The following is a 284,354-nucleotide window of genomic DNA, read 5'->3' as shown; positions in this document are numbered from 1 at the left end:
GAGGGACAGACGGCCCATGGCCCATACTGTACTTTTAATCATGTCTGGAAGTACAAATTGAGGTCTCCTACCGTAAAAATATCCCCGCTTTTCCTTAATGGAATATTCTTGGGAAATTCCTAACCTAGAATCCCGTCGTTTCCTTTGAAGGAGTTCTCATTCAGGTGTGAGGATTTAGAATCCTGTTGTATCCGCACTAGGACTACTTATTAAGGTCTCATGTTGCAGAATATTGTCTCATACTTGTCCTATCTAAGATTGGAGTAATTATTAAGAGATCTATGCCGGAATTCCCCCATGATATCCTGAAGAATCCCAGCTAATGCATCCTGAAAAGGCTTCCACCGAAGATAAGTGATCTCAATCTCCGAATTTCCTGGACATCTTGAGGAATCCCAACTACCAAGTTACCCAAGACGCCTAAACCAAAGACCACCAAGACACCTAAACCAAAAGGCCCATTGGGATTTGTATTCGGAACTGCGCCACAGAGGTCGCTTTTAGGCTCAGGGAACTCGGCATGCTGATGGAGTATAGTTTGGGACAAAGTTCAATTCTGGAACGAGGGGTAGACTGAGGAGGATCTCCGGCTACCTGGAATCGATATCGACTGTGATGAAGGTATTAAGTATACGTTTTCAACTTTTCAACCAACTACCAAGTTACTCAAGACGCCTAAACCAAAGACCACCGTATTTGTTGAAACAATTAACAAGACTAAGTAGAATTATTTTTGCGGGTCAGCATGGGAAAATGCTTTTCGCATGTGACCAGAATATAGCTCGCCTTACTATGCCGGACTCAGTTGGTACCAGCTAAAAACCCATCCTTTGTCACCCCGGGGGATTAATCCCACCTTGGAACAGATTTCGCATTGCTTCGAGGTGGACCGCACATCTGATGATTATCCATATCATCTTCGTTGTGTTTGCGTCCAGATCTCCGCATTGATAGTTTACGCCACTGTGTTCAGGTCCATCTTCTTCAGTACTTGTTCGACGTATTCCATCACCACCACCTAGTTCTTCTTGTCTTCCATCATCCTGTGGACTATTGTCCCAGGCGGTCGTTGTTTACAGTTCCCTGTGTGTTTTGATCCAGCGCTTGCTGTGGAAGAATATGTGTTCCATATCGTCTGCTACCTCTAGCTACTCATAAATGCAGTTGCTAGAAGAGTATTTGCCTATTCTATGCAGGTATAATCAGAATTAACCATGGCATGGCAATATCTGTGTAACATAATATCTGACGCTGCCGTGTTTCCTATCTCCTCACTTACGTATATAGCAGATAAGACGTGGAGTCCACCTGGCCCCATTATCATTCATCCACCTTTGTTGCCATCTCCTGATATTCTCTTCTCGTATGGCCCATGTATTATTCGTTTGAGTCTCATCCTCTTCTCTATGGGTATTGCACCTCGCGGTGTATAGCCTTTTCCGCTCCATAGCTTTCATGCCTATCGAAACGATGCCAGCTTTTACGAGGCGTGCGATCTTTGCCACTGTCCGGTAGGGTCTTAAGACCCTAAGAGCCGCTATCCTCTGTATCGAGAGCAGGGATTTCGGTCGGCATACTATCTGCAGTGTCTGACACCGTATTCCATCCCATAGAAGTGGGTGCTACTACATGTTTCCATTAAGAGTCTTCGCCTGCTCGGGAGAGGCTCTCCTTGGTTTGCCATCATTCGGCCTTTGTTGTCTCTAGCCGGATTTTCGGCACTGTTTAGCTTTACATCTCTTCGAACCCCTAGATATTTGACCGATACCTTGGTCCTCACCAGTATGTCGACTATGCGCCTATCCACTTCCATTGACATACTTTTCTCGTATGGAGTAACAACTCTGTCTGACTTATTTGGCTTCTAGAGGGCGCCGAGACTGTTCAGGAGACGGTGCTACTTTTGATGGGGACACATTTCCCGGGCGGCCAGGAAGAGGTCGGCGCCCAAGATATCGCAACTGACGCAGTAGAACTTCAGTGGGGCACAACACTTATACCTCAAAGACAGGTCGACGGAGACGGCCCTTAACGAAATGGTACAAGAGGTCGAAACGTCCTTCCGACAGAAGGCCTTCATGGATATTATGGGGGGTCTTCAATAAAGTGGAGATAAAATCGATATTAGCCGCATTAGATCGCACGGGGATTCACTCCATAACCTTCCAGTGGACTAAAAATATGCTCTATGGCAGGATTATTAATGCGAACCTGGGTTATAGTGTTGTCAGAAGGCGGTTGACCATAGGAAAGCGCCAGGGAGGAGTATTCTCGCCGGCTCTGTGAAGCCTCGTGATAAATGAAATCCTGTTGGATCTCGGGGGAATGGCTCAAAGGAGGTGAAGTACCTTGGCATAGTCCTGCAAGAGGAATACAGAGGTAAGAGGCCGTAAGGCACTGTGCGCTTTTTACACTTGCAGGTGAATGTGCGGTAGGAAGTGGGGAGCAACCCTTAAGATAATTTATTGTATGTATATAGCCATTGTGAGACCAATACAGACCTATGGAGCACTGGTACGGTGGAGGGTCGTGTGGAGGAGGACTCGTACGAAGAAATTCGAGCAGGTCCAGAGACTGGCTAGCGCTGGGGTTACAGGGGCATTGAGGTCAGGCAGGTCTGGAGGTGATGCTGGATATGCGGCCCATTGGGATTTGTATTCGGAACTGCGCCACAGAGGTCGCTCTTAGGCTGAGGGAACTCGGCATGCTGAAGGAGGAAAGTTGCTGCCAAAGTTCAATTCTGAAAGCGGGGGGTGGACTGAGGAGGATCTCCGGCTATCTGGAATCGATATCGACGGGGATGAAGGTATTAAATAAACGTTTTCCTGGAAGGGACGAATGGAGGGCGACCCATACGTAGGAGTAGAATCTCCGGCTACCTGGTATTGGTATCGACTGGGATGAAGGCATTCAGTATTAGATTTGCTGGGAGGGACGAATGGAGGGCGACTCATACGTAGGAGTTCAAGAAGGCCCAGAGACTGGCCAGCGTCAGGGGCACAGAGATCAGGCAGGTCTGGAGGCGATGCTGGATATGCGGCCCATTAGAAACCCATTAGAACTGCGCCGCAGAGGTCGCGCTTAGGCTGAGGAATCTCGGCATGCTGAAGGAGGACAGTTGCGGCCACATATGAATTCTGGATGTTATGGATGCGGAGGGTAGATTGAGTAGGATTTTCGGCTACCTGGCATTGGTATCGACTGGGATGAAGTCATTCAGTATCAGTTGTCCTGGGAGGAATGAATATAGGGCAAATGCTGTGTTTGAGGAGGAGGAGGACCTCGATCTTTATTGATGGCTCCTAGATGGAGTGAGGGACTGAATTTGGGGGTCTAATCCGACACACTCAATATCGGTATGTTTCAGGTGGACGAATACGCCAAGAGGGAGGTGTTCATTCAAGACGTGCATACCAGTCATCAGGTCTTGCCTAAGTGCCATTTCTCGAGCTACTGAACACAGTAGAAGAGATGGCCAGAGCAGACTCGGTGGCAAGGTGGGACTGGCGGATGGTTCCCGGACTGTTAGGGCGCCTTTGCCTGTCAGCGACTACTAAAGGATTGAGGGTCTTCTCCAACGCTCTCAATATCGGTATGTCACAGGCAGACAAATAGGTTAGGAGGAAGAAATTCGTCTACTCCTGGCGAACCTGTCACCGGTCTTGCCTACGTACCATTTTTCGAGCTACTGAACACAATAGAAGAGATGGTCAGAGCGGCGTCAATGGCAAGATGGGACTTGGCGTATGGTTTCCGGACTGCTAGGGCGCCTTGGCCTGTCAGCGACTACTGGAGGAGGACAAAGGAGTTACTGGCGTTTGATAACAGTTCGAAGAGTACTTTAACAGGGGTCATAACCCGACACTGTGCCATGGCGGTGCACATGGAAATACCGCACAGTGACTTCTGCTGGTGTTGCCTTGATGAGGAAGAGATTATTGAGCACTTGCCTCGTTTATGTCCGAGTCTGCAGAGACGCAGGCGAATACGCCTGGCCTGTCATCGACCGGAGAAAAACAAAGGAGTTGCTAGCTTTCGATAAGGGATCGATGAGTATCTTAACAGGGGTCATAACCGGACACTGTGCCGTAGGCCACTTGGTGGTGCTCATGGGAATACCGCACATTGACTTCTGCAGCTGTTGCCTTGATAAAGAAGAGACTATCGAGCACTTGACATGTTCGTGTCTGGGTCTGCAGAGATGCAAGCTCTAATTTCTGGGGAGGCGGTTCTTCTGCCATCAGGGTGAACTTGCAAAAGTACCTCTGGGAGGTCTCCTGAGATTTTTTGATGGGACGACATGGTTCCGACGGTGGGTGACTTAAGATTCGGCAAAGGCACTTCCGCGCTTGCGTGGGGATGGGCGTCTTCAACCCCTCCTCTGGCTCTCCATTCCTCCTGTTCTTCCTATAACTTCGGGATGAGTCCTTACATATTCTTTCTCTTATCTTTCTTGCTAGGGTAACACAATAGACCAAATTGTCCTCCGAGTGAGCTCATCTATGATGGACAACCCATTCAACTTAACCTAACCTTTGTTATGACTTTAAAACCCTGCCCCAGGTATGGTTGAAATCATTCCACACAGCTCCCTATAAACCTATCCCCGGAGTTGACTTTTTGAGCCACTAGAGGGCTTATCTGATTTTTTCAAAAATTTTGTATGAAGAGTTCAATTCGATATTTTGAGCATCTAGAGGATGTAATTATTATCCGATAAAGCAGACATTTGCAGAAAGTGTTTGGTGAGGACTTTCAACAATCAATAGGTCCATAATTTGATGTAGGCCCCACCCCCCCACCATAAACCGGTCCCCCGATTTGACTTCTAGAGTTTCTAGAAAGGAAAATAAATATAAGTTTTTGACGTCAACAACTATGCCTGGTCCAAAAGCTGATAGAGCTCCCATATAAACCAATCTCCCTATTTGATATTTTCAGCCGCTAGAGGGCGCAACTATAATACGATTTTGTTGACATTTTGCATGTAGTGTTTTTTTAATGACTGCCAAACGCTCTCGTAGGCATGAGCAGAATCACTTCATAACTTGATATAGCTGATATATAAACTCATATCACGATTTGACCACATGAGCCGCTAGGGGGTGGAATTATTTTCCGATTTGATTGAAATTTTGTACATACTGCCAAACTTGTTGAGACTCGAAAGGTGATCGTGGTGATTCTTCTCTCTATTACCAATATGAAATTCCAAGCAAAATTATTCATAAATTTCATGCAATTTCCATGACCAACAACTCAACTTTAATATCCTTTGAAGCACAATTTACCATGAACGACCCATATCAGAAAGTATTACACTCACTCTGGGGATTTCTGTGTAATTAGCTACGTTTGGAAATGTTGTGACCAGGGGTTTAACTCTTCTAATGGCTTTTAGTCGCAAATAGTATCTAAACTTACTCGAATAGAGAACAAAGTGAAAAGAAAAAAAAATCATGAAACGCTCTACCTATTGGATGTTGGCCACCCTCTATTATATATCACAACTTTTGGGCATTTTATCATTTTGCTATGATCCAAATACCCAGGAAATTTATACTACAAAGATTGTGACCATTTATTGTGCCCTCATAAGCATTGGCCTGTTCGGAGTCATACCCATGATTATGCAAATTATTCGAAATACTGAAAATGTGTACTCACAAGATGTGCATGTACAAATCAGTGCCACTATAGTGATACTGCATATTGTGGCCATTTTGGTGACGGTGGTCTTCAATTGGATGAAACGCTGCGAATTTATTGATGTTTTGCAAGAATTTATTGCGTTGCGTCAAAGTTTTCTTAGCAAATGGCCTCTAAGCCTCGAAATGGAGAAGAAATTTGAGCGAGCTTTGCGTTTGAAAACTCTGGTAGGATTTCTTGCCAATCTTTCCCTAGTGTTGGGATTTTTTGATTTCTATAACAGGCAACTGGATTTGGACATTTTTGCCTACATGTATTTGAGCGTGTTTAGCATACTACTGGGTGTGGTCATCGCACATTATTATTTTTATATAATAAATGTGAATATACTGCTGGGGGTGCTCAACCAGAGACTTAGGTGCATTTTGGATACAAGTCAAGATTTGGTCAGAAAACATCAATCATACCAAAGACGATTGGGCACCTTTGCCAAGCAGCTGGCCAATGAAGTGGATGAGTTGGCCCTGTTTCAAAGAAAGCTACAGTCTCATGTGCTGCGCCTCAATGACATGTATGGTGTACAGAGTATTTGTGTCCTTTTAATGGTCTATTTGACCAATCTTATTGTGCTTTATATGACGTACATGATGAACCAGCATGCCTATGTTTTTGAGATGTACAAATCACAGCTAGCTCCAATTGCCATTGCTACTCTTCTCTTCTATGTGGATTTGGGTATATTCGGCTTTGGTCTATTGCAATTGCTGGACTTGGTTGAGGAGACATCGTTCTTGCTGATGGAACATCAACCCTGTGCGAACAACTTGGATGTTGAATTGGAGAAAAGTGTGAGTAGAAATTTTTATGGTATTTGAATTGAAAATTTTTGGGATTTATTGGGTTGCCCAAAAAGTAATTGCGGATTTTTTAAAAGAAAGTAAATGCATTTTTAATAAAATTTAGAATGAACTTTAATCAAATATACTTTTTTACACTTTTTTTTCTAAAGCAAGCTAAAAATAACAGCTGATAACTGACAGAAGAAAGAATGCAATTACAGAGTCACAAGCCGTTGAAAAAATTTGTCAACGCCGACTATATGAAAAATCCGCAATTACTTTTTGGGCAACCCTAGTTTAAAACAAGTAAAAGCATGCTAGGTTCGGCTAGGCCGAATCTTATAAACCCTCTACCATGGATTGCATTTGTCAAGTTCTTTGCCAGGTATCTCTTCATAGGCAAACAAAGGACAATGGAATAGAATTGATGTGTTATTCGGATCAGGCTCGGTTTAAATATTAGGACCATAGCAGAAGTCCCCCCCTCTAGCTGCTCAAGAAGTATATTTGGGAGATAGGTTGATATGGAAGCTATATAAGATTATGGACTGATTCAGACCATATTTGGCACTTATGTTAAAGGTCATAGGAAAAGACGTTGTAGAAAATTTTAGTAAGACTTGCGCCCTCTATAGGCTTAAGAAATATTATCGGGAATTTGGGAGCTATATCAGGCTATGAACCGATTTAGGTCATACTTGGCATAGTGGTTGGGAGTCACAACAAAACACTTGGTGTGAAATTTCAGCCACTTCGAATAATAATTGCGACCTCTAGCGTCTGAAGAAGCAAAGAACCGGAATCGGCCTTTATGACAACTATATCAGATTATGAACCGATTTCGACCATCATATGGAAGTATTTTTCCTAAATTCCAGCCAAATCGGAAAAGACTTGCGCCCCCTAGAGGCTCAAGACTTGGGAGATCAATTTATATGGGGACTATATCAGGTTACGAATTAATTTAGGCCATACATGGCATAGTTGTTGGAATTCGACATGAAACACTTGATGCGAAATCTAAGACACATAGGATAATAATTGCGCCCTCTAGCGTCTCAAGAAGTCAAGATCTGCGATCGGCCTTTATGACAACTATATCAGATTATGATTACGATTTCGCCCATATGCTTGTTTTCATAGTAGAAGTATTTTTCCAAAATTCCAGCACAATCGGAAAAGACTTGCGCCCTCTAGAGGCTCAAGAATTATAAACGGGAGATCGGTTTATATGGGAGCTATATCAGGTTTCGAACCAATTTAGGCCAAACTTGGCATAGTTGTTGGAATTCGACATGAAACACTTGATGCGAAATTTAAGACACATAGGATAATAATTGCGCCCTCTAGCGTCCCAAGAAATCAAGATCCAGAATTGGTTTATATGACAGCTATGTCAGGTTATGAACTCAGAACGTGTGTCCTTCCTTATACAAAAAATCATATTTAAAGTCGTTATACAAGATTTCAGCCAAATCGTCTGAGAAATAAGCCCTCTAGAGACTCAAGAAGTATAATTTGGTGAGAGCTAGTTTGCCCAAAAAGTAATTGCGGATTTTTTTAAAAGAAAGTAAATGCATTTTTAATAGAACTTAGAATGAACTTTAATCAAATATACTTTTTTTACACTTTTTTTCTAAAGCAAGCTAAAAGTAACAGCTGATAACTGACAGAAGAAAGAATGCAATTACAGAGTCACAAGCCGTTGAAAAAATTTGTCAACGCCGACTATATGAAAAATCCGCAATTACTTTTTGGGCAACCCAATATATTAGGTTATGAACCGATTCAGGCCAATACTTGGCTTGGATGTTGAAGACCATAGTAGAATCGAAGCCTTTGTGCAAAATGTCAACCATAACGGAAAAGAATTTCGCCCTATAGGGATTCAAGAAGTGAAATCGGTAGTGAGGTTTATATAAGAGCTATATCAGGTTATGAACCGATTTAGACCATACTTGGCAAAGTTGTTGGATGTCGAAACAAAACACTACGTGAAGCTGAATATAGGTTAATGGCCAAGTGTCTGGGTGGCCACCCCACCTTCGAAATACTCCCTAAACCGAAAATATTTACCAATCAAAAGAAAGGCATTTGGGAGTGGAGTAAAAATTTTCCCAAGAATCGACAAGGGGCAAACTTGGTACACATCAATGAAAGCTTTCCGTTTCAAGTTTAAACTCAATGATAAGGGACGTTTTTTATAGCTGAGTGCAAATGGCGTGCCGCAGTGCAACGCCTTTTTGGCATGGTACCTCGCAAATGTCGACAGCATTAAGAGGGGATAACCACCGCTTTAAATTTTGTCCGATGTTCTCGCCAGTATTCGAACGCAGGCTTTTAGCGTGGTAGGCAGAAAAAGGCTAAAATGGCACGTATTCGATATACACATTCAGGGCGAAGTATCCCCACCCTAAAAAGTTAGTAAAGGGTGATTTTTTGAGGTTAGGATTTTCATGCATTAGTATTTGACAGATCACGTGGGTTTTCAGACATGGTGTCAAAGAGAAAGATGCTCAGTATGCTTTGACATTTCATCATGAATAGACTTACTAACGAGCAACGCTTGCAAATCATTGAATTTTATTACCAAAATCAGTGTTCGGTTCGAAATGTGTTCATTCACCGTTCAGCGATGAGGCTCATTTCTGGTTGAATGGCTACGTAAATAAGCAAAATTGCCGCATTTGGAGTGAAGAGCAACCAGAAGCCGTTCAAGAACTGCCCATGCATCCCGAAAAATGCACTATTTGGTGTGATTTGTACGCTGGTGGAATCATTGGACCGTATTTTTTCAAAGATGCTGTTGGACGCAACGTTACGGTGAATGAACACATTTCGAACCGAACACTGATTTTGGTAATAAAATTCAATGATTTGCAAGCGTTGCTCGTTAGTAAGTCTATTCATGATGAAATGTCAAAGCATACTGAGCATCTTTCTCTTTGACACCATGTCTGAAATCCCACGTGATCTGTCAAATACTAATGCATGAAAATCCTAACCTCAAAAAAATCACCCTTTAGTAGGTAGGTTCGTCTAGTTACTTATATGTCCGATTTTGGGTGTGGGGCCTAAGACCTAAGGCCTAGTTGTTATATTTGTATTCTACTCCCAAATACCGTAAATTTTAGCCTCATAATACCATGGTCGGTAAATAAGTCTTTTTTGGAGATATTTTGGTGGTGGGACGGCCCCTCAGACATTTCTCCTCGCATGTGGATAACAAGTTCGTGCTCTACTTCTAAACAAATTTCTGTTGAACCCAGAAATTGCCCAGACACTTGGTCCTGAAAGTAAAAATACATTTTATTTTAGCCCCACATTGCTGTGGTCAGTGAAAAATTCATGGTTGAATTTTTTTGTGTGTGTTTGGAATGGACCCCAAGAGAGTGGATCGCGAGAGTGGGTATCATTTTCGTGGTCTACTCCGAGTCCCATATTGTCATGGTGGGTAAATAAATTCTCTTTGGGGTGTTTTTTGCTGGGGAAAGCCCTCAGTCAATTTCGCCCCAAATGTAGATGTCAAAATAGCGCTCTACTCCCATATTCCTTTGAGACGTTTTGACCTCCATGTTGCCCATGGTCAGTAAATATGTGCGATTTGGATATTATGGGGGTTGTGTGGCCTGTTAAATACTTGGCCCTTAAGGTAGTTGTAAGATTCGTGCTTTACTCTCAAATTCCTTTTATTTGAGCCCTCTATTACCATGGCCTTTAAATAAATCCTGTTTAGGGACTTTTTTTTTGTGTTGGGGTGAAGTCCCAGCAACGTGGTCCCAAAAATGGATATCAATTTTGTAATCTGCTCCGAAATAGCTTTCATTTGAGCCCCATATTTTTATGGTCGGTAAATGTGTCCGCTTCGAGGGGTGTTTTTGAGGTGGGCGCCCCCCCCCCCCCCCACACTTGCACTCGAAATTGGCTATCAGATTCGTGTTCTGCTTTCAGATACCTTTCATTTGAGTCCAATATTGTAGTGATAGATCCGTTTATGCGTTTGGTAAGATTTGGGCGCGGGGGGTTATTCCCCTTAGTGCCCCACCCAAAACTTTGATACCAAGTTCTTGTATTTTTGTGGGTACAAGCAGAATTCCGCATGAATTGCCGCACCCATATGCGGAATCTGGTGTTTTTTGAATACCAGGGTAAGGGGGAGGGTCCGCCCACATAAAAATCCGATCCGATTTGGATCATACTTAGCACAGATGAGTTTTCAACCTCCTGTGTCTCAATTAGCTCCGCTGGTTGTTTGTTGCCTCTATGGACGTACGGCTGTGCTAACCGCCCCCTGATCTTGTCTGGTTTAAGCCTTTTAGTGGGCGGAACTGTTATTGGGTGGGTCGCATCGTCCCATTTCGAGGGCAACATTTTTGGCAATGTTTATGTGGCTTTCCCAAATGAATTTTCTAGTTCCAGGAGAAGATCGCCATTTTGGGTTCACGGTACTTTGTTGACTTCGTTACCGAGTTTCAGCAGGTCTGGATCGAACCCAATTTTTTTAGGAAGTCCGCGTATTGAGTTACCCCTAGGTAGCTTTGAACATTTTATCTAATTTGCGTTTTCGGGGTCCATCTTTCCCTTTCTTCTTGACGGTCTTCCAACCTGTCCCCTGGCCTTGTCTGGTTCAGGTGTTTTTGGGGACGAAACTGGTTTTGGGTGGGTAGCAGCATCAAGGCTTTGTTTAGGCTCTCGTTTTGAGGGCCTCCTCTGTCTCAATGGGCTCCGCTGGTTGTTTGTTGCCTCTTTGGACGTATGCCTTTAATCCTTTTAGGGGACGGCACTGTTATTGGGTGGGTCGCATCGTCAAGGTTTCCTTTAGGCTCCCATTGTAAGGGAAAATTTCGACCCATTTTGGGTCTTCGGTACTTTGTTGACTTCGTCCAACTTTCCCTTTCTTCTTGACGGTCTTCCAACCTGTCCCCTGGCCTTGTCTGGTTCAGGTGTTTTTGGGGACGAAACTGGTTTTGGTTGGGTAGCAGCATCAAGGCTTTGTTTAGGCTCTCGTTTTTAGGGCCAAACTTTTGGCGATGTTAATGAGGCTTTCCCAAATCTTTTCCACATTTAATTTAGAGCACATCTGATGCCGTAGATCTTGGACCTTGTTATAGGACAAACTGATTGTCCAGATTTGTTGCTTGAATCCATTACATCAGCGAACACAGCGAATTTCTCATTTCCTCTGATTGGGGTAGTCTGTCTCTCTGCTGGGTCTTGTTGCTGCTCATTTTCCAAACTTGTAGCATTAGCTATTATCTCAGTTAAGCCTGAAATCGAGGTAACATTGCAGTCATTTGATGATGACGGTGGTTAGCATGCTTGCGTACTACGCTCAGTTGTAAGTCCCTGCACAGAAACTAAATTTTTCTCTTGAGACTTTTTGTCCCCACCTGCAAATTGCAAATTTTGCCCATGAACATTCCACTAAGGAACAGGGGCAAACTTCTCACCTATCAATGAGAGCAGTCCGAATCAAGTTTGAGCTTAATGACAAGGGGCCGAGTCCGAACGGCGTGGCATAGTGCCTCACAAATGTTGCCAGCATTAGGAGGGGAAAACCACCGCTGAAAATTTTGTTTCTGATGGTCTCGCCAGGATTCGAACCCAGGCGTTCAGTTCAGTCATTTTTTGTCCCCACCTAAGTTCCTGTATCTGTTAGTCGCGAAAGCCGGTATCTGTTAGCCAAATTGGTACAGGCATCTTTTTTTGCCTGAAGACCATCAAAACGCAGAGATGACCTTATCCGCCTATGACTCTGAACGCCAGGGTTCGAATCAGAAAAATTTTCAAAGCTCGCTAACTCCTCTTAATGCTGACAACATGTGTGAGGTACTATGTCATGTAGAAACTTCTCTACAAAAAGGTATTGCACTGCGGCGCGCCATTAGGACTTGGCTATAAAAAGGAGGTTGCTCCTTGTAGGCACGGACGGTTGTGGTTAAATTTTTGTTTTTTAAATAAAAGTGTTCTAATGTAAAATTATGTGGGTTACATTTTAATTTTTTGTGACATTGTTTTTATTTTTTTTTTTTTAATTATTATTTTTAGTTTCCGATATTTATATTTTTAATTCTAAATTTTTTGTCTTAGTTTTTTTTTTAAGTTTTTTGATATATTTTTTTTCTTATATTCAACTTTCTTTTCATCATGCTGCTCTCCCGCTCCCGATTCCCTCAATATTGTTGTCATATTAAATCATAAACACCATATCCTCTTGACACGTGCATTAATAACTTAATGACCAAGTGAAGTCAATACGAGATTTTTATCTGTAATCAAACTTTATGGCTAAATTTCAAGCTCATAATGCAGGTTAGTAATTCAGTGGCAATAAACCATAGGCTCAGTCATTCGTTAGACCAAATGAGGCGTTCAACAAAGTGGATGATGACTGTCCATTACTATATCTGTTTGATTATGGGCATTCAGTCCTTTTGCATTGACCAAGCAACAGGGAGAGTGTATACCACAACAACTGTGAGCTTATACAGTGCCTTGGCTAGTATGGCCATGTTTACACTGTTACCCCTATTGTATTACATCGACTTTAATTCACCCTATTTGCATGTGCAAATAAATGGCCTCCTTTTCGTGCTGCGCATCATTGGGCTTTGTGTCACCATCATCTGCAATTGGATCAAACGTCAGGAGTTTATGACCACTCTGAGGGATTTAATGCAGGCTCGCGATTCTTTCTTAAAACGATGGCCACTGAGTGAGAAGCTGGAGCAGAAATATGAAAATACCCTAAGAATGAAATATTTTTGGGGTTTTGCCACAACTGTCAGCATGTTGTTGCTCTCTACGGAATTCTATAAATTGCAATTCAAACTGGACAGTAAATACACTTTGGTAGCCGTCATGATTTTGTACAGTGTCTTCCATGTCCTAATGATGAACTATTTTCTGTGCATGTTCCATTTAAACATTATGCTAATGGCCCTTAACGATGAGATAAAAAATATCTTGAAGATGTCCTGTCATCTGTGGCAGTTGCAGAGGGCGAAACAAATCGGTTCTGGGGCCCTCATCACTCAATGTTGTAAACTAGCCGATGACTTGGACGAATTGGCTGCCGCCCAGTATCGATTGCATTTGTTGGGCAATCGTGTCTATCACATGTATGACATTCAATCAGCCTGTGCCACCTTAATGGTCTATTTGAACAGTTTGTCCGTTTACTACATGACCTACGCTTCGCTCCAAAGAGGCCAAGTGTTAGCTAAGCAGTATAGTACATGGAGTTTGATGTTGGTGCCAATATTTTTGACATCCTATTACATTGACTTGACCATATTCATGTTCACTATAATGGCTTATCCGGAGCTGTATATAAAAACGGGGGAAATGCTGAGAGATTGTCAACCGTGCACACCCACATTGGATGGGCGATTGGAGGAAAGTGTAAGTACAAAAAAAAAAACCTATGTAAAACTGTATAAAACCTATATAAAACACAGTACTCTTGTGTTTTAGGGCCAAAGAGAAAATTTAAGGAAAGTGAATGTAAAAAAAAATGCTGGGTTTGCCAGAAATATTTTCATATGCTTGAAATATAAACTCAGTCGCAATTATAGTTTGAAAATTTGATCACAAATATTTTCAGCATCAACAAAAAAACATGTCGTGCTAAAATCGGCCGGGCCGAATCTTACATACCCTCCACCATGGATCGCGTTTGTCAAGTTCTTTGCCTAATATCTCTTTATAGGCAAACAAAGGATTATGGCTAATAATTGCTTTGCTATTGAAGCTATTATCAGGTTATGGACTTACTTGGTTTGGTTGTTGGTTTGGTTGTGGTCATTGGATACAATTTCAGCCAAATCGGATAGAAATTGCTCCCTCTAGGGGCTCTAGATATGAAATCAGGAAATCGGTTTGTATGGGAGCTATATCAGGTTATGATCCGATTTAAACCATATTTAGCACAGTTGCTGGAAGTCAAACCAAAACACTTAACGCAAAATTTCAGCCAAATCGGTTAATAATTGCGCCCTCTAGAGGCTCCAGAAGTCAAGATCCGAGCTCTGTTTAAATGGGATCTATATCAGGTTATAGACCATTTCGAACCATATTTAAATCGTATATTTAAGGTCATAAAGGGAGTCGTTATGCAAAATTCCAGCCAAATCGGATAACAATTGCGCCCTCTAGAGGCTCAAGAGATCAAGATCTGAAATAGGTTTATATGGGAGCTATATTAGGTTATGAAGCGATTCGGATCATATGTAACACGCATGTTTAAGGTTATAGAGGAAGTCATTGTGCAAAATTTCAGCCAAATCGGATAATAATTGCGCCCTCTAGATGCTTAAGAAGTCAATATCTAGGATCCGTTTATATGGCAGCTATATTAGGTTACGAACCGATTAAGACCAAACTTAGCAAAGTTGTTGGAAGTCATTGCAAAGCATCTCATGCAAAAATCAGAAAAACCGGATACGAATTCTGTCCTCCAGCGGACCAAGAAGTCAAGATCCCATATCCGTTTATATGGTAGCTATATCAGGTTATAAACCGATTAAGACCAAACTTAGCACAGTTGTTGAAAGTCATTAAAAAACACCTCATCAAAATTTCAGAAAAACCGGACAATAATTCTGCCCTCCAGCGGATCAAGAAGTCAAGAAGTCAAAATTCGAGATCTGTTTGTATAGGAGCTATATCAGGTTATAGACCGATTAAGGCCATATTTAACAAGTATATTTAGGCTCAAGAGGCTCTAGAGGCTCAAGAAGTATAATCGGGAGATCGCTTTATATGGGGGCTATATCAGGTTATGAACCGATTTCGACCATACTTGGCACAGGTATTTGAAGGCAAAACCAAACATCTCATGCTAAATGTCAGCCAAGTCGGAAAATAATTGCGCCCTCTAGCGGCTCAAGAAGTCAAGATCTGAAATCGGTTTATATGGGAGCTTTATCAGGTTATAGAGGGATTTGGACCATATGTAACACGTATATTTAGAGGCTCAGGAAGTGCAATTGAGAGATCGGTTTATATGGCAGCTATATCAGGTTACGAACCGATTAAGACCAAATTTAGCGTAGTTGTTGGAAGTCATTACAAAACACCTCATGAAAAATGTAAGAAAAATCGGATAATAATTGCGCTCTCTAGCGGCTGAAGAAGTCAAGATCTGAAATCGGTTTATATGGGAGCTATATCAGGTTATAGAACGTTTCGGATCATTTTTAATACGTATATTTAAAGTCGTAAAGGAAGTCGTTATGCAAAAATTCCGGATAATAATTGCGCCCTCTAGAGGGTCAAGAATTCAAGATCTAAAATCGGTTTATATGGGAGCTCTATCAGGTTATGAAGCGATTTGGATCATATGTAACACTTATATTTAAGGTCATAGAGGAAGTCATTGCGCAAAATTTTAGCTAAATCGGATAATAATTGGGCCCTATAGATGCTCAAGGTGTCAAGATTCGGGTTCCATTTATATGGTAGCTATATCATGTTACGAACCGATTAAGACCAAATTTAACGCAGTTGTTGGAAGTCATTACAAAACACCTCATGAAAAATTTCAGAAAAATTGGATGATAATTGCGCCCTCTAGAGGCCTAAAAAGTATAAACGGGAGATCGGTTTATTTGGGAGCTATATCAGGTTATGGACCTTTCCGAATTATATTTAACACATATGTTTAGGATCATAGAGGAAGTCATTGTGCATAGTTTCAGCCAAATCGGATAATAACTGCGCCCTCTAGAGGCTTAAGCAGAATAATCCGGAGATCGGTTTATATGGGAGCTATATCAGGTTATAAACCGATTTCGACCATATTTTGCAAAGTTATTGGAAATAAAAGCTAAACACTAATTTAGTTGCGCCATCTACCGCCTCAAGAAGTCAAGATCTGAAATCGGTTCATATGGGAGCTGTGTCAAAATATGGACCGATATAGCCCATTTACAGTCCCAACCGACCTACACTTACAAAAAATATTTGTGCAAAATTTCAAGCGCCTGGCCTTATTTCTCCGCACTTAGCACAGTGGTTGTAAATCATAACAAAACGCAACGTGTAAAATTTCAGTCAAATTGGATAAGAATTACGCCTTCTATAGGCTCAGGAAGAACCGAGATCGGTTTATTTGGGGGAGGTTTGTGCCATTACTGTAGCCTCAAGAGATATTCTGGTAAGGGATTTACCGCCCTCTAAACTCAGTATATATGTGGGCAATATGGCGGCGCTCAAGGTCGAGGATGGATTGTTTGGAGTTTCTGGAAAGGGGCCACAATTTGACACTGATATGTGTTCCTGGACACAAGAGAATTCCAAGAAATGAGAGGGCGGACGATTGCGCCAGAAGGGGTTCGTCTGTGACGCTGTAAGCCTGGTTTCAAACCCCGATTTGAACATCAGTAAAATTTTCAGCGGTGGTTATCCCCTTTCTAATGCTGGCTACATTTGTGAGGTATTCTGCTATTTTAAAACTTCTCTACTATGAGGAGGCGCTAAGCGACAAAACGTTCGGACTCGGCATAAAGAAGGTCCCATATCATTGAGCTTAAAACAGTTTATTCGGACTGCAATGATTGATATAAGAGAAGTATCCCCGGTTCCTTAATGTAATGTTCATAGAAAATTTAGTGATTAGTAGTCGTAAGAGAAGATTTATTTGTATGGTAGCAATAGTTCAATGAACTTGCCAAAAATCCATCCATGGTGGTATTTAAGCTTCGGTCGAACTTAACTTAGATTGTTGCTCTTAATTTTTTTGTCCATTTCTCGTAAATACAATTTTTCTTGGCATGTTAGAACATTGAGGACATATCCTGTTAAAAACTCAATGTAGGTGTTGATACGAGTATTAATAACTTAATAACCAAGTGTTGACAGTGTTAAGATTTTTATCTGCTGTCAACCTTTATGGGTAAATTTCAAGCCCACAATGAAGGTTAGTGTGTTAATAGCAATGAGCCATAGTCTCAGTCATTCGTTAGACCACATGAGGCGTTCAACAAAGTGGATGATAACTGTCCATTACTATATCGCTTTGATTACGGGCATTCTCTCCTTTTGCATAGACCAAACGACAGGCGAAGTCTATGCCACAGCAATTGTGACCGTATACAGTGCCTTGATAAGCATTGCCGTGTTTGGAGTGGTACCACTTTTGTATTATGTCGACTATAATTCACCCTATTTGCATGTGCAAATATCTGGCCTTCTTTTCGTGCTGCGTGTCATTGGGCTCATGGTCACCGTCATCTGCAACTGGACCAAACGTGAGGAGTTTATGGCCACTCTAAGGGATTTAATGAAGGCTCGTGATTATTTTTTAAAAAGATGGCCACTGAGTGAGAAGCTGGAGCAGAAATATGAAAATACCCTAAGAAGGAAATATTTCTGGAGTTTTGCCACAACTGCCAGCATGTTGTTGCTCTCTAGGGAATTCTTTAAATTGCAATTCAAACTGGACAGTAACTACACCCTGCCAGCCATCATGTTTATGGGCAGCGTCTTCAATGTGATAATAATGAACTATTTTCTGTGCATGTTACACTTAAACACTCTGCTGATGGGCCTCAACGAAGAGGTGAAAAAGATTTTAAAGATGTCTTGTGATCTGTGGCAGTTGCAGAGATCGAAACAAATACGCCCTGGGGCCTTCATTACGCAATGTTGTAAATTATCCGATGACTTGGACGAATTGGCTGCAACTCAGTATCGGTTACATTTGTTGGGCAATCGTGTGTACAAATTGTACGACTTACAGTCAGCCTGTTTCACCTTGATGATCCATTTGAACAATGTGTCCGTTTACTACATGATGTACGTTTCGTTCTATAGTGGCCAAGTGATAGATGAGCAATATAGCCCATGGAGTTTGATGTCGATGCCTTTATTTTTGACATTCTATTACATTGACTTGTCCCTATTCACTTTGAATATATTGGCTTATCCTGAGTTGTATATAAAAACAGCGGAAATGTTGAGAGATCATCAACCGTGCACATACACATTGGATGGGCGATTGGAGGAAAGTGTAAGTAGAAAACTTTTTGTTTATATCAAAAAAAAAAAAAAAATTACTTGAGAATTTAGAGCACTGATGAACATATATGAACCTATTTCGACCAAATTGGGAAAGTCGTTTTAGGAAGACTGGTCAATAAATACGCTTGAAGTGGCTATATACGTATATGAGAGCCATATCTAAATCTTAACCGATTTCTATAAAACACACCTGTAATATCAAGAGTGAAGAGAAAAGCATTCCCGCCAAATTTCGACAGAATCGGTTAACAAATGACCACATTTGAACAACATTAGTCCAAATCGGACGAACATATATATGGAAGCTGTATGCAAATCTGAACTCATTTCTTACAATTTAAATAGGCTTCGTCACTAGATCGTAAAACATGCCAGAGGGAAATTATCAGACGATCCGACAAAATTGCGACCTGTAGTTTGTACACAATTTAGACAGACGGACATAGCTCAATGGGTCTTTCTGGTTTCCTTCTGGGTGCTATAAACAAAGGCACTAAGTTGTAATACCTTGTACCACAATGGTGGTGTAGGTTAAAAAGGGTGATTTTTGAAGAGCTATAGCAAAGTTTAAAAAAAAAAACACATTCAATTCAGAAAAATGCATGTAATCTTTATTTGAATCTATAGTACGGTTCATATAATTTAATGTTTGAAGATTATTGGGTTGCCCAAAAAGTAATTGCGGATTTTTCATATAGTCGGCGTTGACAAATTTTTTCACAGCTTGTGACTCTGTAATTGCATTCTTTCTTCTGTCAGTTATCAGCTGTTACTTTTAGCTTGCTTTAGAAAAAAAGTGTAAAAAAAGTATATTTGATTAAAGTTCATTCTAAGTTCTATTAAAAATGCATTTACTTTCTTTTAAAAAAAATCCGCAATTACTTTTTGGGCAACCCATACATTGCATGGGTACATGTAAATGCGTGGATGATAGAATGTTTGTATGTTTCGCTACTAGAATTCTTTTCCACGCTACGATTTTTTGCATAGTGGTTTGACGGAACAGCCCCCATACGAGTATAAACAGATCCCAGGATTTTAATTTTTGAGCCCATAGAAGCCTCAATTTTCATCCAATTTGGCAAAAAATAGGAAAAAAAGCATAGGTTATGACTTTCACCATCCGTGCCAAGTATGATCCGAATCGGTCTATAAACAGATATAGCCCCCATATACACCGATCCACGGATTTGACTTCTGGAGCCCTTAGAAGCCTCAATTTTCATTAGATTTGGCTGAAATTTGAAACAAAGAGTTGACTTCCAACATCCACCCAAGTATGACCCGAATCGCTTTGTAAACAGATATACCCCCATATAAACCGATCCCCGGATTAGACTTCTTAAGCCCTTATCAGCCTAAATTTTTATCCGATTTGGCTGAAATTTGGAACAAAGACTTGAGTTATGACTTTCCACCTCCATGTCAAGTATAATCTGAATCGGTCTAAAAACAGATATAGCCCCCATATAAACCGGTCCTCCGATTTGACTTCTTGATCTCTTAGAAGCCTCAATTTTCCTCTGATTGAGCTGAAATTTGGAATAAAGACTTGAGTTATGACTTCCCACATTCATGCCAAATATGATTCCAATCGGTCTATAAACAGATATAGCCCCCATATAAACCGATCCCCGGATTAGACTTCTTAAGCCCTTATCAGTCTAAATTTTTATCCGATTTGGCTGAAATTTGGAACAAAGACTTGAGTTATGACTTTCCACCTCCATGTCAAGTATAATCCGAATCGGTCTATAAACAGATATAGCCCCCATATAAACCGGTCCTCCGATTTGACTTCTTGAGCTCCTAGAAGCCTCAATTTTCCTCTGATTGGGCTGAAATTTGGAATATAGACTTGAGTTATGACTTCCCACATTCATGCCAAGTATGATTCCAATCGGTCGATAAACAGATATAGCCCCCATATAAACCGGTTCTTCGATTTGACTTCTTGAGCTCCTAGAAGCCTCAATTTTCAACAGATTTGGATGAAATTTGCCACAAAAACTTGAGTTATGACTTTTAACATCCATGCCAAGTATGATTCCAATCGGTCGATAAACAGATATAGCCCCCATATAAACCGATCCCCGAATTTGATTTCTTGAGCCCTTAGAAGCCTCAAATTTCATACGATTGAGCTGAAGTTTGTAACAAAGACTTAAGTTACGACTTCCAACATCCATGCCAAGTATGATCCGAATCAGTTTATGAACAGATATAACGCCCATATATACCGAACCCCCGATTTGAATTCTTCAACCGTTAAAAGCCAAATTTTCACCACATTTGGCTGAAATTTGAAAAAAAGACTTGAGCTATGACTTCCAACATCCATGCCAAGTATGATTTGGATCGGTCCAAAAAACAGATATAGCCCCCCATATATACCGATCCCCCGATTTGAATTCTTCAGCCCCTAGAATCCTAATTTTTACCTGATATGGCTGGAATTTGGCCCAAAACCCTATCTAATGGCTTACAACATCATTTTCAAGTTTTATCCGAAGATTCGGACCTGCCAAACCTTGGCACGCTTTTACTTGTTATCTGTTTCACATTTACAGAAGGTTTTTGAGAATTTTTCGATTTCGAACCACAGTGAGGTAGGCTCTCTGCCAAAACTAAATACCGGCTTGGTCGGTGCGTTGGAGCATTTCCTATGCCAATGCCTGGCTTTCACGGCTAACAGACACCGGTACTTAGGTGGGGACACCATATTCGACATGAACCAACTGAGGGGAGTGGTATGGAAAACAATTAAGGATTTTGTAAGCAGCACGGAATTCCTTACTTAGATTTGCTCTTTCGAGGTTACTTTCTAGTATTTAGAGCGCACAACAAGCCAATTACTGATTTAGGTGTACGGCCATATGTGGCGGATTAATATCCGTTCCCTCATTTGAAGCAAATCAAACCTATGCTGTTAAAAACTCAATGTGGGTGTTGATACGAGTATTAATAACTTAATGACCAAATGTAATCATTGTTAAGATTTTTATCTGTTGGATAAATTTCAAGCACATAATGCAGGTTAGTGTGTTAATAGCAATGTGTCATAGCCTCAGTCATTCGTTAGACCACATGAGGCGTTCAACAAAGTGGATGATAACTGTCCATTACTATATCGCTTTGATTACGGGCATTCTTTCCTTTTGCATAGACCAAACGACAGGCGAAGTCTATGCCACAGCAATTGTGACCGTATACAGTGCCTTGATAAGCGTTGCCGTGTTTGGACTGGTACCACTTTTGTATTATGTCGACTATAATTCACCCTATTTGCATGTGCAAATATCTGGCCTTCTTTTCGTACTGCGTGTCATTGGACTTTTGGTCACTGTCATCTGCAACTGGACCAAACGTGAGGAGTTTATGGCCACTCTAAGGGATTTAATGAAGGCTCGTGATTATTTTTTAAAAAGATGGCCACTGAGTGAGAAGCTGGAGCATAAATATGAAAATACCCTAAGAAGGAAATATTTCTGGAGTTTTGCCACAACTGCCAGCATGTTGTTGCTCTCAAGGGAATTCTTTAAATTGCAATTCAAAGTGGACAGTAAATATATCTTGCCAGCCACCATGTTTATGGTCAGCGTCTTCAATGTGATACTGGTAAACTATTTTCTGTGCATATTACATTTAAACACTCTGCAAATGGCTCTCAACGAAGAGGTGAAAAAGATCTTGAAGATGTCCCGCCATCTGTGGCATTTGCAGAGATCGAAACAAATAGGTTCTGGGGCCCTCATCACTCAATGTTGTAAATTATCCGATGACTTGGACGAATTGGCTGCCATCCAGTACCGGTTACATTTGTTGGGCCATCGTGTCTTCAAATTGTACGACATTCAGGCAGCCTGTTTCACCTTGATGATTTATTTAAACAATGTGTCCGTTTACTACATGACCTATGCTTCGTTTTATAGGGACCAAGTGATAGCTAAGCAATATAGCCCATGGGTTTTAATGTTTATGCCTTTATTTTTGACATTCTATTACATTGACTTGTCCTTATTCACTCTCACCAAATTGGCTTATCCTGAGTTGTATATAAAAACAGCGGAAATATTGAGAGATCGTCAACCGTGCACACCCACATTGGATGGGCGATTGGAGGAAAGTGTAAGTAGAAAACTTTTTGTTTGCCAAAAAAAAAATAATAACTTTAGAGCACTTTGTTTTACGATAAGTGGGAAAATTGAATAACAGTGAGAATATAAATATTGGGTTGCCCAAAAAGTAATTGCGGATTTTTTAAAGAAAGTAAATGCATTTTTAATAAAACTTAGAATGAACTTTAATCAAATATACTTTTTTTACACTTTTTTTCTAAAGCAAGCTAAAAGTAACAGCTGATAACTGACAGAAGAAAGAAAGCAATTACAGAGTCACAAGCTGTGAAAAAATTTTTCAACGCCAACTATATGAAAAATCCGCAATTACTTTTTGGGCAACCCAATAAGTAAAACGAAATGGTCTGCAGGATGGCGAAAATCCTATGGGGGGGATATAGATCGTGACAAGACGAGGGTATTACGGAAAAGAAATAAAAAAAAGGGTAAGCATAGGTATTGGTATAATTACGGGACGCATAGGACTACTAGCTCATTTATGAGCTAGTAGTTTTATCGGTGCGGCAAGTTCAAATCGGCATGCGGGGAAGATGATGATGGGCATGCGGGGAAGATGATGAGACGTTGGAGCCGATTTTGGAGTGAAAATCAGCAATCCAATGCATCCAGAAAAAGTCCCAGTCTGGTGAGGTTTATGGGCTGGTGGCATCATTGGACCGTACTTCTTCACAAATGATGCGAATCGTAACAAAACTGTGAATGGTAAGTGCAAGAGCTTGACTTGCATGACATGTGGTGTCACATGCCACACAGCACGCGTAACAATAGACTTTTTGAGAGTAGAGTTCGGTGAACATTCTTTTTCACGTTCGGGACCGGTCATAGTGCGATAATTTGTGGGACTATATTAAAGCTCATGTCTATACAGACAAGCCCGCTTCAATTGATGCATTGTAAGACACCATTTAAGCATTTATTTGTGAGATATCGACCGAAATGTTGGAAAGAGTAGAATATGCCAAAATTGGACTTGGAGGAGGGACCATTAGAGGCACAATCACGGTGAACGTTTGCATGAAATAATATTAAAAAATTATATTTTTGGATTGCCCAAAAAGTAATTGCGGATTTTTCACAGCTTGTGACTCTGTAATTGCATTCTTTCTTCTGTCAGTTATCAGCTGTTACTTTTAGATTGCTTTAGAAAAAAAGTATATTTGATTAAAGTTCATTCTAAGATTTATTAAAAATTCAATTACTTTCTTTTAAAAAATCCGCAATTACTTTTTGGGCAACCCTTATGGACCGTACTATCGATGCAAATAAAGATTTTATGAATATTTCTGAATTTTTTATATTTTTTGAAAAACTTTCTTATAGCTATTAAAAAATCAGCCTAATTGTATAGAGCCGGAAATGAATATTTTGATGGGAATCTCTCAATCCATCGTTGGGTGGGGGGTATAAAAAACAATAATTTCAACTAAAAAATTCTCTTATGAGTACAACCTTCTCTTGACCCCATGATATTTAACCTATTGACCTTCTTCTACAACTAATACATCAGCTGCAAAAGTTTTTTCCCTCTACTAAAATCGAAAAAAAACACATATTAATTAATTTTCAATTATCTAACCGTGATAGTGTGATAAGCCATAGCCTTAATTGCAAAATAAGCTAAGTCAACAATATTGTAAATAATTCGTTTCTGTCCGCTGAACAATGGATGCGAGGGAATATAGTTGACATTCAAAAAGAAATTAAAAAAAAAATCAACTTAACCCATTTTGACTTTTAAGCGTGCATTATAGAGCTGTATTATGTTAGTGTCAACAAAATCAGCTTATGATAAATATTCTATGCATATGACACTTAATGTCTACAATAATCAACATGCTGCATAAGTTGTAGAATAAGGCAAAATTTGTCATTAGTTCCTTGGCTGGCAAAAGTTCTTGATTAAAAAAGAAATAAATTCAAGTCAAAAGTTTAAAAACATCAAAAAACCATGCGTCGCTCCACCCGTTGCCTAATAGGCATTTGCTATTACACTTCCCAGCTGCTGGGATTAATTACGTTTTGCTACAACCGAACAACTGGGGAAATTCACACCAACATCATCACCACCATTTACAGTGGAATCATTAGCATTACTTATTTTGGAATCGTTCCTCTTATGACACGCATCGATTTCCATCCCGCCAATGCAAAAAATTATGATTTACATCACAAAATTTCAGCATTTAGTTGTTTTGTACGACTTATTACGGTTCTAATATCGGTGATCATGCAGTGGACGAAACGTAATCGATTTATGAACATACTGAAACAGTTACAAGCAATATACAACAAATATGTGCTTAGATGGCCCTTAAGCATTAAAGTGAAGCAAAAACTAGATCAAGCCATAAGATCAAAATTCTGCTGGGGTGTTTTGTCCAATATGGGTCTATTTGTTGGCTCAATTGAATTTCTACAAATTCAGCTAAAATTGAAAAATCCTATCGAGTATACCTTATTGGTCATTGTATGAACATACTGAAACAGTTACAAGCAATATACAACAAATATGTGCTTAGATGGCCCTTAAGCATTAAAGTGAAGCAAAAACTAGATCAAGCCATAAGATCAAAATTCTGCTGGGGTGTTTTGTCCAATATGGGTCTATTTGTTGGCTCAATTGAATTTCTACAAATTCAGCTAAAATTGAAAAATCCTATCGAGTATACCTTATTGGTCATTGTATGAAGCATACCCAATATAATACTCTGTCATTACTATTTTTGGGTGCTAAATATCAATGCATTGCTGGAATCCTTCAATGGGGAGGTCAGTAAGATATTGAATGAGTTTCAAAATCTCTGCGACCTAGAGATTGCCAGGGAAATCCTTAACTGTAGGTTTGGTGAATTAGCCAACAATGTGGATGAATTGGCTGGAATACACTTGGAATTGGTACAATTGGTGAATGGCATTAATGATATCTACGACATACAGGGATCCTTTATTATGTTGACGCTTTATCTGAATAATATCTCTGTGATCTATATGGCCTATATGATAATGCAGCACTCGTATATATCGGAACTCTACAGCAAATGGACTTTTGATTTAATGGCAATATCTTTGGTTTGCTATTACATGGATTTGAAGATACTTTTGACCAGTATGTTGGAGGTTGAAAGTCATGTAAAGGAAACTGGTCAACTACTGAAAAATCATCAGCCTTGTATGCACCGAATGGATGGAAGATTGGAAGAAAGTGTGAGTAGATGTGTAAATATTTTCATGTGTTATAAACGGAATGAGTAAATTAGTACACCCCACATCCTTTCGTGGTGGGTATAAAAATCGTCTGTTGTTTAAAAACTTAAAATGAACAAAAAAAACAAAATATTTCTTCCATATACAAAAGAGTAGTGTTATTGATTGATAATCGCCCAGACGAAACGTCTGAACCTACAAACTTGAAATTTTGCACAGAACTCACTCACGATACAAAGATGCGAGATAAGGCTGGATTTTTCAAAATTCGAAATGTAACGTACTAATATTAGTAAATTACTTAATACACAAATTGTTGTTGCCTTCCACTTCTCTAATAATAATGCCCCTCCCCTAATAGCTTACAAAAAGGAAAAGATGTCTGATTTGTATAGCAGGAGCCTTTCTAAAAGCCTTTCATCATTATATAAATGAGTAGTGTTACTAATAGATATTCGTCAAGACGAAACGGCTGAACCTATAAACTCGGAAATTTGCATAGAACTCACAAACGATACAAAGGTGCAAGTTAAGGCTGGATTTTTCAAAATTCGAACTGGGACGTACTAAAATTTGTAAATTACTTAACACAGAAATTGTTATTGCCTTTTGATTTGTGTACCATACCCCACCCTAAAAGCCTCCCAAAAGGAAAAATCTGTGAAGCATGCCCTTCCCTAAAACCCGCCCAAAAGGAAAAGTAGCCTGATCTGTGTAGCATGAGACTCAATTGAAAGGTATTTGGTAGTAGAGTAAACATATAATACCCCACCCCACCGGTGGGTATAAAAAGGCTCTGTAGTTTAAAAACTTAAAGTTTAAAAAAATTATTTATCTTTGTATAAAAGAATAGTGTTACTAATTGATATTCGCCCAGACGAAACGGCTGAACCTACAAGTTTGGAATTTTGCATAGGCGTTACTCATGGTATGAAGGTCCAAGATAAGGATGGATTTTTCAAAATTCGAACTGGAACATACTAGAATTAGTAAATTACTTAACACAAAAATTTTTGTGGCTTTCACTCTTCCATTAATAATACTCCTCCCCTAACAGCCTCCCAAAAGGAAAAGTAGTCTAATCTGTGTAGCATGCCCCTCCCTGAAAGTCTCCCGAAAGGAAATGTAGCCTGGTATTTGGGAGTAGAGTAGAGTAGAGTAAACATATAATACCCCACACCACCTGTGGGTAAAAAAAGTATCCGATGCTTAAAAACTTAAAGTTAAAAAAAAAAATTTTATTCATCTTTGTATAAAAGAGTAGTGCTACTAATTGATATTCGCCCAGACGAAACGGCTGAACCTACAAGTTTAGAATTCAGCATGGGCGTCACTAATGGTATGAAGGTGCAAGATAAGGCTGGATTTTTTAAAATTCGAACTGGAACGTACTAGATTTAGTAAATTACTCTTTCACTAATAATGACTCTTTCACTAATAATGACCCTCCCCTAAAAACCTTCCAAAAGGAAAGGTAATATGATCTGTGTAGCATGCCCCTCCCTGGAAGTCTCCAAAAAGGAATCCTAGTCTGATCTGTGTAGCAAGAGCTTCAATTGAAAGGTATTTGGGTGTAGATTAAGTATATAATACCCTACACTAGTGAGAAATTTTCACAGATGGTAGAGTTTAAATAGGTTACTTTATTTTGTGATAACCGTGAGGAGGACGGACCTTACCCCTAAACACAATTTTCAAAAACGGCAAATCTCGGACTTGGGTCCATCAATTTAAGTGAAATTTTGTATGCCACCTTATGGTAACCCCAAAACACAAAATTGGTATAAAACTTTGGGGTCAAAGATCCGGAGGGAGGCCTACCCTAGAAACCACCCAAACGAACATGTTTACCGATTGGGACAGTATGGGTATGAAATAAAAGCATTTAAGAGTAGAGTACAAACTTGATATGATAATTTGACCCCAAGCGTTAGGGGACCTACCCCACCCTCCAAAACCCCAAAGATGACTTTTTTACCGATCGGGGCAATATGGGTAGCAAATGAATGGTAGTTTAAATTAGAATACGGAAATTATATAAAAATTTGGGGCGAGCCCATCCCAAAAATCACCCCCAAACGGACATGTAGGCCGATCGGGACAGTATGGGATTGAAACGAAAGGTATGTAAGAGTAGAATACGAAACTTACATAAAAGTTTGGAATCTATTCCCTAGCGGGTCGCCCTATCCCAAGTAAGATGGGACTCAAACGATATGTATTTGTGAGTAAAATACGAAAATTATATAAAAATATAGGCCAAATCAAGGGGGGCCACCCCACCCCAAAATAATGCCCCAAATGGACGTGTATGCCAAACGGGACAATATGGGATTTTAATGAAACTTATTTGGAGAATTAAATACGACTATAAATAATTTCCCCAAAGAGGTGTCGCACTGCGGCATGCCTTTCGGACTTGACTATAAAAAAGAGGTTCCTTATCATTGAGCTTAAAACTTTGATCGGACCACACTCATTAATGTGTGAGAAGCCCCTGTTCCATAGTGGAATGAATGTTCATGGTGAAATTTGCAATGAATAATTTTCAAATTTGAACTTAGTCAAAAGGGGTTTGCGGTTCCCTTATGGGTGTAGGGTGTAGTTCTCTATAACATTAAATTTATTTCAAGTATGTACTTCTATAAATCTACCCCCGTTTTGTAGTACAAGTGCTTAATTCAATTCTGTCGTATATCAATTTACGAGTATGTTTCAATTAATATTTAATAATAATACAATAAGGCAAATTAAATTGGGGTTTCCTTTGCATGACACTATCTGCATAACGATCTGCTTGCTGTGAGCATGTGTTCTCCGTTTTAGTCAATTTAGTCTTGACCATTGTTCCGTGTTGTCAGTTGTTATTTGGTCTGCATGAGGCGCTCTACTCTATGGATGATAAAGGCCAATTACCACGCCTCACTGCTTGTGGGCATTATTTCATTCTGTCGAAACCAAAATACCGGAGAAATTTACACCTCGCCAATAGTTACAGCTTACAGTGCCTTGGTTAGCATTGGTCTGTTTGCTATTGTCTACGTCTTGTTTTTTATCGACTTCAGTTCGCCTTATTTATATGTGAAAATTAATGGCCTGATATTTGTGGTACGAGTGATGAGCATTTTGCTTACCGCCGTCTGCAATTGGACCAAGCGCCGCGAACTCATGGTGCTAATAAGTGATTTAAGCGCTACGAGACATACAATCTTACAAAGATGGCCTATGAGTGAGAAGCTGAAGGGGAAATTTGAAAATACGCTGAGAAGAAAATTTTATTGGAGCTATTTGGCAATGATTACCCTCTTTTTGGGCTTATTTGAATATCTGAAAATGCAGTTTGACATGCCCATTGTGTTTGTTATAATGGCTCTGGCGGTGATGACCACTATTCTCAATGTTGTCATGATGAACTATTTCATACTTATGAGCCACCTGAATATTCTGCTGATGCTAATCAACGAGGAGTTGGTCAAAATCTTAAATGTGTCCTACATCTTAAGATATCTACAGAATTTGCAGCTAATTCGCCCTCGATTTCTGAGAGAGCAATGTGGCCTAATGGCCAATGATTTGCATGACTTGGCTATGACACAGCTTCGCCTACATTTGCTGGGAAATCGTATCAACTGCATTTACGAAATTCATGGAGCCTGCATCATATTAATGGAGTATTTGAACAATGTCTCTACGTTCCACATCGTTTACACCTCATGGCATAATAGCCAACAAATTCTGGAGCAGTTTAGCATTTGGAGTATGATATTAGCTCCAATATTTCTATTGATTCACTACATCGATTTGTATTTTTTTATGTGGGGCATAATGGATTTCCAGAAGTCGTTCACAACCACAGGCGAATTGTTAAAAGAACGTGAATTGGCAATGCCACCCTTGGATGGGCGTTTGGAGGAAAGTGTAAGTACAGTATAAGCATTCGTTTATAATTCATTAGGAGACTGCTGAAACATTATTTGCCATCATAAATCGTCGATCTCTATAATATCTTAAAGGACACAATATAAAATGGGCATATCGAATACAAGTTATGTATGGAAGCTTAATCTAGATCTCGATCGATCACTACTTGCAACGCCAAATGAAATATCTCATGCAAAATTTTGAGGCTATAACAGCCATAACAGGCCATATCGGATGAAAGGTGGAAAGATGGTGGAAAAAATAGGGAAAATAGTTGTTAAATGTAAAATGTCCTACGAACAATGATGGAACTAGGTATATTCATAAGAATAATAGAAGAATAGTTACCAAGAACAAGTAAAAGGGTGCTAAGTTCAGTCGGGCGAAATGTTTTGTACTATCCACATCTCTTTATAGGCAAAAAAGGATAATGGATAAGAATTGCTATGCACATTGGAGCTATAGCAGTTAATGGACCGATTCGGAGCATACTTGGTTTGAAATGTTGGAGACCATAGTAGAAGTCAATGTGGCAAATTTCAGCCAAATCTGACTAGAAATGCGTTCAATGAGAGCTCAAGAAGTTAAATCGGACGATCGGTTTATATATATATCTAACAGGTATATTTAAGGTCATAGAAGACGGCGTTGTACTAAATTTCAGCACAACCGGATACTATTGGTTTGCCCAAAAAGTAATTGCGGATTTTTTAAAAGAAAGTAAATGCATTTTTAATAAAAATTAGAATGAACTTGAATCAAATATACTTTTTTTACACTTTTTATCTAAAGCAAGCTAAAAGTAGCAGCTGATAACTGACAGAAGAAAGAATGCAATCACAGAGTTACAAGCTGTGAAAAAATTTGTCAACGCCGACTATATGAAAAATCCGCAATTACTTTTTGGGCAACCAATATATCAGGTTGTGGACTGATTAAGACCATATCTAACAGGTATATTAAAGGTCATAGAAGACGGCGTTGTACGAAATTTCAACACAGCCGGATACTAATTGCGCCCCCTAGAGGCTCAAGACGTCTAGATCCGAGATCAGCTTACATGGGTGCTATATCAGATTATGCTCCGATTTGATTTTTAGCTCAGCTCCTGTAAGTTATTACGAAATAACTCACGCAAAATTCCAGACACATCAGATGAGAATTGCACCCTCTAGAGGCTCAGGAAGTATAATCGGGAGATCGGTTAATATGGGAGCTATATCAGGTTATAAGCCGATTTGAACCATACTTAGCATAGTTATTGGAAGTCGCTACAAAACACCTCATGCGAAATTTCAGACAAATTGAATGCGAACTGCGCCCTCTAGAGGATGAGAACTGCGCCCTCTAGGGGCTCAAGAAATAGGGAGATCGGTTTATATCGGAGCTATATTAGGATTTAGACCATAGTTAGCATTGTTGTTGAAAGTTAAACCAAGACGTCCTGTGCAAAGATTCAGCCAAATCGGATTATAATTGTGCCCCCTAGAGGCTCAAGAAGTCTAGATCCGAGATCGGTTTATATGAGATCTATATCAGGTTATGAGCCGATTTAGACCATACTTGGCATAGTTGTTCGAAGTCACAACAAAACACTTCAAGCTAAAATTCAGCCGAATTGGATAATAATTGCGTCCTCTAGAGGCTCATGAAGTCAAGATCTGAGATCGATTTACATGGGACCGATATCAGGTTATGCTCCGATTTGAACAATACTTAGCACAGCTATTGAAAATCATTACAAAATATCTCATGCAAAATTTTAGACAAATCGGGTAAGAGTAGCGCCCTCTAGGGTCCATCAGGGTATAATCGAGAGATCGGTTTATATGGGAGCTATATCAGGTTATAAGCCGATTTGAACCATACTTGACATAGTTACTGAAAGTCATAGGAAAACACTCATGCAAATTTTCACCAAAATCGGATAACAATTGCGCCCTCTAGAGGCTCAAGAAGTCAATAGCCAAGATCGGTTTATGTTCGGTTCAGATTTAGATGTAGCTCCCACACATCTATCTATCATCCGATATGGCATTTTAAGGCTGTGGTAGGCACAAATTTGGTCCGATCTTTACAAAATTTTGCATGAGAAGTTTTATTTAATATCCCAATACGAGTTCAAAATTTTATCATAATCGGATCAGATATAGATATAGCTGCCACATATATCTTTCATCCGATATGACATTTTAAGGCTGCAGAAGCCACAAATTTGGTATGATTTTTAAAAAACTTTGCTTGAGATGTTGCATTTGACATCCTAATACGTGTGCAAAATTTCCTAAAAATCGGTCCAAATTTAGATATAGCCGACATAGATATCTTTCATCCGATATGGCCTTTGAAGGCCGTAGTTGCCACAATTTTGGTCCGATCTTTACAAAATTTTGCACGATATGTTTCATTTGACGTGCTAATACGTGTGCGGAATTTCATTAAAAACGGATCAGATTAAGATATATGGGTTGCCCAAAAAGTAATTGCGGATTTTTCATATAGTCGGCGTTGACAAATTTTTTCACAGCTTGTGAATCTGTAATTGCATTCTTTCTTTTGTCAGTTATCAGCTGTTACTTTTAGCTTGCTTTAGAAAAAAAGTGTAAAAAAGTATATTTGATTTAAGTTCATTCTAAGCTTTATTAAAAATGCATTTACTTTCTTTTAAAAAATCCGCAATTACTTTTTGGGCATCCCAATAGCTCTCACATATATCTTCCATCTGACATGGCTTTTTAAGTCTATTGAAGACACAATTTTGGTTTGATCTTTATAAAACTTAGAGTGAGGTGTTTTTATTTGTCATCCTAGTACGTGTGCTAAATTTTATCAAAGTCGGTCCAGTTTTAGATGTAGCTCCCATATATATCTTTCATCTGATATGACCCTTAAGGGTTCAATTTAATATTTCAGAAGGTATGTAACTCTGACTAGATTTCAACACAGGTCCCATACATTAAAAGTACCTTTAGCCAGTCTCGATGGTGTAGGGTATTATATAGTCGACTCCACCCGATTTTTGTCTTTTCTAACTGGTTCTAGCATTCCCTCGGTCTTCGCCGCTCGTGGTCGAGAGTTGCTTATTTTTCGCAGCTAAACGCCACCTATTAACCCCGGTAATGGTCTAAGCTGTGTCCTGTCCTACCCAAGCCAATGGTTATTTGGTGTTTGACCTTTTCAACAATACAAACAGCAGGTGCAAACATTTTACACATTTAATTAATGTTCAATTTTCTAATGATGATTTTTCCGATCAAAGCCTTGATAAGCCATAGCCTTAATTGCAAAATATGCTTAGTCGACAAAATGTATTATTAAACTTTTTCATGCTGTCTATGACATATAATTTATAATGAGAGAGAAATTTCCACCATGACATTGAGAATAAAGTTTAACAAAATTTTAGCATTTAGTCCATTTTGACATTAAGGCTGTATATATTAAGCTTCATTGTCATAATAATCAACCAAATCAGCCTATAATAAATACATTATACATATGACACTTTATGTCTAGCATAATCAAAAAGATTCAAGTCATTTACTACTTGCCGGTTAAAGGTCATTACTTCAAAATAGCTTCAAGCCAAAAGTTCAAAAATCATACAAAAAAAAAAATTCTTAAAATGTTATAAAAGCAAAAATTATTGTAGAATGACATTAACAATGCGTCACTCCACCCGTTGCCTAATAGCCCTTTGCTATTACACTTCCCTGCTGTTGGGTTTAATTTCGTTTTGCTACAATTATCGAACGGGGGAAATATACACCAGCACCATAGCATCCCTATACAGTGGTATACTGAGCATTGGCGTTCTTGGAATCATATCTCTGATGACACGCATTGACTTACATCCCCCCCAAACTAAAGCATATGATTTACATATCAGGATATCAGCAGTAGGTTGTTTAATACGCCTTATTGCAGTCTTAGCAACATTCATCATACGCTGGATCAAGCGATGGCAGTTAATGAGGACCCTGAAGCAGTACCAAGCTATACATGACAAATTTATACGTAAATGGCCATTAACCCAAGAAGTGGAGCAAAAACTTGATCAGGCCATTGCCAGGAAATTCTGCTGTGGCCTTGTGGCCAATATGGGTGTATTTATTGGCTCATTTGAATATATTAAAAATCAGCTAAAATTGAAAAATTATTTGGAGTACTTCTTGTGGTTCATTATATGCAGCATACCCAATATGATACTCTCCCATTATTATTATGGTGTAATTAATGTCAATGCTTTGCTGGAATCCATAAATGACCAAGTTGGGGCCTTAATAAAAGAGTTGCAAAATCTCTGCCAATTGCATACTTCCAGAGAAATCCTTAGCCTAAGGTCTGATGAACTAGCCACCAATCTGGACGAATTGGCCGGCATACAACTGAAATTGGTGCAATTAGTTGGTCGCATAAATGATTACTATGACCTACAGGGAGCCTGTATTATGCTGGAATATTATCTGAATAATATTGCATTGATCTATATGACCTATATGACAATGCAGCACACCTACATAGTGGAGCTCTATAGCATATGGACCTATGGCTTTTTGACAATATCATTGATTTGCCATTACCTGGACTTAAGGATGATGTTGGCCAGTATTTTGGATGTTGAGAGACATGTTAAGGAAACTGGCCAACTGCTGAAGAATCATCAGCCTTGTATGTATCGCCTGGATGGCAGATTGCATGAAAGTGTGAGTAGATAAAAATACACAGAGAAAAATTTGTTTCAATATACGAAGAGAAAATAATGCGAATAGTTATTCGAAATAGTATTGGGTTGCCCAAAAAGTAATTGCGGATTTTTCATATAGTTGGCGTTGACAAATTTTTTCACAGCTTGTGACTCTGTAATTGCATTCTTTCTTCTGTCAGTTATCAGCTGTTACTTTTAGCTTGCTTTAGAAAAAAGTGTAAAAAAAGTATATTTGATTAAAGTTCATTCAAAGTTTTATTAAAAATGCATTTACTTTCTTTTAAAAAATCCGCAATTACTTTTTGGGCAACCCAATATCTTAGCCATTCCACCAGTTCCTATAATGCAAGGATCACCGCTTGATACACACTGCAGTGGTTGGGTAACCTTTTCGATATGACCAGTTCTAGATCTTTAGAGAACACCCCAAAGCCCATCAGGTCGTTAAGATTGGAACTATCCGTATAGAAGTCTATGTAATTTCTGTTACCACGGATATCCTAGTTTCAATCGGTGCTATCAGGAATAGTGGTACAGTACTTTTTATCAAAAAGGGGCTTAGGTAGGGTGTAATCCGCACTGCCTGGAACATCCGATATTGTATCAAGGATAACACAGTGTCCGTTGCCGCCACATGACCAATGAGAAAGCTCCCTTAACCTCACGGCAGTGATCGCTGCAATTTGGGTAGCCACATTATCCATAGGCATAAGATGTAGCATTAAATTCAGTGCATTAGATGGTATCGTCCTCAGTGCGGCTGTGATGCACAAACAAGCCATCCTTTGGATCCCGTTAAGTATTGAACAGTAGGTGGACTTTTAAAGCGCCGTCCACCAGACCACAACACTAATAGCATCAGTATATACCCAATGCATGACACGCGGTCTAAACCCCCAACTTTTGCCAATTGCTCTCTATACAGGGTAGGAATTTCCTTTCTTGCACTTTCCAAAATGTTTGAACCGCATTTTGTCATGGGCGGTAAGTATGAACCGTTTGGAGGGTGTTTTGGGGCTGGGGAGGCCACTGGCACTTTGCCCTAAAAATAGATTTCAAATTCGTTCTTTACTCCCAAATACCGTTGATTTGAGCTCCACACGACATATTTTTAGGAGGAAAAGAGCCACCTTGACTTGAAGGCAAATTTCAATGTCATATGTTAAATCTACACTCAAATATCTTTCATTTGAAACCCATATAGCCATGTTCGGCTGATATGTCCATTTGGGGGTATTTAGGAGTGAGGCGACCTCCCATTACTTGGACCTAATTTTGTATGCCATATTTGTAATCTACTGCCGGATACTCTTGAATACCTTTCATTTGAATCCCATATTGTCCCGATCGGTCCATTTTTATTTTAGGGTGGTACTGTTGGGCTATGGGGGAGGGTCCGTCCCCCTTTCGAAATATTATGTAAAAATTTCAAGATAATCGGCTCGGCCGTTTTTGAGCCTATACGGAACAAACAAACAAACCGACAAACAAACACAAATTAATTTTTATATATAAGATATATAAGATAGCTGAAATATAAACCGATAAAGGGTCCGAAGCCCTTATAACCTGCGTTTAATACCCGATTTGGGTGAAATTTTAAATGGTAAGTTTGCCTAAGCATCCCGACAACCGACTCATATATGGATCGAACTATATTTAGATATAGCTGTCATGCACATCGATCTGCCGATTAAGGGTCTGAAGACCACAAAAAATTTATTTATTACCCTATTTCGCTGAATGGTTCAGATCGAACGATATTTAGATATAGCTGCCACATAGACCTATCTGCCTACACAGAGTCTAAATCTCGTAAAAGATGCATTTATTATTCGATTTCTCTGAAATGTGACACAGTGACTTGTATTGAGCCTCCCATCATTCTAGAATATGATCCAGATCAGACTATATTTAAATATAAACCATAAAAAGCGGATTTATTGTCTGATTTCTCAGAAACTGTGACTTGTATAAGAGATCTCGGGATCTGAAGGAAATACGATCCAGGCCATCCCCTATTTAGATATAACTATATGGTAGAGGAGTTGTAATAAAATAGGATGATAAATATATCCAGGGTGGTGGATATTCAAAGTTCGGCACAGCCGAATATTACACGTTTTTACTTGTTATACCCTCCACCATAGGATGGGGGGTATACTAATTTCGTCATTCTGTTTGTAACTACTCGAAATATTCGTCTGAGACCCCATAAAGTATATATATTCTTGATCGTTGCGACATTTTATGTCGATCTAGTCATGTCCGTCCGTCAGTCCGTCCGTCTGTCTGTCGAAAGCACGGTAACTTCCGAAGGAGTAAAGCTAGCCGCTTGAAATTTTGCAAAAATACTTCTTATTAGTGTAGGTCGGTTGGTATTGTAAATGGGCCATATCGGTCCATTTTTTGATATAGCTGCCATATAAACCGATCTTGGGTCTTGATTTCTTGAACCTCTAGAGTGCACAATTCTTATCCGATTGAAATGAAATTTTGCACGACGTGTTTTGTTATGATATTCAACAACTGTGCCAAGTATGGTTCAAATCGGTCCATAACCTGATATAGCTGTCATATAAACAGATCTTGGGTCTTGACTTCTTGAGCCTCTAGAGGGCGCAATTCTTATCCGATTGAAATGAAATTTTGCACGACGTGTTTTGTTATGATATTCAACAACTGTGCCAAGTATGGTTCAAATCCATCTATAACCTGATATAGCTGTCATATAAACCGATCTTGGGTCTTGACTTCTTGAACCTCTAGAGTGCGCAATTCTTATCCGATTGGAATAAAATTTTGCACGACGTGTTTTGTTATGATATCCAACAACTGTGCCAAGTATGGTTCAAATCGCCATATAAACTGATTTGGGATCTTGACTTCTTGAGCCTGTAGAGGTCGCAATTATTATCTGATTTGCCTGAAATTTTGTACGACGGATTATCTCATGACCATCAACATACGTATTTATTATGGTCTGAATCGGAATATAGCCCGATACAGCTCCCATATAAATCGATCTCTCTATTTTACCAAAGGGCGCAATTCTTATTCGAATTGGCTGACATTTTACACAGGTCCTCAACATATAATTTGTTTGTGGTCCAAACCGGACCATATCTTGATATCGCTCTAATAGCAGAGCAAATCTTTTCTTATATCCTGTTTTGCCTAAGAAGAGATGGCGGGAAAAGAACTCGACAAATGCGATCCATGGTGGAGGGTATATAAGATTCGGCCCGGCCGAACTTAGCACGCTTTTACTTGTTTTTGTTTTTTTTTGTAATCTCAACTTTTATTTCTCGCATTTGATTGACACTTAATTTAATTAAAAGTATTTATAAACTACTTGAAGCCTTTAAATGAAATAGAGTCTCTGGCAACGATTCTTATCAGCCTAACTGACACATTGTTTAATTATGTCGAACCAAAAGCCTAAAGTTGAATGATAAAATGACCTACAGGAATTTTCATTTGGCTCCAGTTAGTCATTAGACCCCATGGAGTGTTCAACAAAATGTTTGGTGAAAATCAATTATTTCATTTCGGTGCTGATGGGGGTGATATCGTTTTGTTATGACCAGCAGGAAGGTAGAATCTACAACACTCCTCTAGTGACAATTTATAATGCTCTGGCGAGTATTGCTCTGTTTGGATTGGTGCCGTTGTTCTTTCGTCTCGACTATAATTCAGAATTTCTGCATATGAACATCAATGCAGTGTTGGTTGTTATACGCACTGTGGGCTTATTGGCCACCGTTATTTTCAATTGGACCAAACGTCAGCAACTTGTAGCCACTTTAAATGAGGTGCACAACATTCGTCAGGGCTATCTACAAAGATGGCCGTTGAGTGAAGAACTAGAAAAAAGCTATGAATATACGATAAGACAAAAGCTGGTCTTGGGTTTCGTTACTATAACCATAACAACGCTGAGCTGTTTTGAGTATGTCAAGATGCAATTTGAATTGAATAGCTTTTATGCCTCAATTGTGACAATTGTCATGTGCAGTTTTGTACACCTGGTTATGATGAACTATTTCCTGTTCATGGCTCATCTAAATGTCATCCTAAGGGCCATTAATAAGGAGTTGCAGAAAATCTTGATTTTCTCCACCCATCTATGGCAGCTGGAGAAATCACAACAAATGGCAGGCAATCTTCTAAAATCGAAATACTGTCAAATGGCCCAGCAGTTGGAAGAGTTAGCTAAGGTACAACATCAGCTGCATGTGCTGGGAAATCGCATCAATTGCATGCATGAAATTCAGTCATTATGCATTATATTGATGGTCTATTTGGTTCATTTGACCATGTTTTACATGACCTATTTGTCATTGGATAAACCTCAACTACTGTCCGAACAGTTCAGCTTATGGACTTGGCTAATGGTACCGCTGGTTTTGACAATTTATTACCTGGATTTGATCAAATTTATACAGGGCATTGTGGAATTTCAAGAGTTGTCTAAGGAAACTGGAGAATTGTTGAGAGAATGCCAACCGTTATCACCTACGATGGAAGTGAAATTGGAGGACAGTGTAAGTACACCAATAAGTTGATGAAATTATTGTAGTGGGATGTATGACAAGAGTCCTGAATGTTTGTATTGGATAATACATGAAGGCATTGGCAAGAGAATCTTTTTTATACCCTCCTCCATACTAATTTCGTCATTTTCATATAAAGCATATATATTCTTGATCGTCGCGACATTTTTTTGTCGATATAGCCATGTCCGTCCGTCTGTCCGTCCGTCCGTCCGTCTGTCTGTCGAAAGCACGCTAACTTCCGAAGGAGTAAAGCTAGCCGCTTGAAATTTTGCACAAATACTTCTTATTAGTGTAGGTCGGTTGGTATTGTAAATGGGCCATATCGGTCCACGTTTTGATATAGCTGCCTTATAATCCGATCTTGGGCTTTGACTTCTTGAGCCTCTAGAGTGCGCAATTCTTATCCGATTGGAATGAAATTTTGCACGACGTGTTTTGTTATAATATCCAACAACTGTGCCAAGTATGGTTCAAATCGGTCCATAACCTGATATAGCTGTGATATAAACCGAATTTGGGTCTTGACTTCTTGAGCCTCTAGAGGGCGCAATCCTTATCCGATTTGAAAGAATTTTTGCACGAAGTATTTTGTTATGATATCCAACAATTGTGCCAAGTATGGTTCAAATCGGTCCATGACCTGATATAGCTGTCATATAAACCGATCTTGGGTCTTGACTTCTTGAGCCTCTAGAGGGCGCAATTCTTACCCGATTTGAATGAATTTTTGCACGAAGTATTTTGTTATGATATCCAATAACTGTGCCAAGTATGGTTCAAATCAGTCCATGACCTGATATAGCTGTCATACAAACCGATCTTGGGTCTTGACTTCTTGAGCCTCTGGTTGTCGCAATTATTATCCGATTTGCCTGAAATTTTGTACGAAGGATTCTCTCATGACCATCAACATACGTATTTATTATGGTCTGAATCGGTCTATAGCCCGATACAGTTCCCATATAAATCGATCTCTCTATTTTACTTCTTGAGCCCCCAAAGGGCGCAATTCTTATTCGAATTGGATGACATTTTACACAGGTCTCCAATATATAATTTAATTGTGGTCCAAACCGGACCATATCTTGATATCGCTCTAATAGCAGAGCAAATCTTTTCTTATATCCTTGTTTGCCAAAGAAGGGATGCCGGGAAAAGAACTCGAAAAATGCGATCCATGGTGGAGGGTATATAAGATTCGGCCCGGCCGAACTTAGTACGCTTTTACTTATTTTATTTTCATACCGATAAAGGGTCTGCCGATAAAGGGATCTGCCGATAAAGGGTCTGAAGCCCATAAAAGCTTTATTTTTTTTAACGATTTCGCTAAAATTTGAAACAGTGAGTAGTTTTAGGCCTCCTATCATAGGACCCAAATATGGTTCAGATTGGGCTATATTTAGATATAGCTGCCATATAGACCGATCTGCCGATATAGGGTCTGAAGCCCATAAAAGCTTTATTTTTTATCCGATTTAGCTGAAATTTGAAACAGTGAGTAGTTTTAGGCCTCCTATCATAGGACCCAAATATGGTTCAGATCGGACTACATTTAGATATAGCTGCCATATAGACCGATCTCCCGATAAGGGGTCTGAAGCCTATAAAAGCTTTATTTTTAACCGATTTCGCTGAAATTTGAAACAGTGAATTGTTTTAAGACTACCGACATCTGACCTAAGTATGGTTCAGATCGGACTATATTTAGATATAGCTGCAATATAGACCGATCTGCCGATAAAGGGTCTGAAGTCCATAAAAGCTTTATTTTTTAACCGATTTCGCTAAAATTTGAAACAGTGAGTAATTTTAGTTCTACCAACATCTGATCCAAATATGGTTCAGCTCAGACTATGTATAGATATAGCTGACATATAGACCGATCTCCCGATAAAGGGTCTGAAGCCTATAAAAGCTTTATTTTTAACCGATTTCGCTGAAATTTAAAACAGTGAGTAATTTTAGTCCTTCCAACATATGACCCAAATATGGTTCGGATCGGACTATATTTAGATATAGCTGCCATATAGACCGCTCTCCTGATAAAGGGTCTGCAGCCCAGAAAAGCCCTATTTATTACCCGATATCGCTTTTAGGTCTCCCGACATCCGCCCGACATCCGCCCCAAATATGGTTTGGATCCGACTATATTTAGATACAGCTGCCATATAGACCGATCTCCAAATTAGGGGTCTGAAGCCCATAAAAGCATTATTTTTTATTCAATTTCACTGAAATTTGAAACAGTGAGAAGTCTTAGGCCACCAGCCATCCGACCCAAATGTGGTAGTAGGACTGTATTTAGACATAGCTGTCATATAGACCGATATGCCGGCTCATATTCAACAGTGACTTATCCAATAAGACCACTCAATGTCCGTGCCGAATTTGGGTGCATAAGTTATCCAATTTTCATAGGATTGTGACGAAAGGGGATTTACATATATAACCGAGGTGATGGGTATCCAAAGTTCGGTCTGGCCGAACTAAATGCCTTTTTACTTGTTTTTATTAGTTTTGCATATTAGACTTTATTCCCCCAAATCTAAGTTGAAAATCATAACCAACTAAAACCTGCCTGAAAATTAATTACACCCTTATATCATAAATCAAATAATGACTTGTGTGGAGGGCTGTGATTAAAGCTACTGGTGGTGGCTTTTTATCATACAATCGAATAATGACTTCCCTGTATGATAGTTAGGCCTCCATTTTTTCCCACTTATTATCAAGCATATTTCCAAATCGGTTTCAGTTATTTTGTCAAGTCCTCATGAAACGTTCAACGCTTTGGATGATACGTGCAAATTATATGCTGTCTTTGGCCAGTGGCATCATATCCTATTGCTATGATCAAAAGACCGGAGAGATCTACACCACACCCATAGCGACCATACACAGCGTCTTGGCTAGCATTGGAATTTTTGCACTTGTACGCCTTTTCTTTCGCATCGATATGAGTGTTAAATTTTTGCCTTTCAAAATAAGTACCTCATTATTTCTGCTGCGCATAATAAGCCTCCTGGTCACCGTCTTCTACAATTGGACCAAACGTCAGGATTTCGTGGCCACGCTCAATGATTTACGGAGTACACGTAACCATTTTTTCGAAAGATGGCCTTTGAGTGAAAAGTTGCAGGAGAAATTTGAAAATACCCTAAGACAAAAGTTCTTTTGGGGCTTAGTGTCAACCATCATGGTAACGATGGGCTCCTTCGAATCCATTAAAATGCATTTCAAGTTGGAGAATAGCTATGCCATTTTGGTGGCTTTTGCCCTGTGCATTGCATTTAGTTTGGTCATGATGAACTATTTTCTCTGTATGGCACATTTAAATGTTGTGCTAATGGCCATCAATGAGGAGTTGAAACAAATTTTGAATATGTACTCCTATCTAAGTCGATTAGAGGAATCGAAATTAATTGGCGCCGGCACTCTAATGACACAATGTTGTAAATTATCTGATGATTTGGATGAGTTGGCTGTGATACAGCATCGCCTGCATCAGCTGGGAAATCGCATTAACCGCATGTATGATGTCCAAGGAGCTTGTGTTTTCTTGATAGTGTATTTAAATGATGTGGCTGTGTTCTATATGATGTATCCCACCTCGGAAAAAAATCAATTCCTTGTTAACAACTTTAGCAGGTGGAATTTGGCAATATTGCCCATTGTGTTGATAACCTTTGGCATAGATTTGATTATTTTTGTGCAAAATAAGATAAACTTTCTCGAGCTGTTTGTGGAAACTGGAGAATTGTTGAGAGAACGGGAGATCTATGCAGTCACCTTGGATGTAAGATTGGAGGAAAGTGTAAGTAGTTAAATTAAGTTATTTCAGCCAAATTGAATAATATTTTAGCCCCTAGAGGGCGCTATTTTCTGGTGTTGTTGGTATGTTTTTCATTAAAGCCACATTTATTAACAGATTTCGCTGAAATTTGGGACAGTGAGTTGTGTTAGGCCTCTCGACATCCTTGTTCAATTTGGCCTAGATCGGTTCAGATTTGGATATAGCTGCCATATAAACCGTTTTAACGGTTTAAGGTTTTAGGCCCATAAACGGTAAATTTTTGAAGCAATTTTGCTGAAATTCGGCATAATGAGTTGCGTTTGGGTCCTCTACATTTGTACCGAGCATGGTCATGATCCGTCTACAATTCGATATAACTGCCATATAGACCGATCTCTCAGTTTAAGGTCTTGGGGTTATAAAAAGCGAATTTTTTTGTCCGATTTCGCTGAAATTTGGGACAGTGAGTTGTGTTAGGCTCCTTGATATCCTTATTCAATATGGCCCAGATCGGTTCACATTTGGATATAGCTGCCATATAGACCGTTCTCACGATTCAAGGTTTTAGGCCCATAAATGGTAAATTTTTGAACCGATTTTGATGAAATCAGGCATAATGTGTTGCGTTTGGGTCCTCAACATTCGTACCGAGCATGGTCAAGATCGGCCTTTATTTCGATATAGACCGATCTCTCAGTTTAAGGTCTTGGGGTTATAAAAAGCGATTTTTTTGTCCGATTTCGCTGAAATTTGGGACAGTGAGTTGTGTTAGGCTCCTTGACATCCTCGTTCAATATGGCCCAGATCGGTTCAGATTTGGATATAGCTGCCATATAGACCGTTCTCACGATTCAAGGTTTTAGGCCTATAAATGGTAAATTTTTGAACCGATTTTGCTGAAATCAGGCATAATGTGTTGCGTTGGCCCCTCGACATTTGTACCGAGCATGGTCAAGATCGGCCTTTATTTCGATATAACTGCCATATTGATATTTTTGAACCGATTTTGCTGAAATCAGGCATAATCGGTTGTGTTAGGCCCCTCAACATTCAAGATGGGTCAATATTTCTATATAACTGCCATATAGACCGATCTCTCAAATTAAGGACTTGGGTCCATAAAAGGCATATTTATTGTCCGATTTCGCTGAAATTTGGCGCATGTGCTTGGTAAACCTCGTCCACATCCTTGTTTGAAGGGTTCAGATTGGTGTATATTAGGATTTTTGTCCGATTCGATTTAAGTTCTTAAGCCATTAAAAGAAGAATTTTTTAACCGATACATTTGGTACAGTACAGTTGTGTTAGACCCTTACATAGCCTCCCTGAATATGGTGGATATTGGACTATATTAAAAATAGTTGCTATGGGTTAATAAATGATGCATTTTTCACCGTATCCGAGGCGGTGGGTATCCAGAGCTCGGCTCGGCCGAACAAAGTTGTGTAAGCTGGATTTGAATAAGGTAAGTAAGGAGGCCACCGTAGCGCCGAGGTTAGCATGACCGCCTATGACGCTGAACGCCTGGGTTCGAATCCTGGCGAGACCATCAGAAATAAATTTTCAACGATGGTTTTGCCCTCCTAATGCTGGCAACATTTGTGAGGTACTATGTCATGTAAAACTTCTCTCGAAAGAGGTGTCGCACTCCGGCACGCCGTTCGGACTCGGCTATAAAAAGGAGGCCCCTTATCATTGAGCTTAAAACTTGAATCGGACTGCACTCATTGATATGTGAGAAGTTTGCCCCTGTTTCTTAGTGGAATGTTCATGGGCAAAATTTGCATTTGCAATTTGCAAGTACGACTTTACTTGCCTTCTATTGCACTTGTTTGTGGAGCAAGTCGTCTTTAAGAGCCCTATTCAAATTCAGAAGAGTGCTTTACAACCTACTCTAATTGGGTTGGTGAGTAACGCATCTATTTGACGAAGCCCGCTGATGAAGATTCATGGCGAATCCGAAATCGCGATATGGATAGCCAGTCAAATGCGTGCTTTTTAGCAACATCACACAGTTGGCCTACTTTGCAGAGTTCGCCTTGCTGTGCTATTAGGAATTTTAAGAACGATTTTAGTATGTATTTTTTGTAGCAAATGTTCGAAATAACAAATTGCGCCCTCCGGAGATCAAGAAGTTTAGGCGAGAGATCAACGTTTCCTAACATGGACCAAGTTCGTCAATTAAAAGTATTTGTGCAATATTTAAACCCTTTGGACCAAGCAGCACAGAGGTTAGCGTGTCCGCCTATGTCGCTAAACCCCTGGATTCGAATCTTAACAATAACATTAGAAACATGTAAAAGCGTACTAAGTTCGTCCGGGCCGAATCTTGGTTACCCACCACCTTGGATTCCTCCAAAAATGTACCCTTATTAACAGAGTTCATATTTGAATTATTTTGGTCTCAATTAGTTATATCGAGATATCGGTACTTACGGCGGGCCTATACCACCATATTGACCGATTCGGAAAAAAACTTGGCTCTGATGTTGTTAGTCATAAGATAGGGATTTGGGCAAATTTTTAGCCAAATGAAAATTTAGGTCAAATCCGGATATGGGTGCTATATCTGATTATAGACCGATTCGGATCATATTTGGCATGAATGTTGAAAGTCATAACTTAAATCTACCTTAGCCTAGAGGCGCCAGGATATGCTCAGAGTCTTTCTCGGCTTGTCTTTGTTTTTTCTTAGCTCAGTCTAAGAGACGTGCCAATCGTGTGGTGCCCACCTGGATTTCACCCTGTTGAAGAGTTTTCTACAAACCTTCCTTAGATCAACCAGTTATGAGGTCTACCATGGCGTTTGCTATTTGCCCCCTAGTCATTCAAGGCCTTCGGTGTAGACAGACAGGAAGAAAGACAGACAGACGGACGAACCATGGCCAAATTGTTTGTGTATATAGGCTCTTAATTTTGAGGTGTATCAAACTGCAAGACCACCCCATCAAATGGTGCAGAGTATAACGAACCCCTATTTTTCTTAATTACCCAGGAATGCTAATTACCCCCAAGTATCATTCACTTGATTGCCTCCAAAGAGTTAATCAATCACTGCATAATTCTTTGTTTGCCTATCAACAATCTCCCCTGGTTGTTGACGTTGTACATATGGACAGCAATCCTTGGGGTTGAAATTACTACCTATAGACATAGTTGTTAGGTTAGTCCGTCCTCAGTTCTTCTTTAGCTCCAACATGAAACGTTCAACAAATTACATGTTACTTACTCTCTATTTGATCTCTTTGTTCAGTGGCATAACATCGTATTGTTATGACCATACTACCGGCGAAATGTACACCACTCCCATAGTGACAATTTACAGTGCCTCAGTGGGTATAGGCTTGATGGCTTATGTCACGTTTTTCTATCGTATCGACTACAATACAACATCTTTGCCTTTGCAAATTAACTACGTATTATTTGCTATTCGCATCTTAAGTCTTGTATTCACCATCGGCTATAACTGGTGCCAGCGTGAGGAATTTGTGTGCAACCTAAACGACTTGCAGCGAACTCATAACAATTTCTTCAGCAGATGGCCTATGAGTGAGAAACTGCAGCAGAAATTTGAGAAAACTTTGAGATTAAAGTTGCATATGGGCTACGTGATTTTAGTGGGTTCAGTGCTGACCTCATATGAGTCGATAAAATATCATTTTAAAATAGATGGCGTGCTTTTGGTAATACCTGGAATGATCATGTGCTGTGCCATCAACATTGTCATGATGAACTATTATATATGCATAGCCTCTATGAATGTTATGCTCCTAGCCATAAATGAGGAAATGGAGAAAATTTTAAAAGTCTGCTCCACACTGGAGCCTTGGCAGCATTCTCAGCAAATTGGGCCCGGTGCCTTGATAACGCAATGCTGCAAACTCTCCGATGATGTGGATGACTTGGCTTTGTCACAGCACCAAGTCTATCTGTTGGGTAATCGCATCAACCGCATGTTTGACATACAAACTGCCTGTGTCATGTTGATGGTGTATTTGACCAATGTGGCAGCGTTTTATATGTCAATTCCAACAGCACAGAAAAACCAACTAATCATTGCACACTATAGTGGCTGGATTATGACCATAGCACCTATTTTTATGGCCATTTATTATGTCGATTTGGCCATATTCATGCGAGGTATGTTTGCATTTCGAGATTTATGCCATCAAGCTGGCGAGATGTTGAGAGAGAGTGCAGCATATTGGCCGGCAATGGATATAAGATTGGAGGAAAGTGTAAGTTGAGAAAAAGATGTATAATAGTTGTAAGCATATCGGACTGTATAAACATAGGTATTGCTTCCATATTGATGTAACTACCAATTGTTGTTCTAAAAAAGCAGAAATTGTATTTTTTCTCCGATTTGAATGAATTTCGAAGCGATGAGTTTATTTGCCCATTACGTGTATTCAACATAGGTTTATACTAAAATGTGAGTAACATGGCTGTTTTGATCAGAGTTAGAAAGAAACTCTATCAGTGCGTACACCCAAAGAAAAGTTGATACCAACCTACCGTGCTCATTTCAGTACCGTACGGTATTGGTAGTAAAGCAAACCCGTATGGCAGAAAAACTGTACCGGATGGTATGGTTGAAACATAAAATCATGAATACCGTTTGGTATTAGTCTTATTACCGAACTGTTATTGGTTTTAATACAAATCAGTTATTGCTTTTAGCACCAAACCATTATTGGTTTTAGTACCAAACCATTATTGATTATTCCATCCCATAATGAACCAAAAACACCCATTTGATAATAATTTTAATTTAATTTTATTTATTAAGGGCTTCCTAATGATTTTTTTTTGTAATATTTTTTGAAAAAAAGTTGGAATTTTTGAATAGTTTAACAAATTTTCAAAAAACTTCTCTAAGCAATATGTTCGAGAGGCCCCATTTCAACAAATTTCTTTTCGAATATAGTGTGCTTAAAGTTTATGAGCCGATTTTTAATGTGAACCAGCACACCTAGACGTCAAGTTCACGTTATACAAAATCAACATGGGCTCTAAAAATTTAACCACCCTTTATGTTTAAGAGGTCCTACTCTCATGAAATGTTTTAATACCATTGGGTTGCCCAAAAAGTAATTGCGGATTTTTCATATAGTCGGCGTTGACAAATTTTTTCACAGCTTGTGACTCTGTAATTGCATTCTTTCTTCTGTCAGTTATCAGCTGTTACTTTTAGCTTGCTTTAGAAAAAAAGTGTAAAAAAAGTATATTTGATTAAAGTTCATTCTAAGTTTTATTAAAAATGCATTTACTTTCTTTTAAAAAATCCGCAATTACTTTTTGGGCAACCCAATATATTAATTAACCAAAATTCGTACCGCAAAAAAAATCTAAAAACATTTTAGTATTTTTAATAATTTCATAAACATTTTTTCGATCTAATTAATGTCTATAAAGAAAAGCGTATAAACATTCTAACTTTCTAATAAAGTGTTTTAGGTATCATCAGGGAGCAAAATGACACTAAACAAGTAAAAAAGGTCATAATACAGTGAAAAAATTCATTATTTATGCATCCGTAGTAGCTTTGTCCAAATCTGGACTGATCTGGGCAAAATTAAAAAGGGATGTCGGAGAGCTTAACAGAACTCACTCCGCCAAATTTCAGCTATATCGGATAATAAATGCACTTTTTATTGAGCCAAGACCTTAAATCAAAAAATCGGTCCATATGGTAGCTATGTCCAAATATAGACCAATCTGGGCCAAATTTAAAACAGATGTTGAAGGGCTTAACACAACTCACTGCGCCAAATTTCAGCGAAATCGAACAATAAATGCATTTTTTATGGGCCCAAAACCTTAGATCAGCACATCGGAATATACCGCAGATATATACTAATCTGGGCCGATCTGGGTCAAATTGAAGAAGGATGTAGAAGAGCCGAAATCGGTCCAAAATTTGGGCAAAATCGGACGATATAAACGCCTTTCATGAGCCCCAGGCCTTAAAACGAGAGATCGGTCTATATGGCAGCTATATCCAAATCTGAACCGATCTGGGTCAAATTAAACAAGTAAAAGCGTGCTAAGTTCGGCCGGGCCGAATCGTATATGCCCTTCACCATGGATCGCATTTGTTGAGCTCCTGCCACGGTATCTCTTTTTAGGTAAACAAAGGATAAAAGAAATGAATTTCTATGTTATTGGAACAATATCAAGTTCATATCATATCAAATATCATTTCGGACCATAAATATACTGAATATTGGAGACCATAGTCAGATGTCATTGTGTAAAATTACAGCCAAAGCTAGTCAGAATTGCGCACTTTAGGGTCTGCAAAAGTAAAATAGAGGGATCGGTTTATAGGGGAGCTGTGTTAGGTTAAAAACCGATTCATGCCATATTCGATATGTATGTTAAAGGTCATGAGAGAAGCCGTTGTACAAAATTTCAGCCAAATCGGATAATACTTGCGCCCTTTAGAGGCTCAAGAAGTCAAGACCCCAAATCGGTTTATATGGCAGCTATATCAGGTTATGTACCGATTTGAACTATTCTTAGCATAGTTGTTGGAAGTCATAACAAAACACCTCATGCAAAATTTCAGCTAAATCGGATAAGAATTGTGTCCTCTAGCGGCTCAAGAAGTCAAGACCCCAGATCGGTTTATATGGCAGCTATATCAGGTTATGTACCGATTTGAACTATTCTTAGCACAGTTGTTGGAAGTCATAACAAAACACCTCATGCAAAATTTCAGGTAAATCGGATAATAATTGCGCCCTCTAGTGACTCAAGAAGTCAAGACCCCAGATCGTAGTGCAAAATTTCAGCCAAATCGGATAAGAATTATGCCCTCTAGCGGCTCAAGAAGTCAAGATTCCAGATCGGTTTATATGGCAGCTATATTAAAACGTGGTCCGATATAGCCCATTTACAATCCCAACCGACCTACACTAATAAAAAGTGTTTGTGCAAAATTTAAAGCGCCTAGCTTTACTCCTTCGAAAGTTAGCGTACGTTCGACAGACAGACGGTCGAACGAACGGACGGACGGACATGGCTAGTTCGACTTAAAATGTCATGACGATCAAGAATATATAAACTTTATGGGGTCGTAGACGAATATTTCGAGAAGTTACAAACAGAATGACAAAATTAGTATACCCCCCATCCTATGGTGGAGGGTATAAAAAGGATGTTGAAGGGCTGAACACAACTCACTGTGTCAAATATCAGCAAAATCGAAAAACAAGTGTTGCTTTTATTTACCTAAGACCTTAAATCGGTGGATCGGTCTATATGGGGGCTATATCCAAATATAGTCCACCCTCGAACTTAATGTGACTATGGACAAAAAAAAAACTGTGCAAAATTTCGGATAAATTTCTCTATTATTATACCCACCACCCTAGGATGGGGATATACTAATCTAGTCATTCCGTTTGTAACATCTCGAAATATTCATCTAAGACCCCATAAAGTATATATTCTTGATCGTCTCTACGTTCTAAATTGAGCTAGCCATGTCCGTCCGTCCGGCTGTCGAAACCACAATAGCTATGGAACGCGTAAAGCTAGTCGCTTGAAATTTTGTACAGATACTTAATATTGATGTAGGTCATTGGGGATTGCAAATGGGCTATATCGGTTCAGATTAACATATAGCTCCCATATAAACGGTTCTCCCGATTTGATTTCTTGAGCCCCTGGAAGCTGCAAATTTTGTCCGATTTGGCTGAAATTTTTCATGTAGTGTTCCGTTATAACTTCCAACAACTGTTAAGGACGGTCTAAATCGGTCTATAACCTGATATAGCTCCCATATAAACTGATCTCTCGATTTGACTTCTTGAGCCCTTAGAAGTCGCAATTTTTGTCCGATTTTGATGAAATTTTGCATGTCGTGTTCCGTTAAGACTTCCAATCACTATGTCAAGTACGTTCCAAATCGGTCTATGTCCTAATATAGCTCCCATATAAACCGATCTTACAAGCCGCAATTTTTGTCCGATTTGGCTGAAATTTTGGATGCGGAGTTCCTATACGACTTCCAACAACTGTGCTTACATCGGGGTTGCCCAAAAAGTAATTGCGGATTTTTTAAAAGAAAGTAAATGCATTTTTGATAAAACTTAGAATAAACTTTAATCAAATATACTTTTTTACACTTTTTTTCTAAAGCAAGCTAAAAGTAACAGCTGATAACTGACAGAAGAAAGAATGCAATTACAGAGTCACAAGCTGTGAAAAAAATTGTCAACGCCGACTATATGAAAAATCCGCAATTACTTTTTGGGCAACCCAATATAACCTGATATATCTCCCATGTAAACCGATTTACTCATCATTCTTGTTCGGTTCGCAGAAGCTTTAATTTTTTGGTGGTTTGACAGAAGTTTCTTATGTAGATAAAATTATGCCCTTTAACTAAATTTATTTTGTATAAATTTTTATCAGAATCCATGGTGGAGGGTTCCAAAGATTCCACCCGGCCGATTTTAGAACGCTTTTACTTGTTAAAGACTGTAGCGTGACTTCAGCAGACAGACAGATGGACGGACAGGGCTAGATGGTCTTAGATTTTTTCGACCATCAAGAATATATGTACTTTATAAGGTCGGAAAGGGATATTTCGATTTCGGGTATATATTGGGTTGCCCAAAAAGTAATTGCGGATTTTTTAAAAGAAAGTAACTGCATTTTTAATAGAACTTAGAATGAACTTTAATCAAATATACTTTTTTTACACTTTTTTTCTAAAGCAAGCTAAAAGTAACAGCTGATAATTGACAGAAGAGAGAATGCAATTACAGAGTCACAAGCTGTGAAAAAATTTGTCAACGCCGACTATATGAAAAATCCGCAATTACTTTTTGGGCAACCGAATATGAATATACCCCCATCCTTCGGTGGTGTGTTTAACACCTACCCAAGGGTTAAAAGAATGGAAGTTTCAGGTTTGTGTCAAAAAACTTAAACAAATGTCTGGACCTTAAAAGAATGTATAGGCATTTTAATTGCATATATTTCGATGTCCAAAACAACACTGTTTCACTTTTCTTTCATGACCCATTTGGGAAATATGGCATAACATCTCACTCCTTCATTTCATGGCCATTGTTAACATGAAAGTTAATGAAACCGTCTTATCACAAATCACTTAATGGCCTGGCTGGGGAAAGGAATAGAAGCTTTTCCGGCGCTCAGTTAACCATAATCTGTCTATCAATTGTTCAGATTTACGATTGCGTTTAACATTAGTGGTAAATTAATACTTCTCTCTCAATCACTATGCTCCACATTGCTTTAGTTATTTGTTCGGGGCCACATGGAGCGCACAACCAAATGGATGATAGCCGCCGTTTATAGAATCTCTCTGGCTGTTGGCATAATATCCTTTTGTCATGATCAAACCACCGAAAAATTCTACTTTTCAACCATGGTGACAATTTACAGTGCCTTTGCCAGCTTGGTAATGCTGGGATTTTTACGATATTTCTTTCAACTGAACTTTAGTTCACCCCATTTACCAGTGAAAATCAATGCGATAATATTTTTGCTGCGTGGCCTATGTTTGGTGGTCACTGTCTTTATTAACTGGACCAAGCGCCAAGAAATCGTGACCACTCTTAATGAGCTAAGGCAGGCTCGTTATAAATTTCAGAAACGATGGCCTTTAAGTGAGAAAACGAAGCGGAAATTCGAGAAAACTCTGCGGAGAAAACTCAAATTGGGTTTTGCCACAACAACAGGCATATTGCTGACCCTAATTGAATCGGTCAAAATTCAATTTGAGCTGGAGAGTGTCTATGCCATTGCAGCAGTGATACTAATGTGCAGTGTCGGCAGTTTTGTCATGATGAATTTTTTCCTTTGCATAACCCATTTGAATGTGATACTATGGGCCGTAAATGAAGAGGTGGAAAAAATCTTGAAAACCACCTATCAACTATGGCAGTTAAGCATGCAGCAATATATAGGCCCTGGAACCTTGATAACCCACTGCTGTAGGTTGTCTGATGATTTGGATAACCTGGCTGCAACACAACATCAATTGCATCTCTTGGGTAATCGCATTAATCGCATGTATGACCTTCAAACGGGTTGCGTTTTATTGATGATCTATTTGAACAATGTGGCAGTGTGCTATATGGCATACCCTACGGCAGAAAAAGATCAGATAACCGACAACTATAGTAACTGGACCATTGTACTGATGCCGTTTGTAATGATTATGTATTACATAGACCTGGTCATATTTCTGAAGAGTTTAATGCATTTTCACGAAGCATTTTTGGCAACGAAAAAATTGTTCAGGGAACATCAGGCTCTTTTGCCCACATTGGATGTGAGATTGGAGGAAAGTGTAAGTACCATAACAGATTTAAAATTTCTTTCAATGAATTTCTAAACTAGACTCAATTGATAGCAAAATAAGAGAAAATAAGCAAAATGGTACCAGAAATGGTACCCCATAAGAAATATTGGGTTGCCCAAAAAGTAATTGCGGATTTTTCATATAGTCGGCGTTGACAAATTTTTTCACAGCTTGTGACAAAAACTAGACCTGGCACGGTATAGCTGTGAGCACCACACACGCCGGAACATTGAGGTCCGATCTGTGTGGTGTTCATAGGTATCAAGAAAAGCTAAGCTGCGAATAATGGAATGCTCCATACGGAGTAACTGCAACGGCAGTCGCGAACAATCAGCGTAAAGTCTCAGTGAAAGGTCGGGCGGCACCGGCTATTGCACAGATTCTGAGGGCCTATGATGCTCGCTAAATGACCAATGGCCACCCTGTTCCCGCGGCGACCGGTCCTTTGAACCGGAGCTTGACGAGGATCGTCACCTTCAAATAAAAATGTAGCTACAACAACAAAAACTAGAAACCATAGACACTTATTGGGTTACCCAAAAAGTAATTGCGGATGTTTCATATAGTCGGCGTTGAAAAATTTTTTCACAGCTTGTGACTCAGTAATAGCATTCTTTCTTCTGTCAGTTATCAGCTGTTACTTTTAGCTTGCTTTAGAAAGAAAGTTTAAAAAAAGTATATTTGATAAAAGTTCATTCTAAGTTTTATTAAAAATGCATTTACTTTCTTTTAAAAAATCCGCAATTACTTTTTGGGCCACCCAATAGTTTTTATACCCTCCACCATAGAATGGGGGTATACTAATATCGTCATTATGTTTGTAACACCTCGAAATATGCGTCTAAGACCCAATAAAGTATATATATTCTTGATCATCATGACATTTTAAGTCGATCTACAGGGTGGCTGATGAATATTGCTACAATGATGAATATTGCTACATTTTTTTTTCGGTGTATGGAATACATTTTTCTTTTATTCATGTTAAATTAAATTATTAAATTAATTATTAAATTATTATTAATTAAATTAATTAATTAATTAATTAAATTAATTATTAAATTATTATTATTAAATAGAAAAAAAGTTATTACATTTTTTTTTGGTAGCGGCTTTCATCAGCCACCCTGTAGCCATGCCTGTCCGTCGCTCCGTCTGTCGAAAGCACGCTAACTTTCAAAGGAGTAAAGCTAAGCGCTTGAAATTTTGCACAAACACTTTTCATTAGTGTAGGTCCATTGAGGTTGTAAATGGGCCAAATCGGTCAATGATTCAATATAGCTGCCATATCAACCGATCTCCCGAGTAGACTTCTTGAGCCTCTAGAGGGCGTAATTCTTGTCCAATTTGACTGAAATTATGCATGATGTGTTTATCCAAATTGGTTAAGAATTGCGCCCTCTACTGGCTCAGGAAGTCAAGACCCAAGATCGGTTTACATGGAGGCTTTATCAGGTTATGGACTGATTTAAACCATACATGGCACAGTTATGACTCCCAATAACTGTGCCATGTATGGTTTAAATCAGTCCATAACCTGCTAAAGCCGCCATGTAAACTGATCTTGGGTCTTGACTTCCTGAGCCAGTAGAGGGCGCAATTCTTATCCGATTTGGATGCAATTTTACACGTGTTGTTTTGATATTACTTCCAACAACTGTGCCAAGTATGGCTCAAATCGGTTCATAACCTGGTATAGCTGTCATATAAACCGATCTTGGGTCTTGACTTCTAGAGCCTCTAGATGGCGCCATTATAGTCGGATCTGACTGAAATTTTGCACTTGTTGTTGTGGTGTCACTTCCATTAACTGTGCTTAGTAAGGTTCAAATCGGTTCACAAACTGGTATAGCTGCCATATAAACCGATCTAGGATTTTGACTTCTTGGGCCGCTAGAGGACGCAATTCTCATCCGATTTGGCTGAAATTTTGCATGAGCTGTTTTGTTATGTCTTTCATCAACTGTGCTTAGTACGTCGCAAATTGGTACATAACCTGATATAGCTGCCATATAAATCGATCTTGGATCTTAATTTCTTGGGCCGCTAGAGGGTGCAATTCTCATCCGATTTGGCAGAAATTTTGTACAACTGCTTCTCCCATAACCTTCAATATTCGTGTCCAATATGGTCGGAATCGATCTATAGCTTGATACAACTCCCATTTAAACCGATCTCCCGATTTTACTTCTTGAGCCCCTACAAGGCTCAATTCTTATCTGAATAAACTGTAATATTATACAAAAACTTCTACAATGTTCAGCATTCATTAATGGTCCGAATCGGACTATGATGACCAAACCGGATATAGCTCCCACATAAACCGATCTCCCGATTTGACTTCTTCAGCCAATGGAAGCCTAAATTTTTTACCGGTTTAGCTGAAATCTTGCACCTAGGGTTCTGTTAAAACTTCCAACAACTGTGCCAAATACGGTCCAAGTCGATCTATAACCTGATATAATGGGTTGCCCAAAAAGTAATTGCGGATTTTTTAAAAGAAAGTAAATGCATTTTTAATAAAACTTAGAATGAACTTTAATCAAATGTACTTTTTTTTACACTTTTTTTCTTAAGCAAGCTAAAAGTAACAGCTGATAACCGACAGAAGAAAGAATGCAATTACAGAGTCACAAGCTGCGAAAAATTTTGTCAACGCCGACTATATGAAAAATCCGCAATTACTTTTTGGGCAACCCAATAGCTCCCAAGTAAACCGGTCTCTCGATTATCTTTGTTCGGTTCCTAGAAGCTTTAATATTTGCTGATTTGACAGAAGTTTGGTATGTGGAATAAAATTATGCCCTTCAACCATAGTTATTTTTGCGTTGTCCAAAAAGTAATTGCGGATTTTTTAAAAGAAAGTAAATGCATTTTTAATAAAACTTAGAATGAACTTTAATCAAATATACTTTTTTTACACTTTTTTTCTAAAGCAAGCTAAAAGTAACAGATGATAACTGACAGAAGAAAGAATGCAATTACAGAGTCACAAGCTGTGAAAAAATTTGTCAACGCCGACTATATGAAAAATCCGCAATTACTTTTTGGGCAACCAATATATAAGATTTTGGCAACATTTTATTTTTATAGAAAATTTTGTCAAAATTTTATTTATTTAGATTCCTTTGCAGTATATTATCTGCTATATGTCATTTCGTTGAATGCTTTCCATTCAAAGAATAGCACAGCAAAGAACTTTAAAAGAAAAACGCAAAATATAGCTTTTGACCGGCTATCCGTATCCGATTCCTGATTCGCCATTAATCTTCATCAGCGGAATTTGTCAAATGTATCATACAGCGCACAAATCCAACAAAAGTAGTTTGTAAAGAATTTTTTTCAAATTTTTATTTCTATTGAAAATTTTGCAAAATTTTATCCATCGAAAATTTTGCCAAAAAACAACCTATGTACACAAGCTCACTGTCACCTCAGCTTTAACTACTCCAAATTTCAAAAAAGATATCTCTAACCGTTCTCTCACGGCATATTTTTTCTAGATTTTTTTTCAATTGTGCCTTGTTCTTTCATGTACTTTACCATGATGAAAATGTTGAGTTTACTGAATAAATTGACAGTGACAGTTCGATGATTATTGTAAGAGGCATTCACATATTAAATTCAAAGTTGTCGAGTCCTTATTGGAAACGGAATGACTAGATTAGTTGTTGTTGTTGTTTTTGTAAATGCATTTTCAAGTGGAGGTGACGATCTTCATCAAGCTCCTGGGTGAGAGCCTGGGTGAGCAGGCTCGTTCCGCTCCATAGGACAGATCGCCACGGGAACAGAGTGGCCACTGGTGCCAATAACTCGCCATATCAAGCATCATAGACACTCAGTATTTATTCAAGAGCTCCGGTAACGCTTGGCCTCTCATTGATACTCTCCACTCGCTACCGCTGATTTTAGAGCTGGCAAAATGTCTATGGCATTATTGATATTTTATTTTTTGTCAGAAAAGCGATTGATATTTTTCCTATCAATACTATCGGCAAAGTCCAATTTTTTTGCAAAATTGAATAAAAACAAGTAAAAAGGCGTTAAGTTCGGCCAGGCCGAACTTTGGATATCCACCACCTCGAGTATATATGTAAACCACCTTTCATCAAAATTCGGTGAAAATTTCATACCTTATGTCCCATATCAGTTATATCCAAATATGTTCCGATTTGGACCAAATACTAATAAGTACATTAGCTATATGTAAAAATAAACCGATCTTAACTATATACGACACGGATGTCGAAAAGCCTAACATAAGTCACTGTGTCAAATTTCAGTGAAATCGGATTATAAATGCGCCTTTTATGGGGCCAAGACTTTAAATCGAGATATCGGTCTACATGACAGCTATATCCAAATCTGGACCGATTTGGCCAAGTTGCATAAAAATGTCGAAGAGCCTAACACAAAGCACTGTCCCAAATTTCAGCGAAATCGGACAATAAATGTGACTTTTATGGGCCCAAGACCCTAAATCGGAGGATCGGTCTATATGGCAGCTATATCCAAATCTGGACCGATCTGAGCCAAATTGGCGAAGGATGTCGAAGGGCCTAACCAAACTAACTGTCTCAAATTTCTCGGAAAATAAATGCATCTTTTATGGACCCAAAACCTAAAACCTAGATAACGGTCTATATGGCAGCTATATCTTAATCTGGACCGATCTGTGCGATATTGCAGAAGTATGTCAGGGGGCATAACTTAACTCACTGCCCCAAATTTCGGCGACATTGGACAATAAATGAGCATTTTATGGGACCAAAACCATAAATCAAGAAATCGGTCTATATGACAGCTATATCCAAATCTGAACCGATCTGGACCAAATTGAAGAAAGATGTCGAAGTGCCTAACACAACTCATTGTCCCAAATTTCAGCAAAATCTGAAAATAAATGTGCCTTTTATGGGCCTAAAACCATAAATCGGAGGATCGGTCTATATGGCAGCTATATCCAAATCTGGACCGATCTGAGCCAAATTAACGATAAATATTGATGGGCCTTACACAACTCACTGTCCCAAATTTCAGCGAAATCGGATAATAAATGTGGCTTTTATGGGCCCAAGACCCTAAATCGGAGGATCGGTCTATATGGCAGCTATATCCAAATCTGGACCGATCTGAGCCAAATTGACGAAGGATATCGAAGGGCCTAACACAACTCACTGCCCCAAATTTCAGCAAAATCGGACAATAAATGTGGCTTTTATGGGCGTAAGACCCTTAATCGGCGGATCGGTCTATATGGGGGCTATATCAAGATATAGTCCGATATAGCCCATCTTCGAACTTAACCTGGTTATGGACAAAAAAAAAAAGAATCTGTGCAAAATTTCAGCTCAATATCTCTATTTTTAAAGACTGTAGCGTGATTTCAACAGACAGACGGACAGACGGACGGACATGTCTAGATCGTCTTAGATTTTTACGCTGATCAAAAATATATATACTTTATAGGGTCGGAAATGGATATTTCGATGTGTTGCAAACGGAATGACAAAATGAATATACCCCCATCCTTCGGTGGTGGGTATAATAAGTGATCCGACACTGAATGATTCCTATAAGATACATAGCGCCTACAGATGGCGCAATTTTCCTCCGATTGTGCTTCAATTTTGTACAATGATTGCTCTCACAACGATTTCTCTTTATTCGTTCCGATATTGCTTCTATGTAAACCGATCTCCTAATTCTTACTTCACACATCGAAATATAGGTATTGGAAAATTAACGACAGTATCGATACTATCGATATTTATTATAAGAAATATCGAAAATATCCAGTGTTGCGATAATCGATAGTTTGCCAGTTCTGGCTGATTGTGCGCCAACGCCATTGCAGCTACTCCGTATGGAGTATTCCACTGTCTGCAATCTGTGGACGCGACCGGTAGCTCGCAGCTCCAATGGTGGTGGTTATTAACATATCTCGCTGTTCCCTTTTGACTAACCATTGAACATCAGTACTCTCTTAATTACATAAAAGGTAATTATAGGTATGTCCATTGAATTGTTTAATGAATAGATGAAAAAATGCGATTAGAAGCCCTTCTCCATTGCGGTTCCGGCCAATGCAACCTTAACTACATTAGCCATAGTCACTAGTCATTGCTTAGACCACATGAGACGCTCCACGGAATGGATGATAAGTGCTTGTTATATAACTTCTGTGCTTTTTGGCGTAACTTCGCTATGTTATGTTGAAGATACTGGAGAAGTCTACACCAAATCAATGGTGACCATTTACAGCGCCTTGGCCAACATTGGAATGCTGGTTCTAGTGCCACATTTTCTGCGTTTCGACTATTACTCGCCCTCTTTGCCTGTACAAATCAATTTGTTGATATTCGTTGTACAAGGTTTTATCTCCCTAATGGCAGTTGTCATTAACTGGAGCAAACGGAGAGTTTTTGTGAAAACTTTAAATGATTTGTCCAGCACACGTCTCCAGTTTATGCATAGATGGCCTTTAAGTGAGAAAATTAAACAGAAATATGATAAAACTCTAAGACGAAAGTTATTTTTCGGTTTTATGATAATGGTGGGCATAATGCTGAGTTCCATTGAATATGTGCAGCTTGAATTACAATTGAAGAGTTTCTATATGATAGCGGCCGCAATTGTCGTGGGCAACACTGTCAATATGGTCATGTTGAATTACTTTTTTTGCATAACCAATTTAAATGTGATTTTATGGGCCATTAACGAGGAATTGGAAAAAATCTTGGAAACTACCCACCAACTATGGAACTTAAGGACTATAGGACACATAGGTCCAGGAACCTTGATAACCCAGTGCTGTAAATTATCCGATGATTTGGATGAGTTGGCTGCTACCCAACATCGCTTGCATCTGCTGGGAAATCGCATTAACCGCATGTATGACATTCAAACAGCTTGCATCCTAGTAATGGTCTATTTGAACAATGTGTTGGCGTTCTATATGTGCTATCCCACAAAGCAGAAGACTCAAATTCTTGAAGAGTACAGCAGCTGGGCTAAGGCAATAATGCCAATTGTTATGATGCTGCACTACATTGACTTGGCCTTGTTCATAAAGGGCATGACTAATTTTGAAGAGTAGATTATGGCTACCGGTAAATTGTTAAGAGAGCGACAGCTGTTTTATCCGGCTTTGGATACAAGATTGGAGGAAAGTGTAAGTACAAGTTATTCATATGGAGATTTTTCAAAGACTTTTCTTAAATAGAGAACACATATTTATTTACATTTAGGTGATGGGGTAACTTAAATGGGTACTATGATTAGATATTCGAAAGTTCTTTATACCAACCATCAAATGATTAGGGGACATTCATTTTGTCAATGGTAAGGAATGTCGTTTTTATAGCCGAGTCCGAACAGCACACAGTATTGCCTATTCCTAACGGGACATCTAGGACTATGAGCTCACTTAGGCTTAAATCCGTGCAAGACAGAAGTATTTCTGTTCAGCACGAGATACAAGATGCCTAAAGTGACACCTGTCTCCTTGGGTGGAGAGAATGTTCCATTTACAAAAAGCGCAAAATACTTGGGTGTTTCGCTGGACAGGAAATTTAACTTCAAATCCAATATTTTGGAAAGGGCAAGAAAGGCAACTCTTGCCCTATACACCTGCAAGGAAGCCATTGGCAAAAGTTAGAAATTTGGAACGCGTGTCATGCATTGGGTATATACTGCAGTTGTCAGACCTATAATGCTATATGGTGTTATGGTCTGGTGGACGACGGTTCAAAATTCCACCTACTGTTCAATATTCAAACGGATTCAAATGATGGCTTGTTTGTGCATCACGGCCGCACTGAGGACGACACCCTATGATGCACTGAATTTAATGCTACATCTAATGCCTGTGGACATTGTGGCCAGACAAATTGCAGCGACCACTGCCGTAAGGCTAAGGGAGCTTTCTCTTTGGTCATGTGGTGGCTACAGACACTGTGTTGTCCTTGATACAATGTCCTATGTTCCAGGCAGTGTGGATTACAGACTCCTGAGCCACTTTTTGATTAAAACTACTGTACCACTATTCCCGATAGAACCGATTGGAACTAGGATATCCCTGGTAACAGAAGTTATATAGACTTCTATACGGATGGTTCCAAACTAAACGATCAGGTGGGCTTTGCGGTGTATTCTAAAGATTTAGAACTGGTCATATCGAAAAGGTAACCCGACCACTGCAGTGAGTATAAAGCGGAGATCCTTGCAATTAAGGAAGTGGTGGAATGGCTTAGATTTAATGTCATAACGACAATTGGCATAAATATCTTTTCAGAGAGCCATTAAATCCCTGGAGAATGTATTTCTGAACACAAAAACCGCCCTCTTCTGCAGCAGATCTCTAAACGAGATGGCTGAACAGTTCAAAATGCAACTGTTCTGGGTGCCGGGCCACAGAGATATCCCAGGGAATTGTAAAGCGAATGAGCTTGTGAAACTAGGAACTATCTTACACACTCCAGGGGAAATTAGAATCTATGGGTATGCCTCTAGCGACATGTAAGCTAAGTTTTCAGGACCAGGCCTGAAAGACAACGATTAATATTGGGTTGCCCAAAAAGTAATTGCGTATTTTTTAAAAGAAAGTAAATGCATTTTCAATAATACTTAGAATGACCTTTAATCAAATATACTTTTTTTACACTTTTTTTCCAAAGCAAGCTAAAAGTAACAGCTGATAACTGACAGAAGAAAGAATGCAATTACAGAGCCACAAGCTGTGAAAAAATTTGTCAACGCCGACTATATGAAAAATCCGCAATTACTTTTTGGGCAACCCAATAGATGGTCACAAAGAGGGGACTGTGAGCATTCAGAAACTATGTGGCCTAATCTAGTCTTGAAGAGGTCTACTGCTTTGCTGTCATTGGCTAGAACAAACATCTCAGTAGAGCTGCCAAACTATCGATAAACGCAACGTTCGATATTTTCGATAGTTTAAATAATAAATATCGATAATATCGATGCTATCGTTAATTTCCCATTACCTATACCTCAAACGAAAATGAGAAGTAACAAGTCAGAGCGTGCTAAGTTCGACCGGGCCGAATCTTATATACCCTCCACCATGGATCGCATTTGTGGAGTTCTATGCGCGGTATCCTTTCTTAGGCCAACAAAGTATATTGAATAAGAACTTTTATGTTATTGGAGCTATATCAAGTTATAGTCCGATTCGGACCATAAATGAATGCTGAACATTGTAGAAGTCATTGTGTAATATCTCAGTTCATTTGGATAAGAATTGGGCCTTGTAGGGGCTCAAGAAGCAAAATCGGGAGATAGGTTTATATGGGAGCTGTATCTAGCTATTGATCGATTCAGACCATATTAGACACGTATGTTGAAGGTAATGAGAGAAGCCGTTGTACAAAATTTCTGCTAAATCGGATGATAATTGCGCCCTCTAGAGACTCAAGAAGTCAAGACCCAAGATCGGTTTATGTGGCAGCTATATTAGGTTATGCACCAATTTGCACCATACTTAGCACAAATATTGAAAGTTATAACAAAACACCTCATGCAAAATTTCAGCCAAATCGGATGAGAATTGCGCCCCCCCTTAGAGGCTCAAGAAGTCAAGACCCAAGATCGGTTTATATGGCAGCTATATCAGTTTATGTTCCGATTTGCTCCATACTTAGCACAGTTATTGATTGTCATAACAAAACACCTCATTCAAAATTTCAGCCAAATCCGATGAGAATTGCGCGCTCTATTGGCTCAAGAATTCAAGACCCAAGATCGGTTTATATGGCAGCTATATCAGGTTATGTTCCGATTTGCGCCATACTTAGCGCAAATATTGAAAGTCATAACAAAACACCTCATGCAAAATTTCAGCCAAATCGGATGAGAATTGCGCCCCCCCTAGAGGCTCAAGAAGTCAAGACCCAAGATCGGTTTATATGGCAGCTATATCAGGTTACGTTCCGATTTGCGCCATACTTAGCACAGTTATTGAAAGTCATAACAAAACACCTCATGCAAAATTTCAGCCAAATCGGATGAGACTTACGCGCTCTACTGGCTCAAGAAGTCAAGATCCAAGATCGGTTTATATGGCAGCTATATTAGGTTATGCACCGATTTGCGCCATACTTAAAACAGTTGTTGAAAGTTATACCAAAACACCACGAGCAAAATTTCAGCCCGATTGGACGAGCATTGCGCCCTCTAGAGGCTCAAGAAGTCAAGACCCAAGATCGGTTTATATGGCAGCTATATCAAAACATGGACCGATTTGAACCATACTTTGCGCAGTTGTTGGAAGTTATACGAAAACACCACGTGCAAAATTTCAGTTCAATCGGACGAGAATTGCGCCCTCTAGAGGCTCAAGAAGTCAAGACCCAAGTTCGGTTCATATGGCAGCTATATCAAAACATGGACCGAATTGGCCCATTTACAATACCAACCGACCTATACTAATAAAAAGTATTTGTGCAAAATTTCAAGCGACTAGCTTTACTCCTTTGAAGAATATATATACTTTATGGGGTCTCAGACGCATATTTCGAAGTGTTTCAAACAGAATGACGAAATTAGTATACCCCCATCCTATGGTGGAGGGTATAAAAATCAGGAGATCGATTTATATATTTAGAAGCAATATCAATGCAAAGACCAAATAGATCCAAGGTAAATAAAGTCAGTTGGAAATCATGAGAGAAGTCATTGTACAAAATGTTGTACAAAATGTGTAATCGGATGAAAATTGCGCCCTCTATAGGCGCAATGTTAATCTTAAAGGATACATTCATTGTCGGATTGCTTATTTTTGTTTAGTTTACCAAAAAATTTAATTTTCCATCGCAAAATGTCAATCGATATTCAGGCAAAAAATTAAATATCGATAGTATTGATAGTGCCATAGATATTTTGCCAGCTCTATGTCTCAGTCATTGTGTCCGTCATGACAGGTCACTGGAGCATATTGATATTTCTTATGCCATTGGCCTTCGGCCGTTAGTCTACTGTTCAAATGTTATAATTCTGTGATAGATTTTCATAGTTTAGAAGTTGAACTCGTGTAACAATGGTTCTCTGCATTGAACACAGATTTTTATAAAGTTAGCTAAGGATTTCCAATCTATCGGGTTGCCCAAAAAGTAATTGCGGATTTTTTAAAAGAAAGTAAATTCAATAAAACTTAGAATGAACTTTAATCAAATATACTTTTTTTACACTTTTTTTCTAAAGCAAGCTAAAAGTAACAGCTGATAACTGACAGAAGAAAGAATACAATTACAGAGTCACAAGCTGTGAAAAAAATTATCAACGCCGACTATATGAAAAATCCGCAATTACTTTTTGGGCAACCCAATATTTTGAGACCATTTAAATTAGATCATTCTCATCAAGTGAAACCTTTTGGAAGTATTGAATTCGAAATTCCCTTAAAGCCGGACATTTACATAAAAAGTGTTGCAAACTTTCATTTTCGTGTGTATTACACATTGAACATTGAGGATTTGAGTTCTGAGGGAAACGGGTCTCATTCAGTTTTATCATGTGGCTTCTGGCCTTAAATATCCACGTTATTTCGTCTTGGGTATAACAGTTGTTCAGGTATAACTGACCTACAGATGCATCAGGTTTACCATAGAACCTTCTCGCAGGTTTTTTAGTAAACGCTCACTATTTTGAATCCAAGTATGACTTGAGTTGTAGTCAAGATGCTCCATATTGTTTTCCAACATTATTTCATTTATTTTCTTGGCCCAGAAGAGTTGACGCCGATGAATAAGTTTTGCAAGTTTATGTGGAAGCGTTTCTTCGTTGTATTCAAACATGGCTCGATGCAAATATTTTAGGTGTGTACCAAGGGTATATACGTGTCCATCTTCTGCACCGGATTCACTGTATAATCGGAAAACATGCTGAAAGACTGAAGATTGCCAGTAATGACTTTTGCAGAAGCTGTGAGGACATCGAAGAAGAAGAGACTATAGGACTCCTTCTGTGTGTGTGTCTCGCACTGGCAGTTAGAAGGAGTTTCACCTTAGGTTCTCATTTCTTTGAGAACCTGTCGGATTTAGCGGATGCGAACATTCGCAAGTTGTTGGGTTTTTTAAGGCGATCTGGATGATTCAACAGTAGGAACTAGAAGGCATCTTCCTTCTTCTCTTCCTGTGGTATCACAATGGACGAAAATGTCTAAGTGTGTCTGATGGCAGACGGCCACTATTGTAGAAGGCACAGCGCTAGGGTGCTTGGGTGGGCTAGTAGACAATGAAACATGAAATCTTCATTTATTTCCCCTTCCTGTTTGCATGGTAGATAATTATCAGTCTATGCATTGATTTATTTAATTACACTATGATATGATGATAGATTGCTATTGGTTGCTATCAATTCAACGTTAACTACAGTAGTAGCCATAGTCATCAGTCATTGCTTATACCACATGGGGCGCACCACGGAATGGTTGATACGTGCCACTTACATAAACTCCGTGCTTTTTGGCGTAACTTCGCTGTGCTATGTTGAAAGTACTGGAGAAGTCTACACCAAACCTTTGTTGACCATTTACAATGCCTTGGCCAACATGGGAATGTTGGCACTTGTGCCACATTTCCGGCGTCTCAACTTAAATTCACCCTTTTTGTCGGTACAAATCAATTCATTGATATTTGCTCTACAAGCTGTTAGCTCTTTAATCGCTGTTGTCATTAATTGGACCAAACGGAGAGTTTTTGTGAAAACTTTAAATGATTTATCCAGCACACGTCTCCAGTTTATGCACAGATGGCCTTTAAGTGAAAAAATTAAACAAAAATATGAGAATACTACAAGACGAAAGGTTCTTTTTGGTTATATGGCAATGGTGGGCATAATGCTGGGCTCCATTGAATATGTGCAGCTAGAATTAAAACAAAAAAGTTTCTATATGATTGTGGCCGCAATAATCATGATCACCATTGTCAATATGGTCTTGTTGAACTACTTCCTTTGTATAGCCAATTTAAATGTGATTTTATGGGCCATTAATGAGGAATTGGAAAAAATCTTGCAAACTGTCCACCAACTGTGGAACTTAAGGATTATGGGACTTATAGGTCCAGGATCCTTGATATCGCAGTGCTGCAAATTATCTGATGATTTGGATGAGTTGGCTGCTATCCAACATCGCTTGTACCTGCTGGGGAATCGCATCAACCGCATGTATGACATTCAAACAGCTTGCGTTCTAATAATGGTCTATTTGAACAATATATGCACGTTTTATATGTACTATCCATCAAAGCAAAATATTCAAATTCTGGCCGAGTACAGCAGCTGGACTAAGGCAATAATGCCGTTTGTTTTGATGCTGCACTACATCGACTTGATCTTGTTCCTAAAGGGAATGACTAATTTCGAAGAGTCGATTATGGCCACTGGCAAATTGTTAAGAGAGCAACAGCTGTTTTATCCGGCTTTGGATGTGAGATTGGAGGAAAGTGTAAGTACAAGTTTTCCATATAGAGACTTTTTAAAAAAGAATTTTTTTCCTAGAAAAAACGTAGTTATTTACATTTAGATGTAAATAATCCTGGCGAGATCATCAGAAAAAAATTTCTGCATTGGCTATCCCCTCCTAATGCTGGCGACATTTGTGAGGTACTGTACCATTTGGTATGGCAGCCATGTATGGGTTGCCCAGAAAGTAATTGCGGATTTTTTAAAAGAAAGTAAATGAATTTTTAATAAAACTTAGAATGAACTTTAATCAAATATAATTTTTTTTTCAATTTTTTTCTAAAGCAAGCTAAAAGTAACAGGTGATAACTGACAGAAGAAAAAATGCAATTACAGAGTCACAAGCTGTGAAAAAATTTGTCAACGCCGACTATATGAAAAATCCGCAATTACTTTTTGGGCAACCAATAAAAACTTCTCCCCAATAGAGGTGACACACTAGAGGACGACCCTTATTATTGTGCCTAAACTTGAATCGAACAGTACTCATTGATATACGAGAGGTATGCCTGCTGATCCGGAATGGAATTTCATGGGCAAATTTGCATTTTGCCGACCAAGCATAGAGGGTACAATCATTTTGTCACCCTATGCAAATTTACCCATGAACATTCACTTTCGGACCAGGAGGCAAACCTCTCGCATATCAATGAGTGATGTTCTATTCAAGTTTTAAGCTCAATGATAAGTCTAGACCTAACGGCGTGCCGCAGGGCGACACCTCCTTTTTGGGGAGACATTTTCACATGGCTTCTATGCATGGTATAGTAGATGAAAAATATCGCCAGAATTGGTGGGTGGAAAACCCCAGGATTCAACCCAGACGCTTAGCGTCATAAGCGGACATGCTAACATCTGCGCTAAAACCCTTTGAGTAGCAATAAAATTAGAAAATTTTGCCGAAAATAATAAAATATATAAAATTCTGGTGGCTAAAACTTAAAGCTTCTTATGATGGCAGCTATATCTAAAAATATTGGGTTGCCCAAAAAGTAATTGCGGATTTTTTAAAAGAAAGTATGAACTTTAATCAAATATACTTTTTTTACACTTTTTTTCTAAAGCAAGCTAAAAGTAGCAGCTGATAACTGACAGAAGAAAGAATGCAATTACAGAGTCACAAGCTGTGAAAAAATTTGTCAACGCCGACAATATGAAAAATCCGCAATTACTTTTTGGGCAACCCAATATCACCCGAAAGATCTTTTAGCAGAAAGACAGAATTTCAACGAAATCGGGTAATGAATGAGCCCGTTACGGGCTTAATACCCATAATCGATATATCGGTTTATATGACAGCTATATATTGGGTTGCCCAAAAAGTAATTACGGATTTTTCGTATAGTCGGCGTTGAGAAATTTTTTCACAGCTTGTGACTCTGTAATTGCATTCTTTCTTCTGTCAGTTATCAGCTGTTACTTTTAGCTTGCTTTAGAAAAAAAGTGTAAAAAAGTATATTTGATTAAAGTTCATTCTAAGTTTTATTTAAAAAGGCATTTACTTTCTTTTAAAAAATCCGCAATTACTTTTTGGGCAACCCAATATAAAAAAGGGCCCCAAAATACACCATATTTCCATGGATCGGATGTGGTGGCCCTTGGTAGAGCTCACTGTTTTGAATTTCAGCGAAATTGGACAAAAAAATTCGGCTTTTATGTGCGTTAAACCTTAAATCGCCAGATCGGTCTATATGGCAGCTATAGCCAAATATGGTCCGATCTAGAATATATTCGGTACAAACATCGAAGTGCCTAATACAACTTGCTTCTGCAAAATCGGGTGAAAAAATGCGGCGGCAGGCGGACCCTTACCACAATTTTCAAAAACGCCAGATCTCAGAGATGGTTGCAGAGATTTAAGCAAAATTTTGTATGCCATCTTATGGTACCCCAAAAACAAGTAATTGGTATAAATCTTAAATTTGGAGTCAAATAACCTGGGGGAACGCCCCATCCCAAAACCCGCCCGAACGGACATCTTTACTGGTTGGGGCAATATGGGTATCAAATGAAAGGTATTTAAGAGTAGAGTACGAACTTGGCATACAAATGGCACCCTAAGTGTGGCCAGGCCACCCCCAAAAAGCGCCCAGCAGGACATATTTACCGATTGGGACAATATGGGACTCAAATGAAAGGTATTTCGTAGTTAAATACGAATATGGTATTAAACATTGGGTCCAAGTAGCTAGGAGGTCGCCCCAAGACCAAAACCGCCCAAAAGTAGTGCCCAAAATAAAAAGTGGACCGATCTGGTTTGAATCCTGGGGTTTTCCCCCCACCAATTCTGCGACATTTTTCAGCTACTATACCATGCATAGAAGCCATGTAAAAATTTCTCCCCAAAAGATGTGTCGCCCTGCGGCACGCCGTTAGGTCTAAGCTATAAAAAAAGAAGCCCTTTATCAATGAGCTCAAAACATGTATCGGACATCACTCATTGATATGCGAGAGGTATGCCTCCTGGACTCAAATGAAAAGTATTTTGGAGTTGAGTATGAATATGACATTTTAAATGTGGTTCAAGTACCTAGAGAGCCTTCCGAAGCCCAAAACCGCCCCAAAATTATTGTCAAAAATCAAAGTGAACCGATCGGGAGAATATGGGACTTAAATTACAGGTTTTCGTGAGTAGAACAAGAATATGGTGTCAAAAATTGAATCCAAGTATCGAAGGCGCCGCACCTAGCCCAAAACCGCACCAAAAGAACCGCCCAAATTTAAAAGTTTTCCGAAGGGGACACATGGGACTCAAATGAAAGGTATTTGAGAGTAGAGTATGATTTTAGCTACTCTTTAAAATTTTTTAAACTACATATCCCCCTCGAAATTCATACAACAACTGTTTTTCAGCCTGGCACATAATGGGATAAAATGCAAATAGCAAATTTCACCACTGCTTTAGTTAAGAAATTACAGCGAGTTTTCTATCATATCACTGAAATCTATCCTTTTCTAGTGGCGCCGAGCAACACCTCATTTAAGATTAGTTTTATATCATCAGCCTGTTTCGAGGTACAAACTTTTGCCGAAAAATTTTGATAATATTTGGTTGCCCAAAAAGTAATTGCGGATTTTTTAAAAGAAAGTAAATGCATTTTTAATAAAACTTAGAATGAAATTTAATCAAATATACTTTTTTACACTTTTTTTCTAAAGCAAGCTAAAAGTAACAGCTGATAACTGACAGAAGAAATAATGCAATTACAGAGTCACAAGCTGTGAAAAAAATTTGTCAATGCCGACTATATGAAAAATCCGCAATTACTTTATGGGCAACCCTATTTTCCCAAAGACGAAAACAGTTTTTCTATGATTTGGGCGAACATAATTAAACCTTGACACCACAATGGCCTCCTCCAACAGTCATGAAGTTTTAAATAAAATCCTGGCAAACTGCTTTTTTGGTATAACCCTGCTAGCTTCTTTGTTACCCTGTTTTATAAACAATGAAACAACAAATCTCCACTTATTTCCCCTCCCTGTCTGCATGGTGGATAATTACCAGACTATGCTATGATTTATTTAATTAAACTAGATGATATTTCGCGATTACAATCCCTTCTTAATTACCTACCATGGTTTCCATCAACTCAACTTTGACTACATTAGCCATAGTCATCAGTGATTGCTTAGACCACATGAGACGCTCCACGCAATGGATGATACGTGCCAGTTATATAACCTCTGTGCTTTTTGGCGTTACTTCGCTATGCTATGTTGAAAATACCGGAGAAGTCTACACCAAACCTTTGGTGACCATTTACAGCGCCTTGGCAAACATGGCAATGTTGGCACTAGTGCCACATTTCCTGCATCTCGATTATAATGCACATTCTTTGCCTGTACTTACCAATTCTTTGATCTTCGTTCTAAAGGCTGTAGGTTCTATAATCACAGTTATCATCAATTGGACCAATCGGGAAGTTTTTGTGAAAACCTTAAATGATTTGGCAAGCATTCGTTGCAAGTTTATGCGCAGATGGCCTTTGAGTGACAAAATAAAAGAGAAATTTGAGACGATACTAAGACGAAAGCTGCTTTTGGGTTTTATAACATTGGCGGCCATAATGCTCAGCTCCATTGAATACATCCAAACACAATTGAAAATTGAAAGTTTCTATGCGATACTACCAGCGATTATGGTGAACTGCATTATCAACATGGTCATCATGAATTATTTCCTATGCATAACCCATTTGAATGTGCTGCTATGGGCCATCAATGAGGAGTTGGAAAAAATCCTAAAATCTACCTATCAACTATGGCACTTAAGGATTATGGGACAAATAGGACTAGGCACCTGGATAACGCAATGCTGTAGATTGTCTGACAATCTGGATGAGTTGGCTGTTGCGCAACATCACTTGCATTTGCTGGGAAATCGCATCAACCGCATGTATGACACTCAAACAGCATGCGTTTTAGTTATGGTCTATTTAAACAATTTATCTATGATTTACATGTCCTATCCGACTACGCAAAAAGCCAAGCTTTTTGACGAATTCAGTAGCTGGGCTTTGGTGGTAATGCCTATTCTGATGATCCTGTACTACATCGACTTGGTCTTTTTCGTAAGGGGTATGATTGAATTCGAAGAGTCCTTTATTGCCACCAGCAAACTATTGAGAGAGCGCAAATTGCTTTATCCAGCATTGGATGTAAGGTTGGAAGAAAGTGTAAGTACAAGATTTCCATATAAGTTCATAGAATTAAAGTACATATAATATAGCCACATCGACGTACAGATACCCCATCTTAGGCGTGCATTCAGTTTGTATCATAAGGTGCAAAAGCCTTAAAAGTACCCATGCTTCGGCTTCAATGTCTTGTATAGTGTGATTTTCGTATATGGAGAGGTGGCTTTGCTCCTCATCTGCTTGCTTAATCCAAAGTAGCATCGGTTAGCCAATATTATCCTCCGTTCTATTACAAAACTGGTGTCATTTATTTGTAGTTCCCAACTTTTTGCATTTTCTTTATCTGCTCGGGTTTACGGGGCTTTTTCGCTTTTGATATCATTCACTTTGTTTCATCTCCATTTACTGCCGCCATTCACTTTCGTTGATTCTCATTCCATACATTCAAAGGCTGCAATTGCTTCTACCTCTAACCGACCCATATGTTCTCTTGTGAGTAGTGTGCCATGCCTCTTCACACCTGCTTCTCGTATAATCTTCTCCAGATTAAAGCGATCTCACTACAGTATGTCTCCTTGTATGAAACCTCGTTTGGTATTGAAAGGTTCGGAGAGGTTCTGTCCTATTTTTTGTTGTTGTTGTAGAAGTTTGTTGTGTTCTATCTTTCGTCTGCTTGATTCTGTTGAGTGTCCAGATCTAGAAACTCTGCGACTAAGATCGGGTGCGTCCAGAGGGATCTGGGTCTGGCTGGGCAGTTAAACAGGTGTCGTGTGATCCCTGGTCACTATCGGGACATACATCTTGCACGTCGGCATCAATCCTTGCTCTCTAGGAGTTGGGGCGGCTGCATCCGCCGGAACGTAATTGAGCCAGATCTACTCTGGTTTGCCGGAGGAGGTCAATTTCTTCAGGTGTAATGGGAAGCGGTCGTTCTCCATTCACCCGCTAGCCATTTACCGCATCTGCTACCGTATCAGCATGAATGTTGTCTAGGCCTGCTTCATATGCCGCTTCCTCTTGATCTAGAGGTTCTCTCTTGTAGCGCTTAACCTCACACTCTACAACATGTAGATCTGCCTTAAGGCTTCTGGGCGGTGGATAACTATCCACAAGATGATGATTTGGATGGTCCCGCTAGCCATTTACCGCATCTGCTACCGTATCTGCATGAATGTTGTCTAGCCCTGCTTCATATGCCGCTTCCTCTTGATCTTGAGGTTCTCTCTTGTAGCGCTTAACCTCACGCTCTACAACATGTAGATCTGCCTTAAGGCTTCTGGGCGTTGGATATCTATCCACAAGATGATGATTTGGATGGTCTCTGCGATAATAGCCCAAAAGGTATTGCTTAGACAGCATTTAGATGGAGGTGATCCACATGAGGTGATCCACATGAAAACTGAGGAGACAGCCCGTCGCAGTTCGAAGGGCAATATTCTGACAGATCTGAATATTATTCCACTGTGTGTCACAAAGCTGACGAGACCACACTGGCGCTGCATAACATACCACAGACCGTCCAATTGCTAGCACCCCAAGTTCTGCCTGCAAGTGGCTTGAGTGTCATGTTTCTGCTTTTGACTTTATCGCAAATTGCTGTGACTTGTGGGGAGAATGTGTAAGAGCTGTCAAATTTGACGCCAAGTATTTTGGGACATTTGATGGTCGGAATCATTTCTTCGTCGACCATCACTTTCAGCTCAGTATACACCTCACGCGTATTTGTAGTGAACAATGTGGCTGAAGATTTAAAGACAGATATCTTCAGACTTCAGAAATCTTGCCATGATCGTACAATCGTCCGCATATGATACGATCTTTATGGTAGAGGTTAAACAGTGCCGTAGATATCATCCCGCCTTGTGGAACTCCTGTTTCACTCCTTTTTTCACGTAACCAATACGCAGGGGATTTCCCCTACATATATGCAGTGCATTGCGTTGGCAATTAGGAAAGTAAAGGGTTGGAGGGGGAAAAGAGGGAGTAGTGTTTATTGATATTCGTCTTAAATTTCTGAACGTCAATGTCGGTGAGAAAGACATGAGCCGCAATTCGATTCCACATACGAATGGTTGGGGCGAAAAATGAATTTTCTCGGTAATGCATAGTTTGATCGACTGGCCAATCAATTACAAACTGGTGTGAGTTCCTGGCAAGTCTTGTATTTCTGGTGAACATCCTAACTTCAGGTATAAGAAGACGAATATCCTTGGAACACACGCCATGAAAATAAGGATAGAGCTACCCACATTCCGACGATATTCACAAGAAGCAATAGAGTTGGATACCCTAATGTCCCCAATGCTTCGACTTCTTATCCCTAAACTCCACAAACAGTTATTTCGAATTTAGGTATACCACATAGATAATTCGTGACCCAGCGTTTCAGGCCTGGCTGGAGGCACGTGTTGGCGATGTCCTCAAATAGTTTGGCATGGCTGACCGTAGCGAAGGCCTTCGATAAGTCCAGTATAACCAGAACCGTCCTATAACATGGGTCGGGGTTATTGAAGCCACGGCAAATGTGTGCGGTGATGGCATGCAAAACAGTTGTTGGGCGAATGGAAATTCTCCTACGAGGCCTTGGAGGAGTAAAGCCTCAAGCGTCTTGGCTACTGGTGAGAGAAGGTAGAGCGGTCTGTACGACTCCTTCAAACTCCTGTCCTTTCCAGGCTTCAGTGGTGGGATCATTGGAAAATGGGGTGTTCCAGACATCGGGAACTATAAGAGTGTTCAAAGACAGAATGAGCACGGTACTAAGGTACTCAACTCCAGATAAATCCAGATTCTTCAGTATCAGTGTAGAGATTCCGTCGGGTCCCATCGCCTCAATAGTGCCCTGCAAGGATTCAAAAACTGTACCACATATGGTACAAAAGTCAGATGTGACTTTTTGAGCCTTTAGAAAGCGCAATTATCACCTGATCTAATTGAAATTTTGCAATAGGAGTTATATTGGTTTGTCCAAAAAGTAATTGCGGATTTTTCATATAGTCGGCGTTGACATATTTTTTCAACGGCTTGTGACTCTGTAATTGCATTCTTTCTTCTGCCAGTTATCAGCTGTTACTTTTAGCTTGCTTTAAAAAAAAGTCTAAAAAAAGTATATTTGATCAAAGTTCATTCCAAGTTTTATTAAAAATGCATTTACTTTCTTCTAAAAAATCCGCAATTACTTTTTGGGCAACCAATAATATGATTTTTAGCAACTGTGCCAGGTATGGTTCAAATCGGTTCATAGCCTGATATAGCTGCCATATAAACCGATATCGGATTTTCACTTCTTGAGCCTGTAGAAAGCGCGATTGCATTTACTTTCTTCTAAAAAATCCGCAATTACTTTTTGGGCAACCAATAATATGATTTTTAGCAACTGTACCAGGTATGGTTCAAATCGGTTCATAGCCTGATATAGCTGCCATATAAACCGATATCGGGTTTTCACTTCTTGAGCCTGTAGAGAGCGCGATTGTAACCCGATTTGATTAAAATTTTACACAGGTAGTTTTGATATAACTTGAAACCCATCTTCAGATTTGACTTCTTGAGCATCTAGATGGCGCACTTCTTACCAAATTTGGCTGAAATTTTGTTCTTTGCGGTTTTTTATGACTTCCATTCGGTTAATAAACTGATATAGTTGCCGTATAAACCGATTCACTAATTTGACTTCCTGAGCCTGTGGGGGTGGTACTTTTCTATGACTTCTAAAAGCCATAACAAATACGGTCCATATCGGTCTATTACTTGATATAGCTTTTGTACATTTGAAAACTTGGCACATGCGATCCATGGTGGAGGGAGTTCGGTTCGGCTGAACTTTACGCGCTTTTACTAGTATTAATATTTGTTAGTAGGCGAACACTGGTTTTCTATGACTTAGGCGGACATAAAAAACCACAATGGCCTCCTTGCAAACTGATTTTTTTTTTGTATAACCCTGTTACCTTCCTTGTAACCCTTTCTATAAACAATAAATCTCTTCTTATTTCCCCTCCCTGTCTGCATGGTAGATAATTACCAGCCTATGCATTGATTTATTTAATTAAACTAGATGACAGATTGCAATAACAACCCCTTCTTAATGACCTACCTCAATGCAACCTGATCTATATTAGCCATAGTCATCAGTCATTGCTTAGACCACATGAGACGCTCCACGGAATGGATGATAAGTGCCACTTATATAACCTCCGTGCTGTTTGGCGTAACTTCGCTGTGCTATGTTGAAACTACTGGAGAAGTCTACACCAAACCTTTGGTGACCATTTACAGCGCCTTGGCAAACATTGGCATGTTGGTACTTGTACCACATTTTCTGCGTTTCGACTATTATTCACCCTCATTGCCTGTACAAATCAATACGTTGATATTCCTTCTTAAAGCTGTAAGTTCTATAATCACCGTGTTCATTAACTGGACCAAACGTGGGGTTTTCGTAAAAACCTTAAATGAGTTATCCACCGCTCGTCTCAAGTTTATGCGTCGATGGCCTTTAAGTGAAAAAATTAAACAAAAATATGAGACTACCTTAAGACGCAAGTTACTTTTGGGTTTTATGGCAATGGTGGGCCTAATGTTGAGTTCCATTGAATATGTGCAGCGTGAATTAAAACTGAGGAGTTTCCATATGATTGTGGCAGCAGTTATCATGTTTAGCATTGTCAATGTGGTCATGTTGAATTATTTCGTTTGTATGTCCAATTTGAATGTGATTTTATGGGCCATTAATGAGGAATTGGAAAAAATCATACAAACTACCCATCAATTGTGGAACTTGAGGATTATAGGACAAATAGGCCCAGGAACCTTGATAACCGAATGCTGTAAGCTATCTGATGATTTGGATGAGTTGGCTGTTACCCAACATCAGTTGAATCTGCTGAGAAATCGCATATACCGCATGTATGACATTCAAACAGCTTGCGTCCTAGTAATGGTCTATTTAAACAATGTGTTGACATTTTATATGTCCTTTCCGACACAACAAAAAAGTAAAATTTTGGACGAGTACAGCAACTGGTCTATGGCAGTAATGCCGTTTATGATGATGCTGTACTACATCGATTTGGCCTTGTTCATAAAGGAAATGACTAATTTCGAAGTTTCGGGTAAGGCTACCGGTAAATTGTTGAGAGAGCGCCAATTGTTTTATCCGGCATTGGACATGAGATTGGAGGAGAGTGTAAGTACAAGTTTTCCACATAGAGATTTTTTTAAAAACATTTTCTTTTTTATAGAGAAAACATTGGCCAGGATAAACTTAAGTGAAATCCTTGCCTTATATTATTTAATACAAATATTTACTGTGTTTGGTATTATAAGGGAATCTTGGGAACCTACCACCAATGTAGATGATGGGCATAATTTTATTCTACATACCAAAATTCTGTCATACCACCAAAAATTAAAGCTTCTAGGAACCGAACAAGGATAATCGTGAGACCGGTTTACATGGGAGCTATATCAGGTTATAGATCGACTTGGACCGTATTTGGCACAGTTAATGGAAGTTTGAACAGAACACTATGTGCAAAATTTCAGCCAAATCGGACAAAAATTGAGGCTCAAGAAGTCAAATCGGGGGATCAGTTTATGTGGGAGCTATATCAGGTTATAGACCGATTCGGACTGTATTTGACACATTTGTTGGAAGTCGAAACAGAATACTACGTGCGAAATTTCAGCCAAATTGGACAAAAATTGCGGCTTGTAAGGGCTCCAAAAATCAAATCGGTAGATCGGTTTATATGGGAGCTATATCAGGTTATAGACCGATTCCGACCGTACTTAGTACAGTTGTTGAAAGTCATAACAGAACACAACATGCAAAATTTCAGCCAGATCGGATGAAAATTGCGGCTTGTAAGGGCTCAAGAAGTCAAATCGGTAGATCGGTTTATATGGGAGCTACATCAGGATATAGACCGATTCGGACCGTACTCAACACAATTGTTGAAAGTCTTAACAGAACACTACGTGCAAAATTTCAGCTAAATCGGACAAAAATTACGGCTTGTAAGGGCTCCAAAAGTCAAATCGGGGGATCGGTTTATATGGGAGCTATATCAGGTTATAGACCGATTCCGACCGTACTCAACACAATTGTTGGAAGTCATAACAGAACACAACATGCAAAATTTCAGCTAAATCGGATGAAAATTGCGGCTTGTAAGGGCTCAAGAAGTCAAATCGGGGGATCGGTTTATATGGGAGCTATATCAGGTTATAGACCGATTCCGACCGTACTCAACACAATTGTTGGAAGTCTTAACAGAAAACTACATGTAAAATTTCAGCCAAATCGGACAAAAATTGTGGCTTGTAATTGCTCAAAAAGTCAAATCGGGAGATCGGCTTCCCTTGTAAGCCGATATCCCGGTTTGATTTCATGAGCCGCTTACAAGCCGCAATTTTCGTCCGATTCAGCTGAAATTTTGCATCTAGTTTCGTATTATGACATTCTACAACTGTGCTAAGTACGGTTTAAATCGGTCTGTAACCGGATATAGCTCCCATATAAACCGATTTCCTGATTTGAATTCTTGAGCATTTACAAGCCGGAATTTTCGTCCGATTTGGCTGAAATTTTGCACGTAGTATTCTGTTATGACTTCCAACAGCTGTGTTAAGTACGGTGCAAATCGGTATATAACTTGATATAACTCACAAATAAACCAATCTTCTGATTTTACTTCTTGTGCCCTTACAAGTCCCAATTTTTATCCGATTTGGCTGAAATTTTGCACATAGTGTTCTATTATGACTTTCAACAACTGTGCGTGAAGTTTTAGCCCGACTTCCGACAACTAAATCTTCCGATTTGACTTCATAAGCCTCTAGAGGTCGCAATTACCACCCGATTTGGTTGAAATTTTAGTTAAAATCGGTTCATAATCTGATATAGCTGCCATATGAATCAATCTAATGATCAAATTTTTGAGCATCTAGAGGGCGCAATTCTCATCAGATTTGACTGAAATTTTGCACAAGATGTTTTGATTTGATTTTCTACAACTGTGCAACTGAGTATGACCCAAATTGGCCCATAAGCTGTTATAGCTGTCCTATAAACTGATCTCCCGATGTGACTTTGATTTACGCCCTCTAGAGGGGAGTAATTATTTTTCGATTTTGCTGAAATTGTGCACTTGGTGTTTTGGTATGACTTTCCACAACTGCGCCAGGTATGGCTCAAATCGGTCTATAACCTGATATAGCTGCCATATACACAGATCTTCAGATTTGACTTCTTAAGCCTCTAGAGGGCGCAATTACCACCCTATTTCATTAAAACTTTGCACATGGTGTTTTCAAATGACTTTCAACATTTGTTCAAGTAAAGTTCAAACCGGTTCATAACCTGATATAGCTGCCATATAAACCAATCTCCTTATTTGATTTCTTGAGCCTCTGGAGTGCGCAATTCTTATCCGATTTGGCTGAAATTTTGCACATGATAGTTTTTTATGACTTTCAAGCTTAGTATGGTCCAAATCGGTGTATAGCCTTATTAGGTTGCCATATAAACCGATCTCGGATTTTGACTTCTTAATCAGCCTCTAGAAAGCTCAATTATCACCCGATTTGATTGAAATTTTGCACGTTGCGTTTTGTTATGACTTCCAACATCTGTGCCTAGTATGGTTTAAATCTGTTTATAACCTCATATAGCTGCCATATAAACGGATCTCCCCATTTGACTTGCTGAGCCTCTAGAGGGCGCAAGTATACACATTTTGCCTGAAATTTTGGGGGTGGTATATTTCTACGACTTCTAACAACCGTAACAAGTACGGTACTAATCGGTCAATAACTTGATATAGCTCTTATGTATTGGGTTGCCCAAAAAGTAATTGCGGATTTTTCATATAGTCGGCGTTGACAAATTTTTTCAACGGCTTGTGACTCTGTAATTGCATTCTTTCTTCTGTTAGTTATCAGCTGTTACTTTTAGCTTGCTTTAGAAAAAAAGTGTAAAAAAGTATATTTGATTAAAGTTCATTCGAAGTTTTATTAAAAATGCATTTACTTTCTTTTAAAAAATCCGCAATTACTTTTTGGGCAACCCAATATTTGAAAAGGTCATTCAAAGAACTTGTACCATGTGATCCATGGTACAAGGTACATACGACTTGTAATTGTACTTGGATTGTAAATTTTGTTTACCCCATATCTCCCATTTTAAAATATAACGGGCATAAAAATAGCCTGAAACTTCATATAACAATTTTTTTTCAGCTTGGTACATAATGGTTTAGAAAGAAAATTGCAATTTTCACCACTGAATTTTCGTTAAGCAATTGCTGCGAGTTTCCCGCCCTATCATTGAATGCTGTCCTTTTCTAGTTTTTTGCTTAATTATAAAGGATCTCTTAATAGGGTCAAACGCGGTGGCACTGAGCAACTTGTCTTCCAAGATTAGTTTTATATGGATAAAGACGTCACAAAAATCGCTAGCCTCTTTGAAAGTACAAACCTTTGCCCAAAAGAAAATTTTTTGATAATATTTGCCAAAAGATGAACCCAGATTTTATATGACTTAGGAGGACATTATATACCTTGAAACCACTGTGGCCTCCTCCTACAGCCATGAAGTTATTAAAACCCTTGGCAAATGTTTTTTGGTAAACCCCATATTTTCACTGGTTCCCTACAGCAGACAATGAAACAGCAAATCTCCACTTATTTCCTCTCCTCATTTGCCCAGTAGATAATTACCAGTCCATGCATTGATTTGACGAATTAAACTAGATGATATTTCGCGATTACAACCCCTTCTTAATTACCTGCTATGGTTTCCGTCAACTCAACTTTGACTACATTAGCCATAGTCATCAGTCATTGCTAAGACCACATGAGACGCTCCACGGAATGGACAATACGTGCCACTTATATAACCTCTACGCTTTTTGGCGTAACTTCGCTGTGCTATGTTGAAACTACTGGAGAAGTCTACACCAAACCTTTGGTGACCATTTACAGCGCCTTGGCAAACATTGGCATGTTGGTACTTGTACCACATTTTCTGCGTTTCGACTATTATTCACCCTCTTTGCCCATACAAATCAATTCGTTGATGTTCGTTCTGAAAGCTGCAAGTTCTATAGTTACAGTTATCATAAATTGGACCAAACGAGAAGTTTTCGTAAAAACCTTAAATGAGTTATCCACCGCTCGTCTCAAGTTTATGCGTCGATGGCCTTTGAGTGAAAAAATTAAACAAAAATATGATAAAACTCTAAGACGCAAGTTACTTTTGGGTTTTCTGTCAATGGTGGGCATAATGCTTGGATCCATTGAATATGTGCAGCTTGAATTAAAACTGAAAAGTTTCTATATGATAGTGGCCGCTGTTATAGTGGGCATCATTGTCAATATGGTCATGTTGAATTACTTCCTTAGCATAACCAATTTGAATGTAATTGTGTGGGCCATTAACGAGGAATTGGAAAAAATCATTCAAGCCACCCATCAACTATGGAACTTAAGGATTATAGGACAAATAGAACCAGGAGCCTTGATAACCCAATGCTGTAAATTATCTGCAAATTTGGATGAGTTGGCTGTTACCCAACATCATTTGCATTTGTTGGGAAATCGCATTAACCGCATGTATGACATTCAAACTGCTTGCGTTTTAATAATGGTCTATTTAAACAATATGTTGGCATTGTATGCGTGCTATCCAACAAAGCAAAAAACTGAAATTTTGAACGAGTACAGCAACTGGTCTATGACACTGTTGCCCTTTATGATGATGCTGTACTACATCGATTTGGCCTTGTTCATAAAGGGAATGAATAATTTCGAAGAGTCCTTCATGGCCACCGCCAAATTGTTAAAAGAGCGCCAAATATTTTATCCGGCATTGGATATGAGATTGGAGGAAAGTGTAAGTACAAGTTTTCCGTATACAGATTTTTTTAAAGAGAAAATATTGGTGAGGGAAAGATAGGTTAACATTTTGCAACGATATTCGATTGTAGTTGTATAAATTAAGCACTTGAAACCTTTGCCTTATGTTATGTTATAGGTATTGTTACGGGATTTGGTATTAATAAGGGACAAACAACGTTTTTCTGACGATTTGCTATTTTTGGGGCCATTTCGTTTTGCTTTGAATCACAAAGATGTGTCATTATAATGTTATACCCTTCAATGTCTTTACTATGATACTTTGCTTATGTATTGGTGTTAGTTTCTGTTTGCCCCATGTAATCAGATAATCGTTAACTCCCCTTTAGTTAAATACATGTACACTCACTCTCATAATCACTCTCGCACTCGCACTCACACTCTTAGGTGTGAGTGTGAGTGCGAGTGCGAGAGTGATTATACTATGAAGTTCAAGTCCATTCGAACTAAGTGACCAAAGTCATTGTTAACGATAATCGCTTAGGCACCACCTTTTACCCCTTATTTAACCTTTGTCACTTGTCGAACTCGAACCCACAATACAGACAAGTAATTATTTATTAGATTTGGGGTGATAAGAGTGCTATAACGAAACGCTGTCATCGCAAACACTTCCTGGTAATGAATGAATATCAATATGAGCCATTTCGAAATAAAGTTGACCAAGCTTGTTGGTGACAGCAGGTTTCAGGTTATATGCACAGATGAAGAAAGGCTAAAGACTCCCTACAAAGAGGAATAAAGGGCAGATACTGCGGTTAAGAACAATAATATCTATCTTCATTGATAGCTCTCACATAGAGATGTAGACTGCTGAAGTGTTACCCAAATTTTGTGCAAAATTTCAAAGTTCTGGGTAGTCCGGGGCATTTCCTAGGCATTTCGAATAATACCCTGTACCACAGTAGTGGTGTAGGGTATAAAAATTGTTCGGGCTGCCAAATCTTTATTTGTGGTCCGATTTTCAAAATTCTTTTTAACTGGATTCAGAACATTTTTGGTACGTATGTTGAAGGTCATAGAAGAAATCGTTGTGCAAAATTTTAGCCAATTCGAACAAGAACAGTGACCTTTAACAGGAGATGGGCTTATATAAGAGTTATACCAGGTTTTGGACCGATTTGAACCATACTTGGCACAGTTGTTAAAAGTCATGAAAATCGTCATAGTACAACATTTCAGCCAAGTCATACAAGAACTGCGCCCTCTAGAGGCTCAAGAAGTATAATCGGGAGATCGGTTTATATGGGAGCAATAACAGGAGTTAGACCGATTCAGACCATACTTCGCACGTATGTTGGAAGCCTTAGAAGAAGCCACTGAACGAAATTTTAGCCAAATCGGATAAGAATTGCGCCCTCTAGAGGCTGCAGAAGTTCGGTTTATATGGGAGCTATATCAGGTTTTGGACCGATTCAGACAATATTTTGCATGTACGTTGGAGGTCTTATATTAAGCCACTGCACCAACTTTCAGACAAACCAGATTAGAACTGCGCCCTCTAGAGGCTCCAGAATTTTAATCCGGAGATCGGTTTATATCAAGTTATAGACTGATTCACATTATATTTGAGAAGTATGTTTGAGGTCATAGAAACAGTCACTGTGCATAATTTCATTCAAATCGGACAATATCTGCGCCCTCTAGAGGCTCAAGAAGTATAATCGAGAGTAGGGTTAATATGGGAGCTATATCAGGATTTAGATGGCACAAAATGTTGGATATATTAGAAGAAGCTATTGTACAAAATTTTTGCCAAATCGGATAAGAATTGCGCCCTCTAGAGGCTCAAGAAGTATAGTCGGGAGATAGGTTTATAAGGGAGCTATAGGAGGTTTTGGACCGATTCATGCCATATGAAGCAGGTATGTTGAAGGTCATCAGAGAAATTGTTGTGCAAAATTTCAGCCAAATCATGAAATAACTGCCCCCTCTAGAGGCTCAAGAACTGTAATCGGGAAATCGGTTAATATGGCAGCTATAACAGGATAGAGACCGCATCAGACCATACTTGGCACATATGTTGGAGACCTTAGAGGAAGCCACTGTACAAAATTTCAGCCGAATCGGATAAAAATTGCCCCTATAGGAGCTCAAGAAATAAATTCGAGAGATCGGTTTATATGGGAGCTATATCAGGTTTTAGACCGATTCAGATCGTGCTTGGCACGTATGTTAGAGGTCTTAGGAGAAGCCACTGTGTACTTTAGCCAAATCGTATGAAATTGCGCCCTCTAGAGGCTCAAGAAGTGTAATCGGGAGATGGGTTTATATAAGGGAGCTATAGCAGGTTATGGATCGATTCATAGTTAGCAGGTATGTTGAAGGTCATCGGAGAAATTTTTTTTGCAAAATTTCAGACAAATCAGGCAATAACTGTGCCATCTAGAGGCTTAGGGGAGAGATTTATATGGGAGATATATCAGGTTTTGGTCCATTTTAAACCATACTTGGCACAGTTGTTGGAAGTTATAGAAAACGCCATAGGGCGACGGGCGGACAGACGGATGGACCGACGGACAGGTATAATCGGGAGATCAAGAATATATGCTTTGTGGATTCTTTGACCAATATTTGGATATGATACAAACGGAATGACGGAGTCAGTACACCCAGAGAAAAGTTGATACCTAATGGGCTCATTTCAGTACCATACGGTATTGAAAGTAAACCAAAGTCGTACGGTACAAAGCCGTATGGTACAAAAACAATACCAAATGGTACAGATGAAACATGAAATGTTTAATACCGTTTGGTACTAGCCTTATTACCGAACTGGTGTTGGTTTTAATACCAATTTGCTATTAGTTTTAGCACCAGACCGTTATTGGTTTTAGTACCAAACCGTTATTGATAATTCCACCCCCTAAGAACCAAAATAAAACCATCGAAAATAATTTTAATCTAATTTTATTTTGATTATGCAAGTTTTTTTGCTTGTTAGGGCGAGATCATTAAATTTTACAATTTTTGTTTGTTTCTCTTTCGAGACGAGCTGAATGATCGAGCATTTGTATTATTCCATTTTCGCCGCCTTCGTGTATTTTAGCAGGGTTTTACGCACTCAAATTGTATTTATTTGTTTAGCAATTATTTTATAATGGCGCCAATAGTTTTTTTTTTAATTTTTATAAAAATTCTTGCAATCCTAAAAAAAAACATCTTTATGACTTGTTTTATCATTATAAAAATCATTGAGACTAAAATTAATTACTTTCCACCTTTTTTTCTATGGAATGATTCATATGTTCGATAGGTTAATCAATTGATAATTAACAATTATTTTTAGTCCATAAGCCATGGAAAAGTAATTTAGTGTACCAATAGGAATTTAGTTTAGTTTGCTTAGTTAGTGTTATTAAAATAGTCCAATATGCGTCGCACAACTGTTTGGATGGTAGCTATGTGTTACTATTTGTCACAAATCCTAGGCATAATGCCTTTTTGCTATGATTATGGTAAAGGAGAAATTTACACCTCCACCTCGGTAACCGTGTACAGTGCAGTGTTGAGTATGACCTGGTTTGGTCTCATTCCCATGATGTTGAGAATAGATTTCCATTCCCCAAACTCAATCAGTCATGATTTGCATTTGAAAATTTCAGCAGTTATATGTCTGGTGCGTTTTACGGCTGTCTTGGCTTCGGTCATTTCGCAATGGTTCAAACGTGGGCAACTAATGGCAACCCTGAATAAATTTCACCATATAAGAGAACAGTTTGTCAGTAAATGGCCTCTGCATACAAAGGTGGAGCAAAATTTGGAGCATGCCATAAGATCGAAATTTTTGTGGGGCTTTGTTGCCAATGTGGGTCTGTTCTTGGGCTCAACGGAATTTCTGCGCGTTGAATTAAAATTGCAAAATCCCTGGGAATTTGTATTGCTGGCCATTATGTGCAACATACTCAACATGGTCATATTGCATTTTTATTTTTGTGTTATACACGTCAATGCCTTGTTGGAGGCCATTAACAATGAAGTGAAACAGATTTTAAGAGACTCCAAAAATTTGTGTCATCTACGACGTCTGGGTTATATACCAACTGCTGCTTTGGAGCGTAAGAGTGCCTTATTGGCGGAGAATTTGTACGAATTGGCCAACATTCAACTTGAGTTGCAACGTTTGACGTATCGTCTAAATGATGTCTATGATGTACAGTGTGCCTGCACCATGTTGACCATGTATATGAACAATGTTGCTGTCTTCTATATATTCTATATGGTAATGCAACATGCCTACATGTTGAAAGTGTATGGTCTGGATACGTTTGTTTTAATGCTGATATCCTTGACATTTTACTACATGGATCTGAAGGTGTTCATGGACAGTTTATGGAATTACATTGGACATGTGGAGGAAACGGGCGAAATACTAAAGCAACTGCAGCCTTGTATGCTTACAAAGTATAGAAAATTGGAGGAAAGTGTAAGTAAGAAGATATTCATAAGAAAAAAGTTTAAGAAAATATACAAAATTGAGGGAAAAATCTAAAATTTTGAAAAAATAATAACCCTTCGACGGTTGAGACATCCGTTACCATTGCCGAAGTACAAGGTACACAGGAACTTTGTACTTTTTGTATGGAATTTTATATGAAAACGCATTTTTTTAAAATTTGTTTGACATCAATGAAAAAGAGCGACCTTCTCACCCGCCAGAGGGTTAAAAAAGAACATTGACTATAGACATAAACATGTTATACCCACCACTAATCTACTAATCTAGTCATTCTGTTTGTAACACCTCGAGATATTGATTTGGTACCCCATAAAGTATTCATGTTTGTCTCGAAATTCTGAGTCCATCTACCATCTCCGCCAGTCCTTCCGTCTAAAACACGATAGCCTTCGAAGGAATTAAGATAACCGCTTGAAATTATGCACACATATTTCTTATCGATGTAGGTCATTGGGGATTGCAAATGGGCCATATCGGTTCAGATTTGGATGCAGTCCCATATTAACCGATTTCCAGTTTTAACTTTTTCTTTCCCTAGAGACATACATTTTCATCCGATTTGGCTGAAATTTGGCACAAGGACATCCGTTTTGACATCCAACATCCATGCCGAGTATGATCTCAATTGGTCAATAAACTGGTATACCCCCCCTATAAACCTATCCCTGGATTTGATTTTTTGAGCCCCTGGAAGCCTCAGTTTTCATCCCAATTGGCTGAAATTTGGGACGAAAACGTCTGCTACAACTTTCGTCATCTTTACCAAGTGTGATTCAAATCGATCGATAAACTGATATAGCACCATATAAACTGATCTACGGATTTTACTTCTTGAGCCCCTAGAAGCCTCAGTTTTCATCCAATGTGGCTGAAATTTGCCACAAAAAATTCTGCTATGAGTTTCGACATCCTTACCAAGTATGATCCGAATCTGTCTATAAACTGGTATACCCGCCATATATACCGATCTCGGATTTTATTTCTGGAACCCCTTGAAGCCTCTGTTTTCATCCAATTTGGCTAAAATTTGACACAAAGACTTCTGCTATGACTTTTAACATGCACGTTAAGTATGATCCGAATTGGTCAATAAACTGCTATATCCCCCATATACAACGATTCCCGGATTAGACCCTTGGAGACCATAGAAGCCTCAGTTTTCTTCCGATTTGTCTGAAATTTGACAGAAAGACTTCTGCTAGTACTTCCAATATACACGTCAAGTATTATGTCTATATACTTATATAGTCCCATATAAACCGGTCCCCAGTCTTGAATTCTTCTTTTCCTAAAGACCTAAAATGTCATCAAATTTTGCTGAAATTTGCCACAAAGACTTCTCTAATGGCTTTCAACATCCATATCAAGTATGATCAAAATCGGTCTATAAACCATATAAACCGATCCCCAGATTTAACTTCTTAAGCCTTTAAAAGCCTTAGTCTTCATTCAGTGCGGCTGAAATTTGGCACAAAGACTTCTGCTATGCTTCCTGCTTCCAACATTCGTACCAAATATGGTCTGAATCTGTCTATATAGTGATATAACCCCCATATAAACCGATACGGGAAGTTGACTTCTGGAACCCCTAAAATCCTCGCAATCCGATTAAAGTTTAAGCTCAATAATAAGGGGCCTCTTTTTTTTGCCGACTTCGAACGGCCTTTCGCATAGCAACACCACTTGCTAGAGAGAGCAGGATACCTCACAAATGTAGCTAGGATTAATAAGGGGATAGCCACCGCCAAAAATATTTCTGATGTTCACGCTGGGATTGAAAACCCAGGCGTTCGGCATCACAGGCGAACATGCTAACCACTGCGCTATATAAACTGATCTTTCGATTTGACTTCTTGAACCCCTATAGGGCGCAGTTCTAATCCGATTTGGCTGAAATTTTGCACTAAGCCGTTTCATATGATCTATACACTGATATAGCTGCCACATAAATCGATTTCCCAATTTCATATCTTGGGCCTCCAGGGCCCAATTCTTGCCCGATTTTGTCCAAAGCGCTATGTTATTACTTCTAACAACTGATCCAGATATCATCAAAATTGGTTTATAACCTGATGAAGCTGCCATAAAAACCGATTTCCCGATTACTTCTTCTTAGGGTGCAATTCTTATCCGATTTGAAATATGATATTGAAATATGATGTTTGACTTCATATTTCAATATCATATCCCCGCTCTGCTCACAAAAAACTTGCATTTTAGTCACCAACTAACATGGTACACGCCACATGTCCCTTTTGTGGGTTTGGCGGTTGGGAAGATTTGGAAGACCTTACCTTAAATGTTGAATGTCAGATTCAGACTTAAGAACATCTTTTATAAAAGTTCCATATTGTTATTGAGCGTCCCTTAAGTGCGTTTTGGAGATTTAGTGGTGGACGGACACAGGTAGTGCACTATTTCCACTATAGCAGCATTCTAACCAACTGTTGATATTTAAAAAAACGTTGATTAATTCGTTTTAAAAGCTCTATACGGCCATACAAACTCCTAAATTTTACATAGGAAAAAAATATAATCACCACCACTTAATGCAATCAAAAATACTCTTCCATCCTCTCCCCTTTAAACAAATTTTCATGGTAAATTCATAACAACAAGTAGTACTTTAAACTTTACTGCAGTTATTTCTTTCATCATGTGCCAAAATAATGCCCACACAGCTTTTGCGTTGCCAATGCACTTTTTTACAACAAACAAACAAGCATATATTAATACCCAACCACTACATTGGCTGGCCTTTATAAAGCAACAACAAGTAGGTCCTACTCACTTTTGGCAATAGTAATCTCTTCTTTATTTCTTTCGCATATCCAAATGTTTACTCTCAGGCACTCACCCATCAAATGCTCTCAAATGCTCTCATATATAGCATGCAAATAACGGATGCTTGGCAAAAAGCAACAACAATTTGTTGGGTTTCTTGTTGTTGTTAATTCATTAGAAATAAGTTTGAAATGTTCAAAGCTTTTTCTGTTGCACATCTCTGATCTCTGTGTAAAACACTTAAATCCCGTTTATACTGCTCATTAAATCCGGATTTAAGGCTATTGTCAGCTGATTTTATAAAGGGAAGACATATGATCGAGCCACTAAATCCGGATTTAAAGAGCAGTGTAAACGGGGTTTAAGACGTTTAATACAATTATAATTTTTTGGTTTTCTCTCCCAATTTCTAATCACACTTATACATTCCTGCAGCACAGGTCATTGCATTTCTCACATTTTTACCATATAAGCATTTTCCACATATATATCTTGGGTTCTCAAAATACCCTTGCGAAGTGGCCGCATATCCAAATAAAAAAGGGTGATTTTTTGAGAGCTATAGGAAAGTTTTTCAAAAAAAAACCCATAAAATTTAGAAAAATTTATGAAATCTTTATTTGAATCAACAGTACGGTCCATATAATTTAATGTTTTAAGATTATTTCATGCAATTGTTGACCGTGACTGCGCTTCAAATGGTCCATTCGCTTGGTCCAATTTTGGCATACTGTTTCCAACATTTCGGTCGGTATCTCACAAATAAATGATTCAATGTTGTCTTCCAATGCGTCAAGTGAAGCGGGTTTGTTTGTATAGATATGAGCTTTAACATAACCCCACCAAAAATATTCTAAAGGTGTTAAATCTAGGCGGCCAGTTGACCGGTCCCGAACGTGAAATAAAATTTTCACCGATCTCACCTCTCGATCAGTCCATTGTTACGCTTGCTGTGTGGCATGTGGCATCGTTTTGTTGAAACCTTATGTCATGCAAGTCCAGCTCTTGCATTTTGGGCAAAAATAAAGTTAGATAGCATCTCACGGTAGCGCTCACCATTCACAGTTACGTTAGGATTCGCATCATCTTTGAAGAAATACGGTCCAATGATGCCACCAGCCCATAAACCGAAACAAACTGTGATGCATTGGTAGCTCTTGCAATACTTCTGGCTTTTCTTCACTCCAAAATCGACAATTCTGCTTATTTACGTACCCATTGAGCCAAAAATGAGCTTCGTAGGTGGACATCATAAAATGTCGGAAGTATCGTTATACTGTTAATTTTAAAAAATTCAAATTTTCAAACATATATTCCTGATAGAGGTATTTTGGGGATTTATACCAACATTTTGGGAATTTGTTTTTTTTTCTTACAAAATTTCTGACCAGCTAACACAACATCTCCAACCTATCTAAATTACTTTGTATATGGACAAATTGGTACACATTAGTAATTAAGCAGTTTTGTTATTTCCTGACCTTAAATTTTATCTTAAACATCGATGGCTCAACTAGTCAGATTAGTTATATTGATAAAATAAGAAATAAATAACCCTATAAGAAATTAATTAATAATGTCATTAACTCATTGTCATATACAAGGCTGCATGCAATCCTACTGGCATAGACAGATAAATAATCTAAATTTGGAAAGTACAAAAACAAGATTTCATCTCAGCCGAAAAAAAAAACAAAACATGAAGTACAACAAAAATTACAAAAACCCTACATATCCCCTTCCAATATACGAAAACAGTGTGGTCTGGTAATTACCTTTCATGTGTACTTTCCACTAACCATCATTAGGCCCACTTTACTTAGTCTCAGTTGTAAACGAGCATCATGAGGAATCGCACACGTTGGTTAATAGCCAGCTGCTATTACGCTTCTCAATTATTGGGTATCTTGCCCTTTTGCTATCACCAGCAAACGGGTAGAGTGCATACCACACGTCGGGTGACTATCTGTTGTGCCGCTATGAGCTTAATCTTGTTGACCATTATAGCTATGGTCTTGTGGAATTTCGATTGGAGTCCTCAACATTTTCTAGCCCATGCACTTCATTTGAAAGTTCGTGTAACGGTTTTCCTGATACGCATTTGGGCAGTCACCATGACAGTGATTTTAAATTGGAGCAAACGTCAGCAATTTTTGAACACCCTCAATGAGTTTCAAATAATGCAGCAAAAGTTTCTAAAACAATGGCCCATAAGCCAAACAGTGGAAAACGAATATGACAAGGAAATTGTCATAAAAATAATTGGCAATCTATTTGCGAATATCTTTATGAGTCTGGAGCTGTATATGGTTCTCAAACCTCAACTGAAATGGTCCAATTTCTTCATAACGGCCATGTCCTTAATGGTGATTGTTTTGAATGTGGCTTTGACTTAATTCTATATAGCCATAGCCAATATCAATGTCTTGCTAGCCATACTCAAAGAGCAGTTGCAACGAATTATCCTAGCCTCTAAGGAAATATTCAAACTACAGTCTTCTATCAATCAACCTGCTTTAAGTCTGTTTATGAACCAAGACTATCTGTTGGCCCATGAACTGATGCCCTGGCCTTGTATCATCTGAAATTGTGGAAGTTTATCAATCGCATTCTTGGCATGTACGAAATCCAAGGATCTTGTGTCCAATTGACCATCTATATAAATTATGTGGGTATACTGTATACCTGTTATTTGTTATTTCATCAGGAATTTAAATCCTCCAATTGGAGTGAAATGTCAATTTTTTTTACATTTTTGGCAATTTTCTTCTATTATCTGGATATGCGGGCATTTCGCAAGGGTATGTTGAGAACCCAAGATATATTTATGGAAAATGCGTATATGATAAAGATGCGAGAAATGCAATGGCCTGTGCTGGAGCAGAGTTTGGAGGAGAGTGTAAGTGTGTTAAGAAGATGAGAGAGAAAACGCCAAAAAGAAATAATTATACTATAAAAGGCTAAAGACGCTATTACACGGAATGTGGTTGTCTTATGACATGCCACTTTTTGTATTCACGTGTAATACAAAATGTTTGTCAAAATTGTCAACTTGCATTCATCATTTTGCTATCTGATTTTTATGCGTAAAAATTGTTTAGGTTAAGTTGAATAGAGGGTACAGATCCGCCCCATGCCACTATGGACATACACCTAAGCCAGTAATCGGCTTGTTGTGCGCTCTAAAAAAAAAAGAAAAAAAAATGTTTAAGTTGTGAGAAATGTGATAAAATCATTGTGAAAACAATTTAATTTTTGGTTGGTTTCATTCGACTGTCAACAAAGACAGCAGATTTCTTTGTTTTTATCAGAAGAAATAGAGCACGCTCTAGATCAAAAAATAACATGTGCTATTTTGAAAAGTGATATTTATATGTTAGTTTAATATGTATCACACGAAATGTACAACTCTACATATGCTAAATTTGATATGTCATAAGACTCACATACCGTGTAATAGAGCCTTAAGGGTTTTATGTAGAGACCAGGCGGCGAATTACCGCAAACGTGAACAAGTACAACCGTTCGAAATTTCTCTATTGTGAATTATGTGTTACTTTATTGAAAGAAAATTTTTGATATTTAAAAACACAAATGTTTAAGACGATCATGATTTATAAAAAATATAGCACTAAAATGTGTATAAAAGTGATATAACAATCCATTAAATGCGAGATGAAATTTCATTCTATAAAAAAGCGCTCTCGATCACGTATGCGGTAACTCGGCCCCAAGAAATACAACAGATAAAGTTGTCAACATTTCAAACCAATTTCTAATGCATTAACAACAACAACAAACCCAAAAAATTGTTGTTGCTTTTTTGCTTAATCATCCGTTATTTCTATGATGAATGCAAAGCCATATTATGAGAGCATTTGATGGGTGAGTGCATGAGAGAGAGCATTTACATATGTGAACGAAAGAGAAAAAAAATTACTATTGTGAGTGATGCCTCTGGCCCTTTTTGCTGGTGTTTTATAAATGTCAGTCAATTGCTTAAAGGCTGGTACTATGTTCGGGCTGCACAGTTAAAGACACTTGTTTTTCGCTATTACTTTTTTGAAACACTACAAAAATGATGACATAATACTTTTATTAAAATTCTTTCATGTCCTACTGATTGAAATGGGCAAGTTTTTTTGCTTCAAATATCTAAGAAAAAATTTCGCGAAAAGCGAACATAGTACAAACCATAAGATGCGAATATAGTGGTTGGGCATTACAACATGCTTTGCTTGTTTGGTTGTTGTAAAAACGAGCATTGGCAACGCAAAAACTGTGAGGGCCCTATTTCGGCATACAATGAAAGAATTAACTGTAGTTTTATTTATTGTCATGAATTTACCATGGAATTTTGTTAAAAAAAGGAAAGGAGGATGAGGGAAGAGTATTTATGTTGGCATTAAGTGGTGAATATTTTTGTTTCTAATCTAAAATTTGTTTATTTGTATGTCCGAATAGCTTTTAAAACCGCTGAAACTAATTGTTATACCCACCGCCAAAGGATGGGGGTCTACTAGTCTAAATATTCCGTTTGTAACACCTCGAAATATTCGTCTAAGAAACCATAAAATTTAAATATTTTTGATCGTCTTGACGTTCTGAGTCGATCTAACCATTTTCGTCCATCCGTCTGTCGAAATCACGATAGCAGTCGAAGGCGTAAAGCTAGCCGCTTGAAATTTTTTACAGATACTTAATATTGATGTAGGTCGTTGGGGATTGCAAATGGCCCATATCGGTTCAGATTTAGAAAAAAATGCATATTTTTCCTATGAACATTCCACTAAGGAACAGGGGCAAACTTCTCACATATCAATGTGTCCGCTTCAAGTTTAAGCTCAATGATAAGGGGCCTGTTTTTTATAGCCGAGTACGAACGGCATGCCACAGTGCAACACCTCTTTGGAGAGAACTTTTACATGGCATACTGCCTCACAAATGTTGCCAGCATTAGGGGGGGAAAAACCACCGCTGAAAATTTTTTCTGATGGTCTCGCCAGGATTCGAACCCAGGCGTTCAGCGTCATAGGCGGACATGCTAACCTCAGCCCGGCAGAACTTAGCACGCATTTACTTATTTCAAACATTGCGACCGCACACCTTACATTTTAATGACTACTCAATTTTTGCTTTCCATATAAAAATTTATTTTTATATAATTTATTTATTTTATTTTTAGAAACTAAGTTTTATCTTGAACATCGTTGATTTAATATCGGATGGCTTATACTGATTAAAAAGATATAAATAACCATATGGGTACATATATGGAAATTAATTAATAATACCATTAACTCATGGCCGCAGGCATAAAAGGAAAAATTAATTAAACTTCGCTTGTGGATGGAAAAAATAAGCAATCGAAAAGTTCAAAGCTACAAAAAAATAATAACGCCGTTATTCACAAAACTTAAGGTAGATTTGAATTAGGTTTATTTGCAGATCTCGTTTATAGAACTGTCAAATAAACCTATTTCAAATCTACATTCAATTTTGTGAATACCGCCGTTATTCCTTCCTGTTCTCCTTCAAAACATTAACTGCCGTATTCACAGTACTTACTGAAGTTTTAAAATGGGTTAATTGAAAGTTCTATAATGACATTATGTCAAATAAACCCTTTTCGAAACTACATTAAGTTTTGTCTATACTGGTGTAAAAATACCACACAATTTTTTTTAACAATTTTTTCTCCTAACATTACTGAAAATCCTTGTAGACTAGTGTCGGCTGCTAATTACCTTTCATGTAATTCTCATTGACCATCATTAGACGCTATTGGCTAAGTCTCAGTTGTAAATGAGCATCATGAGGACTCGCACACGTTGGTTAATCGCCAGCTGCTATTACGCTTCTCAATTATTGGGCATTTTACCCTTTTGGTATAACCAGCAGACGGGTAGAGTATATACCACACGTCGGGTGGCAATCTGTAGTGCCGCTACAAGCTTAACCTTGTTGACCATTATAGCTATGTTTTTGTGCAATTTCGATTGGAGTCCTCAACATTTTCTAGCCCATGCATTTCATTTCAAAATTCGTATAACGGTTTTCCTGATACGCATTTCGGCAGTCATCATAACAGTGATTTTAAATTGGAGCAAACGTCAGCAGTTTATGAACACCCTCAATGACTTTCAAATAATGCAACAAAAGTTTCTAAAAAACTGGCCCATCAGCCGAGAAGTGGAAAACGAATATGACAAATCAATTGCCAGAAAAGTTATTTCTAATCTATTGTCCAATATCTTCATGAGTCTGGAGCTGTATGTGGTTTCCAAAACTCAACTACAATGGTCGAATTTCTTCATAACGGTTATGGTTCTAGTGGTGATTGTTTTAAATATGGCTTTGACTAATTTCTACATAGCCATAGGCAACATCAATGTCTTGCTGGCCATACTTAAAGAGCAGTTGCAACGAATTTCTTTAGCCTCTAAGGATATGATCAAGCTACAGTCTTCTAGCAATCGCCCTGCTGGGAGTCGCCTTATGGCTAAAGGCTATCTGCTGGCCCATGAACTTGATGCCCTGGCCTTATACCAACTGAAATTGTGGAAGTTTATCAATCGTATGACAGCCTTGTACGATTTTCAAGGATCTTGTGTCATATTGACCATGTATATTACCCAGGTGACCGTACTCTATAGCTGCTATTTGTTACTACAACAGGACTATAAACCCTCGAATTGGAATGAAATGTCAAGTTTTGTAACATCTTTGGCAATTTTCTTCTATTATCTGGATATGCGAACATTTCGCAAGGGTATGTTCAGAACCCTAGATTTATTTATGGAAATTGAGTATGTGCTAAAAATTCGAGAACTACAATGGCCTGTGGCAGAGGAGTGTCTGGAGGAGAGTGTAAGTGTTTTTAGATGATGAGAGAGTATACCAAAATAATTATTGGGTTGCCCAAAAAGTAATTGCGGATTTTTTAAAAGAAAGTAAATGCATTTTTAATAAGACTTAGAATGAACTTTAATCAAATATACTTTTTTTACACTTTTTTTCTAAAGCAAGCTAAAAGTAACAGCTGATAATTGACAGAAGAAAGAATGCAATTACAGAGTCACAAGCTGTGAAAAAATTTGTCAACGCCATGTATATGAAAAATCCGCAATTACTTCTTGGGCAACCCAATACTTTATCAAGCGACTAAGGTTTTATAAAAGTGTAATTGTGGCTCCAACCATGGCCAAACTACTGATTGGATTTTTATGAAATTTGTATCAATCGAAATATCGTGAAGGGCAAAAATTAAATTAAAAAAAGTTTTCACTGGCTATGAGGTGGCAACGCCATTTGTCAACGAGGAAAAAAGTGAATATATTTGCAAAATTTAAAAAAAAGCTCAAAACATGTGTGGATTTAGAAGACAAACAAAATTTGTTATTTTTAAGAAAAATCTCCCATCATTGAGCTCGCCTCGAAAGAGAAACAAACAAACATTGAAAATTTAATGATCTTCGCGCTAACAGACAAAAAATTTGAAAATTAAAAAAAAACGGCAGAGCCCGGCCAGGATTCGAACCTGAGCATACGGAGCAACAGCGAAAGCCGTTGCCGTTGTCTAGCGTTCGAAGCCATTAATACAACTTCCAACAAATGTGCAGAATCATGTGTATACCATGGGAGTAGTGTAAATTATGCAGAGAAAACATCTGTCATTACACAAAAACACATGCATTGGGAAAAGTACAGCTAATAGAAAGGTTGTCGAGCGTGGTTAATGTGGTATTTGTACCATAGAGGCAACAAGTACAACATACCAACGCACGTCAATTGAAATCTTCACACTTAATATGGCTGTTGAATAATTCTAAACCAAATTACGAAACGCGTTCCATAGTGTGGAATACACACACACACATTGGTGTGTGTGGCGATCTCTTGCTTTCCTTTTCCATTTGCAAAGAAAAATCTCCGATCATTAAGCTCGTTTCGAAAGTGAAACAAACAAAAATTTTAAATTTATTAAAATTTGTGAACGTAATTAGACAAACAATTGATTTAATTATACCCTCCACCATAGGATGGGGGTATAATAATTTCGTCATTTCCTTTGTAACACCTCGAAATATGCGTCTAAGACACAATAAAGGGTATATATTCTTGATCGTCATGACATTTTAAGTCGATCTAGCCATGTCTGTCCGTCCGTCTGTCGATAGCACGCTAACTTTCGAAGGAGTAAAGCTAGACGATTGAAATTTTGCACAAATATATATTTTCAATGTAGGTCGATTGGAATTGTAAATGGGCCAAATCGGTTCATATTTTGATATAGCTGCCATATAGACCGATCTTGGGTCTTGACTTCTTGACTGCTAGAGGGCGCAATTCTTATCCAATTTGGCTGAAAATTTGCACGTTGTATTTTGGTATCACTTCCCACAACTGTGCTTAGTATGGTTTAAATCGGTTCAAAACCTGATATAGCTGACATATAAACCGATATGGGATCTCGACTTCTTGAGCCACTAGAGGGCGCAATTTTCATCCGATTTGGCTGAAATTTTGCATAAAGTTGTTTGTTATTACTTCCAATAACTGTGCCAAGTATCGTTCAAAATGCTCATAACCTGCTAGCTGCCATATAAACCAATCTGGGATCTTGACTTCTTGAGCCACTAGAGGGCGCAATTCTCATCCGATTTGGCTAAAATTTTGCACGAAATGTTTTGTTATGTCTTCCAACAACTGTGCCAAGTATAATTTGAATCGATCGATAACTTGATATAGCTGCCATACAAACCGATCTTGGGTCTTGACTTATTGAGCCAATAGAGGGCGCAATTCTCATCCGATTTGGCTGAAATTTTGCATGAAATGTTTTGTTATGACTTCCAACTTCTGCGCTAAGTATGGTTTAAATCGTTCCATGACCCGATATAGCTGCCATATAAACCGATCTCGAATCTTGACTTCTTGAGCCACTAGAGGGCGCAATTATCATCCGATTTGACTGAAATTTTGCATAATATTGTTTGTTACGATTTCCAACCACTGTGCTAAGTATCGTTCAAATCGACCTACAACCTGATATAGCTGCCATGTAAACCGATCTGGGATCTTGACTTCTTGAGCCACTAGAGGGCGCAATTCTCATCCGATTTGGCTAAAATTTTGCAGGAAATATTTTGTTATATCTTCTAACAACTGTGCCAAGTATGGTTCAAATCGGTTCATAACCTAATATAGCTGCCATATAAACCGATCTGGGACCTTGACTTCTTAAGCCGCTAGAGGGCGCAATTCTCATCCGATTTTGCTTACATTTTATACAACGGCTTCTCCCATGACCTTCAACATGCATGTTCAATATGATCCTAATCGATCTATAGCCTGATACAGCTCCTATATGAACCGATCTCCCGATTATGCTTCTTGAGCCACTAGAGGGCGCAATTCTCATCCGATTTGGCTGAAATTTTGCATGAAATGTTTTGTTATGACTTCCAACTTCTGTGCTAAGTATGGTTCAAATCGGTACATAGCCTGATATAGCTGCCTTATAAACCGATCTGGTACCTTGACTTCTTAAGCCGCTAGAGGGCGCAATTCTCATCCGATATTGCTTACATTTTGTACAACGGCTTCTCTCATAACCTTCAGCATGCATGTTTAATATGATCTTAATCGATCTATAGCCTGATACAGCTCCCATATGAACCGATCTCCCGATTATGCTTCTTGAGCCACTAGAGGGCGCAATTCTCATCCGATTCGGCTAAAATTTTCCATGAAATGTTTTCTTATGACTTCCAACTTCTGTGCTAAGTATGGTTTCAATCGGTTCAGAACATTATGTAGCTGCCATATAAACCGATTTGGGACCTTGACTTCTTAAGCCTCCAGAGGCCGCAATTCTTATCCGATTTTGCTGAAATTTTGTACAACGGATTCTCCCATAACCTTCAACATACATGTTCAATATGGTCTTAATCGATCTATAGCCTGATACATCTCCCATATGAACCAATCTCCCGATTATGCCCCCTGTAGGGGCTACAGGGCACAATTTTTATCCAAATGGACCGAAATATTTTCCAATGGCTACTACTATGTTCTACAAAATTTAACTCATTTATGGTCTGAATGGAATTATTACTTGATATATCTCCAATAGCATAACAATTCTTATCTCTTATTTGCCCAAAGAATTCGACAAATGCGATCCATGGTGGAGGGTATATAAAATTTGGCCCGGCCGAACTTAGCACTCTCTTGCTTGTTTTATTTTGCCATTCACAATAGAGGTATTGCTGCAGAGGGCTACACTCATTTGTGAAAAACATATCATGGCAATCCTAACGACAGATGTTCTACATCAGATAACTGCATAAGACCCAATATTTGGCACTCAATATACACACTTGTAAGCCTGCACTGGGAATTTATCGAGAAATTCATTGTCCTGGATAGATGTCATTTTCATACAAATATCATTGCACTGGACTATATGGTGCTAAAATAAAACACAGCTATTATTCCAAAGATGTGCAAATTGTATTAACAAATTATTTTACATTCAGAAAGATTAGTGAAAATGTCATGTTAATGTCTACTATAATTCCCATTGAATTCCAATTAATAAACAAGAAGAAGCATTGCACAGAATTGTTGTTGTTTTTTATTTAAGCTTTTGTTATTCGTATGAATACAAAGCCATATTATGATAGCTTTGGATAGGTAAAAGTATGTGTGAATACAATTTTATGTGCGAGAGACAAAGAGAGTTAGAGAGAGAGGGTATTCTGAAAGAGATTCCTATTGCTGTAAGGTTGTGTGCATGTGAGTGACAGCTTTAATGGGTAATACCCCACCACGTAGGGCTGTCACTCACATGCACAACAACCTTACAGCAATAGGAATCTCTCTCTCTCTCTTTCCTTGGTCATTATTTTAATGTTGAGTAATGCGAAATGTCTGTCTGCCATCTTAGAGTCAGATGTTTTATAGCGATAAAGTAAGGAAGACATTATCACAATAGTCGAAAATTAATTAATAATATCATTAATTAATTTCCATAAACTAAAGTACAAAAGTGTAAAAGTTAAAACACACTTTGCCTCATTGGCGCCTGAAAAATAACTCCTATAAACCTTAAGTCCCTTTAACAAGTTTCAGTTGTAAACGCACATCATGAGAACTTGCACTCGTTGCTTAATAGCGAGCTGCTATTACGCTTCCCAATTATTGGGTATTTTGGCCTTTCGCTATCATCCTCAAACGGGTAGAGTCAACACCACTCGTCGGCTGACTATCTTCTGTGCTGCCATGAGCTTAACCCTGTTGGCCATTATAACTAAGGTCTTGGTGAACTTCGATTGGAATCTGGAAAACTTTTTAGCTTATAAATTTCATTTGAAAGTTCGTATAACAGTATTTTTAATACGCATGTGTGCCGTCAGCATAACAGTGATTTTAAATTGGCAAAAACGTGGGCAGTTTATGGCAACCCTAAATGAATTTCAACTGTTGCAGCAGAAGTTTCTAAAGAAATGGCCCATCAGCCAGAAAGTGGAAAACGACTATGATGAGGAAATTGCCATAAAAATTATTGGTAATCTATTTTCGAATATCTTCATGAGTCTGGAGTTGTATGTGGTGTTTAAACCTCAATTGCAATGGTCGAATTTCTTCATAAGTGTCATGGCCCTAATGGTGATTGTAGAGAATATGGCTATGTTGCATTTCTATATAGCCATAGCCGATATCAATGTTTTGCTGGCCATTCTCAATGAGCAGTTGCAACGAATTTGCCAAGCATCTCCGGAAATATTCAATCATGAGACTACACTATTTCGCCCAGGTATGGACCAATACTTGCTGTTATCTCATGAACTCAATACCTTGGCCTTATACCATCTCATCTTGGTAAAGTTTATCAATCGTGTTACTGCCTTGTATGAAATTCAAGGATCTTGTGTCTTATTGGCCATGTATATGAATCATGCGGCCATTATTTATGCAAGCTTTATGTTTCTCTATCACGACTACAACCCCTCAAAATGGAGTGAATGGTCAACTTTGGTTACATCCTTGGCGCTTTTTTTCTATTTCCTAGATATGCGTGCATATCGCACGGGTATATTGAGAACTCAAGAAAAATTTGTGGAAATGGTGTATTTGCTAAAAAGTAGAGAACTGTACTGGCCTGTGCTTGAGGAGAGTCAGCAGGATAGTCTGGAAAACAGTGTAAGTGTTATAAACACAAAAGAGAGAAAAACAAAAAAAAAAACAATACCATAAGACCGAACAAAAAAATCCTAAAAAAAGTCGAAAAAATTTAGAAAACTTTAAAAACAGCAACAAAATATTGAAAAAATTAATTTTAAAATTAAATTTAATATACTAAAACTTTGAAGTTTATGGCAAAAAATGAGGTTTGGCGCTACTCCTGTGTTGTTTCCTCAAAAAACAAGCTCAAAATCGCACAACGAAATCGTAAAAATCGATTTATTTTAGGCCCGAAATTTTCAAGGTCGAAAACGCTGTAACTCCTTCGTTTTTTTCGAATTTAGAAAATATAGCAGCATTCCGCAGTTCGAAATTCCCAGACGAATCGTATAATAAACAAAACTCCTTAAAATTTAACATTTTTATTTTTTTGCATTTTTTTAGCAAAGGGGGTAACCTTAGCAAAATTTTCAATTTTCGATGCGAAAAAATATTTTGAGTTGAGTTTGCAGCTTTAAAGTTTATGGCAAAAAATGAGGTTTGGCGCAACTCCTGTGTTGTTTCCTCAAAAAACAAGCTCAAAATCGCATAACGAAATCGTGAAAATCGATTTATTTTAGGCCTGAAATTCTCAAGGTCGAAAACTTCGTTTTTTCGAATTTAGAAAATATAGCAGCATTCCGCAGTTCGAAATTCCCAGACGAATCGTATAATAAACAAAACTCCTTAAAATTTAACATTTTTATTTTTTTGCATTTTTTTAGCAAAGGGGGTAACCTTAGCAAAATTTTCAATTTTCGATGCGAAAAAATATTTTGAGTTGAGTTTGCAGCTTTAAAGTTTATGGCAAAAAATGAGGTTTGGCGCAACTCCTGTGTTGTTTCCTCAAAAAACAAGCTCAAAATCGCATAACGAAATCGTGAAAATCGATTTATTTTAGGCCTGAAATTCTCAAGGTCGAAAACTTCGTTTTTTCGAATTTAGAAAATATAGCAGCATTCCGCAGTTCGAAATTCCCAGACGAATCGTATAATAAACAAAACTTCTTAAAATTTAACATTTTTATTTTTTTGCATTTTTTTAGCAAAGGGGGTAACCTTAGCAAAATTTTAAATTTTCGATGCGAAAAAAAATTTTGAGTTGAGTTTGCAGCTTTAAAGTTTATGGCACAAAAAGAGGTTTGGCGCTACTCCTGTGTTGTTTCCTCAAAAAACAAGCTCAAAATCGCACAACGAAATCGTGAAAATCGATTTATTTTAGACCTGAAATTCTCAAGGTCGAAAACGCTGTAACTCCTTCGTTTTTTCGAATTTAGAAAATATAGCAGCATTCCGCAGTTCGAAATTCCCAGACGAATCGTATAATAAACAAAACTCCTTAAAATTTAACATTTTTATTTTTTTGCATTTTTTTAGCAAAGGGGGTAACCTTAGCAAAATTTTCAATTTTCGATGCGAAAAAATATTTTGAGTTGAGTTTGCAGTTTTAAAGTTTATGGCAAAAAATGAGGTTTGGCGCTACTCCTGTGCTGTTTCCTCAAAAAACAAGCTCAAAATCGCACAACGAAATCGTGAAAATCGATTTATTTTAGGCCTGAAATTCTCAAGGTCGAAAACGCTGTAACTCCTTCGTTTTTTCGAATTTAGAAAATATAGCAGCATTCCGCAGTTCGAAATTCCCAGACGAATCGTATAATAAACAAAACTCCTTAAAATTTAACATTTTTATTTTTTGCATTTTTTTAGCAAAGGGGGTAACCTTAGCAAAATTTTCAATTTTCGATGCGAAAAAATATTTTGAGTTGAGTTTGCAGTTTTAAAGTTTATGGCAAAAAATGAGGTTTGGCGCTACTCCTATGTTGTTTCCTCAAAAAACAAGCTCAAAATCGAACAACGAAATCGTGAAAATCGATTTATTTTAGGCCTGAAATTCTCAAGGTCGAAAACGCTGTAACTCCTTCGTTTTTTCGAATTTAGAAAATATAGCAGCATTCTGCAGTTCGAAATTCCCAGACGAATCATATAATAAACAAAACTCCTTCAAATTTACCATTTTTATTTTTTTGCATTTCTTTAGCAAAGGGGGTAACCTTAGCAAAATTTTCAATTTTCGATGCGAAAAAATATTTTGAGTTGAGTTTGCAGTTTTAAAGTTTATGGCAAAAAATGAGGTTTGGCGCTACTCCTGTGTTGTTTCCTAAAAAAACAAGCTCAAAATCGCACAACGAAATCGTAAAAATCGATTTATTTTAGGCCTGAAATTTTCAAGGTCGAAAACGCTGTAACGCCTTCATTTTTTCGAATTAAGAAAATATTGCAGCATTCCGCAGTTCGAAATTCCCAGACGAATCGTATAATAAACAAAACTCCTTAAAATTTAACATTTTTATTTTGTTGCATTTTTTTTAGCAAAGGGGGTAACCTTAGCAAAATTTTCAATTTTTGATGAAAAAAATATTTTGAGTTGAGTTTGCAGCTTTAAAGTTTATGGCAAAAAATGAGGTTTGGCGCTACTCCTGTGTTGTTTCCTCAAAAAACAAGCTCAAAATCGCACAACGAAATCGTGAAAATCGATTTATTTTAGGCCTGAAATTCTCAAGGTCGAAAACGCTGTAACTCCTTCGTTTTTTCGAATTTAGAAAATATAGCAGCATTCCGCAGTTCGAAATTCCCAGACGAATCATATAATAAACAAAACTCCTTCAAATTTACCATTTTTATTTTTTTGCATTTCTTTAGCAAAGGGGGTAACCTTAGCAAAATTTTCAATTTTCGATGCGAAAAAATATTTTGAGTTGAGTTTGCAGTTTTAAAGTTTATGGCAAAAAATGAGGTTTGGCGCTACTCCTGTGTTGTTTCCTAAAAAAACAAGCTCAAAATCGCACAACGAAATCGTAAAAATCGATTTATTTTAGGCCTGAAATTTTCAAGGTCGAAAACGCTGTAACGCCTTCATTTTTTCGAATTAAGAAAATATTGCAGCATTCCGCAGTTCGAAATTCCCAGACGAATCGTATAATAAACAAAACTCCTTAAAATTTAACATTTTTATTTTTTTGCATTTTTTTTAGCAAAGGGGGTAACCTTAGCAAAATTTTCAATTTTTGATGAAAAAAATATTTTGAGTTGAGTTTGCAGTTTTAAAGTTTATGGCAAAAAATGAGGTTTGGCGCTACTCCTGTGTTGTTTCCTCAAAAAACAAGCTCAAAATCGCACAACGAAATCGTAAAAATCGATTTATGTTAGGCCTGAAATTGTGAAGGTCGAAAACGCTGTAACTCCTTCGTTTTTTCGAATTTAGAAAATATAGCAGCATTCCGCAGTTCGAAATTCCCAGACGAATCGTATAATAAACAAAACTCCTTAAAATTTAACATTTTTATTTTTTTGCATTTTTTTTAGCAAAGGGGGTAACCTTAGCAAAATTTTCAATTTTTGATGAAAAAAATATTTTGAGTTGAGTTTGCAGCTTTAAAGTTTATGGCAAAAAATGAGGTTTGGCGCTACTCCTGTGCTGTTTCCTCAAAAAACAAACTCAAAATCGCACAACGAAATCGTGAAAATCGATTTATTTTAGGCCTGAAATTCTCAAGGTCGAAAACGCTGTAACTCCTTCGTTTTTTCGAATTCAGAAAATATAGCAGCATTCCGCAGTTCGAAATTCCCAGACGAATCGTATAATAAACAAAACTCCTTAAAATTTAACATTTTTATTTTTTGCATTTTTTTAGCAAAGGGGGTAACCTTAGCAAAATTTTCAATTTTCGATGCGAAAAAATATTTTGAGTTGAGTTTGCAGTTTTAAAGTTTATGGCAAAAAATGAGGTTTGGCGCTACTCCTGTGTTGTTTCCTAAAAAAACAAGCTCAAAATCGCACAACTAAATCGTAAAAATCGATTTATTTTAGGCCTGAAATTTTCAAGGTCGAAAACGCTGTAACGCCTTCATTTTTTCGAATTAAGAAAATAAAGCAGCATTCCGCAGTTCGAAATTCCCAGACGAATCGTATAATAAACAAAACTCCTTAAAATTTAACATTTTTATTTTTTTGCATTTTTTTAGCAAAGGGGGTAACCTTAGCAAAATTTTCAATTTTCGATGCGAAAAAATATTTTGAGTTGAGTTTGCAGTTTTAAAGTTTATGGCAAAAAATGAGGTTTGGCGCTACTCCTGTGTTGTTTCCTCAAAAAACAAGCTCAAAATCGCACAACGAAATCGTGAAAATCGATTTATTTTAGGCCTGAAATTCTCAAGGTCGAAAACGCTGTAACTCCTTCGTTTTATCGAATTTAGAAAATATAGCAGCATTCCGCAGTTCGAAATTCCCAGACGAATCGTATAATAAACAAAACTCCTTCAAATTTACCATTTTTATTTTTTTGCATTTCTTTAGCAAAGGGGGTAACCTTAGCAAAATTTTCAATTTTCTATGCGAAAAAATATTTTGAGTTGAGTTTGCAGTTTTAAAGTTTATGGCAAAAAATGAGGTTTGGCGCTACTCCTGTGTTGTTTCCTCAAAAAACAAGCTCAAAATCGCACAACGAAATCGTGAAAATCGATTTATTTTAGGCCTGAAATTCTCAAGGTCGAAAACGCGGTAACTCCTTCGTTTTTTCGAATTTAGAAAATATAGCAGCATTCCGCAGTTCGAAATTCCCAGATGATTCGTATAATAAACAAAACTCCTTAAAATTTAACATTTTTATTTTTTTGCATTTTTTTAGCAAAGGGGGTAACCTTAGCAAAATTTTCAATTTTCGATGAAAAAAAATATTTTGAGTTGAGTTTGCAGCTTTAAAGTTTATGGCAAAAAATGAGGTTTGGCGCTACTCCTGTGTTGTTTCCTCAAAAAACAAGCTCAAAATCGCAAAATGAAAACGTGAAAATCGATTAATTTTAGGCCTGAAATTCTCAAGGTCGAAAACGCTGTAACTCCTTCGTTTTTTCGAATTTAGAAAATATAGCAGCATTCCGCAGTTCGAAATTCCCAGACGAATCGTATAATAAGCAAAACTCCTTAAAATTTAACATTTTTATTTTTTTGCATTTTTTTAGCAAAGGGGGTAACCTTAGCAAAATTTTCAATTTTCGATGAAAAAATATTTTGAGTTGAGTTTGCAGCTTTAAAGTTTATGGCAAAAAATGAGGTTTGGCGCTACTCCTGTGTTGTTTCCTCAAAAAACAAGCTCAAAATCGAACAACGAAATCGTGAAAATCGATTAATTTTAGGCCTGAAATTCTCAAGGTCGAAAACGCTGTAACTCCTTCGTTTTTTCGAATTCAGAAAATAAAGCAGCATTCCGCAGTTCGAAATTCCCAGACGAATCGTATAATAAGCAAAACTCCTTAAAATTTAACATTTTTATTTTTTTGCATTTTTTTAGCAAAGGGGGTAACCTTAGCAAAATTTTCAATTTTCGATGCGAAAAAATATTTTGAGTTGAGTTTGCAGTTTTAAAGTTTATGGCAAAAAATGAGGTTTGGCGCTACTCCTGTGTTGTTTCCTCAAAAAACAAGCTCAAAATCGAACAACGAAATCGTGAAAATCGATTAATTTTAGGCCTGAAATTCTCAAGGTCGAAAACGCTGTAACTCCTTCGTTTTTTCGAATTTAGAAAATATAGCAGCATTCCGCAGTTCGAAATTCCCAGACGAATCGTATAATAAACAAAACTCCTTAAAATTTAACATTTTTATTTTTTTGCATTTTTTTAGCAAAGGGGGTAACCTTAGCAAAATTTTCAATTTTCGATGCGAAAAAATATTTTGAGTTGAGTTTGCAGTTTTAAAGTTTATGGCAAAAAATGAGGTTTGGCGCTACTCCTGTGTTGTTTCCTCAAAAAACAAGCTCAAAATCGAACAACGAAATCGTGAAAATCGATTAATTTTAGGCCTGAAATTCTCAAAGTCGAAAACGCTGTAACTCCTTCGTTTTTTCGAATTTAGAAAATATAGCAGCATTCCGCAGTTCGAAATTCCCAGACGAATCGTATAATAAACAAAACTCCTTAAAATTTAACATTTTTATTTTTTGCATTTTTTTAGCAAAGGGGGTAACCTTAGCAAAATTTTCAATTTTCGATGCGAAAAAATATTTTGAGTTGAGTTTGCAGTTTTAAAGTTTATGGCAAAAAATGAGGTTTGGCGCTACTCCTATGTTGTTTCCTCAAAAAAACAAGCTCAAAATCGCACAACGAAATCGTAAAAATCGATTTATTTTAGGCCTGAAATTCTCAAGGTCGAAAACGCTGTAACTCCTTCGTTTTTTCGAATTTAGAAAATATAGCAGCATTCCGCAGTTCGAAATTCCCAGACGAATCGTATAATAAACAAAACTCCTTAAAATTTAACATTTTTATTTTTTTGCATTTTTTTTGCAAAGGGGGTAACCTTAGCAAAATTTTCAATTTTCGATGCGAAAAAATATTTTGAGTTGAGTTTGCAGTTTTAAAGTTTATGGCAAAAAATGAGGTTTGGCGCTACTCCTATGTTGTTTCCTCAAAAAACAAGCTCAAAATCGCACAACGAAATCGTAAAAATCGATTTATTTTAGGCCTGAAATTCTCAAGGTCGAAAACGCTGTAACTCCTTCGTTTTTTCGAATTTAGAAAATATAGCAGCATTCCGCAGTTCGAAATTCCCAGACGAATCGTATAATAAACAAAACTCCTTAAAATTTAACATTTTTATTTTTTTGCATTTTTTTTGCAAAGGGGGTAACCTTAGCAAAATTTTCAATTTTCGATGCGAAAAAATATTTTGAGTTGAGTTTGCAGTTTTAAAGTTTATGGCAAAAAATGAGGTTTGGCGCTACTCCTGTGTTGTTTCCTCAAAAAACAAGCTCAAAATCGCACAACGAAATCGTAAAAATCGATTTATTTTAGGCCTGAAATTCTCAAGGTCGAAAACGCTGTAACTCCTTCGTTTTTTCGAATTTAGAAAATATAGCAGCATTCCGCAGTTCGAAATTCCCAGACGAATCGTATAATAAACAAAACTCCTTAAAATTTAACATTTTTATTTTTTTGCATTTTTTTAGCAAAGGGGGTAACCTTAGCAAAATTTTCAATTTTCGATGCGAAAAAATATTTTGAGTTGAGTTTGCAGCTTTAAAGTTTATGGCAAAAAATGAGGTTTGGCGCTACTCCTGTGTTGTTTCCTCAAAAAACAAGCTCAAAATCGCACAACGAAATCGTAAAAATCGATTTATTTTAGGCCTGAAATTCTCAAGGTCGAAAACGCTGTAACTCCTTCGTTTTTTCGAATTCAGAAAATATAGCAGCATTCCGCAGTTCGAAATTCCCAGACGAATCGTATAATAAACAAAACTCCTTAAAATTTAACATTTTTATTTTTTTGCATTTTTTTAGCAAAGGGGGTAACCTTAGCAAAATTTTCAATTTTCGATGCGAAAAAATATTTTGAGTTGAGTTTGCAGTTTTAAAGTTTATGGCAAAAAATGAGGTTTGGCGCTACTCCTGTGTTGTTTCCTCAAAAAACAAGCTCAAAATCGCACAACAAAATCGTAAAAATCGATTTATTTTAGGCCTGAAATTCTCAAGGTCGAAAACGCTGTAACTCCTTCGTTTTTTCGAATTTAGAAAATATAGCAGCATTCCGCAGTTCGAAATTCCCAGACGAATCGTATAATAAACAAAACTCCTTAAAATTTAACATTTTTATTTTTTTGCATTTTTTTAGCAAAGGGGGTAACCTTAGCAAAATTTTCGATTTTTGATGCAAAAAAATATTTTGAGTTGAGTTTGCAGCTTTTAAGTTTATGACACAAAGTGAGGTTTGGCGCTACTCCTGTGTTGTTTCCTCAAAAAACAAGCTCAAAATCGCAAAATGAAATCGTGAAAATCGATTAATTTTAGGCCTGAAATTCTCAAGGTCGAAAACGCTGTAACTCCTTCGTTTTTTCGAATTTAGAAAATATAGCAGCATTCCGCAGTTCGAAATTCCCAGACGAATCGTATAATAAACAAAACTCCTTCAAATTTAACATTTTTATTTTTTTGCATTTTTTAGCAAAGGGGGTAACCTTAGCAAAATTTTCAATTTTCGATGCGAAAAAAATATTTTGAGTTGAGTTTGCAGCTTTAAAGTTTATGGCAAAAAATGAGGTTTGGCGCTACTCCAGTGTTGTTTCCTCAAAAAACAAGCTCAAAGTCGCACAACGAAATCGTAAAAATCGATTTATTTTAGGCCTGAAATTTTCAAGGTCGAAAACGCTGTAACTCCTTCGTTTTTTCGAATTTAGAAAATATAGCAGCATTCCGCAGTTCGAAATTCCCAGACGAATCGTATAATAAACAAAATTCCTTAAAATTTAACATTTTTATTTTTTTGCATTTTTTTAGCAAAGGGGGTAACCTTAGCAAAATTTTAAATTTTCGGTGCGAAAAAAATATTTTGAGTTGAGTTTACAGCTTTCAAGTTTATGGCAAAAAATGAGGTTTGGCGCTACTCCTGTGTTGTTTTCTCAAAAAACAAGCTCAAAATCGCACAACGAAATCGTAAAAATCGATTTATTTTAGGCCTGAAATTTTCAAGGTCGAAAACGCTGTAACTCCTTCGTTTTTTCGAATTTAGAAAATATTGCAGCATTCCGCAGTTTGAAATTCTCAGACAAATCGTATAATAAACAAAACTCCTTAAAATTTAACATTTTCATTTTTTTACCAAAGGGGGTAACCTTAGCAAAATTTTCAATTTTCGATGCGAAAAAATATTTTGAGTTGAGTTTGCAGCTTTAAAGTTTATGGCAAAAAATGAGGTTTGGCGCTACTCCTGTGTTGTTTCCTCAAAAAACAAGCTCAAAATCGCACAACGAAATCGTAAAAATCGATTTATTTTAGGCCTGAAATTTTCAAGGTCGAAAACGCTGTAACTCCTTCGTTTTTTCGAATTTAGAAAATATAGCAGCATTCCGCAGTTCGAAATTCCCAGACGAATCGTATAATAAACAAAATTCCTTAAAATTTAACATTTTTATTTTTTTGCATTTTTTTAGCAAAGGGGGTAACCTTAGCAAAATTTTAAATTTTCGGTGCGAAAAAAATATTTTGAGTTGAGTTTACAGCTTTCAAGTTTATGGCAAAAAATGAGGTTTGGCGCTACTCCTGTGTTGTTTTCTCAAAAAACAAGCTCAAAATCGCACAACGAAATCGTAAAAATCGATTTATTTTAGGCCTGAAATTTTCAAGGTCGAAAACGCTGTAACTCCTTCGTTTTTTCGAATTTAGAAAATATAGCAGCATTCCGCAGTTCGAAATTCCCAGACGAATCGTATAATAAACAAAACTCCTTAAAATTTAACATTTTTATTTTTTTGCATTTTTTTAGCAAAGGGGGTAACCTTAGCAAAATTTTCAATTTTCGATGAAAAAAAATATTTTGAGTTGAGTTTGCAGCTTTAAAGTTTATGGCAAAAAATGAGGTTTGGCGCTACTCCTGTGCTGTTTCCTCAAAAAACAAGCTCAAAATCGAACAACGAAATCGTAAAAATCGATTTATTTTAGGCCTGAAATTTTCAAGGTCGAAAACGCTGTAACTCCTTCGTTTTTTCGAATTTAGAAAATATAGCAGCATTCCGCAGTTCGAAATTCCCAGACGAATCGTATAATAAACAAAACTCCTTAAACTTTAACATTTTTATTTTTTTGCATTTTTTTAGCAAAGGGGGTAACCTTAGCAAAATTTTCGATTTTTGATGCAAAAAAAATATTTTGAGTTGAGTTTGCAGCTTTAAAGTTTATGGCAAAAAATGAGGTTTGGCGCTACTCCTGTGTTGTTTCCTTAAAAAAACAAGCTCAAATTCGCACAACGAAATCGTGAAAATCGATTTATTTTAGGCCTGAAATTTTCAAGGTCGAAAACGCTGTAACTCCTTCGTTTTTTCGAATTTAGAAAATATAGCAGCATTCCGCAGTTCGAAATTCCCAGACGAATCGTATAATAAACAAAACTCCTTAAAATTTAACATTTTTATTTTTTTGCATTTTTTTAGCAAAGGGGGTAACCGTAGCAAAATTTTCAATTTTCGATGCGAAAAAATATTTTGAGTTGAGTTTGCAGTTTTAAAGTTTATGGCAAAAAATGAGGTTTGACGCTACTCCTGTGTTGTTTCCTCAAAAAAACAAGCTCAAAATCGCACAACGAAATCGTAAAAATCGATTTATTTTAGGCCTGAAATTCTCAAGGTCGAAAACGCTGTAACTCCTTCGTTTTTTCGAATTTAGAAAATATAGCAGCATTCCGCAGTTCGAAATTCCCAGACGAATCGTATAATAAACAAAACTCCTTAAAATTTAACATTTTTATTTTTTTGCATTTTTTTAGCAAAGGGGGTAACCTTAGCAAAATTTTCAATTTTCGATGAAAAAAAATATTTTGAGTTGAGTTTGCAGTTTTAAAGTTTATGGCAAAAAATGAGGTTTGACGCTACTCCTGTGTTGTTTCCTCAAAAAACAAGCTCAAAATCGCACAACGAAATCGTAAAAATCGATTTATTTTAGGCCTGAAATTCTCAAGGTCGAAAACGCTGTAACTCCTTCGTTTTTTCGAATTTAGAAAATATAGCAGCATTCCGCAGTTCGAAATTCCCAGACGAATCGTATAATAAACAAAACTCCTTAAAATTTAACATTTTTATTTTTTTGCATTTTTTTAGCAAAGGGGGTAACCTTAGCAAAATTTTCAATTTTCGATGAAAAAAAATATTTTGAGTTGAGTTTGCAGCTTTAAAGTTTATGGCAAAAAATGAGGTTTGGCGCTACTCCTGTGTTGTTTCCTCAAAAAATAAGCTCAAAATCGAACAACGAAATCGTGAAAATCGATTAATTTTAGGCCTGAAATTCTCAAGGTCGAAAACGCTGTAACTCCTTCGTTTTTTCGAATTTAGAAAATATAGCAGCATTCCGCAGTTCGAAATTCCCAGACGAATCGTATAATAAACAAAACTCCTTAAAATTTAACATTTTTATTTTTTTGCATTTTTTTAGCAAAGGGGGTAACCTTAGCAAAATTTTCAATTTTCGATGAAAAAAAATATTTTGAGTTGAGTTTGCAGTTTTAAAGTTTATGGCAAAAAATGAGGTTTGGCGCTACTCCTGTGTTGTTTCCTCAAAAAACAAGCTCAAAATCGCACAACGAAATCGTAAAAATCGATTTATTTTAGGCCTGAAATTCTCAAGGTCGAAAACGCTGTAACTCCTTCGTTTTTTCGAATTTAGAAAATATAGCAGCATTCCGCAGTTCGAAATTCCCAGACGAATCGTATAATAAACAAAACTCCTTAAAATTTAACATTTTTATTTTTTTGCATTTTTTTAGCAAAGGGGGTAACCTTAGCAAAATTTTCAATTTTCGATGAAAAAAAATATTTTGAGTTGAGTTTGCAGCTTTAAAGTTTATGGCAAAAAATGAGGTTTGGCGCTACTCCTGTGTTGTTTCCTCAAAAAATAAGCTCAAAATCGAACAACGAAATCGTGAAAATCGATTAATTTTAGGCCTGAAATTCTCAAGGTCGAAAACGCTGTAACTCCTTCGTTTTTTCGAATTTAGAAAATATAGCAGCATTCCGCAGTTCGAAATTCCCAGACGAATCGTATAATAAACAAAACTCCTTAAAATTTAACATTTTTATTTTTTTGCATTTTTTTAGCAAAGGGGGTAACCTTAGCAAAATTTTCAATTTTCGATGAAAAAAAATATTTTGATTTGAGTTTGCAGCTTTAAAGTTTATGGCAAAAAATGAGGTTTGGCGCTACTCCTGTGTTGTTTCCTCAAAAAAACAACCTCAAAATCGCACAACGAAATCGTAAAAATCGATTTATTTTAGGCCTGAAATTCTCAAGGTCGAAAACGCTGTAACTCCTTCGTTTTTTCGAATTCAGAAAATATAGCAGCATTCCGCAGTTCGAAATTCCCAGACGAATCGTATAATAAACAAAACTCCTTAAAATTTAACATTTTTTTTTTTTGCATTTTTTTAGCAAAGGGGGTAACCTTAGCAAAATTTTCAATTTTCGATGAAAAAAAATATTTTGATTTGAGTTTGCAGTTTTAAAGTTTATGGCAAAAAATGAGGTTTGGCGCTACTCCTGAGTTGCTTCCTCAAAAACAAGCTCAAAATCGCACAACGAAATCGTAAAAATCGATTTATTTTAGGCCTGAAATTCTCAAGGTCGAAAACGCTGTAACTCCTTCGTTTTTTCGAATTTAGAAAATATAGCAGCATTCCGCAGTTCGAAATTCCCAGACGAATCGTATAACAAACAAAACTCCTTAAAATTTAACATTTTTATTTTTTTGCATTTTTTTAGCAAAGGGGGTAACCTTAGCAAAATTTTCAATTTTCGATGCGAAAAAATATTTTGAGTTGAGTTTGCAGTTTTAAAGTTTATGGCAAAAAATGAGGTTTGGCGCTACTCCTGTGTTGTTTCCTCAAAAACAAGCTCAAAATCGCACAACGAAATCGTAAAAATCGATTTATTTTAGGCCTGAAATTCTCAAGGTCGAAAACGCTGTAACTCCTTCGTTTTTTCGAATTTAGAAAATATAGCAGCATTCCGCAGTTCGAAATTCCCAGACGAATCGTATAACAAACAAAACTCCTTCAAATTTAACATTTTTATTTTTTTGCATTTTTTTAGCAAAGGGGGTAACCTTAGCAAAATTTTAAATTTTCGATGCGAAAAAATATTTTGAGTTGAGTTTGCAGTTTTAAAGTTTATGGCAAAAAATGAGGTTTGGCGCTACTCCTGTGTTGTTTCCTCAAAAAACAAGCTCAAAATCGCACAACGAAATCGTAAAAATCGATTTATTTTAGGCCTGAAATTCTCAAGGTCGAAAACGCTGTAACTCCTTCGTTTTTTCGAATTTGGAAAATATAGCAGCATTCCGCAGTTCGAAATTCCCAGACGAATCGTATAATAAACAAAACTCCTTAAAATTTAACATTTTTATTTTTTTGCATTTTTTTAGCAAAGGGGGTAACCTTAGCAAAATTTTCAATTTTCGATGAAAAAAAATATTTTGAGTTGAGTTTGCAGTTTTAAAGTTTATGGCAAAAAATGAGGTTTGGCGCTACTCCTGTGTTGTTTCCTCAAAAACAAGCTCAAAATCGCACAACGAAATCGTAAAAATCGATTTATTTTAGGCCTGAAATTCTCAAGGTCGAAAACGCTGTAACTCCTTCGTTTTTTCGAATTTAGAAAATATAGCAGCATTCCGCAGTTCGAAATTCCCAGACGAATCGTATAACAAACAAAACTCCTTAAAATTTAACATTTTTATTTTTTTGCATTTTTTTAGCAAAGGGGGTAACCTTAGCAAAATTTTCAATTTTCGATGCGAAAAAATATTTTGAGTTGAGTTTGCAGTTTTAAAGTTTATGGCAAAAAATGAGGTTTGGCGCTACTCCTGTGTTGTTTCCTCAAAAACAAGCTCAAAATCGCACAACGAAATCGTAAAAATCGATTTATTTTAGGCCTGAAATTCTCAAGGTCGAAAACGCTGTAACTCCTTCGTTTTTTCGAATTTAGAAAATATAGCAGCATTCCGCAGTTCGAAATTCCCAGACGAATCGTATAACAAACAAAACTCCTTCAAATTTAACATTTTTATTTTTTTGCATTTTTTTAGCAAAGGGGGTAACCTTAGCAAAATTTTAAATTTTCGATGCGAAAAAATATTTTGAGTTGAGTTTGCAGTTTTAAAGTTTATGGCAAAAAATGAGGTTTGGCGCTACTCCTGTGTTGTTTCCTCAAAAAACAAGCTCAAAATCGCAAAATGAAATCGTGAAAATCAATTAATTTTAGGCCTGAAATTCTCAAGGTCGAAAACGCTGTAACTCCTTCGTTTTTTCGAATTCAGAAAATATAGCAGCATTCCGCAGTTCGAAATTCCCAGACGAATCGTATAATAAACAAAACTCCTTAAAATTTAACATTTTTATTTTTTTGCATTTTTTTAGCAAAGGGGGTAACCTTAGCAAAATTTTCAATTTTCGATGCGAAAAAATATTTTGAGTTGAGTTTGCAGTTTTAAAGTTTATGGCAAAAAATGAGGTTTGGCGCTACTCCTGTGTTGTTTCCTCAAAAAACAAGCTCAAAATCGCACAACGAAATCGTAAAAATCGATTTATTTTAGGCCTGAAATTCTCAAGGTCGAAAACGCTGTAACTCCTTCGTTTTTTCGAATTCAGAAAATATAGCAGCATTCCGCAGTTCGAAATTCCCAGACGAATCGTATAATAAACAAAACTCCTTCAAATTTAACATTTTTATTTTTTTGCATTTTTTTAGCAAAGGGGGTAACCTTAGCAAAATTTTCAATTTTCGATGAAAAAAAATATTTTGAGTTGAGTTTGCAGCTTTAAAGTTTATGGCAAAAAATGAGGTTTGGCGCTACTCCTGTGTTGTTTCCTCAAAAAACAAGCTCAAAATCGAACAACGAAATCGTGAAAATCGATTAATTTTAGGCCTGAAATTCTCAAGGTCGAAAACGCTGTAACTCCTTCGTTTTTTCGAATTTGGAAAATATAGCAGCATTCCGCAGTTCGAAATTCCCAGACGAATCGTATAATAAACAAAACTCCTTAAAATTTAACATTTTTTTGCATTTTTTTAGCAAAGGGGGTAACCTTAGCAAAATTTTCAATTTTCGATGAAAAAAATATTTTGAGTTGAGTTTGCAGCTTTAAAGTTTATGGCAAAAAATGAGGTTTGGCGCTACTCCTGTGTTGTTTCCTCAAAAAACAAGCTCAAAATCGAACAACGAAATCGTGAAAATCGATTAATTTTAGGCCTGAAATTCTCAAGGTCGAAAACGCTGTAACTCCTTCGTTTTTTCGAATTCAGAAAATATAGCAGCATTCCGCAGTTCGAAATTCCCAGACGAATCGTATAATAAACAAAACTCCTTAAAATTTAACATTTTTATTTTTTTGCATTTTTTTAGCAAAGGGGGTAACCTTAGCAAAATTTTCAATTTTCGATGAAAAAAAATATTTTGAGTTGAGTTTGCAGCTTTAAAGTTTATGGCAAAAAATGAGGTTTGGCGCTACTCCTGTGTTGTTTCCTCAAAAAATAAGCTCAAAATCGAACAACGAAATCGTGAAAATCGATTAATTTTAGGCCTGAAATTCTCAAGGTCGAAAACGCTGTAACTCCTTCGTTTTTTCGAATTTAGAAAATATAGCAGCATTCCGCAGTTCGAAATTCCCAGACGAATCGTATAATAAACAAAACTCCTTAAAATTTAACATTTTTATTTTTTTGCATTTTTTTAGCAAAGGGGGTAACCTTAGCAAAATTTTCAATTTTCGATGAAAAAAAATATTTTGATTTGAGTTTGCAGCTTTAAAGTTTATGGCAAAAAATGAGGTTTGGCGCTACTCCTGTGTTGTTTCCTCAAAAAAACAACCTCAAAATCGCACAACGAAATCGTAAAAATCGATTTATTTTAGGCCTGAAATTCTCAAGGTCGAAAACGCTGTAACTCCTTCGTTTTTTCGAATTCAGAAAATATAGCAGCATTCCGCAGTTCGAAATTCCCAGACGAATCGTATAATAAACAAAACTCCTTAAAATTTAACATTTTTTTGCATTTTTTTAGCAAAGGGGGTAAACTTAGCAAAATTTTCAATTTTCGATGAAAAAAAATATTTTGAGTTGAGTTTGCAGTTTTAAAGTTTATGGCAAAAAATGAGGTTTGGCGCTACTCCTGTGTTGTTTCCTCAAAAAACAAGCTCAAAATCGAACAACGAAATCGTGAAAATCGATTAATTTTAGGCCTGAAATTCTCAAGGTCGAAAACGCTGTAACTTCTTCGTTTTTTCGAATTTAGAAAATATAGCAGCATTCCGCAGTTCGAAATTCCCAGACGAATCGTATAATAAACAAAACTCCTTAAAATTTAACATTTTTATTTTTTTGCATTTTTTTAGCAAAGGGGGTAACCTTAGCAAAATTTTCAATTTTCAATGAAAAAAAATATTTTGAGTTGAGTTTGCAGCTTTAAAGTTCATGGCAAAAAATGAGGTTTGGCGCTACTCCTGTGTTGTTTCCTCAAAAAACAAGCTCAAAATCGCAAAATGAAATCGTGAAAATCGATTAATTTTAGGCATGAAATTCTCAAGGTCGAAAACGCTGTAACTCCTTCGTTTTTTCGAATTTAGAAAATATAGCAGCATTCCGCAGTTCGAAATTCCCAGACGAATCGTATAATAAACAAAACTCCTTAAAATTTAACATTTTTATTTTTTTGCATTTTTTTAGCAAAGGGGGTAACCTTAGCAAAATTTTCAATTTTCGATGCGAAAAAATATTTTGAGTTGAGTTTGCAGTTTTAAAGTTTATGGCAAAAAATGAGGTTTGGCGCTACTCCTGTGTTGTTTCCTCAAACAACAAGCTCAAAATCGCACAACGAAATCGTAAAAATCGATTTATTTTAGGCCTGAAATTCTCAAGGTCGAAAACGCTGTAACTCCTTCGTTTTTTCGAATTCAGAAAATATAGCAGCATTCCCCAGTTCGAAATTCCCAGACGAATCGTATAATAAACAAAACTCCTTAAAATTTAACATTTTTATTTTTTTGCATTTTTTTAGCAAAGGGGGTAACCTTAGCAAAATTTTCAATTTTCGATGAAAAAAAATATTTTGAGTTGAGTTTGCAGCTTTAAAGTTTATGGCAAAAAATGAGGTTTGGCGCTACTCCTGTGTTGTTTCCTCAAAAAACAAGCTCAAAATCGAACAACGAAATCGTGAAAATCGATTAATTTTAGGCCTGAAATTCTCAAGGTCGAAAACGCTGTAACTCCTTCGTTTTTTCGAATTTAGAAAATATAGCAGCATTCCGCAGTTCGAAATTCCCAGACGAATCGTATAATAAACAAAACTCCTTAAAATTTAACATTTTTATTTTTTTGCATTTTTTTAGCAAAGGGGGTAACCTTAGCAAAATTTTCAATTTTCGATGCGAAAAAATATTTTGAGTTGAGTTTGCAGTTTTAAAGTTTATGGCAAAAAATGAGGTTTGGCGCTACTCCTGTGTTGTTTCCTCAAAAAACAAGCTCAAAATCGCACAACGAAATCGTAAAAATCGATTTATTTTAGGCCTGAAATTCTCAAGGTCGAAAACGCTGTAACTCCTTCGTTTTTTCGAATTCAGAAAATATAGCAGCATTCCGCAGTTCGAAATTCCCAGACGAATCGTATAATAAACAAAACTCCTTCAAATTTAACATTTTTATTTTTTTGCATTTTTTTAGCAAAGGGGGTAACCTTAGCAAAATTTTCAATTTTCGATGCGAAAAAATATTTTGAGTTGAGTTTGCAGTTTTAAAGTTTATGGCAAAAAATGAGGTTTGGCGCTACTCCTGTGTTGTTTCCTCAAAAACAAGCTCAAAATCGCACAACGAAATCGTAAAAATCGATTTATTTTAGGCCTGAAATTCTCAAGGTCGAAAACGCTGTAACTCCTTCGTTTTTTCGAATTTAGAAAATATAGCAGCATTCCGCAGTTCGAAATTCCCAGATGAATCGTATAATAAACAAAACTCCTTAAAATTTAAAATTTTTATTTTTTTGCATTTTTTTAGCAAAGGGGGTAACCTTAGCAAAATTTTCAATTTTCGATGAAAAAAAATATTTTGAGTTGAGTTTGCAGCTTTAAAGTTTATGGCAAAAAATGAGGTTTGGCGCTACTCCTGTGTTGTTTCCTCAAAAAACAAGCTCAAAATCGCAAAATGAAATCGTGAAAATCGATTAATTTTAGGCCTGAAATTCTCAAGGTCGAAAACGCTGTAACTCCTTCGTTTTTTTCGAATTTAGAAAATATAGCAGCATTCCGCAGTTCGAAATTCCCAGACGAATCGTATAATAAACAAAACTCCTTAAAATTTAACATTTTTATTTTTTTGCATTTTTTTAGCAAAGGGGGTAACCTTAGCAAAATTTTCAATTTTCGATGCGAAAAAATATTTTGAGTTGAGTTTGCAGCTTTAAAGTTTATGGCAAAAAATGAGGTTTGGCGCAACTCCTGTGTTGTTTCCTCAAAAAACAAGCTCAAAATCGCATAACGAAATCGTGAAAATCGATTTATTTTAGGCCTGAAATTCTCAAGGTCGAAAACTTCGTTTTTTCGAATTTAGAAAATATAGCAGCATTCCGCAGTTCGAAATTCCCAGACGAATCGTATAATAAACAAAACTCCTTAAAATTTAACATTTTTATTTTTTTGCATTTTTTTAGCAAAGGGGGTAACCTTAGCAAAATTTTCAATTTTCGATGAAAAAAAATATTTTGAGTTGAGTTTGCAGCTTTAAAGTTTATGGCAAAAAATGAGGTTTGGCGCTACTCCTGTGTTGTTTCCTCAAAAAATAAGCTCAAAATCGAACAACGAAATCGTGAAAATCGATTAATTTTAGGCCTGAAATTCTCAAGGTCGAAAACGCTGTAACTCCTTCGTTTTTTCGAATTTAGAAAATATAGCAGCATTCCGCAGTTCGAAATTCCCAGACGAATCGTATAATAAACAAAACTCCTTAAAATTTAACATTTTTATTTTTTTGCATTTTTTTAGCAAAGGGGGTAACCTTAGCAAAATTTTCAATTTTCGATGAAAAAAAATATTTTGATTTGAGTTTGCAGCTTTAAAGTTTATGGCAAAAAATGAGGTTTGGCGCTACTCCTGTGTTGTTTCCTCAAAAAAACAACCTCAAAATCGCACAACGAAATCGTAAAAATCCATTTATTTTAGGCCTGAAATTCTCAAGGTCGAAAACGCTGTAACTCCTTCGTTTTTTCGAATTCAGAAAATATAGCAGCATTCCGCAGTTCGAAATTCCCAGACGAATCGTATAATAAACAAAACTCCTTAAAATTTAACATTTTTTTGCATTTTTTTAGCAAAGGGGGTAAACTTAGCAAAATTTTCAATTTTCGATGAAAAAAAATATTTTGAGTTGAGTTTGCAGTTTTAAAGTTTATGGCAAAAAATGAGGTTTGGCGCTACTCCTGTGTTGTTTCCTCAAAAAACAAGCTCAAAATCGAACAACGAAATCGTGAAAATCGATTAATTTTAGGCCTGAAATTCTCAAGGTCGAAAACGCTGTAACTTCTTCGTTTTTTCGAATTTAGAAAATATAGCAGCATTCCGCAGTTCGAAATTCCCAGACGAATCGTATAATAAACAAAACTCCTTAAAATTTAACATTTTTATTTTTTTGCATTTTTTTAGCAAAGGGGGTAACCTTAGCAAAATTTTCAATTTTCGATGCGAAAAAATATTTTGAGTTGAGTTTGCAGTTTTAAAGTTTATGGCAAAAAATGAGGTTTGGCGCTACTCCTGTGTTGTTTCCTCAAACAACAAGCTCAAAATCGCACAACGAAATCGTAAAAATCGATTTATTTTAGGCCTGAAATTCTCAAGGTCGAAAACGCTGTAACTCCTTCGTTTTTTCGAATTCAGAAAATATAGCAGCATTCCCCAGTTCGAAATTCCCAGACGAATCGTATAATAAACAAAACTCCTTAAAATTTAACATTTTTATTTTTTTGCTTTTTTTTAGCAAAGGGGGTAACCTTAGCAAAATTTTCAATTTTCGATGAAAAAAAATATTTTGAGTTGAGTTTGCAGCTTTAAAGTTTATGGCAAAAAATGAGGTTTGGCGCTACTCCTGTGTTGTTTCCTCAAAAAACAAGCTCAAAATCGCAAAATGAAATCGTGAAAATCGATTAATTTTAGGCCTGAAATTCTCAAGGTCGAAAACGCTGTAACTCCTTCGTTTTTTTCGAATTTAGAAAATATAGCAGCATTCCGCAGTTCGAAATTCCCAGACGAATCGTATAATAAACAAAACTCCTTAAAATTTAACATTTTTATTTTTTTGCATTTTTTTAGCAAAGGGGGTAACCTTAGCAAAATTTTCAATTTTCGATGCGAAAAAATATTTTGAGTTGAGTTTGCAGCTTTAAAGTTTATGGCAAAAAATGAGGTTTGGCGCAACTCCTGTGTTGTTTCCTCAAAAAACAAGCTCAAAATCGCATAACGAAATCGTGAAAATCGATTTATTTTAGGCCTGAAATTCTCAAGGTCGAAAACTTCGTTTTTTCGAATTTAGAAAATATAGCAGCATTCCGCAGTTCGAAATTCCCAGACGAATCGTATAATAAACAAAACTCCTTAAAATTTAACATTTTTATTTTTTTGCATTTTTTTAGCAAAGGGGGTAACCTTAGCAAAATTTTCAATTTTCGATGCGAAAAAATATTTTGAGTTGAGTTTGCAGCTTTAAAGTTTATGGCAAAAAATGAGGTTTGGCGCAACTCCTGTGTTGTTTCCTCAAAAAACAAGCTCAAAATCGCATAACGAAATCGTGAAAATCGATTTATTTTAGGCCTGAAATTCTCAAGGTCGAAAACTTCGTTTTTTCGAATTTAGAAAATATAGCAGCATTCCGCAGTTCGAAATTCCCAGACGAATCGTATAATAAACAAAACTTCTTAAAATTTAACATTTTTATTTTTTTGCATTTTTTTAGCAAAGGGGGTAACCTTAGCAAAATTTTAAATTTTCGATGCGAAAAAAAATTTTGAGTTGAGTTTGCAGCTTTAAAGTTTATGGCACAAAAAGAGGTTTGGCGCTACTCCTGTGTTGTTTCCTCAAAAAACAAGCTCAAAATCGCACAACGAAATCGTGAAAATCGATTTATTTTAGACCTGAAATTCTCAAGGTCGAAAACGCTGTAACTCCTTCGTTTTTTCGAATTTAGAAAATATAGCAGCATTCCGCAGTTCGAAATTCCCAGACGAATCGTATAATAAACAAAACTCCTTAAAATTTAACATTTTTATTTTTTTGCATTTTTTTAGCAAAGGGGGTAACCTTAGCAAAATTTTCAATTTTCGATGCGAAAAAATATTTTGAGTTGAGTTTGCAGTTTTAAAGTTTATGGCAAAAAATGAGGTTTGGCGCTACTCCTGTGCTGTTTCCTCAAAAAACAAGCTCAAAATCGCACAACGAAATCGTGAAAATCGATTTATTTTAGGCCTGAAATTCTCAAGGTCGAAAACGCTGTAACTCCTTCGTTTTTTCGAATTTAGAAAATATAGCAGCATTCTGCAGTTCGAAATTCCCAGACGAATCATATAATAAACAAAACTCCTTCAAATTTACCATTTTTATTTTTTTGCATTTTTTTAGCAAAGGGGGTAACCTTAGCAAAATTTTCAATTTTCGATGCGAAAAAATATTTTGAGTTGAGTTTGCAGTTTTAAAGTTTATGGCAAAAAATGAGGTTTGGCGCTACTCCTGTGTTGTTTCCTCAAAAAACAAGCTCAAAATCGCACAACGAAATCGTGAAAATCGATTTATTTTAGACCTGAAATTCTCAAGGTCGAAAACGCTGTAACTCCTTCGTTTTTTCGAATTTAGAAAATATAGCAGCATTCCGCAGTTCGAAATTCCCAGACGAATCGTATAATAAACAAAACTCCTTAAAATTTAACATTTTTATTTTTTTGCATTTTTTTAGCAAAGGGGGTAACCTTAGCAAAATTTTCAATTTTCGATGCGAAAAAATATTTTGAGTTGAGTTTGCAGTTTTAAAGTTTATGGCAAAAAATGAGGTTTGGCGCTACTCCTGTGTTGTTTCCTAAAAAAACAAGCTCAAAATCGCACAACGAAATCGTAAAAATCGATTTATTTTAGGCCTGAAATTTTCAAGGTCGAAAACGCTGTAACGCCTTCATTTTTTCGAATTAAGAAAATATTGCAGCATTCCGCAGTTCGAAATTCCCAGACGAATCGTATAATAAACAAAACTCCTTAAAATTTAACATTTTTATTTTTTTGCATTTTTTTTAGCAAAGGGGGTAACCTTAGCAAAATTTTCAATTTTTGATGAAAAAAATATTTTGAGTTGAGTTTGCAGCTTTAAAGTTTATGGCAAAAAATGAGGTTTGGCGCTACTCCTGTGTTGTTTCCTCAAAAAACAAGCTCAAAATCGCACAACGAAATCGTGAAAATCGATTTATTTTAGGCCTGAAATTCTCAAGGTCGAAAACGCTGTAACTCCTTCGTTTTTTCGAATTTAGAAAATATAGCAGCATTCTGCAGTTCGAAATTCCCAGACGAATCATATAATAAACAAAACTCCTTCAAATTTACCATTTTTATTTTTTTGCATTTCTTTAGCAAAGGGGGTAACCTTAGCAAAATTTTCAATTTTCGATGCGAAAAAATATTTTGAGTTGAGTTTGCAGTTTTAAAGTTTATGGCAAAAAATGAGGTTTGGCGCTACTCCTGTGTTGTTTCCTAAAAAAACAAGCTCAAAATCGCACAACGAAATCGTAAAAATCGATTTATTTTAGGCCTGAAATTTTCAAGGTCGAAAACGCTGTAACGCCTTCATTTTTTCGAATTAAGAAAATATTGCAGCATTCCGCAGTTCGAAATTCCCAGACGAATCGTATAATAAACAAAACTCCTTAAAATTTAACATTTTTATTTTTTTGCATTTTTTTTAGCAAAGGGGGTAACCTTAGCAAAATTTTCAATTTTTGATGAAAAAAATATTTTGAGTTGAGTTTGCAGTTTTAAAGTTTATGGCAAAAAATGAGGTTTGGCGCTACTCCTGTGTTGTTTCCTCAAAAAACAAGCTCAAAATCGCACAACGAAATCGTAAAAATCGATTTATGTTAGGCCTGAAATTGTGAAGGTCGAAAACGCTGTAACTCCTTCGTTTTTTCGAATTTAGAAAATATAGCAGCATTCCGCAGTTCGAAATTCCCAGACGAATCGTATAATAAACAAAACTCCTTAAAATTTAACATTTTTATTTTTTTGCATTTTTTTTAGCAAAGGGGGTAACCTTAGCAAAATTTTCAATTTTTGATGAAAAAAATATTTTGAGTTGAGTTTGCAGCTTTAAAGTTTATGGCAAAAAATGAGGTTTGGCGCTACTCCTGTGCTGTTTCCTCAAAAAACAAGCTCAAAATCGCACAACGAAATCGTGAAAATCGATTTATTTTAGGCCTGAAATTCTCAAGGTCGAAAACGCTGTAACTCCTTCGTTTTTTCGAATTCAGAAAATATAGCAGCATTCCGCAGTTCGAAATTCCCAGACGAATCGTATAATAAACAAAACTCCTTAAAATTTAACATTTTTATTTTTTGCATTTTTTTAGCAAAGGGGGTAACCTTAGCAAAATTTTCAATTTTCGATGCGAAAAAATATTTTGAGTTGAGTTTGCAGTTTTAAAGTTTATGGCAAAAAATGAGGTTTGGCGCTACTCCTGTGTTGTTTCCTAAAAAAACAAGCTCAAAATCGCACAACTAAATCGTAAAAATCGATTTATTTTAGGCCTAAAATTTTCAAGGTCGAAAACGCTGTAACTCCTTCGTTTTTTCGAATTTAGAAAATATAGCAGCATTCTGCAGTTCGAAATTCCCAGACGAATCGTATAATAAACAAAACTCCTTAAAATTTAACATTTTTATTTTTTTGCATTTTTTTAGCAAAGGGGGTAACCTTAGCAAAATTTTCAATTTTCGATGCGAAAAAATATTTTGAGTTGAGTTTGCAGTTTTAAAGTTTATGGCAAAAAATGAGGTTTGGCGCTACTCCTGTGCTGTTTCCTCAAAAAACAAGCTCAAAATCGCACAACGAAATCGTGAAAATCGATTTATTTTAGGCCTGAAATTCTCAAGGTCGAAAACGCTGTAACTCCTTCGTTTTTTCGAATTTAGAAAATATAGCAGCATTCTGCAGTTCGAAATTCCCAGACGAATCATATAATAAACAAAACTCCTTCAAATTTACCATTTTTATTTTTTTGCATTTTTTTAGCAAAGGGGGTAACCTTAGCAAAATTTTCAATTTTCGATGCGAAAAAATATTTTGAGTTGAGTTTGCAGTTTTAAAGTTTATGGCAAAAAATGAGGTTTGGCGCTACTCCTGTGTTGTTTCCTCAAAAAACAAGCTCAAAATCGAACAACGAAATCGTGAAAATCGATTAATTTTAGGCCTGAAATTCTCAAAGTCGAAAACGCTGTAACTCCTTCGTTTTTTCGAATTTAGAAAATATAGCAGCATTCCGCAGTTCGAAATTCCCAGACGAATCGTATAATAAACAAAACTCCTTAAAATTTAACATTTTTATTTTTTGCATTTTTTTAGCAAAGGGGGTAACCTTAGCAAAATTTTCAATTTTCGATGCGAAAAAATATTTTGAGTTGAGTTTGCAGTTTTAAAGTTTATGGCAAAAAATGAGGTTTGGCGCTACTCCTATGTTGTTTCCTCAAAAAACAAGCTCAAAATCGCACAACGAAATCGTAAAAATCGATTTATTTTAGGCCTGAAATTCTCAAGGTCGAAAACGCTGTAACTCCTTCGTTTTTTCGAATTTAGAAAATATAGCAGCATTCCGCAGTTCGAAATTCCCAGACGAATCGTATAATAAACAAAACTCCTTAAAATTTAACATTTTTATTTTTTTGCATTTTTTTAGCAAAGGGGGTAACCTTAGCAAAATTTTCAATTTTCGATGCGAAAAAATATTTTGAGTTGAGTTTGCAGTTTTAAAGTTTATGGCAAAAAATGAGGTTTGGCGCTACTCCTGTGTTGTTTCCTCAAAAAACAAGCTCAAAATCGCACAACGAAATCGTAAAAATCGATTTATTTTAGGCCTGAAATTCTCAAGGTCGAAAACGCTGTAACTCCTTCGTTTTTTCGAATTTAGAAAATATAGCAGCATTCCGCAGTTCGAAATTCCCAGACGAATCGTATAATAAACAAAACTCCTTAAAATTTAACATTTTTATTTTTTTGCATTTTTTTAGCAAAGGGGGTAACCTTAGCAAAATTTTCAATTTTCGATGCGAAAAAATATTTTGAGTTGAGTTTGCAGCTTTAAAGTTTATGGCAAAAAATGAGGTTTGGCGCTACTCCTGTGTTGTTTCCTCAAAAAACAAGCTCAAAATCGCACAACGAAATCGTAAAAATCGATTTATTTTAGGCCTGAAATTCTCAAGGTCGAAAACGCTGTAACTCCTTCGTTTTTTCGAATTCAGAAAATATAGCAGCATTCCGCAGTTCGAAATTCCCAGACGAATCGTATAATAAACAAAACTCCTTAAAATTTAACATTTTTATTTTTTTGCATTTTTTTAGCAAAGGGGGTAACCTTAGCAAAATTTTCGATTTTTGATGCAAAAAAATATTTTGAGTTGAGTTTGCAGCTTTTAAGTTTATGACACAAAGTGAGGTTTGGCGCTACTCCTGTGTTGTTTCCTCAAAAAACAAGCTCAAAATCGCAAAATGAAATCGTGAAAATCGATTAATTTTAGGCCTGAAATTCTCAAGGTCGAAAACGCTGTAACTCCTTCGTTTTTTCGAATTTAGAAAATATAGCAGCATTCCGCAGTTCGAAATTCCCAGACGAATCGTATAATAAACAAAACTCCTTCAAATTTAACATTTTTATTTTTTTGCATTTTTTAGCAAAGGGGTAACCTTAGCAAAATTTTCAATTTTCGATGCGAAAAAAATATTTTGAGTTGAGTTTACAGCTTTCAAGTTTATGGCAAAAAATGAGGTTTGGCGCTACTCCTGTGTTGTTTTCTCAAAAAACAAGCTCAAAATCGCACAACGAAATCGTAAAAATCTATTTATTTTAGGCCTGAAATTTTCAAGGTCGAAAACGCTGTAACTCCTTCGTTTTTTCGAATTTAGAAAATATTGCAGCATTCCGCAGTTTGAAATTCTCAGACAAATCGTATAATAAACAAAACTCCTTAAAATTTAACATTTTCAACCTTAGCAAAATTTTCAATTTTCGATGCGAAAAAATATTTTGAGTTGAGTTTGCAGCTTTAAAGTTTATGGCAAAAAATGAGGTTTGGCGCTACTCCTGTGTTGTTTCCTCAAAAAACAAGCTCAAAATCGCACAACGAAATCGTAAAAATCGATTTATTTTAGGCCTGAAATTTTCAAGGTCGAAAACGCTGTAACTCCTTCGTTTTTTCGAATTTAGAAAATATAGCAGCATTCCGCAGTTCGAAATTCCCAGACGAATCGTATAATAAACAAAATTCCTTAAAATTTAACATTTTTATTTTTTTGCATTTTTTTAGCAAAGGGGGTAACCTTAGCAAAATTTTAAATTTTCGGTGCGAAAAAAATATTTGGAGTTGAGTTTACAGCTTTCAAGTTTATGGCAAAAAATGAGGTTTGGCGCTACTCCTGTGTTGTTTTCTCAAAAAACAAGCTCAAAATCGCACAACGAAATCGTAAAAATCGATTTATTTTAGGCCTGAAATTTTCAAGGTCGAAAACGCTGTAACTCCTTCGTTTTTTCGAATTTAGAAAATATAGCAGCATTCCGCAGTTCGAAATTCCCAGACGAATCGTATAATAAACAAAACTCCTTAAAATTTAACATTTTTATTTTTTTGCATTTTTTTAGCAAAGGGGGTAACCTTAGCAAAATTTTCAATTTTCGATGAAAAAAAATATTTTGAGTTGAGTTTGCAGCTTTAAAGTTTATGGCAAAAAATGAGGTTTGGCGCTACTCCTGTGCTGTTTCCTCAAAAAACAAGCTCAAAATCGAACAACGAAATCGTAAAAATCGATTTATTTTAGGCCTGAAATTTTCAAGGTCGAAAACGCTGTAACTCCTTCGTTTTTTCGAATTTAGAAAATATAGCAGCATTCCGCAGTTCGAAATTCCCAGACGAATCGTATAATAAACAAAACTCCTTAAACTTTAACATTTTTATTTTTTTGCATTTTTTTAGCAAAGGGGGTAACCTTAGCAAAATTTTCGATTTTTGATGCAAAAAAAATATTTTGAGTTGAGTTTGCAGCTTTAAAGTTTATGGCAAAAAATGAGGTTTGGCGCTACTCCTGTGTTGTTTCCTTAAAAAAACAAGCTCAAAATCGCACAACGAAATCGTGAAAATCGATTTATTTTAGGCCTGAAATTTTCAAGGTCGAAAACGCTGTAACTCCTTCGTTTTTTCGAATTTAGAAAATATAGCAGCATTCCGCAGTTCGAAATTCCCAGACGAATCGTATAATAAACAAAACTCCTTAAAATTTAACATTTTTATTTTTTTGCATTTTTTTAGCAAAGGGGGTAACCGTAGCAAAATTTTCAATTTTCGATGCGAAAAAATATTTTGAGTTGAGTTTGCAGTTTTAAAGTTTATGGCAAAAAATGAGGTTTGACGCTACTCCTGTGTTGTTTCCTCAAAAAAACAAGCTCAAAATCGCACAACGAAATCGTAAAAATCGATTTATTTTAGGCCTGAAATTCTCAAGGTCGAAAACGCTGTAACTCCTTCGTTTTTCCGAATTTAGAAAATATAGCAGCATTCCGCAGTTCGAAATTCCCAGACGAATCGTATAATAAACAAAACTCCTTAAAATTTAACATTTTTATTTTTTTGCATTTTTTTAGCAAAGGGGGTAACCTTAGCAAAATTTTCAATTTTCGATGAAAAAAAATATTTTGAGTTGAGTTTGCAGCTTTAAAGTTTATGGCAAAAAATGAGGTTTGGCGCTACTCCTGTGTTGTTTCCTCAAAAAATAAGCTCAAAATCGAACAACGAAATCGTGAAAATCGATTAATTTTAGGCCTGAAATTCTCAAGGTCGAAAACGCTGTAACTCCTTCGTTTTTTTCGAATTTAGAAAATATAGCAGCATTCCGCAGTTCGAAATTCCCAGACGAATCGTATAATAAACAAAACTCCTTAAAATTTAACATTTTTATTTTTTTGCATTTTTTAGCAAAGGGGGTAACCTTAGCAAAATTTTCAATTTTCGATGAAAAAAAATATTTTGAGTTGAGTTTGCAGTTTTAAACTTTATGGCAAAAAATGAGGTTTGACGCTACTCCTGTGTTGTTTCCTCAAAAAACAAGCTCAAAATCGCACAACGAAATCTTAAAATTCGATTTATTTTAGGCCTGAAATTCTCAAGGTCGAAAACGCTGTAACTCCTTCGTTTTTTCGAATTTAGAAAATATAGCAGCATTCCGCAGTTCGAAATTCCCAGACGAATCGTATAATAAACAAAACTCCTTAAAATTTAACATTTTTATTTTTTTGCATTTTTTTAGCAAAGGGGGTAACCTTAGCAAAATTTTCAATTTTCGATGAAAAAAAATATTTTGAGTTGAGTTTGCAGCTTTAAAGTTTATGGCAAAAAATGAGGTTTGGCGCTACTCCTGTGTTGTTTCCTCAAAAAACAAGCTCAAAATCGCACAACGAAATCGTAAAAATCGATTTATTTTAGGCCTGAAATTCTCAAGGTCGAAAACGCTGTAACTCCTTCGTTTTTTCGAATTTAGAAAATATAGCAGCATTCCGCAGTTCGAAATTCCCAGACGAATCGTATAATAAACAAAACTCCTTAAAATTTAACATTTTTATTTTTTTGCATTTTTTTAGCAAAGGGGGTAACCTTAGCAAAATTTTCAATTTTCGATGAAAAAAAATATTTTGAGTTGAGTTTGCAGCTTTAAAGTTTATGGCAAAAAATGAGGTTTGGCGCTACTCCTGTGTTGTTTCCTCAAAAAACAAGCTCAAAATCGCACAACGAAATCGTAAAAATCGATTTATTTTAGGCCTGAAATTCTCAAGGTCGAAAACGCTGTAACTCCTTCGTTTTTTCGAATTTAGAAAATATAGCAGCATTCCGCAGTTCGAAATTCCCAGACGAATCGTATAATAAACAAAACTCCTTAAAATTTAACATTTTTATTTTTTTGCATTTTTTTAGCAAAGGGGGTAACCTTAGCAAAATTTTCAATTTTCGATGAAAAAAAATATTTTGAGTTGAGTTTGCAGCTTTAAAGTTTATGGCAAAAAATGAGGTTTGGCGCTACTCCTGTGTTGTTTCCTCAAAAAATAAGCTCAAAATCGAACAACGAAATCGTGAAAATCGATTAATTTTAGGCCTGAAATTCTCAAGGTCGAAAACGCTGTAACTCCTTCGTTTTTTCGAATTTAGAAAATATAGCAGCATTCCGCAGTTCGAAATTCCCAGACGAATCGTATAATAAACAAAACTCCTTAAAATTTAACATTTTTATTTTTTTGCATTTTTTTAGCAAAGGGGGTAACCTTAGCAAAATTTTCAATTTTCGATGAAAAAAAATATTTTGATTTGAGTTTGCAGCTTTAAAGTTTATGGCAAAAAATGAGGTTTGGCGCTACTCCTGTGTTGTTTCCTCAAAAAAACAACCTCAAAATCGCACAACGAAATCGTAAAAATCGATTTATTTTAGGCCTGAAATTCTCAAGGTCGAAAACGCTGTAACTCCTTCGTTTTTTCGAATTCAGAAAATATAGCAGCATTCCGCAGTTCGAAATTCCCAGACGAATCGTATAATAAACAAAACTCCTTAAAATTTAACATTTTTTTTTTTTTTGCATTTTTTTAGCAAAGGGGGTAACCTTAGCAAAATTTTCAATTTTCGATGAAAAAAAATATTTTGATTTGAGTTTGCAGTTTTAAAGTTTATGGCAAAAAATGAGGTTTGGCGCTACTCCTGAGTTGCTTCCTCAAAAACAAGCTCAAAATCGCACAACGAAATCGTAAAAATCGATTAATTTTAGGCCTGAAATTCTCAAGGTCGAAAACGCTGTAACTCCTTCGTTTTTTCGAATTTAGAAAATATAGCAGCATTCCGCAGTTCGAAATTCCCAGACGAATCGTATAACAAACAAAACTCCTTAAAATTTAACATTTTTATTTTTTTGCATTTTTTTAGCAAAGGGGGTAACCTTAGCAAAATTTTCAATTTTCGATGCGAAAAAATATTTTGAGTTGAGTTTGCAGTTTTAAAGTTTATGGCAAAAAATGAGGTTTGGCGCTACTCCTGTGTTGTTTCCTCAAAAACAAGCTCAAAATCGCACAACGAAATCGTAAAAATCGATTTATTTTAGGCCTGAAATTCTCAAGGTCGAAAACGCTGTAACTCCTTCGTTTTTTCGAATTTAGAAAATATAGCAGCATTCCGCAGTTCGAAATTCCCAGACGAATCGTATAACAAACAAAACTCCTTCAAATTTAACATTTTTTTTTTTTTTGCATTTTTTTAGCAAAGGGGGTAACCTTAGCAAAATTTTAAATTTTCGATGCGAAAAAATATTTTGAGTTGAGTTTGCAGTTTTAAAGTTTATGGCAAAAAATGAGGTTTGGCGCTACTCCTGTGTTGTTTCCTCAAAAAACAAGCTCAAAATCGCAAAATGAAATCGTGAAAATCAATTAATTTTAGGCCTGAAATTCTCAAGGTCGAAAACGCTGTAACTCCTTCGTTTTTTCGAATTTAGAAAATATAGCAGCATTCCGCAGTTCGAAATTCCCAGACGAATCGTATAATAAACAAAACTCCTTAAAATTTAACATTTTTATTTTTTTGCATTTTTTTAGCAAAGGGGGTAACCTTAGCAAAATTTTCAATTTTCGATGAAAAAAAATATTTTGAGTTGAGTTTGCAGCTTTAAAGTTTATGGCAAAAAATGAGGTTTGGCGCTACTCCTGTGTTGTTTCCTCAAAAAACAAGCTCAAAATCGCACAACGAAATCGTAAAAATCGATTTATTTTAGGCCTGAAATTCTCAAGGTCGAAAACGCTGTAACTCCTTCGTTTTTTCGAATTCAGAAAATATAGCAGCATTCCGCAGTTCGAAATTCCCAGACGAATCGTATAATAAACAAAACTCCTTCAAATTTAACATTTTTATTTTTTTGCATTTTTTTAGCAAAGGGGGTAACCTTAGCAAAATTTTCAATTTTCGATGCGAAAAAATATTTTGAGTTGAGTTTGCAGTTTTAAAGTTTATGGCAAAAAATGAGGTTTGGCGCTACTCCTGTGTTGTTTCCTCAAAAAACAAGCTCAAAATCGCACAACGAAATCGTAAAAATCGATTTATTTTAGGCCTGAAATTCTCAAGGTCGAAAACGCTGTAACTCCTTCGTTTTTTCGAATTCAGAAAATATAGCAGCATTCCGCAGTTCGAAATTCCCAGACGAATCGTATAATAAACAAAACTCCTTCAAATTTAACATTTTTATTTTTTTGCATTTTTTTAGCAAAGGGGGTAACCTTAGCAAAATTTTCAATTTTCGATGAAAAAAAATATTTTGAGTTGAGTTTGCAGCTTTAAAGTTTATGGCAAAAAATGAGGTTTGGCGCTACTCCTGTGTTGTTTCCTCAAAAAACAAGCTCAAAATCGAACAACGAAATCGTGAAAATCGATTAATTTTAGGCCTGAAATTCTCAAGGTCGAAAACGCTGTAACTCCTTCGTTTTTTCGAATTCAGAAAATATAGCAGCATTCCGCAGTTCGAAATTCCCAGACGAATCGTATAATAAACAAAACTCCTTAAAATTTAAAATTTTTATTTTTTTGCATTTTTTTTAGCAAAGGGGGTAACCTTAGCAAAATTTTCAATTTTCGATGCGAAAAAATATTTTGAGTTGAGTTTGCAGTTTTAAAGTTTATGGCAAAAAATGAGGTTTGGCGCTACTCCTGTGTTGTTTCCTCAAAAACAAGCTCAAAATCGCACAACGAAATCGTAAAAATCGATTTATTTTCGGCCTGAAATTCTCAAGGTCGAAAACGCTGTAACTCCTTCGTTTTTTCGAATTTAGAAAATATAGCAGCATTCCGCAGTTCGAAATTCCCAGACGAATCGTATAATAAACAAAACTCCTTAAAATTTAACATTTTTTTGCATTTTTTTAGCAAAGGGGGTAAACTTAGAAAAATTTTCAATTTTCGATGAAAAAAAATATTTTGAGTTGAGTTTGCAGTTTTAAAGTTTATGGCAAAAAATGAGGTTTGGCGCTACTCCTGTGTTGTTTCCTCAAAAAACAAGCTCAAAATCGAACAACGAAATCGTGAAAATCGATTAATTTTAGGCCTGAAATTCTCAAGGTCGAAAACGCTGTAACTCCTTCGTTTTTTCGAATTTAGAAAATATAGCAGCATTCCGCAGTTCGAAATTCCCAGACGAATCGTATAATAAACAAAACTCCTTAAAATTTAACATTTTTATTTTTTTGCATTTTTTTAGCAAAGGGGGTAACCTTAGCAAAATTTTCAATTTTCGATGAAAAAAAATATTTTGAGTTGAGTTTGCAGCTTTAAAGTTTATGGCAAAAAATGAGGTTTGGCGCTACTCCTGTGTTGTTTCCTCAAAAAACAAGCTCAAAATCGCACAACGAAATCGTAAAAATCGATTTATTTTAGGCCTGAAATTCTCAAGGTCGAAAACGCTGTAACTCCTTCGTTTTTTCGAATTCAGAAAATATAGCAGCATTCCGCAGTTCGAAATTCCCAGACGAATCGTATAATAAACAAAACTCCTTCAAATTTAACATTTTTATTTTTTTGCATTTTTTTAGCAAAGGGGGTAACCTTAGCAAAATTTTCAATTTTCGATGCGAAAAAATATTTTGAGTTGAGTTTGCAGTTTTAAAGTTTATGGCAAAAAATGAGGTTTGGCGCTACTCCTGTGTTGTTTCCTCAAAAACAAGCTCAAAATCGCACAACGAAATCGTAAAAATCGATTTATTTTAGGCCTGAAATTCTCAAGGTCGAAAACGCTGTAACTCCTTCGTTTTTTCGAATTTAGAAAATATAGCAGCATTCCGCAGTTCGAAATTCCCAGACGAATCGTATAATAAACAAAACTCCTTAAAATTTACCCTTTTTTTTTGCATTTTTTTAGCAAAGGGGGTAACCTTAGCAAAATTTTCAATTTTCGATGCGAAAAAATATTTTGAGTTGAGTTTGCAGTTTTAAAGTTTATGGCAAAAAATGAGGTTTGGCGCTACTCCTGTGTTGTTTCCTCAAAAAACAAGCTCAAAATCGCACAACGAAATCGTAAAAATCGATTTATTTTAGGCCTGAAATTTTCAAGGTCGAAAACGCTGTAACTCCTTCGTTTTTTCGAATTTAGAAAATATAGCAGCATTCCGCAGTTCGAAATTCCCAGACGAATAGTATAATAAACAAAACCCCTTAAAATTTAAAATTATTATTTTTTTGCATTTTTTTAGCAAAGGGGGTAACCTTAGCAAAATTTTCGATTTTTGATGCAAAAAAATATTTTGAGTTGAGTTTGCAGCTTTAAAGTTTATGGCAAAAAATGAGGTTTGGCGCTACTCCTGTGTTGTTTCCTCAAAAAACAAGCTCAAAATCGCAAAATGAAATCGTGAAAATCGATTAATTTTAGGCCTGAAATTCTCAAGGTCGAAAACGCTGTAACTCCTTCGTTTTTTCGAATTTAGAAAATATAGCAGCATTCCGCAGTTCGAAATTCCCAGACGAATCGTATAATAAACAAAACTCCTTAAAATTTAACATTTTTATTTTTTTGCATTTTTTTAGCAAAGGGGGTAACCTTAGCAAAATTTTCAATTTTCGATGCGAAAAAATATTTTGAGTTGAGTTTCCAGTTTTAAAGTTTATGGCAAAAAATGAGGTTTGGCGCTACTCCTGTGTTGTTTCCTCAAAAAACAAGCTCAAAATCGCAAAATGAAATCGTGAAAATCGATTAATTTTAGGCCTGAAATTCTCAAGGTCGAAAACGCTGTAACTCCTTCGTTTTTTCGAATTTAGAAAATATAGCAGCATTCCGCAGTTCGAAATTCCCAGACGAATCGTATAATAAACAAAACTCCTTAAAATTTAACATTTTTATTTTTTTGCATTTTTTTAGCAAAGGGGGTAAACTTAGCAAAATTTTCTATTTTCGATGAAAAAAAAATATTTTGAGTTGAGTTTGCAGTTTTAAAGTTTATGGCAAAAAATGAGGTTTGGCGCTACTCCTGTGTTGTTTCCTCAAAAAACAAGCTCAAAATCGCAAAATGAAATCGTGAAAATCGATTAATTTTAGGCCTGAAATTCTCAAGGTCGAAAACGCTGTAACTCCTTCGTTTTTTCGAATTTAGAAAATATAGCAGCATTCCGCAGTTCGAAATTCCCAGACGAATCGTATAATAAACAAAACTCCTTAAAATTTAACATTTTTATTTTTTTGCATTTTTTTAGCAAAGGGGGTAACCTTAGCAAAATTTTCAATTTTCGATGCGAAAAAATATTTTGAGTTGAGTTTGCAGTTTTAAAGTTTATGGCAAAAAATGAGGTTTGGCGCTACTCCTGTGTTGTTTCCTCAAAAAACAAGCTCAAAATCGCACAACGAAATCGTAAAAATCGATTTATTTTAGGCCTGAAATTCTCAAGGTCGAAAACGCTGTAACTCCTTCGTTTTTTCGAATTTAGAAAATATAGCAGCATTCCGCAGTTCGAAATTCCCAGACGAATCGTATAATAAACAAAACTCCTTAAAATTTAACATTTTTATTTTTTTGCATTTTTTTAGCAAAGGGGGTAACCTTAGCAAAATTTTCAATTTTCGATGAAAAAAAATATTTTGAGTTGAGTTTGCAATTTTAAAGTTTATGGCAAAAAATGAGGTTTGGCGCTACTCCTGTGTTGTTTCCTCAAAAAACAAGCTCAAAATCGCAAAATGAAATCGTGAAAATCGATTAATTTTAGGCCTGAAATTCTCAAGGTCGAAGGGGGTAACCTTAGCAAAATTTTCAATTTTCGATGCGAAAAAATATTTTGAGTTGAGTTTGCAGTTTTAAAGTTTATGGCAAAAAATGAGGTTTGGCGCTACTCCTGTGTTGTTTCCTCAAAAAACAAGCTCAAAATCGCAAAATGAAATCGTGAAAATCGATTAATTTTAGGCCTGAAATTCTCAAGGTCGAAAACGCTGTAACTCCTTCGTTTTTTCGAATTTAGAAAATATAGCAGCATTCCGCAGTTCGAAATTCCCAGACGAATCGTATAATAAACAAAACTCCTTAAAATTTAACATTTTTATTTTTTTGCATTTTTTTAGCAAAGGGGGTAACCTTAGCAAAATTTTCAATTTTCGATGAAAAAAAATATTTTGAGTTGAGTTTGCAGCTTTAAAGTTTATGGCAAAAAATGAGGTTTGGCGCTACTCCTGTGTTGTTTCCTCAAAAAACAAGCTCAAAATCGCAAAATGAAATCGTGAAAATCGATTAATTTTAGGCCTGAAATTCTCAAGGTCGAAAACGCTGTAACTCCTTCGTTTTTTTCGAATTTAGAAAATATAGCAGCATTCCGCAGTTCGAAATTCCCAGACGAATCGTATAATAAACAAAACTCCTTAAAATTTAACATTTTTATTTTTTTGCATTTTTTTAGCAAAGGGGGTAACCTTAGCAAAATTTTCAATTTTCGATGCGAAAAAATATTTTGAGTTGAGTTTGCAGTTTTAAAGTTTATGGCAAAAAATGAGGTTTGGCGCTACTCCTGTGTTGTTTCCTCAAAAAACAAGCTCAAAATCGCACAACGAAATCGTAAAAATCGATTTATTTTAGGCCTGAAATTCTCAAGGTCGAAAACGCTGTAACTCCTTCGTTTTTTCGAATTTAGAAAATATAGCAGCATTCCGCATTTCGAAATTCCCAGACGAATCGTATAATAAACAAAATTCCTTAAAATTTAACATTTTTATTTTTTTGCATTTTTTTTAGCAAAGGGGGTAACCTTAGCAAAATTTTCAATTTTTGATGAAAAAAATATTTTGAGTTGAGTTTGCAGTTTTAAAGTTTATGGCAAAAAATGAGGTTTGGCGCTACTCCTGTGTTGTTTCCTCAAAAAACAAGCTCAAAATCGCAAAATGAAATCGTGAAAATCGATTAATTTTAGGCCTGAAATTCTCAAGGTCGAAAACGCTGTAACTCCTTCATTTTTTCGAATTTAGAAAATATTGCAGCATTCCGCAGTTTGAAATTCCCAGCCGAATCGTATAATAAACAAAACTCCTTAAAATTTAACATTTTTATTTTTTTGCATTTTTTTAGCAAAGGGGGTAACCTTAGAAAAATTTTCAATTTTCGATGCGAAAAAATATTTTGAGTTGAGTTTACAGCTTTAAAGTTTATGGCAAAAAATGAGGTTTGTGTTGTTTCCTCAAAAAATATTTTGAGTTGAGTTTGCAGCTTTAAAGTTTATGGCAAAAAATGAGGTTTGGCGCTACTCCTGTGTTGTTTCCTCAAAAAACAAGCTCAAAATCGCACAACGAAATCGTAAAAATCGATGTATTTTAGGCCTGAAATTTTCAAGGTCGAAAACGCTGTAACTCCTTCGTTTTTTCGAATTTAGAAAATATAGCAGCATTCCGCAGTTCGAAATTCCCAGACGAATCGTATAATAAACAAAACTCCTTAAAATGTAACATTTTTATTTTTTTGCATTTTTTTAGCAAAGGGGGTAACCTTAGCAAAATTTTAAATTTTCGATGAAAAAAAATATTTTGAGTTGAGTTTGCAGCTTTAAAGTTTATGGCAAAAAATGAGGTTTGGCGCTACTCCTGTGTTGTTTCCTCAAAAAACAAGCTCAAAATCGCAAAATGAAATCGTGAAAATCGATTAATTTTAGGCCTGAAATTCTCAAGGTCGAAAACGCTGTAACTCCTTCGTTTTTTCGAATTTAGAAAATATAGCAGCATTCCGCAGTTCGAAATTCCCAGACGAATCGTATAATAAACAAAACTCCTTAAAATGTAACATTTTTATTTTTTTGCATTTTTTTAGCAAAGGGGGTAACCTTAGCAAAATTTTAAATTTTCGATGAAAAAAAATATTTTGAGTTGAGTTTGCAGTTTTAAAGTTTATGGCAAAAAATGAGGTTTGGCGCTACTCCTGTGTTGTTTCCTCAAAAAACAAGCTCAAAATCGCACAACGAAATCGTAAAAATCGATTTATTTTAGGCCTGAAATTCTCAAGGTCGAAAACGCTGTAACTCCTTCGTTTTTTCGAATTTAGAAAATATAGCAGCATTCCGCAGTTCGAAATTCCCAGACGAATCGAATAATAAACAAAACTCCTTAAAATTTAACATTTTAATTTTTTTTTGCATTTTTTTAGCAAAGGGGGTAACCTTAGAAAAATTTTCAATTTTCGATGCGAAAAAATATTTTGAGTTGAGTTTGCAGCTTTAAAGTTTATGGCAAAAAATGAGGTTTGGCGCTACTCCTGTGTTGTTTCCTCAAAAAACAAGCTCAAAATCGCACAACGAAATCGTAAAAATCGATTTATTTTAGGCCTGAAATTTTCAAGGTCGAAAACGCTGTAACTCCTTCGTTTTTTCGAATTTAGAAAATATAGCAGCATTCCGCAGTTCGAAATTCCCAGACGAATCGTATAATAAACAAAACTCCTTAAAATGTAACATTTTTATTTTTTTGCATTTTTTTAGCAAAGGGGGTAACCTTAGCAAAATTTTAAATTTTCGATGAAAAAAAATATTTTGAGTTGAGTTTGCAGCTTTAAAGTTTATGGCAAAAAATGAGGTTTGGCGCTACTCCTGTGTTGTTTCCTCAAAAAACAAGCTCAAAATCGCAAAATGAAATCGTGAAAATCGATTAATTTTAGGCCTGAAATTCTCAAGGTCGAAAACGCTGTAACTCCTTCGTTTTTTCGAATTTAGAAAATATAGCAGCATTCCGCAGTTCGAAATTCCCAGACGAATCGTATAATAAACAAAACTCCTTAAAATGTAACATTTTTATTTTTTTGCATTTTTTTAGCAAAGGGGGTAACCTTAGCAAAATTTTAAATTTTCGATGCGAAAAAATATTTTGAGTTGAGTTTGCAGTTTTAAAGTTTATGGCAAAAAATGAGGTTTGGCGCTACTCCTGTGTTGTTTCCTCAAAAAACAAGCTCAAAATCGCACAACGAAATCGTAAAAATCGATTTATTTTAGGCCTGAAATTCTCAAGGTCGAAAACGCTGTAACTCCTTCGTTTTTTCGAATTTAGAAAATATAGCAGCATTCCGCAGTTCGAAATTCCCAGACGAATCGAATAATAAACAAAACTCCTTAAAATTTAACATTTTAATTTTTTTTTGCATTTTTTTAGCAAAGGGGGTAACCTTAGAAAAATTTTCAATTTTCGATGCGAAAAAATATTTTGAGTTGAGTTTGCAGCTTTAAAGTTTATGGCAAAAAATGAGGTTTGGCGCTACTCCTGTGTTGTTTCCTCAAAAAACAAGCTCAAAATCGCACAACGAAATCGTGAAAATCGATTTATTTTAGGCCTGAAATTCTCAAGGTCGAAAACGCTGTAACTCCTTCGTTTTTTCGAATTTAGAAAATATAGCAGCATTCCGCAGTTCGAAATTCCCAGACGAATCGTATAATAAACAAAACTCCTTAAAAATTAACATTTTTATTTTTTTGCATTTTTTTTAGCAAAGGGGGTAACCTTAGCAAAATTTTCAATTTTTGATGAAAAAAATATTTTGAGTTGAGTTTGCAGCTTTAAAGTTTATGGCAAAAAATGAGGTTTGGCGCTACTCCTGTGTTGTTTCCTCAAAAAACAAGCTCAAAATCGCACAACGAAATCGTAAAAATCGATTTATTTTAGGCCTGAAATTCTCAAGGTCGAAAACGCTGTAACTCCTTCATTTTTTCGAATTTAGAAAATATTGCAGCATTCCGCAGTTTGAAATTCCCAGACGAATCGTATAATAAACAAAACTCCTTAAAATTTAACATTTTTATTTTTTTGCATTTTTTTAGCAAAGGGGGTAACCTTAGAAAAATTTTCAATTTTCGATGCGAAAAAATATTTTGAGTTGAGTTTACAGCTTTAAAGTTTATGGCAAAAAATGAGGTTTGTGTTGTTTCCTCAAAAAATATTTTGAGTTGAGTTTGCAGCTTTAAAGTTTATGGCAAAAAATGAGGTTTGGCGCTACTCCTGTGTTGTTTCCTCAAAAAACAAGCTCAAAATCGCACAACGAAATCGTTAAAATCGATGTATTGTAGGCCTGAAATTTTCAAGGTCGAAAACGCTGTAACTCCTTCGTTTTTTCGAATTTAGAAAATATAGCAGCATTCCGCAGTTCGAAATTCCCAGACGAATCGTATAATAAACAAAACTCCTTAAAATTTAACATTTTTATTTTTTTGTAACTCCTTCATTTTTTCGAATTTAGAAAATATAGCAGCATTCCGCAGTTCGAAATTCCCAGACGAATCGTATAATAAACAAAACTCCTTAAAATTTTACAATTTTATTTTTTTGCATTTTTTTAGCAAAGGGGGTAACCTTAGCAAAATTTTCAATTTTCGATGAAAAAAATATTTTGAGTTGAGTTTGCAGCTTTAAAGTTTATGGCAAAAAATGAGGTTTGGCGCTACTCCTGTGTTGTTTCCTCAAAAAACAAGCTCAAAATCGCACAACGTAATCGTGAAAATCGATTTATTTTAGGCCTGAAATTCTCAAGGTCGAAAACGCTGTAACTCCTTCGTTTTTTCGAATTTAGAAAATATAGCAGCATTCCGCAGTTCAAAATTCCCAGACGAATCGTATAATAAACAAAACTCCTTAAAATTTAAAATTTTTATTTTTTTGCATTTTTTATGAAAGGGGGTAACCCCTTTGCGAAAAAATTTTATTAATAGGACTACCTCTTATCACAATAAAAATCGTTATGGCTGAGAGTAAAAACTATGTCTTGTTAATTTGTAATAAACTTACCAGCTTTGCATTCCATAGAAAAAAAAAAACACTCCATAAAATACATTATCAATTATTTATTACCAATTAATTTTAGCCCTTTAATCATAGAAAATTAATTTTGTATATCCATATAACTTCAGAGGTTAGTTTGGTGTTTTCAAGTAGTTCAAAAAGCGTCGCACAACCTTTTGAATGATAGCTCTGTGCTACTATTGCTCTCGATTACTAGCCCTAATGCCATTTCGCTGTGATTATCATAAAGGAGATTTTTATACCTCTTCCTCGACAACCGTGTACAGTGCAGTGTTGAGTTTGGCCTGGTTTGGTCTCAGCCCCATGATGTTGAGAATAGATTTCCATTACACAACCTCAAGAAGCCATAATTTGCATATGAAAATTTCGGCAGTTATTTGTCTGGTGCGTTTTCTAGTCCTGTTAGCATCGGTCACTTAGCAGTAGCTTAAACGCGGCTCACTTATGATACCCTCAAAGAATTTGCACAATCTATGAAAAAATTTTGTTTAGTAAATGACCATGGCATACAAAGATGGAGCAACATTTAGAGCACGCCTTAAGATCATAATTTGTGTGGAGCTCTATTGCCAATATAGGTCTGTTTATTGGCAGAGTTGAACTATGCGTTGAATCCAAATTGGAAAATCCTTTGGAATAAGTCTTGATGGCCATTATGTGTAATATACTCAACATTGTCATATCACATTTTAACTTTTGTGTTATCCATATAAATGCTTTATTGGAGGTCATTGATTGTAAAGCGAGAAAAATTTTAAAGTAACCCCATCGTCTGTGACGCCTGGGCTATATTCCAACTGCTGCTTTGGAGCACAAGAGTGCCAATTCGTGCCATTATAGCCTATGATGCTGAACGCGTTCGAATCCTGGCGAGAACATCGGACAAAGCGGTGTTTATCCCCTCTGAATGATGCCAACATTTGCTAGGTACAATGCCATGCATGGTCATTTAAAAATTTTTTCTCCAAAGAGGTGTCGCACTGCGGGACGCCGTTCGGACTCGGCTATAAAAAAAAGGTCCCTTATCATTGAGTTTAAACTTGAATCGGAAAGCACTCATTGATGAGTAAGAATTTGCCCCTAATCGGTTCTTGGTGGTAATGTTCTTCCTTAGGGTAATGTACCTCAGACATTTCGACTCAAATATGGATATCAAATTCGTTCTTTATTTCCAACGGTCTCGCTGGATACTTGGACCTAAATTTTAAAACCATATTCGTTTTCTGGTCTCCAATACCTTTCATTTGATACCCTAATTGTGCCCATCGGAACACTTTCGGATATGGGTGGCGTTTTTGGGGTTAGGGGGAGGATCCGTCTCCACCCGATATCAAAAAATTATATAGCCTATGTTTGCTTCCAGACAAACGTACACAATCTATGAAAAAATTATGAAAATTGGTTCAGCCAAGTATCATATGGTCATAATGGGTCTAATTATGTTTTTGAGGTTTGGCGTGACCACCTTTACTTCGATCTGATTTTGTATGTCAGATTCGAAATTTACTCCCGAATACCTTTCATTTAAGCCCCATATTGAAATGAACATCCAATGTGTATGTTTGGGAGAGTTTTGGGGATGGGGCGGCCCGATGGATATTTGGCCCCAAATTTTAATACAATATTCGTATTCTACTCTCCAATACCTTTCATTTGATACCTATATTGTCCCGATCGGTCCACTTTTGATTTTTGGTTGTGTTTTTGGTATAAGGGGGAGGATCCGTCCCCCCTTCCGATATTCGAAAAATTATATAGCCTATGTTTCCTTCCAGACCAACCTACATAATAAGCGAACATTTCGAGAAAATCGGTTCTGCCGTTTTTCAGTCTATACGGAACAAACAAACCGAGGCCCATATATCCGTGATTGGCTTATGCCCCCCTTTTTGGGCGTTTTTGTGGGGGTGGGGTGACCTTCCATACTTTTACATGAATTTGTATGCCAGATTCGTTATCCACTCCAGCATGCTTTTCATTTGATACCCATATTGTCCTTATCGGTACACTTCAGATTTTGGGTGGTGTTTTTGGGGAAACGGTGGAGGGTCCATCCCCTTCCTTTATCAATAAATTATAAAGCCTATTGCTAATTCCTGACCATATTCGTAATGTACTCCCGAATACCCTTCATTTGAGTCCCATATTGTCATTTTATTTTATGGGGTTTTGGGGCTGGGGCGGCACCCCAGGTACTTGGACCCAACTTTTATTATGAAATTCGTACTCTACTCTTTAATACCTTTCATAAGAATCCCATATTGTCCCGATCGGTTCAGTTTTATTTTTGGGTAGTACTTTTGGGGTAAGGGGGAGGGTCCAAATTTTAACAAAATTATTTGTAGCAAAAACATTTTACTTAAATTCGGAAAAAGACGTTGGCAAATGTTCTTTTATGACAAAATTTCGTCTTTCGACAAAATTTCTTCTTCCAAAAAAATTCCCAATTATGCAAACTGTTCCATTTCGAGAAAATTTCCCGCAAACTTCTCACCTATAAATAAAAAGCCTCTTTGGAGAGAGTTTTTATATGGCATAGTCATAGTTGCCAGCATTAGGAGGGGAAAACCACCGCTGAATATTTTTTTTCTGATGGTCCCACCAGGGTTCGAACCCAGGGGTTCAGCGTCATAGGCGGACATGCTAACCTCTGTGCTAAGGTAGCCTCCAATGAAAAAAATTCATCGATTTGAAAATATTTCTCATTCCGACATTCCATTTCGTTAATATTTCAACTTGTGACAAAATTTTCCATGATAAAATTTCCTATATTGATAAAATTTCCCCAACCAAATTTAACATTTTAACAAAATTTCCAATATGGACAAAATTTCCTTTTTTCATAAAATTTCCCATGTTGAAAACATTTTTTCATTTTGACAAAATTTTACATTTTGAGAAAATTTCCCACAATTTTTACAGTATTTCCATTTTTAATAACATTTCCCCTTGTGACAAAATTTCTCATTAAGACAAAATTTGCCTTTTTTATAAAATTTCCCATTTTGCCAAATATTTCCCATTTTGCCGAAATTTCCCATTTTGAAAAAGATTTTGCTAGAAGCATTTGACTGATTTCGTGTATCGTGATTTTCATTTTCGACCAAGAAAAATCATCAGCAGGAGATGTCAACTAGAGTAAGACTAGAGTAAGTTGTAAAGCACTCCTCTGAATGTGAACAGGGCTCTTTGTAATTTATTTATTTTCCTTTTTTTCGACATCAACTCTGCTTAACTCATTTTTCTTCACTTTTCTTTCATTGCAGTTTAAAAATTTCTCCCTGCAATTGGCCAAATTCCCGGTGGAAATGAAATTGGTTGGACTATTCAAATTTGATCGTTCGATGGCCTTCTCTATATTTGGCTCAACCATATCGAATGCCATAGTTTTAATACAATACGATTATAAGAATAATTCAGATGAGTAATAAAAGAAAGAAAAAAAAAAAAAGACAAAACATTAACAAAAAGGTGTTTGCTTTCAAAATGCACTACAAAGGGGGGAAAAACGAGCTTATAATTGCTCAACTGCACCTTAGAAAGGATATTGCACACCTTTGCCTTGGAAGACCACTGGTTGGGTCTTGGGCCATCCACACCCGCTAAGCATGCATGACCATTGAAGAGAATTGCTATCATTAGCTCTAAGGAAGTGGCTGTTCCTTAGGTTTGGCCTAATTGTCCCATGACCCAATTCATTGGCTAAGTTTTATTCCATTATTATTGGAAAGTAAATATAAGGACACGCATTGGCCATTTGCATTGCTGCAAAATGTGCTCTTCGTTCATGGCTTCTCATTGCATGTCATGCTGCCATCCTAATAATATGAAATTATTTCTTCACTTTCACTTTCATTGTGATCTCACCTTAAAAATGATGTCCTAGTTTTGAAAGAAAGCAAATAAGACTGGAAGCTAGTCCATTATACTAAGAGCAAAATGCCATTAGTTTAAATTATATGGAAGGAGATAGAAAGGATGAAAGGACCCCAAGGACATAGGGTGTAATAATTTCTTAATTTTTTTTAAATTTGTTTTAAAATTTAATTTTTTAAAAATTTTTTAAAATTATGTTGTGGTCATGTGGTTTATAGAAAGGATGGAAGGACTCCAAGGACATAGGGTGTAAAATTTTCTTAATTTTTCTTTAACTTGTTTATAAATTAAATTTTTTTTAAATTTTTTTTAAATTTTTTAAAATTATGTTGTGGTCATGTGGTTTATAGAAAGGATGAAAGGACTCCAAGGACATAGGGTATAATATTTTCTTAATTTTTCTTTAATTTTTAAAAATTTTTTAAAACTATGTTGTTATCCTCACTACAGATACACTCTGGTCACCTAATGGCAAAAAGTCATTAGTTTAAATTATAAGGACGGAGACAGAAAGGACCCCAAGGATAAAAGGTGTAAAAATATCAATTTTTGTATACCCTCCACCATAGGATGGGGGTATACTAATTTCGTCATTCTGTTTGTAACACCTCGAAATATGCGTCTGAGGCCCCATGAAGTATATATATTCTTGAACGTCATGTCTTTTTAAGTCGAGCTAGCCATGTCCGTCCGTCCGTCTGTCTGTCGAAAGCACGCCAACTTTTGAAGAAGTAAGGCTAGCTGCTTGAAATTTTTTTAAAAATTCAGGAATTGGCGCTTGGATACAAATGCCAAAACTGAACTGCTGCAAGATCTTTGTGTGCCAATATGCTTAGGCGCGAAAAACTTCTTTACGAACAGCGTCTGCGTACTAAGTTTCTTGCTACTACACAAGGAAGTAAGAGCTTCTGGTCGTTCATGAAAAGAGTAAAAGGTAGTTCTTCATCTATTCCAACTCTTATTAAGGACGATCAAACGTTCACTGACCTGATATATTTGCAGGGAACTCTTCCCTGCCGGATAGCAATCAACCACTCCCCTCAATCGAAAATGTATCTGGCATCAGGCCACAAATATTTTTTTTCTAACTCGTGGAGTTAAAAGGGTTCTTGAAAATCTTGACGTAAATAAATCTCCGGATGGCATTGTCTTAAGCAAGTGTTCTTCGACGCTCGCTCGTCCATTACGCAACCTTTTCAATCTTGCCTACCGTGCGGGAGTCTTCCCAGTGCGTTGGAAGGTTGCGAACGTTCAGCCAATACCCAAGAAGGGTGAGGCAAGCAACCCGGCGAATTATCGGCTAATTGCGATATGCTCCGCGCTCTCCAAGGTCATGGAGAGCATGGTTAATCACCATCTTGGGAGGTTTTTAGAGTCTAATGGCCTTCTTAGCGACCAACAGTATGGGTTCCGCAGAAATCGCTCTACGGGTGACCTCATGGCACTTTTGTCGGAACGTTGGAATCGCTCAATCCACCAGTTTGGTGAGAGTAAGGTTGTGGCTCTGGATATCTCCAAAGCATTTGATAGGGTCTGGCATGGTGCACTACTATCAAAGCTTGTCGCATTTGGTGTCGGTAATAGCTTCGATCGATTTATTTCGAGCTTTCTCACAGATCGAACTACTCGAGTCGTTATAGATGGGTTCTCATCCAATGATCACAAATTGACCGCAGGTGGGCCCCAGGGCTCTGTTCTTTCTCCTTCTCTTTTCTAATTTTCATCAACGATATGTTGGGTCAGACATTGAATCCGATCGACTCATTTGCGGACGACAGTAATCTCTGGCATTCGTACTCATTCGACCATAGGCCAAGTCTTCCAGAGATTGAAGACAAGAGGCGGGTTATGGACGATACACTCTGACAGGATTTGCTTGCCATTTCTGAGTGGGGTCGAATGAATCGAGAAAATTTTAATGCACGGCAGACTCAGTGCTGCTTGTTGTCACACAAACGATTCGCTGACCCATTACGATCACCTTTGTCTATCAACGTTGTAGATGTTGAGCAATCAAAAGCTCTTGATATTCTGGGCATGAAAATACAAAGTGATGTCCGTTGGGCTAAACATGTATTCGAATTGTCGAAAGAAACATTCAAGTGTTTAGGCTTCCTTAAACGGTGTAAGAATTACTTCACTCCGTCTGATCTTGATACGGATACATGGAGTACAACTCACATGTATGGGTTGGAGCTTCAAAATCATACCTGGAGCTACTGCACCGTGTGCAGAGGAGAGCGATGGCGTTGATTGGGGACTGTGGGGTATCCAACTCTATTGCCTCGCTTTATCATCGTCACAATGTGGGTTGTTTGGCGCTGTTCTATCGGTACTTTCATGGTGTGTGTTCGTCTGATATTCGATACTAGACATTGCAGGAACTCACAGCCGGTTTTGATTAATTGGCCAGCGGACCCCACAATGCAATATAGAGAGAATTCTTATTTCGCCCGAACCGTTCGTATGTGGAATCGACTCCCGGCTAATGTTTTTCCCACCCACTTTGACATCCAAAGATTTAAGACAAATGTCAATAAGCACTTCATCCTCCCCCCCCCACTCCCCCCCTCCAATTCCTAATTTCCTCTCGCTTACGCAATGCACTGCATTCATAGGGGACATCACCTGAGTGTTGGCTGACAGAAACAAAAAAAATTTCGTCCGATTTGACTGAAATTTTGCACGTGGTGTTTTGGTATCACTTCCAACCACTTCGCTAAGTATGGTTCAAATCGGTCCATGTTTTGGTATAGCTGCCATATAAACCGATCTTGGGTCTTGACTTCTTGAGCTGCTGGAGGGCGCAATTGTCATCCGATTTGGCTAAAATTTTGCAAGAGATGTTTTGTTATGACTTTCAATAACTGTGCTAAGAATGGCGCAAATCGGTCCATAACCTAATATAGCTGTAACATAAACAGATCTTGGGTCTTGACTTCTTGAGCCTCTAGAGGGCGCCATTCTCATTCGATTTGGCAGAAATTTTGTACAACGGCTTCTCTCATGACCTTCAACAAACGTGTCTAATATGGTCTGAATCGATCAATAGCTTGATACAGCTCCCATATAAACCTATCTGATATAGCTGCCATATAAACCGATCTTGGGTCTTGACTTCTTGAGCCCCTAGAGGGCGCAATTCTCAAGCGATTTGGCTGAAATTTTGCATGAGGAGTTTTCTTATGTCTTTCAATAACTGTGCTAAGTGTGGTTCAAATCGGTCTATAACCCGATATAGCTGCCATATAAACCGATCTGGGATCTTGACTTCTTGAACCTCTAGAGGGCGCAATTCTCATCCAATTTGGCAGAAATTTTGTACAACGGCTTCTCTCATGACCTTCATCATATGTGTCTGATATGGTCTGAATCGATCTATAGCTTGATACAGCTTCCATATAAACCTATCTTCCGATTTTGCTTCTTGAGCCGCTACGAGGCGCAATTCTTATTCGAATGAACTGAAATACAATGTTCAGCGTTCCTTTATGGTCCAAATTGGACTAAAACTTGTGTGTTTTTTTTTAATGTGTTTGATTTTTTTTTTTTAATGTTAAACTTATGTTCTGATTACCTTAACTACAGATATACACTTTGGTCACCTGGTAAAAATTTCCTAACTCCATTCCTTTCACCCTTTGCACTCTTCATTTCGCTGTATGCCTAGGGAAATTTTCTTTGATATGTGGTTTCACCATAACGACTGTCTCGCCTCAACTCCGAGCTGGGCACATCATCATCAAAATCTGCATGGTCGTCCACATTGGAGGGCAGCGAAATCCATTTTATGGTGGGCGATACTGAAACTATGGTTGCTCGACGTATGGGAGCAGACATAACAGCCGATGAAACCATGGAATGGGTGGAGGACCAAGGCACAGGACCCTGGTGAGCTGCTGAGTCTTCAGCATTGTTCTTCGGGGGGTAACGGTGATAATTTTGAGAAGAAGGCTGCTTGAAACCATGATCACTTGGAGGAGCATAGGCAGGTGATTGATTGGGGTATTTGTGGTCCAGAAAAGGATTACGTGTTGTGGAATAAAAAGACCCGGAAACTGATGATGCTGCTGCTGCCATCATCTCATCATGGGAATGATGTTGTATGGGTGTCACAGCTGGCGTATATTCATGATGAGCAGAAGGATGATCCTTTGAAGAGCCCATATAAACTGGCGGTTGTTGTTGATTCACCAAGGGATTTTCATTTAACAAAGGCTTAGGAAACTCCTGGGATGAAGGATTGTAGGCTGCCACCGCTGGTATATGTTCTCCAGGATAATTATGCTGTAAATGTTGTTCATAGACATCGGGTTGATGGGGATCATAAGCTGAAGGCGGCCTTTGATGTTGCACTTCTGCCGGTGCAGCATGATGATTTTGATATTGTGCTACGACTGGAGGGGCAGCAGGAGCTTGTTGAACTGGTCTGTTAGGCAAAACTTCCATAGGCTTATTCACACTGCTATAAGGGGATTGCAGATTCACATAGGGTTTCATGGCTTCCATAACTTGCGAAGAACTAAAGGCTGCCGAGGCCAACATATCTGCTGGCTGCATTACAATATTGGCCTCATTGGTAGCTACCACTCCAGCCGCTGAAATGCCACTACTTTGCTCGCGCGAATTCATTTCCCCCATTTTATTAAGGCTTTTGCGACGTATATCTGGGGTCATGACCATAACAGTGGGATGCATATAATCCATGTGATCTTTTATACAGTTCTGCAGTAGATTGACAAAAAAGAAGAAAGACAACAGAGTCAATGCGGTCATGGTGGAGCTATGGCTGCTGCGCTTTCTAGCTCCTCCGGACTTTTTCTTTCCCCCACCAGCAGGTTTTGCAGACACATGAACCGGTGCATGATATGCAGGTGGGGGTCCACCATAACCAGTGCCTGCAGCAGAGTGATAAGAATAATCACCCATGGGTGCATGAGCTTGAGGACCCGTATGGTAGTCATATTCCATGGGCTCTGGACTAGTGATAAAGTAAAAAGACCAAAATTTCCATTAAAATAAGAGTAGTGGCAACATTTTCATTTATTACCCATAGCCCGAGTGTGCTGAACCTCCTCCCTCCCAGGCTCCATTTAAATTCGTGCTGGAAGCCACCAAATGACGAAACGGATGCACCGAATGTGGACGTGGCCTGGAGCTGATGTGAGCTGTATATTCTGGATAGTAGGTATTCACATAAGAGTCTTCGTAGGCCATGTTTAGGCTTGAATTCCCCGAAGAACTGTCTAACTTCACTAGTGGCACACAACTGAGCGGCTATGATGACAATTTTGTCTTGTATGCATTGAAAGAACGAATTTCTTTGTCATCCAAGCGTTTAAAAGACTGGCAAGGCATGACAAACATCTTAAGTGGAGCATTGAAAATAATGGAATATGCAGCTGTAAACTAAGACTTCTGATTAAACATTAACGGAAAACTTGAGACAGACATTAGACTTGCAAAGCAGAGGAAGGTCTAAAAAGTTTATAATGGAGTAGCATTTTAACGAAAAATTAAACAAAAATTTAAAAAAATAATATTTAAGGAAAAAATAGAAAAAAAAAAATAAAATTTAATATAAATCTACAAACAAAAATCAATTTGTGTTTGTTTGTTAGTTCCGTATAGACTCAAAAAAACTGAACTGATTTTCTTGAAATTTTCGCACATGGTGCGGAATTGTACCGTGGTTAAAACAGGGTACTACATCTTTTGATAACCGACGGCCGGCGGACCCTCCCCTTTACCTTCATTATCAAAAATGATAAATCTCGGAGATGGGTCCACCGATTTTAGCAAAAATTTTGTATGCCACCTTATGGCATTGGCATCAAATTTTGGAGACTTGGGGGGACGCCCCATCCCAAAACCTACCCGAACGGACATGCTTACCGATTGGGACAATATGGGTATCAAATGCATGGTATTTAAGAGTAGAGTACAAACTTGGCATAAAATTGTCAAACTAAGTGGCGTGGTGATCCCCAAATAACCTGGGGGGACGCCCCATCCCAAAATCCACCCGAACGGACATGCTTACCGATTGCGACAATATGGGTATCAAATGCAAGGTATTTAAGAGTAGAGTACAAACTTGGCATAAAATTGTCAAACTAAGTGGAGCGGTGATCCCCAATAACCTGGGGGGACGCCCCATCCCAAAACCCAGCCGAACGGACATGTTTACCGATTGGGACAATATGGGTATCAAATGCAAGGTATTTAAGAGTACAATACAAACTTGGCATAAAATTGTCAAACTAAGTGGGGCGGTGATCCCCAAATAACCTGGGGGGACGCCCCATCCTAAAACCCACCCGAACGGACATGCTTTCCGATTGAGACAATATGGGTATCAAATACAAGGTATTTAAGAGTACAGAACAAACATGGCATAAAATTGTCAAACTAAGTGGCGTGGTGATCCCCAAATAACCTGGGGGATGCCCCATCCCAAAAACCCACCCGAACGGACATGCTTACTGATTGGGACAATATGGGTATCAAATGCAAGGTATTTAAGAGTACAGTACAAACTTGGCATAAAATTGTCAAACTAAGTAGCGCGGTGATCCCCAAATAACCTGGGAGGGACGCCCCATCCCAAAATCCACCCGAACGGACATGCTTACCGATTGCGACAATATGGGTATCAAATGCAAGGTATTTAAGAGTAGAGTACAAACTTGGCATAAAATTGTCAAACTAAGTGGAGCGGTGATCCCCAATAACCTGGGGGGACGCCCCATCCCAAAACCCAGCCGAACGGACATGTTTACCGATTGGGACAATATGGGTATCAAATGCAAGGTATTTAAGAGTACAATACAAACTTGGCATAAAATTGTCAAACTAAGTGGGGCGGTGATCCCCAAATAACCTGGGGGGACGCCCCATCCTAAAACCCACCCGAACGGACATGCTTTCCGATTGAGACAATATGGGTATCAAATACAAGGTATTTAAGAGTACAGAACAAACATGGCATAAAATTGTCAAACTAAGTGGAGCGGCGATGCCCAAATTACCTGGGGGGACGCCCCATCCTAAAACCCACCCGAACGGACATGCTTTCCGATTGGGACAATATGGGTATCAAATACAAGGTATTTAAGAGTAGAGTACAAATTTGGCACAAAAATTGTCAAACTAAGTGGAGCGGTGATCCCCACCCCCAAAAATATCACCCAACAGGGGTATCAATGAAAGGTATTTAAAAGTAGAGTAAAAATTTTACATAAAACTTTATTCCATGGTGCCAACTTTCCCAAAATAATGGAAAAACAAGTAAAAGCGAGCTAAATTCGGCCTGGCCGAATCTTATATACTCTCCACCATGGATCACATTTGTCAAGTTCTTTGAAAGACTTTTTCAAATAGAAAAACACCTCATCCAAAATTTCAGTCAAATCAAGGAATAATTGTGCCCTCCAGAGGCTCAAAAAGTCAAGTTGGGAGATCGGTTTATATGGCAGCTATGTCAGGTTATATACCGATTTAGACCATACTTGAAACACTTATTGGAAGTCATACCAAAACGACATATGCAAAATTCCAACCAAATTGGATAAAAATTGCGCCCTCTAGAAGCCCAAGTAGTCAAAGCGTAAGATCGGTTTATATTTAGACCAAACTCAGGTTATAGACAAATTTGGAGCGTATTTGGCACAATTTTTGGAAGTCGTAACAGAACACCACATGCAAAATGTCAGCCAAATCGGACAAATATTGCGGCTTGTAGGGACCTAAGATGTCAAATCGGGAGATCGCTTTGTATGGGAGCTATATCTGGTTAAAGACCGATTTCGAGCGCACTCGGCACAGTTGTTGGAAGTCCTAGCCGAACACTACATGCAAAATTTTCGGATAAATTTGCGGCTTGTAAGGGCGCAAGAAGTCATATAGGGAGATCGATTTATATGGGAGCTATATCTAAATCTGAACCGATATTACCCATTTGCAACCGCCAAAGACCTACATCGATATTGAGTATCTGTGCAAAATTTCAAGCGGCAAGCTTTACGCGTTCGACCTCTATTCAATGTTCCCATTCATAACTACTCAAGTAAAAAAAATTATTTTCAGGGTCATGAACTACAATGACTGCCATAACACATGTGTAGGGTCAGTTTTATGATGACATTTGGATCAAGTATTAATTTTGAGAAATCATGTTGAACACATAACCAACGTGTTATGAATTCTATTAACCCGCTTTTGGCCAACTCATCTTCCTTTATGTGTGTTTCGTCCTCCTACATTTACCATACAAAAAAAAAGGCATTTCAATACAATTGGGTATATGAATCAAGGTCATCCTATGAGAGAGCTCTTACGCTGATAGACATCTTGCACAAGGTGACCCATTGGCCTTACCACAATTTGACTTCAATTAAGTGCGTAAACACATGGAAAACCACTTATACGAGTACACAACAACAAGGAAAAAAAGTCTGCAGTGTCCTTCGGCTAAGGACTCCTCTCAATTGCTTAATTTTTCATTTTATTTGTTGGGACAACAGAAATTATTTGCCTACCATGTGTTTGTTATTGTTGCTGTGGTTGTTGCTGGTTTGGTTTTGGGTTTATTACATTCAAATGAATTCATTTACTTGTAATAAATTGTTAAATCACCACAAATGAAAGCGAAGGCGATTGAACGCTATGAAATGAAATAAGGAAGGAAGGCTAGCTTAAGTACTTTTTAACATAACTCTGCTCATAACAAGCAGACGACGACCATGGCCGGTCATATTCAGCACCAGTTGCGAATTTGTTAGAGGTGTGGCGTCTAAAAATAGTAAAACCAACATGTAATGTGTTGTTTGGGGAAAAATCGTTTTTTTTTTCAAATTGTTGGCAATAAATTTTCCTTTGCAAAAGGATTGTTAAAATTTTATTTCTATAGAAAATTTTGTCAACATTTTTTTATATAAAAACATTTTCTATAAATTTTATCTCAATGAAACATTTCTTTAGAATTTTCTTCTAAAAAAGTTTGTCATAAATTTTTTTTATAAAAAATTTGGGCTGCAAATTTTCTATAAAAAAATTCGGCAGCAAATTTTCTATAAAAAATGTTGGCAAAAAATTTTTTATAAAAAATGTTGGCAAAAAATTTTCAATAAAAAAATTTCGCAAAAATTTTTCTATAAAAAATTTTGGCAACAAATTTTCTATAAGAAATTTTGGCAAACAATTTTCTATAAAAAAATTTTGGCAAACAATTTTCCATAAAAAAATTTTGGCAAAAAATTTTCTATACAAAATTTTGCCAAAAAATTCTATAAAAAATTCTATAAAAAATTTCTATAAAAAAATTTGGCAAAAAATTTTCTATAAAAAATTCAGGCAAAAAATTTTCTAAAAGAAATTTTGGCAAAAAATTTTCTTGAAAAAAAATTGGCAAAAAATTTTCTAAAAAAAATTTTGGCAAAAAATTTTCTATAAAAAAATTTGGCAAAAAATTTTCTATAAAAAATTTAGGCAAAAAATTTTCTATAAAATTTTGACAAAAAAATTTTGGCGGCAACAAATTTTCTATAAAAAAATTTGGCAAAAAATTCTATAAAAAATTTTCTATAAAAAAATTTGGCAAAATATTTTCTATAAAAAATTTAGGCAAAAAATTTTCTAAAAGAAATTTTGGCAAAACATTTTCTTCAAAAAAAATTTGGCAAAAAATTTTCTATACAAAATTTTGGCAAAAAATTTTCTATACAAAAATTTTGGCAAAAAATTTTCTATTAAAAATTTTGGCAAAAAATTTTCTATACAAAAATTTTGGCAAAAAATTTTCTATACAAAAATTTTGGCAAAAAATTTTCTATTAAAAATTTTGGCAAAAAATTTTCAATAAAAAAATATGGCAACAAATTTTCTATAAAAAATTTTTATGTAAAAATTTTGGCAAAAAATTTTGTATAAAAAATTTGAAAAAAAAATTTTGTATAAAAAATTTGAAAAAAAAAATTTTGATAAAAAATGTTGCCAAAAAATTTTCTATCAAAAAATAATTTAGTCAAAAATTATCAAAAATCGAAATTCTTGCATGGCTGTTTTAAATTGGTTATATCTCCTTGGCTATGCGTCCTAGAGGGAAATGGCTCTTAATTCGTGACTCTATCAAAAATGTATGGAGTAAAGTGTCTTCCTTTTTCCCTGGCAAATGAAAATTTGCCCATAACCATTCTATTAAGGTACAGGGACGAACTTCTCATAAGTGCTGTATCTATGAGTGCTGTCCGATTCAAGTTTTAGCTCAATTACAAGGGACCTCCTTTTTATAGCCGAGTCCAAACGTGGTGTTCGTGGAGAAGTTTTTACATGGCATAGTGCCTCACAAATATTGTAGCATTAGGAGGAGGAAAAACCCCGCCGCAATTTTTTATTTTAGTTTCTCGCCAGGATTTGAACCCTGGCGTTCAGCATCATAGACAGACCTGTTAACCTCTATGCTAAGGTGGCCTCCAAGATTCGTCTTTTTTTCAAATATCTTTCATTTGAGCCGCATTTTGCTATAGTTTGAGGCATGTGTATGGAGGGAGCCCTGAAAATTATCGGCATCGTGATTCACTCTCAAATACCATTTATTTAAGCCCCAAATTGCCAAGGTGAGAAAATTCGTTCTATATGGAGGTGTTATGAGGGTGGGAGAGCTCCTAGACACTTGGTCACGAAGGTTGATATCAGATTTTTGCTCTACTCCCTTATATTCCCAATATATGAGCCCCATACTGCCAAAGTCGGCAAATATGTGCGGTTTGTTTAGTTACTCTAAAATATTTTTTTTTTAAGGACCATTTCACCATAGTCGGTAATTACGCCCTAAATGAGGGTTTTATTGAGGTGCGGCGGCCCCCTAGTTACTTGATCCCGAAATTAGATATAGGATTCATTCTCTACTCCCAAAGACCTTGCGTTTGAGCCCCATTTTCCCATAATCGGCAAATATGTCCGATTTAAGAGGGGGTAAGGGGGTGGCTCTGGAAAAATTATCAGATTCGTGCTCTACTCTAAATTATCTTTTCTTTGAGACCCATATTGTCATGGTCAATAAATACGCCTTATTTTGGGGGTAGGGAGGCCCCCTAAACACATGGATCCACATTTGAATATCAGATTCGTTTTCTACTCTCGAATACCTTTCATTTGAGTCCCACATTGTTATGATTGGTCCATAGATACCGTTTAAAGGTTTTTAGGGAGGGGCAATTCCCCCCTAATACCCGACCCCAAATTTGGATACCAAAGTTTCTACTCTAAAATATCTTTTTTTAGGCCCATATTGTCATGGTCGGTATATACGCCCTATTTGGGGGTAGGGCGGCCTCCCAAACACTTGGACCCACATTCGAATATCAGATTCGTTTTCTACTCTCGAATACCTTTCATTTGAGTCCCACATTGTTATGATTGGTCCATAGATACCGTTTAAAGGTTTTTAGGGAGGGGCAATTCCCCCCTAATACCCGACCCCAAATTTGGATACCAAAGTTTCTACTCTAAAATATCTTTTTTTAAGCCCATATTGTCATGGTCGGTATATACGCCTTATTTGGGGGTAGGGCGGCCTTCCGAACACTTGGACCCACATTCGAATATCAGATTCGTTTTCTACTCTCGAATACCTATCATTTTAGTCCTACATTGTTATGATTGATCCATAGATCCCATTTGAAGGGTTTTAGGGAGGGGCGGTGCCCCCTGATAGCCGACTTTAAATTTAAACACCAATTTTTTTTATAAAAATTTTTGTCAAACATTTTTTTTATAAATACTCTAGCAATTTTGTTGTATTGTATCGGCTATAGGTCGAAATATGAGCCTAAGACCCCATAAAGTAAATATGTTCTCTATCGGCATGACATTTTAAGTCCATCTAGCCATATCCGTCCGTCTGTCGAAAGCACGCTAACTTTTGAAGGAATAAAGCTAGACCCTTGAAATTTTGCACAAACAAATGTACTAAGTATGGTTCAAATCGGTTCATAACCTGATATAGCTGCCATATAAACCGATCTGGGGTCTCGACTTTTTGTGTTACTAGAGGGCGCAACTCTCATCCGATTTGGATGAAACTGTGCATGAAGTATTGTGTTATGACTTTCAACAACTAAGCTAAGTATAGTTCAAATCGGTTTATAACCTGATATGGCTGCCATGTAAACCATCTTGGATCTTGACTTCTTCAGCCACTAGAGGGCGCAATTCTTATCCGATTTGGTTGAAATTTAGCATGAAGTGTTCTGTTATGACTTCCAACTACTGTGGGGAGTATGGTTCAAATCGGATCATAACCTGATATAGCTGCCATATATATCGGTCTTGGATCTTGACTTCTTGAGCCAATAGAGGGCGCAATTCTCATCCGATTTGCAGAAATTTTTCATGAGGTGCTCTGTTATGACTTCCAACTACTGTGCTAATAATGATTCAAATTGGTGCATAACCTGATGTAGCTGCCATATAAACCGATCTGGGATCTTGACTTCATAGGACTCTAGAGGGCGCAGTTCTTATCCGATTTGGGTGAAATTTTGCACGAATTTGTTTATTATGACATCCAACAACTGTGCAAAGTTTTGTTCAAATCGGTTGATTAACTTATATAGCTGCCATATAAACCCATCTTGGATCTTGACTTCTTGAGCCAATAGAGGGCGCAATTCTCATCCGGTTTGGCTGAAAGTGTGCATGAAGTGTTGTGTTATGACTTTCAAAAACTGTGCAAAGAATGGATCAAATCGAAAGATAACCTGATATATTGGGTTGCCCAAGAAGTAATTGCGGATTTTTCCTATAGTCGGCGTTGACAAATTTTTTCACAGCTTGTGACTCTGTAATTGCATTCTTTCTTCTGTCAGTTATCGGCTGTTACTTTTAGCTTGCTTTAGAAAAAAGTGTAAAAAAAGTAAATTTGATTAAAGTTCATTCTAAGTTTTATTAAAAATACATTTATTTTCTTTTAAAAAATCCGCAATTACTTTTTGGGCAACCCAATAGATGCCGTATAAACCGATCAGGGATCTTAACTTCTTGAGCCTTTATAGGACGCAATTCTTATCCGATTATCCGTCAACCTTTTAAAATGTTAGAAAAAAAGTTTTTACATAGACAAAGATTTGTCTAAATTTCATATTAACAGATTTTTGTTTCTGACCAAATTTCTATTCCTGGGTGTAGGGCATTTCTACTTCGTCTACAAACTGAAGAATTCCCCTCCCATGCTTAGCACATATTTTTGTACCCGCCATTCACTATGAATGAAAGAAATCTCATGAGAAGCGCCCACAATTGTTTGATGTCATACCATATACAGAGGAAGGAAAAAACCATGAGATTTACGCAAATTAAAGAAAGTCCTTTCCTCCACGCACTGAAGTCACCTCTTCCCCAATACACATTGCTAGGCTTTGGCTTATATTGGAATTTGACACCATCATGAGTGTTGTTGGTTTTTGTCGTCAAACGTTTTTTTCTATTTTTCTTTGGGGGAGTTGTTGACAAATATGCGGAATTATTGGTCAGTCGGTCAGTTATACGCAAGGCTGCCTTTTTTTTTGAAGTGCCAAAACTTGAGCCAGTCAGTCAGTCCTTGACCTGATTTTCGGCACCAAATTTTTGTGTTATAGTTCTCCTCAATGATTTTGGTTAGAGAGTTTTGGTTGTTTGTTTAAGGCGACAGGATGCGGTAGTGATGATTGTTTCATTTTTGTTTCCCATTTAATAGGGGTAGGTGGTTAAACTCGCATATGAGTAAGGGAATGAATTAGTTGTTTAGTTTTTATTACTGTTGTTTGGAAGGACTTCCTTTTGTGCTTAAAAAAGAGACACGTGAGGGATGTCTGAATGGGTTTGTGTTAAGAATTCGTTCTAAAAGTTTGATTTGAAAAATATTCTAAGCGATTTAAACTAAGAATCTTAAATTTAATAATGGAACATTTTAACTTTCAATTTAAAAAAAAAAAATTAAATGTTATAATGAGATATTAAGTCATGTCATGTGAGAAATCATTATGCGATTTATGCTGGAAGGCATAAAAGATTCAGCCCAGCAGAACTTTAAGTGCTTTTAAATAAATACAAGCGTTCATATTTAAATAGTCCCACATCTGCATCTAGATCTGCAAATGATTTCAACATCCCAGCAGCAAAAGTAGGAGAAATATTAAAAAATATCCCACCTTTGGTAACAAAATTTCCCCATTTGCAGGAATTATGGGGATTTTTGTAAAAATTTTGGGAATTTAATTTTTAGAGTTTTGACTTATGCCTGAGCTTATTGGAGCAATTGTGTTGAAAAATCAAAAATGCTTCTCTTCAATAATACTTATCCAGATTAGGGAATTTTGGGGATTTTTTAAAAATTTTTGGGAATTCAATTTTCATAATCTGTTTTTATTGCTAAGTGTTCATCATAGATAGAACGTTAGAGATTTCCCACAAAATCCTAACTTTTGGAACAAATTACCCCATTGAGGGAATTTTGGGAATTTTTGAAAAAATCTTGGATATTCGTTTTTTTGCATTTTTTTACAACTAATTTCAGGCAATAGAACGTTTTTTCAAATAAAACCATATTTTCAAAAATATTCCCCCAGTTGAAGGAATTTTGGGAATTTTTTTAACCAATTTATGGGAGTTCAATTTTCGTTGTGTTTTCACCAAAGAGAGAATGGTAGCGATAACCCCGAAAATCCCAAATTAAGAAATTCCACATTGAAGAGAATTTTGAAAATTTTTTTAAAAATTTTAGGAATTCGATTTTTGTAGTTTTTTTTTTGCCACATTTATGCATGAGTATATTGCAGCGATGGTTAAGAAAAATCGAAAAACCATCATAAAATTCCAAAAATTTTACCCAGGTGAAGGGATTTTGGGGATTTTTCCAACCTGTTTTTGGGAATTTAATTTTCTTTGTGTTTCACCACTAAGTTTTCACCAAAGAAGGTATGGTAGCAATTTCCAGAAAAATCCCACATTTACTTACTAATTTCTCTAGTCTAACTAATTTCTCAAATCTAATTTTTCAAAAAAATTTGAGAATTTTTGCAGTTTTTTCACCACAGTTTAATGCAGCGAGGTGGAGAAAAATAAAAAAATTTCACATTTTCCAGTGAAAGAATATTGGGGATTCTTTATCGAATTTTAGGAATTAAAATTTCCAAAAAATTGTATATTGTCAGAAATATTTCCCCTGATGAAAGGATTGTGGGGATTATTTAACATATGTTGGGAATTCAATTTTCATAGTCTTTTTTATTCATCATATATGCAATTGTTGGAATTTTCGAAAATCCCGTCTTTAAAAAGTTTCCCCATTTAAGGGTATTTTTGAGATTTTTGTCATAATTTTCGGAATTTGATTTTTTTAAGAGAAAAACCTCTTCTCTCTTCAATGCGGATGGATGCGGAAAGAAATCCATGATGACCAAATAAAAATATTTTTGTGAGAATGAACTCATGTTATGCACTGATGATGAGGCCTTTCCAACCAATGCAAAACATATTTCCTGATACAAGGGAATTTTGGGTATTATTGTAAAAATTTTGGGAATTCGATTTTTTCGGGTTTTTCACGATGGCGTGTAAATATCAAAAACATCATTAAACCAACATTTTCAATATTTGAGGGATTTTTGAGGATTTTTGTTTTAAATTTTGGGACTCAGATTTATGCAGTTTTTCCACAACATATTTTATAGGCTATTGTACCAAAGAAGGAGACATATGGAAAAACAGAAAAAAATCAAATTTTTCAATGTATTTCCCCATATGAGGGAATTTTGGGGATTTTTGTAAATATTTTGGGAATTGGCTTATGCAGTTTTGTTAGCCACACATTTAATAGGCTATTATACCAATGAAGGAGACATGTGGAAAAACAAAAAATAAATCCATTTTTCAAACGAATTTCCTCATATGAGGAAATTTTGGGGATTTTTGTAAACATTTTGGGAATTGGGTTTTTGCAGTTTTTTCATCACGCACTTGCCATTATATAACTAAGAAAAAATTGTGAATTAAGAAATAATCAGCTAGAGAGATGCTTCGTTTCCTTACAATGCGCCAGGGTGCGGAAAAAAATCCACCGGGTCTATATAAAGCGAATTTTTGAAGATTTAACTCATGTCCTCCGCAGCTGATGAAGCTTTAGTAGATGTGGAAGAGAATTATCGAAAATACTTAAAAAAATCCCATCATTCCAAAAAGACTTCCCCATTTTATAGAATTTTGGGGATTTTTGTAAAAATTTTGGGAATTCAATTTTTGCGGGTACTTCCTCATACTTTACACAGATTTGCAGCGATGATGTAAAAATTTCGAAAACATTAAATAAATCTATATTTTCAAACGTATTTCCCAAATGAGGGAATTTTGGGGATTTTTGTAAAAATTTTGGGACTAGATTTATTCAGTTTTATAGTCTAGTGTAAGAATGAAGACATTTTGAAAAACAATAAATGAGGGGAATTTGGGGATTTTTGTAAAAACTTTGGGTGTTAGGTTTTTGCAGTTTTTTCCTATTTCACCCACTTTCCGTTATATCATTAAGAATGAATTGTAGGCAGAGAGATAATGAGATAGAGAACAATGGACCGCGTCAATATCAAAGAAATTCTCTGAGAATAAACTCTGCACATCTGATGAGACTTTTTCAGCGATGGAGCAGAATTATCGAAAACACCAAAAGATCCCATCATTCTAAAAAGAATTATCCATTTCATGGAATTTTGGGGATTTTTGTAAAAATTTTAGGAATTAGATTTTTCCATTTTTTTTTTCACCACATATTTTGCAAATAATTCCAGGGATGTTAGAGAAATGTCGAACAAAAGCTGATGAGCCTTCATCAGCGATGGAGCAGAATTATCGAAAATACTAAAAAAATTCCATCATTCTAAAAAGAAATTCCCATTTTAGAGAATTTGGGGGATTTTTTGTAAACATTTTAGGAATTATATTTTTCCAGCTTTTTCATCACATATTTTGCAAACAATTGCAGTGATGTTAGAGATATATCGAAAGAAATAAATAATCCCATATTTTTAAATATAATTTCGATGTTGAGAATATTTTGGGGATTTCTACTCCATTTATGGGAATTAAGTTTTACAGTTTTTTTCGCCACATATTTTTCATTATAGCATACAGAAAAAATTATATCGCTATTATCAATTATCCAACGCTATTGGAAAGAGAGATGCTCCTTCTCTGTTCAAAGCGCCCATGTGGGGAAAGATACTCATGATTACTATTTTAAATGAATTTTGTGAATATGAACTGAAGTCATACACAGAGGATAAGGCTTTTGCAGTGGTGGAGTAGAAATATCGAAAAAACCCATAAAAACTCCAATTTTTTCAAACATATTTGCCCACATTTGGGGAAATTTTGGGGATTTTTATTAAATTTTTCGGGAATTAAATTTTTGAAGTTTTTTCACAAAATAACAAAAAAAAAAACTTATTGTTCAAACACATTTCACCATACAATGAGATTTTTCGATTTTAAGGAAATTTTTGGGAATTTATTATTCTCCTGACGTTTTTTTGAACATTTTGGCCTATTCAAGGAATTTTTGTAAAAATATGAGAGATATGGAATATGTTGCAGTTATTTCTAAACATGTACCTATTTGACCCAACGACCTATATCAATAATAACTATTTATACAAAATGTCAAACGACTTGCTATACCCGTTGGAGAGTTAGCGTGTTTTAGGCAGACAGGGGGAACGACATGGCTAGATCGAATTAAAATATATCAAAGTTTATGGGATCCTAGGCCAAGATTTTGAGCTGCAAACGGAATGGCGAATTTAGTAAACTCCTACAATGTAATGGAGGTTATGAAAATGTGAAAATTGAATAAAAACCTATTCAAAAAAAAAAAAAATGATTAACTATAATTTTGGGTTGCCCAAAAAGTAATTGCGGATTTTTAATAAAACTTAGAATGAACTTTAATCAAATATACTTTTTTTTACACTTTTTTCTAAAGCAAGCTAAAAGTAACAGCTGATAACTGACAGAAGAAAGAATGCAATTACAGAGTCACAAGCTGTGAAAAAAGTTGTCAATGCCGACTATATGAAAAATCCGCAATTACTTTTTGGGCAACCCAATACTTTGTTTTTTTTCGTTACACTTCATTATGGGTAAACCTCCACCAAACATTCTTGATGAAATAATTGAACTGGAAATACCATTATTGGTGCCGAAATTGATTAGTTGTTTCGATGACATATTTAATAGAGTAAACAAAATTGAATATTCCAATAACAGCCTAAAAGTATGCTATACTTTTTTGTGTTAGCAACAACCTATGAGTATACAAATAAAAACTGTTTAATGGAAAACAAAAACCCCCATGTACAGTAGCTAGTAATCAAAGTGCTTAATTAATGTTTACCCGCAAAAAAAGAAAACGAAAACAATAAAAATTGGAAAAATTCCCAATTCATAGTCATCATTTCAAGCAGGCAGCTCTATAGTAATATGCGTTGAAGTCCACCTATAAAACTATTAAAACAATTCACCATTCACCAAACAGAGGCAAGACATATGCCATAGCTCAACATTTCACCTCAAGCCATATTAACAACATCCTCACACACATACATACACATGCAAGCGTTTCAATAAAAGTGTGGCCCATATACTGGAGAACTTTGCCAGCAAGGCGGCCTATTGAAACTTTTCATGCATACCTACATACATACACATTTAAATTTTCAGGACTATGCGATTTGAAGAATAACAACAAAAAATTGTGGAAAACAGACGAAGTGAAGGAAAAACCCCTAAAACTTTTCATGTCCAAGGCGAATTTATGTCAACCGGAAGTAGGTTTACTGACCCACGTTTCATACAAATACATGCATGCTATGGCTTTTACCACAACCACCACCATTACATTTATGACGTTCACACGCCGGTATATGTTTCGGTGTGTGTGTGTGTGTATACGTATGTCTTGCTGTGTTTGTTCTTTTACAAAAGCCACTACTTGTGAGGAGTTTTGATTTGAACAAAGCTCTCTGCTTTGGTTTTGCGTTCATATTGTAGTTAAAAACGGGAGTTTTTAACCAAATAAAAGAGAAAAAATATTTTCTTGGGGAATCGTAACGAATACAATGGACACTACTTTCAATAAATGGCAATAATAAAAATTTTTTAAAAGATTTTTCTCGTGCTGTGGTGAATGAATAGAAACAACTAATTGGACAATAATCCATTGAAACTAGTCTAAATTCTAATAGAGATTTACGCCCTCTAGAGGCTAATGGATAAAATGGGGAGATTGGTTCATATTGAAGCTATATAAGGTTATGAACCGATTCAGAACATACTTGGTACAGATGTTGAAGATCATTTAGAAATCGTATGGAAATGATATGAGAAATATGTTGAAGATCATGTGAAAAATCTAGAATTTCAGCAAACCCTATTGAAAGTAACTCCCTCTAGGGGATCAAGAACTAAAATAGGTAGATCAGTTTATATGGGAGCTATATCAGGTAATATACCGATTAGTACCATATTTGTTACAGCTGTTTGAGGTCACATGGGAACTTATTTTGCAAAATCATCGGATTATAGTAGCGCCCTCTAGAGACTCAAGAAGTAAATTCAGGGAATCGGTTTGTATGGGAGTTTTGTCAGGTTATGAACCGTTCGGACTAAACTAAGTACACCTGTTGAAGGTCATATGAGAAATCATAATGCAGAATTTCAGCTACATATTGTAACAGTAGCGACCTCTAGAGGCTCAAGAAGTAAAATTGGAAGAATGGTTTTAAAGGGAGTTATATCAGGTTATGGACTGAAAAGGACTATACTTCATACACCATCTGGTAATAAAACGCCCTTTAGAGTTTTAAGAAGTAAATTCGGAAGTTCGGTTTGTATGGGGGCTATATCAGGTTATGAACCGATTCGGACCATACTTGGTAAAGCTATTTAAGTTCATAGGGGAACTCATATTGCATAATTTCAGCAACATCTAATAGTAGATATTAGCGCCATCTAGAGGTTCGACAGGTAAATTCGGGAGATCGGTTTGTATAGGGTCTTTTAGGTTATGAACCGACTGGGATTATACTTTCTGTATCTATTTGAGGTCATAGGAGAATTCATATTGCAAAATTTCAGCAACATCGGATAATATTGTAGTATTATAGTAGCGCCCTCTAGACTATCAAGAAGTAAAATCGGGCGATCGGTTTAGATAGGAGCAATGTTAGTTTATGAACCGATTCGTCCTAAACATAGCACAGCCACCTGAAAATCTTACACAAAATGATGAGCCAAATCGGATAATAATTGCGCCCTCTAGAGGTTGAAACAGTGAAATCGGGAGTGCGAATTATATGGGAGATATATCAAGGACCTAGACCGATTCGGACCATGCTTGGTACTGTTATTAAAGGTCACATGTAAAACCATGGCGGAAATTTTCCGCCAAATCGGATCAATATTGCGCCCTCTAGAGGTGCACAAAGTGTAATTGGGAGATCGGTTTATATGGAAGCTATATCAGGTTATAAACCGATTCAGACCATACTTAGTACAGCTATTAAAGGTCACCAAAAAAACCATTTCAGCCAATCATAATCATAATTGCGCCCTCTAGAGGTCCAAGAAGTATAATCGGGAGATCAGTTTGTAAGGGGGCTACATCAGGTTATTAACCGATTCAGACCATACATGGTGCACCTTTGTGAGGTCATAGGAGAATTCATATTGCAAAATTTCAGTAACATCGGATGATAGCAGCGCCCTCTAGATGATCAATAAGTTAATTCGGCAGATCTGTTTATAAGGGGATTTTATCAGGTTAAGGATCGATTCGGACCAAACTTGGTACAGCTATTGGAGGTCACAGGGAAACTCATCTTGCAAAGTCTCAGCAACATTGGATAATTGTATAGCCTTCTTGGGGCTCAATAAGTTAAATCGGGAAATCAGTTCATATGGGAGCAATGTCTGATTACGAACTGATTCGAACCATACTTAACGAAACTGTTGAGGGTCGTATACAAAATTAACGCACAGCATTTCAACCAAATCGGATCGTAATTGCGTCTTCTAGGGGTCCAAGAAGTATAATCGGAAGATCGGGTTGTATGGGGGCTATATCAGGTTATGAATCGATTCGGATCAAACTTGGTACAGCTATTGGAGGTCGGTAGGTAGTTTCGCCAACATCGAATAATAATTACGCACTCTTGAGGCTGAAGAAGTAAAATCGGGGGATCGGTTTATATGGGAGCAATGTCTGGTTAGGAACACCACACCACCTCACGCACTCCGAAATAGCCCAGATCTCTGCCTGCAGGCTCGTATTATGTTCAGGCAGTCTACAACAGATCTCAGTACCTGGGTTCTCAATGTAGACACCCAGGCTCACTCTGTCCTCTGGCAGCAGTGCCTCTCACTTGATCTCTACTGTCGTCTTAGGTATCCGATAGAAAAATTCTTCCCTTCTTTCCAGGCTTCCTATCATCGCTTCGATTATACCGCGATAACCTGCTCCCATCCTCAATCCATTCTCTCATCTCCTTAAGTGTCATAGCCGGGCCCCATTGCGAGCCTACGGGCCGTCGACATAGTGCCCAATATCTATGAGCCTTCTCGGTACGATCCTGAATATCACACTTTCAATTCAGTTTCCTGTTCAAGATCACACCTAAGTACTTGACCTTGTCGGATATCGAAATCGTTCTATTGAGGAAAAGTGGTGCGTTAAATTTATCTTCCTCGCGAACAATCAGATTTCGGTTTTTTCTGTGTGAACATTGATACCCCTAGGTCTAGCCCAGTCATATGCCATCTGTAAGACCCATTCGGCCCTTCTGCATAGCTGGTTCGGATCCTTACCCCTTAGAAGTATTATAACATCGTCTGCATGGTTGACAAGTTCAAATTCCTCCTCAGTCTGCATCCGTAATAGGTTATTTATGGTGGTTACCCATAGGAGTGGCGATAAAATGCCCCCCTGAGGCGTGACCTGTCCCACTTTCTCCCTTATATTTATATCATGACATAGCATATGGTCTAACCATTCTCTAGGGATCTGGTCCACTCGGTACTGGTCTAAGGATTCGATCAGTGTGTCGGTCTGCACATTGTTAAAAGCCCACTCGATGTCAATGCTTACCACCAGCGTGTACGTCTTGACATCTAAGGAGTTTTTTTTTTTTGTTTATGCACAACCTTGTGCAGTGCAGTCTTCACCAAACTTCCCTTGACATATGCATTTTCGTGTTTTGTATTTGAGCAGTCCGCTAGATGTCCTACTTTTTATCATGGTATCCACAATGCATTCCATCGTCTTGAGTAGTAAGGACGTAAGGCTTATAGGTCTGTAGGCTGTAGGCTGTCGCATAACTTGCCTTGCCGGGCTTGTGTATAAATATCACCCATACCTCCTGCCAGGCTTTCGGAGTATAGGCAAGACCTAGGGACGCTGTAGAAATACAGGCCAGATGGGGCGCCAGATAGTCTGCTTCTTTCTGTAGTAAAGCCGAAAATATTCCATCAGGTCCGGGTGACTTAAATGGTTTGAAGCTCCTCAAGGATTCCTTCACCATAAATTCTGTAATGATAAGCCTGCGATCAATCTCATTGTTCCCAGATTCCGGTGTCTCCGTGAGTCCTTTGTATACTTTCGCAAATTCTTCCTCGAATTTTGGTTAATATAATTTTTGAAATTACACCCAATTTTTATCTACATTTACACCCCAGATAAACACTGTTAACAACAAGAAAATATTTTGGGTGAATATGCACAATTTGGGGTGTATTTGCATGTTGGTGTTTGGGGTGAAATTGCATTACGAAAATACACTCCAAATTCTAAACCACAATTTGAAACTAATTTAATATTGGGGCGCAAATAGCATGTAGTGTTGGGGAGTTATTTGCCTACTTTGGGGTGCGTTTATTTGGGGTCATTTTTTGGGGGATAATGCATATGCACCCCAAATTTGGGGCCTTTTTTCATTTTTAATTTGGGGCACAATTATTTGGGGCCACGGTCATGGCACCGTTCAGTATACCCCTCATCCTCTGAGGGAGGGTATTAAAATGATGGATGCTATACAAGTCTTCCATCTTTTCCAGAATCACTTTCTTCTGCCAAAAATCCAGGTTACAGATCCTTGCAGAATATCAACTATGCCCACTCACTTGTATTTCTCTTCCATAAGGATGAGTGTAAAAATATGCAAAACCGCCAAAGCGTTGTTACTGTCGCTATAGGTTATTGTTGTAGGTATTGAAGTGGCAACACTTGTGCATGGCTATAACTGAGTGGGTTTCCTTAAAACGATACTTGCTTGAGGCTGGCTGTGTGTGTGTGTGTGTGTGTGTGTTTGTGTTGACTTAAGCTTATTATTGCGGCCAAGTGAGTGAGCGAAGTCTGTGAAATATCCTTAAATTTGTGTTAGCAAGTAGAAGTCCTATTTTTTACGATGCTCGCTTGTGTTTGGCATGATTTGTTGTTGCTGTTGCTGTAGCTGTTGTTAGTGGTCTTTCCTTCATTCTTGCTGGTGTTTTTCCCTTTTTATTTTGACCACTTTAATGGTATAAAGAAAACTAATTTTTTAGTTTCTTAATGGACGGCATTTGCAACGGATCGAAATTTTTGCTTTGGGCAATTCAAACGTGGCTGCGGGTTTTCTTAATTTTCAGTTTTTCAGTTAGTTGGTGTTGAAAAAAAATGAAGAAAATTTATAGAAAATAAAAAAAAAATAAATAAAAAAATATAATAATAGAGAAAATAGTAGAAAATACATAAATCTATTTTTTTTCCAAAAAAAAAGAAAAAAAATACAAAAATTGCAAATTTTAACAGAAAATTTCTAGAAAATGAAAAAGTGTTGTTTTTCCTATGCAAATTTAAAGAAATTTTGTAATTTTTAAATAACTTAAAATATTTCTGGGCATTTACTTATAAACCTAGTGAATAAAATTGTTATCTTTGATTTATGGTATCAATTTCCAAGAAAAGTTAAAAAGTTTGTGTGTTGAGAAAATCTCTATTCACCTTAAACACGGAACAAGTTTTCCATGCCATGCATTTCATCGGTCAATACACCCTCGAATGCATTTATTTGCATATGTACACATGTTTCAACACCACTGGACTTGTAAGGAATACACTCAAGGAAAAATTTCAAGGATAGCTACATTGAGGCAAAACAATTTTAGGTAGCAGGTATGGCAAAGCAAAAAAAAATTTTTTTTAGACTAAAAAAATGTTTGAAAAATCTGAAAAATTTTTAACGAGACTAAACTCAGACTCGGAATGGGTCATACCGAATTTGAATAACATTCTCCACCTATTTTTTATACCCTCCACCATAAGATGGGGGGTATACTAATTTCGTCATTCTGTTTGTAACTACTCGAAATATTCGTCTGAGACCCCATAAAGTATATATATTCTTGATCGTCGCGACATTTTATGTCGATCTAGCCATGTCCGTCCGTCTGTCCGTCCGTCCGTCCGTCCGTCTGTCTGTCGAAAGCACGCTAACTTCCGAAGGAGTAAAGCTAGCCGCTTGAAATTTTGCACAAATACTTCTTATTAGTGTAGGTCGGTTGGTATTGTAAATGGGCCATATCGGTCCATGTTTTGATATAGCTGCCATATAAACCGATCTAGGGTCTTGACTTCTTGAGCCTCTAGAGTGCGCAATTCTTATCCGATCAGAATGAAATTTTGCACGACGTGTTTTGTTATGGTATCCAACAACTGTGCCAAGTATGGTTCAAATCGGTATATAACCTGATATAGCTGCCATATAAACCGATCTTGGGTCTTGAATTCTTGAGGCTCTAGCGTGCGCAATTCTTATCCGATTGAAATGAAATTTTGCACGACGTGTTTTGTTATGATATCCAACAACTGTGCCAAGTATGGTTTAAATCGGTCCATAACCTGATATAGCTGCCATATAAACCGATCTTAAGTCTTGACTTCTTGAGCCTTTAGAGGGCGCGATTCTTATCCGATTGGAATGAAATTTTGAACGACGTGTTTTGTTATGATATCCAACAACTGTGCCAAGTATGGTTTAAATCATAACCTGATATAGCTGCCATATAAACCGATCTTGGGTCTTGACTTCTTGAGCCTCTAGAGGGCACAATTCTTATCCGATTTGAATGAGTTTTTGCACGAAGTATTTCGTCATGATATCCAACAACTATGCCAAGTATGGTTGAAATCGGTACATAACCTGATATAGCTGTCATATAAACAGATCTGGGGATTTGACTTCTTGAGCTTCTAGAGGGCGCAATTCCTATCCGATTTGGCTGAAATTTTGCATGACGTATTTTATTTTTACTTTCAACAACTGTGTCAAATAAGGTTCAAATCGGTTCATAACCTGATATAGCTGCCATATAAACCGATCTGGGATCTTGACTTCTTGACCCCTAGAGGTCGCAATTATTATCCGATATGCCTGAAATTTTGTACGACGGATCCTCTCATGACCATCAACAAACGTGTTTATTATGTTCTGAATCGGTCTATAGCCCGATACAGATCCCATATAAATCGTTCTCCCTATTTTACTTCGTGAGCCCCAATGTGCGCAATTCTTATACGAATTGGCTGAAATTTTACACAGGTCTCCAACATATAATTTAATTGTGGTCCGAACCGGACCATATCTTGATATCGTTTTAATAGCAGAGCAACTCTTTTCTTATATCCTTTTTAGCCTAAGAAGAGATGCCGGGAAAACAACTCGACAAATGCGATCCATGGTGGAGGGTATATAAGATTCGGCCCGGCCGAACTTAGCACGCTTTTACTTGTTTTTACCTACAAAAGATCTTTAGTCGTTTACCTTGACGTTCTTTGTGTCTCCAACTCTTCCCCGTCAGCGCACATCCTGCAGATGTCTGCCTCTCCCTGCAACCAGCGCGACCTCAAAACCTACAGCACTATTAGCCAGCCCTATTAGCGCAGTCATCGTTGAAGGTGTCCAAGGCGTCCCAACCAAGAAGCTCGCACCGTAGAGGTCTCACTGATTCCATAGCAAGATTTGCGGCAAGCAGCGATCCATTCCTGGGTAGCACGTCTGCCGCTTAGTTCCCCATCACTTCTTGATGGCCTAGAACCCAGGTGACTGTCCAGTGGACAATCAGGCAGACAGAGAGTGTCCACGTTTACCGTGACGGTCTGATCGGGTTGCCGTTCCCGCATCAACATGGTCTTCGGTGCCTTCAGGATCGTGAAGACCTCCGTCTGGAAGACACTGCACCCAACCAGAAGTCTATAAGATTCCCTGATTCCAAGGTATTTAGTGCAGACTCCTGCTTCAGTGCCCCCCATTCAGTTTAGATCCATCCATATATACAGAGTGTCCCGGTAAGAGCAGAGTGTCCCCAAGCCAGGGATTCCTTTTCAGAAAAACGATTCCCAAGCCATTAACAACAATGGACTCACCTTAAGGGCGGGAGAGCCCCCAACCCAGAGATCCCTTTTCAGAAAAACGACTGCCAAGCCATTGACAAGAATGGACTCCCCTGGTATATAAGCACGTGGCAACACCATCCCTCCGCAGGACAGAAGAATGACCTAAGTTAGAGGACTCTCTCAGTATGATGGCGATCTTTGTTGCCTGACAACCAACATATAGGCAGAAGATCGAGAATGGCATTCAGCGCCCCTCTCGAGGCCCTTCTTCTCGCCCTAGAGGTTAATATGCCGCGTAAACCAGAACCTTTTCGATCATTCTGCGAAGGGAACAATACTCCAGTGCCACACCATATAACTTTAAGTGAGATTTGGCTAAACGACCGCCATAAGTATCCAACGTTGTCACCGCCGCGGCCTAATGCTCCTACTCCTTCCAGTAGTACAGAACTTTTTGCCACAGCAGACAACAAAATGCAAATTTTGCCTATGAGCATTCCACTAAGGAAAAGGTCCGATTCAAGTTTAAGCTCAATGTGGGGGAGCCTCCTTTTTATAGCCGAGTCCGAACGGCGTACCGCAGGGCGACACCTTTTTGGAGAGAAGTTTTACATGGCATAGTACCTCACAAATGGTGAGGGGAAAACCACCGCTGAAAATTTTTTCTGATGATCTCGCCAGGATTCGACCCCAGGCGTTCAGCGTCATAGGCGGACATGCTAACCTCTGCGCTACGGTGGCTTCTATAGATGAAAATTAGCCATCGTCCCCGACCCCAACTCCTTCCAGTAGTCCAGAACTTTTTGCCACACCAAACAACCATAGATGAGAATTTGTCGAACGGCCGCGGTAAACATTCTGTACACCGTCTCCGGCCTTTTGCCTCAACTCCTTGCTATCGAATTGCGACAGGAGTAGAGCACACTCAGCTTTTGATCCTTTCTTTGAAGTTTCTCTTCTAACTTAGTTCCTGGTCAAGAATCACGCCCAAGTTCTTGAGCTCTGAAGAGAGCTGTAGCTTCACCCCATCCACGGCAAGTCTCATAAAAACGACCGGCTTCCTCCTACTTGTGGTGAAAAGGACCAGTTTAGTCTTTCTGGGATTAATACCAAGCCCTTTGACTCTCGCCCATCCGGAAAGTTTTCTCAAAGCTTCCTTAACGAGGTCCGTAATAGTAGAGAGGAAACGACCACCTACCATGATGACAACGTTGTCCGGGAAGACAACAATCTTCCCCCTTTTCTCTCAAATAAACTCCATTTCCATTGATAACCAAAAGCCACAATGCAAATGCAAATTTTGCCCATGAAACATTCCACTAAGGAACAGGGAGAACATATCAATGAGTGCAGTCCGATTTAAGTTTAAGCTCAATGATAAGGGGCCTCCTTATTATAGCCGAGTCCGAATGGTGTGCCGCAGTGCGACACCTCTTAGTGGAGGGGTTTTTTTACATGGCTCCCATACCAAATGGTACAAGACCTCACAAATGTCGCCAGCGTTAGGAGAGACAAACCACCGCTGAAAATTTTTCTGATGTTCTTGCCAGGATTCGAACCCAAGCGTTTAGCGTCATAGGCAGACATGCTAACCTCTGCGCTATGGTGGCCTCCAAAAACCACAGTAGAGAAAATATAACTCCAGCTTGCGGTGTATCTCTAGGCCCAATCTTTCTTTAAGAGCCCTCTGCCAGAGATGCGTTAATAATCTGGCTTTTCGGCATCGCATCATTCCGATTTACCAAAAGAGCCCAGGCGAACATAAAGGTCCCTCTTATGTTCGCCAGGGCGCCATGTATGAACCCCCACCTTGCATTATTAAAAGCCTCTTCTATGTCCCAGGAAGGTCACCAAAATGAAGAAACCCGCACCCAAATTCCCCTCGGTGTAGCCAAACACATCATGAAGGGCACTATCAACCCACCGCCTGATAACTGCATACCAGTGAAGGGTCCAGACGGCCCCACTTCCTTAACTCGGACTGCGTCCACCCGAAAGGCTTCGGGTTAACCAAGTTTATTGACGGCAGTCCTCTGGCCTTCACCGCCAAATCCGTTACTCCGTTATGGCCCGTCATCCAAATTATGAGGATTTTGCCTTTACTCCGTTATGGCCCTGCAATCAAACGATGCTGATTTTTCCATCCTCAGAGAAGGCGTTAATCTCCTTCTTACACTGCAAGACTGTTCGTGACCTTACCGTCCTGGTTGTTATTGCTCTTATGGCAATTTTACTGTCGGTAAAGATGTTCAGAATCGACGTCCTCGCGTTAGCACCACACCACTTTACGCATTCCGTGATCGCCCGGATCTCCGCCTGCAGGACCGTATTATGGTCAGGCAGTCTAAAATAGTTGTCAGTCCGTGGGTTATCAATGTAAACCCCCAGGCCCACTCTGTCCTCTAGCTTTGATCCATTCGTGTAACATGATCTTCCAGATGCCAATAAAAGGGTTCCTTCCATCTAAGACTGTGCTGGATGGCAACAGTGGTATGATACTCAATCCATTCTCCCATCGCCTTAAGTCTCATAGCCGTAGTGGCTGCCTCACACTTAATCTGTATGTCAATGGGTCGGATATCTAGAATAGTCTCCAGTACCCTAGTGGGCGTGGTCCTCATCGCTCCGGCTATGCCAAGACAACATGATCTCTGAACCTGTTGTATGGTCCTTATGTTGCACTTTTTCTCCATAGCAGCTAAGCTTCTCGTGATAACGATGAACACCATGCAGATCGGAGCACAAAGTTCCAGTCTGTGTGAAGCCCACAGTTAGACCAATGGCAACAGTGCATTAACCTTGGACGTAACCATATCTGCTTTCTTCGATCTTTTGGCACGAATACAAAGCTAACTACGCCTTTCTTACTCTAGATTTTTATTTAAGCCCTAGTTCAGCATACCGCCCAGAAGCACCCAAAGAATTTTACCTATTCTGATGGCTCAAAGTTTGCCCTTTTGGGTGGTCATGGTAATCAGAACGCAGGCAGTTCTCTTCTACCAAGAACAACTATCGTTCTACCATGAACCTCTAAGATTTACCCCGTAGCCCATCACAATCGCATCGTTCAGAACCGCAGTAGGTGTAAACAACAAATTTATGGCGGCTAGAGAAGTTGTCTGCTTCGTTGCTCATTAGAATTTCGAGAACCCATTAAACGCACTTCTTGAATTTTTTCCAAGTATCTTAAGATCTCTTAACCCACCATTTTGGCCTCTTGGCCTTCTAGCCTAACATGCCAAATGTAATTTCATACTTCATGATTTGGGGATCAAGTCCTAGATGTGTTCTAATCCTGGCGAGAACATGAGAAAAAAATTTCAGCGGTCATTATCGCCTCCTAATGATGGCAATATTTGTAAGGTACTATGCCATGCACAGAAGCCATATACCAACTTCTTCCCAAAAAGGTGGCACACTCGAAAAGCAGGCTCCTTATTATTGAGCTTAAACTTGAATCGAACACCACTCATTGACATGTGAGAATTTTGCCCCTGTTACTCAATGGAATGTTCATGGGCAAATTTGCATTTGCATTAACCTTTAATAGTTTTTTTTCTCGAGTGTACTTATTCACAATATATAAATTCACAATTCTAGGTAGTTGCCTTTCAAAATGTCACTTTGGCTACAAATTTCCACAAAAAAAAAATTAAAATTTTCTTGATATAGGAGAATTTTGAACGTGGAACTTTTGTACTCTGTACTGCATTGATAACATTTTACACACCTAATAAATATTGCCAAAAAGTCATGTCATGAAATCATTAATGAACCAACCCTCTCCATATACAATTGCCTTCTACTACACATACACTCATACTCTATAGCTAGTGTAAGTGGCCAAACTATTGTTCTTGTGCGTGTGCGTGTGCCTGCTGCTGACCCTTATAGGCCACCGCCGAGAAAGTAAAGTGGGATGTGGAGGAAATCCATTGAATGCCTTATAAAGTTTTCGAGTGACATAGGTCGAAAATTTCACAACCAATGTGGCAAACATTCGGAAAATTTATTATGTCCAAAAACTAAAGCTATGAAATGGATAAAGAAAATGGAGAAGAAGAGGGAAGAGGGGTTGAGTTATACGAAGGTGGGTTAATAAGTAAAGGAAATAAACTAAAAACTAGAAATTATTAAAAAAAAAAAATAATTAAAACAAACAAAAAGGCAAAAGGATACCCACCACCTCGGGTACATAAGTAAACCATATTTCGTCATAATCCGGTGAAAAATGCTATTTATGCACCCATAGCAGCTATATCCAAATATGGTCCGATTTGGACCAAATTCATCATGGACATTGAGTGGTCACTGTTCAATTTTGGTCTTTTTGGCAGTTTGGCAGTTATATGACTGATCTGAACCAGATGGAACACGGATATGGAAAAGCCTAACATAAAACACTGTGTAAAATTTCAGCGAAATCGGATAATAAATGCGCCTTTTATGGGCCCAAAACCTTGAATCGAGATATGGGTCTATATGGCAGCTATATCCAAGTCCTTACAACGTACTGTCCTAAATTTCAGCGACATTGGATAAAAAATGCACCTTTTATGGGCCCAAGGCCTTAAACCATCTGGACCAAACTCGGCCCAATTTGAAAAAAAGCCAAATTTCAGAGAAATCGAACAATACCCTCAAAACGAAACATCGGCCTATATGGCAACCATATCCAAATCTGAACCGTTCTGGGCCATCTTCAAGAAGGATATCAAGGGGCCTAACACAACTCACTGTTCTTAATTTCAGTTAAATCAGACAAAAAATGCGGGTGTATTGCTGGACAGTAAATTGAACTTCAAATCCAACATTCTGGATAGGGCAGGAAAGGCCACTCTTGCCCTATAAACCAGCAAGAGAGCCATTGACCTCAAATCAAGACATCGGTCTATATGGCAACCATATCCAAATCTGCACCGTTCTGGGCCACCTTCAAGAAGGATATCAAGGAGCCTAACAAAACTCACTGTTCTTAATTTCAGTGAAATCAGACAAAAAATGCGGGTGTTTTGCTGGACAGTAAATTGAACTTCAAGTCCAACATTCTGGATAGGGCAGGAAAGGCCACTCTTGCCCTATACACCTGCAAGAGAGCGATTGACCTCAAATCGAGACATCGGTGTATATGGCAATCATATCCAAATCTGAACCGATCTGGGCCATCTTCAAGATGGATGTCAAGGGGGATCATCTTCAAGAAGGATATCTGGGCCATCTTCAAGAAGGATGTCAAGGGGTCTAACACAACTCACTGTCCTTAATTTCATCGAAATCGGACAAAAAATGCGGATGTTTTGCTGGACAGTAAATCGAACTTCAAATCCAACATTTTGGAAAGGGCAAGAATGGCAACTCTTGCCCTATACACCTGCAAGAGAGCCATTGGCATAAATTGGAGGTTTAGACCGAGTGTCATGCATTGGGTATATACTGCAGTAGGCAGACCTATAATGCTATATGGTGTTGTGGTTTGGCGGACGGCGCTGCAAAAGACTATTGCTCAATACTTAACCGGATCCAAAGGATGGCTTGTTTGTGTGCATCACAGCTGCACTGAGGACGACACCATCTGATGCACTGAATTTAATGTTATATTGGGTTGCCCAAAAAGTAATTGCGGATTTTTTAAAAGAAAGTAAATGCATTTTTAATAAAGCTTAGAATGAACTTTAACCAAATATACTTTTTTTACACTTTTTTTCTAAAGCAAGCTAAAAGTAACAGCTGATAACTGACAGAAGAAAGAATGCAATTACGCCGACTATATGAAAAATCCGCAATTACTTTTTAGGCAACTATCTTATGCCTCTGGACATTGTGGCTAGACAAATTGCAGCGACAACGGCCGTGAGATTAAGGGAGTTTTCTCATTGGTCATGTGGCGGCTACGGATACTGTGTTATCCTTGATACAATATCCGATGTTCCAGGCAGTGTGGATTACAGACTACCTGAGCCACTTTTTGATTAAAACTACTTTACCACTATTCCTGATATAACCGATTGGAACTACGATATCCTTGGTAGCAGAAGTTACATAGACTTCTATACGGATGGTTCCAAACTAAACGACCAGGTGGGCTTTGGGGTGTACTCTAACGAGATAGAACTGGTCATATCGAAAAGGTTACCCGACCACTGCAGTGTGTATCAAGCGGAGATGCTTGCAATTAAGGAAGTGGTGGAATGGCTAATGTCATTACGACGACTGGCATAAATATCTTCTCAGACAGCCAGGCATCCATTCAATCCCTGGAGAATGTATTTCTGAACACAAAAACCGTCCTCGACTGTTGCAGATCTCTCAACGAGATGGCTGAACAGTTCAAAATTCACCTCTTCTGGGTGCCGGGCCACAGAGATATCCCAGGGAATTGTAAAGCGGATGAACTTGAGAGACTAGCAACTACCCTACATATTCCAGGGATACTGGAATCTGTGGGTATGCCTCTAGCGACATGTAAGCTAAGTTTTCAGGATAAGGCCCGAAGGGCAACGAATGATAGATGGTCACAAAGAGGGGGCTGTGAGCATTCCAAAACTAGGTAGCCTTATCTAGACTTGAAGAGGTCTACTGCTTTGCTGTCATTGGCTAGAACAGACGTCCCAGTCCTTGTGTCCGTCATGACAAGTCGCTGTCTAATCGGAAAATATGCTGACAGACTGAAAGTTGCCGGCAGTCGTTCTCATTGCAGAAGCTATGAGGACATCGAGAAGAGACTATAGAATACCTTCTGTGTGTGTGTCCCGCACTAGCCCTCAGAAGGAGTTCCAATTTAGGTTGTCATTCCTTTGAGAACCTGTCTGATTTAGCGGATGTGAACATTCGCAAGTTGGGGTTCGCCATTGGGCTTCTCGATGGTTCAACGGTAGCAACTAGAAGGCATCATCCATCTTCTGTTCCTGTGGTATCACAATGGACGAAAACGTCTAGGTGAGTCTGATGGCAGATTGCCACTTAAACCTAACCTAACCTAAGACGGGCGGACTGACAGACCGACGCACATGGATCATCTTAGAGTTTTACGACGATCAAAAATATGTACATTTTATAGGGTTGGAAATGGATATTTCGATGCATAGCAAACGCAATGACAAAATTAATATACCCCCATCCTTCGGTGATGGGTATTAAAATTTTAAAAAAAAAAGTTGGCTTAGAAAAATTTAGAAAAATAAGTTAAAAATTTTTTTAAAAATTACTAAGTCTATATAAATGCTCTAAATAATGAATATATGAAATTTCATCAAAATCGGACAAGGGAATCGAGGGCCAGGTATCAATGGGTAAATAAGGGTAAATTTTTAGCGGAATCCACAGTGATGGGTACCCAAGATCCGACCCAGCCGAACTTAGCACATTTTCCCTTGTTTTCTCTAGCTTTTCTTAACTTACAGTAAAATTCTATGTAAAATACTTCTTTCATTGGCATCATGCTGCTAAAGGGGATATTTTGATCACAAAAAACTATGACTTCGAAAATCCCCGAAACCTTCCAATGTAAAAAATTTAAAACCATTTATCTTTATATTCTACACCACTACTGAGCGTTTGTTTGTAGCACTCAAAAGGAAGAGAGGTGGAGCTATTAATAAGTATCGACTCAGAATCACTTTGATTCGATTTTCTATGTCCGTCTGTCTGTCTGTTCGTCTTTCTGTCCATCTGTCTCTCTGTACGTCTGTTCGTCCATCGGTCTGTATGCCCGTTTGTCTGTCTGTAAGTCTGTCTGTCCATCTGTCTCTCTGTACGTCTGCCCGTCTGTCTGTACGTCGGTCTGCCCGTCTGTCTGTACGTCTGTCTGTCCATCTGCATGTACGTCTGTCTGTCTGCCCGTTTGTCTGTCTGTACGTCCATCTGTCTCTCTGTATGTCTCTGTCCATCTGTCCATCTACAATAATTGTCCATCTGTCTTCACGCCGGCCTGTATGACTGTCCGTCTGTCCATTCATCTGTCTGTCCATTCATCTGTCTGTCCTTCAATCTGTCTGCCCCTTTGTCTGTCTGTCCATCTGTCTCTCTGTATGTCTGCCCGTCTGTCTGTCCATCTGTCTGTCCGTCTTCCTGTCCATCTGTATGTACGTCTGTTTGTCTATCTGTCCATCTGTCTTTAAGTCTGCCTGTACGTCTGTCGGTATGACTGTCCGCCTGTCTGTTCATCCGTCTGTCTGTCTGTCCGTCCGTCCGTCTGTCGGTCTGTCCGTCCGTCAGCCTGTCTCTGTTAATGTATGTGCAAAGTACTGGTCGCAGGAGGAGGGCACCGTAGAACAAAGTTTAGCATGTCCGCCTAAGATGCTGAACGCCTGGTTTCGAATCCTGGCAGGAAAATAAAAAAATTTTCTAGCGGTGGTTATCCCTCCTAATGCGGTGAGGTTCTTTGCCATGTAAAAACATCTTCCCAAAGAAGTGTTGCTCGGCGGCACGCCGTTCATTGAGCTTAAAATTAAATCGGACAGCATGCTTTGACTTGTGAGAAGTTTGCCCCTGCCGCAATTTTTGACCGATTTGGCAGTTGTTGACTTCTAACAACTGTGCTAAGTACGGTCCGAATCGGTCTGTAAGCTCCCATAAAAACCGATCTCCCAATTTAACTTTTTCAGCCCTTTCAAGCCGCAGTTTTTGTCCGATTTGACTGAAAAATTGCATGTGGTGTTCTGTTACGACTTCCAACAACTGTGCTAAATACGGTCCGAATCGGTCTATAACCTGATATAGCTCCCATCTAAACCGATTTCCCGATTTGACTTCCTGAGCCTTTACAAGCCGCAATTTTTGTCCGATTTGGCTGCAAGTTTGCATGTGGTGTTCCGTTATGACTTCCAACAACTGTGCTAAGTACGATCCGAATCGGTCTATAACCTGATATAGCTCATATATTAACCAATCTCCCGAATTTTGCACATTGTGTTCTATTATGACTTTCAACAACTGTGCCAAGTACGGCCCAAATTGGTCTATTATAACCTGGTACAGCTCCCATATAAACCGGTCTCTCGATATCCTTATACGGTTCCTAGAAGCATTAATTTTTGCTGGTTTGACGGAAGACTGAATAATTATGCCCTTCAATTAAATTTATTTTGTATACATTTTTAGCAGAATCCATGGTGGTGGGTTCCCAAGATTCGGCCCTGCCGAACTTAGCACGCTTTTACTTATTTCATTTTTTTAATGCAGTCTTGAAAATGCCGTCAGTTAAATGGTGACCCCTATCTGCTCAAAATTTTGTACAGTGGTTGCCTCAATGGCCTCTATAACCACTGTTATACATGATAAGTCGTCGAAATTAAAATTTGAAAAATTTCGATATAAAGAATTTTGACCAACATTTTTATATAATGTGACAACCATAGAGGCAATCGCTGTACACAATTTTGAGAAGATAGGTTTAGAAATGCGTGCAAAGGCCCTTAAAGTGAAAATCGGGCGATAAACATATATTATTGCAACATCTAAATCTAAACCGGCGAAGGGTATCAAAAGATCGGCTATGGCCTACTTAAGGCCATCCTTACTAGCCTATTTATATCCCCTTTCCAATGCAATTACTCCCTACATTTAAAAAAATAATTTTTTTATTTAATTTCTATAATTCTCAATTTACCACATCCACCCTAATGTCTACACAAACTTTCATGGCTGAGCCCCGAAAAGTGTGCTTGTTTTTTTGTATATGCTAATTAACTATAAGTGATGAATTACGTAGACGCGACACTTGCCAAGGATTTTGTTGTGCCTAAGGCTGCCCCTCTCTCTCTGCCTCTTTCTCTACCTCTCTAGCTGTTGTTCTTGCTACTCTGTTGTAAGCAACTTAAGTGGTGTTTTAAAGTCACTTAAGGCAAAAAGGAGTCCTAATGGCAAAATGTCTCATACTAAAAAGGGACTTCAGCAGACTAAAAGAGTCACTGCTAAACGTTTATTAACAATAATAACAAAAACAACTACAACGAAAAAAGGCACAAACAAAAGGAGCCAAAAAACTAGGCTAAACTGTTAGCACTAGCACTCAAGCACCACAACCAACAACTCTAGTGGCCAGTATTGGTTGATGGGAAATCCCCAATGCAAGCGTCTATAGGATTGAGTCTAGGCATCTGTTTATGGTATTGGTGGATGTCTGTGTAATTGTTATGGTTCTGCTTATCTTTGGCTTGGTATTGGTGGCATGTATTAAATTTATGACCAAGTCTTTAAGTTTCTACAGTTAGTTTAAGCTACTTCTAGTGGTGCTGCCTCTAGCATTCCGGCAAGCACAGTGTGGTGGCAAGCCACTATTCTATAGTTTTATTGACCCTTATGTCTTGTTGCTATTTGCTGTGCCGATGTACTTTCTTTGCCGCTGCCCGATTTGAAGGCAAAAGCCAAGGAAATTCAATTACCTTAGACAGACAATGCAACTGGCTTTTGTTGCTACTGCCTCTTTCTTTTCTGTTTGGTTTTTCTGCTGTGCGCTATTCTTGCTTGCATTGTTTTATAATTGAAAGAGTTTGTTGAGAACTGACAAAAATAATATGCAAAAAATTGACATTTGCTTGACTTCTTTTGGCTAAAAGGATAATCGAAACAAATTTGTTAGGAAAAAAAATAAAAGCTATTTTTTAAATGTTTTCTTATAATTAGCAATAGCATTAATTTTAATGACAAGCCTAAAAATATGCTTCAATTTTGGATTGACTCAACAAGGAGTAGATGTAGAAAACAACCTTAACAATTTTCATAGGTAGCTTAGCTTTAGCTTAGAAAATAGATATTTAACAAGACCCCAAAAAAAAACCAGAACATAATGACAAATTAAAAAAATAAGTTTTTGACAAATAGGTGGGAAACAAGTAGGCTTAAAGGTAGGCAATGTTGAGACATAATTTCTTATAAAAAAAATTTACAAACATTTAAAAATTTTTTTAAAAATAATTTTGTTTTAGAAATAATTTTAGTTTTTCCAAAATATTCTATACAAAAAAAGTGACCAAATATTCAATAGGAATAAAATTTATATAAATTTTCAAGATTAGTAATTTTTATAAATTTTTTAAAAATAAAAATTTTTATAAATTTTTAAGAATAAAAATTTTTATGCATTTTTTATGAATACAAATTTTTCTTTCATGCTTTAGTAGAGCTAAAATGAGCACGAGAATGTGTGTAAGGAAGAAGAGATAGTTTTTATGACTTGAAGAAAAGGAATTGCCAGCTATCAGACAATCGGGAATAGATATCACAACCATTAGCAGACGCGTTTCATTGCTTAGTGTATCATATCCGTCCGTCTGACTGGCCCACAGTTTCCGACTCTAAACCATTTTATCTAAAGCCTTTCTATTTAAAGAATAGTATAGCAAAACACATTTAAAAGTCAGCAAAAGTTTCGCATCGAGATTTCTGTTTCGCCTTTAACCTTCTACAGCCGAAACGATTACCAACGACACAATTTTTTTTTATACCCACCACCGAAGGATGGGGTCATATTCATTTTGTCATTCCGTTTGCATCACATCGAAATATCCATTTCCGACCCTATAAAGTAAATATATTCTTGATCAGCGTAAAAATCTAAGACGATCTAGCGGTGTCCGTCCGTCTGTCTGTGGAAATCACGATATAGTCTTTAAAAATAGAGATATTGAGCTGCAACTTTGCACAGATTTAGGGTCTTAGGCCCATAAAAGCCAAATTATTATCAGATTTTGCTGATATTTGAGACAGTGAGTTGTGTTAGGCCACTCGACATCTTTCTTCAATTTGGCCTAGATTCGTCCAGATTGGATATAGCTGCCATATAGACCGATCTCTTGATTTAAGGTTTTGGACCCATAGAAGGCGCATTTATTGTTCGATGTCGCCAAAATTTTGGGACAGTGAGTTAAGTTAAGCCCCTCGACATATCACTGTAATTTGGTCCAAATCAGTCCAGATTTCGATATAGCTGCCTTATAGACCGATCTCTCGATTTAAGGTTTTGGCCCCCAGAAAGGCGCATTTATAGTCCGATGTTGCCAAAATTTGGGACAATGAGTTGTGTTAAGCCCTTCGACATCTTTCCGCAGTATGGCCTAGATCTGTCCAGATTTGGATATAGCTGCCATTTAGACCGATCTCTCGATTTAAGGTGTTGGGCCCAAAAAAGGCACATTTTTTGTCCGACTTCGCAGAAATTTGGGGCAGTGAGTTGTGTTAGGCCCTTCAACATTCTCTAGGCAACTCTTGCCTTATACACCAGCAAGAGAGCCATTGGCCAAAGTTAGGGGTTTAGACCGCGTGTCATGCATTGGGTATATACTGCAGTTGTCAGCCCTATAATGCTATATGGTGTTGTGGTCTGGTGGACGGCGCTTCAAAAGACCACCTATTGTTCAAAAGTCAACCGGTTTCAAAGGATGTTTGTGCATTAAAGCCTCACTGAGGACGACACCATCTTATGCACTGAATTTAATGGTACATCTTATGTCTCTGGACATTGTGGCTAGACAAATTGCAGCGATCACTGCCGTGAGGTTAAGGAAGCTTTCTCTACGGTCGTGTGGCGATAAAGGGCACTGTGTTATCCTTGATACAATATCCGATGTTCCAGGCAATGTGGATTAAAACCTACCTGAGCCGCTTTTTTGATAAAAAGTACTGTACCACTATTCCTGATAGAACCGAATGGAACTACGATATCCTTGGCAGCAGTAGTTACATAGACTTCTATAGGGACCAGGTGGTGGGCCCACGACCAGGTGGGCTTTGGGGTGTACTCTAAAGATCTAGAACTGGTCATATTAAAAAGGTTTCCCGACCACTGCAGTGTGTATCAAGCGGAGTTCTTTGCAATTAAGGAAGTGGTTGAATGGCTTAGATATAATGTCATTACGACGATTGGCATAAATATCTTCTCAGATAGCCATTACATCCCTGGAGAACATATTTTTGAACACAAAAACCGCTCTCGACTATTGCAGATCTCTCAATGAGATGGCTAAACAGTTTAAAAATCACCTCTTCTGGGTGCCGGGCCACAGAGATATCCCAGGAAATTGTAAAGTGGTTGAGCTCGCAAGACTAGGAACTTCTCTACACATGCCAGGGATACTGGAATCTGTGAATATGCTTGTAGCGACATGTAAGCAAAGTTTTCAGGACCAGACCCGAAGGGCAACGAATGATAGATGGTCACAAAGAGGGGGCTGTGAGCATTCCAAAACTATGTGGCCTCATCTAGACTTGAAGAGGTCTACTGCTTTGCTGTCATTGGCTAGAACAGACGTCTCAGTCATTGTGTCCATCGTGACAGTTCACTGTCTAATCGGAAAACATGATGACAGACTGAAGGTTGCCAGCAACGACTTTTGCAGAAGCTGTGAAGACATCGAAGAAGAAAAGACTATAGAAGATCTTCTATGTGTGTTTCCCTTACTAGCAGTCAGAAGGAGTTCCACTTTAGGTTGCCATTTCTTTGAGAACCTGTCTGATTTAGCGGATGTGAACATTCGCAAGTTATTGGGCTTTTTAAAGCGATCTGGATGGTTCAACGGTAGGAACTAGAATTCATCTTCCTTCTTCTGTTCCTGTGGTATCACAATGGACGAAAACTTCTAAGTGAGTGTGATGACAGACTGCCACTTAATCTTAACCTAACCTAATCTGCACCAATAAGAAGTCTCTGTGCAAAAATTCAATCCGATATCTTTATTCGTTCGACCACTATCGAACCGGACGGACAGGCTAGATCGACTTAGAAGGTCAAGGCGATCAAGAGCATATCTATTTTATGGGGTCGTAGAATTATTTTGCGAGTTGTTACAAACGAAATGACCAAATTAGTTTCCTCCCATCCTATGGTGGAGGGTTAAATAATAAAAAGAGTACTAAGTTCAGCCCGGCAGAGTCTTAGAAATAACACCACTATGGGTATGTAAACTTAAGGCATCAAATTTCTTCCAAATAAGGCAAGATTTGGTTTGTAGAATACTAATCGGAAAATCGTTTTATATGGGCAGGTAATAAACCGATTTCGACAATGCTTCCATGGAAGTTGGATATATTTTTTTTAATTTGTATTCTGTCCAAGAAATTAGTCAAAATTAGCTTTCTGTTAAACAATTCGATGTCACGTGTATTTATAAACTCTCACAGTTAGTAAAAATATGAAAAAATTGTGTGTTTTGTTAACAATAAATCCATTTACAAGCCCTCATAATAGGCAACTAAATTACCATACAAACACCTCCCTTAAGTATGCTATAAATTTCTGATTTGTTTACAATCAAACTCAATTGCCCATTATTGGCAATTTATTCGTCATATATACGCCAAGCAAACAAAACCAATACAAAAAAAAAAAAAACGATATCAAACAAAAATAAAAATCCAAGGGTTTGGGTTGACTTCCCAGCCATATGAATAGCGCTTGGGTAAACACCAAAGAAAATCAAAGGCAACAACAATAGCTTGCTGGTAAATGCTCACACCTGGAATATCGCGTGTGAATTGAATATGAACAACAGGTTGCAGTAAAGTAACAGAATTCCAAAAGAGCAACAACACCAACAAAGATATGCTTGACTGAATGACTGGCTGGCAGATGGGTTTTAAAGGCGAATTGCATACCACAATTCGCCGCTTTTGCTCTCTTTCTCTCTCTCTCTTTCTTGGCGTTTTACAATGCAACACCTGAATTGTTGTGAATTTTCTTTGGAACACAAAAACAACTTTCTTTTGAAGTAGTTAAAGAAACGTAACTTTGGCCAACTTCAAACAGTTGCCATTTTGCCGTTAGACACTTCAAACTCTCAGTCAAATCGAATGTTTTTAGTGCGCTTGGCACTCATGGCTGGGGCATTCTAAAAATATTTGCCCCCCCCTACACAACCATCACAAAAAAGGACTACAAAATGTAAGAAAGTGCAACAACGCTTGCATGCCAAACAAAAACATAAAAAGAATCGAAAGCCTTATATGACGTAGGCAGTGTTTTTAAATAGGCAATCAAAAATAAAATTTAATAAAAAATATACCGAAATAAAAATTGAACATGAAATTTGAAAAATTGTGAACATGCCCGTAAAGGTGAAAAAAAGTTACATTAAAGTTGGCATTAATCATCAACAATCTCAAGCCATGGTTCAGCTGGTTTTATATTGCATTTAAATTAATGGCCTACAAGTGTAGCGTGACAATTAAAAGAGTGTAGCTCTTTAGCAATTTCGACGAAGCATAAATGAATCAAAGTGAAGAGTAATTAAATGGAAAAATGTTTTTAACTAAAATTGGCCCACCTGCAGATTTTAATTAAAAGTGACAATGTGGTGTTCCGGGGAAAAAAATTAAATCGCATGCATTTTATGAATGAGTGAAGAAAAGTTATTCTGATTACTTAAAGTAAGTAAGGCTTTTATGTGTACCTTTGGCGCTGGTAAGGGTATAAAGTGTCTAGTGGTACCTGGTCAAGCAATTTCGTTTGAAAATAATCTAAAAACAAGTAAAAAGGGTTACCCACCACCTTTAATCCCAATTCGATGAAAAATGCATTATTTGTATTCACCCATAGCTGCTATATCGAAATATGGTCCGATTTGGACCAAATTCGCCACAAACATTGAGTGGTCTATAAACAAAAAGTCGATGTTCAATTTGGGTTCGAAATTGCTCTTTTTGGCAGCTATATCCAAATAAAGACCGATCTGAACCATATGGGACAAGGATATCGAATTAGGAATGGCAGATATATCTAAATCTGGACCAAATTGAAGAAGGATACCTTGTGGCCTAACGCAATTCACTGTCTCCAATTTCAGCAAAATCGAATAATCGCTTTTATATGCCCAAGACCTTAAATCGAGAGATCGGTCTATATGGCAGCTATATCCAATTCTGGACCAATCTGGGCCAAATTGAAAAAATGTGTCGAAGGGCCCAACACAACCAACTGTCCTAAATTTCAGCGAAATTGGACAACAAATGCGCCTTTAATCGAGAGATCGGTCTATATCGCAGCTATATCCATATCTGAACCGATCTGGGCCAAATTGAAGAAGGCTACCGAATGGCCTAACACAACCCACTGTCCCAAATTTCAGCGAAATTGGACAACAAAAGCGCCTTTTAGGGGCCCAAGACCTTAATTCGAGATGTCGGTCTATATGGCGATCTGGGCCAAACTTAAAAACGATGGCGAAGGGCCTTACACAACTGACTGTCCTAAATTTCAGCAAAATCGGACAATAAATGTGCCATTTATGGGCCCAAGACCTTAAATCGAGAGATCGGACTATATGGCAGCTTTATCTAATTCTGGACCGATCTGAGCCAAATTGAATAAGAATGTCGAAGTCATAACAGAACACCACATGCAAAATTTCAGCTAAATCGGACAAAAATTGAGGCTTGCAGGGGCTCAAGAAGTCAAATCGGGAGATTGGTTTATATGGGAGCTATATCAGGTTCCGATTTGAACCTTGCTAGGAGTCAAAACAGAACACTAAATCCAAAATTTCAGCCAAATCAGACAAAAATTGCGGCCTCCAGGGGGTCAAGAAGTCAAATCGGGAGATCAGTTTATATGGGAGCTATTATATTAGGACCTTGATCGATTTAGACCGTACCTGGCACAATTGTTGGAAGTCATAACAGAACACTATGTGCTAAATTTCAGCCAAATCGGATGAAAAGTGAGGCTTTTGTAAAGGCTCAAGAAGTTAAATCGGCAGATCGGTTTGTATGGCAGATATATCTAAATCTGAACCGATATCGCTCATTTGAAATCCTCAACGACCTACATCACTATAAAGTATATGTGCAAAATTCGAAACGGCTAGCTCTTCACGTTCGACCGCTATCGCGATTTCGACGGACGGACGGACAGACGGACACGGCTAGTTCGACTTAGAATGTCGAGACGATCAAGAATATATATACTTTATGAGGTATCAGATAAATATTTCGAGGTGTTACAAACGGGATGACTAGATTAGTATACCCTTATCCTATGGTGATGGGTATAAAAGGTCAACTATATCCCTTCAAAACAAAATTTTAGTACTATGGCAAAGTTTTTTCTATAGAAAATTTTGTCAAAATTTTATTTCATTTCTTTGCGCTTCTTTAGTTTGGTCACAAAATTTCATTTTGTTGTTGGTTTAACCAGCTTAGACCAATGTGTTTTTATTTCTTGTTTCTATTTCAAAACAAAACAACAACAAAAACTTTAAAGAGTCTCAACATTTGTGGTGTGTTAAATGTATCAAGGCGCGGGCTGCAGGGTTCGCGATTTCGACCTTTGCCATGGGCCTCGTCAGACTGCTATGCCACCAAACGATTACATGCTTCCACCCACTCACTAATTAGTGAGCAAAAATTTATTTCTATAGAAAAATTTGCCAACATTTTATTTCTATAGAAAATTTTGTGAATTTTTATCTCTATAGAAAATTTAGTGAAAATTTCATTTCTTTAGAAAATTTTGTCAAAATTTTATTTTCATAGAAAATTTTGTCAAAGTTTTTTTCTATTCTAGTTTATTTCGATTTCAATTTCGACCAATGGATCAAACGAAAGGCACGTCACATGTGGTGTAGATACCACTGCCTATACATAAATACAGCACTGGCAGCATCCACCGTTGGTCCGTGCGAAGAATAAAAGAGTTTAGTTAAAGATGTGTGTGTTTGTTGCTATTGGCATTGTTGGATAAGTTGGTTTTGAATAAGGGAAGTAAGATTTGATTTGTTTTCCATTGCGATTGTGATGCAAGACGTCTTAAAGAGCCCAGTTCAAATTCAGATGTGTGCTTTACAACCTACTCTAGTTGGGATGGTATTTCAAGCACTGGTGATATTTCTTGGTCAAAATTTAATTATAATGGAGGAATTTGCCAACATTTTATTTTTGTAGAAATTTTTATCAAAATTTTGTATAATTTTTATTTCTATAGAAGATTTTATCAAAATTTTATTTCTATAGAAAATTTTGTCAAAATTTTATTTCTATAGAAAATTTTATCAAAATTTTATTTCTATAGAAATTTTTGTCAAAATTTTATTTCTATAGAAAATTTTGTCAAAATTTTATTTCTATAGAAAATTTTGTCAAAATTTTATTTCTACAAAAAATTTTGTCAAAATTTTATTTCTGTAGAAAATTTTGTCAGAATTTTATTTCTACAAAAAATTTTGTCAAAATTTTATTTCTATAGAAAATTTTGTCAAAATTTTATTTCTATAGAAAATTTTGTCAAAATTTTATTTCTATAGAAAATTTTGTCAAAATTTTATTTCTATAGAAAATTTTGTCAAAATTTTATTTCTATAGAAAATTTTGTCAAAATTTTATTTCTATAGAAAATTTTGTCAAAATTTTATTTCTATAGAAAATTTTGTCAAAATTTTATTTCTATAGAAAATTTTGTCAAAATTTTATTTCTATAGAAAATTTTGTCAAAATTTTATTTCTATAGAAAATTTTGTCAAAATTTTATTTCTATAGAAAATTTTGTCAAAATTTTATTTCTATAGAAAATTTTGTCAAAATTTTATTTCTATAGAAAATTTTGTCAAAATTTTATTTCTATAGAAAATTTTGTCAAAATTTTATTTCTATAGAAAATTTTGTCAAAATTTTATTTCTATAGAAAATTTTGTCAAAATTTTATTTCTATAGAAAATTTTGTCAAAATTTTATTTCTATAGAAAATTTTGTCAATATACAGGGTGGCTGATGAAAGCCGCTACCAAAAAAAAATGTAATAACTTTTTTTCTATTTAATAATAATAATTTAATAATTAATTTAATTAATTAATTAATTAATTTAATTAATAATAATTTAATAATTAATTTAATAATTTAATTTAACATGAATAAAAGAAAAATGTATTCCATACACCGAAAAAAAAATGTAGCAATATTCATCATTGTAGCAATATTCATCAGCCACCCTGTAGGAAAATTTCTCAAAATTTTATTTCTACAGAAAATTTTTTCTAAGCACTTTGGTTCTAATGTACATGTGTAGACTCATTGATTAGCAGACTCTATTGATTACCAGATTCAAGATTATACCGTCTGAATCATCCTTATAGCGTCAGTGCTAGTGCTGTGTTTGGGTTATCTTTACAAGTTTCTGCATTGCATTTAAGTTCAAATCCTCTGCATTTAAGTCCAAATCTCTTACACTAGTTTCAAACAACTTGAGCTTTCAAATAATTTCTAACATGTTTTTCCTCAAGCCTTCATTGAAATTCTTTAAATAACTTCCTATTGTGCTCAACATCAAAGTATACTCGTGGTGTCATACATTTTGGGGAATTTCCTAATTATCAAATCAAAATCCCAATTATATTTTCTAAATTTTTATTACAATGCCAGTGTGTATGTGATGAGTGTTTCTCAGTGTGCTTGTGTGTGTGGTCAGCAAAATGATTTATTAGACCAAGATTCGTTTTTACAATCGTTTTGTTAGCAAAATTTTATCATGCGAACATTTTTCATTTCGTACATCGCTTGAGAAATTCCCCTTGTTAAAACTGGAGTTGGAGTTAATCCATTGCTTACTTAATTATAGGTAGCCATGAAACAATTGAAATGAAATCAAATATTTTATGACACACTTATAATAGAAGGCTTTTGAACAAGGGATTTTTAAGTTGAAGGTTCTTTTAAGGTTGGGGAAAATTCAAAAAATATTAAAAACAAAAGTTTCAAATTCAAAAAATATTAAAAACAAAAGTTTTATTCGCTTCTGGATTCCGTAGAAATTAAATTTTTAATAAAATTTCTATTAAAAAGAAAATTTTGATAAAATATTCTATAGAAATAAAATTTTGATAGAATTTTCTTTAAAAATAAAATTTTGATAGAATTTTCTATATAAATAAAAATTTGACAAAATTTTCTGTAAAAATAAAATTTTGACAAAATTTTCTGTAAAAATAAAATGTTTACAAAATTTTCTATAAAACTAAAATTTTGACAAAATTTTCTATAAAAATAAAAATTTTACAAAATTTTATATAAAAATAAAATTTTTGCAAAATTTTCTGTAAAACAGGAATTTTGACGAAATTTTGTTCAAAAAATGAAATTTTGACAAAATTTTTTATAAAAATGAAATTTTGACAAAATTTTCTATAGAAATAAATTTTTGACAGAATTTTGTATAAAAAAATATGATTTTAACAAAATTTTCTAAAAAAAATAAAATGTTGACAAAATTTTCTATAAAAAAAATTTTGACAAAATTTTCTATAAAAATGAAATTTTGACAAAATTTTCTATAAAAATAAAATTTGACAAAGTTGTCCATAAAAATAAAATTTTGACAAAATTTTCTATAAAAATATTTTGACAAAAATTTAATTTTGACAAAATTTTCTATAAAAAAAAAATTTACAAAATTTCTATAAAATTAAATTTGACAAAATTTTCTATACAAATAATTTTTTTTACAAAATTTTTTTTAAGATACTTTTTAAAAATGAATGAAATTTTGACAAAATTTTTTATAAAAATGAAATTTTGAAAAAATTTTCTATAGAAATAAATTTTTGACAGAATTTTGTATAAAAAAATATGATTTTAACAAAATTTTCTAAAAAAAATAAAATGTTGACAAAATTTTCTATAAAAAAAATTTTGACAAAATTTTCTATAAAAATGAAATTTTGACAAAATTTTTTATAATAATAAAATTTTGACAAAATTTTCTATAAAAATAAAATTTGACAAAGTTGTCCATAAAAATAAAATTTTGACAAAATTTTCTATAAAAATAAAAGTTTGACAAAATTTTCTATAAAAATAAAATTTTGACAAAATTTTCTATAAAAATAAAATTTTGACAATTTTTTTCTATAAAAATAAAATTTTGATTAAATTTCCTATAAAAATAAAATTTTGACAAAATTTTCTACAGAAATAAAAAGTTGATAAAATTTTCTATAAAAATAACATTTTGACAAAATATTCTCATCTTAATCTTAACATAAAATGAGTTTGTGTTTCTTTGTTTGTTTCGAATAGATTAAAACACGGCTGAATCGATTACCTTGAAATATTCACAGACTATGAAGGTTGGTCTGAAAGGAAACAAAGGCTATACAATTTTTTGATATCGGAAGGGGGGCGGACCCTCCTCCCCCTTATGCCAAAAACACCATCCTAAATCAAAAATGGACCGATCGGAACAATATGGGTATCAAATGAAAGGTATTGGAGAATAGAATACGAATGTGGTATTTATATTTGGGTCTAGGTACCCATCGGGCCGCCCTAACCCCAAAATTCCCCCAAACACATATATTGGGCGTTCATGTCGATATGGGCCTCAAATGAAAGGTATTCGCGAGTAGATTATGAATCTGGCATACAAAATCAGATCGAAGTGTAGGGGGTCACCCCACCTCCCAAAAACGCCCCAAATGGGCATATGACCATCATGGCTATATGGGCCTCGGTCAGTTCGTTTGTTCCGTAGAATAAAAAACGGTTGAACCGATTTTCTTAAAATTTTCACAGATTGTGTAGGTTGGTCTGGAAGGAAACATAGGCCATATAATCTTTCGATATCGGAAGGGGGCACACCTTCACCCTTAACCCAAAAACACCATCCAAAATCAAAAGAGGACCGATCGGGACAAAACTCCTCTAAACAGATATATTAGACGTTCATGTCAATATGGGACTCAAAAGGAAAGTTTTCGGCGGTAGATTACAAATATGGCATAATATATTAGGTCCAAGTAATTGAAGGGCACCCCACCACCAAATACACCAAAATGGGAAAATTAGCCGACCATCGCAATATGGGACTCAAATGAAATGTATATGGGATTAGATTACGAATATGACATTAAAATTTGCGTTCAAGTCCATGTGGCGCTTTTCCTCCTTAATATACGTGAAAAAGGCTAATTGACCCATTATGACAATATGGGACTCAAATGAATGGTATTTGCGAGTGGAAAACGAATTTGATATCCAATTTTGGAGCCAAGGGTTTGAGGGTACGCTTAAGGTCCCTAAAGCAAACTGAACTTAATTTCCGACTGTGACAATATGAAGCTCAAATCAACGGTATTTGGGAATAAAGAAAGAACTTGATATCTATTTTCAGGGCAAAGTGCCGGTGAACGCCCCAACCCCAAAACACCCTCCAAATGGATCATATTTACCGATCATGGCAATATGGGGCTCAAATTAAAGGGATTTGGTAGTGGAGTACGAATTTGATATCCATTTTTGATTCGAAATGTCTGAGTTGACATCACTCCTCTAAAAAGAATTTGCCCAGGAACCGAGCAGGGGCAAACTTCTCACACATCAATGAGGGTTTTCCCATTTAAGTTTAAACTCAATGATAAGGGACCTTTTTTATAGCCGATGGGCGTGCGGCAGTGCGACAACTCTTTGGGGTGAATTTTTTACATGACCATGCAAGGCATGATACCTCACAAATTTCGTTAGCAATAAAGAGGGATAACCATCGCATTAAATTTGGTCCGATGTTCTCGCCAGGATTCGAACGCAGGCGTACAGCGTCGTAGGCGGACATACGCTTCAGTGGCACGAATTCTACAGGGTGGCTGATGAATATTGCTACAATGATGAATATTGCTACATTTTTTTTTCGGTGTATGGAATACATTTTTCTTTTATTCATGTTAAATTAAATTATTAAATTAATTATTAAATTATTATTAATTAAATTAATTAATTAATTAATTAAATTAATTATTAAATTATTATTATTAAATAGAAAAAAAGTTATTACATTTTTTTTTGGTAGCGGCTTTCATCAGCCACCCTGTATATCCTCATTCAGGGCGAAGTGTCCCCACCCTAAACAGTTATTAGAGACTTAAGGAAGGCGCGAGGAGCGAGGCCGGTGCGGATAGTTTTCTATAAAAACCAATGTTTGACAGCAATGTTTTCTGTAAAAATCCAACTTGATTAAAAATTTCAATAAAAATCAAATCTTGACAAAAATTTTCTATAAAAATAAAAAAGTGGGCAAAATTTTCTAAAAAAAAAAAAGACTAATTTTGTAACAAGTTTTCTAAAAAACAAGTTTGGAAAAAGTGTTGACAAATTTTTCTATAGAGATCAATTTTTTGACAAAATTTTCTGTAAAAATACAATTTTGACAAAAATTTTTTTATAAAAAAAAAATTTCAACAGAAATTTTGTAGAATTTTCCTATAGAAATAAAATACTGTCCAATTTTCCTATAGAAAAGAAAATTTAAATTTTTCTTTTGAACCAAATTCCGACATCACTTTCTAAGAAACTTACGTTTTATGCTCTTTCGAAAATATTTAGATTCTCGTTTTGACATGACCTCAAAAATTAAATAATACTTTCATACAATGTCGACTGCTTTACATCGCCTTCCTTCTATCTGCCAGGATATCCGTAAGGTGTCGTTTTATTTTATTTTTTGCTTTACCTCAAAATTAAATCTAAGGAATTTCAATAATTCACCCTCTTGTTGCTTGCGTCGTTAATTTAGCGTTTACACACAAATTTAACCTAGATTAAATATCTGATCTTGAATGAGGTCGTGACACAAAAGAACACAAAAGAAAAAAAACAATGCAGACCTCAAAAAAAAATCCAAAAATAAATTTGCAAAAAATCAATGAAGACTATGGAGAGAGGTGAATAAATTTTCTGTTAACCTCAAAATGAAAATGTCATCATAACATTAACCCGCTAAGGAAACAAAGACCAAGGGCCAACATTTTTATAAAAAATTTTTGGGCCAAAATTTTACATTACATTTTGGGCCAAAATTTTTATAGAAAATTTTTGGGCCAAAATTTTTATAGAAAATTTTTGGGCCAAAATTTTTATAGAAAATTTTTGGGCCAAAATTTTTATAGAAAATTTTTGAGCCAAAATTTTTATAGAAAATTTTTGGGCCAAAATTTTTATAGAAAATTTTTGGGCCAAAATTTTTATAGAAAATTTTTGGGCCAACATTTTTATAGAAAATTTTTGGGCCAACATTTTTATAGAAAATTTTTGGGCCAACATTTTTATAGAAAATTTTTGGGCCAAAATTTTTATAGAAAATTTTTGGGCCAAAATTTTTATAGAAAATTTTTGGGCCAAAATTTTTATAGAAAATTTTTGGGCCAAAATTTTTATAGAAAATTTTTGGGCTAAAATTTTTATAGAAAATTTTTGGGCCAAAATTTTTATAGAAAATTTTTGGGCCAAAATTTTTATAGAAAATTTTTGGGCCAAAATTTTTATAGAAAATTTTTAGGGCCAACATTTTATTGAAACTTTTTGGGCCAACATTTTTATAGAAAATTTTTGGGGCCAAAATTATTATAGAAAATTTTTGGGGCCAAAATTTTTATAGAAAATTTTTGGGCCAAAATTTTTATAGAAAATTTTTGGGCCAAAATTTTTATAGAAAATTTTTGGGCCAAAATTTTTATAGAAAATTTTTGGGCCATAATTTTTATAGAAAATTTTTGGGCCAAAATTTTTATAGAAAATTTTTGGGCCAAAATTTTTATAGAAAATTTAGTTTTGTGCCAAAATTTTTATAGAAAATTTTTTGGCCAAAATTTTTATAGAAAATTTTTGGGGCAAAATTTTTGGGGCCAACATTTTATTGAAACTTTTTGAGGCCAACATTTTTATAAAAAAATTTTTGGGGCCAACATTTTTATAAAAAAATTTTGGGCCAACATTTTTGGGCCAACATTTTTGGGCCAACATTTTTGTAGAAAATTTTTGGGCCAAAATTTTTATAGAAAATTTTTGGGCCCAAATTTTTATAGAAAATTTTTGGGCCAAAATTTTAATAGAAAATTTTTGGGTCAAAATTTTAATAGAAAATTTTTGGGGCAAAATTTTTATAGAAAATTTTTGGGGCCAAAATTTTTATAGAAAATTTTGTTTTGGGCTAAAATTTTTATAGAAAATTTTGTTTTGGGCCAAAATTTTTATAAAAATTGAACCAATATTTCATTCCTTAAAGTTTTAACAAACATTGGTGGCCAAAAGTAGGTGAAATATTGACGCCAAAACTTATGATTTCCCTTTTTGGTGTCAGTTTCTTCATTACTTATGACCAACCGGCATTTTTTATGAGTCTACACCAAAAATTTAGGTTAAGCATTTAAATGCGGAACATGAACAAAAGCAACAAAAAAACAACTATACAATTCTCATTTTATTCTGCATTTCATTTGTTGGCCAAATTAACCGGCCAAACAAACCAAAAGCCAACCAACAAAAAAACAAACACTTAAAGCAACATGGCCAAAATATAATCAATGAATAGGTCTTACCAACACCTACACAAAACCATCTTTGGAGAGTGTAAAGAAGGCAAAGGCAGAAATGAAGGAAAAACAAAAAATCCTTCTATCAGCTCGCCAGGTTACTCTTGCGAAAATGAAGACTGAAGGAAAGCGTTAGAAAGAGGCTTTGAAAACTTTAACCGGAAGTTGTTTTTCGTTTCTTCCGCAAACGTTTGTTATACTCGTGCAGTGGCAACAATGAACAACCATATAAACACTAACACTGCTGTAATAACATACCCATCCACAGATATAGGGTGCTTTTTTTAGAGTTATGAAATAATGCAATAAAATAAAAACCTAAATAGTGAGAAATAAGTGAAAGCATGTTAAAATCCAACAGACAGATGAACAGATAGACAAACAGATAGACAGATGAACAGATAGAAAAACAGACAGACATATGGACGGACAGACATATGGACGGACAGACATATGGACGGACAGACATATGGACGGACAGACAGACAGATAGATAGGCTGACGAGCAGACGGACGAGTAAAGGGTAAATGAGCTTAAGCAAACAAACATGTTGACTACATTTCCTACGCCAACCAAATTTTTTAAAAATATCCACCTTCCTCTTTATTTAAAATTTCTATCACTCCTAAAAATGTATCTGTGACTCTAGACACTTGTATTAACGGTGTTTATCCCTTCAAAGAAGGGCACGTGTTCGTATTAGTAATTTGTTGGTGGTGGTTATGTTTATAACGCTAAGGTGCTACATGTTGTACACAGTGGTATGTTAGGAAATATTTTAGGTTGGACTAAAAAAAAACTTAAATACCAACTTATAGTCCGATTCGGACCACAAAAGTGAATTGAATGTTGAAGACCATAGTAGAATTTCAGTCCATTCGGATAAGAATAGCGCCCTCTATTGGCTCGCCCCACCCCCAAAACCCACCAAATATATGTATAGACCAATCACGACAATATGGGACTCAAACAAAAGGTATTTATGAGTAGAAAACGTAGCCGATATGTAATTTCAGGACCAAGTGTTAGGGGACCACCCTAGGCTCCAAAACACCCCTAAATCGGACGTATATATCGACCATGACAATATGGGGCTCAAATAAAAGGTATTTGAGAGTAGAATATGAATCTGATATCCAAATTAGAGACCAAGGGTTTGGACGACCGTTTCTCCATCAAAACACCACTAAAGAGGACAAATTTACCAAATATAGCAATATGAGGTCAAAGTGAAAGGTATTTGGGAGTAGAGCACGAAATTTAGCACGGTCATTTAAGTGCAAATCGGGCGATACATATATATGGGAGCTATATCTAAATCTGAGCCGATTTTAATGAAATCTTGAACATATGTTAAGATCTGTAGCAAAACAACTCGTGCCAAATTTTATGCAGATCGGTTGAAAATTGTTGCTATTACGGCCATTTAATTGCAAATCGGGCGATACATATATATGGGAGCTATATCTAAATCTGAGCCGATTTTGATGAAATCTTGAATATATGTTAAGATCTGTAGCAAAACAACTCGTGCCAAATTTTATGCAGATCGGTTGAAAATTGTTGCTACTACGGCCATTTAATTGCAAATCGGGCGATACATATATATGGGAGCTATATCTAAATCTGAACCGATTTTGATGAAATCTTCAACATATGTTAAGATTTGTAGCAAAACAACTCGTGCCAAATTGTATGCAGATCGGTTGAAAATTGTTGCTACTACGGCCATTTAATTGCAAATCGGGCAATACATATATATAGAAGCTATATCTAAATCTGAGCCGATTTTAATGAAATCTTGAACATATGTTAAGATCTGTAGCAAAACAATTCTTGCCAAATTGTATGCAGATCGGTTGAAAATTGTTGCTACTACGGCCATTTAATTGCAAATCGGGCGATACATATATATGGGAGCTATATCTAAATCTGAACCGATTTTAATGAAATCTTGAACATATGTTAAGATCTGTAGCAAAACAATTCTTGCCAAATTTTATGCAGATCGGTTGAAAATTGTTGCTACTACGGCCATTTAATTGCAAATCAGGCGATACATATATATGGGAGCTATATCTAAATCTGAACCGATTTTGATGAAATCTTGAATATATGTTAAGATCAGTAACAAAACAGTCCATACCAAATTTTGTATAGATCGGTTTAAAATTTTAGCTACTACGACCATATTAGTGCAAATCGGGCGATACATATATATGGGAGCTATATCTAAATCTGAACCGATTTTTCTCAAAATCAATAGCGTCCGTCCTTGGGCCAAAAAAGTAATATCTGCAAAATTTCGTGATGATTGGACAACAAATGCGACCTGCACTTTGATTACAAGAATACATGGACTTACAGACGGACAGACGGACGGATGGACAGACGGACATGGCTAAATCGAATCAGAAAGTGATTCTGAGTCAATCGTTATACTTATCAATGGGTATAGCTCTTCTCCTCTTTTTTAGCGTTGCAAACAAATGCACAAACTTAAAATACCCTGTACCACAGTAGTGGTGTAGGGTATAAAAACTGAATCACACATAACCCCCTGCCATCCTAAGGTGTTGGCTACCCATTTAATTTATTTTCTTAATTACAAAATTTTAAATCGAATTTATTTCAAAAACTTTCTCTCTATTTTCAGATTGCCTTATGAATATTTTATGCGATAAGTCCAATGCCTTGGAAGTGAAAACAATTTTTCATACAAACTGACCATCATCTTTCCTGTTGCAGTCTTCGAGGAAAAGCCAATGAACTGTGGAAAAAAAAAATTCCTGGGGAATGCAATGGCCTCAATAGGCTGTAAAAAAATGCATAATCAATTCGAATGAATTTTATAACCAAGTCCTCCAACATAAAACAAAGACCAAAAGAAAAATCCAACGAAACATTCCACACAAAAGCCTAGGCGCCACAACCAAACCAGCTGAAGGCAGAAGTTCACAAAATAGCCACACTGCTGGGACATGGACATGCAATGACCGACCCAAGAAAACCAAACCAAAACAAACCCCAAAACAAGGAAGCAAAGCAAACTTTTTTGTGGTAATTGTGCTGGGCCAAGGAGAGCCAGTTTCAACAACACCTTCAAGGCATAAGGAAATAGAAATTCAACAACACTTGACCACCAGTAAGGACTTCTGGCTGGCTTGTTGAATATTGGCGAAGGTTTGCTGTTTTTAGTATGCATTGAACTTTGATAACCTCAACATCTAAACAACGGCATTAAGCTTTGCAGGGTCATTGAAAAGCTTTTGAGTCTAGTCCAGAGAGAGAGAGAGAGTGAATCAGAGCTTCCCCAAAAAAGAGAGTAAAAGGATTAAAAATTTAAATTTTTATTTTTTTCCAAAAACCAAAGTTGAAATCGATAATGGCAAACTTGGGCACACATGTGTTTGGGAATGCTTTGAAAAACCGGTGAAAACAAGCCAAAATATTTAAAACCCCTCCCCCTAACACCAAAACAATTTTCTTCAGCCCTTTAAACACAAAACAAGCAACAAGAATATGTAGCCCAGGTAAGTTGGCAATGTTATAAAGAATTTAAATTTTTTTTCTTAGTTTTTTGTTGTTGTTGCATTTTCAGCTTTTTTGACAGCCTTTTCCACTCATAGCTGCATTAAATCTTAGAAATTTTTCTAAAGAGCCCATGTTAATATGAACCCATCATCCTCATCATCATTCTCCTCACCACCGTTGTTTCAAACCAATTCAAGGCCAGCATCTCATAGCTCTTCGGGCTCTAACAAGCGTGAAACTCCTTCCATTATACCCTTGGACTATAACTATCAGGTAATGGCGCCCTCTTCGCTAAGGCCGCAGACGGGGCGTTATGGCCATACACCACACCATCAGCATCATCATATACAACAAATACCCTCACGTTCCACCACCCGTCAAAGTTCAAATCCCGAGGTCGATGTCGATATGGAAGAGGAGCCCGCCTTTAATAGTTTATTTGGCGATCCTGTACCACCGCCTCCGCCCGATGACTTTCTGGGCAGCACATTCTCAACACCCGCCTTTATGCGTTCCACTTCGGTAGAATTGACTTCGGATGAAGATCAGATAATGGGCTCTAACGAAACGCATATACCTCAGCGCCTGTTTCCTCAAGTTCCTTATGCCACTCTGATGGGTAGGCGTTATTCCAGTGCTTCATCGCCCTCGCCCAAGAATTTTGAAATATTACCCTCGGGCATACCCAGACTTAAACCACCGGATATACAAATTCTACCCAACTCTAGCGGTGACTCCTCATCCGGTACTCACAATTCGCCCAACTATCGGCTGTTGACACCCAACGAAATGTTAAGAAATACCTCAGCCCAAGACGTGGTAGAATTGAAGGAGACCTATACCATAAGTGATGGCCATTCGCTGAGGGAATTTAGTGAGGCTACTACCAGGAAATCCAGCATAACCAGAACCGAGGCAGATAATGAGACACCAGTAGAAATGAATGCACTGAGGTAAGTTTGGGCACTAAGGGGGAATGCCTTTACTGATATTTTTGCATTATTTCAAAAGTTTTCCTTTGTACATTCGTAAGCCTGTCTAAGCATTATCATCCCCTGCACAATGGGAAAGAAACTAAAAACAGTGGAAACAATTTTATAAAATGTATCTAAAGGAAATTAGACATGGGAAGAGCTGAAGTGCTGTATAGATGATTGAGGTTCTAAGGGGTCCTAGAAAGATATTTGTTAGTCCACTTGCCTGTCGGAACATCATCAACCCCCGCACAGTGGGAAACAAATTGGAAAATTGGTCATTTTTGAATGGGTAATACTATCTGTAGGAAATTTGACATGGGGAGAGCTGTCCGAATGATGTGCCAAATGTTAGGTTGTTTGAGGTCCTAGAAAGATATTTGTTAGCCCATGAGCCCGTCGGAACGTCATAAGGGGGTCCTAGAAAGATATTTGTTAGTCCATAAGCCTGTCGGAACATCATCATCCCCCGCACAGTGGGAAACAAATTGGAAAATTGGTCATTTTTAAATGGGTAATACTATCTGTAGGAAATTTGACATGGGGAGAGCTGTCCAAATGATGTGCCAAATGTTAGGTTGTTTGAGGTCCTAGAAAGATATTTGTTAGCCCATGAGCCCGTCGGAACGTCATAAGGGGGTCCTAGAAAGATATTTGTTAGCCCATAAGCCTGTTGGGACAACATCAAGTGGACAAATCTGTAATTTTTGAATGGGTTGAGTTATCAGCGGGAAATTTGATATGAGGAGAGCTGTAGTGATGTCCGCATGATGTGCCAAATTTGAGGTTTTAAGGGGGTCCTTGAAAGATTAAAAGAGGGCCCTGAAAGTTACTCACCACGGTCCTATGGTCCTCATCGTAAGCCCAGAGGACCAGACAAATATTTCTAAGAGTTACAATCAGAATGAAGGCATAAGTATATTTTATGGTGGAGAGCAGAATCAAACGTTGCACAGTGGGACAGAGCCGAAAAAAACTAAAACAAATCGGGGAGAATTTATATTTAATTTTTAAGGACACTTTTATCTGCAAAATTCTAACATCTTAATTCGTCTTTTTCTTTGATTTTTTGTAGAAAAAAAATTTCCAAATCGGACCACAAGCGAAGATTTGGTAGCCCCAACAAATTTTCCAAATACCGAGGTGACTAGCTTTAGGGGCCTTCCAAAAGGCGCTTGGACAATATAGGGCCTTGGAATTTTTTAAGCTTGTTCTAGCTATCACCTAAGCTCTTGCCATTCCAAATTTCAGAGAGATATCTCTACCCGTTTTCACACGGCATATTTTTACCAGTTTTTTTCGATTTTCTCCCACTGTGTGTTGGACGGGACGGAAAATGGATGGACGTATGGATATATATAGCCGAATGGAGGGACGAAAAGAGATCAGATTAACAAAAGGATGAATATGCAGAGAGGGACGTAAGGGCAATCGATGCACAGTGGGCTAGAAAAGTTAATATCGAGAAATTCCAGGTTTAGCCTCTAGAGGGCGCAATTTCAATCTGATTGGGATGACATTTTGTACTATGATTTTTATGATGACCTCCAACATCTAAACCAAGAAAGGTCCATATCGGTTTGTAAACTGATATAGCTCCCATATAAACCGATCTCGCGATTTGACTTCTTGAGCTCCTAAAAGGTGCAATCTTTAATCGATAGAGATGAAATTTTGAACCCTCCGTAATGATCTTAAGCATCCACACCAAGAGTGGTACAAATCGCTTTTTAAGCACCAAAAATTAATATCTCGATTTTACATTTTGAGCCTCTAGAGGGCGCAGTTCTTATCCGATTTGGCGCACCATTCCTTACGTCCTGAAATCAAATATCTATGTCAAGAATGGTCCCAATTGGTCCGAAACCTCATATAGCTACCATATAATCCTGTCTCCCAGTCTTATTTATTGAGCCTCTAGAGGGCGCTATCCTTATTCAATTTCGCTGAAAGTTTGCATGGGTACTTCCGTTATAACATCCTTTATTTGTGCGACAAATGGTTCTAGTGGGTTTATAACACCTGATATAAGAAAGGTCCCAATTGATCCAAAACCTCACATAACTCCCATATAAACCGGTCTCCAGATTTAACGTCATCATCCTCTAGAGGGCGCATTTCTTATCCGTTTTGCCTAAAGGTATGCACCATGATTTCGGTCATGAATTCAAACATGTATGTCACGAATGATCCCAAATGGTCCAAAACCTTATTTAGCTCCCATATAATCCAGTCTCCCATTGTTACTTCTTGAGCCTCTAGAGGGCGCTATTCTTATCCAATTTGGCTGAAAGTTTGCATGATAACTTCCCTTAATGGTTCAAATGAGTTTATAACCTGATGTAGCTCCCATATAAACCAGTTTCCCGATTTTATTTCTGCAGCCTCTAGTGGACGCTATTCTTATCGGATTAGAATACAACTTCGCAAACGTAGTTCTGTTATAGCCATCAACATCTGTGCTAAAAATAGTTCAATTTGGTATGTAACCCGATAGAGCTCAGATTCTACTTCTTGTACCTCTAGAGATCGTAGTTCCCATGCGATATGGCTAATATTTTGTTCGATGACTTCAGTCATGACCTCAAACATCTATGTCAAGAATGGTCCCATTTGATTTCTGAGCTCCCATATTAATCGGTCTCCTCATTCTATTTCGTGAGCCTCTAGAAGGCGCTGTTCTTATCCATATTGGTTGAAAGTTTGCACGATGTGCGACAAATGGTTCAAAAGGGGGTTTAACCTTATATAGCTCCCATATTAACGGGTCTCCCAATTTTACTTGTCGAGCCTCTAGGGGGCGCTATTCTTGTCCGATTTGGATGAAACTTCTCAAATTGATTTCTGTTACAACATTCAACATCTGTACCAAGAATAAATCAAATCGGTATCTAACCCGATATACACCGATCTCGCGATTTTACTTCTTGAGCCTCTAGAGGGCGCCATTTTTATCCGATTTAGATGAAACTTCGCTAACTGATTTCTATTTTGTCCTTCAGCATCACCTTCGAGAATGGTCGAAATCGGTGTATAAACTAAAAACGAACCCCAATATAAACCGACATTCTGATTTGTGTTTTGAGCCCCTAGAGGACGGAATTCTGTGGCCGATATTGGGCACCATGACTTTTTTTATATCTTTTAATACCTCCTACTTCCCTTAAGTATGGCTCAATTTGGTCTATAACTCGATATACATAACTCTGATATAAACCAATCTCCCTATTCTATTTTTTGGGCCTATAGAGGGCGCCTCTCTTATCTGATTTGTCTGAAATTATGCACAATTATTTTTGCTACGACTTCCAACATCTGTGGGAAAAATAGTCTAAGTCGGTTCATAACCAGATATAGCTCCCATATAAACCGATCTTTAGATTTAATTTATTTGCGCCTCTAGAGGGCGCAATTATGATACGATTGGGTTGAAATTTTGCACTATGACTTCCGTCATGACCTTTAACATCTACACTAAGAATGGTCTAAATGGGTATATAAACTGATATAGCTCCTATTTAAACCGGTCTGCTGATTTAGTTTTCGAGCCTCTAGAGGGCGCAATACATATCCGATTTAGCAAAATGAGGCACCATTAATTCTTTTTATACCTCCGTAGGCTATACTATGATTAATGATTCAAATCGGTTTATAACTCGATATAGCTCTCTTATAAGCCGGCCTCCCGATTCTATTTTTGAGCCTATAGAGGGCGCCACTCTTATCCAATTTGACTGAAATTTTGCACAATAATTTTTGCTATAACTTGCAACATATATGCCAGGAATGGTTGAAATTGATATCCCAGACAAATCGATCTTTCGACATCCGTTTTAATAATGGTCCAAACCATAATCTGATATAGCTCCCATATTATCCTAACTTCCGTATAAACCGATTCCCGATTTTATTTTTAAGCCTCTAGATGGCGCTGTTCTCCTTCAATTTGAATGAAATTACACCATGACTTCTGCTACAACCTCCAATACCTGTGCCAAAAAGGCTGCCTTATAATCCGATTTGACTTTTTGAACCTCTAGATGGCGCAATTTCTAATTTATCCTTGTTGCTGTATCCATCCAAACGTGTTCTAATTCTTTCCGCCCTCTTTTCTTTTCAGCCCCCCTCAAGAACCCCCCATGCCTCGCCAATTTTCCAATGAGTCCTATTCAAGTGGCGAATGGTTTCGCACTGCCAACATGGAATATCCCGAATTCAATAAAATGCCCAAACTTAGGCCCAGTTCGAAAAATGTCATGTCCATAAAGCGTGATGAAATGCCGCTCAGTTCACCCGTAGCGGCCATGATCAATGATTCGAATGGTTCCAGCAGTGGTGGGGAGGAGCGTCTAATGGGAGCCACCCATGTATTAGAACAACCCTCCATATCCTTGGACAGTCTGCAAGCACCACCTGAAAGGCCACCCAGCCCATCGCCCTCATGTCTAAGATCCTTGGAAGAGGCAATTGTGCTGACGCCCAGGCAATATATAAAACAAAGGCGGAAAAGTTTTTTTGCAACACAACAAAGTGAAAGTATGGACCTGGAAGAAATGGAAAATAGAGCACAAGAATCAATACCAGCACCCCCTATACCGCCTCAACCTCTTATGGAATCTAACGAAAATCTGTTGGAGCCTGAGACTCCGCTAATGAGAGAACGATCACCTGTGATATTAAAAGACTCTATAACTACAGGAGGAGATTATAGGTAAGACTTTCTACCCCTGGGTTATAAAACCTTGAAAAAAAAATAAGGCTTGAATGTATTTTTTTTTTTTTTGGTTTTTTCTTCCCACTAGGGTGGACCAATCACGTTTGCACAAAAAGACCTCCTTTACCATCATCAATGAGAAATCCTCAGCACAGTCTTCCTCCCAAGCCTTGCAAAGTCCTCGCCATCTGCCCATCAGAGTGAGAGAGCACAGCTCTCCCTCATTTACACCCCCAAGAAGTATGGCTGCTACACCTAGGCAGCATATGCAACGTAAATCCCTATCTTCCACCCAGCTTAAACTGCCTCATCTTATGCCTCCGTTAGCCGAAATGCCCTTGGAGGATTCCCCCAGGCCTTCGGTGCAATTCGACATGACGGGCAGATATAGTCCCAGCAAACTGCCAACCCAGAAGGGTATACTGCATCAAAGGGACTCCTTGAGCTCAACTCAGGATGTACTTAGACCTACAGGCTCTAGAAGACGTTCTTCGATTTTGCCCACTCCTGCCTCGCCCCTGGATGGCTCCAGGGCAAAAAGTTGTGAGACCTTGCCCATGATCACTGATCCCTATCGCACCGCCATACCCAGACTGAATCGTTCCAGCATGGATTTGAAACCCGAAAAGGCTGTATTTCCCCCAGGGGCTTTGCCAAGACCGCTGAAACCTAATCCCAATCCTACCCGCAAACACAAAGGCCTGCTCAAGGTTATCAATCATGAAGAGGTGCTAACGCGCATTCCTTTGAAATCCAACTGGGCCAGCATGGATGATTTGAGTAACCTGGAGCAGCAGGGCAAGACTCTGCTCTCTCCCTTGCATGCGGCCAAGGCTAGAAGGCGTTCCAGTTCCACCTCTCCATCCAGGCGTAGTTCTACACAAACCACTTCGGATAGGCGTAGTTCCAATCTAAGTTCGGTAACTACTTCAGATTTCAGTTTTCGCAGACCTTTAGGGACAGCGGGCGCAGCAGCTGCAAAACCCTCCTCAACTCCCCAAAGACAAAGAAGAAAATCTGTCTTCCAATTACCCAGCCCAAGTGCAAGAAGAAAATCTTCCACCACCTCTACCAGTGTGTCAATAATAACCGGCCGACCTGGTCGTGCCAAGATAGCCAAACCCACACCATTGTCTCCCATTATAGGCACACCCAATAAGGATAGCAGTTCGGCCTATAGTCCGACGCATGTCATGAAGTCTGCGGCAGTGGCGGCTGCTGCGGGCCCTGGTTCGGATAGCCTATCGGATGCCACCTCCCGCAGAGATTCCATATCCAAGATACCAGTCCGAAGTCAGGCGAATTCTCGTTCCAGTTCACGCATGGATTCGCAGGAGTCAAAAGCCCCCTCGAGGGCGGGATCGCCTCAGAAGGAAGCCACTGGTGAGCTAGCCAGACGTTTGTCGCAAGTTGCTGTTAGTCGCTCGGGCTCAAGGGCTTCACAGGAAGGCTCTAGAGCAGCCTCAAGAGCAGAATCTCGTGGGGGATCGCATAGCGAATCGCGAGCCGCCTCACGCACAGCCTCTCGCACTGAGTCAAGAGCTGCCTCACGAGCAGAATCTCGTGGGGGATCTCGCAGCGAATCGCGGGCAGCTTCCCGTTCAGAATCTCGAGTTGCTTCGCGAGCCGAATCCAGAACAGCCTCCAGGTCTACTTCGCGAGCCTCGACGCGTCCCATATCTTTGCCCGGATCTCGACCCACTTCCCGCATGGAACAGGCAAAAGAAATGGCCAACTCAAGATCCAATTCCCGCCTAAGCATACACTCCCCCAGCAGGGGCGTTAGTGTTTCGCCCACATTTGAAAGGAAAGCTACCTCAAAGTCTCCTCAAGGCAGAAGAAAATCCATTTCGCTTAGCCCCCACAGAGTTGCTGCGAGGCGGGGAACAACGCGCAGAGGTTCAACTAGTCCCGTCGGTGGCAAGGCCAAGGCAAAAGGACGCTCACGCAGTCGTAGTAAGACGCGTTCAAGTCCCGAGGGATTTTCTCGTTCCCGCATACCGGTGACTCATAAGGATGAACGCAGTTCCAGCCGCTCCTCACCAAGACGCAGAGCTGGCCCTAGTTCCACAAATGATGTACGCCGCACCTCATCACTCAAAGTGAAGGCGAAGCCAACGGCCACTACGGCCAGCAGCAAACAAACGCCAAGTGCCAAAAAGATGCCCTCATCAGTGCGTAAAGCTGAATCAAGTGTTCGCAAAACCACCGCTACAGTGGCAGTCAAGCCACAAGGTCCTGCAGTCAAAAGGGAAGTCTCAAACCTAAGAAAGCCGGCCTTACCCAAAAGGGAGGCTTCCAATGTGGCCAAGAAAACTGGGAGTATTAGCAAACCTGCTTCGCGCCAGCCATCATCGGTGAATATGAAAAAGAAGGCCAATGAATCCAAAGTTGCAGCTGCAGCTGCGCCGGGAGCAAAGAAACCCAGCTCACAAATACAAAATGGCAAGAAACCCTTACCAACCAAGCCCTCAGTCCAAAATGGCAAGGCAGGGCCCCCTAAGGTTCCAGCAAAGCCCTCCAAAAGCGATATGGCCTCCACTTTTGTCATACAAAAAAATGGCAATGCAGGAGCTGCCACGGCTGCTGCCGCAGTGGCTGCAGCCGATGTGGCTACCTTATCAACTCTCAAACGCCAACCCTCTTCCATGTCCCTAATGCGTGTTAGTTCCAAGATTAGTCTGCTGGGTAAGAAACGCTCCGACAGCAATCTGAGTAAGAAAACTTTGGAGTTAAATGTGCCCCAAGCAGAGGGGGCAGAGAAAAGAGGTAAACGAAACTAAATTTTAATGTCCTCTTATCCTTCTTAACTTATCTACTGTCCAACAGCTTCTTCTCCCACCAAACTACAAACAGCGGAAGATGGTTCTTCTCCCCCGATGCCGGCGGCTGCTATTCTGGAAAAGTCCCAAAAAACTTTGGAGAATATACAAAAGACAGTTACCGAAGCCACCGATGAGATACACAAAACCATCAACGAGAATCTGACGGATTTGAAAAGTTTTGAACAGGATATGGGCCTTACCTCGGATAGTGGGGCCTCTCCTACGCCCAGTGTTACCACGGTGGTGGAGAAAAAGTCCGGAGCCCCCAAAGCCGGAGCAGGCGATTCCATATCTCGCTTGGGTACTGCAGAAGATGCGAATGCAGCTTCAGGCAATGGACAGAAATCCTCTCCTCTGCCGCCCAGCCAACCCATAGAAGCTGCAGTGTCTGTTCTAAATGCCGAAGGCTCACAGATGGCGGGCGCGGGGGCAGCAGATGACTTAGAACACAAGGATGCGGGTGGTATTGCTGCAGCTACCTCAGAAAGGGTTAGTAAATGTGCTACTTTTTCATAAAGCCCAACGTTGATTATGATGTTTAACAAAATTCCAGAGCTATGATGTCATTGGTGATGGCGATGCCAAAGTTATGGCCGGAACACATGTGGAGGGAGGAAATATGGAGGCTATGATGCAGAAGCCCACCAGTGGTGATACCACTGCAGACTATGAGTCGGAAGTCAAAAGAAGATCTCCAGATGGCCAAGGTGGATCGCATAGTGGCAGTGGCAAGGGGTAAGTGCATAAATCAAGGGAAGTTAGGGGCAAGATTACAGGGGAGATTTTGAAGAAGAAGAAGAAGAGATTCGTATTTGGTAAAAAATAGCAATAAAATGGATAACCGTCATAAAGGACCCCCTTAAGTTTGTAATGTTCAGGTTCAGATCCTAAAAGAGACATGAATCCATTTGACAGCATTATTTATAGTGTGAAACAATTTTTTTTATTAAAAATTGGGTCCAGATACCTACGGGGCAACAAGGACCCCAAAACTGCCTCAAAAGATCAATCTAAAATCCCAAGTGGACCGATCGGGACAATATGGTTCTTAAATGACAGGTATTCGAGAGTAGAGTACGAATTTGGTATTAAAATTGACAAAATTTTTAATACTAATTTAATTCGGGGCGGTGCAGGAACCTAGGGGTCCGCCCCGAATCCAAACCCCATTCAACTAGGCGTATTGGACAATCATGACAATATGGGATTCAAATAAAAAGGGAGTTGATTGCGAATTTATTCCGGAAGAAGCAATAGAAGCTATGTAATTTTTTGATATAGGGAGGGGGAAGTCCCCCCCCCCTTTCCCCAAAGGCTCCGCTCGAAAATAAAAATGGATTGATCGGGACAATATGAGTCTCAAATGAAAGGTATTCGAGAGTACAGTACGAATGTGATATTATTAAATTGGGTCCAAGTACCTAGGGTCGACCCCGAAGCCAAAACCACCTCAAATAGACGTATCGGACGATCATGACAATATGACACTAAAGTCAAAGGTAATTGGGAGTATATTGCGAATCCATTCATAAATATATGAAAACATGGGGGAGCGGTGCTCCACTCACAAAACAAAAACCGCCAAACAGACATATTAACCAATATTGGCAATATGAGACTCAAATGAAAGGTTTGTAAGTAAAATTAAAGTCTATTAATCTGGGTGGCAACCCGTTACCTCAAAGACGTCCTTAACAGACGTATTGATCGGTTATAACATTTTGACAGAAGAGTAAATGGGAGAAGAATACGACTATGACATACAATATTTGAATCACGAACCTGGGAGGTGATCCTCTATCTAAAACCCCCCAAATAGCTTTACTGACCGATCGTGACAGTGTGGGAATCAAGTCAGAGGCATTTTTATTATAGAGTAGGAACCTGACCTCAAAGTCTGTGCATACAGTTAGAAGGAGAGCAGCAAAAAATTTATACAGGATCAGAGCTATTAAAGGATAACTTTCAATATGTAAGCAAAACTTTTTCTGCAATTTGAAAGTGAAAACGTAATGAAACGGGCTGTGTTCTATTTTGTCAAAATTGTAATGAAAGGCCAATTTAGTTGAAATTAGTTGAAATAATAGGCTAGATGATTGCAATCAGCCCAATTCTGAAAACTCCCTGTGAATAAACACCCAGGGAAATAATTTCCCCTTGGATCGTTCTTTGGGCAGGTTTGTTTCAACTACGTCCTCATGAATGATACGCTGCTTTATCTAAAAACCTACATCTACGGAGCTAGAACTTGAAGATCTAATCGACATTTCCGGGCTGCGGCCGCCCATTCTTGCTGGTTGGACATAGCGCTGCCGAAAAGCCACTTATGGATTTATTTATATCCCTGTGGCGTAAATGCTGCCAAATGTGGCACCAAATATTCCTGAGTAATTGATGGTCTGAAGTGTAATCATGCAAACTTTCCCACGAACATTCCATTAAGGAACAGACAGAAGACTTTTTGCATATCAATGAGTGCTGCCCGATTCTACTTTAAGTTCAATGTAAGGGGACCCCCTTAAGCATTACTTTGCAACATCTCTTTATACATATGGGTCTAAGGATATTAAAATATGAACCACATATCCACGGTTATACGTATAGTATTGAACCGATGAAGTCCTTCATCGGCAAGGGCTTCCGCCTCAGTGTACAACACACTGCTACAACAACAACAACAACAACATACCTATGTATATTCATATTTCAATTCTAAAATTCTCGTCTTTTATTGTCAATAAATCTGAAAAACTTATGCAAACCTTCTGTGGCCGGGAGACCATTCTCTAGGCCGGGAGACCATTACAAAATTTGTACTTGTTATTGATGAAAAAGTGAAAAATAATTTTCGTACATAATAAATTGTTCATAAATAGTAAGAAGTGGTATAATTTTTTTTTTCCATCCTCCACCATAGGATGGGGGGTAAACTAATTTCGTCATTCTGATTGTAACTACTCGAAATATTCGTCTGAGACCCCATAAAGTATATATATTCTTGATCGTCGTGAAATTTTATGTCGATCTAGCCATGTCCGTCGGTCTGTCCGTCCGTCCGTCCCTCTGTCTGTCGAAAGCACGCTAACTTCCGAAGGAGTAGAACTAGCCGCTTGAAATTTTGCACAAATACTTCTTATTAGTGTAGGTCGGTTGGTATTGTAAATGGGCCATATCGGTCCATGTTTTGATATAGCTGCCATATAAACCGATCTTGGGTCCTGACTTCTTGAACCTCTAGAAGGCGCAAATCTTATCCGATTCGAATGAAATTTTGCACAACGTGTTTTATTATGATATCCAACAATTGTGCCAAGTATGGTTCAAATCGGTTTATAACCTGATATAGCTGCCATATAAATCGATCTTGGGTCTTGACTTCATGAGCCTCTATAGTGCGCAATTCTTATCCGATTGAAATGAAATTTTGCACGACGTGTTTTGTTGTGATATCCAACAACTGTGCCAAGTATGGTTCAAATCGGTCCATTACCGGATATAGCTGTCATATAAACCGATCTTGGGTCTTGACTTCTTGAGCCTCTGGAGGGCGCAATTCTTATCCAATTTGAATGAATTTTGGCACGAAGTATTTTGTTATGATATCCAACAACTGTGCCAAGTATGGTTCAAATCGGTTCATAACCTGATATAGCTGTCATATAAACAGATCTGGGGACTTGACTTCTTGAGCTTCTAGAGGGCGCAATTCCTATCCGATTTGGCTGAAATTTTGCAATTGTTACTTTATTGTTACTTTCAACAACTATGTCAAATAAGGTACAAGTCGGTTCACAACCTGATATAGCTGTCATATAAACCGATCTGGGATCTTGACTTCTTGAGCTTCTAGAGGTCGCAATTATTATCCGATTTGCCTGAAATTTTGTACGACGGATTTTCTCATGACCATTAACATACGTGTTTATTATGGTCTGAATCGGTCTATAGCCCGATACAGCTCCCATATAAATCGATCTCTCTATTTTACTTCTTGAGGCCACAAAGGGCGCAATTATTATTCGAATTGGCTGACATTTTACACAGGTCTCCAACATATAATTTAATTGTGGTCCAAACCGGACTATATCTTGATATCGCTCTAATGGCAGAGCAAATCTTTTCTTATATAATTTTTTTGCCTAAAAAGAGATGCCGGGAAAAGAACTCGACAAATGCGATCCATGGTGGAGGGTATATAAGATTCGGCCCGGCCGAACTTAGCACGCTTTTACTTGTTTATACTCACTTCATTCCATTTGTTTATGGAAATTTTTCCGAAATTTTATCTTTTTTCCCTGGGAGACATTTCCCTTTTTCAAAGTTTGTTTAGAATAAGGGAGAAGGTAGTAGGGAAAAAAACTCCCACGGAACTGTTATTCAGAATAGGGCTGAATGTGATGGTAATCAGCAGCGAGCATCACTAACAATAACTTCAGCGCCATCTATGGGGGAATAGCCATTTTTAATTAGCAACGCCAACACAAACAAAGTAGAGAAAGGGTAGAGAGAGAAAGAGGAATTTCCTGTCCTTTGACTAAATAAAATAATAGAAATTTTAGATTAGTTGTTTGCTGTTGTATTGGTTTAACCCTCCCATACTCGAACAAGCTTCAATAAGAGGCAAGAGTTGTGAAGTCAAAGTATTGACACAACTTTCTATAGAATAAGCAAGTAAAAGCGTGCTAAGTTCTGCCGGCCCGAACCTTACATACCTTCCACCATGGACCACATTTGTCAGGTTCTTTGAATGAAATGTATATCAAGCTATATCAAGATATGGATCGTACTGGTCATTATTGTTAGAAGTACCACCTCCAAAATTTCAGGCAAATCTAGTAATAGTTGAGCCCTCTTGAGGTTCAAAAAGTCATGGGAATTTTTTTTTGGAAGATTAGTTTATATGGCAACTATAGCCGATAATGAACCGATTTAGACTATACTCGACCCAGTTTTTGGAAGTCATACCAAAATGACATGTGCAAAATTTCAGTCAAATTAGATGAAAATTGCTTCATCTGGAGGCTCAAGAAGTTAAATCAGGAGATAGATTTATATGACAACTACATCAGGATATGAACCGATTTGAACTATACTAAGCATTTGCTGGAAGTCATAACAAAACACCACGTGGAAAATTTCATTCGAATCGGATAAGAATTGAGCCCTCTAGATGATCACGAAGGCAATACCCAAAATCGGTTTATATGGCAGCTATATCCAAACATGGATCAATTTGTCCCATTTACCATCCCAACTGACCTACACTATTCAGAAGTATTTTTGTAAAATTTCAAACGCCTAGCTTTGCTCCTTCGAAAGTAAGCGTGCTTTAGAAAAACTGGCAGACGGATGAACGGACAGATGGAATAACGGAATAGGTATACCCCCATCCTATGGTGGAGGGTATAATAAAACAAGTAAAAGCGTGCTAAATTCGGCCGGGCCGAATCTTATATACCCTCCACCATGGATCGCATTTGTCGAGTTCTTTTCCCGGCATCTCTTCTTATGCAAAAAAAAGAATATAAGAAAAGATTTGCACTGCTATTAGAGCGAGACCTGGAGACCTGTGTAAAATGTCAGCCAATTCGAATAAGAATTGCGCTCTTTGTGAGCTTAAAAAGTAAAATATGGAGATCGATTTATATGGGAGCTGTATCGGGCTATGGACCGATTTAGACCATAATAAACACGTATGTTGATGGTCATGAAAGAATCCGTCGTACAAAATTTCACGCAAATCTGATAATAATTGCGACCTCTAGAGGCTCAAGAAGTCAAGATCCCAGATCGGTTTATATGGCAGCTATATCAGGTTATGAACCGACTTGTACTTTATTTGACACAGTTGTTGAAAGTAACAATAAAAAAAACGCCTTGCGAAATTTCAGCCAAATCGGATAGGAATTGCGCCCTCTAGAAGCTCAAGAAGTCAAATCCCCAGATCTGTTTATATGACAGCTATATCAGGTTATGAACCGATTTGAACCATACTTGGCACAGTTGTTGGATATCGTAACAAAATACTACGTGCCAAAATTCATTCAAATTGGATTAGAATTGCGCCCTCTATAGGCTCAAGAAGTCAAGACCCAAGATCGGTTTATATGACAGCTATATAAGGTTATGGACCGATTTGAACCATACTTGGCACACTTGTTGGATATCATAAAAAAACACATCGTGCAAAATTTCATCCCAATCGGATAAGAATTGCGCACTCGAGAGGCTCAAGAAGTCAAGACCCAAGATCGATTTATATGGCAGCTATATCAAAACATGGACCGATATGGCCCATTTACAACACCAACCGACCTACACTAATAAGAAGTATTTGTGCAAAATTTCAAGTGGCTAGCTTTACTCCTTCGGAAGTTAGCGTGCTTTCGACGGACAGACGGACGGACAGACGGACGGACAGACGGACGGACATGGCTAGATCGACATAAAATTTCACGACGATCAAGAATATATATACTTTATGGGGTCTCAGACGAATATTTCGAGTAGTTACAATCAGAATGACGAAATTAGTATACCCCCCATCTTATGGTGGAGGGTATAAAAAGTTGACATCTGATACCTATATAAGGACTTGGGCTATGCCTCCACGACGTCCAAAGTTGTGTTGTAGTGCTTTCTAAGGAATCCAGTTGAGTATATTAGGTCCTAGCGTAACATTCATTGGTGAACTTAGTACACATTTCTATGGAATTTATTATAAAACCACAAACTGAACCCTGCACCACTACTGTGGCTGTGATAAATTGTATTGTTGGACTCAGAAATCCGCAATTACTTTTTGGGCAACCCAATATATTATTCGCCTGATCATCTAAGAAACTTTTAGAAAAAGAATAAAGATATCTCAATAATTTTTTTCTCAGTTTTGCAAACAAAAGTGTCCTTAAAAACCCCCAAAAAAAAATTCTGCCCGATATTTTTCAATATAGCTGCCATAAAAACAAATCTCCCGATTTGAAGCATTGAGCCCCTAGAAGAGAGCTGGCAAAATATTGATGGCACTATTAATACACCGTGGCGCAGAAGTAAGCCTTGTCCGAATATAACGCCAAGCGCCTGAGTTTAAATCCCGTCGCGAACAACAGAGATTTTTTCAGCGGTTATTATCCACGCTAAAAAAATTTGTTCGAAATTTGATACAAAAAAAATATTTTTATGCTGGTGGAGCCAGGGTGCGTATAATTGTTGTCAATCATATGCGTACGTTAGTCATACGCTACATGGTACCACCGTTCACTGAACTCTCCTAACTTTGCATTCACGATAATTGAGCGGCACTTTAGACATAAGTTCAACATTTGCTATTAAATTATTTTTATATTATTTAAAAACAAGTAAGAGCGTGCTAAGTACGGCCGGGACGAATCTTATATAGCCTCTACCATGGATAGCATGTGGCGAGTTCTTTGAGCGGTATCTCTTTTAAGGCAAACAAAGAATAAGGAATAAGAACTGTCATGCTATTGGAGCTATATGAAGTTATAGACCGATTCAGACCATAAATGAATTGAATGCTAAACATTGTAGAAGTCATTGTGTAATATTTCACTTCATTCGGATAAGAATTGCGCCTTTTAGGGGCTCAAGAAGCCAAATCGGGAGATAGGTTTATATGGGAACTGTATCAAGCTATTGATCGATTCAGACCATATTGGACATGTATGTTGAAGGTCATGGGAGAAGTCTTTGAACAAAATTTCTGCCAAATCTTATGAGAATTGCGCCCTCTAGAGGCTCAAGAATTCAAGATCCCAGATCGGTCTATATGGCAGCTATATCAGGTTATGTACCGATTTGCGTCACACTAAGCACAGTTGTTGGAAGTCATAACAAAATACCTCATGCAAAATATCAGCAGAATCGGATTAGAATTGCGCCATCTAGCGGCTAACGAAGTCAAGGTCCAAGATCGGTTTATATGGCAGCTATACCAGGTTATATACCGATTTGAACCATACTTAGCATAGTTGTTGGAAGTGATACCAAAACATCACGTGCAAAATTACAGCTAAAGCGGATAAGAATTGCGCCCTCTAGTTGCTCAAGAAGTCAAGATCCAAGATAGGTCTATATGGCAGCTATATCAAAACATGGATCGATTAGGACCATTTACAATCCCCACCGACCTACACTAAAAAAAAAGTATTTGTGCAAAATTTTAAGCGCCTAGCTTTACTCCTATTTGGGTAAAATTTTGTATGAGGGCGCAATTTGTATCCTATTTGGCTGAAATGTTGTAAAACGACCTATGATCGGTTATATACCAAATCGGTATATAACCTGATGTAGCTCCAAAACAGGAAAATTTTTATCAATTTTTCTTTGTTTGAGATGCCGGGCCAAGAACCTGACAAATGCGATCCATCTTGGAGGGCATATAAGATTCGGCCCGGCCAAAATAAGCACTCTTTCCCATGTTTTCGTTATTCTGCAAAAATTTTATTTTGTTTGCTTACGTTATGGCCCAAACCATTAAAAAAACATTCCCATGTAGAAGGTATCCACTGTTGCCGGCACTCAACAACATTTACAAACCTACACACACACACACAAACACTTTCATGGCTCCACTGCTGGTTGAAAAGGACTTTACCTTCATTCACAAAAATGCTGTTTGTTTGTTTACTTAGTTTTGTTTGCGGCAAGTTTTGTATGGCAGGATTCTCAAAAGGATGTTAGGAACATTTGCATTATTTATCATGCACCAACTGGTACATACAAAATGTCCATTATCCGGCAAGGATGCATAACAATTTTATGGCTTTAGTTTAAAGGTCAATTTATGATTTAGTGGTAGTTTTGAGAACATTTTGTAGGAAAAGTTTTTGCCGATAGCAATGAACTTTGACAAACAATGAGACTTAACAAGTAAAAGCATGCTAAGCTGGGAAGGGTCGAATCTTGGATACCCACCACCAAGGATTCTGCTAAAAATTTGCCGTTAATAACTGAGTTTGTATTTGAACTAAATTGGTCTCAAGTCATATCGGGCTAACGGTACTTAGGGGGCCTATATCACCATATTAACCGATTCCGATAAAACGTGGCACTGATGTTGTAAGTCATAAGTTAAGTTTTTGAGCCAAATTTCAGCAAAATCGGAGGAAAATTAAGGCTTCTTGGGGCTCAAGAAGTCAAATCGGGGGATCGATTTATATGGGGGCTATATCTGTTTATAGACCGATTCGGATCATACTTGGTATGGATGTTGGAAGTCTTAACACAAGTCTTTGTTTCAAATTTCAGCCAAATCGGGTGAAAATTGAGGCTTCTAAAGGCTCAACAAGTCAAATCGGGGGATCGGTTTATATGGAGGCTATATCTGTTTATAGACCGATTCGGACCATACTTAGCATGGATGTTAAATGTCTTAACACAAGTCTTTGTTCCAAATTTCAGCCAAATCGGGTTAAAATTGAAGCTTCTTAAGGCTCAAGTAGTCAAATCAGGGGATCGGTTTATATGGAGGCTATATCTGTTTATAGATCGATTCGGATCATACTTTGCATGGATGTTGCAAGTCGCTTATCAAGGCTTTGTTCCGAATTTCAGCCAAATCTGGTGAAAATTGAGGTTTCTAAAGGCTCAAGAAGTCAAATCGGGGGATCGGTTTATATGGGAGCTATATCTGTTTATAAACCGATTTCGACCATACTTAACTTGGATGTTAAAAGTCTTAACACAAGTCTTTGTTCCGATCTTACGTGGCATGGATGTTGGTCTTTGCGCCAAATTTAAGGCAAATCGGATGACAATTAAGGCTTTTAGAGGCTCAAGAAGTCAAATCGGGGAATCGGTTTATATGGGGGCTATATCCAAATCTGAACCGATATGGCCCAACGACCTACATCAATAAGAAGTTAATTGCAAATTTTGCCCATGAACATTCCTCTAAGAAACATGAGCAAACTTCCCACATATCAATGAGTGCAGTCCGATTCAAGTTTAGGCTCAATGATAAGGCGCCTCCTTTTTATAGCAGAATGCGAACGGCGTGCCGCAGTGCGACTTCTCTTTAGAGAAAAGTTTTACGAGGCATAGCACCTCACAAATGTTGCCGCTGAAAATTTTTTCTGATGGTCTCGCCAGGATTTGAACCCAGGCGCCACGGTGGCCTCAATAAGAAGTATCAGTGCAAAATTTCAAGAGGCTAGCTTTACACTATCCGCTATCACGATCTATCATGATTTCAGCAGAAGGACGGACATGGCTAAATCGACTTAGAATGTCGAGAAAATCCAGAATATATGAAACTCAAATGACACATGGCATTAAATCGCCTCCAATATGTTATTTGACCCATTAAAACAAAGGGGGATCAAGTGATAGATATTTTTGAATGGACTGCGTCATTCAAATTTGTGCTTAAGTGGCCTCCTATGGACGCATATAGCATTTATCTTCGTTATGACAACCTATCGTTCCTTTGAATAAAGAAAAATAAAGTATAGGAATTTCGTTGCGGTTGTTTGCGGCATTATTTGACCCTCCTCCTTACCATAATTTTCAAAAACACCAGATATCGGAGATGGGTAGGGCGATTTAAGCGAAGTTTTGTTTGCGCACTTACAGTAACCTAAAAACAAAAATTTGGTATCAAAATTGGTGGTGGAGTGTTTAGGAGGGCCCCCCACCACCAAAACCCGCCCAACGGATCTATAGACCATTCACTACAATATGGGTACCAAAGTAAAAATATTTGAGAGTATAAAACGAATCTGATTTCCAATTGTAGGACTAAGTGTTTCGTGGGTCATCCCACCCCCATGGGAATATGGATCTTAAATGAAAGGTCTTTGGGAGCAGAGCACGATATTGACTTTCACTTTTGGGACCAAGTCTCTGAAGGTCCACTACACCCCCAAACAGAACTTTTACTGACCATTGCAATGTGGGGTTTAAATTAGAGGTATTTTAGAGTAGAATAATCTACAGGAAAATTGGAATACATTTTCAACGGAAATTAGGCAGAAAATTTCAAATTTAAGGTACTCCTCTCCAACATGGTATTATCGGGCGCAACGGAGCGGGCCGAGCTCAGCTAGTCTTATATACAAAAATCAATTTGTGTCTGTATGTGTGTTCCTTATAGACTCAGAAACTGATGAACCAATTTTCTTGAAAATATCACAGATGGTGCATATCCCGTGGCGAAAATAGGGTATTGCATTCTTTCATATCTGAAGGGGGGACGGACCCTCCCCCTAATCCTTATTTTCATAAACGCCAGAACTCGGAGATGGGTGGTGCCATTTAAGCGAAATTTTGTGTGCTCTTTTATAGTAACATTTTATAGTAAATTGGTATCCAAATTTCGGATGGGGTACCTAGGGGGACCACCCCACCCCCAAAACCCACCAAACTATAGACTAATCACGACAATATTATTCAATATTCAAATGAAAGGTATTTAAGATTAAAAAACTTATCTGATATCCAATTTTGGACCAAGTGGTTGGGGTAGCACCCCTACTGCCAAAAAAAACCCCTAAATTGGACATATATACCGACTATGGCAATATGGGATTCAAATGAAAGGTGTTTGCGAGTAGATTACGAATTTGATATCAAAATGTGAAACCAATTTTCTGGGGGTCTGTCTCTTCCCCAAAACACCCCCAAACTGGACTCATTTACTGACCATGGCAATATGGGGCTCAAATAAAAGGTATTTAAGTGTAGAATACGATTCTAAATGGGACATATTTACCGACCATGGCAATATGAGACTCAAATGAAAGGTGATTGCAAGTAGATTACGAATTTTTAATCTAAATGTGAAACCAAGTTTCTGGGGGTCTGTTCCTTCCCCAAAACACCCCCAAACTGGACTTATTTAATGAACATGGCAATATGGGGCTCAAATAAAAGGTATTTAAGTGTAGAATACGAATCTGATATCCAAATGTGGAGCCGAGTGTTTGGGGGACCACCCCAACACCCAAAACACCCTTAAATCGGACATATTTACCATTGCCATTGCCATTGCAATATGGGAGTCAAATGAAAGGTATTTGAGAGTAGAGCAAGTAGTTGATACCTACTTTCGGGACCAAGTTGCTGGCGGTCCACCCCTTCCCCAAAACACTCCCCAAACAGGACTTGTTTACTGACCATGGCAATAGGGGGCTCAAATAAAAGGTATTTGAGTGTAGAAAACGTAAGCGATATCCAAATGTGGGACCAAGTGTTTGGGGGACGTCTCACTCCATATTCTCCCCTTAAACCAATAGAAATATGGGATTCACACAAATTATATTTGAGAGTAGAACACGATGCTACTATTTTTTAAGATAAAGAATTTTGAGGGATCACCCCACTCCCCAAAACAACCCTAAATCGTACATATTCACCGACCATGGCGGTATGGTACTCAAATGAAAGGTACTGGGGAGTAGAACACGAAATTTTTTGGGGTGCACCACTTTCCCAAAACACCACTCAAACAGGACTTATATACTGGCCATGGCATTATAGGGCTCAAATAAAATGAATTTGGGAGTAGAATATGAATTTTATATTTAAATGTGGTATCAATTGGAATCCAAATTTACTAAAAATATAGCATTTTTGAAAAATTTTCAATACATATCAAAATTTTTGCAAATTTTTTTATATACATGAAATTTTTTGAAAATTTTCTCTTAAATATGGTCTTTCTAAGCAATTTATTTATTATATACCTAAACATGTTATATAATTTACATTTACATATATTCTTGTACATATGCCATATAATATGTATTTTAAAATATATTCGCCTGTTTAAGTTGCTTAAGTTGTATCTTGCCAATATGCAATTATTCAATATTCAACCAAGCAATTTGTACGTTATCTTGTACTGAACAAGGCAATAATAAGGTAATATACATCAGCTTATCGCTAAGCAAAAACAACATATACAAGAATACAAAGGAAACCTCACTGTGGCAGGCCAATCATAATAACAGTAGGAACTAAAACTAAAACCCTACTCATTTCCCATTGAAAGGCTGTGAATTTGAAATTGACAGCTGTTACACACACAAACACGCACGCATACACCGTTACCAGCAGAACTCCCCCTTTTCTACTTCCCAACAGAGTTTTACATGCCAAAGTATATTCGTAAAACGGGCCAGGAAATGGTGACCTCTATCACCTTTTCTCTTTTACTCCCACTTCACAGCGATGGCAAGCAAAGTCAAGCTACCTATAAAAACAACAACTGCAACTATATCGTCCATTATTCTTATTATTTGCATAGAAATCCCATGTGCGAATATTTGTACTCCCTTTTCCTTAAAGTTTTCTCAAAGAGGTGGTTTCCTTATTTTCACTTGAACTTATTGACGACCTAAGTCGTATAAATTGCTGTGTGTAACAACAACGCAGAAAGTTAAGGAAAGCTGATTGATGGTTATGGTTGCCTGCTACCCCTTTGAAAGGAGGCAAGGTAGGTGGAGATCTCTAGGCACAGTGGGGAAAGTGAAAAAATTCGTGAAAGTCACTTGGGAGAAAATCGCTTTCGTGAAAGCCATTTTCATGAAAGTTTACATGAGAATCACATTTGTGAAAGTGGCTTATTGATAGTCACTTTCGTGAAAGTCACTTATATGAAATTCACTTTCGTGAAAGTCACTTATATGAAATTCACTTTCGTGAAAGTCACTTATATGAAATTCACTTTCGTGATAGTCACTTTCGTGAAAGTCCCTTTCATGAAATTCACTTTCGAGAGTCACTTTCGTGAATGTCACTTTCGTAAAAGTCACTTTCGCGAAAGCCACTTTCATGAAATTCACTTTCGTGAGTCACTTTCGTGAAAGTCAATTTCGCGAAAGTCACTTTCGTGAAAGTCACTTTCGTGAAAGTCACTTTCGTGAAAGTCACTTTCGTGAAAGTCACTTTCGTGAAAGTCACTTTCGTGAAAGTCACTTTCGTGAAATTCACTTTCGTGAAAGTCACTTTCGTGAAAGTCACTTTTGCGAAAATCACTTTCGTGAAAGTCACTTTCGTGAAAGTCACTTTCGTGAAAATCACTTTCGTGAAAGTCATTTTCATGAAAATCAATTTCGTGAAAGTCACTTTCGTAAAAGTCACATTCGTGAAAGTCACATTCGTTAAAGCCACATTCGTGAAAGTCACTTTCGTGAAAGTCACTTTCGTGAAAGTCACTTTAGAAAAATAAAATTTCGTTAAATTTATTTCATGAATGTCAGTTTCGTGAAAGTAATTTTCGCGAAAGTCACTTTCTTAAAAGTCACTTTCGTTAAATTTATTTTGTGAATGTCACTTTTGTGAAAATCACTTTCCTGAAAATCACTTTCCTGAAAATCACTTTCGTGAAAGACACTTTCGTGAAAGCCGCTTGCTCGAAAAACAATTTTGTGAAAGTCACTTTCGTGAAAGACATTTCCATGATAGTCTTCTTGTGATGTTCTTTTCGGGCAAGTAACTTTCGAGAAAGTCATTTTCGTAATAGTCACTTTCGTGAAAGTCACTTCTATGATAATCACATTCGCGAAAATCACTTTCGTGAAAGTCACTTTCGGGAAAATCACTTTCGTGAAAGTCACTTTCGTGAAAATCACTTTCCTGATAATCACTTTCGTGAAAATCACTTTCGTGAAAGACACTTTCGTAAAAGCCACTTTCTCGAAAAACAGTTTTGTGATAGTCACTTTCGTGAAAATCGCTTTCGTGAAAGTCACTTCCATGAAAGTCTTCTTGCGATGTTCCTTTCGTGCAAATAACTTTCGTGAAAGTCATTTTCGTGAAAGTTACTTTCGTGAAAGTCACTTTCGCGAAAGTCCCCTTGTGATGTTCCTTTCGTGAAAGTCATTTTAGTGAAAGCACTTTCGCGAAAGCTCTTACTGAATAGTCACTTCCGTAAAAGTCACTTTCCTCTAGTCACTTTCGTTAAAATCACTTTCATGAGAGTCATTCCTGAGAGTCATTATCTTGAAAGTCACTTCCATGAAAGCTCATTTGTGTTGTTTCTTTCGGAGAAGTCACTTTCGTGACAACCATTTCTACCAAAATCGGCTTTTATGAGTCACTGAAAACATTTTCCCTACACCAAAAAATCGCCCACTTTGCTTCACTACAGCTATGATAGGTCTTGGTGTGGCGTCCACCTCTTTCAGGACATCCGCTTTGTAGTGTGTCGCGTCCTTCGTGTTTTCATTGTATAAATGTATGCATGTATTGGAGTACATATTGCATGTGTTTTTATGAGTGTGGTTTTTTTTCATGGGGGTCCAAAGGAAAAAACGAACAGAAAAAAACCAAAACAATTTTTAACTTATTGCGGGTATGTGGGAAAGTTTTCTTATAAAGTTACCTGCTTCATGGCATACCATGAAAATTGAAACAGACATATGAGGGGGGGAAGCAAAAGTTTTAGACAATTACAGGCTTTATGGAAGCTTGGGGAAAACACACCTATACAAGAATGTAAGAGCCTGGGCTAGGAAATACGGTAAAAATGTGTTCGTGTGCAGATCACAGTTTTAGAGTCATGTGCGTTTATTATTGATCTTCTGTTTGTTAGTCCTAGTGCTTTTTTGTGTATGATCAGTCTTAAATATGCTCCATTATCCCTACATTTCGTTTCAATTGTCCTTGTGGCGGTTTAATCTAGTCTTACATCCGTTTGTGTCCTCCAGTCTTGGGTCTTTACTTCCATAAATTTGGCTATCACTTTTCTGTCTGTCCATCCTTCCTCCTATTTGTCCATCCTTCCTCCTATCTGTCCATCCTTCCTCCTATCTGTCCATCCTTCCTCCAATCTGTCCATCCTTCCTCCTATCTGTCCATCCTTCATCCTATCTGTCCATCCTTTCTCCTATCTGTCCATCCTTCATCCTATCTGTCCATCCTTTCTCCTATCTGTCCATCATTCCTACTATCTGTCCATCCTGTTGTCCGATCATACTTCTGCCTATGCATACTTCTGTCCATCCTTCTGTTTGTCCGTCTTTCTGTCTGTCCATCGTTCTGTCTGTTCATCCTTCTGTCGATACATTCTTTTGTCTTCCGATCTTTCTGTCCATCCATCCTCCTATCTGTCCATCACTTCTCCTATCAGTCCATTCTGTTGTCCGATCATACTTCTGCCTATCCATACTTCTGTTCATCGTTCTGTCTGTCCATCCTTCTGTCTGTCCATTCTTCTGTCCGTCTGTTCATCCCTCTGTCTATACATTCTTTTGTCCTTCCATCTTTCTGTCTGTCTGTCCATCCTGCTGTCTGTCTATCCTTCTGTCCGTCCATTCTTCTGCTCGTCTATCCTTCTGTCTGTCCATTCTTCTGTTTGTCCATCCATCTGTCTGTCTATCCATTCATCCTTCTGTCTATACATTCTTCTGTCTGTACATTCTTTCGTCTTTCCATTTTTCTGTCTATCCATCCTTCTATCTGTATATGCCTCCATCTGCACATGTTTCTGTATATCCTTACTTCTGTCTATCTATTCTTCTATTTATCTGACCATCCTGATGTATGTCTATCCTTCTGTCTGTCCATCCTTCTGTCTGTCCATCCTTCTGTCTGTCCATCCTTCTGTTCGACCATCCTTCTGTCTGTCCATCCTTCCGTCTATTCATCTATCAATCTGTCCATCCATTTGTCTGTCTATCCATCCTGCTGTATGTCTATCCTTCTGTCCGTCCATTCTTCTGTTTGTCCGTCCTTCTGTCTGTCCATTCTTCTGTTTGTCCATCCTTCTGTCTGTCCATCCTTCTGTCCGCCAATCCTTCTGTCTGCCCATCTCTTTACCTGTCCTTGTTCTATCTGTCTGTTTATCTTTCTCTCTATAAATTCTTCTTTCTTTCTGTCTGTCTGTCCATCCTGCTGTCTCCCCATACTTCCGTTTGTCCATCCATCTATCTGTCCATGCTTCTGTCTGTCCATCCTTCTGTCTGTCCATACTTCTGCCTGTCCATCTTTCTATCTATCCATCCTTGTATCTGTCCATCTTTCTGTTTATCCATCATTGTATCTGTCCATCCATCTTTCTGTCCATCCTTCTGTCTGTCCATCTTTCCATCTTTCTGTCTGTCTGTCCATGCTTCTATCTGCCCACCTTTCTGTACATCCTTACAACTGTCTACCCATCCATCTTCCTGTCTATCCATCCTCCTATCTGTCTATCCACCTGTCTGTCCATCCTTCTGTCTGTCCATCCTTCTACCTGTCCATCCTTCTACCTGTCCATCATTCTCTCTGTCTGTCCGTGTTTCTTTCTTCCTACCTATCTGTACATCCTTACAACTGTCTATCCATCCATCCCTCTGTCTGTCTATTCTTCTGTTTGTCCATTCTTCTGTCTGTCCATCCTTCAAGCTATCCATCCTTCTGTCTGTCCATCCTCCAGTCTCTCCATCTTTCTGTCGATCCATCCTTCTGTCTGCCCACCTTTCTGTGTATTCATACTTCTGTCTGTTCATCCTTCTGCCTGTCCATACTTCTGTCTGTCCATCCCTCTGCCTGTCCATCTTTCGGTCTGTCCATCCTTCTGTCTGTCTGTTCAACCATCTCTCTCTACATTTTTCTGTCTTTCCATCTTTCTGTCTGTCTGTCCGTGCTCCAATCTGTCTACCTTTCTGTAAATCCTTACATCTGTCTATCCATCTTCTGTCGGTCTGTCCATCCTGCTGTCTGCCTATCCTTCTGTCGGTCCATTCTTCTGCTTGTCTATCCTTCTGTCTGTCCATTCTTCTGTTTGTCCATCCATCTGTCTGTCTGTCCATCCTTTTGTCCATTCATCCTTCTGCCTATACATTCTTCTGTCTGTACATTCTTTCGTCTTTCCATCTTTCTGTCTATCCATCCTTCTATCTGTATATACCTCTATCTGCACATGTTTCTGTATATCCTTACTTCTGTCTATCTATTCTTCTATATATCTGACCATCCTGATGTATGTCTATCCTTCTGTCTGTCCTTACTTCTGTCTGTCCTTACTTCTGTCTGTCCATCCTTCTGTTCGACCATCCTTCAGTCTGTCCATCCTTCCGTCTATTCATCTATCAATCTGTCCATCCATTTGTCTGTCTATCCATCCTGCTGTATGTCTATCCTTCTGTCCGTCCATTCTTCTGTTTGTCCGTCCTTGTGTCTGTCCATTCTTCTGTTTGTCCATCCTTCTGTCTGTCCATCCTTCTGTCCGCCAATCCTTCTGTCTGCCCATCTCTTTACCTGTCCTTGTTCTATCTGTCTGTTCATCTTTCTCTCTATAAATTCTTCTTTCTTTCTGTCTGTCTGTCCATCCTGCTGTCTCCCCATACTTCCGTTTGTCCATCCATCTATCTGTCCATCCTTCTGCCTGTCCATACTTCTGCCTGTCCATCTTTCTATCTATCCATCCTTGTATCTGTCCATCTTTCTGTTTATCCATCCTTGTATCTGTCCATCCATCTGTCTGTCCATCCATCTTTCTGTCCATCTTTCCATCTTTCTGTCTGTCTGTCCATGCTTCTATCTGCCCACCTTTCTGTACATCCTTACAACTGTCTACCCATCCATTTTCCTGTCTATCCATCCTCCTATCTGTCTATCCACCTGTCTGTCCATCCTTCTACCTGTCCATCCTTCTACCTGTCCATCCTTCTACCTGTCCATCATTCTCTCTGTCTGTCCGTGCTTCTTTCTTCCCACCTATCTGTACATCCTTACAACTGTCTATCCATCCATCCCTCTGTCTGTCTATTCTTCTGTTTGTCCATTCTTCTGTCTGTTCATCCTTCTGTCTGTCCATCCTTCAAGCTATCCATCCTTCGGTCTGTCCATCCTCCAGTCTCTCCATCTTTCTGTCGATCCATCCTTCTGTCTGCCCACCTTTCTGTGTATTCATACTTCTGTCTGTTCATCCTTCTGCCTGTCCATACTTCTGTCTGTCCATCCCTCTGCCTGTCCATCTTTCGGTCTGTCCATCCTTCTGTCTGTCTGTTCAACCATCTCTCTCTACATTTTTCTGTCTTTCCATCTTTCTGTCTGTCTGTCCGTGCTCCAATCTGCCTACCTTTCTGTAAATCCTTACATCTGTCTATCCATCTTCTGTCGGTCTGTACAATCTGCTGTCTGCCCATCCTTCTGTCTGTCCATCTTTCTGCCTCTCCAAATTTCTGTTTGTCCATCATTCTGTATTTCATCAATTTTAGGCGTCAGTTGCTGCATACATAGCTGTCCATCTTTTTCACACCAATGCATTCGTCTATGCTTAGATTAGAGTATCTCGCGTATTTTTTCTACTTTAAGATGATTTCTTTTGTCTGTGTTTTTTTTTTTAATTTTTACTGTTTTTCTTTGGCTAAATTTGATTTGAAGACTGTCTTTTTTAGTCTTACTGTTGTTTATCTCTCTCTCGGCTTGTCCTTTAAACTCAACTTCAATTTTACCCACACTTTCCCAACGACCCTCGTCCTAAGCAATAACAAATACCACCATTACAAGCAATACCAACAATACCGTCATTGAACGGCAAAAGTTTGTCCAAAAAAGGGAGGGAAATGTTCGTTCGAAGTTTTCGTGTCTCAGAGCAAAAGTGTTTGGCTGAGTTTATATGATTGGGACCCGTACTCAACCACTAACAGTCTCAAACTGGACATCACGTGAAACGGCACTTAAAACAATAGCCAACTCAAAAGAATTTCCAAATATTTCGAAAAATCCAAAAGAAAAAACCAAAGGCACCAAAGCCAGAAACAAGGCCAAATAGTTGGACTTAGCAATTTCATAGAAAAAACTTTAATCAAAATATTTACAAAACAATGTAAATATTTGTTCAAAGAAGAAAAGTAGAGAACGAAATTAATTGACCACTAAAAAAATCCCAGATATTTTAAAGATTAAAAAGAAATACCAAGTTTTTCCCCCAGTACCAAGCCCTCTTAACAGTGCATGTCCTTAGAAAATTTTTCTAAAGAAAAAAAATTTTAATTAAATGCCTCTCGGTGTTTAGTGAGTGCCAATGAGTTCATGTCAATGAAACCTCGAATTCTAATTTGTGGCCTACTTTAAATGTTGGCTGTCTGAAAAACGCAAAAAGCCCCCCCATAAAAAGTTTTAAGTTCTAGAAAGTTTTTTTTTTCTTTTTTTGGGAACTAATAGCCCCGTGTGTGTCAGTGTAAAAGAATTTTCTCAAGGAACACATTTTTTGTGGGGTTTCTCGATTTAATCTCTATGAAGAAATTGTTTTGAAATCCTCAATAGAAACAAAAATAAATAACCAAAACCTCAAACGGCAACAAAAACAACAACAACTGCACTCCCATCATGCTCTTCAAGGCGGGTAAACGCAAAAGCTCAGTGATTTACCACATTGACTTGCCACCGGATATTACGGCAGCGGAGAAATATTTTTACAGGTATTTAAAAACGAGAAAAATATTACAAAACCAAAATTAAAATTTAATATAAATAAAAAAACTCATATTAAGAAAAAAAATTATCAAAAGGTAAACTGAAGAAAAAAATTCTCTGAGATTGTTCAAAAGTGTTAAAATCAGTTTTTAAGTGCATTTTTGAATTAAAATTTTCAACTTTTGAAATTTTCAAGGATTTTGTTTTATATAGGAACCTCCTATCTTATGGACTTAATGGACAGGCACAAAGTTCAAAGAACGATGTGGTGACAGACGAACATAAGGAAAGGATATAGGATAGACAGAGTGATATAAGGACATAAGGAAAGGGGGATCAACGGAAAGGCGGACATAAGGAAAGACGAACATAAGGAGAGACGGACATAAGAAGAGACAGACATAAGGACAGAATGACATAAGAACAGACTAACAGACGGATATAACAACAGACAAACATCGGTACAGGCGGGCATAAGGACAGATGAACGTAAGAACAGATGGACATAAACACACACAAGGAAAGAAGGATAGACTGATACAGGACATTCGGACATAGGATAGACCGACATAAGGACGGGCGGACATAAGGATAGACGGAAATAAGGAAAGGCGGACATAAGGACAGAATGACTTAAGGACAGAATGACATATGGAGAGAATGATATAAGGACAGAATGACATAAGGACAGAATGACATAAGGACATAATGACAGACTAACAGACAGACAGACCAACAGATGGACATGGACGGGCGGACATAAGGATAGACGGAAATAAGGAAAGGCGGACATAAGGACAGAATGACTTAAGGACAAAATGACATATGGAGAGAATGATATAAGGACAGAATGACATAATGACAGACTAACAGACAGATGGACATAACACCAGACGGGCATAATAACAGACAGACATAAGTACAGGCGGGTATAAGGACAGATGAACGTTAGGACAGATGAACGTTAGGACAGATGAACGTTAGCACAGATGAACGTTAGCACAGATGAACGTTAGCACAGATGAACGTTAGCACAGATGAACGTTAGGACAGATGAACGTTAGGACAGATGAACGTAAGAACAGAAGGACATAAATACATACGGAAAGAAGGACATAACTATAGACTGGTATAGCACATTCGGATATAGGATAGACCCACATGAGGACGGGTGCACAAAAGAATAGGCGGACATAAGGAAAGACGGACAGAATGACATAAGGACAGACTGACATAAAGACAGTCTAACCGACAGACATAAGTACAGGCGAACATAAGAACAGATGAACATAGGGACGAATGGACATAAACATACACCGAAGAAGAATATAGGAATAGACTGATATAAGGACACCGGACATAAGGATAAACCGACAAAAGGACAAGCCGACATAAAGACAGAACTGTTGGACGTAAATACAAACGGATAGGAGAACATAAAGGCAGATAAAAAAAGAACGAGAGACATAAGGACAGGAGGACTTAGGTGCGGAAGGACATAACAACAGACGCGGATAAGTGCAGACGGATATAAGTACAGAAGGACATAAGCACAAGCGGACATGAAGACAGACAGACATAAGGACACAAAGTAATGAGGCCATACTAACATAAAGACAGACGGATACATGGATAGACGGACAGATGGACATAAGTATAGACGGATATAAATATACACGGACATAAGGACAGACGGACATAAGGACAGACGGATATAAGGACAGACGGACATAAGGACAGACGGACATAAGGACAGACGGACATAAGGACAGACGGACATAAGGACAGACGGACATAAGGACAGACGGACATAAGGACTGGCGGACATAAGGTCAGATAGACATAAGAACAGATGGACTTAAGTATAGACGGATATAAATATAGACGGACATAAGGACAGACGGACATAAGGACAGGCGACGCACACTGGCATTGGAAAAATCGTTCGAAAAGTCGGAAAAAAACACTAGACAGATGGGCATAAGGATATATGGACGTAAAGACATACGAGCAGAAGGACAGAAGAATATGATGACGATGAAAACTGGCGGAAATAACTACAGCCAGATATATTACCAGGAGACAAACAGACAGATGGATATGAATATAGATGGACACAAAGACGGACGCACATGAAGACATAAGGACAGAAGGATAGAATGACAAAATGACATATGGACATAAGGACAGACTGATATAAGACCAGACGAACATAAGAACTAACATATGGACGGGCGGATATAGGACATAAGAACAGCCTGCCATAAAAACTGACGTACATAAGACCTGATGGGCATAAAGACAGACGGACATGGGTACAAAACGGCAGACGAGCGTAAGAGCAAGACATCACAATAGGATGGGAAACAAATGAATTGAAAGGTCGGAAGAAAGACGGACATATAGGCAGACTGAGACAAGACCAAAAAGCCCAGCAGACCTAGGGACAAACGGATATCAATGCAGTCGACATTACAACAGACGGACATAAATACAGTCGGATTTAAGTACAAAAGGACATAAGAACAAGCGTACATAAAGACATAAGGACACACAGATATGAGGCCATAAGGATAGGGGGACAAAAGAACAGGCGTATATATGGACGGACATAAGGACAGGCAATCTGAACGATGAACGGACATTGAGAAAGGCGAACATTAGGACATGCGGACATAAAGACAGGCGGAAATAAGAACAGGCTGACATAGGGACAAACGACGCCCAGTGGGATTGAAAAAAATGTTTTAAAAATTCGCAAAAAACATATCACAGACTGAAATAAGGAGGCGGGTATATTGAAAGACGGATATAACGACAGGCGGACAAAAGAGCAATAAAAATAAGGATATAAGGGCAAAAGAACAGATGAATATGATGGCATACGGATATGAAAACAGACAGACATAGAACCACATAAAAATAAAGACAGACGGATATAAACAGACACACATAAAGACAGATGGACACAAAGACAGACGCACACTAAGACTGTTCTTATGACTTAATGGATAACGGATATAAGGACAGACGGACACAAGGGCAGAGGGACATAAGGACAGATGGACATAAGGGCAGATAGACATAAGGACAGACAGACATAAGGACAGATGGACAAAAGAACAGAGGGACAAAAGGACAGACTGACATAAAAACAGGCTGCCATAAGGACAGACGGAGTTATGGACAGACGGAGTTATGGACAGACGGAGTTATGGACAGACGGAGTTATGGACAGACCGAGTTATGGACAGACCGAGTTATGGACAGACGGAGTTATGGACAGACGGTGTTATGGACAGACGGAGTTATGGACAGACGGAGTTATGGACAGACCGAGTTATGAACAGACGGAGTTATGGACACACGTAATTATGGACAGACGGAGTTATGGACAGACGGAGTTATGGACAGACCGAGTTATGGACAGAAGGAGTTATGGACAGACGGAGTTATGGACAGACGGAGTTATGGGCAGACGGAGTTATGGACACACGTAATTATGGACTGACGGATTTATGGGCAGACGAAGTTATGGACAGACGGAGTTATGGACAGAAGGAGTTATGGACAGACGGACTTATGGACAGACCGTTTTATGAACAGACGGAGTTATGGACACACGTAATTATGGACTGACGGATTTATGGACAGACGAAGTTATGGACAGACGGAGTTATGGACAGAAGGAGTTATGGACAGACGGAGTTATGGACAGACGGAGTTATGGGCAGACGGATTTATGGACAGACGGAGTTATGGACAGACTGAGATATGGAGAGACGGAAATATGGAGAGTCGGAGTTATGGACAGACGGAGATATGGACAGACGGATTTATGGACTAACGGATTTATGGACAGACGGAGTTATGGATAGACGGAGTTATGGACAGAAGGAGTTATGGACAGACGGAGTTATGGACAGACGGAGTTATGAACAGACGGAGTTATGGACAGACGGAGTTGTGGACAGACGAAGTTATGTACAGAAGGAGCTATGGACAGACGGAGTTATGGACAGACGGAGTTATAGACAGACGGAGTTATGGACAGACGGAGTTATGGACAGAAGGAGTTATGGACAGACGGAGTTATGGACAGACGGAGTTATGGACAGACGGAGTTATGGACAGACGGAGTTGTGGACAGACGGAGTTATGGACAGACGGAGTTATGGACAGACGGAGTTATGGACAGACGGAGTTATGGACAGACGGAGTTATGGACAGACGGAGTTATGCACAGACGGACCTGTGGACATATGGACAGACTGACATAAGGATAAGGGTAGATGAACATAAGGATAAGTAGCCATGAGGATATAAAGCCATCAGGAAACACAGACTAGAGGACACCACACACAGACATGAGGACAAAAGACAGATGGACATATGGACCGACTGACATAAGATAAGACGGATGGTCAAGGTGTCAGACGATTTAATGTCAAAAGAATAGGCAGACATAAGGAAAGATAGACATAATTAAAGGCATCATAAGCACAGACCGAAAAAAAGGAAGACAGACAAAAAGACAGGCGAGCATAAGTACAGACGCAAATAAGGACAGATCGGACAGATTGATATAAGGACATGCGGATATAAACCACTAGCTACTAAATTTCGAAACGACAGATGATCTTAAAGACAGACGGACAGTTGGGCATATAAACGTAACGACGAGATGGATCTAAGAACATATGTAAAGTTATAAGAAAAGACGAATAAAAAGACATAAGGACATACAAAATTACCAATAGATGAACGTAATTGCGAGACGGATTTAACGATAGACGGATTTAGTAACAGACCTGTTAGACGAAGGGACAGATTCACCCGAAATTTAGCATGAAGGATTTTTCTATGACTCTCGTTATCGGTTCAGATTTAGATATAGCTCCCATATATATACTTCGTACGATTTTCATTTTTTCCTAAACCACTGCAAGCACATTTCTTGACCAATTTTCCAATTTCCCATATATATATTTTTCACCCGATTTTCACTTCTAGAGCCACTGCAAGCACATTTATTGACCAATCTTCCCAAAATGTTTGCACAACGCCAACCACGAAAACTTAAGAGTTTGGTCCAAATCGGTCCAGACTCCAAAACTTTTCTGGGGATTGCTTCGGGGTGGGCGAAGCAAGAGGCTTTTGTAGGCTTATGGACCCCACATAGACCTATCCATCTTTTTAATCTCTAAGGCCCTTAAGAGCCGTGGAACTGTGAGTTACATTTGGAATCCTTAACATCCGTATCGAATATGATTGAGATCGAAAAACATGTTCATATAGCCCTCATATAGAACGATCTCTCAATTTAAGGTCTAATGTCATTAAGATACGATGTCGTTGAAATTTGGCACAGTGAGTTCCTCCAGAATTTTCGACAAGTTTGTAGAACCAGTGTGCGTATAAGTGTTGTTAATTATGTGTATGTGTTGATCATACGCTACGTGGTACCATTGCTCTTTGAACAATGAGTGACACTTTCGTTGACAATGACGGAATGACGAAATTAGTACACCCCTAATTTCGTCATTACGTTTGTAACATCTCGAAATATGCATCGAAGACCCCATAAAGCATAGACATTCTTGATCGTCATGACATTTTAAGTCGACCAAGCCATGTCCATCCGTTTGTCTGTCGAAAGCACGCTAATTTTCGAAGGAGTAAAGCTAGGCGCTTGAAATTTTGCACAAATACTTCTTATTAGTGTTGGTCAGTTGGGCTGATAAATGAGCCAAATCGGTCAATGTTTGGATATAGCTGCTTTATAAATCGATTTTCGTTCTTGAGGACGCAATTCTTATCCGATTAGGCTGAAATTTTGCATGAAGTGCATATAAACCGCCATATAAACCGATCTCCCGATTAGACTTCTTTGGCTCCTAGAGGGCGCAACTCTTATCCTATATGTTTGAAATTTTAAATATGCCGTTTAGGTATGACTTTCAACAATTGTTTCAAGTATGGTCTAAATCGGTATATAACCCGATATAGCTGTCATATAAACCGATCTTCCAGTTTGATTTTTGAGCCTCTGGAGGGCGCAATTATTACTCGATTTGCCTGAAATTTTGGAGGTCACGTTTTTCTATGACTGGTGTGAATCTATTTCAAAAAGTCATTCCAAGAACTTGACAAATTCTGCCCGGTTGAACTTAGCACGCTTTTACCTGTTTTTAATTAAATTTTTTTTTTATATTATTTTAATATATAAGCAATTCAAAGAAAACAAGAGCAAAAAAAAAAACGTTTCCTACATACATGACATTGAAATCCTATTTAAAATAATTGCTTTGAAAACTCGCCTCTTGAGAAACAAATACCAGCTGTCATCAGTTAAGTTGAGTGATAGAAATAAAAATTATTCCTTGCACTAACAATCAAACCTCTATACATATGCATATGCCAAAATACTTAGTCCTTCTCTGTCGGTATAGCTCAAAACCAACATGACCTTGTAAAGAGTTCTTTAGCATTCAGTGACGACTAGAGTTTAAGCTTAAGCGAATACACCCTGTGGAGGCATTTTATACAAGCAGCACAACAAGAACTTGAAGTCTTTGAAGTTCTCAAATGCCTTATGGCACCACCACATACAAAGACAGGTGTATATTAGCTGGAAAAATTACGTTGGACGATCAACGTCTTTAGAATTTTGGCAGGCAAGCTATTTAGCTGTAATGAAGTTTAAATTTGTTGGCCATAGTTTGGGTTTTTTGTTTTGAAAGTTTTTCGTTTTTTTTTTTTTTCTTTTTCTTCATGGAGTTGCTTTAGTCTGTCTTTCATGATTTCCCCTTCATATTCACCGCATTGCGAATATGAGTTGAGTGTGTTGAGGTTGGTTAGTGTATTATAGGGGCAGAGGGTTAATGTTAAAGTGAAATTACAACCATGACGTTTTCTTTCGATTTTTTTAAGACAAAACACACTACTTGTGGTCATGGAGAATGGTTTGAAAATTTTTTATAGGCTTAACTATGAAAAGGAATGATAGGAACTTGAATACCGATGAAGAACTCAATATGCTAAATTGTTAACCATTTTCGGGCATTACTTAATTAAGAAGGGGAAAATAGGAGATCGGTTATATGGGAATTTCACGGCGCTCTGAAATTCCGTCTGTCCGTCCGTCCGTCTGTCTGTTTGTCGAAAGCACGCTGACTTTTGAAGGAGTAAAGCTAGCCGCTTGAAATTTTGCACAAATACTTCCTATTGGTGTAGGTCGGTTGGGATTTTAAAAGGGGCCAAATCGGTCCATGTTTTAATATAGCTGCCATATAAATCGATCTTGGGTCTTGACTTCTTGAGTCTCTAGAGGGCGTAATTCTCATCCAATTTGACTGAAATTTTTTCTAATAACACTCCCAACAACTGTGCGAAGTATGGTTAAAATCGGTCCATAACCTGATATAGCTGCTATATAAACCGATCTTGGGTCTTGACTTCTTGAGCCTCTAGAGGACGTAATTCTCGTCCAATTTGACTGAATTTATGCACATAGTGTTCTGATATCACTTCCAACAACTGTGCGAAGTATGGTTTAAATCGGTCAATAACCTGATATAGCTGTCATATAAACCGATCTTGGGTCTTGACTTCTTGAGCCTCTATAGGGCGCAATTCACATCCAATTTGACTGAATTTATGCACATAGTGTTCTGATATCACTTCCAACAACTGCGCGAAGTACGGTTCAAATCGGTCCATAACCTGATATAGCTGCTATATAAACCGATCTTGGGTCTTGACTTCTTGAGCCTCTAGAGGGCGCAATTCTCATCCAATTTGACTAAAATTTTCCACATAATGTTTTCATATCACTTCCAACAACTGTGCGAAGTATGGTTCAAATCTGTCCATAACCTGATATAGCTGCTATATAAACCGATCTAGGGTCTTGACTTCTTGAGCTTTTAGAAGGCGCAATTCCTATCCGATTTGGCTGTAATTTTGCACGTGGTGTTTTGGTATCACTTCCAAAATTTATACGAAGTATGGTCCAAATCGGTCCATACCCCGATATAGCTGCTATACAAAAGGATCTTGGGTCTTAACTTCTTGAGCCTCCAGAGAGCGCAATTCTCATCCGATTTGGCACAGATTTTGTACAACGGCTTCTCCCATGGCCTTCAACATGCAATATGGTCTGAATCGATCTATAGCTTGACACAGCTACCATATAAACCGATCTCCCGATTTTGCTTCTTGAGCCCCGAATCGGACTATAACTTGTTATTGCTCCCATATATATCAAAATTTCAATTTTTTCCCCCATAAAAGGCGCATTTATTATCCGATGTCGCCGCAAATTGGGACAGTGAGTTGTGTTAGGTCCTTCGACATCGCTGTTCAATATGGCCCAGATCGGTTCAGGTTTGGATATAGCTGCCATACAGACCGATCTCTCGATTTATGGCCATGGACCCATAAAAGGCGGATTTGTTGTCCGATTTCGCCGAAATTCGGGACAGTGGGTGAGGTTAGGCCCTTCGACATCTTTTTGCAATTTGGAAAAGATCGGTTCAGATTTGTATATAGACAGATTTCTCGATTTAGGGTTTTGGGCCCATAAAAGGCGCATTTATTGTCCACTGTCGCCGAAATTTGAGACAGTGAGCTGTGTAAGGCCCTTAGACATCTTTCGGCAATTCGGCCCAAAACGATCCAGATTTGGATATAGCTGCCACATAAACCGATCTCTCGATTTAAGGTTTTGGGCCCATAAAAGGCATATTTATTGTCCATAAAAAAACGTCCATGGGTCAATTTTTTTAGATTTTATTTTTAATTTCGAAAATTTAAAAACAACGAACAATTACCTACTCCACCAATCACATTTTACAGGGTCTTAATTTAATAAGGAAAGTATTAAGAATAAAACAACAAAGTTAATAGAGGCATATCTTATGGTGAAGAATTTACAAAATTCGATTTTTCCACTTACCTTATGAATTAAATTCCATCATTCCAAATGTAATAAACTTTTTGTCCTGGCCTGTCATTAAATGTTAACCTCTGCCCAACTGGCACTGAGGTTAAAATAAAGAAGACCATGATTTAAAAAGAAATTGCGTTTTCGGTTGTAGGCCTGTCAAGTTGTGTTTTAGACCAAAGACATTTTTGTTGGCATTTTTCGCTTCTTTTCGCTTGGGGAATTCCATTTTTTCCCAGTCCTCTTCACCACTTCATTAGCGAAATCCAAGACTAGCCATAAAAAAAATAAAAGCGGAAAGAAATAAAATATGAATTATAATTAACATCAACATTAAAAGGCATGCGAGTGTAATTTTGCCAAAAAAAAAAAAAAATAAAAAAAAATAATAACAAAGAAAAACAAAATCACGAGACATTGAAAATGATGTGGCGATTATCATGGACTTTTTCTACTCCCAAATGGTATGAAGGCAAAGGTTTTTTTTTTTTGACTCAAATCACATGTTAAGGCGGATGACAAGTAAAAACCTTAGCAAAACCCAACAACAATAATTAATAAAAAAAAAAAAAAACAAACAAAAACATGAAAACTGTCAACTTGTCAACCAAAAAAACAAAAACACAAAATAACCTCAATTGTCAACAACAATCACCACTTACACGACTAATATGCGTAGTTAGTGACCTAAAGACACTTACAGAATATAGACGAAAGAATTTGTATGAGTTATTGTGGCTAAAAGGGAATTATTGAAAGAAAAAAGGAAATAAGTGTTAAATAATAAATTTAAAAAAGAAATAAAAATTTAAAACTTTTTTATGGTGCAAAAGAAAAATAATGAAATAAATGTTTGAAAAGAGTCAAATAAACTTTTTGGCAACAAAAATATTAAAATTAAAAAGAGTGGCAGTCGTTTTTTGTGTATTTCGTATGGTATGTATTTATAATGAACACTCTGGTTATTGGTGCTCCTAAGCGTATGAGCATTATCTATGCTGACCATGTTTATCATACGCTCCCAAGTACCTCATTATAATGATTTGAAATTAAACAGCATAATAAAACTATATGAGTATGTACATCTTCTTGCTTTAATTGGCTATGGCAGAACATTTGGCTATGACAAAACAAGAGCCTCGATCTTCTGCGCTAAACGATAGACTAAATGGTTACGAGAGATTTTCCTATTCTTACTGAGAAACGCCTATCAGTAAGTGTCATCCTGCAGAGTCTTATTAATTTCGCAGAGAAACCAAACTCAGACATGGCTTAAGATAACTTTGAACGTAAAGGGGTATCGATAGAGGTTTTGTAGTCAATAAAGGGAAAGTAGGTGTTGATTTGTCCTTCTCGGGTTTTTTCCAGGATTTGGTGCAGTGTGAATATCTGGTCCAGGGTGGTTTTCCCAGGCCTAAAACCACATTGATAGCGCCCAATTATCTCATTGACTTTAGCTTTTGATCTTTCATACAGTAAGCTCGAAAGTATCTTGTAGGCGATGGGGAGGAGACTTATTCCTCTGTAATTGGCACATTCGGTCTTGTTTCCCTTCATGTTTACGGGACATAGTATGATGAGGGTATGCGTTCTTCCAGCCAGATTGCTTAGATAAGCTGATGCATAGGCCTTATCAGCGTGTTTCCACCGGTCTTAAATAGTTCAGCGGGTAAACCGTCGGCTGCTGCTGCCTTTTTGTTCTTTAATCGGGTCACTGCTACTTGGACCTCATTCTGACTAGGAGGTAAACATTCTATACCATCATCAGGGATTGGTTCTGCGATATTCCGTCTTGTTTCCCTTCATGTTTACGGGACATAGTATGCTGAGGTTCCAATCATCGGGTATGCGTTCTTCTATCCAGATTGCGTAGATAAGCTGATAAGCTGTTGCCTCCGGTCTTAAATAGTTCAGCGGGTAACCCGTCGGCTCCTGCTGCCTTGTTGTTCTTCAGTTGGGTCACTGCTACTTGGGCCTCATTCTGACTAGGAGGTAAAAATTCAATACCATCATCGGGGATTGGTTCTGCGGTATCCTCTTCGCCGCCAATGTCGGAAACTAGCAGTTGGATAAAATGTTCTTTCCATACCCTCGGCATGCTATCTGTGTCAGTTACCAGATTTCTTCTTTGTCTCTGCAGGAGGATTAGACTGCACCAAAGCCATTGGTATGATGTTTATTTCTTTGGTTAAATTTGCGGACTTCATTCCGAGTCCTAAACATCTCAATTCGCTCACACTCACACTCACATCTTTCCATTTGCCCTTTCTTTCTGCGGAATAGACGTTTCTCCTCCCTCCTCTTCTCCCGATACCTCTCCTTCATCTGGCGCGTTGCTACTGATTGCAGGCTTGCTTTATATACCGCATCCTTGGCTTTAGTAGCATCTCGACACTCTTGGTCGTACCATGCTTTTCTTGGAGGAGGCTTCCGGTACCCAAGTATGGATTTCGAGGCTTTTTCTATGGAGTGGACAATGGTCTGCCACTGCGCTATTATATCATCGGGACAAGGAGTGCTTTCATCAAGCAGTTGGGTCAGTCGAGTGGGGTATGCCGCTGCCATTTGTTGTGTTTGCAGCTTTTCAATGTCCAGCTTCCGTGCAGCGTCAGATCGTACTTTCCTCGCCATGTTCAAACGGGTGCGAACCTTTGCTGCAATAAGGTAATGATCCGAATTTATATTCGCTACATCTAAATCGCTGGATGAATGCCTTCCATCTAGCACAACGTGATCAATTTGGTTCCTCGTGTTTTAATCGGGCGACAGCCATTTTTTGCCGCGGCGAACTCTATCAGACTTAACCCATTATCGGACGTTATCTCATGGAGGCTAAACTTTCCGACTGTTAGACCAAAAATGTCTTCCTTCCCTATCTTCGCACTAAAATCTCCCAAAACGATTTTAATATCATTGGCGGGGCAGCGGTCGTATGCTGATGACGTGGCAACTGCGGTAAGGGAAAAGTTTTCCAGCACTCTAAGAGATATCCTTCAGGAAGCATTATATCTTGCACGTAGGGCTTCCTGAAGGATATCTCTCAGAGTGCTGGAAAACTTTTCCCTTACCGCAGTTGCCACGTCATCAGCATACGCGACCACTTTTATGAACATTACAAACTAACAACAAAGAGTTATTTAACACTCAATGAAACTTTATTATGACAAGTTTATGAGTTTATGACACAAACTGCCTAACAAAAGTTAAAAAGTTGTTAATGTTACTCGCATGACAAGATTGACGCAGCAGATAATAACTTTATGTCACCACTAAAATAAATAACCTGCACAATAAAGTCATTGGGAGGAACATGAAATTTTTTAAACTAAAGACAATAAAAGATGAATTTAAGCTTGAAATGAAATTGACATTAAATTTTAAAATATAATCAAAATTTATAGCGGTTGTTATCCCCTCTTAATGCTGGCGATATTTGCAAGGTATCATGCCATGCATGGTACATGCAGCACACCGTTCGGACTCGGCTATAAAAAAGGTCCTTATCATTGATAAACTTAACTTGATCGAAAAGCACTCACTGATGTGTGAGAAGTTTGTCCCTTCACGTTTTCTGGGAATATTTTTACTCTACTCCCAAATGCCTTTCTTTTGAGTCCTATATTACGGTAATGGTAAATATTTCCGGTTTAGAGGGTATTTCGAGGGTGGTCACTTGGCCATTAAAGAAAAAAAAATTTTTATGAGCCCCATAATGGCATGATCAGTAAATAAGTTGTGTTTAAGGGTGGGGTGGACTCCAGGGACTTTGTCCCGAAAATGAATATCAATTTCCCCACAATCAATCAACTTCCACCCTAAATAGCTTTTATATGATAGGAACGTATTTTGTGGTGGGGCGGCTCCCAATTGGATATCAAATTCGTTTTTTTTTCTCTCAAGCACCTTTTATTTGAGCTCTATATTGCCGTGATTGGTCTATTTGACCATTTGATGGGTTTTGGGCGGCCCCCGCGGTACACCAACAAAAAAAACCATGTTTTATTTTTGGTGACTGAGAGAGTACAAAAAATTTCGAACGAATCACTTTAAAAGTCTCCGAGATCTGGTGTTTTTAAAAATTAGAATAATAAGAAGTGCTATTTAAGGGAGGGATGGCACCTCAGACTTTTCGACTCAAATATGGATATCAAACTCGTGCTCCACTCCCAAATCCCTTTAGTTTGAGCCCCATATTGCCATGGTCCGTAAGTGTGAACCGTTTGGAGGGTGTTTTGGGGGCTGGCTAGGGCACCGGCCCTACTTTGCCCTAAAAATAGATATCAAATTTGTTATTTACTCCCACATACCATTGGTGTGAGCTTCATATTACCTTAGTCAGATATGAAGTTCAGTTAAGGGGGTGCTTTAGGGCGTAGTCCCAAACACTTGGCTCAAAAATTAGGGTTGCCCAAAAAGTAATTGCGGATTTTTCATATAGCCGGCGTTGACAAATTTTTTCACAGCTTGTGACTCTGTAATTGCATTCTTTCTTTTGTCAGTTATCAGCTGTTACTTTTAGCTTGCTTTAGAAAAAAAGTGTAAAAAAAGTATATTTGATTAAAGTTCATTCTAAGTTTTATTAAAAATGCATTTACTTTCTTTTAAAAAATCCGCAATTACTTTTTGGGCAACCCAATAGATATCAAATTCGTTTTCTACTCTCAAATACTGTTAATCTGAGTTGTCATAGGGGGTCAATTAACCTATTTTAGGTATTTTTAGGAGGAAAAGCGCCACCTGGACTTGAACGTAAATTTAAATGTCACATTCGTAATCTACTCCCAAATATCTTTCATTTGAATCCCTTGTTGCCATGGTCGGCCAAGGTGCCCATTAGGGGGTATTTGAGGATGGGGCGACCTCCCATTACTTGTGCTTAACTTTTTATGCCATATTTGTAATCTACTGCCGAATACTTTTCATTTCAGACCCATATTGATAGCAACCTTGATTATAACTGTTTAGAGAAGTTTTGGGGTTGGGCGGCCCGCTGGGTACTTGCACCCAAAAATTATTCCGATATTCGTTTTCTAGTCTCCAATACCTTTCATTTGGTATCCATATTGTGCCTATCGGTCCACTTTTGGTTTTGGGTGGCGATTTTGGGTTAAGGGGGAGGGTTAGCCCCCATGCGATATTTAAAAATTATATAGCATATGTTGCCTTCCAGAAGGAAATCTGTGAAAATTTTAAGAAAATCGGTTCTGCCTTTTTTGATTCTACGGAACAAACAAATAAACCGAGTCTCATATAGTCATGCCCATTTGGGGCGTTTTGGGGAGGTGGTTATGACCCCTTACACTTCGATCTGGTTTTGTATGCCAGATTCATAATCTACTCCCGAATACATTTCATTTGAGACTCATATTGACATGAACGTCAAATATGTCTGTTTGGGGGAGTTTTGGGCTTGAGGCGGCAAGATGGGTACTTAGACAGAAATTTTAATACCATATTCGTATTCTATTTGCCAATAATAATAAAGCCTATTTCTCCTTCCTGACCATATTCGCAATCTACTCCCTAATACCTTTCATTTGAGTCCTACATTGGCATGGTCGTCCCATAAACCTATTTTAGGGGTTTTGGGGTTGGGGCGGACCCCCAGGTACTTGGTCTCAAACTTTAATATGAAATTCGTACTCTACTCCTGAATACCTTTAATTTGAGTCCCATATTGTCCTGATTGGTACACTTGGTAATTTTAAGGTAAGGGGGAGGGTCCGCCCCCATTCCGACATCAAAAAAAATATATAGCCTATGTATCCTTCCAGACCAGCCTACACAATCTGTGAAAATTTTTGAGTCTATACATAACAAACAAACACAAATTGATTTTTATATGTGAGAAGATTTTGATAAGATTCATCTTTTATTACTTTTTCCATTCAAAACTCATCCTACGTATGATTTATGAAAATAAATGACATAACTTATACGCTATGGTGACTCCAATAAATATTATCGGTCATGCGTTATGGTGTACTTGTGCTATTAAAATCTTCTAGAACATATTTAAAATTACCTAAATTTATTGAAATAAATTCATTTCAACATATCTTTAAAAAAAAGCTAAAATTTCATATTTCTTATTTCTTCTTAACAATAAAAGCTTATTAATTTTATGTATTTTGATTTAAGTGACCTATAATTCTTCGCCCCAATTTGCATATGACATTGTACACTGCAACTAAAACTACAACTTAGTTGTGAATATAGAAAAACTGTAAATCCTAACTAATTCGTGTTATTTCAATAAAAGAAAAACACAAAAAAAAATTTTTGAAATCTTAGATTTGCATTAAAATTTTAGTTGATATTTTCATTAGGCTTCAGGCTAATTTCTCAATATTTGTTCGTTTTTGCCTAAGCACACCTTTTTCTTGCATTTCTCCTTCTCAAAAGAGAAACTAAACGAAAAAAAAAAACAATATGTGCATAAAATTACACGAAACAAAAAGGCGAACAACAGCTGCCATGACTTGTGTGATGAAAGTGCCATTATGAAAAACTGTGTATCACGATAGCCATTAGCATATGTAGATCACAGTTTCGTAAAATGGTAAGCATGCAATAGAAATGTGTAAATGATTCGTAATTAAAAGTGGGTGGGACAAGCCCAAGACAGCCTCTTTTGCCACTTGCTGTGAGAGAGGGGGGAGGAGGAAAAATTAAGAAATGAAAAATTAAAAGAAAATGTGTTCCAAGTTGTTTCACTTAATGGACGTATTAATGCACTTGAAAAACAACACTCTTATTAATTAATTACAGCTTATATTTTAGGAGGGCACCTACTGCCGCCTTTTACTAAGAGCCAAGGGGCAGAGTTATGCAATATAAAAGGCATTGTAATTAAAATTTACTAATGATATTAATGTTAAAATCAGGCTCTAAAAACAATGAAAAGGACCTTTTATTGCTAGATTATATTTTTTCAAATAACATCTCTTAAAGGTCAAAACCAGTAATGGGTACACCACCACAGTTGATAAAACCAAATGGTCTTTGTGTGAGTATCGACAAGCATCTACTAAATGAAACAGTTTTGCAATAGAGTCAGGCAAACCAAGTCAAACTAAATTCCTTACACTGACCGTTTGCTTCTGCCATTTTTATGTGCCCATGTGTATGCTGCCCTTGTATGGTCTAAAACTTTTGCCTTTTATGTTAAACATATCACCCTAGCCACAACCTAAAAGTACCGGGGTGCGTATGAGTATTGTTTACATATTTACTGTAGTTCATATATAACTCATACGCTCCGTGGTACAAAAGTAATATAAAAGATAGCGAAATGTTGAAAAGAGTACGCCAAGTTGAACAAAGCGGATGGACCATTTAAGGCGCATCCGCGGTCAACATAAAGATTTCATGAACTTTATGTATTTTTATACCCACCACCTAGGAAAAGGGTATATCCATTTTGTCATTCTGTTTGTAACACATCGAAATATCCATTTCCGACCCTATAAACTATAAATATTCTTGATCAGCGTAGAAATCTTTAAAAATGGAGATATTCAGCTGAAAGAGATTCTTTCCTTATCCATAGGCTATGTTGGACTATATCTTGATATAGACCCCATATAGACCGATCCGCCGATTTAGGGTCTTAGGCCCATAAAAGCCACATTTATTTTCTGGTTTTGCTGAAATTTGGGACAGTGAGTTATGTTAGACCCTTCCACAGCCTTCTTCAATTTGGCCTAGATCGGTACAGATTTGGATATAGCTGTCATATAGACCGATCCGCCGATTTAAGGTATTAGGCCCATAAAAGCCACATTTATTATCGGATTTTGCAGAAATTTGGGACAGTGAGTTGTGTTATGCTACTCGACATCTTTCTTTATTTTGGCCCAAATCGGCCCTGATTTGGATATAGCTGTCATATAGACCGATCCGCCTATTTAGGGTCTTAGGACCATAAAAGCCATATTTAATATCCGATTTTACTAAAATTTGAGACAGTGGGTTGTGTTATGCCACTCGTCATCTTTCTTCAATTTGGCCTCGATCGGTCCAGATTTGGATATAGCTGCCATATAGACCGATCTCTCGATTTAAGGTTTTGGGCCCATAAAAGGCGCATTTATTTTCCGATGTTGCCGAAATTTGGGACAGTGAGTGAAGTTAAGCCCCTCGTCATAGTCCTGCATACACAGATCGGTCCGGTACGTGATAGTTGCGAGCACCACACCAGGCTGGAACATTGAGGTCCGATCTGTGTGGTGTTCATCGCTGCTACGAGATGCTTAGCAGCGAGTTGCCGGGCGCGTCCCTAGGTTGCGGATAGTGGAATGCTCCATACGGAATAGCTGTAACAACAGTCGCGGACACACAGAGTTTCTTGCACATATACTGAGTGCCTATGATGCTCGATATGACAAGGTGGGTTATTGGCGCCTTTAAATAACCATTGACCACAATATTCCCGCGGCGATCGGTCCTTGGACCGGAACGAGATTGCTCGCCTAAAGGAGCTTGAAGAGGATCGACACCTGCACATGCATATGTGGTTACAACAACAACAACGATAGCGGTCATAAAGCTACACGCTTGAAATTTTGCACAGACACTTGCTATTGAGGTAGGTCGTTGGGGATTGCAAATAGGTCATATCGACTTAGATTTAGGTATAGCGCCCATATAAACTGATCTCCTGATTTGACTCATTGAGCCCCTGAAAGCCCTAATTTTTATCAAATTAGGCTGAAATTTTGAATGCAGTCTTTTATAATGACTTTTAACAACTGTACCAAGTGAGGTCCAAATTGGTCTATAACCTGATATAGCTCCCATATAATCCGATCTCCCGATTTGACTTCTTGAGTTCTTACAAGACGCAATTTTTGTCCGATTTGGCTGAAATTTTGCATGCGATGTTCTGTTACGACTTTCAACAACTGTGCCAAGTACGGTCCCAATCGGTCTGTAACATGATATAGCTCCCATATAAACCGATCTCCCGATTTGACTTATTGAGCCCTTACAAGCCGCAATTTTCATCTGATTTGGCTACAATTTTGCATGTGGTGTTCTATTATGACTTCCAACAACTCTGCCAAGTACGGTCCAAATCGGTCTATAACCCGATATAGCTGCCATATAAACCGATCTCCCGATTTCACTTCTTGAGCCCTTACAAGCCGCAATTTTTGTCCGATTTGGCTGAAACTTTGCACGTACTGTTCTGTTATAACTTCCAACAACTCTGCCAAGTACGGTCCAAATCGGTCTATAACCCGATATATCTGCCATATAAACCGATCTCCCTATTTGACTTCTTGAGCCCTTACAAGCCGCAATTTTTGTAATGACTTCCAACAACTGCACCAACAACTGTGCCAAAATCGGTCTATAATCTGACATAGCTCCCATGTAAATCGGTCTATCGATCATCCTTGTTCGCTTCCTAGAAGCTGTATTTTTTACTGGTTTGACAGAAGTTTGTTGCGTAGATTAAAATTATGCCCTTCAACTTAATTTATTTTGTATAAATTTTTAACCGAATCTATGGTGGTGGGTTAACAAGATTCGGCCCAGCCGTATTTAGCACGCTCTTATTTGTTTGATATCGAATTGAAAGTTTTCAAACGATTTAATTCGTCCATATGAGCGGTATTTCGGCTTCAGGTCTAGTATGCATGGTGGTTTTTCTAATGTTGGAATGGGTTTTAAACCATTTAATTTACAACTATCGGATGAGTGCCCTTTATGACTAATCACCAATGTTGTCTTTGAGGTTACCAAAAAGTAAGAGCCCGCCAATTAGTAAATTGCATGAGCCTAAAGCACACACACTTATCCTTATATAGATCTACTATACCAGGATACAATGGATAAAGAAAACAAGGTATTTAGACACCTGCCCAGGGTTAAGTAAGAAAATATAACTTCACTCTTTCAATTGTGGCAAAAGAAGTCTGTCATTGAATTTCAAGTAGTCCGTCTGTTGGCCATGAAAAAACATTTCCAAACTGCACAGCAATACTGCAAACAAATCGGTCAGTTTTTTTCAATATTAATGGGTTTAACCTCCTACTGGTATGACTATAAAAAGACCGACTTCAAACGTAATATCCTAACGCGTTTAGTGTTTGTGACAGTGAATGTTGCAGGATTGGCAATGATTATCCATTATGATAAAAGATATTTTGAACATTTTGCGCTAAAAGACGGTAATCCCGTTTTATATTATATGCTATCCACTCGCTTTGTGTTAATTCTTCTGCCACCCTTGTGTACTTTTGGACAAATTTGTCTACGCGACAGCAGATTAGTTGAAATTAAACAAAGGCTCCAGTCTTTCGAAATGGAATGTCGCACCAAGTTTGTGCACTGCCAAGCCATCGAAAGAAACGTCGACCGACTTTACTATCTCAAGATGCTTATAACAGCATTCATGTATCTCATGTTAGTATATTGGTATTTAATTACAATGGATTGGAAGTCTATGATCATATTCTATATGAATATGATATTCTTGTCGGCTCTTTGGATGTTTGAATATTTTCAAGTGATGGCAAAAATATGTCGGCTTTTCCATTACTTCAATAACCATCTGCAGCAATTGGCCCATAACATTACAGTTTCCGGCTATGAGATGGATCCAAACACAGAACATGGGTATTGTTTGGAAATGTTTTGGCTGAGGCGAAAACATTTTGAATTATGTTGTCTTTGGCAAGAACTTGACACCATATCCAAATGGCTGATTTTCTTAAAACGCCTGGTCAGTCTAATTTCGATTGGAATTCACTTATATATGTCCGCAATGGAACTCCACATATTCCATACGAATAAATATTTTTTTATCTATGACTTGCCCGATTTTCTGCCCGAGATACTGGACTTTTATGTGGTCGATTGTTTGTATGATCTTACCAAACAAACTTTTGGCGATTTGGAATTGACACTCAAGGATTTACAAGTTGTGGAGCAAAAATGGCGAATGCTATACCTAGAGGTAAGTGGAAGCTCTTGGGAGATTTTGATATCCAACACCATAGGAGGAGAGACCAAATGAATGTTGCCATATTCTTTAGTTCCTTGTTGTGGTTGTAGCAGTGTGTTATACACTGAGGCGGGGGCCCTTGCCGATGAAGAACAGCTTGGGTTCAAACAGGTACGTTCAACCGCCTGTCATGCGATGGAATAGTTCCTTAAAAAACGCATTATTTAACCAATATGCTGCCTTGGTGTTGTGTATCCAAAGTTCGGGCCAAACGAATTTTTTGAGAGTTCATTTTTTTATGCTTCCTTTCTTCCTTACTTTTAGTGTGATGTTTTTTCGCTGTATTTGTGCTTTCGCAAATCGATTTCGAATCGCTTGGGTCTCCTAAATATGGGTCGCCGCTACTGGTTTGCCATGATATCAGCTATCGCAATTTGTGCAATTGTCTTAAGTCAGGCACATTTATCGGCAGAATAAGAAGGCCTAGTCTGCACCTACGCTTATGTTTCCAACGCTAAGAGACTGTTTGTCAATGTCGAATTGGTAGCCAGACGAATAAAAAACATTCGCTCTAAATCTGATGCATCGAAGTTGTTAAGGTTTTTGGCCTTAACCAACCCTTTTTTAGATACTGAAATGCCTTCCTTTTTGCTCGAATTGACCATCAGGCCATCTTTTTGAGTTTCACGACTGTCTGTCGTCGAGATCGACAAATAGCTCATAAAAGCAATATATATGTATGTATGTGTGCGTGTCCAATTCTATAAGCATGAGCATGTTTAAATATCTGCAATAATCGTAATCAATAAAAAAGACATATGAATACATTTAAAATTAAGTTAGGACGGGCTAAAGTTGGGCGAAGTCGACTTTTTAATACCCTACACTACATATACAGACTAAGTAATCGAATTTAAAATTTCGCTCAAAATCCATACATGAAGTAAGAGCCATAGAGTAAATCGTTGGGCAAATTTTTGAGAAGATCGGTTGATGAATGGTTTAGTACTGGGTTGAAAAGTGAAAATTGGGAGATGCATATATATATGGAGCTATATCTAAATCTGAACCGATTTCTATTAAATACAATAGCAATACCGGGCGTCATAAGGGAATCCTTAGTGCCTTGGTTTCGTGTGAATTGGTTAACAAATGACCAGATTATTGCAATACTAGTTCAAATCGGACGAACATATATATGAGAGCTATATCTAAATCTGAACCGATTTCTATGAAGTTCACCAATAATGTCGAGACTTATAAGCGAACCCATCGTGTAAAATTTCGTCAGAATCGGTTAAAACATGACCATGTAATTGCAATTTCAGTTCAAATCGGACGAACATATATATGAGAGCTATATCCAAATCTGAACCGATTTCTATGAAATTCACCAATAATGTCGAGACCTATAACAGAACCCCTCGTGCAGAATTTCGTGAGAATCGGTTTACAAATAACGATATAAAAGCAATTTTAGTCCAAATCGGACGAACATATATATGGGAGCTATATCTAAATCTGAGCCGATTTCCATGAAATTCACCAATAATGTCGAGACCTATAAGAGAATCACCAGTGCAAAATTTCGTGAGAATCGGTTTAGAAATGACGATATAATTGCAATTTTAGTCCAAATCGGACGAAAATATATATGAGAGCTATATCTAAATCTGGTCCGATTTCTATAAAATTCTCCAATAATGTCGAGACCTATAAGGCAATCACCAGTCCAAAATTTCGTGAGAATCGGTTTACAAATGACGATATAATTGCAATTTTAGTCCAAATCGGACGAAAATATATATGGGAGCTATATCCAAATCTGAACCGATTTCTATGAACTTCACCAGTAATTTCAAGACCTACAAGAGAATCAAGGGTGCAAAATATCGTGGGAATCAGTTAACAAATGGCGATATAATTGCAATTTTAGTCCAAATCGGACGAACATATATATCGGAGCTATATCTAAATCCGAACCGATTTCTATGAAATTCATCAGTAATATCGAGACCTATAAGAGAATCACTGATGCAAAATATCGTGGGAATCGGTTAACAAATGGCGATATAATTGCAATTTTAGTCCAAATCGGAAAAACATATAAATAATAAAAATTTTGGTCGAAATCGGACAAACATATAAACAGCTATATCTAATTGTGAACCGATTTCCATGAAATTCACCAATAATATCGAGACTTATAGCAGAACCCTTCGTGCAGAATTTCGTTACAATCGGTTTACAAATGACGATATAATTGCAATTTTAGACCAAATCGGATGAACTTATATATGGGAGCTATATCCAAATCTGAACCGATATTTCCCAATTTCAATAGACTTCGTCTCTGAGTTTAAGAAAGTGATTGTGCCAAATTTGAAGACGATCGGATGAAAATTGCGACCTGTACTTAGTACACAAATTGAAAGCGTTAATGACGTCACTAAGATGAAAAAGTTTCTCTCAAAAACCCATATCCAAACTGAACAACCAGAAGGGTAAGGTCACGAACAGTCTTGCAGTGTAAGAAGGAGGTTAACGCCCTCTCTGAGGATGGCACAATACGCATCATTTGGGTGCCGGGCCTTAACGGAGTAAGGGGGAATGAAAGGGCAGACGATTTGGCAGTGAAGGTCAGACAACTTGATTAACCCGGAGCCTTTCGGGTCTACGCAGTCCGATTTAAGGACGTGGGCAACAAGCGCGCATATAACATTGTGAGATCGCAACAGTTGGTAGGACGGCAAAAATCCCATGAGTTGATACGGATTGTGAAAGGACGTGGCATTTACTGAAAGGAAGTAAGAAGGAGGTTAGCATAGCTTTTGGTATCATAACGGGACGCATAGGAAGTGAGCTCGTACTTATGTAAAATCGGAGCGCCAAGTGATAGCATGTGTAGGGCTTGTGGGGAAGATGATGAGACGTTGAAGCATTTCCTATGTCATTGCCCGGCTTTCGCTCCTACCTACCTAACCTAACCGAATGACAAAGTTTTAATGATTTTTTCTAAAGATACAATTTCACTGAATTTTTTTTATAGAGACCAAATAGTGTTCTATAAAGGCGATTTTGTGGTACATATTACGGCCAAACGGCTGAATAGATTTTAATGAAATTAGCATCAATCGAAGGATATTTTTCCAGAGAAGCGCCGAATATACATGAAAATGAGGCATTTATTTTCAATAAAAGAAAAGGAAGCACAAATACAGCAAATTGTTGTTGGTTTTTTTCTAAAGCCTTCGTTGTGGATGTGAATGCAAACCAATGGGAGATGTGGGAGAGAGAGAGAGTATTACTGTTTATAGTAGGTGAGAGTGTTGTGTGGTTGTGATGTGCGTGGCCCTACTCGGCATGTTGGTTAGCCAATTTCTAAAGACTCGGCTTGGGTGTGAATGCAAAGCCATGGTTGGGAGTATTAGTGGTGAGAGTAAGAGAAACCGAAAGCACAAATACAACAACAATTGTTGTTGGTTTTCTTTCTAAAGCATTCGTTGTGGGTGTGAATGCAAAGACATGGTTGGGAGTATTAGTGGTGAGTGTAAGAAAAACAGCTAGTAGATGTGGGAGAGAGAGAGAGAGAGTATTACTGTTTATAGTAGGTGAGAGTGTTGTGTGGTTGTGATGTGCGTGGCCCTACTCGGAATGTTGGTTAGTCAATTTCTAAAGACTCGGCTTGGGTGTGAATGCAAAGCCATGGTTGGGAGTATTAGTGGTGAGAGTAAGAGAAACCGAAAGCACAAATACAACAACAATTGTTGTTGGTTTTTTTCTAAAGCATTCGTTGTGGGTGTGAATGCATAGACATTTGTGTGGCATTTTTGTTGTTGTTGTTTGTTTGCATATCTATTGGCAGCCTACTAAACAACAAAGCAAAAATATGTGTAAATGCAGTACAAGTCGTATACAGTAGGTGGTTGGTTCTCAATTATTGTATTTAAATATAGAAAAGAAAATGAATAACCAAATGTGTGCAAAGTTCGGCCGGGCCGAATCTTGGGAACCCACCACCATGGATTCTCCCGAAAATTTATGCAAACTTAATTTAGTTAAAGGGAATAATTCTATTCTACATACCAAACTTCTGTCAAACCAGCACAAATTGAAGCTTCTAGAAACCGAACAGTGTGAATCAAGAGACTGGTTTATAAGGAAGCAATATTAGGTTATAGACTGATTTGAACCGTACTTGGAACAGTTGTTGGAAGTCATAACAGAACACTACATGCAAAACTTCAGTCACATCGGATAAAAATTGCGGGTGGAAAGGGCTAAAGAATTCAAATCGGGAGACTAGTTTACATGGGAGCTATATCAGGTTATAGACTGATTTTAACCGTACTTGGCACAGTTGTTGGAAGTTATAACAGAAGACCACAAGTAAAATTTAAAACAAATCGGATTAAAATTAAGGATTGTAAGCGCTCAAGAAGTCCAATCGGGAAATCGTTTTATATGGGAGCTATATCAGGTTAGAAAACTATTTGCACAGTACTTGGCAGAATTGTTGGAAGTCATAACAGAACACTTCATGCTAAATTTCAGCCAAATCGGACAACAATTGCGGCTTGAAAAGGTTCAAGAAGTCAAATTGGGAGATCGGTTTATGTGGGAGCTATATCAGGTTATAGACCGATTCGGACCGTACTTAGCACAGTTGTTGGAAGTCATAACAGAACACCACATGCAAAATTTCAAACAAATCGGACAAAAATTTCAGCTTCCAGGGTCTCAAGAAGCCATATCAGGAGATCGGTTTATATGGGAGCCATATCACGTTATAGACCGATTCGGACCGTACTTATGACAGTTGTTGGAAGTCATAACAGAACACCATATGCCAAATTTCAGCCAAATTGGACAAAAATTGGGGCTTGTAAAGGCTCAAGAATTCAAATCGGGAGACCGGTTTATATGGGAGCTATGTCAGGTTATAAACCTATTTGGACCGTACTTGGCACTTTTGTTGGAAGTCATAACAGAGCACCACATGCAAAATTTCAGCCAAATCGGACAAAAATTGAGCCTTGTAAGGGCTCAAGAATTCAAATCGGGAGATCGGTTTATATGGACGGACGGACGGACATGACTAGATCGACTCAGAACGTCGAGAGGGGTCTGAGACGAATATTTCGATGTGTTACAAACGGAATGACTAGTTTCCGTTTGGTGGTGGTATAAAAATTGGTAAACATTTATTTCTTGAAATATTGGTTGCCCAAAAAGTAATTGCGGATTTTTCATAAAGTCGGCGTTGACAAATTTTTTCACAGCTTGTGACTCGGTAATTGCATTATTTCTTCTGTCAGTTATCAGCTGTTCATTTAGCTTGCTTTAGAAAAAAGTATAAAAAAATATTTGATTAAAGTTCATTCTAAGTTTTAATAAAAATGTATTTACTTTCTTTTAAAAAATCCGCAATTACTTTTTGGGCAACCCAATATTTACAAATATTTGCTTAATATTTTCATTTTGTATGCTTTTGCCGGTTGTCAAAATCCCGAAAATATCTTGGTTTATTACCTACTACCACAGCCGATGAGTCCTTTTCTCGGCTTCATTTTTTATTTATTTATTTTTTTTTTTTTATTTCACATTTACAGAAGGCTTTTGGGGAATTTTTCGATTTCGAACCACAGTGAGTTGGGCCGACCCAGGTGCGCCGGCCACATGGGCGGTATTTCGGCTTCAGGTCTAGTAGGTATGGTGGTTTTTTTATACCCACCACCGACGGATGGGGGTATATTCATTTTGTCATTCCGTTTGCAAAACATCGAATATCCATTTCCGATCCTGTAAAGTATATATATTCTTGATCAGCGTAAAAATCTAAGACGATCTAGACATGTCCGTCCGTCTGTCTGTTGAAATCACGCTACAGTCTTAAAAAATAGAGATATTGAGCTGAAATTTTGCACAGGTTCTTTTTTTGTTCATAAGCAGGTTAAGTTCGAAGATGGGCTATATCGGACTATATCTTGATATAGCCCCCATATAGACCGATCCGCCGATTTAGGGTCTTAGGCCAATAAAGGCCACATTTATTATCCGATTTTGCTGAAATTTGGGACAGTGAGTTGTATTAGGCCTTTCGACATCCTCCGTCAATTTGGCACAGATCGGTTTAGATTTGGATATAGCTGCCATATAGACCGATCCTCCAATTGAGGGTCATAGGCCCATAAAAGCTACATTTATTACCCGATTTTGCTGAAATTTGGGACAGTGAGTTGTCTTTGGCCCTTTGACGTCCTCCGTCAATACGGCTCAGATCGGTTCAGATTTGGATATAGCTGCCATATAGACCGATCCTCCAATTTATGGTCTTAGGCTCATAAAAGCCACATTTATTATCCGATTTTGCGAAAATTTGGGACAGTGAGTTGTATTGGGCCCTTCAACATCCTCCGTCAATTTGGCTTAGATCGGTCCAGATTTGGATATAGCTGCCATATAGACCGATCTCTCGGTTTTAGGTTTTGGGCCCATAAAAGGTGCATTTATTGTCCGATGTTGCCGAAATTTGGGACAAAGAGTTAAGTTAAGCCCCTCCACATATTTCTGCAATTTGGTCTAGATCGATCAAGATTTGCATATAGCTGCCATATAAACCGATCTCTTTATTTAAAGTCTTGGCCCCATAAAAGGCGCATTTTTAATCCGATTGCACTGAAATTTGACACACTGACTTATATTATGCTTTTCGACATCCGTATCGTTTATAGTTCAGATCGGTTTATTTTTAGATATAACTACCAAAAAGACCAATATTTTGTTATATACAATTGAACAATAACTATTACTTATTAGTATCTGGTCCAAATCGGAACATACCTGCTATGGGGCATAAGGTATGAATTTTTCACCGGATTTTGAGGTTATCCAAAGTTCGGCCCGGCCGAACTTAACGCCTTTTTACTTGTTTTAATATTGTAATGGGTCTTAAACCATTTAATTTACAACTATCGAATGAGTGCCCTTTATGTCTAATAACCAATGTTGCCTTTGTGGGCACCAAATAGTAAGAGCCCGCTAATAAGTGAATTAAATCAGCCTAAAGTACACACACGTGCATATCTACCATACCATAGATAAGGAAAATAAGGTATTTAGGCACCTGCCCAGGGTTAAGTAAGAAAATTTAACTTCATTTCTTCATTTGTAGCAAATGAAGTCTGTTATTGAGAGTCAAGTTGTCCGTCTGGTGGCCATGAAAAAACATTTTCAAACTATACAACAATACTGCAAACAAATCGGCCAGTTTTTTCGCATATTTATGGGTGTAACCTCCTACTGGTATGACTATAAAAAGGCCGACTTCAAACGTAATATCCTAACGCGCTTGGTGTTTGTGACAGTGAATGTTGCAGGATTGGCAATCATTATCCATTATGATAAGAGATTTTTATCTCATTTAAAGCAAACAGACGGTAATCCCGTTATAAATTATATGGTATCCAGTCGCTTTGTGTTCATTCTTTTGCCACCCTTGTGTACTTTCGGACAAATTTGTCTACGCGACAGTAAATTAGTTGAAATTAAACAAAGACTCCAGTCTTTGGAAATGGAGTGTCGCACCAAGTTTATGCACTGCAAAGCCATCGAAAGAAACGTCGACCGACTTTACTATCCCAAGATGCTTATAACAGCATTCATGTATCTCATGTTAGTATATTGGAATGCAGTAATGCAGGAATTGTGGTATTTGTCCCTATTCTATATGAATATCATATTCTTGTCAGCTCTTTGGATGTTTCAATATTTCCAAGTGATAGCAAAGATATGTCGGCTTTTCTATTACCTCAATAAGCATCTGCAGCAATTGGCCCATAACATTACAGTTTCCGGCTATGAGATGGATCCAAACACAGAACATGGGTATTGTTTGGAAATGTTTTGGCTGAGGCGAAAACATTTTGAATTGTGTTGTCTTTGGCAAGAACTTGACACCATATCCAAATGGCTGATTCTCTTAAAACGCCTGGTCAGTTTAATTTCAATTGGTATGCATATTTATATGGCCTCAATGGAATCCCGCTTTTACCCTACGAATGAATTGTTCCTCTTTGATGTGAGCGATATTCTGCCAGAGGTATTGGACTTTTATGTGGTCGATTGTTTGTGTGATCTTACCCAACAAACTTTTGTTGACTTGGAATTGACACTCAAGGATTTACAAGTTGTGGACCGAAAATGGCGAATGCTATACCTAGAGGTAAGTGAAAGCTCTTTGGAGATCTTGATATCCAACACCATAGGACGAGGGATCAAATGAATGCTATCATTCCGAATATATTCTAAGAAGCCTTAGAAAACGCATTGTTTAACCAAAATTTTGCCTTGGTGTTGAGTATCCAAAGTTCGGGCCAAACGACTTTGAGTGTTAATTTTTTTTAATACAATTTGTTTTTATACTTCCTTCCTTGCTTAATTTTAGTGTGAATATATATATCCGAATATATTCTAAGAAGCCTTAGAAAACGCATTGTTTAACCAAAATTTTGCCTTGGTGTTGAGTATCCAAAGTTCGGGCCAAACGACTTTGAGTGTTAATTTTTTTTAATACAATTTGTTTTTATACTTCCTTCCTTGCTTAATTTTAGTGTGATGTTTTTTCGCTGTATTTGTGCTATCGCAAATTGATTTCGAAGCGATTTGGTCTCCTTAATATGGGTCGCAGCACCTGGTTTGTCATGATATCAGCTATCGCAACTTGTGCAATTGTCTTAAGTCAGGCACATTTATCAGCAGAATAAGAAGACCCAGACTGCAGCTACGCTTATGTCTCCAACACTAAGAGACTGTTTGTCAATGTCGAAGAGCTAGCCAGATGAATGAAAAACAAAACAAGTTTTTTGGCCTTAATGAAACCTCTTTTAGATATTGAAATGCTTTCTTCTTTGCGCGAATTGCCTAACAGGCCAAAGTTTAAACGTTCACGGCTTCAAGATCGACAAACAGTTCATAAAAGCAATACACATGCATGTATGTGTGTGTCCAATTCTATAAACATGAGCATGTTAAAAAATTTGTAATAATTTTTTCTCAATAAAGACATGTGAAAAAAATTAAAACAGAAACAAAACCAGTGCAAAAGAGTTAAGTTCGGCCGGGACGAACTTTGGATACCCACCACCTCGGGTATATATGCAAACCACTTTTCGTCAAAATCCGGTGAAAAATGCATACCTTATGCCCCATAGCAGCTGTGTCGAAATGTGTTCCGATTTGGACCAAATACTAATAAGTACAAGTCATTGTTTAATTGTGTATAACAAAATATTGGTCTTTTTAGTAGCTACATCCAAATATAGGCCGATCTGAACCATATACGACACGAATGTCGAAAAGCCTAACATAAGTCACTGTGTCAAATTTCAGTGAAATCGGATTATAAATGCTCCTTTTTTGTTGAAGGTCCTAACACAACTCACTGTATCAAATTTCAGCGAAATCGGATAATAAATGCGCCTTTTATGGGCCCAAAGCCTTGAATCGAGAGATCGGTCTATATGGCAGCTATATTCAAATCTGGACTGGTCTGGGTCAAATTGCAGAAGTATGTCGAAGGCCCTAACACAACTCACTGTCCCAAATTTCGGCGACATCGGAAAACAAATGCGCCTTTTATGGGCCCAAAGCCTTAAATCGAGAAATCGGTCTATATGGCAGCTATATCCAAATCTGGACCGATCTGATCCAAATTTGGGAAGAATGTCGAAAGGCCCAACACAACTCACTATCCTACATTTCAGCAAAATCAGATAATAAATGCACCTTTTTTGGGCTCAAAACCTTAAATCGAGAGATCAGTCTATATGGCAGCTATATCCAAATCTGGACCGATCTGGGCCAAATTGAAGAAGAATGTCGAAGAGCCTAACATAACTCACTATCCTACATTTCAGCAAAATCGGATAATAAATGCGCCTTTTATGGGCCCAAAGCCTTGAATCGAGAGATCGGTCTATATGGCAGCTATATCCAAATCTGGACCGATCTGATCCAAGTTGAGGAAGAATGTCGAAGGGCCCAACACAACTCACTATCCTACATTTCAGCAAAATCAGATAATAAATGCGCCTTTTATGGGCCCGAAGCCTTAAATCGAGAGATCGGTCTATATGGCAGCTATATCCAAATCTGGACCGATCTGATCCAAATTAAGGAAGAATGTCGAAGGACCCAACACAACTCACTATCCCAAATATCGGCCACATCGGACAATAAATGCAACTTTTATGGGCCCAAAGCCTTAAATGGAGAGATCGGTCTATATGGCAGCTATATCCAAATCTGGACTGATCTGGGCGAAATCGAAGAAAGATGTCGAAGGGCCTATCACAACTCACTATCCCAAATTTCAGTAAAATCGGATAATAAATGTGGCTTTTATAGGCCTAAAACCTTAAATCGGCGGACCGGTCTATATGACAGCTATATCCAAATCTGGACCGATCTGGGTTAAGTTGAAGAAAGATGTCGAAGGACCTAACACAACTCACTATCCCAAATTTCAGCAAAATCAGATAATAAATGTGGCTTTTATGGGCCTAAGACCCTAAATCGGTGGATCGGTCTATATGGGGGCTATATCAAGATATAGTCCGAACTTCGAGCTGAATCTGCGCAAAGTTTCGGCTCAATATCTCTATTTTAAAAGAGTTCAACAGACAAACGGACTGCCGTACGGACATGGCTAGAGCGTCTTGGATATTTGCGGTGATCCAGAATATATATACTTTATGGGGTCGAAAATGCATATTTCGATGCGTTGCAAACGGACTGACAAAACGAGTATACCCCCATCCATCGGTGGAGGGTATAATAAATGATGACTATTTAATAGGTAGGCATATAGTCATTTATAGACAACTACCATGTGAGGATCAATCTTAAAGGGCGTTAAGTCACGCCAAGCGAATGGGACTAACATTTAAATTAGCGCCATCTACTGGATGTTTTCAATGGGATTTAGTTGATTCAACAGCCAGTAGATGGCGCTAATTTAGAGAAGCCACAAAGAGGGCAGAGTGGTCAAAATTGATCATACAGCATTTATCTTTGCTATGACAACCCCCCGGTCCTTTCAATAAAGAAAAATAAAATATTGGAATTTCGTTGCGGTTGTTTGTGGTACTATTTTTTAACTTTCCCCACCCTGCCCTTAACATAATAATTCAAAAACGCCTGATCTCGGAAAAGGGTGGGGCGATATAAGCGAAATTCTGTTTACAAACTTACATTAATTTAAAAACAAAAAAAAAATATAGACCAATCACTAGAATATGGGTATCAAATTAAAGGTGTTTGAGAGTAGAAAACGAATCTGATATCCAATTGTGGGACTAAGTGTTTCTTGGGTCACCCCACCCCTAAAAAAAAAAAACCCTCAAATCGGACATATTTGCCGACCATGGCAGTTTGGATCTAAAATTAAAGATCTTTGGAAGTAGAGCACGAAATAGACTTTCACTTTTGAGACCAAGCCTCTGGGGGTCCACCACACCCCCAAACAGGACTTTTACTTAATTGGGGTTTAAATAGGAGGTATTTTAGAGTAGAAAAATCCACAGGAAAATTGGAATACATTTTCAATTGTGGGACTAAGTGTTTGGTGGGTCACCCCACCCCTAAAAAAAACCCCCCTCAAATCGGACATATTTACCGACCATGGCAATTTGGATCTAAAATGAAAGATCTTTGGGAGTAGAGCACGAAATAGACTTTCACTTTTGGGACCAAGCCTCTGGGGGTCCACCAAACCCCCAAACAGGACTTTTACTTAATTGGGGTTTAAATAGGAGGTATTTTAGAGTAGAAAAATCCACAGGAAAACTGGAATACATTTTCCAATGAAATTAGGCAGACATTTCCAGATTTAGAGTACTCCTCTCCAACATAGCATTATCGGGCGCAGCAAAGCGGACCCAGCTAGTCTTATTTAAAAATCAATTTTTGCTTTTTGGTTTGTATGTCGGTTTGTTTGTTTGTCACAGATTGTTTAGGTTGGTATGGAAGGAAACACAGGCGACATAATTTTTTGATATCGAAAGCGGGGCGGACTCTCCCCCTTAACCCCAAAAGTACTACCCAAAAATTAAAGTTGGCCGATCAGGCCAATATGGGACTCAAATGAAAGGTATTCAGGAGTAGAGTACAAATTTCATATTAAAAATTGCACCCATAAAACTGGGGGGCCGCCCCAACTCTAAAACACCCTAAAATAGGTTTATCGGACGAGCATGACAATATGGGACTCAAATGAAAGGCATTCGGGAGTAGATTAAGAATATGGTATTAAAATTTGAGTTTAAATGCCCATTGGGCCAACCCAACTACAAAACTCCCCCAAACAGATATATAGGATTTTCATGTCAATATGGGGCTCAAATGAAAGGCATTCAGGAGTAGATTACGAATCTGGCATACAAAATTAGTTCAAAGTATAAGGTGTCACCCCACCCCCAAAAATTCCCCAAATGGAAATATGATCCATCATGACTACATGGGATTCGGTTTGTTTGTTTATCCCGTAGAATCAAAAACGGCTGAACTGATTTTCTTAACATGTTCGCAGATTGTGCAGTTTTGCATAGGCTGTATAATTTTAAGATATCGGATGGGGGGCGGACCCTCCCCCTTAACACAAAAACGCCACTCCAAACCAAAAGTTCACCGATAGGCTCAAAATGGGTATCAAATGAAAGGTATTGAAGACTAAAAAACGAATATCTGATTAAAATTTGGGCCCAAATCCAAAACTCCTCTAAAAAGATATATTCGACGCTCATTTCATTATTGGGACTCAAATAAAGAGTATTATGTTGCCCAAAAAGTAATTGCGGATTTTTCATATAGTCGGCGTTGAGAAATTTTTCCACAGCTTGTGACTATGTGATTGCATTCTTTCTTCTGTCAGTTATCAGCTGTTACTTTTAGTTTGCTTTAGAAAAAAAGTGTAAAAAAAGTATATTTGATTAAAGGTCATTCTAAGATTTATTAAAAATGCATTTACTTTCTTTTAAAAAATCCGCAATTACTTTTTGGGCAAACCCAATATTTGACAGTAGATTACAAATATACCATTTCAAATTGGGTTCATGTAAGAGGAGGTCGCCCCATCCCCAAATACCCCCAAATGGGCACATTAGCCCACCATGGCTATATGGGACTCAACTGAAAGGTATTTGGGATTAGATTACGAATATCACTTTAAAACTGACGTTCAAGTCTAGGTGGCACTTTTCCTTCTAAAAATAGTCAAATGGAATAATTGAATTATTATGACAATATGGGACTCAAATGAAAGGTATTTGAGAGTAGGAAACAAATTTGATATCCAATTTTCGAGCCAATTGTACGCCCTAAAGCACCCCCTAAACTGAACTTCTTTTCCGACTTTGGCAATATGCAGCTCAAATCAATGGTATTTGGGAGTAAAGAAGGAATTTGATATCTATTTTCAAGGCAATGTGCCGGTAGTCGCCCCAGCCCCAAAAACACCCTCCAAACGGTTCATATTTTCCGACCATGGCAATATGGGGCCCAAATTAAAGGAATTTGGGAGTGAAGCACGAATTTGATATCCATATCTAAATCGAAATGTCTGAAGTGCCATCCCATTTCTCCTTACCCTAATAAAGCGATTCGTTCGAAGATTTGTTCATTTGCAAACCGATTGCTATGAAATTCAGCACAAAGAATTATCTTAGGACTCTTGACACTCTTTCATAACAATCGCTTCAGATTTAGATATGGCCCCGAATTTTATGCCTCACCAAATTTTCTATTTGGTTGCCCAAAAAGTAATTGCGGATTTTTTAAAAGAAAGTAAATGCATTTTTAATAAAACTTAGAATGAACTTTAATCAAATATACTTTTTTTACATTTTTTTTCTAAAGCAAGCTAAAAGTAACAGCTGATAACTGACAGAAGAAAGAAAGCAATTACAGAGTCACAAGCTGTGAAAAAATTTGTCAACGCCGACTATATGGAAAATCCGCAATTACTTTTTGGGCAACCCAATATTTTATGGCCCTTTTCTGAGTATTTCTTAACAGATATTCTTGAAGTTTATTTTTCGACTTCAGGTCTATATATGGTGGTTTTGTTTAATGTTGGATAGGCCTTAAATCATTTCATTAACAACAATCGAACGAGTGTCCTTTATGACTTATTACCAATGCTGTCTTTGAGGGTACCAAAAAGTAAGAGCCTGCCAATTAGTAAATTAAATGAGCCTTAAGTACACAGACTTATCCTTACATACATCTAACATACTAGAATACCATAGATAAGCAAAATAAGGTGTTTAGGCACTTGCCTAGGGTTAAGTAAGAAAATTTAACTTCATTCCCTCATTTGTAGCAAAATGAAGTCTGTTATTAAGAGTCAAGTTGTCCGTCTGGTGACCATGAAAAAACATTTCCAAACTGCACAGCAATACTGCAAACAAATCGGCCAGTTTTTTCGCATATTTATGGGTTTAACCTCCTACTGGTATGACTATAAAATGGCCGACTTCAAACGTAACATCCTAACGCGCTTGGTGTTTGTGACAGTGAATGTTGCAGGATTGGCAATGATTGTCCATGAGGATAGAAGATTTTTGTTGGATTTAAAGAGTAACGACGTTAATCAAGTTTTAAAATATATGGTAACCAGTCGCTTTGTGTTCATTCTTTTGCCACCCTTGTGTACTTTTGGACAAATTTGTCTACGCGACAGCAAATTAGTTGAAATTAAACAAAGGCTCCAGTCTTTGGAAATGGAATGTCGTACCAAGTTTGTGCACTGCAAAGTCATCGAAAGAAACGTCAACCGACTTTGCTATCTCAAGATGCTTATAACAGCATTCATGTACCTCATGTCAGCATATTGGAATATGGTTGGAGTGAATTGGTGGTTTGTGATCATAATTTATATAAACATCATATTCTTGTCGGTTTTTTGGATGTTTCAATATTTTCAAGTAATAGCAAAAATATGTCAGCTTTTCTATTACTTCAATAACCATCTGCAGCAATTGGCCCATAACATTACAGTTTCCGGCTATGAGATGGATGCAAACACAGAACATGGGTATGGTTTGGAAATGTTTTGGCTGAGGCGAAGGCATTTTGAATTGTGTTGCCTTTGGCAAGAACTTGACACCATATCCAAATGGCTGATTCTCTTAAAACGCCTGGTCAGTTTAATTTCTATTGGTATGCACATTTATATGGTCGCAATGGAATTCCACATATACTCTACGAAGGAGGTTTTCTTTATCTATGACTTGACCGATTTTCTGCCTGAGATATTGGATTTTTATGTGATCGATTGTTTGTGTGATCTTACCAAACAAACTTTTGACGACTTGGAATTGACACTCAAGGATTTACAAGTTGTGGACCGAAAATGGCAAATGCTATACCTAAAGGTAAGTGGAAAATCTAGGGAGATTTTGATATCCAACACCATAGGATGAGGGACCAAATTAATGCCATCATACTGAATAAATTCTAAGATGCCTTAGAAAACGCATTGTTTAACCATAATATTGCCTTGGTGTTGAGTATCCAAAGTTCGGGCCAAATGACTGTTATTTATTTTAATACAAATTTTTTTATACTTCCTTGCTTCCTTACTTTTAGTGTGATGTTTTTTCGCTGTATTTGCGATTTCGCAAATTGAATTTGAAGCGATTTGGTCTTCTTAATATGGGTCGCAGCACCTGGTTTACCATGATGTCAGCTATCGCAACTTGTGCAATTGTCTTAAGTCAGGCACATTTATCAGCAGAATAAGAAGACCCAGACTGCAGCTACGCTTATGTTTCCAACACTAAGTGACTGTTTGTCAATGTCGAAGAGGTAGCCAGACGAACGAAAAACATTCGCTCTAAACCAGATGCTTCGAAGTTGTTAAGGTTTTTGGCCTTAGCGAACCCTCATTTAGTTACTGAAATGCTTTCTTCTTTGTCCGAATTGCCAATCAGGACAACTATAGAATTTCACAACTGTCTGCCTTCGAGAACGACAAATAGTTCATAAAAGCAATATATATGTATGTATGTATGTGTGCGTGTCCAATTCTATAAACATGAGCATGTTTAGACAACTGCAATAATCGTACCTCTCAATAAAGACATATGGAAAAAAACTAAAACTAAAGCGAAACAAGTAAAAGCGTGCTAAGTTCGGCCGGGCCGAATCTTGGGAAGCCACCACCATAGATTCTGCTAAAAATTTATACAAAATAAATTAAGATGAAAGGGCATAATTTTACTCTACATATCAAACTTCCGTCAAACCAGCTCGAGTTAAAGCTTCTAGGAACCGAACAAGGATGATCGAGAGACCGGGTTAGCCATATAAGGTTATAGACCGATTTGGACCGTACTTGGCACAGTTGTTGGAAGTTATAACAGAACACTACGTGCAAAATTTCAGCCAAATCGAACAAAAATTTCCGCTTCCAGGGGCTCAAGAAGTCAAATCGGGAGATCGGTTTATATGGGAGCTAAATCAAGTCATAGACCCATTTGGACCATATTTAACATAGTTGTTGGAAGTTATAACAGAACACTACGTGCAAAATTTCAGCCAAATCGAACAAAAATTGCGGCATCCAGGGGCTTAAGAAGTCAAATCGGGAAATCGGTTTATATGGGAGCTGTATCAGGATATAGATCGAATCGGGCCGTACTTGGCACAGTTGTTGGAAGTCATAACAAAACACCGCATGCAAAATTTCAGCCAAATAGGACAAAGATTGCGGCTTCCAGGGGCTCAAGAAGTCAAATCTGGAGATCGGTTTATATGGGAGCTATATCGGGATATAGACCGATTCGAACCGTACTTTGCTCAGTTGTTGGAACTCATAACAGAACACCGCATGCAAAATTTCAGCCAAATAGGACAAAGATTGCGGCTTCCAGGGGCTCAAGAAGTCAAATCTGGAGATCGGTTTATATGGGAGCTATATCAGGTTTTAGCTCGATGTGGACCGTACTTGGCACAGTTGTTGGAAGTCATAACAGAACAGTACATGCAAAATATCAGCCAAATCGGGCAAAAATTGCGACTTGTAAGGGCCCAAGAAGTTAAATCGGGAGGTCAGTTTATATAGGAGCTATATCAGGTTATAAACCGATTTGGACCGTACTTGGCACAGTTATTGGAAGTCAGAACAGAACACCGCATGTAAAATTTCAGACAAATAGGACCAAAATTGCGGCTTGTAAGGGCTCAAGAAGTTAAATCGGGAGATCGGTTTATATAGGAGCTATATCAGGCTTTTGACCGATTTAGACCGTACTTGGCACAGTTGTTGGAAGTCATAACAGAACACCGCATGCAAAATTTTAGACAAATAGGACCAAAATTGCGGCTTGTAAGGGCTCAAGAAGTTAAATCGGGAGATCGGTTTATATAGGAGCTATATCAGGTTTTAGCTCGATGTGGACCGTACTTGGCAAGATTGGTCAATAAATGCGCCTGCAGTGGTTCATGGAGTGAAAATCGGGCCATATATATTTATGACAGCTATATCAAAATCTGAACCGATTTCTATGAAATTGTCAATATTTCTCAAAATCAGACGAACATACATATAGTAGCTATATCTAAATCTGAACCGATTTTGAGCAAACATCTCAGATATTGTGATAGTTGTCGAGAAAAGCGTTGCACAAAATTTTGGCAAGATTGGTCAATAGATGCGCTTGCAGAGGCTGTAAGAATGGAAATCGGGCGAGACATATATATGGCAGCTATATCTAAATCTGAACCGATTTCTATGAAATTGACCAGTAATATCGAGAGTCAAAAGAAAATTCTTCCTGATTAATTTCGAGAGAAACGGTTAACAAATGACCATTTTATTGCAGTATTACTGCAAATCGGACGAACATATATATGGGAGCTACATCCAAATCTGAACCGATTTTTTCCAATTTCAATAGGCTTCGTCTGTAGGCCAAAAAACTTGCCTGTACCAAATTTTAAGACTATCGGATGAAAACTGCGACCTCTACTTTGTACACAAATTAGCATGGACAGACAGACGGACAGACAGACAGACGGACAGACAGACGGACAGACAGACGGACAGATAGACGGACAGACAGACAGACGGACAGACAGACGGACAGACAGACGGACAGACAAACGGACAGACAAACGGAGAGACAGACGGACAGACAGACGGACAGATAGACAGACGGACAGACAGACAGACGGACAGACGGACAGACAGACAGACAGACGGACAGGCAGACGGACAGACAGACGGAAAGACAGACGGACAGACAGACGGACAGACAGACGGACAGACAGACAGACAGACGGACAGACAGACAGACAGACAGACAGGCGGACAGACAGACAGGCGGACAGACAGACAGACAGACAGACAGATAGACAGACAGACGGACAGACAGACGGACAGACAGACGGACAGACAGACGGACAGACAGACAGACGGACAAACAGACGGACAGACAGACGGACAGACAGACGGACAGACAGACGGACAGACAGACGGACAGATAGACAGACGGACAGACAGACAGACAGACAGACGGACAGACAGACAGACAGACAGACAAACAGACGGACAGACAGACAGACGGACAGACGGACATAGCTAAATCGAATCAGCAAATGTTTTTGAGTCAATGGATATACTTATCAATGGGTCCATCTCTCTTCCTTCTGGATATTACAAACAACTGCACCAAGTTATAATACCTAAACCATTTCATTTACAACTATCGAATGTGTGCCCTTTATGACTTATCACCAATGCTGCCTTTGAGGGTATCAAAAAGTAAGAGCCCGCTAATTAGTAAATTAAATGAGCCTAAAGTACACACACGTGTCCTTACATAGATCTACCATACTAGCATGCCATAGATAAGGACAAAAAGCAATTTGGGCACTTGCCCAGGGTTAAGTAAGAAAATTTAACTTCATTCTCTCCATTGTAGTTAAGAGAAGTCGGTTATTGAGTTTCAAGTTGCCCGATCGGTGACCATGACAAAACATTTGCTAACTGTGCAGCAATATTGCAAACAAATGGTTCAATTTTTTTGCATATTTGCGGGTTTGACCTCCTACTGGTATGACTATAAAAGGGCCGAATTCAGACGTAATATGCTAACGCGCCTAATGTTGGTGGCAGTGAATATTGCAGCATTAGCAGTGATTATCCATGAGGATAGGAGATTTTTGATGAATTTAAAGGAAAAAGCCGTTAATCCTGTTCTAAAATATATGGCAACCAGTCGATTTTTTATCATACTTCTGCCACCCATGTTTACCTTTGGACAAATTCTCCTAAGCGACAGCAAATTAATCGAAATAAAACAAGGACTACAGTCTTTGGAAATGGAAAGTCATACCAAGTTGGTACACTGCAAAGCAATCGAAAGGAACATTGGCCAACTTTACTATCTCAAGTGGCTTCTAACAGCTTTCATTTACTGCATGTTGGTATATCGGAATATGATTGAAGGCGAATGGTGGTCCATGTCCATACTCTATGTGAATATGATATTCTTGTCGACTTCTTGGATGTTCCAATACTTTCAAGTGCTTGCTAAGATATGTCGTCTGTGCCAATATTTTGATAAGCATCTTCAGAAGTTGGTCGGCGAGATTACAAATAACTGGAATGCGATGGATGCCGACAAGGAACACGGGCTATGTTTCGAAACATATTGGTTGAGGAGCAAGCATTTTGAATTATGCCGCCTTTGGCAAGAACTGGAGGCACTGTCCAAATGGCTGATATTCTTCAAACGCCTAGTCAGTCTTATTTCAATTGGAATGCACATTTATATGGCCATTGCGGAATTGCAATTCTTTTCAATTGTGTCACTTATTATGTATGACTTGAGCGATTTTCTGCCAGAAATGTTGGATTTTTATCTAAACGATTATTTGTGTGATCTTGCCAAGAAAACTTTTGCGGACTTGCAATTGACCATAGGGGCTTTGAATATCATGGACTCCACACAACCAAAGCTGAGTCGAGAGGTAAATTGTAGTTACTTTTATTTACAAAAAAAAAAAACTACAACATTTTTATTTTCTGTTTGCTTTACTTGCAGTTTGATGTTTTTTCATTATATTTGTGCTATGAAAAATTGCATTTTCAACTGGCTGCTCCTCTCAAATTGGGTCGCCAGACTTGGTTTGCCATGATGTCTGCTATTGCAACTTGGGCAATTGTCTTAGGTCAGGCCCATATGAGTGCAGCATAAGAGAAGCCACTTAATACAAAATTTATTTTTTTTTTTTTTTGGTGTATTAAAAGAAACAACAAAAACTTGAAATTTTTATTTAGTTGTTGTTAGTCATAACGGAATAGAAGCAAAATTTCAGCCAAATCGGACAAAATTTGCGGCTTGTAAAGGCAAGTTCTTGAGCCTAAGAAATCGGGAGATCGGTTTATATGGGAGCTATGTCAGGATATAGACCGATTTGGACCGTACTTAGCATAGTTGTTGGAAGTGATAACAGAACACTACATGCAAAATTTCAGCCACATCGGGATATCGGATTATATCGGAGCTATATCAGGTTATAGACCGATTTCGACAGAACTTGTCATAGTTGTTGGAAGTCGTAACAGAACACTACATGCACAATTTTAGCCAAATCGGACAAACATTTCGGCTTCTAGGGTCTCAAGAAGTCAGATCGGGAGATCGGTTTATATGGGAGGTACATCTAAATCGGAACCCATATGAACCATTTGCAATCCCCAATGACCTACGGCAATACCAAGTATCTGTGCAAAATTTCAAGCGGCTAGCTTTACACGTTCGACCTCTATCGCGATTTCGACAGCCGGACGGACGGACATGGCTAGATCGACTCAGAACGTCGAGACGATTCAGAATATATATACTCTTTGGGATCTTAGACGAATATTTCGGTATAAAAACTATTAAAATTCCTAAATTTCTCATAAATGAGAAATTTTGTAGTTTGGGTTAAGTTAGCAAAGTTTAAATTTCTTCCTACACCTTATACCACTACTGTGGTACAGAGTATTACAATATAACTTAGAGCTTTTGTTTGTAACACCCAGAAGGAGGAGTGACAGACCCATTGATGAGTATACTGATCAACTCAGAGTCACTTTCTGATTCGATTTAACTATGTCCGTCTGTCTGTTTGTTTGTCTGTCTGTCCATCTGACTGACCGTCTGTCTGTCCATCTGTCTGTCCGTCTGTCTGTCTGTCTGTCTGTCTGTCCGTCTTTCTGTCTGTCTGTCCATCTGTCTGTCCATCTGTCTGTCTGTCTGTCCGCCCATCTGTCCGTCTATCTGTCTGTCCGTCTGTCTGTCCGTCTGTCTGTCTGTCTGTCCGTCTGTCTGTCCGTCTGTCTGTCTGTCTGTCTGTCTGTCTGACTGTCTGTCTGTCCGTCTGGCTGTCCGTCCGTCTGTCTGTCTGACTGTCTGTCCGTCTGTCTGTCCATCTGTCTGTCCGTCTGTCTGTCCGTCTGTTTGTCTGTCCGTCTGTCTGCCCGTCTGTCTGTCCGTCTGTCTGTCCGTCTGTCTGTCCGTCTGTCTGTCCGTCTGTCCGTCTGTCTGTCCGTCTGTCTGTCCGTCTGTCTGTCCGTCTGTCTGTCTGTCCGTCTGTCTGTCCGTCTGTCTGTAGTCTGTCTGTCCATCTGTATGTCCGTCTGTCTGTCCATCTGTATGTCCGTCTGTCTGTCCGTCTGTATGTCCGGCTGTCTGTCCGTCTGTCTGTCTGTCCATCTTTTTGTAAGTCTGTCTGTTTATCTGTTTGTCCGTCTATCTGTCTGGCCGCCTGTCTGTCCATCTGTCCGTGTGTCTGTCCCTCTGTCTGTCCGTCTGTCTGTCTGTCCGCCTGTCTGTCCGTCCGTCTGTCTGTCCATCTGTCTGTCCATCTGTTTGTTCATCTGTCTGTCTATCTGTCTGTTTGTCTGTCTGTCTGTCCGTCTGTCTGTTCGTCTGTCTGTCCGTCTGTCTGTCTGGCCGCCTGTCTGTCCATCTGCCTGTCCGTCTATGTGACTGTTCTTCTGTCCATATTTAATGATTAATTTGTGTATAAATTACGGGTCGCAGTACTCGCAGTACTTGGTGCAGGCATGTTTTTCGGCCTAGAGACGAAGTCCATTGAAATTGGAAAAAATCGGCTCAGATTTGGATATAGCTCCCATTTATATGTTCGTCCGATTTGCAGTTATAATGCAATAAAATGGTCATTTATTAACCGATTCTCTCGAAATTAAGCAGGAGGGATGTTCATATGACTATCGGCATTACTGGTGAATTTCATAGAAATCGGTTCAGATTTAGATATAGCTGCTATATATGTATATCGCCCGATTTTCACTCCAAGAGCGACTGCACGCGCATTTAATGACCAATCTTGCCAAAATTTTGTACAACGCTTTCCTCGACGACTACCACAATATCTGAGAAGTTTGCTCGAAATCGGTTCAGATTTAGATATAGCTCCCATATATATGTTCGTCCGATTTTGAGAAATATTGCAATAAAGTGCTCATTTGTTAACCGATTCTCTCGAAATTTGGCAGGAAGGATTTTCTCTTGACTCTCGACATTACTGGCGTATTTCATAGAAATCGGTTCAGATTTAGATATAGCTCTCACATATAAATATCGCCCGATTTTCACTTCTAGAGCCTCTGCAAGCGCATTTAATGACCAATCTTTACAAAATTTTGCACAACGCTTTCCTCGCCAAGTATCACAATTTCTGGGAAGCTTGGTCTAAATCGGTTCAGATTTAGATATAGCTCCCATATATATGTTCGTCCGATTTCGAGAAATATTGCAATAAAGTGTTCATTTGTTAATCGATTCTCTCGAAATTTGGTAGGAGGGATGTTCTTAGGACTATCGACAATACTAGTGAATTTTATGGAAATCGGTTCAGATTTAGATATAGCTCTCACACATATATATCGCCCGATTTTCACTTCTAGAGTCACAGCAAGCGCATTTAATGACCAACATTGCCAAAATATTACAAAACGCTTTTATAAAAATTTTAACAAAATTTTTTTATAAATTTAAATGTGAATAAAAAAATTCTTATAAACATAAAATTTTCTAAAATTTCCTCATTATAGAAATACCGCTACGTAAACCCTATTAAAATTTGCATAACTGCTACAATATGTTAGCAACTGCACATGGACATAACCATTGCGAATTTTTTGTAGTCTTACACATGTCCTTTGAGGTAATGTGTTATGCCAATGATTATTATCATGACACACCACTCACTGCAGGCTTATGAAGAACTTCCGTTCTAAAGTATTTTCTGTAAATGTGCCCAACTCACACATACTCACACACATGCAGCCATAGACCGTGAAGTATATGTGTGTTTGAAGTTCCGCCACCACCATATGCCAGCACACATACACATGTATATGCTCTTGCGGAAACCAAAGTGAAGCACGGAAACCGCTTCATTTGTATTTAAATGTTTCATTATGACGTGTTTCCTTTCTTCGAGTGCTGTGCCAATGATTTCCTATTCTTTCAATGGCATTGTCCTTTTTCTCAAACCACATATATAGGGTGACTCTTCTTGGCAGCAGAAGGTTACTTGGCTGGCATTCAAATTTTTATAGCATTTCTTTGCCTTATTACTTGGGGAAAAAAAAAGAAATCAAAACCTCTTTTTGTTTGACCTTTGGCTTTCAAAAATCCAATTGTGTTGCTAATAATTACCCCTAATTTAAATTTCTTCTTCGATTTTATGGTGTCTTGCTGTTGGCCTTTTATGGGGGTCGCTTTTTTATGATGACTTAGGGAAGCATTGCTATACAAATTGTTATGGAAGGTCAATATTAGCATGGACAATAGTGGCCATGAGGATGGGGGGAAAGTAATCTTAAGTTTTTTTGCAAAAAGTCTTTTTGTCCATCTTAAAGCTGAAGATGAAGAGAAGAACAAATGATCAAGGATGAAAGAAAGCTAAATTCCAAATTTTGAAAAAACAGTATATATTTTTATTTTTGTACCAAACGCTTTTATAAAAAAAAAATTAATTTTTTGTAAAAATACAAACAACTTGTCAAACAATATTTTCTTGAAAATCTAATTTTGGTAAAATTTTCTATGAAAATCGAACTTTGAACCAAACTTTAAAAATCCGACTTTTTGTAAAAAACTAAATTTTTATAACTAATTTGAGAAACAAAAATTTTCCAAAAAATCTTTTTGACAAAATTTTCTATGAAAATAAAGGGGGGGGGGGGACCCTCCCCCTTATCACAATTTTCAAAAACGTCAGAAATTGGTGCACCGATTTCAACAAAATATTGTATGCCATAATAACACCATAAAACCAGGAAATTGGTATAAAATTTTAGAATCAAATAAACTGAGGGGACGCCCCATCCCAAGACCCTCCCGAACGGACATGTTTACTAATTGGGACAATATGGGTATCAAATGAAAGGTATTTAAGAGTAGGTTACGTACTTGGCATAAAAATGTCACACTTTGTGTGAGGGAGGCCTCCACCCCAAAAAAAAACACCCAACAGGACAATTTTATCGTTTTAGGCAATATGGGTATCAAATGAAAGGTATTTAAAAGTAGAATACAAATATGACATAAAAAATTATTCCTTGGTTTCTGAGGGGCCTCCCCAACCCCTAAAAACCCCTCAGCAGGACATATTTACCGATTGGGACAATATGGGACTCAAATGAAAGGTATTTCAGAGTCAAATACGAATACAATTTTAAAAATTGGGTCCAAGTACCTATAGAGCTGCCACAGGCCCAAAACCGTCCCAGAAGAAGCGCCCAAAATCAAAAGTGGACGGGAAAATATGGGACTCAAAAGAATGGTATTTGGGAGTAGAATATGAAAAGGATATTTAATATTGGGTGCAAACACCTAGCGATCCATCTCAAGCCCTAAACCACCCCAAAAGTACCGCAAAAAATTAAAGTGGACCACCACCTTGATAGTCACCTTCAAATGAAAGGTATTTGAGATTAAAAAACGAATTTGATAATCAATTTTGGGTCCAAATGTGTGGGTGACGCCTCACCCCATAAACTCCCCTTAAACTAATGGCAAGTTGGGGTTCGAATAAATGGCATATGAGATAAGAGCACGATGCTGATATTTAATTCAGGACTAAGTGTCTGGGAGACTACCCCACCCCGAAAAACACCCCTAAATCGGACAAACATATTTACCGACCATGTCAAAATGGAGCTCAAATGAAAGGTATTTTGGAGTAGAGGACGAAATTGATAACCACTTTCGGAACCTCGTTTCTGGGGGTCTACACCACCCCCTAAACCAACCAATACCCTTAACCCACCTTCTCACTCCCAAATTCGCAATGAGTTTATCAGTCTCAAATAAAGAATAGACTGCATCTTAATGATTCATTGATTCCCAGCGTATTCAGATTAAGGCAATCTAAATTGTTATACTGTTAGTCAAGCGATATACACATACCATTTTCGTAGCGTGGCATTTCACTAAAAACTCCTTAATTGTAGATAATAAATATTCAAAGGATAATTTTATTCCATATATTGTAAAAGCTAGTTTTCAATAAAATAAAATTTTGACAAAATTTACTACCTGTAGCTAACCTAAAGCTAGCCTAAACCTAAACTTAACCTTAACCTTAACCTTAACCTTAACCTTAACCTTAACCTTAACCTTAACCTTAACCTTAACCTAAACCTAAACCTAAACCTAAACCTAAACCTAAACCTAAACCTAAACCTAAACCTAAACCTAAACCTAAACCTAAACCTAAACCTAAACCTAAACCTAAACCTAAACCTAAACCTAAACCTAAACCTAAACCTAAACCTAAACCTAAACCTAAACCTAAACCTAAACCTAAACCTAAACCTAAACCTAAACCTAAACCTAAACCTAAACCTAAACCTAAACCTAAACCTAAACCTAAACCTAAACCTAAACCTAAACCTAAACCTAAACCTAAACCTAAACCTAAACCTAAACCTAAACCTAAACCTAAACCTAAACCTAAACCTTAACCTAAACCTAAACCTAAACCTAAACCTAAACCTAAACCTAAACCTAAACCTAAACCTAAACCTAAACCTAACCTAAACCTCATTTAACCTAACATTTTTTGGAATATAAAATTTGACAAAAATTTTGGCAAAATAAATTTTGACAAACATTTTTGGAAATAAAATCTTGACAAAGTTTTCTTGAAAAACAATTATTTTGCAAAATTTTCTTTGAAACTTCAATTTTAACAAAATTTTCTATGATTTGTTTCTCAATTTGAATAATAATCCCTTAAGCACCAAATTTTGACAAAATTTTTTTACGAACAAACTTCTCACATATCAATGAGTGCAGTCCGGTTCAAGTTTTAAGCTCAGTGATAAACGACCTCCTGTTTATAGGCGAGTCCAAACGAAGTGCCACAGTGCGACACCTCGTTGAGGAGAAGTTTTTACATGGCATAGTACCTCACAAATGTTGCCAGCAATAAAAAGCAAAAACCACCGTTGAAAAATTTTTTTATGGTCTCGCCAGGTTTCCATCTCTGGCGTTCAGACTCATAGGCGAACATGCTAACCTCTGCGTTACGATGGACTCCACTTTCGATTTTTTCTAACTGATTGACTAATTGCCCTCTTTTTCCTTCTGGCCTACTTTCAGATCCGGCAGTCAAGAATATCTCGAGAATAAATCTCTAGATCAAGACGACGAACCCCCCAAAGGCTGTTGTCGATGTTGTGCTAAATTCTGTATGCCATGTCGACGATCACGTTGTTCCCGTTGTTGTCGTCGCAATCGCAACAATCGCCACGATGAAGCCAAACAGCCTGTACTCTCGGCAAGCAGCAGTGCCACTACCACCAATCTTCAATTGATCGATGAAAAGCAAGGCGCAAGGAGTTCATGTTGGCAGCGTTTGAACTGTAGCAGGTGTTGTCGCAAAAAAGATACACAACCACCATCGTTGAGAAAACAAGAAAAACCCTTAGCGGCTTCTTCCTCGCTGGGACCGCCAAAACAAAGTAAATGTGGCCTATGTTTGAGTAAAATATTCTGTTGTCGTTCGGTTAATAAAATCGATCCCAAGACAGGCGATGAGACAGAGGTGAAGAAATGTTGTTTCTGCATACCGTGTCGTAGGAAACGGGCTCATCATTCGACAGCAGCATCAATGACGGGTTCTACGGTGGCTTGGCAAGACCCCGAGGTGGGTATAACACCGACTGATGCCGCCGTCTTGGAGGGTCAGGATGAGCCAAAGCAGTAAGTTGTGACATTTTAAGAAAAAATATCTGGGGATAATTGTTCTTCTTTTTTTTGTGTTTGCAGGGGCTGTTGTAAACGTTTCTGCAACTTTTTATTGTGTTGCCGCAAGAAAAAGGTTCAAGTTGCCGATAGCAGAAGGCAAAGTATAAGGGCACCGCCACCAGAGGTAAGGAAGGAAATATTAGAAAATTTAAGAAAAAATGGAATGTATAAAAAATATTCAAAAAAAAAAAAACAAAATTCTTTTCATGATTTTTTTTTATTTTAAATTATTTTTTATTTTTTTTTTCGTGTTTTTATCCTTTTCCAGAATATCTAAAAATAAGTCCGCTTCTTTTCTTTTTCTAGGACACTCGCCGCAAACTGCATGTGGACTTAGTGGAGTATACCTCCAAAATGAAGGGAGCCATACCCGTTCTACCTCTGTGTCTGGCCTATTTTTGTGCTCTATGCAATATTTTAATACCAGGATTAGGTAACAGAATGAAGAATATCAAAATTTTTTGGTAACAAAATAATTACGATTATAATTTTCCAGGAACTCTATTATCTGGATTTTTCTGTCTCTGTTTGGGTATACCACGTTTCTCGCACTATGACAGCGCCAAAGCCCGTTTTGGTTCATTGCTTATCAACACCATAGTAGCCTTTGCCCAATTGTTTTGTGTACTCTTCTGTTTTGTCGGCTGGGGATGGAGCATTTGGTGGGGCACCATAATGTTGAAATGTGCAAGTAAGTGGAGACGTGGAAAAATAAAAAGGGGTTACATGGCCAATTTTTTTAAAAATTTCATTTTTATAGGAAATTTTTCAAAAATATCATATTAATAGGAAATTTTTCATATTTATAGGAAAATTTTCAAAAATTTCATAATCATAAAAAAATTTTCAAAAATTTCATAATCATAAAAAAATTTTCAAAAATTTCATATTTATAGGAAATTTTTCAAAAAATTCATATTTATAGGAATTTTTTTTCAAAAATTTCATATTTTTAGGAAATTGTTCAACATTTCATATTTTTAGGAAATTATTCATAAATTTCATATTTTGAGGAAATTTTTCATATATTTCATATTTATAGGAAATTTTTCAAAAATTTCATATTTTTAGGAAATTTTTCAAAAATTTCATATTTATAGGAAATTTTTCAAAAATTTCATAATTAAAAAAAAATTTTCAAAAATTTCATATTTTGAGGAAATTTTTTAAAATTTCATATTTAAAGGAAATTATTCATAAATTTCATATTTTGAGAAAATTTTTCATAAATTTCATATTTATAGGAAAATTTTCATTTAATTTTATATTTATTTTCATTTTCATTTATATTTATAGGAAATTTTTCAAAAATTTCATATTTATAGGAAATTTTTTAAAAATTCCATATTTTTAGGAAATTATTCATAAATTTCATATTTTGAGGAAATTTTTCATAAATTTCATATTTATAGGAAAATTTTCAAAAATTTCATATTTATAGGAAACTTTTCAAAAATTTCATAATTATAAAAAAAATTTCAAAAATTTCATATTTTGAAGAAATTTTTCAAAATTTCATATTTTTAGGAAATTATTCATAAGTATCATATTTTGAGGAAATTTTTCTAAAATTTCTTGTTTACAGGTAATTTTTTCAAAAATTCATATTTATAGGAAAATTTTCAAAAAATAAAATCATATTTATGAAAAATTTTCAAAAATTTCATATTTATGGGAAATTTTTCAAAAATTTTATGATAATGGAAAATTGTTCGAAAATTTCATATTTTTGGGAAATTTTTCAAAAATTTGACATTTATGACAAATTTTTAAAAAGTTCGTATTTATAGGAAAATTTTCAAAATTTTCAGAAATTATAGGAGCTTTCCTAATACTAAATTCCACATCAACATTCCATTAACGAACAGGGAATACTTCTGTCATATCAATGAGGGCAGTCCGGTTAGAATTTAAGCTCAATGATAAAGGGCCTCCTTTGTTATACTGCATCCGAACGGCGTGCTGCTTAGCGACACCACTTAGCAGAGAAGTTTTTATATGGTATACCTCACAAATGTTGCCAGCATTAGTAAGGGGATAACCACCGCTGAAAATTTTTCTAATGTTCACGCTGGCGTTTGAACCCAGGCACTTGTCGTCATATACGGACATTCTAACCTCTGCGGCGCCCCTTGGGTAAAGGTAGTTTTAGTATTTTTGCCCGTGAGTAAGATTAGTTTTAGTAAAGTAGTTTTAGTACTCTTGCCATTGGGTAAGGCAAGTTTTAGTACTCTTGGGCTTGGGTTAAGGTAGTTGTAGTAAGCTTTTCCTTGCATAAGGGTAGTCTCAGTATTCTTGCCTTGGTTAAGGTAGTTTTAGTACTCTTGCCCTTGGGTAGTATGAATTGTATGGGTAGTTTTAGTACTTTGGAACTTCGGTTAGGATACTTTTAGTACTCTTGCCCTGGATAAGGCTAGTTTTAACACTCTTGCTATTTTGTGAAGCTGGTTTAAGTACTTTTGTCCTTGAGTAGGATTAGTTTTGGTACTCTTACCCTTGAGTAAGGGTAGTTTTAGTACTCTTGCCCCTGGGTTAGGCTAGTTTCAGTACTCTAACCCTTGGGTAAGGGTAGTTTTAGTACTCTTGTCCTTAGATAAGGGTAGTTTTAGTACTCTTGTCCTTGGGTTAGGTTAGTTTTAGTACTCTTATTCTTGGGTAAGTTTAGTTGTAGTACTCTTACCCTTGGGTAAGGGTAGTTTAGTAATCTTACCCTTGTGTAAGGGTAGTTTTAGTACTCTTACCTTTGGATAAGGGCAGTTTTAGTACTCTTACCCTTAGTTAAGGGTAGTTTTAGTACTCTTACCCTTGGATAAGGGTAGTTTTAGTGCTCTTGCCCTTGGTTAAGGGTAGTCCTTGGGTGAGGTTAGTTTTAGTACTCTTGTTCTTGGGTAAGTTTAGTTGTAGTACTCTTACCCTTGGGTAAGGGTAGTTTTAATACTCTTGTTTCTGGGAAAGGTAAGTTTTAGTACTCTTACCCTTGGGTAAGGGTAGTTTTAGTACTCTTGTCCTTAGGTAAGGGTAGTTATAGTACTCTTACCCTTGGGTAAGGATAGTTTTCGAACTTTTACCCCTGGGTAAGTGTAGTTTTAGTATTCTTACCCTTGGGTAAGGGTAGTTTAGTACTCTTACCCTTGTGTAAGGGTAGTTTTAGTACTCTTACCTTTGGATAAGGGCAGTTTTAGTACTCTTACCCTTAGTTAAGGGTAGTTTTAGTACTCTTACCCTTGGATAAGGGTAGTTTTAGTACTCTTGCCCTTGGTTAAGGGTAGTTTTAGTACTCTTGCTGTTGAGTAAGAGTAGTTTTAGTACTCTTGCCCTTGGGTAAGGATAGTTTCAATACGCTTGCTCCTGGGAAAGGGAAGTTTTAGTACTCTTACCCTTGGGTAAGGGTAGTTTTAATACTCCTGCTCTTGAGTAAGGGTAGTTTTAGTACTCTCAATCTTGGGTAAGCTTTTTTTGGTACTATTGCTCTTGGGTAAGGGTAGTTGTAGTACTCTTACCCTTGGGTAAGGGTAGTTTTAGTACTCTTACCCTTGGGTAAGGGTAGTTTTAGTACTCTTACCCTTGGGTAAGGGTAGTTTTAGAACTCTTACCCTTGCGTAACGCTAGTTTTAGTATTTTGGCGTTGGCGTTAGTACGCTTTCCCTTTGGCATGGCTAGTTTTTGTACTCTTGCCCTTGGGTAAGGCTAGTTATAGTACTCTTGCCCTTGGGTAAGGGCAGTTTTAATACTCTTTCGATTGTGTTATGCTAGTTTTAGTACTCTTGCCCTAAGGTAATGTTAGTTTTAGTACTCTTGCTCATGGGAAGTTTTAAAACTGTCGCCTTTTGTTTAGGTTTCTTAGAATTTACACAAATTTTATATTTATAGTAATTTTATGTAACTTTCATATTAATACGATTTTTTATAGGTTAGGATGGGGTATACTATTCTATTCGTTCCGTTTGTAACACCTCCAAATATTCGTCTAAGCCCCCAGAAAGTATATATATTTTTGATCGTCTCGTTCTAAGTTGATCTAGCCATGTCCGTCCGTCTGTCGAAATGACGATAGCGGTCGAACGAGTAAAGCTAGACGCTTGAAATTTTGCACAGATACTAAATATCGATGTAGGTTGTTGGGCCATATAGCTTTAGATTTGGATATAGCTCCCATATAAACCGATCTCCCGATTTGACTTCTTGAGGCCCTGGAAATCGCAATTTTTGTCCGATTTGGCTGAAATTTTCCATGCTGTGTTCTTTTGTGACTTCCAACAATTGTGCTAAGTACGATCCAAATGATATAGCTCCCCCATAAACCGATCTCCCGATTTGACTTCTTGAGCCCTTAAAAGCCGCAATTATTGTCCGATTTGGCTAAAATTTTGCATGTAGTGTTCTGTTATAACTTCCAATAATTGTGCCAAATACGGTCCAAATCGGTTTATAACCTGACATAGCTCCCACATAAACCGATCTCCCGATTTGACTTTTTGATTCCTTATAAGCCGCAATTTTTGTCAGATTTGGCTAAAATTTTGCATGCGGTGACTGTTACGACTTCCAACTACAAATACAGTCGAAATCAGTTTATACCCTGATATAGCTTCCATGTAAACTGGACTCTCGATTATCTTTGTTCGGTTCCTGGAAGCTTTCATTTTTGTTGGTTTGTTGGTTTTTTTTTTTGGGAAAACTTTTAAAAGTTTGTATATTTATAGAAATAAAACAATTTCTTTTCTGTTTCTTACTACAGGAAAACTTAGTAAAATCCGCAAGGTGGAACGCCTGGAGATGGAAGAGGAAAAAAGACAAGCTGCTGCTGAAGCTGCGGCGGCTGCAGCAGCAGCAGCAACCGCAGCTGCAGCCAAAGGAGAAACTGAAACTGCTAAAACCTAAACATAACAACCTAGACAATGAAGTTTTCCACCAGAAAACAGCAACTTCCCTTGATACATAAAATAAACAAGTCTACCTTTCATTACCAAAAAAAAAAACAAGTCATAAACTTCCAAACCAGGAACAAAACAAAGTGGCCTTAAAATTGTGAATAAAAGAAACTTAAAACACGAAATTGTCTACCAAAAAAGAAAAAAAGTTTTCCGTTTTCACAAACCAATGAAGAACTCAAAGTTTTCCATATAATAGTAAAAAAAAATCCAAAAATTCCAAACCAAAGTCTACCTTAGGAAAATTTAGTGAAAAACGGAATAACAAAAATTTTCCTCTTAAACTGTAGCTACAACAATGACCATTATTTTACGAAAATAATTCGAGTATAGTTATTAAAAGAAAAAACTTTATAGCTTTTAAGTAGTTGATTATTGTATATATAGTAACAAATATTATTAAAATTAATTATTATTTATAACAAAAAAAAAACAAATTGTCGCCGAACTACAACATATCCCTCTTTTTTTCAGAAAACTCATATCTTTTGAAAAACCTTAAGCATAGTAGAACAAAAACCAAAGTGCACTTATTTTAAAGCTTAAAGCAATCCTCTGAGATTTTTATCATAACTTTTTAGGCCTTATCTATGTTACTGATGACTACTACTGTATTAACAATTTTAGAACATAACTCTTCAACATAGAACTCTATTCTAGATAAAATCTTGAATAATTTTTACAATTTACAATACCTGTAAATACTATGTATTTCAAACACTTAAATTAAGCCTAAGGAGTCACAACTCTTTCGAAAGATATAAGGTATACATACATAAAAAATTTGATGACATGACGTACAATAATGAAAATAAATGCTAAAAATCATAAGAATTCTATATTGAGTTTTCTTTCTAATGAAGCTCGTCGTACTCTTCTTCCAAATACCACTTTCAAAAATTCGAAAATATTATGACAATCGGCACAAAAATTAATTTTTCCCCAAGGGAAACTTAAAACGGCCATATCTCTTTAACTAAGCCTCGTAGTACAAAAGTAAGGTTAATTTGTAGTCACTTTCAAAAATTCGAAGAATTGATGAAAATCGGCCAGAAAACCTATGAAAACCTAACATGACCATATCTCCTTAACTAAGCCTCGTAGAGCGAAAGTACGGTTAATTCGTGATCACTCGGCCAAAAAATGAATTTTTCCCTAGGAAACTTAAAATGGCCATAACTCCTTAACTTAGCCTCGTAGAGCAAAAGTTAGGTTAATTCTTGATTATTTCCAAACATTCGAAAAACTTATTAAAATCGGCCAAAAATTAATTTTTCCCTATGACAACTTAGAATGGCCATATCTCCTTAACTAAGCCTCGTAGAGCAAAAGTAAGGTTAATTCGTGATCACTTCCAAACATTCGAAAAACTTATTAAAATCGGCAAAAAATTAATTTTCCCTATGACAACTTAGAATGGCCATATCTCCTTAACTAAGCCTCGTAGAGCAAAAGTAAGGTTAATTCGTGATCACTTCCAAAAATTCGAAAAATTGATAAAAATCGGCCAGAAAATTAATTTTTTCCTATGAAAACTTAAAATGGCCATATCTCCTTAACTAAGACTCGTAGAGCAAAAGTAAGGTTAATTCCTGATCACTTCCAAAAATTCGAAAAATTGATGAACATCGGAAAAACAAAATGAATTTTGTTGTTGTTTTTTAGGGAAGGGGCTAGCTCCAAGTACATGGTCCCACATTTGGATATCATATTCGTATTCTACTCCTAAACACCTTTATTTGAGACCCATATATCGATAGGGGGTGTTTTGGGGAAGGGGTAAAACCCCACGAAAATTGGTCCTGAAAGTGGGTATCAATTTAGTGCTTTACTCCCTAATACCTTTTATTTGAGCCTCACATTGACATGGTCGGTAAATATGTCCGATTTAGGGGTGTCTTGGGTAGTTGGTTGGTCCCCCGAACACTTGGGCCTGGAAATATATCAGCACCATGCTGTACTCTCAAATATCATTTATTTGAACCGTATAGTGTCATTGGCCTCAAATTTCGATTTCTAATCTCAAATACCTTTCATTTAAACATCTTTTTGCGAAAGTCAGCAAATATGTCCGGTTTGGAGTATTTGCCCTTAAAACTATCAATATCGAGTTCCACTCTCTTTATTATGGGGATGGGCGTTGCCTAAACAGTTGGTGGTCTACTCCCAAATATTTTTCATTTGAGCCCCATATTTTCATAATCAACAAATTTGTCCGGTTTTGTGGGTGTTTTGGGAGATGGGGTGGCTCACAGAAACTTGGCTCTGAAAATATCCATCAGATTCGTGTTCTACTCTAAAATACCTCTTAATTGAGCCTCATATTGCAATGGTCAGCAAATACTTCCTATTTGGATGGTGTTATGGGGGTGGGGTGACCCCATAGACACTTTTTCCCGAATATTGATACCAGATTCGTGCTTTACTCCCAAAGACCTTTCGTTTGGGCCACATATTGCGATGGTCGTAAATTTGTCCTCTTTGGGGGATGTTTTTAGGGAGGGGCGGCCACGCAAACACTTGGTCCCATATTTGGATATCTGATTTGTATTCTACCCTCAAATACCTTTTATTTGAGCCCCATATTGCCATGGTCAGTAAATAGGTCCTATTTGGGTGGTGTTTTGGGTAAGGGGAGGACCCCAGAAACTTAGTCCCACATTTGAATGTCAGATTTGTATTTTATTCGCAAATACCTTTCATTTGAGTCTCATATTGCCATGGTTGGTAAATATGTCCGATTTAGGGGTGTTATGGGCGTTGTGGTGGTCCCCCTAACACTTGATCCGACAATTGGATATCAGATACGTTTTCTCATCTTAAATACCTTTCATTTGAGTCCCATATTGTTGTGATTGGTCTATATATATATTTAGTATGTTTGGGGGTGGGGCGCCCCCCTATGTACCCTATCCGAAATTTGGACACCAAATTTTTGTTTTTAGGTTACTATAAGAGAACACACAAAATTTCGCTTAAATCGCATCACCCATCTCCGAAATCTGGCATTTCAGAAGATTAGGGTAAGGGAGAAGGTCCGCCCCCCTTTGGATATAAAAAAAACGAAGTACCCTATTTTTGCCACGGGTCCATAGGGCACCGTCTGTGAAAATTTCAAGAAAATCGGTTCAGCCGTTTTTGAGTCTATACGGAACAAACAAACGTAAATTCATTTTTATATATAAGACTAGCCGAACCGGACCCGCTCCGCTGCGCCTTCTTAAACTCTCTAATATCTTTAAAGGGCGGAGACACTTCGCTCTGAATGTATATCGTATGTATCCGGATGCGGATATATTTACGAGATACCATGCCATGCATGCATGGTCATGATACAAATTCTCCCAAAGGGGTGTCGCACTGCGGAACGTCGTTCGGACTCGGCTATAAAAAAAGATCCCTTATCATTGATAAACTCATTTACCATCTGATATATAAAAATTATATAAACTATGTTTCCTTCCACAAAAACCTTCACAATCTATGAAAATTATAAGAAAATCGGTTCAGCCGCTATTGATTCAACGGAACAAACAAACAAACCGAGTTTCATATAGCCATAATGGGTCTATTTGGAGTGTTTTTTGTTTTTGGGGGGGGGGGTGTCTGAAGCTCATAAAATCTTTATTTAATACCCGATTTTGTTGAAATTTTATATACAAAATTCATTCAAATTCAATTCAATATAGACCACACAATGTCCGTGGCGAATTTTGATGCATAAGTTATCCAATTTTCACCGGATTGTGACGAAAGGGGGTTTCCAAAGTTCGACCCGGCCGAACACTACCTTGCACCTAATAATGCACTTAGTACTTTATAATGTACCTGCTACCTAATACAGTATCTGGTACCTAA

General features: G+C 37.6%; 6 protein-coding genes across 6 annotated transcripts; 5 read left to right on the top strand and 1 right to left on the bottom strand.

Annotated features, from left to right (window-relative positions):
* Nucleotides 1-70,247: 70,247 nt before the first annotated feature.
* On the top strand, nt 70,248-71,396 carry LOC106093606 (putative gustatory receptor 59c). The gene has a single exon (XM_013260696.2). The coding sequence runs from the start codon at nt 70,248-70,250 to the stop codon at nt 71,394-71,396; it is 1,149 nt and encodes a 382-aa protein (XP_013116150.2).
* A 4,060-nt stretch (nt 71,397-75,456) lies between these two features.
* Nucleotides 75,457-76,570, top strand: LOC106093604 (putative gustatory receptor 36b). The gene is made up of 2 exons (XM_013260695.2): nt 75,457-76,494; nt 76,550-76,570. Exons 1-2 carry the CDS (start codon nt 75,457-75,459, stop codon nt 76,568-76,570), a joined length of 1,059 nt encoding a protein of 352 aa, XP_013116149.2.
* A 3,596-nt stretch (nt 76,571-80,166) lies between these two features.
* On the top strand, nt 80,167-81,456 carry LOC106093603 (putative gustatory receptor 36b). Its single transcript, XM_013260693.2, has 2 exons — nt 80,167-81,204; nt 81,346-81,456. The coding sequence occupies exons 1-2, from the start codon at nt 80,167-80,169 to the stop codon at nt 81,454-81,456; spliced, it is 1,149 nt and encodes a 382-aa protein (XP_013116147.2).
* A 3,139-nt stretch (nt 81,457-84,595) lies between these two features.
* Nucleotides 84,596-143,724, top strand: LOC106093608 (putative gustatory receptor 36c). Its single transcript, XM_013260699.2, has 2 exons — nt 84,596-85,653; nt 143,561-143,724. The coding sequence occupies exons 1-2, from the start codon at nt 84,601-84,603 to the stop codon at nt 143,720-143,722; spliced, it is 1,215 nt and encodes a 404-aa protein (XP_013116153.2). The 5' UTR covers nt 84,596-84,600; the 3' UTR covers nt 143,723-143,724.
* Nucleotides 140,443-237,544, bottom strand: LOC106093607 (uncharacterized). Its single transcript, XM_059370163.1, has 4 exons — nt 237,277-237,544; nt 149,221-149,516; nt 147,776-149,151; nt 140,443-140,765 (listed from the first exon to the last, which is right to left on the bottom strand). The coding sequence occupies exons 2-3, from the start codon at nt 149,385-149,387 to the stop codon at nt 147,837-147,839; spliced, it is 1,482 nt and encodes a 493-aa protein (XP_059226146.1). The 5' UTR covers nt 149,388-149,516; nt 237,277-237,544; the 3' UTR covers nt 140,443-140,765; nt 147,776-147,836.
* LOC106093602 (protein stum) lies at nt 199,543-280,942 on the top strand. Its single transcript, XM_059368965.1, has 11 exons — nt 199,543-200,387; nt 204,529-205,119; nt 205,211-207,891; nt 207,952-208,436; nt 208,501-208,682; nt 228,179-228,322; nt 274,918-275,520; nt 275,587-275,689; nt 275,872-275,998; nt 276,062-276,256; nt 280,304-280,942. Exons 1-11 carry the CDS (start codon nt 199,573-199,575, stop codon nt 280,444-280,446), a joined length of 6,069 nt encoding a protein of 2,022 aa, XP_059224948.1. The 5' UTR covers nt 199,543-199,572; the 3' UTR covers nt 280,447-280,942.
* The last annotated feature ends 3,412 nt before the right edge of the window (nt 280,943-284,354 follow it).

This window comes from Stomoxys calcitrans, chromosome 5, assembly GCF_963082655.1.
Source record: "Stomoxys calcitrans chromosome 5, idStoCalc2.1, whole genome shotgun sequence".
Taxonomy (NCBI): Eukaryota; Metazoa; Arthropoda; class Insecta; order Diptera; family Muscidae; genus Stomoxys; species Stomoxys calcitrans.
The sequence above is the reverse complement of the archived record's forward strand: the minus strand, read 5'-3'. Positions and strand labels throughout refer to the sequence as shown.

Coding starts and splice junctions, on each gene's coding strand:
- LOC106093602 (XM_059368965.1), top strand. CDS start 199,573: ATGAACCCATCATCCTCATCATCATTCTCCTCACCACCGTTGTTTCAA. Junction 205,120..205,210: donor ACTACAGGAGGAGATTATAG/GTAAGACTTTCT, acceptor TCTTCCCACTAG/GGTGGACCAATCACGTTTGC. Junction 275,521..275,586: donor GGTCAGGATGAGCCAAAGCA/GTAAGTTGTGAC, acceptor TTGTGTTTGCAG/GGGCTGTTGTAAACGTTTCT.
- LOC106093608 (XM_013260699.2), top strand. CDS start 84,601: ATGCGTCGCACAACTGTTTGGATGGTAGCTATGTGTTACTATTTGTCA. Junction 85,654..143,560: donor ATAGAAAATTGGAGGAAAGT/GTAAGTAAGAAG, acceptor CTTTCATTGCAG/TTTAAAAATTTCTCCCTGCA.
- LOC106093603 (XM_013260693.2), top strand. CDS start 80,167: ATGAGACGCTCCACGGAATGGACAATACGTGCCACTTATATAACCTCT. Junction 81,205..81,345: donor ATATGAGATTGGAGGAAAGT/GTAAGTACAAGT, acceptor GTTATGTTATAG/GTATTGTTACGGGATTTGGT.
- LOC106093604 (XM_013260695.2), top strand. CDS start 75,457: ATGAGACGCTCCACGGAATGGATGATAAGTGCCACTTATATAACCTCC. Junction 76,495..76,549: donor ACATGAGATTGGAGGAGAGT/GTAAGTACAAGT, acceptor TCTTTTTTATAG/AGAAAACATTGGCCAGGATA.
- LOC106093606 (XM_013260696.2), top strand. CDS start 70,248: ATGGTTTCCATCAACTCAACTTTGACTACATTAGCCATAGTCATCAGT.
- LOC106093607 (XM_059370163.1), bottom strand. CDS start 149,387: ATGGCCTACGAAGACTCTTATGTGAATACCTACTATCCAGAATATACA. Junction 149,152..149,220: donor TCAGCACACTCGGGCTATGG/GTAATAAATGAA, acceptor CTTTATCACTAG/TCCAGAGCCCATGGAATATG.